This window comes from Castor canadensis, chromosome 3 (genome assembly GCF_047511655.1).
Source record: "Castor canadensis chromosome 3, mCasCan1.hap1v2, whole genome shotgun sequence".
In the NCBI taxonomy this organism is placed as follows: Eukaryota; Metazoa; Chordata; class Mammalia; order Rodentia; family Castoridae; genus Castor; species Castor canadensis.
The window spans coordinates 32,265,236-32,510,756 of record NC_133388.1 but is presented as its reverse complement, the minus strand read 5'-3'; the positions used below and the strand labels follow the sequence as shown (position 1 = coordinate 32,510,756).

General features: G+C 44.4%; 5 protein-coding genes, 1 long non-coding RNA gene and 3 other non-coding genes across 13 annotated transcripts; 3 read left to right on the top strand and 6 right to left on the bottom strand.

Annotated features, from left to right (window-relative positions):
* Positions 1-5,803: 5,803 nt before the first annotated feature.
* LOC141422013 (U6 spliceosomal RNA) lies at positions 5,804-5,912 on the bottom strand. The gene has a single exon (XR_012446682.1). It is a non-coding gene; the product is annotated as a U6 spliceosomal RNA (small nuclear RNA).
* Positions 5,913-13,232: 7,320 nt separating this feature from the next.
* On the bottom strand, positions 13,233-25,454 carry Npc2 (NPC intracellular cholesterol transporter 2). Its single transcript, XM_020163546.2, has 4 exons — positions 25,287-25,454; positions 19,011-19,118; positions 16,922-17,094; positions 13,233-13,966 (listed from the first exon to the last, which is right to left on the bottom strand). The coding sequence occupies exons 1-4, from the start codon at positions 25,366-25,368 to the stop codon at positions 13,880-13,882; spliced, it is 450 nt and encodes a 149-aa protein (XP_020019135.1). The 5' UTR covers positions 25,369-25,454; the 3' UTR covers positions 13,233-13,879.
* Positions 25,455-25,740: 286 nt separating this feature from the next.
* Isca2 (iron-sulfur cluster assembly 2) lies at positions 25,741-28,123 on the top strand. The gene is made up of 4 exons (XM_020163547.2): positions 25,741-25,894; positions 26,053-26,155; positions 26,242-26,357; positions 26,784-28,123. The coding sequence occupies exons 1-4, from the start codon at positions 25,836-25,838 to the stop codon at positions 26,956-26,958; spliced, it is 453 nt and encodes a 150-aa protein (XP_020019136.1). The 5' UTR covers positions 25,741-25,835; the 3' UTR covers positions 26,959-28,123.
* A 2,209-nt stretch (positions 28,124-30,332) lies between these two features.
* Positions 30,333-132,299, bottom strand: Ltbp2 (latent transforming growth factor beta binding protein 2). Of its 2 annotated transcripts, XM_074067538.1 has the most exons (36): positions 131,695-132,299; positions 125,699-125,769; positions 109,604-109,838; positions 84,047-84,237; positions 82,292-82,462; positions 81,556-81,762; positions 80,519-80,805; positions 79,379-79,481; positions 66,266-66,340; positions 64,369-64,491; positions 60,904-61,068; positions 60,430-60,645; positions 59,334-59,353; positions 58,118-58,157; positions 57,214-57,327; positions 55,276-55,395; positions 54,425-54,553; positions 49,794-49,913; positions 44,867-44,986; positions 43,373-43,495; positions 43,036-43,161; positions 42,535-42,660; positions 41,526-41,648; positions 41,303-41,428; positions 40,714-40,836; positions 39,777-39,908; positions 39,361-39,486; positions 38,656-38,799; positions 37,612-37,803; positions 37,302-37,385; positions 36,320-36,448; positions 35,926-36,063; positions 35,673-35,840; positions 35,130-35,411; positions 34,472-34,621; positions 30,333-34,097 (listed from the first exon to the last, which is right to left on the bottom strand). In XM_074067538.1, the coding sequence occupies exons 1-36, from the start codon at positions 132,165-132,167 to the stop codon at positions 33,952-33,954; spliced, it is 5,418 nt and encodes a 1,805-aa protein (XP_073923639.1). In that variant the 5' UTR covers positions 132,168-132,299; the 3' UTR covers positions 30,333-33,951. The 2 variants fall into 2 exon arrangements, with proteins under 2 accessions (XP_073923639.1, XP_073923640.1); XM_074067539.1 differs by lacking the exon at positions 49,794-49,913.
* On the bottom strand, positions 121,712-125,692 carry LOC141421526 (uncharacterized). The gene is made up of 2 exons (XR_012446095.1): positions 123,389-125,692; positions 121,712-122,796 (listed from the first exon to the last, which is right to left on the bottom strand). It is a non-coding gene; the product is annotated as an uncharacterized lncRNA (long non-coding RNA).
* Positions 132,300-171,081: 38,782 nt separating the features above from the next.
* Positions 171,082-213,463, bottom strand: Arel1 (apoptosis resistant E3 ubiquitin protein ligase 1). 2 transcript variants are annotated; one of them, XM_074067534.1, is made up of 20 exons: positions 213,294-213,463; positions 197,596-197,903; positions 191,678-191,738; positions 190,513-190,739; positions 189,388-189,625; positions 187,617-187,786; positions 187,182-187,362; positions 186,749-186,996; positions 184,738-184,815; positions 183,829-183,970; positions 183,579-183,700; positions 181,934-182,009; positions 181,378-181,487; positions 180,167-180,346; positions 179,866-179,991; positions 178,162-178,291; positions 178,015-178,073; positions 176,147-176,236; positions 175,527-175,702; positions 171,082-175,433 (listed from the first exon to the last, which is right to left on the bottom strand). In XM_074067534.1, the coding sequence occupies exons 3-20, from the start codon at positions 191,691-191,693 to the stop codon at positions 175,331-175,333; spliced, it is 2,472 nt and encodes an 823-aa protein (XP_073923635.1). In that variant the 5' UTR covers positions 191,694-191,738; positions 197,596-197,903; positions 213,294-213,463; the 3' UTR covers positions 171,082-175,330. The 2 variants fall into 2 exon arrangements, with proteins under 2 accessions (XP_073923635.1, XP_073923636.1); XM_074067535.1 differs by having other exon boundaries at positions 190,543-190,739.
* An 8-nt stretch (positions 213,464-213,471) lies between these two features.
* On the top strand, positions 213,472-225,057 carry Fcf1 (FCF1 rRNA-processing protein). Of its 3 annotated transcripts, none has more exons than XM_074067536.1 (8): positions 213,472-213,561; positions 213,831-213,898; positions 216,086-216,157; positions 217,164-217,312; positions 218,717-218,789; positions 222,637-222,724; positions 224,047-224,123; positions 224,828-225,057. In XM_074067536.1, the coding sequence occupies exons 1-8, from the start codon at positions 213,559-213,561 to the stop codon at positions 224,874-224,876; spliced, it is 579 nt and encodes a 192-aa protein (XP_073923637.1). In that variant the 5' UTR covers positions 213,472-213,558; the 3' UTR covers positions 224,877-225,057. The 3 variants fall into 3 exon arrangements, with proteins under 3 accessions (XP_073923637.1, XP_020031217.1, XP_073923638.1); XM_020175628.2 differs by having other exon boundaries at positions 213,473-213,561; positions 224,047-224,141; XM_074067537.1 differs by lacking the exon at positions 216,086-216,157 and having other exon boundaries at positions 213,477-213,561; positions 224,047-224,141.
* On the top strand, positions 214,968-215,099 carry LOC141422224 (small nucleolar RNA SNORA68). Its single transcript, XR_012446828.1, has one exon. It is a non-coding gene; the product is annotated as a small nucleolar RNA SNORA68 (small nucleolar RNA).
* Positions 225,058-232,620: 7,563 nt separating the features above from the next.
* LOC141422016 (U6 spliceosomal RNA) lies at positions 232,621-232,726 on the bottom strand. Its single transcript, XR_012446685.1, has one exon. It is a non-coding gene; the product is annotated as a U6 spliceosomal RNA (small nuclear RNA).
* Positions 232,727-245,521: the final 12,795 nt, after the last annotated feature.

The following is a 245,521-nucleotide window of genomic DNA, read 5'->3' as shown; positions in this document are numbered from 1 at the left end:
GTTGTGAGGAGGTCTCCTGACTCCCCACTTGGCCAGCCAGGGCAGCTTAGCTCCCCCTCCCCACTCGGCCAGGCAGGTCTGCTACTGCTGACTTAAAATGCTGCCCTCAATTCTATCTTTAGCACTGGCTGCTGGGAGCCTGAGTGACAGGCAGGGTGGGGGATTGTGCTGGGATGGGAAAAAAATTGCAGCTACTAGGTTTGCTGAGAAAGTGGCACTGACTGAAAGGAGCAGGGACCATGGATTTGTGCAGGTACAGAGCTCCATTGATGTTGGTTGGATAGATGAATTGATGAATACATCCATTCATGGACAGAGCAGAGGCCCTGAGAGCAGGGCCAACTAGTCCAAAGACCAAGACATAGACCCTGAAGGACTCTGCATGATCCCAAGCAAGTGACTTCCTACTCCTGGCCTCAGTTTCTTCATTTGTAAAAGGGGACTAGATTAAGTGGTTTTCAGGCTACCTCCATGGGTCACCATCACCACCTCCACTGTCACATCTCATCCTCACACTCTGCCCCCACAAAAAGGGGTATGCTAGGCTTGAGTTGGAAGGAAGGGAAGTGTTGGGTTGGCACAGCTTTCCTACCCCTTCCTTCAGGGCTTAGCCATTGTTATCAATCATGGATATTGATCTTCCTGAAAAGAATTCTGTTAGACAAGGATCCTGTGGCTTCAGAGTGTGACAACTGGGCTAAACAACTGTAAAGAATCTCTCAGAATCTGTGGCTTGATCACACACTGGAAAGGTTTGGATTACATGATTGCCACTAGGGGCAATTCTGAATTGACATGAGTTTTATTGAAGGCAGTAATAGTGAAGACCTCTGGATTATATCCTTCTTTTATCTCCACCAGAAACTCCTTCACACTCAGTAGGGGAGAATTCCTTGAGCCACATTGCCTGCAGAATACTTCCAATTATGGACTTTGGGTGTTGAGGTGGGTCTGTGTAATATAGTTATCTCACACTTTTCTCATTAATACTATTTCCTGGGCATGGTTCAAGCAGTAGAGCAACTGCCTAGCAAGCATAAAGCCCTGAGTACAAACCCCAGTACCACCAAAAATCCTATTTCCTTTTAGAAGCTTGAGATTCTCCCACCTTGTCCTCTCCAGCATAAGGGTGGTGTTTGGGGTTGGGGTGAGGAGTCAGATGGTAAAATAAGGGCTGAGCAGGGCAGTTCAAGCTGGTTGTGCTCCCACCCCACCTACCTTAGGAGGAAATCCAGTTCCCTTTTAGCTCCAGATGAGAGACTGTTCCTCAGAGAAGCAGGACCACTCAGACTTGGCCAAATGAAATCGCCTCTTGCAGTATGTGTGAAGAACAGCCAATCAACAGCTTCTCATCAGGACTGATATGAAAATCCCTCCTCTGAACAATAAAACACTGCAAGCTCCCATTGAACCAATTGCTTCTTCCAATAAAAGAGAGTAAAGTCCTTGAGGAGGGTGAAGAGGGGTTGAGGGGGAGCCTTTGCTGGGCAGTGCGTGTGTGTTTGGGAGAAAGGGGTGGAGGAAGGGGCTTACTGGAGATGATCTGAACCTCCAGCCAGACCTAGGGGAGTGACATCTGTGATGAAAGAGTCAGCAAGGAGACTTGAGGCAGGGACAGTTCAGAGAAAAGTGCCAGGAGAGCGAAGTGGAGTCAGTACCCATCCATCCTTCCTCTGTCCATCTGGAGGTGGTAGGAGCCCAGGGAACAGCAAAGCTTTTGTCTGAGGTTCCAAGGTGGAGATCTAATGGCCTAGCCTCCTGGGAAGCTGAATGTCACTCTGGAATGCTGACCAGGGAATGAGGTCACTGGCAAGTCAGGAAGGCCCTGTGGATAGGGAAGCCTGGCCCATGAGCTCTTCATCCTTCCTCTTGCAATGCCCTGAGAAGGGAATGGGCTGTGTTGGGACCTCGGGAAGTTATCTTATCCATTATGTTCCTCTCTTGTTTGACCCTGTCTACTTCGCTGGGATGTTCTAATGAAATCAGATTGCGATGTGAAGGCATTTCCTTTTAAATATTAGAACTGCTTCATGGGCTGGAGAGCTGGGATATAGTTGGCAAGGCTCTTCCTCCTGTTCTCCTCCTGCTCTCTTTCCTCACTCCAGTGAGACCCAGCGTGTCCCTCTCACCCTTCTGTGGACTTCCCTCCTCCTGCCCCCTTTCTCTCCACAGACTATGCTCTGGTCCAGCCTCCTTACTGAGCTCCCAATAAGGTGAAAGTTCCTATTTGGACCCTGTACACCAGCACCTGGTGGCAACTCATCCCACATGCCATGCCAGGGATCATTATTCTTCCTGCTTGGAAACCTGCTGTGCATTCAGTGAGTGCCCAACTTACTCACTGGCTGGACTGCTCCAACCACTAGTTCTGACATGGCCCCTCTGTTGCCAAACAGCTGCTTTTTCCTGCCTGCAAACCATCCCTTTACCCACTACCTTCAATGCCTTCCCTTTCTCTCTGCTAAAATAAGGAAATGTCCTGTGAATAACTGGTTATCTATTTCCTCCCCTCCAGGAAACCTTCTCCAAATAACCATGCAGCAGTCTTGCCTTCCCTTCACTGCAGCAGCTTGTAGACTAACATGATTGGCCTCTCTGTAATGTGTGCATATGTGAGTTCTGTGGGCTCTGGTAAGTCCTTCGAGGGTCATCCTTCCCAAAGCGAAACCTGCTGATTTCCCATGGTGAGATTGGCACAGGCTGCTAACCAGCTGGCGACCTCATTATGAAGGAAGATGATCAGATCAGGTTTGATGTCTGGGAAGAAGGGAGGACAGCATCAGGTGCAGAGGCTGCAGTGACCTTTTATGACAGGGAGACTTCCCAGAGCTTTTCAAAAAAACATGGCCACATGGTGTCCTCTTCTAACCCCACTCTATAGTCCTCATCACCTGTAAGCTGTGGCAGGGATTGCAGATGAGGTACATACATGCTCACCATTATCTAAAGGGCAGCTTGGATTGCTTGGGCTCCCTCAGCAATTGGGATAAGGAGTCCTGGTTACTACTTGTGTGCACAGATTCAGCTCAGCACATAGAGTGCCTTTAAATTCAGAGATGCTGGGCTGGGGATGTAGCTCAGAGGCAGAGTACATGCCTAACATGTGCAAGACCCTGGATTTAGTCCCCAGCACTGCAAGGCAAAGAAATGCAGAGATGCCAAGAACAGTGCATTTTTACTTCTCTTCTGGCAACAAAACCCAGAGTAATCTTTAGGTGCTTTCCAGCCCTATAATCTCTTTGTTTATTGTTTTGGTTGGAAGATGAAAATCCCTCCCTGCCAGCAATTAATTTACCAAAATAAACAAGATTTCTGCTTTTTGTGACAAAGACAGTCCCTGTATGCCAATCTTGGGCTGCCAGATTGCAGTTTCAAGTGGGTGCAGCCAGTGCAGCTACAACTTGCAGATGATTTATTGCAGAGGTTATAAGAAAAGGAGAAAATGCAGTCAAGAGGGAGCAGAGAAAAGTGTTGTCCAAGTGCCAGGTGTGGTGCCTCATGTCTGTATCATAGCTACTAGGGAAGTAGAGATCTAGATCAGAGAAGGTTCAAGGCCAGCCAGGGAAAAAAGTTAGCGAGAGGATATTTCAACAAAACAAATTTGGTGTTGGTGGTACCTGTCTGCCATCTCCAAACTTGCAGGAGGTATAGGTAGAAGGGTTGCAGAAAACGTGAGACCCTATTTGAAAAATAACTGGAGCCAAAAAGGGCTGGGGGCGTGGCTCAAATGATAGAGCAACTATCTTACAGTGCAAGGTCCTGAGCTAACCCTTGTACCACTACCAAAAAAAAGTGTTGTCCAGGAGTTCTTGTCCTCATCCCTAACTTCTCCAGCAACAAATTTCTGTGCCCTTGGCGCTCTGCCTCCCTGTTTTCATTGCAAATGATTTTTGTTTCTCCACTCTGTTCTATTTGGCTTATTTCCAGCCCTTTCCTGATGTGGGTGCAGCCTGGCTCTCTGCTTCCAAGCTGCATCACTGCCCATTGGCAACATGCAAGCATTTGCTATCCAGGATCCATGGCTCACTGCATTTTGATGGTGGGTCTGGTCCCTTCATCCAAGAGGGACTACTACTAGCTAGCTACTCACGAGACAGAGTTCAGGAGGATCGTGGTTCAAAGCCAACCTGGGCAAATAGTTTGAGAGACCCTATCTCAAAAAACCCTTCACAAAAATAGGGTTGGTGAAGTGGCTCAAGGTGAAGGCCCTGAGTTCAAGCCCCAGTACCACAAAAATAAATACATAAATAAGAGCAGGAATGGTTGATGGGACACAATCTAGAATTTTCCAGGCTGCAGGTTCATTCTCAGGAATTGGGAATGAATAGGGACACAGGCACATTAGGAAGGGAGCGGCAGGTGTGGATCTGAGATGCAGAACTGCTGAGAGAGGGCCAGGATGTGTTCAGGTAGGCAGAATACAGAGCGGAGGGTTTGGGGGTGGAAGCTCTGAGTGGCACCAGCTGGGGACCATTAGAGATGACGTTGGGGGAGTTAAAAGTAGCAGTGATTAAAAGTCTGAGAACATTGTCTCCTTCCTTGGAGCCTCTGCTGGGAATCAGCCCCTGTGATCACACTCCTATCACCAGCCGCTCCCCAAGGCTCAGTTCTTTAGTTTGTTAGGTAGATTAGGAGAGAAAGGACCCACCCATCCTCCTCCTCACACACCCCCTCTTCCAATTCCCAGCTTTCTTTGCCTGCTCTGAGAACTGTTGGTCCTTAATGGCTTTGCACTTTGGATAGCTATCTTTCCCAAGACAGTGAGCCAGGATTTTTGTTCAGGGTGTCAAGGTGTTCAAAACAAACACAGCAGCATGTTGAAGGGGCCCACAGTTGCTCCTGGGGTCAAGGTAAACACAGATAACAATGGAAACAAGCAGAGAAACTGGAGAATAATTTCCTTATAGGCAACCCAGGAAGTTTCATTCTCTCTGTTCTGTTTTTATCTTAATCTTGTTACTTCTCTATTGCCTCCCCCAGGATTCTGGCCAGGAATAGTTTGGACACAAAGCCCCATGGAGTCTCTTTATCTAGATTCTTTTCAGAGAGACAGTGAAGTGCCCCCAAGTGTCTGTGGAGGAATGGCTAGGCAGAGGAATTTTGGTAATATCTAATCAACAATTTAAGGAGCAGACTAAATGAATCGTTGGCTATGGACTCAATTCAACAACTGAATGCATGACTACTGTGCTAGGTCTTTCTTGTTCACAAAATGAACAAAAGTTTTGCCTCTAAAATGCCTACCCTCCATGAATTTTCTAATGTTTAAAAAAAGTTTTATTATCACATTACTGGGGATACATTATGACAATTACAAAAGTGCTTACAATATATCTTAGTTAAATCCACCCCCTCTATCATTCCCCTTTATCCCTCCATTCTCTACCTCCATTTATTTTTGTTTTTGTTTTTTGAGCTACTATGTAACCCAAGCTAGCCTTGAACTTGAGGTCCTCCTGCCACAGCCTCCCGAGTGCTGGGATTTACAGGCCTGTATCACCATGCCTGGCTTTTTTTTTTTTTTTTTTTGTGGGGCTGGGGATCAAACCTAGGGTTTTGGACATGCTAGACAAGTACTCCACCATTGAGATACATCCTCACCCACGCATTTCTAATATTATTTGATTTCTAAAACTTCAGTTTGTACAGAAGCCTTCAGAATATAGTACTTTGAGGTAGTAATACTTCTCAGACTTTCCCTTGATGACCCACTGAAACCATAGTATCAATGTCTTTAGAATTTCATGTGCATTTTTGTAATCATATGAAATTTACCTTCTACAATGTATCAGTATTGGTTTTATTTTTTATGGAATGCTTCACGAATTTGCGTGTCATCCTTGTGCAAGGACCATGCTAATCTTTTCTGTATCGTTCCAATTTTTTAGTATATGTGCTGCCGAAGTGAGCACCAGTATTGGTTTTAATATAAAACGAGCCTCCCTTCCTTAACCACCCACTCCTCAAAGACTAATGGTAACAATGAAGCAGCAGGAAAATGGGTTAATTCTATCCAGATTTTTTGTATCACTGACACATTATCTTACACCCAAGGGACACAAGCACCTTGAGCATCAGGGTTGTAGACATTCAATGTCTATTTACTGATGGTAAGCCAAAGAGGTATAAGACAGCAGGGCTTCTGGCTGACCTTGCCAAGCAGCTCTGGTCTTTTCCTACCTTGACCTTCTACTTTTTCAAGTCTCCTGGTTTGGGACATCCCTCTTCCAGTTTACCTTTTTCCTGTGCCTTTTGAAGGGGAGGCTCCGTTTGTTTCTGGTCCTGGTTTTTATGTTTGATACTGCTTTTGTTGTGTACACACAACCATTTAGGCCCAAGGCAAATAGTGACCAAAAAAAAGCTCATTTAATCATTTTATTTATTAATTATTGCAAAATTTTCATTGGTCACCTGCTCCGTACACTAAGAGCTGTACTATATAGACACCGGGGGTAATGTGATGAGCAAAACAGAAATTTTTTCCATCCCAATGGTGCTCATGAATTACCAGAAAAATCAAATAGTCATACCAGTACAAAATTTTGAATGGTGCCACGAAGGAAAACAATAGGGTGTTAGAAGAATATGTAGCCTACTACTTGGTCTGATCTGGGGAAGGTAGTCAGGAAAGCATTCCCCAAGGAAGAGAAAATTTAGCAAAAGTGCAGAAAGGAGGAGTGAAAGGGGGTAGGAGTGAAGACAAGTGTCCCTGGCATTGGGAACAGTGTGTATAAGAGTCCTGTGCCTGGAGAAAAGAACAGCCAACTTGAGGAACTGAAAGGTAGTTGGAGTACAGAGAAAGAAAGGAGAAATGGCATAAGATGGGTTAGAGAAAAGGTAGGGAGGTCAGAATTCTAAAATCCAAATAGATAATTATAGCCAAGTATATCCTGGGTTGCATAGCCAGGATATAAGCAAATGCCCATACTTGGTTCTAAAGCAAATTAAGTAGGAAGAGCATTAAGTGAAAACAAATTAGGTAAGCCTAGCAGTTCAGTAGGAGGTGAATTCACTTCTATAAATATTCCAAAAAATTTTAGAAGGCAAAGGATAGGAACATGTTTGTTGAGCGAGTAAGACTGGATGATGAACAAAGGTCTAGAGGCATGGCTCAAGCGGCCTAGCATACCAAGGAGTATAGTGGGAGATGTAGATGTTTCTTTTCCAGTCATGTTCCAAGCTCTTGGTCTCCAGAGCAAATCACCCACAGTGCTCTTCTTTCTTGTTGCTATGGCATTCTGTACCATGTGACTATCCTGGCATCAGCCCACTGTATCCCAGTTGGTTGGCTGCTAGCCTTTTTCTATTAGACTTTGAGCTCCTTGAAGGCAGGGACAGTGCTTTGCTTGGTTTTTCATCCCTAGAACCCAGCACAATATGTGGCACATAAAAGACAGTAAGTGTTGCTTTGAAGAAATGCACACTGTCCTGTCTGTATTAACTCAACTAGAGGCCATATTGATCAGGAGAGTACAGTTGCCTAAGCCTTGAATGTCCTCAGGACTAGCACTTCACAAGTATCAGCAGCATAATAGGTCTATTTTACAACAAAGAAAAACCTACCTAGTCAATCTTAACCCTATTCTTATGAAGATCAAATTGAGAACCACGATTTTCCTTTTCTTCTTTTGTGGGCTGAGTTTGAACTCAGGGCTTGAAGACTGCAAAGGAGGCACTCTACTGCTTGAGCCACACCTCCAGACCATTTTACTCTGGTTATTTTTGAGAGATGGGCTGGCCTCAAACTACAATCCTCCCAATCTCAGTCTATCAAGTATCTAGGATTATAGGTATGAACCACTGGCACCCACCTATGTTTTTTGTTTTTCTTGTGGGTTTTGGGTTTCTGTAGATGTGCTCATCAGTTAATAGGACCTAAGTAGGCAAATCCAAGGGATTAATTTTGAGTCTTTTGCACTCCCTTTGTACTGCCAAACTACACAAGCACACCCATCCTTTTCTTTTATCCATGCATCACTTCTATGAGGCATTTAACCTCATAATGATTCACCCAAGCTCACATGCCTCTTCCAAGCTCTATTTCTTAACCTCAGCACTCTCCCTGTTGCCTACCTTGAAAGGAGATGGTTCTCAGCTGATACAGTCTGGAGATGTTCCATAGCTCTTTGGGCTTTGTTCCTGCTAAGCTAAGCACTGGCGAGCTCTGGTGGGAAGCCAAGGGGGCTCAACCAGGGGCTGCAGATGTTCAGTGTACCAGAGGGAAAAAGAGTTGGGAATGTGATACAACTTGCATCTGTGGAGCCAGGAGTCAATGCTGGTGACCCAGGCAGAAGCAAAAGAGAAGGAAAGGCTTGCTGAATGGCAGACAGACAACAGCCAGGAGAGGAGGGGGACCCAGAGCCTGCAGGCTGAAGATGAGCTAGTATTGTCAATGAGTCCTAGACTCAGATAACAGCTGGTTTCTAGAAGATGTGAGCCTTGGTCCTGCTATAGAGCTGCTCAAACCAACTGCTACTTTTCTCTGCCCTTTGGAGCAAAGCTGCTCCAGGGTTAAATGATTAGATTCAAAACCCAAGGAAAAGTGGCCTTTTCCCCCTATTAATGAAATTCAGGCATACACCTGTAATCCAAGCACTCAACAGGCTGAAGTGGGAGGATTGCAAAATCAAGGCCAGCCTGGGCTACAAAAAAAAGGAAAGAAATTCATTAAATAATTGCTTACAGCTGAAGTTCTAGGCACTTACTCAAAGATGAAAGGATAGTCTATTCTCAAGCTGTTTACAGTCTAGTAGGAAGGTAAGTTGGCATACAAACACTGAAAAAGAATGTGGTTAAGTGTCATAAAGACGGGATTAGGCTTTGATTTAATGAAGGCAAAGCAGAGTGGGGCATCAGGAAGGCCATCAGTCTTGAATGGTGCCTGGAATTAAATCTGGAAGGCAAATGCCTATGATTCTTGGCCACTGAGCAGTTTCCATGGCTGCAACTGTCCTTTCTTATCTAGGATAATAATAATACTAACGACCTTTCTCAGGGTACTTACTACTTCATGTTGTCATTAGAACTATCTCCTCACCCCCACCTCAGTGGGTGTTCTTATCAGCCTGTTTTACAGCTGAGGAAATTGAGACCTTAAGAGGTTAAGCAACTTATTCAAAGTCAATCAGCTGGAAAAAGTTGGAGGTGAGATATAATAGCAACTAAAATTAAATCTATAAATAACTGCTGCTTTCCGAAGTGAAACCCTTCCCATAGATTCTGGGGAAATGCTCACTGGTCCTATGGAGCAGGCCAAATTCTGATGGCTTCTGTCTCTCTGGTGCCAGTTCCTAGGCTGTAAAGCACCTTGGGAGGGGCTGAGGCCAACAACCTCCAGGCAGGAGAAGGCCAGACTTCCAGAGAATTAGGCAGAAGTTTCCTGAGCCAAACTGGAGATAGTCTCTCAATCAAATATGTTGGCCTTAGTCTTGGTCCTAAGCCCCTCTGGACATGCATGGATTTTCCTTCCCTCACAGGTCTGCCTGCCTGAGGTTTGCAAACTTCCCTTCATGTATTAAGTGGATCATAAGCAGTTAGTCCTGACAGAGGCTTTGGAAACCACCTAGCCCAGTCCCTTTAATGTACAAATTACACCTTAACAGTAGTTAATAGCAGAGCCACTAGGATGGTGTCTCTTTGTTTCAGTTAAGGATGGTCTCACCACTAAATGCTGATTTCAGTTATTTCCCTTGATTGCAAAACACAGAAAAGAATCTCACAGCTGTCAGCACTAGTGGCTCATGCCACCTAGCTACTCAGGAGGCAGAGATCAGGAGGAACATAGTTCAAAGCCAGCCTGGGCAAATAACTCATGAGTGGCTCAAGGTGTAGGCCTTGAGTTCAAACCCCAGTACCAAAAAAAAAAAACCACCCAGAATATCTCACAACCATTGTATATGTACATTGAGATCTCAACTCTAGGTTTTCATATTTTGATCCACCTACAATGCCCCCTTTTGCGGCAGAGGATGAGGGTGGGTGGGGGTGTAAGAGCAGAGTAGTCTATTCCTCTAATGCTGAGAAGAGACTGCTGCTGCTGCTGGTCTGCCCTTCTGCTTTCTGATCTTGTACACCCAGCATCTCTGCCATGTTCAAGGCCAGGAACCATTGTTTTCTCTGCCAAGTTCCTTATTGTCCTGACCAGCTGGCAGTCAGAGCGAAGCTGATTCTTTCACCTGTTGGCTGCTTATCCAGGACACATGATTTATGGACAGGGGCCTTCCAAACAGAGCCAAGACTTTCCCTCTCGGAGGCCCTGCAGAGGAGGGTAGCAGTGCTGACATGCTAAATGTGCTCCACAATCTCATACTCTTACTGTCCATTTGGAACAACAAGCATCTGTCCTTGGTGACCACCTTGGAGCAATGAGCAGACAGGTGGAAAATGCCTGCAGAAAGTGGAAGAAGATACTCATGGAGCTGGCCAGGCCCACTCATGCACATTAATCACTCTCTTCTGGGACCTTGCCACCTATGCAGCCCAGCTCCTGGGCTCCCCCTGTCCCTACTGTTTTTTAGCAACCAAATCCCTGGTCTGGAGAACATAGTAGGTTCCCATAGCAATGGACCTTTCAGCTATCTCCATGGCAACCAACACCCAGACCATTTAGTTGCTAGTCAACTGACAGCTGTAAGTGAATTCAGTTTACAAGCTGTGGGTTAGACCCTGGGATCTTCTCCAGAGAAAAAGATACAACCACCCCTAATGACTTAACTCCTCTAAACACATTTAGTCAACATCTGTACAGATCCAGAGCCAATTTCACCTTGGTTATAACCACACTGTCCCTCTATCCCATTCCCAGCACATATAGGCAAATAACTCATCTGAGTATCCCAGACCTTTAAGTAAGACACACCAAAAATCTCTATTCCAGGTTCTGTCTCCTTACTAGAGGGCCCTCGGGGAAAGCACTTGTTTCATGTGACTCTCACCTTGATGACTTTCTCATATATAGCTCTCTGCTGATGGGCTTCCTGTGTACCATGACCTTGTCCCACACCAACCCATTATTGAAGCATTATTTGTTTTTTTGGATTATCTGAAGTGAATGGTTAATCCAAGATCATCCTTTCTTAGTTGACCTGCCTATTTCAAATCACCTTTCCTGTGCCTGGGGGTGTTCTCAGAGACCAGTCAGCTTTATCACCCTTTGCAAAGCATAATAGAGATCACTCTCTTAAAAAAAAAAAAAGGCTTTTAAAACCAAGCATACAGAACTTGAAATTACTCCATGCTTGTTGGTTTTTATTAGCATGAACATCAAACTAAATACCAGCCCTCATGCTTCACCTTCTCCCAAACTGGGGATCTGAGGTGTTGAGTTCCCTTTACTGGCTATGCAGTGGTGCTTCTCTCTCTCTCTCTCTCTCTCTCTCTCTGGTAAACTACTGGAGACTGAGATTTGTCTGCCTTAAATTCATGTAAGTGAAGAAAAGGGCCTAAGTTTCCAAGGCATGCTCAGAGGAATAAAAAAGCCTGAGACCGATGTTGGAAAGAGTATGACCCTCTTTGTATACCTAGGATTCAGTGCTTCTCAATGTTAATGACTGTAAACCTTCTGTAGAATTCGACCTTTCAAACTAATCCACCCCCCACAGGAGCCTTACTTAGCTCCTAGGCACAGGCTCTGCGCAGCCTCCTGATGGCTGGTAGGTAAATATTCCCAAGCTACTGGGTTCCCCTTCTGTTCTGATGGAAGCTGAGCTGCTTTTGTCTTTTTTTTTTTTTTAAACATACAAGGGCAGAGGGGTATGCCATGCAGGGTTTGTAGGTGTTAACCTCAATGTGGCTAAAAAACATGAGGGAGCCAGCAAACACATATGAGAACTGAGCTCTTCTAGGCCCCTCAGAAAGTTCCTGTTCACAGAAGACAGTCTTGCTTTTCTGAGACACAGCACTGCACATCAGATTGTACCTCCTGATTCCCCTGCTATTTCTAGACAAAGAACAGTGTGTCCTAGAACAATAGCTAACATCAACAGTGCATACTACACATGCCATGGGTCATTTAAGGTTTCACGTGCCTCATTTCATTTAATCTCGACAGCCCTATATTACTGTCCCTATTAACAGGTAAGTAAACTGAAGCACAGGGAGACAAAGTGATTTAAAGCTCACAATGGGTAGTACTATTAATTGGTGGAGCCAGGATTCAAGCACAGGCAGTTTGAAGCCAGAACCCTCAGCAGAGAATCACTTTTGGAATTCACACAATTCTGATACAGAGTAGGCTCCTCAATGTGACAGGATACACGAAAGATATGAGCTAAACAGTACAGTGGTTGAATGGCTGTAAGTAGCCATTAACTAACAAAGCTTGGCAGTTAGTAACTTCATTCCTAACCCACTGCTGTCCCCTGGTGGTTTTCCTGCAAAACTCAGCTAAAGAAATCCAAGGAACTGGGTGTGGTGGTGAATGTCTTAATCCCAGAACTTGCAGATGAAGATCTCAAGTTTGAGGACAGCCTGGGCTACATAGTGATTTCCAAGACAGCCTGGGCTACAGGCCAAGACCCTGTCCCAAAAAAAACACAAAAAAGAAATCCATGATCTAGTGAAATTACTGGCATGAAAAGAAATGCCAAAAGCCAAATGAATTATTTGTTCATAGTTTGTCAAAACTCACCTGATAAAAGTTTTCTCCTTTTTGCCCCAACCTAACAAGATTGCCCTCCAATGTCCTCATTACTCAAGTATGAATAGGGTTGTAACCCCTGTGCCACCTGTACCCTATGATTATACTTGTTCCTTTGAGTAGGTAACTCCAAGATTTAACTAATTGAACCAGTACTAGCTACAACACCACATTTCATTTTCAAGATCCTAGGTTTTCTTCATCATGGCAATGGTTCCTCAGAGATCACCATACCTCACCCTCTCAGGTGTTATTATTCACTAGGTAATGTTTGATATTTGTTTTCACTGCTTCTTTCAAGCATGTTTCATGGTTTAAGATTGTGCAAAAGAAAGCAAAACAATGTCACTTTGTATAAAAGATAGAGGTCTACCTGAACAAAAAGGAAGCCTCTGAGAATCATGTCTTCTCTGGAGAAATGGAACTGCCTGCCTTCCATGGATCTAGAAGAACGTACTATCTGAAAGAAGCAGGTGACCACAGTTCAAATGCAGAAGGCAAGAATGACAAGTTTATTTATTCAAAGGTTCATTTCCAGCTGCAAAAAAAGGACAATGTTGTTGAAAAAAAAAAAAAAAAAAAACCCACCAAAATCTGCTGATCAACTGTTGCCTTTAATGAAAACCATCTAAGACAGAACAAAAGACATGAGACAATCACACAGAACCAGCTACCCAGAGCTGAATTTCTGCCATAGAAATCCCCTCTCTAACCAATCTCTGGATACCAGTGATGAACTGTTGAAGCAATGGGGCTGGAGGTGCTGTCAAGGGTCAGGAGACTTGGTTGCCAGATGCACTGGACTCAGTGAGGCACTTAAGAGATGAGGAACCTATAGAAATAACATCCCAGCTACAGAAGTGGTTTGGAAGACACCCTTTTCATGATGAGAACCAATAACCTTTGGTCAAGTTATGTAATACCCCTAAGCAACCTCCTTCTGGTCCTATCTGGTTGGGCCTTCCTTAATGCAACAGCAAATAACAAGGGAAACAGTTAAACCAATCTCTCAGTCTCACTCTCTTCCTTCATTTAGCCTTTTTACAAAGAATATTACAAAGGCAACATTCTGAGTTCTTAAGAAACACAGTCTTAGAAACTTTTGGCATCTGAGAGGCATAAAACAGAAGTCTTGCAATTCCTTTCATCTTATGGCACTGATTCAGCAGGTCTAGTTTCTCTTCCATTTCCTCCTCTCCCTCCATACATGCCCCCTCACTCCTTTGTGGGCATCAAATAGCTCTAGCTTTTGATCTGTATTGGGATTCTCCAGCAGAAGAGATTTTGTAGTTTGTCATCCTCAAGTTTCCACTCCACCACCACTTTTACCTAGAGAAAGAGATGAGAATTGGGAACATGAACTAGGACTTGTCCTTAATCCATAATTGGCTTAACCATGTATCCTAAGATAAATTATAACAAACTACCTAATTCCTCACACTTTTCTTCTTAAATCATGCCATCATGAAGCTTGCTTAAGATATGGGCACCACTTGTGTCCTTAAACTTAGAAGAGTGATCCAAGTTATACCTATTGGTGCTAGCAATATCATATATTCAGTCAATGTATCAAATGTATGTACTTTTTGAGACAGGGTCTTGCTATGTAGCCTAGACTGGCCTCAAACTCAAGGTGCTCCTGCCCTAGCCTCCAGAGTACTAGAATTATAGGCATTTGCCACCACACCTGGTTATCAAATATAATTTCTAAAGCATTTTTTTGGTTTTTGTTTCTTTCACTATTGATTTGTCTAAAGCATTCTTTTTTTTTTTTGACATAGGGTTTTAATGTAGCTCTGGTTGGTCTGGAACTTGCTATGTAGTCACCTGGTTATCAAACATAATTTCTAAAGCATTTTTTTGGTTTTTGTTTCTTTCACTATTGATTTGTCTAAAGCATTCTTTTTTTTTTTTTGAGATAGGGTTTTAATGTAGCTCTGGTTGGTCTGGAACTTGCTATGTAGTCCAGGCCGGCCTTGAATTCTTGATCCTCCTGCCCTGGGCTCCTAAATGATGGGATTACAGGTTTGTACTACCTTATCAGGCCTCTAAAGCATTCTTTTCTCTCTTAGATTTGGCATATAAATAAACGCTTATAAGAATAATTTTATTTACTTATTTTTTTAGGTAGTACTGGGGTTTGAACTCAGGGCCTCATGTATGCTAGGCAGGTACTCCACCACTTGAGCCATTCCACCAGCCCAAGAATAATAATTTTATATTGAAATAATTTCTCAAATATTTGGCAATCTGATCTAGTCTTTTCTAACTATAAACATGAGCTGCAGAAAGTAAAAAACTTAGATTCTTAGCAAAGTTTGTTGGCTAGAAATGAAAATGTCTAAGAACAAAGGATAGTCCAAAGAAGCTTATCTTATTTCTTTATTTTGGGGACTGAACTCAGGGTCTTAATGAATACATTAAAGTCTATAATAATGCTTTCTTTTGTTTATTTAGGAATCTAATATCTCCTTTTCTTTATTTCTTTTTTGTGATACTGGGATTTTGAACTCAGGGCTGGTGTTCTACCACTTGAAACATGCCTCCAGCCCAAAGAAGTTTGCAAACTGTCTGAGTAACTTTAAGGACAACCACCCCTTTGTAGCAATTAACTTTCTTAAACTGTTTTCTGATTATATACCCGAATAGAGATCTCTGCCTTGATTTGTTACATTCAAACTATGAGCTAGCCCTTCTAATTCCTAACTCACAACCACTTCACAGATTCTTTCTTATGTGGACATTAACTTACTTGTCATTAGTTACTACCTCTCTTTTGTACACAAATGTTTCTTTACAATGTAGCCTTTGAGTTACAATGACTCAGCATCTTGAAACTTGCTTTGTAAATATTTCAAGACTATTATAAATTAACTACTGATTTACTTAGGGTTTAAAATCACAGTTTGAAATTAAATGTAATTTATTTAAGATACAGTAGCTACCATATATTAGGTACCTACTCTGAATCAGGTCTGACTAGACACTGTATACATAACTGAGGTTCTGAAGTACCCATGAGTTGGGTGCCGGTAATCCTAGCTGCTCAGGAGGAAAAGATCGGGAGAATATATGTTTGAGGCCAACCCCACCAAATAGTTTGAGAGACCCTATCTCAAAAATACCCAATACATGCACACAAAAGAAAATACCCAACACAAAACAGGGCTGCAGAGTGGTTCAAGTAGTAGAGTACCTGCCTAGCAAGCAAGAGGCCCTGAGTTCAAACCCCAGTACCACCCCCTAAAAAAGTGTCCACGATTGCATGGAGATCCTGCTAATTCATCTACAAACCTGTCTCTGATCTTTAGGGTTTCCAACAGCCCTTATGCATAGATACCTTGTATGTGAGTCTCTTTAGAATGCTCACTAATTACTTGTTTTTTTTTTCCTAGAAAATAAATGACCAGATTACACCTGGTTCTACCAGATTTCCTTTCAAAAAACATAGCTCTTTTTCTTCATAGAAAAAAGGGCTGGAGGCATGGCTCAAGCAGTAGAGGGCCTGACTAGAAAGCTCGAAGCCCTGAGTTCAAACCCCAGTACTGCCAAAAAAGAAAAGAAAAAGATAAAGAAGTAATCCCTTTACTTCTTCCAATCTTAACATGATTCATATCTTTAGTACAGGCCCACTCTAGACCCACCTACTTAAAAGTGCTTGGCAGAAAAAGGAATAGATAAAGTAGGGATGATCAGAAGTAAAGGTGGAGTTTAGAGAGGGAAGGAAGAAAGGAGAGGTATCATTGTGTCATTGTCACTCAAATGTTGCTCTCTGCTATGGTGCTAACAAACTCCTGCTTTCTTGTTAAGAGATTGATAGAGGGCTGGGGATATAGCTCACCTGTCTAGAAAGTACAAGGCCCTATCTGGTACCTGCCTAAAATCTTTTAAGAATTACAAGACCCAGTTCTAAACCTAGAACGTAAAGTTTCTTGGTAGAGTAGACTCTGTCCACATTGCATAACATCTGAGGATCAAATTTCTTCATCTGTAAGACAGAGATAATATTACTTCAAGCTCAGGACTTCATGAGGATCAACTGAAATGTTATGTTAAAACAGCTCCTACTGGCCCCAGCTAACAATTAGGCCACAGTAACAGAACAAAGGCACACAATAAAAAGTATCTGCCTATTTAACACTCAAACCTATCTTCTCTCCTTCAGGCTTTGCTGCTTCATCAGAGATAATAGGCCCTTAACCCCAGTCTGTGCTTCCTTCCTTCTGCCCTCAGATTTCTATCCCAGATCTAAGGCCTCTTGTGTCCTCAGAAAGTGTCACTTACGGAGGGGTATTCACTCTTCACTGGCAGTTTATTCAGGTAACTATAGGTCTTGTCTTTTTGGATGGGGCAGCTGATGCCACTCTTACAACCATCAGGCTCAGGAATGGGAAAGGGAACTGGGACACCAAACAGGATGCCGTGCACTGAGGCTGTGCTGTTTTTAGACTGAGTACCTAGGAGGAAAAAAAGAATCAGAAGAGTGAAGAAAATAGCATATCTGCAAACTCTAAATCAAATCTTCAAATATATTCTCAAACACTAGCATGGTTATACTAGTAAATCAAAAAACTGCACTTCACAATACCTAGGGTCTACATCTCTGTGCAGCTGTGTTTAGTACCTAGCATGGTACAAACAATCAACAGGAACTGTTTCCTTTGCTTCTAACCCCTCTTTGTTCTCTATTGCCTTTCATGGGTTCTCAGGAGAATCAGAGGTATCTGGAAAAATAACTCCATTGAATAAGGCCTCCGGTTTTTCACAGTAAGCTTTCTGTTTACTTTAAATTAGTTTCTGTCAAAGTGTATTGTATTTCTTTATTGAATGATTTACTGTGGTAGTGCGATTGAGCCTATGGCCTAGCCCCGCCTCCCCAGCCTTTGTGTTTTAAATACCAAGGTCAGTGACAACAGTGAAAGGAAACCCTTTAGATACCTGGGTAAGATTAAAAAGACAACCATTTCTTGGTAGCCTTTACCCTCAATATTGTAAGATGGAAAGGTATTGCACAATTAGGGCAACTAGAGCTATGAGCTGTTAGGGTATTTTGGAGATCCAGAATATTGGCTCTGTTTTATTCTTTCTGTCTGGGTTAGGGAAGACTTTTGTTTAGCAGGCTTTTTAAAACAAAAACAAAACCAAACAATACAAGGACCAGGGTATATTCCAGGAAAGAAAACAGGGAGCTTATGTTTCGAGCAGTCTTTATGAATAAGCGATGACAGGAACTTTCAGGTATTTTATTAGCCTGTCCCGTTTAGTTCAATAGGAATGAAAATGAGGGAATGATTCAAGGTTGCTGCTCAATCCAGAAATAAAGATTCCTTTTTTGAGACAGGGTCTCACTATGTAGCCCAGGCTACATAATTCACAATCCTCCTGCTTTCCAAGTGCCAGAAATAAAGATTTCACATTTTCTGGATTCGTGGGAATCTGAAGGTGATCAATGTGGTACAAGAAAACAACCCAAGTTCCCATACTATTTCTTCACATCAAAGGAGAAAGTTCAGAATTGTTTTCTGGGTCCCCAGTGGGTTCCCTAAACCTTATTACTGCTGTTATATACTAACTGCAACTTCATTTCCAGTTAGATGTAGACTTAAGGGATGAAAGGTAGAGTTCTTGAAATAACATTTTGGAGTTCTGAAGTTTATAGAAGTTTGTACTAACACTTGTAGTCCGTAGCCAGAAGTGACATTCTCACAAAAGCCTGCTGTGTGCTATGGGTCAAAAGCCAATGGACACAGGGAAATCATTCTACTTGCCTTGCCTTTTCTTTCTTCTTTTTTTTTTCTTCCCTCCCCTTCTCCTTCCCCTCTTTCCTCCCTCCTTCCTCTCTCTTTCCCTTTCTTCCTTTCTGGTGCTGGAGATTGAGCCCAGTGTCTCACGCATGCTACGTATACACTGTAACATTGAGCCACACCCTCCAGATCCTGTCCCGTTCCCCCCCCCCCCCCTCCGCCCCGCCCAGTACTGGGACTTGAACAGGCTAGGCAGGCCCTTTATCACTTGCTCCACACCTCCCAGTTCTTTTTGCTTTGGTTATTTTTGAAATAGGGTCTTCCATTTTTGCTTGGGGGCAGTCTGGACTCTGACCCACTATTGTTTATGCTTCCTCTCCTATTATGTATGCTTCCCTCATACAAAGATGACAGAAGCATGCCACCAAGCCCAGCTTTTTTCTTTTTGTTGAAATGGGTCTCACTAACTTCTGCCCAGGCTGGCGTTATGGAACCACTATGAAAATGGTGTCTAAGGGCATAGTGAATCCTAGTTTTGCACACATTGGCAAAAAGTGACAGAATTCCCTGACTGCCAATACCCCCCCACCCAACATGAATGGAAGTTAAGAGCTACAAGTTTTACTCACTGCTGGTGAAGGTGACATTGACAGTATAAGACAGGCCTTTGTCCAGTTCACATGGCTGGGTAGGGCATGGGCTCACATTTACCTCCTTTATAACTCCAACAGTAGAACCTGCAAAAAAAGGAAGAAAGAAAAATGACTTGGAATAGGAGGAAAAACACACCACAGAGGCCCTCTACTGCCTATTAGGAACATGCTGTCCTCCCCCAATTATGGTACACCTGTTTCTCTTCTGATGGCTTTCCTGGAATCTTTAAGACAATGTGCAATTAAAAGTGAGAATCTGCTGGGCACTGGTGGCTCACATCCGTAACCCTAAAATACCCATCACAAAAAAGGGCTGGCAAGTGGTAGAGCTACTGCCTAGCAAGTGCTAGGCTCTGAGCTCAAACCCCTGTACTGTTCCCCCCAACGAAAAAAAAAAGTGAGAATCTTAGTCAGATACCTGTGGCTCCCACCTGTATTCCTGGCTACTTGAGAGGATGAGGAGGAGATGATGACCTTGGTTTGAGGTCAATCTGGGCAAAACAGTTTGAGAGATCCCATCTTCAAAATTACCAAAGCAAAATGGACTGGAGGCGTGGCTTAAGTGGTAGAGCATCTGTTTCATGAGCATCTGCTTTGCAAGTGCTGAGTTCAAACCCCCAATCCCACCAAAAAAAACAAAAAAACCCCAAGAATCTTGGTTTATCTTACTGCTAAGATGACATCTTATAAATCAAACAAAAAGGGAGCTAGCTGATTTCTTTGTGAAGAGAAAGTATTTGTCAAACTAATATCCATGTTCACAAAAAATTATATTAAAAGATTAAATTACAAATCTAAATGCACCTTGATTTGTCTTGTATGCTTTGTGTGTGTATGGGGTGCTGGGGATTGAACCCAGGACCTTGGCTTCCAATTTTTTTTTAGTGGTACTGGGGATGGAACTCAGGGCCTCATGCTTGTTAGGCAGACAATGTACCACCACTTGAGCCACTCTATCAGCCCTTGGCTTGCATTCTTAATAGTAAGGGGTCACAGTTTAAACTTGCCTCACAAATTTTGCCTCAATCTTCCTTTGAATGAAAACACTCATTTTCTAGCAAAGAGATAAGCATGTAAATATGATGAAAGTTCTTCACTATGGGGAAAATAACTGCATTTTATGCAAATATAGCTAGAAGGCAAACCTGGTGCTTGAAACTGCATTCTACAAGACCAACAGCTGCTTTAAGGAGTCTGTTATTTGTTGGAAAGTCTGCCAAAACTCGGGAAAAGATAAAGATCATGGCTCTAAGAATTGGCCTGCTGAGCCATTAATTTTTTGGCCCTTAGGAAATTATACATTGGTAGCAAGGATAAGGGAAAGCTGAAGCACCAAGAAATTCCTGATTGAGAACTATATGAGGATTCTTGATGAAGATACAGACTTAAACTCAACCAGAAAAGCTTTCAGGTTTCTTGATTCAGTATTTCCTCCTTGCCCCTCAGAACTATTCTCTTTTTATCTTAGAGGTTCAACCCTCATATCCTTTGTGATTTTCAGTGATTGAAGTACCTTTTGTCCAGATTTTATAACCTTCCCTAAATTCTTGGCAAACTCTTTGCCTAGTTCTCTTTCTTCTTGTTGTTTGCAAAGTAGTGACAGAGTTTTATTGAGGGTGTGAGAGAATAAGCAGGAAAGTACATTCTCCATGGGGATGTGGTGAAAGATAGGGAGTGGACTGTGAGCAGGACAGCTTAAGAGCAGCACCTATAACTCAAGAGCTGTATTCTATCTTCCTGAAATTTCTTCATTCTTTTGCCCCAGCCTAGCTTCTAAAGAAATAAGCAACACTACTAAAGGTATAGGTAAAACAATACATGTTAGAATACCTAGTCTTAGCTTTTTAAATGAGTGCTTCTAGAAGCCTGCTTATGGAACTGAAGAGGAACCACCATCTTAAACTTCAACAGACAGATGACCTGAATAGAGGAACTAACTACCTACTATCCAATGGATGGAAGGGATGAATTAAGAGAGGGGCTACTTCCATTTTTGAACTGGGAACTGCACCATCTCCACAGAGCTTCTGACTTCTTCATATTCTTTAAGGTAAGAAATCTAAAAGGCTCACTTAGGAGTCAACAAATAATTTAGTTCCAAAAATAACAGTAACTCAAATCTTGAGTAAGTCATCAGGATCTTGATTTTTTTTCCCCAAAATCAGAGGGATGAAGAGGACAGAGGCCAAGGTCTTCAACAAACAAAAAACTTTAGGCCCAAGTTAGACTTTACTCCAAACAGGGCTGATTCACATCACCAAGATGGGCAGATGGCAAGTTGCATTATCTGGTACCAGTTAACAGCTGGTGGTACCTGATTCTAAGATTTCTTTTCCTCTGAAGTTATCAGGGAAATCCATCCCAACATAGAATTTTAGAGCAGTACACATGTGGCAGCAGTGGTAGGTAAGTCATAGTACTACCATTTCCACTTGCCATCTTGAGACTACCTGCTCCCAATACATCCTCATCTTTCAATCATGCCTGGGTGACTTTCCAAATCAATGGTCCCTAAACTTGACCATATATTCCTAGCAAAGAGAAAAAAAAAATTTTTTCAGGGTGGGAAGTGGTGGGTAATGGGATTTTTTTGTGTTGAGTTTTTTTCAATGGTGGCTCATGTATCATTTGCCCAGGATCCTCATGATCTCTGCCTCTCAAGTAGCTAGGATTACAGGTGTGAGCCACCAGCGACGGCCAAAGAGAACAATTTTAAGCACACTTCTGCAATGTATAGATGTATACTCTACTTTAGAAACTTATGTTCTCTAATGTAAGCATTTGAGGCAGGGAGTATTTTTCTTTTCTCTTTCTCTCTTTTTTTTTTTAAATCTCATTCTAACCAAGAACAAAAGTACTCTGTGTACACCATTTGAAAAATCCCACTTTCCTGTCCAGGCCCCCGAAACTGAACAGCTGAATGGGAAATGAGTGAAAGGCCTGGTAACACTGCTTGTGACAGGGTACATTAAGTGCTACCATTGAGTCGCTGTCATTGTGGGGCTTGGAACTCACTACTGCCATTACTTAATGTGTAACCTCAAGGCAATGTACTTAACATCTGGGGATAATAACTGTACCTACCTGCAGGGTACGTGAGCTAACACACACCCACAGCTCTTAGACAAGGTTCTAGAACATAGTGGTGCTAGCTAAGTGTTTACTGTGATTATCATCATATCTGGATTCAGTCCATTAATTTAATTTAGAACAGTTGCTCCTGGGTTGGTTAGCAAGTCCCCTTCTAACACCAAAGCTGAGTCTGTCACATCAAATATACTTTGTGGACAGAAATGATGTTTGCAGCAAATAGAATGGACTCTGTCTCAAAACTAGAGCACATGTAGACAGCAGGCAAAATGCAGGTTGACAGAACATTACCTGCCACATGATCACCAGATAGCTCAGTACTGTTAAAGTATGACATGAACTAAGAAGCACACATAGGTGTACTTTGCTTTCTCTCTGTGTGCCTGCCCTAGGGCAGAGGAGTCTCTTAGCTACCTTTACATCACATTGCTCAGCTGCTCCAGCTAGGTCTGTAAATAACACCAGCTTGCTTCTCCTTCATAGCAAAAGTTCTCAAACTGTATACTCTCAGCATCCTAAACAGTTTCTGAAGCACTCTCACTCCATCTATCTCATCTTCAGTGGACAGGAAAAAAAAAGCTGTTGAAAATCAGTGCTCATGTTAAGGCTTTCTTTGTCCAGCTTCTACCTGCTTCTTTCAGCACTAGCTCACATGATCTAATAGGCCTGAAGTAAAGGGTAGAAGCTGTAGCTCTTTTGTCTAGTTTTTCGCTGACAGGAGGTTCTTGAACTTCCAATGTCAACAGAAAACTCCTCAGTTCTAACTTGCAAACACTGCAAAACTAGTTTGGTCCCACTTCTCACTTGAGGAAATTCTACCCCAGAGGAAGGTAGGTGTAGAGTGGAATGCAAAATCTTTTGATCTGTGTGCCAAAGTTTTTACATTGTATTTCTCAATTCAAAAGTAAACCAAAAATCTGTGATGGGAACCTTCCTTCCTTTTAAGAAGTTCTTTCCATAGGTGAATACCTGCTTCTTCTTCTTCTCTTTTTTTTTAAACTCTTCTCAAATGAATAGTTTGCAGATTTATTTTAGTTCCTTTTTTTTTTTAAATATTACCATTGAAATGCAAAGTGGCCCATAAAGCCCCACCAGTGTCCCACTGCTTACCAGCTGTGAGATTGTGGGCAAGCTACTCTGTGTTTTAGTCCCCTCTTCTATAAAACAGATTATGAGAACTGAGTTAACACAACTAAGTGTCTTCACTCAAATGCTGACATGTAGTTTAATGGAGGGAAAGTAGTTTGAAACAATAGTAGCGTCTTTCAAGTGCCAGTGTCTAGTTCAGTGGAACAGCATCTCAATAGGCCAGCAATCTTTATTCCTTAATCAATCCTGTTCCAAAACCCCACCTTTGCTTTTACCTCAACCTGAGGGGGGGCTTTTTGTTTGTTTTCTTTTACAGAAGCAGGGGGTGTTGGAACTCAAGGCTTCACGCTTGCAAAGCAGGTACTCTACTGCCTAAGTCACACCTCCAGTCCATTTTGCTCTGGTTATTTGGAGATGGAGTCTTGTGAGCTATTTGCATGGGCTGGTCTCGAACTTGATCATCTGGATCTCAGCCTCTGAAGTAGCTAGGATTACAGGTGTGAGCCACAGGTTCAGGATTCAACATGAGTTTTGATCACATAGTGGAAAGAGTAAGTAATTCTTCATTTCTTTTTTCAGCAAATATTTATCAAACAGTTATTTTTACTTGGGCACTATATACAAAGGACCAAACTTATTTTGGTTCCCCATTTTATTGTGACTGTAGGAAGATTACCTGGACCTCAATGATTCATATAGTCATTTAATCTGTTTCCTTTCCACTCACATATTTTAGTTTCATGTTGCTTTCTTTGATCACTGCACCTCCACCTTCCAACAGAATTGTTCCAGTTCTCCAACAATTAACTCTATGGATTTCTACACCCTGTTGTAGGAATCAACAGATTCCAACCACAGCATTAAGAGGGAGTTAGGTGTCACAAGGTATTAGAAATATGAGTTTTACAGGAGGAAAAACTGATTCAGAATCACAAGATTAGCTGAGCGCTGGTGGCTCATGCCTGTAATCCTAGCTACTCAGGAGGCAGATATCAGGAGGATCACAGTTGAAAGCCAGGCAGGGCAAACAGTTGGAGTGACCCTATCTCAAAAAAAAGCTGGCAGAGCAGCTCAAGGTGTAGGCCCTGAGTTCAGGCCCCAGTATTGCAAAAAAAAAAACCAGACAAGATTCCATAACCCAAAGGAAACCCTATTTTGCAATAGAATAAATCATGAAAATGAAAAGGAGAACTGACTTTTGACTTGTCAGCAAGAGACGTTAAAAAAAAAACAAACAAAAAAAAAACAAAGAAAATGGAGGCAGAGATCAGGAGGATAGAGGTTCAATGCCAGCCAGCCCCGGCAAATAGTTCGAGAGACCCTAGCTCGAAAATACTCATCACAAAAAAGGGCTGGCAGGGTGGCTTACAGTGTAGGCCCTGAGTTCAAACACCTGTACCGCAAAAAAAAAAAAAAAAAAAAAAAAACCAAAAAACCCCCCAAAAACCAAAGGAAGTGTGTGTGTGTACGTGTGTGAGAAAGATGGGTTTAACCAAGATACATGGCATAAATAAGGGCAAGGTCCTGAGTTCAATCCCCAGTAGCGCCCCACGTCCTCCCAAAAAGGTTATGCACCCCTTCCCTAAACTCAAGTGTTGCATACAGACCTTCTAATGTCACGTCTGCTCAATTTGTGTGTGTGTGTGTGTGTGTGTGTGTGTGTGTGTGTGTGTATGTGTGTGTTTGTTGTTTTGTTTTTGAGTCGGGATCTCGCCATCTAATTTAGGCCGCCTTTGAATTTGGGATCCTTCTGCCTCTGCCTCCCAAGTGCTGGGATTACAGACTGCACCACCATGCCCGTCTTCATGGCCGCCCTACAAACTTTAGAGAACTTCAACAAAAGACCCACTTCAGGAATGAATGCACAAGCACCCCAAAAACACGCGTTGCAAGGAAAACGACAAAGTTGTGCGAGGTCTGGTGCCACCAGGTGGGCCGGCACCTTCTCACCCAAACCAGCCCCCTCGGCCCGGGGTCCAAGGAACCCGCCCAATCCAACCCGGGGGTCTCGGCGCATGACGCCGGGAGGGCTCCTCCGACCGTGCGGGAACCTCGGGCGGGCCTGGCGCTCACCGCAGTCCTTGAAGTGCACGGGCTCCGCCCGGGCGACGGCGAACAACGCCAGGAACAGGAACACGGCGGCCGGGAAACGCATCGCAGACAAGGAGGCTCCAAAGCTCGACGAAGGAAGAGCGGCCGCCGCGGTCACAAGATAAACTTGTCTGGGCGGGGCGGCGGGGAGGAGCCCAGTCAGGAGACCTGTCACCAGCCACCACCGCCGAGATCCGCCCGCGCCCCGCCTCTGGCTCCCGAGCCGGGCCTGAAGCCTGCAGGCTCTCTCCGCCCATCTTGTCCGCTGAGAGGCCGAGTCCACCCACGTATAGCTCGGTTCCGCCCTGCTCCTTTCTTCAGAGTTGCCCCGACTCTATTGGTACCGCCCCGCTTCCGTAAGCGGGAGCATTCCTAGCCAATCAAACTCCGTCTCCTCCTTCACTACCCAATAGGTATACTCGGGGGCGGGGCCTCAGAGCGGTCCCGCCCACCGGCCCGTCTCCCCGCCTCCGGAGGTCTCTGTTTAGGAGTGGATGAGGGCGAGGCGAGGGGCGGGCCTTGTGGAGGAAGATGGCGGCCGCCCTAACGGCCGTGGCTTTGAGAGCGGTCATTCCCTGGAGGAGGAACAGGTACCAAGGATGGGAGGCATGTGGAAATGGTATTAGGTTGTGCGACTCCGGGACGAATGGAACACTGAGGGAGGTGAGGGTTTGGCGTGAGTCGGTCCACGTTAGGTCACCAGGTGCCTCGTCTGCTCCCGGGTGCATCCTCCTTCCTTGCACTGCAGACCCTGCATGGCCTCCCTGGGACTTCAGACGCGTTGGGTAGCGTCGTCCTCCAGCCCCGAAACTGGCGACGCTGAAATCCGCCTCACTGACAGCTGTATCCAGGTAGGAGGCTGACCTGGGGCTCCCCTTCACCCACCTGTTTTTCCGCCGCTTGCTTGGCATCCTTGATCCCCCTTCCTGCGTTTCAGAGGCTTCTGGAAATCACCGAAGGGTCAGAATTCCTCAGGCTGCAAGTGGAGGGAGGCGGATGCTCTGGATTCCAATACAAATTTTCACTGGATACAGTTATTAACCCCGACGACAGGCAAGGAGGAAGGGGTGGGTCCCCACAGGGTGTTCTGGAGGGATACAAAGGATCCAGTTTAAGGTGTATTTGTATTCCAGTTTAAAGGGTTTGTTAAGGATGGTTAACACTGAGGATACGGTAAAGAGATGACTTCTTGATTCAAAATAATTAGGTTACATAGGAGGAAAATTGGCCTGCCTAGGTCCCATAGGGTAGTCAGTTGAGAGTCAGGCTGGACTTGATTCAGGCCCAAGTTTATAAATGTTTTCTCGCATTCATTCCATTGAGTCTTTTTGCTTCAAAGAAAATCAGCACCTGTTAGAGGTCATAAGGAATGAGCCACTGACTGTACTTCAGAAAACAAGGATGTGGACCTTTGGGCTCAGAGGGTGGCATGCTTTTGACGTTTGTGATATTTCTAATGCCTTTCTCTTCTCTTTTCAGGGTATTTGAACAGGGTGGGGCAAGAGTGGTGGTTGACTCTGATAGCTTGGCCTTTGTGAAAGGGGCTCAGGTGGACTTCAGCCAAGAACTGATCCGAAGCTCATTTCAAGTGCTGAACAATCCTCAAGCTCAGCAAGGCTGCTCCTGTGGGTCATCCTTTTCTGTCAAACTTTGATGTGATGACAGGTGACCCTGAGATTGCTACTAGTTGTACCATGTGAAGAACCTGGGATTAGTAGAATTCTAGAGGTTTCCTTTTAATCATGTCCTCTCAATTTTATTTTCCTTAATGTAGGAGTGTTGTGTTTTGCCACTATTATTTTCAGAATGTGAAGCTTTTACTCTTGACAAGATGCTGCTCTCTCCCCACCACACCATACCATGCTAAGGTCACGCTTCCAGATGCTGTTCCTTTAGATTTAATCACTGGTTGGAACCCAATGTAATCTGTAGAACCACCAAGACACCAGAATTTGGAGTTACTGCTCTGGCCTTAAGAACTGCTTATACATATGTGTATAACTATGTATAAAGCCTCATTTCAAAGGAATCCTTATTGTGTTTTGTTCAGGGTCACAGATTGGGTAGCTTGAACACTAATTACTAGGCCAGAGTAGATGAGAAAGGCAAGTGAAATGTCTTTCTCATTTCATCTTTTTTAAATAACAGTCTTGCTGGTGGAGTGGCTCAAGTGGTAAGAGCACCTACCTAGCAAGTGTGAGGCCCTGAGTTCAAAAACAGTCTCACGCTGTGTAACTCAGGTTGGCCTCAAACTCAAGATCTTCCTGTCTCAACCTACTGAGTGCTGAAATGACAGGCATGTGCCACCATGCCAAGCTGATTTCACTCTTCTTGAATTGCTTTGGACTTTCTTTCTGTACTGGGATTTGAACTCAGGGACTTATGCTTGATAGGCAGGCACTGTACCACTTGAGCCAGTCCCCAGACTGGACTTACTTTCCGTGCTGCCCATTTGCTACTTCATGTGATAGGGCAGATACATTTTATTGTCATACTCATGGATCTGCTAGGATTTATAACATTAAGAGCCCATCCCCCAGAAAACTTGGATTAATCCCCCAGAAATACCCGAATCACTTGAAAAGTAGCCTTTCTATTCTCATACAGACATTTCAAGATTCTGTAAACATGTAACAACCAAATCCCTTTAGGATTTGTTGCTTCACCTGTCTTACGGTGTAAAATGTCTCATGCGTAGCAGGAAGCAGTCCCTTGTTAGTACAGATAATATGTGGGGCTTTTTAAAAAAATTTATATAACAAATAATTTTTAGTATGTCATTTAATCTTTTTAATAAAAGTATATCTCATACTGATGTATATCTGTTAGACATACATTTATTTGCCAAGCCCAGCAATGCTACTTTAGAGTTGCTGAAAGAGAAACGTGTAGGCCACAAATTCTAGTGAATTTCAGAGTATTTGTTTAGGTGTGATACTTAAATAGACTATATTAAAATAACTATATCACAGTATGGGGGTTAGGGGCAGAACTGTATGGACAGGCAACTTAAAATTCATACTACTCACACAATAAATAACTTAATACTAATACTAAATTAATACTTGTTGGGGGAAGCACAACCCTGTTGATTCTGGAAGACTTATTGGTTAAATCCATCATTAGCTTGGAAGTCTGAAAGTTATGGCACACACTTATATTTCTATACTAGATAGGAATTAAGGTAATTTAGTAAGAAAATTTACCAATAAAATATGGAAACAGAGTTTGGAAACAAAGTATACCAGAAAGTAGATACAGTTACAATGTGGGAAATCTAGGGCTTAGAGGAAACAAACTATCAGGTGGTTAGAGGAAAGAAGTGGCCTGTCAGAAACCTGAGCAGATTTCTTAAATGGCCGTGAAAGGAAGCAGAACCATGGAAACACTTGTGTACACATGTTACTAAGACACTGAAAGTTGCTGCCATACCTGGGCCTAATAAGATTTTCAGTTGAGATTACTGAAGAACTTTCATCATCCCTCAAAAGAGATTTAGCTGATGTTATGGCACAAACAGTAGAGCTCCTGCCTAGCAAGTGTGAAGTCCTGAGTTCAAACCCCTGTGCCACCAAAAAAAAAAAACAGATTTTGCTACATTCTAAATGTTAGAACCTATTCTTACAGAATATATATATTGAACTCAGGGCCTCTGGGCCTCTTGCTTGCTAGGCAGGCAATCTACCAGTTGAGCCAACCATCAGATTGGGTCTTGCTCTTTTTACCCTTCTGGCTGGTCTGCACTATGCCTTCTACATAGCTGGAACTGTAGACACACTATCACTCTTGACTTACTGGTCTTGATAACTTTTTGCTTGGGCTGGCCTTGAACCATGATCCTCTGGATCTCTGCCTCCTGAATAGCTGGGATTACAGGCTTGAGCCTATAATCCAACTCTTCTGGAATATTTTTATGGGATATTTTAAAAATTTTGCAGTGCTGAGCATTGAACTCAGAGTATCACACTTGCTAGGCATGCACTGTATCACTTGAGCTATGCCCTCAGTCCTTCTAGAATACTTTTGTGGGTTATTTACTGACTTAGTGGCTTAAAACCGACACAAGCCACATAGTATTCATTTCTAAATGTGTATTCCCATTAAATTGCAGTGGTCACCTAGGCAGAAACAAGGGCCCTTTCAGTGCAGAATCCTGTATGAGTATCTACTGGTAATGGGAGAATGAGTTTGGTATTAGAAAAAGGTAGATTGGAGAGAATGCACCTTCACATTGAACACATGGAAAACTGGAAGTGGCAACATGAAGTTTTGGCTGGGGGAATGCCAGCAAGGGGACACTGGGCCATTTGCTTGGACTAAACATGATGGTAAACAGATTTAGGATCTTCTGCAGGCCCTTTCTGACCAGATGCCCTCTCCCTGACAAACCATAAAAGCTGGCAGACATTTCGTATTTGCTCACTGCAAATTCATTTAGGAAAACTTACGCTCTTCCTGTATCAATTGGAAGATCTTTAGTCTTCCCATTACTTTCTTTTAGTTTGGGACAAGAGTCAAACTAAAGTTCCAGGCTGGCCTTGAACTTGAGATCCTCCTGTCACAACCTCTCATGTGCTGGGATTCTAGTTATGTACAGCCACATCTAATTCATTACTTTTAAGAGGAGGTTGTCAAGGCCTTTATTTGTTGTAGAATTGGCTTTATTTAAGTTTTTATGCAACAACATCATATCCTATTTTTTTTTTTGTTTTGTTTTTTCTTGAGGTTTGAACCCAGGGCTTCGTACTTGCTAGGCAGGTGCTCTGCTGCTTGAACAATGCCTCCAGCACCAAATTGGTTGGTTTGAATTTCTTTTTTGGCAGGAGTTCCACCACTTGAGCCATTCCTCCAGCCATTATGGGTTGTTGTTTTGTGCTGGGAATGGAATCCAGGCGATACACTCCATCTTTAGCAAAAACCATCCTAATGCAAGAATCAAAGGGAGCCCTGAATCTGCTTTATGTTGGTGGCCCAAAGAAGGGAGCCTCTTGTCCAATTACATTTTTGAGTTGATAGTTATTAGTGGTATTATATGTGTTGGCTGATTTCAAGGAATTAGGAGGAAATCTTTTCAGAAGTAAGAAATTAAGAAGGAGTGCTAGAGTAGATGTCCAGGAAGATTTTAATTTTTTCTGAGAATCAAGCCCTGTTCTTTTGTCTTTTGTTATAAAAGCGTGGAGGGCTGACATTTGGCAGCAGCAACCAGGTATAAGGAATGGGATAGTTGTCCCTCAAACTCTTACCCAGAACTGATGCTATGCAGCTGGCCTACACTAATACCACCCACTGCAGTATGACAGTTTTGCATATTAGTTTGAAAGGCAGGAAATACCTTTGCTTTTCTTGATATCTAGGATTGATGTTTACAACTGTTCTCCTAAAGTCTCTGTTTGTCATTCTTTCCCCATAAAAATGCCTCAGGGCTGCTTAATACAAGTTTGCTTTAAGAAGTTTGAAAATAATTATCTCCTGACTTTAATTATAAACTATAGTTAGGTAAATATATAAAGGGTAAGGGCATTTTGCAGTCTGGCCAGTAGTAGTTAAAAATATTTTATTTTTTTGTCCCTAGGTAATACATGTACATATTCAAAAAGACACAAAATAGGATACAGTGAAAAGTCTCAATGTTGTACCTGTCCACTTTTTACCCTCCTCATGTTACTGTTTTTAAAAAATTATCCCAGAGAAATGTGAAATAACTTATGCACAAGAATATTTGTTACAGCATTATTGGCAAAAGTTAGGAGACAATGAAAATGTCTGCCAGTGAGGGACTGGTTAAATAAATTATGGTTTGTCCAGTCAACAGAATAGTCAGGGCTATAAAATAGAATAAGACAGGTTTATTGTTTTTTTTTTCTTTTTGAGACAGGTCTTGCTAGGTAGCCCAGGTTGGCCTTGAACTTGAGATCCTGCCTCTGTCTCATGAATGCTGGGATTACAGGTGTTTAACATCATACCCAGCCATGAGACAGTTCTTTATGTGCAGGTATAAAGTAAAAAAACTAAAGTGCAGAACAGCATGCAGAGTATGCCACTTGTGTTTTTCATAAAAGGAAATATGTATATGTGCATCCAATATGTCTAGAAGGATGAGCAGGAAGGCAAGGTCTGGGGGGAGGGGCAAGCGGGAGCAGCATTTAGGAGGACAGTGCCATGAAGGTGTTTGTGGATGATAAGAGTCTCGGAATGATAGAGTGTAAGGTTGCATAGCAAGGATGTAGTTAATAGCAATCCACTTTCCTCTTCAGACAAATAGCAAATAATAGGTTACATGCTATTTATTATACAGGCCCCCTTCTTTTTTTTGATACCTCATCAAGGCATTTAGAGTTGGGTTTTTCTTTTTTAAAGTTCCATCAAAATTATTTCTAATCTTTTGCTAATAAATAACCTCATATATCATTTCAAATTTAGTGAGAATATCTGAGAGTTAAATTCCTAAATGTGAAATTACCAAAGAGTTAGTGCTGTTATTATTTGAAAGACATTGCCATATTGTCCTCTTCAGAGGCTGTACCAGTTTCTACTCTCTATTCCAAGACTGTCTGCTTCCCCAGAAGCTTGCCAACTGGGGCTCTGAACAAACTTCTTGATCTTTGCCAGGCTTTTAAAGAAGTATCTCTTTGATGTTTTTGTTTTGGTGTGTGTGTCTGATGTTGGGGATCGAACTCAGGGCCCTAACCATGCTTTATGTGCTTTATCACTGAGCTAGCTACCTCATTCCCAGTACTCATTGTGCATTTTAAGCTTGCATTTCTTTTTTTCTTCTTTTTTGATGGTGCTGGGGATCAAACTTAGGGCCTTGTGCATGAGAGGCAAGCTTTCTATCACTGAGTTACATCCCCAACTTTTGGTTTTATGAGAAAGGTTCTTGCTATGTAGCCCACTCTGGCCTCGGATTTTCTGTCCTCCTGCCTTTGCCTCCTAAATGTTGATATTATAGGTGTGTCCCACCATGCCTGGTAAATTGCATTCCTTTTATTATGAATGAAAGAATATAGTCATTTATTTTTGTTTGCTAAAAACAGACAAAATATACTGGCTAATATATATAATATGGTGGCTTAGAGCAAATTATTAAAGATTTCTGTGTCTCAATTTCCTCACCTGTAAATTGGGGATAAAAACTGCAAGTAGGATTGTTGGATGCTTAGGTGAAATTTATTCACAGCAATCAGTAAGTTATGTGAAGCAAGCTGTCAGTAAGTTATATGATGGCTGTAATCAGAGCAGCAGGTTGAACAGTCAGATTAAAAGAATCAGTTAAAATCTCTCATGTCTTCAGTCCCATGCAGCCTGTTCATTTACACTGTCATTCATCAGAGAAATGTAGTCAGAGTTTGCCTTGTCTTGGAATTGTAAATTACTTTTGCCCACTGGAACCCAGTCATAGCTATTGGCAGAGCTGGTCATAGAGTAGGTATAGTCTCATCTCTACTGCTTATACTTAGTGAACATGGTAAAGAAAGTTGGTCTAACATGAAATAAAAACAAGAACTAAAGAGCCTAGATGTACATTTTTTATTCCACCATGGTTCTGAACTCCCAGTTAGCCTGGGTTGAAGTGAGTCTCTACTTTGAAACTCAGAGGGATTCCAGACATCTGTTTTCTGAAGGGGAGGACGGCAGAGGCTCCGAGTAAAGTTGAAAAGCAACACTGGAAATCTGGCTTCCTCTGAACAAAACCACACTGGAAAATGGCCCTTTTTCTCATTAGCACACTAATTTGGTTTTCACAAGGAGTGCCCAGAAGAGATTTGTTTCCTCTAAGAAGTGTACATATTTCATAGAGTTCTTTGGAGATGGGCACTTCATCTTGTAACAGCACTTGCTGCTGGTGGTGCACAGGGGCTGTCACTGGGTGGATTTTGAATGTTTACTCAAAGCCACTGGATGTTTTCTTTGGACTAGTGTCATGCCTTGGCTCCGCCCTTCACAGCAACTCCCCATGCTGCTTTCTCAGGCTCTTTATTCCTCTTCATTTGTGCCTCTTACATTCTGCAAGCTAATACAAGTCTTGCTTCTCTGAGATGAGGGGATCTTCCGTCTCTCCTTGGGCTACAGAACTGGCTACAGGATGGAGATGTAGCAAAATCAGGACCCAGACCAGATTGATTGGGCAGCAGTAATAGTTCTGAGAGGTGTTCTTAGAGTCCTCCCTCAAACTCTTCCCAAACCCTTTCTTGCTCCACAGATTCTGAAAGACCATCCTAGGTTGGACGTAGCCTCCGTCTCAGTTATGGAATCATCAGGATGATAGATGAATCACAGCTGGAAAGGGGTGTCAATGGTGTGAGGTCACAGGACCTTGCATGTTTACACAGCCTGAGGGGTGGATGAGGGCTGCCTTTGATAAACATCCCACAATAAGGCCAGGACAGGTGGTGGGCTGGGCCTCATGGCCACTGGCTGAAGCATTAAAGCATTTGGTGGTATTTGAGCCAAGCAAAGGCATGGAGGCAGTGACAAGCTCACAGCCAGAGCCTAAGCTGGAAAAGGTGAAAGCAGGCAAAGCTGACGGAGCTGGGCTGTGGCTCTCTGGCCTGATGTCATCACAGTGTCTTCCCAGCTAGGAAAGCATCCTCAAGGCTCCTGCCTATGGCTGGAGGCCATTTCCAGGTAGTTGCACAGACCCCTCATGCTACTCCTTGGCGGCACAGTGTGGGGGGCCTGCCCCAGCCACATAACCTGGGGAGCAGTGGCAGCGGTAGGAACCTTCTGTGTTCTCACAGTGACCATGGGCACAGAGCGCAGCAGGCCCGTTCAAGTCATCACATTCATTCACATCTAAGGAGGACAAAGAGGAGAAAGCTGTAGGGAGCCCTCTGTCCCCCTGGTCACTAAACTCTGGCTCCTGCCCTACAATGGAATCCTGATGTGAGAGCTAGAGGTTGAATCACCTCTTTAAACCATGCAACTCAAGGACAAAAAGCAAGGGACAATGACCTCAGTGTGCCCAAGACCATGCTCTGCCATCCCTGCCTTCTGTCTTAGAACCTCCAGAGTTTCTGAGCCCAGCCTTAGACTTTCCTTGGCTTTCTCACCTGCTGGCTTGACACATGGGCACCCCCACTAGGGGGCAGCAGCGCATTTGCTAGACATCCCAAATGCAGTGTCTGGGTAGGGGCTAGCCTCAAGGCTTCATTCTGTTCTAAGCTTACCCACACAGGCCATGTGGGCTGCGTCCAGGTGGAAGCCCTCAAAGCAATCGCAGGTGTAGCCCTCGTGCACGCGCACACAGCGACCATTCTCACAGCCGTTCAGGATGCCACACTCCTCTGCCTGAAGTCCTTCAAAGGCGGCTGGCAACTCTGGGAGATGAAGGTCCAAGAGAAGGAGGCTGAGGCCTGTGCTCAGACCCCAGTCTCTCCAGCACTGCAACCCTCACCCTTCAGTATGAAGGGTTGAACATCTTGGATGGGAGCAAGTTAGAGGTTATGAAATTCTCACAGAAGGTGCTTATGTCATTTTAGGCAGGAAACAAGTGCCATACTCTTTTTTTTTTTGGCAGTATTGGGGTTTGAACTCGGGGCCTCACACTGGCTAGGCAGGTGCTCTACTGCTTGAATCACTCTGACAGCCCTGTTTTGTGGTGGGTATTTTTGAGACAGGGTCTCACAAACTATTTGCCGGGGCTGGCTTCAAACCGCAATCCTCCTGATCTCTGCCTCCCCAGTAGCTATGATTACAGGCAAGAGCTACCAGTGTCCATCTTCCCTTTCCCATCTTCATCCTGCTACCAATAGGACTGACAGGTGAAAGAGGTAAAAGGGAAGTAGCTTCAGAGCCCAACTTTTCCCCAGTTTTGCAACAACATACCTGGATGGCTGGCCACATAGTGGGGCTGGAGCTCAGAGGGCTGCAGAGGAGATTCAAGGATTGGTGTGGTATCTCCCAGCTGGCTGGCCATGTTGGGGAAGGGGGAGTCAGGGATGGTGTCATCAGGGCCCAGGTAGTTGTAGAAGGGGGCCCCGTCTGGACCATAGAGGCCATAGTGCAGGTCATCTGGACCGGGGCCATACTCATAGCCTGGCCGGAAATGGACTCCAGCCTCTCGCTCTGCCTCAATCCGGGCCACGTTGCACAGCTGAGCATAGACCTCTGTCAGGGAGGAGGGAGACAGGGAGCTGGGCTCAACTCTTGCTATCTAAAGAATATCTAAGATAGCTATTCACCTGGCTATCTTCCCCAAGACAGAGGGAACATGCAGGGATTGGGGCTCTATGGGAGTTCCTGGCAGTTTTTCCACTCCACTCCCACTCTGTCCCCAAGCAACAAGGATGGAAGATTGCCTTTCTCTTCCCTCTTAATGTGACAGCACCCCCTTTTTGGAGCTGGGCTCAGCCCTGAAGATGTTCTCACCAGAACTCCTGGGGGGGCACAGAGCACACTGCTGGCTCCAGGCCTCTCCATCCTGGCAGCAGCATTCTGTGTAGGTGGTTTTGTGCCCACGCAAGGGTTGGCTGCATACATCATTGGTGACTTTTTTCCAGCAGATGTCCATGTGGATATCATGGTCAGGGAGGTCCTCTGGTGGCACAGGTCCCCAGAGAATATGAACCTCAGCCCAGGCCAAGGCCCATACTCCCTGCTGCCTATACCCCAGGCCACTCACCTGTGTTGCTGGTGCTGTTCACACAGCGCTGCCCACTGAGGTCCAGGGTGAGTGGGGGGCTGCAGAAGCAGTGGAAGGAGCCCTCTGTGTTCACGCACTCACCATTCTCACAGGCCATATCCTGGCATTCATTGTGATCTGTGGGTCAGGCCAAGGTGACCTATACATGGACTATGCTCTTGGAATGTGGTTTTTCTGTTACCGTGAAGAGCCCCCTCCCCAATCCAGCCCAGCCTGTGAGGCTCCTCCCCAGGGACAATCCCTGACAGCTCAGAGCCCTCTCACTTCAGACCTGTCTGCCACAGTGGGCATCTTCCCCAGGAAGTGGGGGGACTCCCAGCAAGAGTGGGACTGGCTGGCAGGACAGGATTGGAGGGGCAATGTGTGTTCTCACCCTGGCACTTCCTGTGGGAGGCATCGTAGTCGTAGCCAGGATTGCATAGGCAAATATAGCCGGGCACAGTGTTGAGGCACCGGCCGTTCTGGCAGACAGCAGGCCCGAACAGTGCACACTCATCAGCATCTACAGGAGGGCAGTGAGAGGTAAGAGGAAGTGGGGAAGAAGCAGGAGGCACTACTTATGGCCAGGGGTGCTAAAACTGGACTGTCTGTGTTTAAATCCTGGCCCTGCCACTTATGAGTGACTTTGGTCAAGATGCTTAAGTTCTCCTTCCCTCAGTTTCTTATCTAGAAGAATGCTGTAGTGTGTGGATACTACCACTTAATGTCATACAGTTGTCCTGAGGATTAAGAAGCACTAATGCATAAGGTGCTTAAAATAGTGCTTAGTGCACAGCAAGCACTCAAGAAAAGCTACTTCTGGGACTGGAGACCTTCTTGGTAGTGTGCCTGTCTTGCAGGCATGAGGCTGTGGTTCTGTCCCCAGCAACACACACACACAAACACACACACACACACACACACACACACACAAAGCTATTTCTATTATTTCCTTTGCAGGACTAGCTTCAGGACTCAATATCTGAAACCCCACAATAGGAGCATGGGCTCCCCAGTGTCTGGTTATGGGGCCAGGGAAATAGGTACTGTGCCTGGCCTTTGTGTAGCAGTACCCTTGCTCTGTCCCTGTGCCCTCATATGGTGAGGTAAGGGTTAGACAAAGCACCATAGTTTGTGCCAGGAGGGTGTAGGGAAATGGATCTGATGGTCTTGTGGACATTCCAGGAGCTCAGGCAGAGCTCCAGCTAAAACTCTGCAAGGAGTCAGTCCTGGAGAAGAAAAGATGGAAACCATGGTGAGGGGCCAGGGAATGGGAGGGAAAGATGCAGGACTTCCCAGGACCTCCTGGAGGACCAGGCCAGAGCCCAGTCCTCCGGCAAATGGAGTTTGGGAAGGAGGGTGTCAAGGAAGATTACCTGTGTACATGGTCTGTCCAAATGTCCAGGCTCCTTCCACAGGGATGTAGCCTTTGCCACTGGGGCAGAGCTCACTGAATTCAACTGTGTAGAGAGGCATCCTGGCTCAAAGAGGGAAGGCTGTACCCCTCTACCCCCCTTTCCTTTTTCTTTTTGCTTTGTTTTTTTCTGAGACAGTGTCTCACTGTAAGCCAGGCTGGCCTCAAATTCTCAATCCTCCTGTCTAGGATTATAGGCATGCACCATCATGCCTGACTCCCTTCTGCCTTCTTTAAGTGTCACACTGCAGAGCTGACCTTTGAGGCCTTACCTGAGTCCTCAGATGGGCAGAGATCACAGGCATCTCCCCATCTGGCACCCTGGGTACAGCAGCACTCAGCCTGCGTGAAGTTCTGGCCCAGGATGTTGGAGCAGGGTGGGTCTCCATTGTACTCAGAGTAGCATTCCATGTGGATGGTGCCAGGGGCATCATCCCCTGTTGGGGCCTCTTGGATGCTCTGAGCTGTGTGTGATAAATGTCCCTTATTACCGTCTGTTCACGAACCTCTGAGGCATCACCAGCCTTGAATTTATCTTTTAAAGTTAACATTTATATAGCACTGCAGTGTGCAAAATGCTGTCACATGTCTCATCTCACTTGATACTCTCAGCATCCTGAGGAGTGGGTACTGTTATTGTTCCCCTCCTACAGATGGAGGAGCTGAGCCGAGAGAGCTAATAAGGGGTGAGGTGGGGATTTGAACCCAATGCCTCTGATGCCCAAGTTCCTGTTCTTCTTAGTACACTATCTGCCTTCATCCCCTGTGGACTGCCTCCATCCCTGGTGCACACATGGCAGCTGTCTGATCTGTTCTACCTCACAGGAACCTCCTCCCACCATTCCTTGCTCCTTGCAAGGTCCCCTTTGCTGTTCCTCAAGTCAGTGAAGCCAGCTGACTCATGGGCCAGCCTGGGGTGAGAGGTTAAGCCACTGGTCTGGGATGGAGTGGGAGGTGGAAAAGAAAAGGTCCAGCTTAGCTCAACTTCAAGTCTTCCCTTAACTAGAAGAGTCATCCAGGGCTCAGATGGATTCAGTCCTTCCAAGGTTCAATCTGAGGTCCCTTGAACCACTCCACGTAAGTATCAGAGCTTCCTGAGCCTCCCTAGGCTGCAGCCTGGATGCTGGAGGCTCCCTGTATCCCGGCATGAGCAGCATCCAGACTCCTTACCCCTCCATGCTCTCTTCCTAACCTGCACCCACAACACTGGCCCAGTCAACTTTCAGTGGCCAAAAGCTAGTAGATGCCCTTTGTAAGTCATAGAGTCATTATAGATGACAAGAGGGGAGGGGTCCTGTGAATCTCCCAGGTCTCACCTGCAGCCACCCGAGGACGGCAGTGCCCCTCTTGTGCATCGTACTCTTCAAGGTCGCTGGCACACAGGCACAGGAAAGAGCCCTCCACGTTCTCACAGAGCGCAGTCCCACACACAGCCAGCATGAGCTCACACTCGTTCACATCTGCCAGGCATGAGGACAGGCTCATGGGCAGAAAAAAGGAAGCTCATACACCCTGTCCCTGACTCAAGCCCAGCCAAGCAGGTCCTCACGCCCCAGGAGAACCATGCTAGGCTTTGTGAAGAAAGCAAAAGTCAGTTTGAATTAGCAGGAAGGAGGATAGATGGACAGAGGGTGTGGGAAGGAAGAAAGGAGAGGAGCTGCAGAAAAGGATCATGAAAATGAACAAAGAAGGATCACTTCTCTAGCACATTCTCCACACATGGGGCCTTTTGAGCCCCATGGGTGGGGGTGGGTGCGCAGGAGGAGGCACCTTCTTTCACGTGCTTGTTCCCTTTCCTGGCCGGACTTTGCCTTGCCTCCCTACGAATCCAGCCAGCTGGAGGGGTAGTTGAAATCTCTCTTCCTTGAGAGATTTCAACTCTGGAGCCCTATTACAGAGCCATGGAATCATGAATTCATCAGGCCTACAACTTCCACCTAGGACAGCCAAGATCTGGAGAGGTGAGAATGCCCCAAGAGCTTTCCGTGGCCCAGATCTTGGGCAGCCCACAGGCTTCTCACCAACACAGTCCCAGCCTGAAGGCGAGGTTTCAAAGCCCTGGTCACAGAGGCAGCGGAAGGAGCCATCCATGTTGTCACAGAAGCCGTGGTTCCCACATACAGTGTCATTGGCACATTCATCTATGTCTGTGGGACAATGAGGACTAGGGTAAAGGGTGTGCCTGGTCTCTCTTTTCTGGGAATACTTATTTATCTGGTCTATTAACATCAAGATCTGTGAAAAGCAACTACTGCACACTAGACAAGAAAACTCAAACAGTAACATTCCTCTTCAATTTTGTGTAAGCTCTGCTGTATGGAAAATATACAAACTTCAAAGAGCTACACAAACAGTGTCCTTAGGAGAAAATCATTTCTAGCCCAATACAGGGAAAACCAGATGTCCTCAGCCCTCCCTCCCCGCAATCCCCACTCACCAATGCAGTCTCCAGTAGGGGCCATGTAGAAGCCAGGCTGGCAGCCCAGAACACAGCGGTAGGAGCCAGGGCTGTTCTCACACCTCCAGGTCCCACACACTGGATCTCCGTAGTCCTCACACTCATCAATATCTGACCCAAAGCCAGGAAAGGGAACAGATGTGCCTAAGTCACTGTTCTGTCCCCATCTTATGGGCATTACAAGGTCATGTCTCACAGCTCTTGGGGTCCTTGTGTGTGTCCAAATTTCTGTGCTCAGCTCAACCCCAGCACGCCAACTCAGGGCAGGTCTCCCTGACCTAGCAAGGCTGATTATCTAGGAAGAGAACTATGTGCCATTTAGGAAGCACTGAGCTCTTAGTCTCCAGTAACAGTCCTTTTCCTCCACCTGCTTCTGTCCCCACCAGCAGAGCACTTTACACTTCTCGCTCTTGCTCTCTCTCTCTCTCTTTTTTTTTTTTGGTGGTACTAGGGTTTGAACTTAGGGCCTCATGCTTGCTAGGCAGGCACTTTGCCTCTTGAGCCACTCCACCAGCCCCTTATACTTCTCTTTATATGTAGCTTTCACTGTAATAGATTTCAGGGAGCTGTCTGCATATCTGTTTCCCTTGCTCACTTTCAAGATTATCTATAACTGTCTGTCTGTCCTAGCAAAAGACATTGAACATAGCAGGTGTTTAATGTCTATTGAATCAATTTGACCTTTAAAATTAGATTGTGTGCTCTGCCAGCACAGAAACTATGATTGTCATCATTTTGTCAGTTTCTGACAGTGGCTGAGCCAACAGAGGCTCGATAAATGCATTATCCTTTGGATGATTAATCTATGGAAAGCATTCTGCTTCCCAGGAAACTGCAATTCCTCATTCCAGGGAGCTGAGGCCAGACAGACATGGATGTGGGGCAGTGCCCTGTCCCCCCACCCCAGAGCCCTTACCTACACACTCCCCACTCTCTGGGGAGGGCTGGAAGCCAGTCTCACACAGACAGTTGAAAGAGCCCTCGGTGTTCACACAGTGCCCTCCCAGACACAGATCTGTGGCTACACACTCATCCACATCTAGGAGAAAGACGCCTGTCAGTAGATCCAGCCAAAGGTCCCTTCCCTGTAAGAGCCCTGTGCTGCTGCCTGTGGGCCACTGGTAGCCCCTAGGAGGCAGGGAGGCAGGGAGGGGCTCAGGGTAGGCATGGGAGACCTGAGGGAATCTAGCTAGAAGCCAGAGTCTATGCTGTGGGGAGGACCTTGGAGCTGGGGCTCTGTCAGGGGGAGAAGGGTGATGCTGAAAAGCTTTGGAGAGGGTATGTGCCTGACAGCAAATCATGGAGAGTCCCTGCTGAAAGGCTCTGAGTCCCTCCCTGCATGCCTGGCTCCCTTGCTTTGCTCCTACCCTCCCATCTTCTCATCTCCAGGGTACCATGAATATATCATTTTATTTCAGCACTGGTATTCAAATGGAGTCTACTGTAGACACAGCCTCTAGGATCCCTGCTGCTGGTCCCCAGACATGGCCACACTAGTTTCTCACCCTGGCAGCTGGTCCCCTGCTCTGCACTGGCAAAGCCAGGTGCACAAAGACAGAAGAAGGACCCGTGGCTGTTGAGACACTCCCCGTGGGGTGCACAGTGCTCCTCCCCCACACACTCGTCCACATCTGTAGAGACAAGATGGGCAGGTAGCATCTCCTGGGTGTCCCCAACTTCTCATATACTCACTGTCCCCAGACCAGTGGGGAGAACTAGGCCACTCACCCTCACACATAGTGCTATTGGCCAGATGGAAGCCAGGGGGACAGAGGCACTGGTAGGAGCCAACTGTGTTCTTGCATTCACCTCCCAGGCAGCTACTCTGGGGGTCTTCACACTCGTCCACATCTGCAGGGCCACAGGGAGGAAAGCAGCTGATGGTGACACTTCCCAAGGATAGGACCAAGGGAGAGATCTCCAATGGAGATCTGCCTGTGGAGATTAAACCCATGGGCATTCTGCCCCTCATTGAGCAGCACAGCTTGGAGAAGCTGGCAAGGGAGCCCTAGGGAGCAGGATGCCAGCACCTTCCAGGTGGCCCTGCTGTGAGTGGGCTCCTCTAATAGCTCTGTCCAGGGGAACCAAAGTCCTCTGCCCCTGTCTTGGCTGGAAGGGCTCAGATTTCACCGAGGAACATTGGGAAAGCAAATGGGAAAGAAACCAAGGAAACAGAAGCAGTAACCTTAGAAAGTAACAGAAACTCTGTTCTTTCTGTTTGTTTTTAGACAGGGTCTCTCTGTGTAGCCCAGGCCTGCCTCAAACTCGTGAACTTCCTGCCTCAGCCTACTGAGTGCTGGAATTATAGGCATGCACCCCCATACCCGGCTGCAACTCGTGTGTTAAAGTTGGCTTACAGAGGCCCTAGTATAGGCCAGTGATATCTCTGATATTTCAGTGCCACCCTTGCAAAGCACACTCCAGTAGCTCATCAGAACAGATTCTGAGGTCCCTCCCAAGTCCAGAGTGAGTCTAGAACAATGCCTAGGAAGCTGCATGTTGAACAGTGCCCCTCTGTACTGCTGACGCACACTGCAGCCTGTGAACTCATCCCCTGCTCCCCCCACCCACAGGTCTCAGTTGCCTTTCTGATTCCTGTTTGGGAAGGGGTGGGACTAGGTATCCCCAGCCAGCTCACCATCCTAGGTAGACAGCGGGACCCTTGTTCCTTCCTTCTTGTGAGTAGTGGGTTATTTGCCTGCATCCCATTTGTGCTCTCTCCACTGAAGGCCCTTACCTTCACAGGTGTGGCCCAGGGGACTGGGCTGGTAGCCCTCATCACAATCCTTACAGGAAAAGGAACCCACGGTGTTGGTGCAGACTCCTGTGGGGCAGACTCCAGGAAATGCACACTCATCCAGGTCTGGGAAGACAGAGAGTCATGGCCAAGGACTCGGGAGGGCTGTCCCACACAGTGAGAACCTCACCATACCTCTGGCCCCTCTCTGGGCACCTAGGGAAAGGCAAGCCCTGGCAGCAGGTCTTTTATACACACATCTCCTTCCTGGAAAGCTCTGTGGGTTGCTCTACCCCCAGCTTCCTTCCTAACTCTGTGACCTCCTGTTCTTTCTGTTCTTACATCTGATCTTGGGGATTATGACAATAGAAGTTCTCCATGGGGCCAAGTCCCTTAACAGGGCCCTAGACCCTAATCTGCAGCACCTCAGGAGAAGCTCAAGGCTGGAGGCACATCAGTGTTCTCTGGGAGCACCCCCTTCCACTGCCTCCCCAGGGTTACCTTCACAGGCAGTGCCGTCTTCATTCACCCAGTATCCGCTCTCACAGGCTGAGCAGGTGAAGGAGCCTTCAGTGTTGAGGCAGAGACCTGTGGGGCACGAGGCCCGGCTGGCACATTCATCCACATCTGGAATAGGCCATTGAGCTGCTGGGCAGATATGCCAGGACAGCCAGAGACTGACAGGTGGGCAGGGAGAGGGGAAAAGACAGGTCTTGGCAGGGATGTGCCGGGTCAGGATGGGTAGGGATTTGCAATCAGGGTTGGACGGAAGGCACATGCAAAGGGGAAGGTGCTGCAGGCTGGCCTGTAGAGGCAGGGTGCTTTGACATCTTTGTACCTTGGCAGCCCTTCTTGTCTGACGTGACCTCATAACCCTGCTCACAGGAGCATCTAAAGGAGCCTTCCAGGTTGATGCACCTCCCATGGGCACAGACTCCGGGGGTGAGACACTCATTCACGTCTATGGAGAGAAGTCCAATATGGCACACTGGACTCCTTCATGCAGCAACTTTTTTTTTAAAAGATGGCACTAGGGTTTGAACGCAGGGCTCTGTGCTTGCTGGGGAGGCATCCTACCACTGGAGCCATGGCCCCCATCAACCCCCCCACTTTTTTTTTTTGGCTTTAGTTATTTTTGAGATAGTCTCACATTTATGCCAGGGCTGACCTGGACCAAGGTCTTATTTCCACTTCCAGTTGGGATGACAGGCACATGCTACCACACCTAGCTATGTTTGGTTGAGATGGGATCTCATGAATGCTTTGCTCAGGCTGGCCTCAAACATCCATTTTCCTGATCTCCATCTCCAAGCAGCTAGGACTACAGATGTGAGCTACTCACTCATGCAGCCCCTTTTGGCAGGCTTAAAGTATCTCAATATGACACCAGGGAATCGGTCTTCAGACTGGCTGTAGGATACCCCTGGGGAGGCCATGAAGCCATACTCCTTAATTCCACCCAGGCAGGGCAATGACCTCCTTTTCTCCTCCAGGAACTCCCCTCAGCCCCATATAGTAACTGCATAGGTCCCAGAAAAAGAGGCCAGGTCCTCCAGCTTTAGGGCTGATTTAGTCCATTTGAGGACACTTGGAACAAGGTATCTAAGACCCTTGACTTTCCCCATTGTGGGTCTGAATCTCTAGTCTCCTACCTGCCACCAAACAATTCATGTTCCTAGCCCAAAAACCAGCTTCAATAGATGGGCACACAGTGTGGAGAGAGGACAGCCATGCATGTGTGGGTGGCTGTGGGCAGTCTCAAGGGCCTGGGAACCATCTGCCCTCTTCAGAGCCTCAAAGCATCTATTCAAAACACAGTTCCTCCTGGCATCTGAATCCTGGGCCCTTCTTCCTACGGGGGCTAAAGGGAAAGAACACTCCTCTTCAGCTGACATGTAGCCCTCTCTGGAGTAAGAAGCATAGCCACTGTGCAGTAAGTGGCACTGTTTAGACAGTGCTGTCATGCAGAAGAGTAGAGGGCCTGGCTGCCAGCTCTCACCACCACTCAGCCTCTGCCTAAGACCCTGAGGCTCCTCACCCCACCCCACAAGAGCTAGTTACAGAAACTTCTGAGGCCTTGGGCTGTAGCTCCAGAACGGATGTGGCCAGGGAACAGAGGAGGCTCCCACCCTAGCTGATTCAGAGGGCAGAGCCCCGTGACTGAAGCACACCCATGCCATACTCAGTGTCATCTGGGAACTCAGTAGATCATGGAGGACAATAGCCTCTAAGCCACTTCTCTCTGCCCACCTCTTTTCCTCCCTGTGTGTGGGTTCAACCAGCAATTCCAAGGCTGAATGACCCTCTCAGTGCCTTGTCATGCAGCCCTCACCTACACAGCTTCCACTTTGGCCCCTGTAGCCCTCCTCACAGGCCAGACAAGTGTAGGAACCAGGGGAGTTGACGCATCTCCCATCAGGACAGGTGCCAGGGTGACGACATTCGTTGATATCTGTAAAACAACAGCCCCTCCCTTTGTCATCTCTGAGAACCACAACTATGGGTGATTCTGCCCTTATGTGTGTGTGTCGGCGGGGAGGGATTGGGGAGAGGAATATCAACTCTTATATAGATGAAAACTAGGAAAAAATGAGAGTCTCCCTGTGTTCCCAACTCCACCTCCCACTCACTGTCCTGGACAAAACAGAGATGGAAGAACTTAAAAATGAGGATGAGAGACTCCCCGGATGGGTGCAGTAGGCTGTGGTTACTGTTAGCTGTGGGAGGTCAGAGCTCTATTTTGTGGCCTGGACTGTTCAGGCTGGGCCTTCATATCACCCTGCTGAACTTTAACCCTTTACAAGTGGTAGCCATTACTGGATTGGATGTGCTTGGCACAACAACCAGTTGGACTATTGCCATAGGCTGCAGAGTAGATTACCAAGGGGCAAAGAGAGCAAAATGAACTTCTCTGGCCCAGAAAATGATGACCCAGGCTGAGCACCCAATTCTGGATATGGCTCAAACTAGCCTTGAGGCTGAGTACAGATGGAAGTGTTGAGGCTGGCAAGCCCTCTCTTCCAGAGTGGCATCAGACCTTTCTTCCAGCCAAGAGGCATAGGGGTCTCAGGACCCACTCTGCTGAGATCCAAGGATGTCAGACAGTAAGGACAAGCCTGGATACCAGCCAGACAGGCAGGGGAAGAGCAGACCCAGGAAGGTGAATGACAGCAAGGAGAAGGAGGGAGAATTTCCCCCAGGAACTGAGTGCTGGGATTTTCTCCAGCTACCTGGAATATTAAGGAACCAATCATCCAAGGTAGCCAGGGGACTTGGATTGAGGTAGGGAGGTCATACTAGAGGGACTAAACTCTGGGTCAGAACCACAGGAGAACACTATGCTCCTTTGGTCCAATGTCAAGGCTCCCCTTCACCATTTGTGAAAGATTGGCCAAGCTCCAAAGGAAACAGGAGGATTTTTCTTCCTAAATGGGTAATTGTCGTTCTCCTGGAGGAAGTCCACCCAGTTTATGCAGATTTAGAGGCCCTAGTGAGCAGAAGGAAGACCTACTCAGCACCTATAGAGGAAAAGCAGGAGACAGACCAAGTGAAAGAACACAGGCTTTCTGTGCCAACAGTTGGCACTGTGGAGCAGGACATGGACATGAGATGAAGGGTGAAAATGATTCCTCCCTGAAGTTGTTTGGTCTACAGAAGTCAGGACACATCAAAGTCTTCTATCCCAGGGAACTGGGACCTGTCAGGCCAAAGCTTGACCGTGAGGCTCCAGAAGGAAACATATCCACAGAGCGGTGGTTATTCAGAATTGGTATTTGCAAAGATGCTCACAATTTCTACACAACCTTGGAGACATTGAAATAAGACTCACATCTGGAAAGAGAGCAACCATGAGCTACTAGTTGGGTGTGGTGACACCAAGCTAAATTATTCTAAAGGTCTCTATAAAGATGGAGAGAATGAAGGATCCAGGACCACCAACTCTAGCCATCCAGGAGACAGCATCAGCACAATGGCCTGCTGGTCCTGGTTGAGGCACCTGAAGGAGGATGGGAAAAACCATTGGGAATGAGAAGTGATCCCTTATCCCTAAAGTCTTGCTTTAGGGATGCAAGACTTTGGGAATGAAAAAGAAAGAAATTGAAGGAAGGATCCTCCTAAGTCCATTCTGAGTTAAAAAGGAAATCTTTGGACCTCTCTTGCAGGGATCAGGCTATGCAGATAGATAGTTTGCCAAGAAGAAAGGGCGCCATGGTGTTTCCTACCCCTAACATGCCAAGCACATCTGCTAGAGGTGAAGTGTATAGCACCCAAACTGGACATGTAGGAGACGTAGTACTAATGCTATCCACAAAATATTCCGGGTCTCCATTTCTGGGCCATAGCAGGCTTGTGCCAATTTGTTCCTTGAGGATGGGTAGAACTATAAGATTTGTGCTGGCCAATGAGCTGTGAGTAGATATGATGTGTGCAATTTAAGGACCAAAGCATTTTCTTATGTGCAACCCTCTAGAGTGCTCTTAATTTCTTCCATGGAGACTAGCCATACTCCAGAGACTGGCTATTCCTTTATCGTAGTTCTAGAGTAAGGAAACAGGAGGGCAGAACCCTCAGCTGACCCACCATGGGCCAGCTAGCATTGATGAGATAGAATCTTGGCTGTGTTCTCTGTCACTAAGATTGAGGCTGTTTGTTAATGCAGCGTAATCCAGTCTATTCTGGCACACCACTGCTGGCTTCTTTCTTAGACCCCCTTCTCCCCCAGGCAGCAATGATCATATGTGACAGGCCTGTCAACAAGTGGGAGAGAGAGAACAGAAGGTCAGAGCAGTCCCTCAGTCTCCACCTGAGACAGGAAAGGACTCTCTTTAATGGGACTGCATCTAACTGAGTCACTAGCCAAGCCAATCAAAGGAGCCAGAGTGGATTCCATCACCACATATCCTGAAGATGTTCCACCAACCTTGTGGTACCTGGACTGAAGTCAGGACTGGGTGGAGATTTTTCTGCCTAGTTGAGGGTTTGAAATTTGGTAAGTTTATGGTATGTTTTGGTAAGTCTCAATACTCCAGTTGATGGCAGGAACTATTTGTTTATTGCTGTATTCCCAGCTCATGGTTGGTACACAGCTGGCACTCAACCAATATCTGCTGACCAAAGAATGGGACAATGTGCCTAAAACTTCACCCATCGTCCTATTTGTATAAGGTTGCTGAAAAGAACCCCAATATCTTCATGGCAACAGTCTCACCAGGGAGTAGGTTGCCAGCTTGCCAGTCTACTGTCTGTATACTAGGAGCCCCTCTGCCCCCCCTGCCAAGCTTCTCTTTCAGGGGTCAGCCTCTGCATGAAGAGATGTTCCTTGTGAGAGCTTGGGATGGGGGTGGGAAGGAAGCTCATGTAGGAGCCAGAGCTCAGGACACCTTGGATGTGGGTGGGGAACAACAAAGACCCTGGCAGTGTACAGGAGAATCTATTCCCTGTTCATGAGAACAGGGAGTCCTGGTTTGACGGAAATGCCATTGAGACTATTGCATGGGCCACCGTCCAGACCACTCAGCCTCTCACCAGAGACTCTGGGTTTCAGTGAAGAGAGTGGTTTCTTCATTGGAGAGAGAAGAAAGAGGGAGAGGAAATTGACTGGGCTCCCGGGGTGATGGGCCGGGTCTGTGGTTACTGATGGAAACCTGGAGAAGTGTGCAGACTACATCATTCTTTCTTTCAACAGTCCTGGAGTGTCTGCTCAGGGCCAGGAACTCGGCCTGACCTCCCAGATGAGGTGAGTGTCTAGAACCTACCCTCTGGATGGGATGGAGAAGATCCAGGGGAAGACACTGGGTGAGGGGGAGTCTGGACATGAAAAAGGGTAAGATGACTCTGACAGTGATGTTTCTTTGTACCAGAGGCGGTGATGAGCACCTTGCATGTGTTGCTTATCCAGTCCTCACTAGAGCCTCTGAGATGGGCATGATGGTTTCCATTTCCAGACATGAGACAAGAGCCAAACCCAGGCCTGTCTGCACCAGAGCCCATGCCCTTAACATGGGCTGGTTAGTATAAATCTGATATTTCACATGCTCTGGTATTTTCTTTGCTCATTTCTACTGCCCCTTCCCCCTTTTTTGCTTTTCTTTTTTAATAAACCATAATGTCAAATTCATAATATTGCAGTGATTCTTAAATGAGCTTATCTATCTAGTACTTAACCACGGCCAGCTGGCCAGTAGTGGGTGCCTTCACTCCACATTCTCCTGGAGAATGCCATGTTGTCTTGTCACTATCAGCCTAATGAGGATAATTAGCTCATAATTAGCTGGAAGTGGCTTCCAGCTTTAATCATGCTTAGGCCTGAGCTCTAAGGGGCGGGGGTTGGGGAGCATCATGAGGAAGGTATTGAGAGGAGGTGACACACTGGGGGTAAAGAGAGTTGTCTGCCCTGCATCTGCAGCCACCTCTCCCCTTGGCTAAGATCTCCTAGGACTCTGGATCTGGCTTCCTTCACAAGGAACACAAGTATACCCCTTACTTCTAGGACTCTTTGGACGAGGCAAGTTCTGGCCAGGGAAACCTAGAGGCTGTTAGGGAGTCTAAGCCTAAGCTTGGACCCAGGGCAGTGTTTTCCCAGGTAGAGTCTTGATTTATTCCCATTTATTCCTGCCTCACAGCCATTCTTGAGGGCACATGATCTAGTCCTTCTGCAAGCATTTAATATGCCGGCCTGGCAGGAAGATGGTGGTGACACAGCTGCTAGGAAGTTTTCAGAGCTGATTTGATAGTAGCAGGCTTTTGTGAGGAGAGACCAGTTGGCAATGTCCCAGAGATCTTTTGAGTTTGTGTCTAGGAAAGGAAAGAAGGATCTTGGATCTCTTCCATCATTCATTCACTCATTCGTTCATCAACTAGCATTTGTTGAGTGCCATGGGTCATCTAAGCACTGTCCTGTATGAAGGCTGTATGGTCCAGCCTTCAGAAGCTCATGGTCTCAGATGCTTTAGCAAGAAGGTTTAGTCTCCCAGACAGACTGACTCTTCCTCTGCCACATAAAAAGAGCCCATTTTTCAAGGTGAGGGATCAAAGGTGTGCAAAGGAGATATTCCTGGGGTATTCTGTAGATTTGTGCTTCCCTGATGCAGGAGACAGACAGGATGCCAAAATATTACCAAGGGGACAATAGATCTCAGGAATTCAGAGACATGTCTCTGTGCTTAGGAGTGGGCTCATCATCAAGGAACTCATCGGTGGACAAGCTAGAAGGGGATTTGGTGATGGACAGTGTGTGGGGTGGCAGGTTGACTCCTTACCTCGGCAGAGTCCCTTCCCGACCATGATGTAGCCTGGATCACACTCACAGTGGTATGAGCCCTCTGTGTTGCTGCATCGCCCCCCACTGCACACCTCTGGCTGCTCACACTCGTCTATATCTGCAAACACACAGGACAGTCCTGCGGCAAAGCTTGCTCTGGAGAAGGTCTTGAGTCATCCTTTTCAGAGGCCAAGAAAGGAAGGCAAACTTCCTGCAGCTGTGATTGGCTGGAGGCGTCCTAGGCCAGGTCTGAGACTGATCAGACCCTACTGATCCCCGAGCTCCTTTCTTCCAGGAGAGACTACTTTGGGGGCCCATAGGGGTACTTGCACCTATCTCTTCCTCCTGATGTGAGGACTGCTCTTGAGATCAGGTGGCAGTCCATATGATATGATCTGAGAAGCCCAACAAAATCCTTACCCCCTCCCACCCAGTAGAACAGATATTGGGTCTTCTCTTACTCCTAGGGTTTTTGTTTTGTCTTTTTTTTTTTTTCCCCGCTATACTTGGGTTTGAACTCAGGGCTTTGTGCTTGCTAGGCAGGCACCACTTGAGCTGCATCTCCAGCCATTGGGTTCTTCTTAAGGACCTTCTTAAAGGCTGGGAGTTACTCAGTCAGAGAAAGATAGGATTCTATTCTAGGCAGCTAAGGACCTGTAGGGTATGGTGGCTCTAAAGTCCAGCCTCAGTCATGCCACTACTTGTTTAAGCCCCTACCAGGGCTCCCTGTTTACCTCCAGTCCTGCCTTAGCCTGGTTCACAAACCTGGCCCCAGCCTGGCTGTATTTGCTAATTTGCACTAGACCCTTGATATAACCTGAGCTACAGCAGATCTCCACTGGCTCAGCCTCCAAGCCTTTGTTCACAGGTGTGCCTCTGCTGGTGTGTCTTTCCTCACCTTGATGGCCAGCACACTCCTACTCCCATTTCAAGCACTGGCTCAATGTATCAACTTTGGGTCCTTGTGGCCACTTCCCATTCCCTACTCTACCATCAAATTCATGAAGGCCTCATCTTTGACCCTCCCCCAGCACTGGTTCAAATACTCCACAGAATCCTTGTGCACACTGATACTCCAGGTGAAGATAAGCACAGTGCTTGTCTGGTAGTAGTGAGTCCTGAACTAATGTGAGCTATTAATATTCTGGCATAAAACCTACCCCTTAGAACCCAAGCTCCTCGACCTGGTGTGTAAGATCTTTCATGACCTGGCCCCTGCCCGCTTCTCTCATCTAGTTTCCAGTCTCCCACATGCCTCCTAGGCTTGGCCACACAGGACCTGCCTCTGAGCCTCTGCATGTACTTCTCCCTTGCCTGGATTGTGTTCCTACCCACCAGCTTCACTGTCTCCTACTCATTTTTGGTGAGGCTAATTTTTTTCCTTGCAGCCTACACAGTTCTTTCCAGGGCTCCCTTTGGACCCAGCCCTTAGGATAACTGTTCACTGATTTGCCATCTTCTCCCAGATGACTGGGAATGTGTCTTGTTGTCTCAGTGTCTCCTATGCCCTGTACAGGACCTTATCAATGCTCACTAAAAGAATTGAATAAAAATCATTTGTTTATGTGTAGCGTTTCCAGTTGAGCAGTCCTTCATAAAACTCCTGTATACCTTGGAGCCACTGGCAGAGGTGTCACATGTGTACTCCTAGGTCCCTCTCTGGAGATCCTAAGCCTCAATATAGGACAGGACCAGGAACCTGCATTGCAACAACTTTTCAGGCAATTCAGAAATAGCTGTCTTCACTTTGAGAAGCTCTAAATGCCAAGGAAGAGAAAAGGAAGCTCACAGGCAGAGCCATATATGGGAACTTGATGAAGAACCCCTGGAAGGGTGGGGCCAGGACTGCTGTCTGATAGATGGTTCTGGGTAAACTGACTCTATAGAGGAAAATGGAAATGGGGGAAAAAAAAAACACCCAGGATTTTAATACCCATGCAAAGATGGTCTCCAGATGAATTAAGGCATCCCAATAAAAGGTAAAGGTGTAACTTAATGAGAGAAAGAGTGGGACAATATCTTTGTGACTTAAGGGAAGAGAAAGACTTCTCAAGCCAAACCCCCAAAATATCAACAATAAGGCAAAAAAAAAAAAGTGAGTTCCCTAGCATTAAAATTAAGGATTTCTGTTCAAAGAAGGACATGAGGATAAGTTAGTGGACAGAGGACAAAATGAGAGAGACAATAACTAAATCCACATAAGCACCTAGAATACACAAGAAAAAAATAGCAACCACCCTATGAAAACTGAGCAAAAGACAGGAACAAGCAATTGAGAGATGAGGAAACCCAAAGGTCAACGCATAAAGAGATGCTCATACTTATTAGTAACTTAAAATAATAAAGTGTTTAAATATTTAATATTTAAAGAATTTAATTAACCAGTTCTTTATATTAACTTAAAAGTTGTGGTTTATAGTAATTAATTATATAAATTAACTCAAAATCAATACTAAATTAAGTGGTTGGAATAATGAGACATCACTTTATGAGACTGGAAAGCTTTAGGAAGCGGATGCTGTGCTGGACAAGGGTTCTACAAGTGGCAGCCAGCCTCCACTGGGAGAAGCACTTCAGCTGACGCAAGCTCCTCCCCTTCCCCCAGCTGTCAGGGCTGGCAGAGTCACCAGGATACCCAGGCGGGCACAGATCAGAACCCCTTTCTGGGCCAGACCTGGCAATCCAATGCCCTGCAGCAGCCACAGCTGGCCCCAGGCCAGCTCTCCAGTCTGGGTCTGCAGAGAGCAATACTTCAGACCATAATACCTGCCCAGGCTGCTGAAGCCTGGAGAAGCCCTCTGTTCCCTGCCTTTTCCCTGGCTCTACCAGCCTGCTCTGAGCACCACTGCCTGAGTCACCTCCCTGACAGCCAGCAACTGAACCACCACCCTTGTGCTCACAAGTTCTCCTGGCTGTCACTGCCTGAGGGACGGCATCCAGGCACTTCGGCCTGGCACTCCAGACACTTCCTGAACTGGCCTCAACTCCTGCCACTTCCTCCATGGACCCTACACTCCAGTCACACTGATGTCACCATTATTACCAGGGCTTGCCAGGCCTGTTAACAATTCTGCTCTCTGTAAAAATGGTTCCCTTTGCCTGGAATACTTCTGTTCCCTCCATTCTGGTTCCTGTTCTGCAGTGGTATCTAACACCCTGCATGGAAGGGAGTGTGTCATTGGAAGCAAACTATGCTTTGGAGCTGGAGTGACTTTGTTCTATTTCTAGTTCTGCCATGACTAGGTGTGAGTCCCTAGGTGTTTCAACTCATCTTTCTGGGCCTCAGTCTGCTAAACTATAAAATGGGATAATGACTGCATGGGTTGGAATGATGTATTTCATATAATAAAGTGCTTAGGACAGTGCTGGCATAAAGTAAGTGCTCATTAAATGGTAGCTATTACTATTCTACCCCAGCTCAAGCATCTCTTCTGAGAAACCTTCCCAAATTCCCTTCTACAGAGAGAGCCAGTGGCTCATGTCACCATTCACACTCATCTCTCAGCATCAACAGAGCTTACACAGTGCCTGTATCTAAGTGTTCAATGCTTAAGTTATCCCTGAGTGGTGTGCACGGTTCTCTCACTGTTCCATTAAGTTTGGTGGTCTGTCTCCTCTACCTCCCTTTCCCCCATAATCAAATGAGGGATTCACAGGCCAGATCTTTGGGAGATGAGAACCCAAGGGGACCCTGGCAAAAGGAGGATACATAGCTCCCCTGACTGTTCTGTGCGACCTGCTGGGCTACTCTGGCCAGAGCCAGCAAATGTGAGCCCCAAGAACAGGCAGTGCCATTCTCAAAGTGAAGGCTTCTCAACCGGTTATGAATCTTAGGGCACCACTTGGAAGGTGTTCCCTTATGTTGTGAATTCATCATAAAAATGTATGGGGAGTGTTCAGTTTTTTGTTTGTTTGTTTTTGTGGTACTGGGGTTTGAACTCAGGACCTACACCTTGAGCTACTTCACCAGCTCATTTTTGTGATTTTTTTTTTCAAGATAGAGTCTCATGAAGTATTTGCCCAGGCTAACTTTGAGCCATGATCTACCTAATCTCTGCCTCCTGGGTAGCTAGGATTACAGGCATGAGTCACTGGCACCCAGCAAGTGTTCTGTTTTTAAAGTTTAAGTTAGATATGAGTTTACCAAAGGTCCCCTAACACTGGGCCAGGCCTTCCCAGGGAAGGTCAAAACCTGGGGGTGTCTTTAAGCAGCTGGGGACCTGAGCTTTCAAAGGCACACCTGTTCCCCAGTCTGCCATAAGCCCCAGGTCTACATCCTCATGGGTCACCCGCCCTCTCTAAAAGAAAAGCATCTCCTTGTCACTCAAAGTTTGTAGACTTGGCTTTTGGTCCCCACTGCCAGCCAAGTTCCCTGACCTCTGCTTGGCTCCAGCCACAATTCCATTAGACCTTTGCAAATATTGCTGCCTTTTGGATTCATATCCTTCCCTATGATCTTGGTGTAGGGTCAGCTTCCTCCCAGGTCCAGGCCAGAGACTCATCTATCTTGCCACAGCTCCCACAGTCCCCACACTGCAGCACTGTGCCTGGGGCCTGTGAACACTTGTTGCATGTGGCTAGGATGAGTTCTTTTGTGCCTACCCCAGGGCCAGAGCAGGCTTGGCTTACCTTGGCACTCCTGTGTGGCTCCTGAGGTTGACAGTGTGTAGCCAGAGTAGCAAATGCAGGAGTAGGAGCCCACACTGTTGATGCAGCGTCCTTTTCCTGCACAGGGGTCCCTTAGGCACTCATTGTCATCTAACCAGAGGGAGACAGGGAGGGAGGTCAATGAAGCCAGTATACCTTTTTCTGGGCATCTGCTAGCAAACTGCCCTCACTAAGGGATGGTGCTGTGTAGCATGAAAGCGGTGAAGGAGCAGGAAAAGCGGGGAGATGAAAGTCTCCAAGACTAAAAGTTACAGGGTTGGCTCACGGGGCCCACTCAGGCACTAGTTGTCTAGGGTAACTACCAACACCTCCTCTCAGTCCCTTGTCCCTTTTCCCCATTAGCTTAGTGATCATATCCTTTCTCCTTCAAGACCACAGTGGATGCTTCTCTTTTGTACACACACACACACACACACACACGCAAAATATTTCAGTGAGAGAAACAAGGCTCAGACTTGATGATCTAGCTTGGCCTCAAACCTCTCCCTAGGGATGGCCCTGGTGGAGAACTTGGTTTGCTTTACAGGTAACAACATGGCCAGTTAGGGGGTAGGCTGAGCTCAGAGATGATGACTACAAGAGGCTGGCTGGGGTACCCACTCTCCTGGAGTCTGGAGGCATTTGGGTAGGCCTCACAAACTGGTCTTCTCCCAAAGGTCAAATTAGCTTTGTCCACAGGGACTGTGATCCTAAGGTCATCAACCACATTGTACTACTTGGACCTCTGGTGGCTAGACTCCTGACTTAATTCCCCAGCCCCTGCTCCCATTATTCCCACCCACTCAGCAGGAGCAGGATGCCCTTGTAAATACCCATGCAGTAGGCCTGACTGGGGTGCAGCTGATAGCCAGGGCTGCAGACACATCTATATCCATCTAGGAGGTTCTCACAGGTTCCAGGGCCACAGATATTGGCAGCACATCTATCAATGCCTGTAGGAGAGGGAGCAAGCAGAGGTTATGGCAGGGTGGAAGGTAGACAAAGGCAGGGGAGCAGGGTGAAGGCTGGGGTTCAGGGACCCTCAGAAGGTCTATCCCATTTTTGCCAGGTTCTCCCATATTCAGGTATAGCATGGCCTTGTGTAAGACCCATGAAATCTCTGCTAGGTGGCTGAGCCCTGCCCAAGACAGAGCTTGCAGTAGTGTATCCTCCTGACAGGGACCCATACTCCCTGCAAATGGCCTCCATCACTCACTCTGAATTACACAGAGAGCCCACAGAGCCCAGGGCTACCCCTCCCTGGCAACTCCTACCAAGCTTCCCTAGACAGACAGAGCTGGTGAGTAGCGTGCAGAGATGGCCGAGGCTAGAGAAGTACCTGATACTTAAAATATGCTGAAGGAGTGAGTAAACCAATAAGCAAGTGATTCTCTCATCCTCTGTCCAGCCTGAAGTCTTAGCCTAGTGCCCACAAGCCCAGGGGTCCCTGCCCTGCCCCCACCATTTTGACACAACCCTGGAGCCCCAACTGAATAGGTTGGACGTGAGTGGCCTCTGTTGGTACATAGAAGGGCTTCATGATAGTTGGACTAAATTGAACACACACACTGGCCAGATTGCAAGGTCACTCTCTTCCTGGCCTGGTTTCAAGTTTGTGTCTACCTTGGGGCTCATGAAAGTCCCCAGCCAGATTCTAAATGTCTGCCCAGAGGGTGAGGTTGGAAGTTGCCAAGGAGAAGGGGCACAGCCTCTCAGTCTCTGAATTCCCTGACTGAGGCTGGCAGTAGTAGGGCTCTGTTACTCACGTGACTGAGGGCACTGCTGAGCCCAGCCTGGCTTCCGTGAACCCCAGCCCTTCCTCTAGACCCATTACACTCAGCACTCCCTAACTGTGCCCTTCACCCAGTCCATCCTGCTTGCTGGGAAGGTGCTGCCTGGTGCCTCACTCTGGAGCCCAGGGTAGAGAGGCCCTGGGAGAGGTCAGCGGGGGACTCCCAGGAAGGCCAGAGCTCAATCCCACCTCCTACTCTCTGGATTGTTCCACCAGGCTGCAAGGATTCTCCCTTTGCGGGGTTAAATCCACAACTACCTCCACCTTTGCCTCCTGCTCAAGGTGACTTGGGTTTTCGGCTGACAGCACAATCAGCCTCTGAAGAGGGCAGGTGGGACACACATACATGTACAGGGAGCAGCTGTGACAAATGCCACAAAGCTGGCTTTGCTTCTCTTGAACCAAGTCCCCAGACAATGAGCCTTTGAGGAAGGCACATTCCAAAGCAAGGTGGATTTGCCAGAGACCTCCCCCACACTCGCCCTCATCCAGAATACAGGCTCTGGGGCACTTAAGCAACCTCGGGTAAGAGAACTGTGTTCTTTCCTGAAAATAGCCTCCCTGTAAACAGGCAGTCACCACTGCCAGGGCTCTCCCTGACTCAGGGGAAACAGCCCAGGGGAGCTCAGTTTCTGCTCCACGTGTTCCCCTTCCTCAAGAGGGCCCTCAGGACTCTCCTGAAAAATCACTGGCTTCCCCAGAGACCTCTGAGTAAGACCCTCCCCCAAGCGTCCCTTCCCTTTTGCTATCCAGGGCTTGAGCAGCACTTCAAGCAGGGCTGTTCTCACTAAGGGGACCTTATGCTTTCTGTAAGATGAGGCCAGGGCCACAGAGTCTGGACAGAGTCATCTGGAGCTTATTTATCTGCTTGATGAGACAAGGGAGGGATTCCACTCCAGATCCTGCCCTAGAGTCAGCTCTGTTCAACTCCACCTCACAAAGATAGGGGCAGAGTGCATCCAAGGGCTGCTTCGGTTACCTGGGGTACCCAGTGTCACCAGCACATCAGTAGAGTGGGTAACTTGCTCTTCTTCCCAAGTCTCTGGAATCCCCTGTTCAGGCAGTGGTGGTGTTGGTCTTCCGATGGCATCCCCTGTAATGGGCAGAGGGGGGGCAGGTACCCTTGGCTGGCAGTGGCCATTCCCTCTTCCCTCCTGTTTAGACCCCCAAGAGCCAGGGGTGGCATGCCTCCTAGTCTCCTGCAATTAACGTGGCCTCACAGAGTCAGAGAATCCTAGAGCATATCCAGTCTCCCCTCTTCACGGGAAAGGAAACTGAGGCACACAGAAATGGCCACTTGTTCAAGGCCAGCTTATCCGAGGCAGAGTTTATAGCCCTGGTCTCCTGGTCCCACTTTGTCATTTTTTCCTTCTGTTTTGCAAAGTGTCTTCTAGTTTACAGAACTCTGCCCAAAATACCAACATCTTATTGCCTTGGGAGGTAGCAGGACAGGTGTCATGTCCGTGTCATAGGCAGAGAAAACTGAAACTCAGCCTCCTGGGGTCTAAGCCCAGCTCCAGTGACAGGCAAGCTCAGTTTCAGGGGGTAAGTTGAGTTCCCTGGAGAAAAGAGCTCTGGGAACCTAACCAAGCCGCTGCTTCAGCTGCCTCCTCTTTGGCCTGATTTACATGCTGACTGGCACCATGAGATTCAGAAAAAGTTTGGTGGTTAGGAAAATGTTTGCAAAGCATCATGGGTATTTCACTAACCTCATAGCCCCTTAGGGGTTTAGAGTGCCCGGAAAGAGTGTTCACAGGCCACATCTTCACCACCTCCTCTGATTTGAGCCCCATGGACCAGCTCACATACAGTAACTCTGTTACTTAAGTTTCTCTTTCCCTCCCTCCTCTTTTCCCTGCTTGCTGCTAGGAGGAGGGACTCACCTGGGACCGAGGCAGGTAGATGGGTCACACTGGTTGTGACCTGTACAGAAATGAGAGAAGGTCACTTTTGGTTCCCTATCACTCTCATGACATGCTTCCTTTCCCCACACTCAGCCCACCTCCAGGCTTCCTGTCTAGCTCTCTCATTCATTCCAAGTACTACTAGTAAGTTCTTCCTATGTGCTGGGCATTCTGCTAGGCAGTTTGCACCCATGGCCTTAATCTGATTACCTCCTTGTGACAGTAGGTTGTAATGGTTAGATGAGACAGTGTGTCTTCTGTGCTTGCTCAAGGTTCGGCACATGGCAGAACATCAACCATATGGCATCAAGGCTATGCCCCCCATGTCACAAGTGGTACATGATCCAGAGGTTAACTAGAGCATCCAGGGTCACAGGGCCAATATGGTGAAGCTGCAGTGTGTCCGTCACCACAGTTGCAGACAGAGACAGCTGGGCAGCAGGGAAGCGGAAGAAAAGAATGGCAAAGGACAGAAAGGCACTGAGGTGTGGCTGAGACTGTGAGAACAGCACATGATCCTCCAGGAGGAGAGCAAGTCTGCTGGAGAAGCAGTATTTAGGGACAGTCAGGTTTTTGGGGGCAGGAGACTGGTAGGGACTGGCAGACTAGTGAGGGATAAAGTAAATCCACTCTTTGGGAGCATTTTCTAGGAGGATGCTGAGCCCTGGTCACACAGTGGAATCATGAGCCTAGGGAAAGGGGTCAGATGTCCTTTGCTCAGTGTAGAGGTTTGAGGCCATTCACAGCCATGCCTCTACTTTCCCATGAGCCTCTGATGGAAGGAGACCTTGAGGCATGTGGTAAACCCACTCAGAAAGTGCTAGATCCAGAATGAACCAGAATCAGCCAGCTCTAGGCTTGGTGCATAGCTCTCAAGCTTGAATGACAGCCAGGACTAATGGCACAGTTCCTCCTCCTTCCTAAAGGACCTGACTGTCCCCACAGAAGGCTGTTTATGTGGTAGCTGCTCCAGAATTGGGGTTGTTGTTCTCATTGCCTTCTTCCCAAAGGGTCAAACGGGGTTTTTGGGTCAGGCTCCCCACCCCCCACCTTGTCATCTCTCCAAATAAAGACTGATACACATTCCACCCTTCTCCCTCTCCTCCCTCTTGGGACTCTGCCTGGAGCCCTAATGGCTGCAAGGTCTTTCTCTATGTTACCATTACTCAGCTTCCTAGTGGGAAGACTCACTCACCTGCCCAGCCTGAGAGTCACCTGGGAAGGGAAAGGTGAGAGCATGAGCTTGGGAAGGAGAGGCAGTGGCCTGCCCTTCACTCAGAGTCTGGCTGCATCACAGCCTATACCTCCAACTATGTCCCCAGCAGGGTGAGCATCAGACAGAGCTCAACTCTTACCTGCCTCTGCCTGTCACCCATGTTAGGATCAACCACCTCACAAGTCCAGGTCTGGAAGGCCTGCAGGTAGCTCAGCTTACCTCTTACTGGTGGGAGGAGGCCTCCTGCTTTCCTTCAAGGCATCCAGTGACAGGAGTCCCACCCCTTGGGGCCAGTCCTCCCTACTACTCCTGTTACATACTTCTATGCACTGCCACCTCCTCCCTCCCATGCTCCCTGGCCACATAGGTCACTAAGCTCCTGTCCTGGGCCATAGCCAGAGGAGCTGTTTTAGGAAGGAAAGAAGTTGCCCTTAGCTTAACCAGTGTCCAGCATCCATGACAACTGAGATTGTGTCCTCACTGCCCTGTCCCAGATTTCTGGAGCAATTCTAGCCATTATCTAGTTCACCTGGTCCTAATACATTCCTGGCCTTCTGCACTTGGTAATCTGGGCATGATTTGGTTTTCCAGAGCACCTGCCAGAGAGTTCAAACCCAAACTCTTTTTGGTCCATACCTCCTGGGTCCAAGGTAGCTGAAATAGAGTTAGTGCTCTGACCATAAGGCAAGGTCAGGAGACTGAAAGCCTCTACACTCCCAGGATCTACCTACCAGCTCTCCAGGCCTTACATTGAGAACCAGCCTCAGAAACTGCATCGCTGGCCAGGAGAGGGAGAGGCCTGAACTGTTGGGTGGGCTGCTGTTGACCTCCTCAAGGAACCCCGTGGGATGTGGGCCCTTCTTGACTCCATATGGGGGAAGGACAGAAAGAAGCCTTCCTGTCATGGGAGGCCATGAGAGAAGGTTCCCAGGGCTGGGTGCTGCTGCTCCAAGCTCCTTTTCCTAATGCCCCAGAGATAAACACCAGGCACCCAGGATAAACACCTGGGCCTCTTTGAGGCACTGCCACCTTAGAGGAAAGAGAAAGCCCTCCTTATCTCCCCCAGCCTAGATACCCTTGGCAAGGATGGTCCCAGCCTCAAGCCAGGTGTCGGTGGCCACCCGGAGTGGCTGCTTCTCCACCAGCCCAGGCAGGGGCCCATGGCTCTTCTGTGCTTGCTCCCTGGAGGGCCTGGTCAGTTCCTCTTCCTCAGCTTTCCTCATGGACAAGCGGATGTCTGAGCTTGAGTAGGTGTAGCCGTGGCCAGCAGGACAGATCTCCCTGAAGGCCTCTGCAAAGCCAACATTCAGAGGACAAGCTGAGCAATGCCATTTGTGAAGGAAACCAGGGCCCTCTTTCCCTCCCTTTGGGTGGTCAAGACAATTGTGGCAGCCAGGAGGGAGGAGGCCCCAGGTTGGGATAAGGACTAAAGCAGGGAGGGATGACTAAGTCTTTTGGCTTGAGGGAGGTCTACCCAGGTTGGGGGAAATGGCCACTAGCTGGTAGGGAAGTGCCTTGATGCCCAGAGCTGGGTTGGGAACAGAGTTACCTGTGCCAGGTGGAGGACATTTCTCACACTCGCTGCCCCAGGCTTTGCCCACACGGCTGCAGCAGCATATTTGCTTGGTGATCCGCTGGGCCAAAGGCAGGGTGCAGGTGCCAGGCTCCAGCGACCGGTAGCATAGTCCTTGTTGCATGGAGACAGCTTTGTCCGCTGCAACAGACAGGGCACATGGGGATGGGCAAATGTCCAGTGGGAGGGGAAGTGCCGACAGAGGAACATGGATGGAGGTGTGGCTGGCTGCATGCACTCAGACTAGCCTGGCCCACATGTTAATCTGGAAGTTTGGAGCCCTGCAAACACTCACAACTTTAGGAGGAGAGCCAGGCATGGTGGTAAATGCCTATAATCCCAGCACTCAGGAAACGGAGGCAAGAGTTTCACAAGTTCTAGGCTAGCCTGGGCTACATAGGGAGACCCTGCCCCCCAAAGCCAAACAACAAAAAGAACTTTAGGAGGAATGGCTGCAGTGGATGTTTCATGCTACCTGCCTGATGAGACTCCTGGCTCCCAATCCTTGGATGGAGAATCTGAGAGCAGGACATAAGCATGGAGTTGCTTGACTCAGGTGCTGCATTTAAAGTGTGCCTGAGGATGAGTGGGGAGCACTGTGCTCTGAGAACCACAGACAGCCTCACTGCGGGGATCAGACAGGTGAGAACCACAGGCCTGACGGGAGCTTTAAGGTCAGGGACATTGTCCCAGTCAGCTTTGTCACCAGACACCATCTGCTGTGTCTGGTGCATGTGGGTGTTCAGTAATGCATGTTGAATCTATGGATGGATGATTAGATTAATAAACCAAATACTGAATCTGGGGTGGGGGGTGTAGCTCAGTAGTATAGTGCCTGCCTAGAATGCTCCAGACCCTGAGTTCCATCACCAGTATCACACACACACACACACACACACACACACACACACACACACACACGATGGGCTGGGGTATGTGGCTCAAGTGGTAGAGCACCTGCCTAGACAGCACAAGGCCCTGAGTTCAAAGCCCACTACTCTTCCCCACCAAAAAAAAAAAAAAAAAAAAAAAGACAAAAGAGCAACAAATCCATTGAATCTATAAATTGAAATCCTGTGGATCCCAGTGAGTTTGAGGTATGCTGGACTTAAGTCATAACGACACCACCACAATTGTCCCCTTTCTTGTACTTTCATAGTAAACATTAAAGATCAGCCTCTTGAATACTATCTCAGTGGAAGAAGAGGAAGCCATGCTGGTTGAAACAGACTTAAATCCTTAGAGGGCAGGCTAGACTGTGGGAAGATGAGGAGGGGATAAAGAAGACAACACTCAAAGCTGGGGAATTAGTGATGCTGGGGAAGTTCTGGTCAGGACCAGGACTCAGCAGACCAGATTCAAATCCCTGCTCCCCTGTGAGCTGCCTGGCTCCCTGGGTCTTAGCTTCTTTATGTGTAAATTAAGATGAGAATGATATGCCACAGGTGTCTGCCACCTACATTTCTGCCTGTCAGGCCTCTAGGCCCCAAATTCTGGTATAAACACCCTGATTCTCTATAGGCACCAACCCTTTCCCATCCTGAGTTCACTTCCTGGCTAAAGAAGCAGAGTCCATACCCCAGGTCATAGTAATTGGGTCAGGGACAGACACTTGACCAAGTAGGTTGGGACCCATTCCTGGATGGAAAAGAGATCAAGTTTAACTTGAGTTTGCAAGGCTGAGAAGATGTGGGCCTAGAGCATCTGGTGCCGGCTACATTTGAAGGAGTTATGAAATTAACACAGTAAACAGAGCAAGTGAGGGTATTGTGGGTGCTTGGATCCAGCCAATGAGGCCACACCTGCCCCCCCCACTTCCTAGTTATGCAGATTAATTACTTCTTTTCTGCTTAAGGCAGTTCGAGTTGGATTTCTGTCACTTGCAACCCAAAGTCTCCTGACTAGTAACCTTCTTCACAGTGTCATGGAGATGAAACAGAGTAAGGGGTGTAAGTGCCCTGTCAAAGGTCATGTGTCATACATGGTGCTATCAGGAATCTTCAGGTGCAAGTTCTACCTCTAGCAGCCACTTCCCTGGGGATACTCAAAGGAAGGGCTCTGACCCTTTGAATCCCAGGGTAGAGGTGACTCAGGTAGGCATATCAGAAAGCTGGGCCAGTCTCCATAGATGGCTCTACTGGCCCTGATCAGGTGACAGAGAGAGAGGGCAATGCTCAGAAACATGCCTTCCCCTTCACACATACTGGGAGGTGAATCTTTGGAGGAGGCTGGAGGGAGTGACACTGGGGAGGAAGAGAAAATAAAGACCACTCAGAACCATTTGTGATGCCCTGTATTAAGGGTCTCTACCTGGGGCAAATACAAAAAGGTCACCTTGGATGTTAAGCATGACTGCCTGATAGAATCTTTTGGTTGTTTGTTGTTTGGTGATACTGGGGTTTGAACTCATGACCTCAAACATGCTAGGCAGGTGTCTACCACTTCAGCTAAGTCCCCAGCCTATGATAAAGGAATTGTAAGTGACCTGGTTGTAAGCCCCTCAAGACTTTGACAACATGTCACTGTCACCATGAGGTTTCTTGAGAGCAGACTGATGTGTTCTTCCCATTCTGGGCCCCTCACTCTCTGAGACCCCCTGCTAAGGCTCTTACTGTCTCCTCTCCCTGGAGACAGTCTCTTTTTCCATGGCTGCACCCTCTGGGTGGCACTAGAGTCTTGTTCCTCTGTGTGGCATTCCCAAAGCCAGTACCAGGCAGTTTGCAGGCCCAGGACTTGGCATACACCATGGGGAGCTCTGCTGAGCTGGAGGTGACCTGATCCCAGAAGCCAGTCGGGACTGGTTTCACTCAGTTCTGGTCAGGCCCAAGGAAAGCCACATCTGGACTGTGGCGTCAACTCTGCTGTCTGGGGGTGCTGCCAGCCTGGGCTTCTCTCAGCTGGAAACCACAGAGGTCACTGGAAACAGCTGCCAGAGTGGACATGCATGCACACACACTTTCACAACTTGTGACACCTATGTATTCATGGACATGGAGACACATTCAGGAGGGACCATGGGATTATGGGATAGGGTGCTGATCTATGGACAGCCCCTTAAGAAAGGTCACTTAGCAGCCACATGACTGGTCTGGAAGAGACAGGCATGGCTCAACCAGACACTGTAGCAGAGCACAGACTTCCCAAAGTCAATGGGGCAAAAAATGGGACAGAAATGATCAGAGGAAAAAAGCCAGTAGAAAGAGAAAACATGAATCCCAAACTGCCAAGTCCCAGAAAGAGAGCCAGGAGTAGAAAGTGAAGCAGTAACCGCTGATTCGGGCAGGATGTACACATCATTTGTGTACATTGGCCCAACTCCAAGGTGAGTAGCAAACATGGGCTCAGGTCATGGGGTGATGAGGCCTGGGGAAATGTACTGTTCTGAGCTTGGCCTGCACTCCCAGAGGGTATCCCCCACCCCTGGTCCCTGCCAGCACTCACATACACAGCGGCTCCGTGACGGATCCAGCATGAGGCCAGGTCTGCATGTGCACAGGTAGCTGCCCCTGGTGTTCACGCACTCCGAGTCCTTGCACAGGCCCAGGGTCAAGCACTCGTTGATATCTGCAGGGGAGCAGGGGGGTGGAGGAGATGACCAAGTGCCTAACCCATCCCCTGATAGCAGGGTAGGGCTGTGCAGAGACCTTTAAATACTTTCTTCGAATAAAATGGTAAGAAAAAGAGAGAGCTGCTATTTATTAAGTGTGATTCCTCTCTCTGTGCCTCAGTTTCCTCATTCACAAAATGGGGATAATGAGAGTAACTATCAGACAGTGTTGTTAGAAGGATAAAATGAGATAAAAATTGCAAATCACTTTGTCCAATAACTGGCACATAATTAATCATCCTAATTTGAAGAGTTAACATTTATGGAGTGCCTATTATATGCTGCAGACTGTGCTGGGTATTTAACATACAGTCCCCCACTTAATGCCCACAAGCAACTTTATCTAGTAGATCCACTTGTCCTCATTTGATAGATGAAGAAACTGAGGCTCCAGAAGTAACTTTCCCAGTCACTTAGCTCTGGTGACTCTAGCAAGTCACATGCAAACAGAGGAAACTGGCAAAGGGAACTGTCTGGGTTGGAGGGTGGCAAATAGGTGAATGTCCCTGTGCACGTCTTCAGGGCCCAAGACCCAGGGGAGCATGTCTGCAGGGAGCTGGAAGCAGAAGGCTGAGGTGGCTGGGGAAGGAAGAGTGGATTCAGCAGGAGTGGGTGTATCTGCAGCCCATCATGAGACCTCAGGCAGGCTTCACACCCCTGAGCCAGTGGGGGTGCAGGCTCTTCCTCAGACAAGGAGCTGTATTAGTTTTGGCCCTGACATCTGAAACTTCTCATGCTGCAAACTTCTTCCTGCCAAGGGGAAGCCATGACCCTCATATTCTAAGGACCATCTTGGTGATGGTCCCTCTATTGATGATCATGATGACAGTACAGATGCTAAACAGGAAAGGTTTGTAAGGGGGACCCACCTCCAGCACCAGGAGATAATTCAGGCAGACCCCTGTCATCAGAGCCACCTGCCCACTCACAGGCTTTGGGGAAATTGGCACAGAATGGGAAAGATGACCCAGCTTGGGTATAAAGGGGAATTACTCCTTAGTAGATGCCTCACTGAGACAGAGGTGCCTGGGCAATCCCACTGAGAGCTGGAGGGGAACCAATCCATGTATCTCCAGACCGTGGTCAGAATGATACTTCTGCTAACACAAGCCTGACTTGCCTCCCCTCTGCCTGAGAAGATTCTGGGCTCCTCATCACCTCCTAGAGGGAGCTCCTAAACTGTAACATCATATCCAAGGCTTTCAACAACTTCCCAAAACCTGTGAGTGGTATTACCTCCTGTGTGTACACAGGCTATGTGCCTGGGAACTCTCAGACAGTTCAGCCAGCCCAAACTGCCACTTTGTTTATTCCTCTGCCTAGAAGCCCTGCGCTCCCTTCAGCTGGCCAACATGTACTCATTGTTAAAGGCTTAGATTGTGTACCACCTCTTCCAGGAAACCTTCCCTGATTTTCCCAACATGAGCTGGGCCTTACCAGGAGATCCCACAACACTCATCAAGAGCCTTCCTTTGTTGTGTGTAACTGTTTTCACCTGGGACAGGGATGGGTCTTACCCATCACTATGTACTTAGCACCTGGCTCAGTGGAAGTAGCTCAAACCCCATTCCCCCCACACCTCTGCCACCGTCAACTCTGAAAATAGGAAGGAAGGCTACAGAGAGAGGAGGGTACAGGTGGGTACAGAAGTAGGCTGGGCCCCTTCCCAGACATGGAGACCACATGGGAAGGGGGAGGTTTCAGGGGCAGTGAAAGTTTCAAGGTCCTTACCCTGGCAGTGAGTGAGGTTCAGTCTCTTGTACCCCTGGGGACACTCCAGCTGGCCATTTTCAATCAGTGGGGATGCTGAGGAGTAAAGATACACACAGGTCTCACCGGGGGCCTCAGGGCTCCTCTGTCACCCATGTTGGAAAGTGGGCATAGTCTGGATGTCCAGCCCATTCAGCAGCCCCTCAAGCCATCCATCGCCCTGGGCAGCTGCGCCGTCTGGCTCTCACCAGGCTCTTCCTGGCCCACCTTGTTTTTATTAAAAATGGTATCAAGTGAAATAAACCAGGCACAGAAAGACAAACAGCATGATCTCATTTCTACGTGGAATCTGAAAAAGGCCAACCCACAGAAGCAGAGACTAGAATGGTGGTTACAGGGGCCAAGGTGAAGCAGGGAGTGGTTTGGGGAGTTGTTGGTCAGAGGATACAAATTTCCCTTAGACAGGAGGAGTAAGTTCAAGAGGCCTATTGTTTCATATGGCAACTGTTATTAATAACAATGTAGTATACACTTGAAAATCACTAAGAGCGTAGATTTTTAAGTGTACTCAAAAAATAATCGAGCCAATTGACATATACAGCACATTCAAGGTAATGCATAGGTAATCAACTTAATTTAGTCATTCATATTTCACAACACCATGTTGTACATCACAAGTATAAATAATTTTTGTCAGTTAAAAACAATTTTGAAAAATGCTGAGGAAAAATCATTTTTTCATATGACTGTTGCATGTATGGTTTTCTGCTACATTCACGTCATGCCATGTAACATATGGCTCAACTGAGTTTTTAAATTTTTTTTGGAAATAATTATAGATACACAGGAGCTGTCTGAGCAATAAGGAAATGACTGTCAGTATTTCGACATTGATACACTTTCTGCTTCAGTTTCACAACATCCCTTCTATTTCACAGAGTCAAAAAAAATCCCAAACAATTAACACAAAATTAAAACAAGGAGAACATCTCCATTACGTGGAGGGACAGATGAGTGAGTGTGCCCACCATCTTGTGGCACTCTGCAGGTGGAGCACTCACATAGCATGTGTGGGTTTGATTCCCCAGCACTGCTTTTAAAAAAGAAGAAAGAAAAGAAGCAGAACTTCTCTTTGAGTTTCACAATTCCTTTGCCAAGACAAATCCACCTGTTCTGAAGGGGTACAAGCAATTTTCACAGACCTGTTTCACCCAAAGTTTCATAAAGACACCATAAGGTTCGAGAGGTTAAAGTTAGCTTCACGATGACTTCCTGTAGCGATCATCTTCTGGCCTTGTCTCTCAGGGCAATAACTTGTCTCTGATCACAGTGGTGAAGAATCGTGACACAGCGCTCTCCCTCCCTATCACCTGACTCCAATTCATGTTTGTTTATTTTTTCAATTAACTTTATTTTATTTTTTCTTTTTGATAGAATATATTAATTGTGCAAAGGGATTTCACTGGGATATTTCATACATGAGTATAGCATACTTTGATCTAATTCATCATCATTTACTCCCCCCTTTTCAAACAATTTTATCAGGTTTCATTATTTCATTTTCATATATGTGTATGAAGTACTTCAATCATATCCACCCCCCCACACACACACACTTCATCCTCTCCTTTCACCCTCGCTGCTCCTGCTGGCTCCCACCTCCCAGATGGTCCACCCATTTTACACTCTTGTCATTCTTTTTTGTTTTTCTAAGTCTAGATTCCACATTTGAAAGCGAACGCTCAATGTTTGTCTTTCTGAGTCTTGAGTTTTATTTCACTTAACATGATGATCTCCAGTTCCATCTATTTTTCTGCAAATGACATAATTTTATTATTCTTTATGGCTGACTAATGCTCCATTATATATATTATATTATATACATTATATATGTGTGTACACACACACACACACATACATACATACCACACATCCATTCCTCAGTTGATGGACACCTAGGCTGATTCCACAGTTCGGTTGTTGTGAATTAGTGCTTCTATAAACATGAGTCTATTGTATGCAAACTTGCATTTTTTCCAATATATACCCAGGCGTGGGATAGCAAGATCATACGGTAGTTGTATTTTTAGTTTTTGGAAGACCCTCCATACTGATTTCTAGAGTGGCTGCACTAATTTACATTCCCATAGTGTTTAAGAGTTTCTTTATTTCCCTCATCCTCGCCAACATGTGTTGTTTGTTTTCTTGATGATTGCCTTTCTGACTGGGGTGAGATGGGATCTCAGTGCTGTTTTGATTTGCATTTCCTTTATGGCTAAGGATGGTCGTCATTTCTTCATGTATTTATTGGCTATTTGTATGTCTTCTTTTGAGAACTGTCTGTTCAATTAATTTGCCAGTTTATTAATTGGATTGTTTGTTCTCTTGGTGTTGAATTTTTGGAGCTCTTTATATATTCTGGGAATCTGATGGACAGCTGGCAAAGACTTTCTCCCCTTCTGTAGGTTGTGGTAATTGTTTCCTTTGCTATGCAGAGGCCTTTCAATTTGACACAATGTCCCACTTGTCAGTCCTTGCTCTTGCCAAACCCTGTTTATTCCAGCAGAGCATCACTTGGCTACACTGACAAAACTGTTTGGCAAATCAATACCAAACGGCTTACAAGGCAATTCTCAAACAGCTTATTTTTGTCTAAGAAGTCACTTACTGTGGAGAATACATGTTCTCTAGTTCTGCCTTTCTTTAGTGGTTTACAAAAAAAAAATAGTTCTTCAAATGTTTTATTGTTGAAATCAATTCTTGCAAACAGCAAGAGACATGTGAGAAATACACTTTTCATCCAATTGTACAGCCAAGTTTGAGTGTTTCCATGATTGTAAATCTTTCTTCCTTCTTTCTTTCCTTCCTTCCTTTCTTCCTTTCTTCCTTCTCTCTCTCTCTCTCTCCTCCCTCTTTCCTTACATTTTTGTTCATTTGTTTGAAATGGGGTCTCACCATATAGCCTAGGTTAGCCTCAGACTCATGATTCCCCTGCCTCAGCTTCCAGAGTTCTGCGATTACAGGCAATTCCCGTCATGCCCAGCCTGTAAATGTTTTTCTAGTCATGGTAGTTTTCATTTATCATTAGCTGCTCTCTCCAGGCACAGCATACACTTAAAGCAAGGTTTGTTGTTAATGATAGCAGCTATAAATCTATATTTCGCAGTCTTCTTGGTCATTTGGTTCTTGAGGTACATTTTGGGTCATATGTGATAGGTATTTTTTTTAACATTGTAGTCAGTCATGCATTGTGAAAAGTGTCAGCATTACACTTTTCATGATTGCTTACAATTATGTCCTTTGTAGTATTATGTTGTTGATGTTCTTTTGGTGGTACTGGGGTTTGAACTCAGGGCCCCCTACTTGCTAGGCAGGCACTCTACCTCATGAGCCACTCCGCCAGCCCTTTGTAATATTTTGAACCCACAGTTTCTTTGCAGGAACTTCTTAGAGCCACTTCTGCACTTTGTGAGGCTTGGTTTAGTTAACACCAAACAACCTAAAATCCAGTAAACTAAGCACCATAAACCACACTATGTTGTAATATGACAAAGACAAACAAGGAGTGCCACAGTCTCCTGGAACCCTCCTCCTTCCCTGAGGACACACTGCATGCCAAACAAGACATGTGTCAAATATGGTCTGACATATGGACAGACCAAGTGAGGATATAACCTAGTAAAACCTAATGTTTTTACTATTAAAAATGTAAAATAAAGTTATAATTTACTTTATGTTTTTTATTTTGTTTTGTTTTGAGACAGGGGTCTTGCTATGTAGCCCATGATAGTCTTGAACTAATGATCCTCCTTCCTCAGCATCCCAAGTGCTGGAATTACAGGTATGTGCTACCATGCTCAGATTTGAAATTCTAGTATTTTTTTCCTGTGATGGCCTGCCTTGTTCTGGATTTGCATGGTCCATTGTGGGGATAGGCTCAGTCCTAGCAAGCCACTCTCCTGGAGAGAAATGTGGGAAAATGCTGAGATTGAGACAGAAAGATGGGAGTGAGGTTGGGAAACACTCACATCGCTGGCATAGGGCCTGGTGGTATGAGCTGAGAACAGAGAGGAGGGAAGCGAGAATGGACGTTGTTTGGAGAAACTCAGAAACAGGCTGGTTAGATGCAGCCCAAACATTATGAAGAGCAGAAGGTGGGGGAAAAAAACATAAGGCAGTTGCCAGGGGACCAAGGAATAATGTCAAGTTAGCATTCATGTCATACTTCAGAGTAGGAAGGACATCAGGGCACATAACCCCGTTTCTCACAACAATAATTCGGTAAGGCAGGGTTCCTCATCCCCATTTGACAGATTAGAAAAGTGAGGCTCAGGGAGGTTAAGGCACACGCCCAGGTAAGGAAGTTGGTGGGAGGTGAGTTAGGCTTTGGCCGTAAAGGCTATCTCCTTTCCACTCCACTCTACTCCGAGAAAGAGGGAGAGGGAGAAAGATTATCAGGGAGATTTGATGAGCCAGAAGGTCAGGGCAACACCACCTCTTCAGATGTCAAGAAGGAGCGGATGTCAGGCTTCCTCGGTGAGTGGGAGAGGAGTGGCAGAGAGCTTGGCTACAGCTGGAAGGAAGAGGGGAACCAGCTGCTGGCACTTGCAGAAAACCGTGAGAACCCAAGCAATGCACTGAGCTGAGAGGACCCGGCTGTGGTCATTAGTCTGGAAACAAGCTCTCTCTATACAGTGATTTCCTCCCTTGGTAAGGGGATTCTGAGCTCTTGCTGGTCTGAAGAGAAATTGTTGGACCAGCAATACTTCATGAAGGCAGGCTTCCCAAGAGAAACAGCTGCCAAGCCACTGTCTCTGGTGAAGCTCCTGATCTTGCCAATAACCCTGACCCCAAACTAGAGCTCTCTCTGCCCTTCCTCACACCTCCCAAAAGCAGACTATGAGGGCTAGTTCCCTCTATGACATCAAGTCCAGCATCCAGTCCAGACAAACAATCTTGAATATTCTTAAGCAAAAAATTAGATAGCCATGTGGCCTGAGTGAGAATTCAGCAGCCAGCAAGCTGTGTGATTGGGTGATGGGGGAAGGCAGGTACCCCTCCTCTGTGCTCCCAACACAAGTGAGCCTTCCTTGCTCATAACTTAAAATGCTATGTTGTGACTGCCTATTTGCTTGTTCAACTTTGTACTAAACCATAAATTCCAGGGGGTTAGGGATCTTTGTCATCGTCACCATTGCTACATCTCTAGCGAGCGCCTTAGAGCAGTATGGGTATTCATTTGAATGGAAACAAACAGTAATAGCAAACACTGAAACAGCACCTACTACAGGCCAGGCCCTATTGTAATGGCTTTACATGTAGAAAATTATTTAATCCTGCTAACAGCCCTTGGAGGTACTTCATAATCTTATCCCCATTTTACAGGTGGACAAACAAAAGCAGAAAGTAGCTAGGAAACACGCTTATAAAAGTCACCCCGCTGGGGGATGGAGCCAGGATTATGAAGCCAGGCAGTATAGCTCCAGAGGAGAAATTGTGAATCACTGTCTTCACTGCCTCCAGATAAATAAATGAATGAATTCATGACAAGCCTTAGGAGTTGTCTAGGTACGGAACTCTAGGGTTCAGGGGAGGTCATAGGAAGAACCCTGCCCAGCAGGAAGCCTATCACTTTTCCCGGAGACCATTCTTATTTTCTCTTTTTCTTTCTTTGCTTCTTTGTTTCTTTCTTTTTTTTAAATAAGGGGTGAGAAGAAGGAATGGAAAACAAAATGTAAGGGTACTCAGAAGCAGGTCAGAAGCACTAATCAGATGCTTGACAAGGACTCCACAATGTATCTAACCAAATCCATCCAGCCATGCTGAGTTGACAAAGGGTACTGTGGAGAGCTGTCCTACAGGCCAAGGACATAACAAGGGTCAGAGAAGAGAGGAGAGAATGTGCAGCAAGAAGATCAGGAGAGGAGAGAGCAGCTAAGCTGTGATTCCCACAGATGCTTCAAGCAACTCTTGGCCAGCTTCAATGTCCTTGTAGTTGGTACTCTGAGACCTGACAAAGTCAAAGTAGCTGCCAAGGGCCCAACTGAGATCAACTTGAACTCCAAGGAATCTGAACACCACAGAATGTTTGTGAAGTGTGTAGGGCAGGCATGGGTAACTTTCCTGGTAAGAAAATGTGGCCAGGTGGCTCTGGGCCTTGACCTCAGCTTTTCTGGTCCCTGACTTCAGCTCTGACCACCATCTGCTCTATTCTTGTTGTTCACAGATTGGGAGAAAGGAGCAGAGGGCCCCAGGCTGCCTCCTACCCTGCCCTGTTAATTCCTCCCCTCAGCTGCTGGGACTCCCAAGCAGGCCAAATGAATTGCTGGAGACAATGTTGGCCCTGACTCTATGGGCAGAGCTGGGGAGAAGAGGGTGAAGACGTGTGTCTGGCCACAGGGCTGTTTACAGCTCGCCAATCTTAGCCTGTGATGACAGGTGCCTGCGCAAGGAAGATGTGGAGGTCCCTTCTGCACAGCCCTCTGCCCAGGAAACAGACTCACATGGCCAATGAGACTGAGCTTAGTGCCACAAAGGCATGGAGTAGGCTGGAGCCCTGACCCCTTGACTTGCAAACCTCAGGCAGGTATGCTGGAGAGAAACTTCTACTTGCCCAGTAGAAGGAGTGTGGGTGCTTGGGCAGCCAGATCCACATCTAATGTCTGACTTTACTCCAACTTTCTCAGTGACATGGGACACATTTCCTACCCTGTTTCAGCCTAAAGTTTTTCATCTGTAGAAGTGGAGACAGAAACTCAGTTTATAGGGTTGTCAAGAGTATGTCTGACTGAATGTCAGATCAAATCTAGGACAATGCCTGATATGGTCCCATGAGATGCTTCCGAAGGGTTATTTCTCCTGCCCTCCCACCCTTCCTCCTTCCCATCTTTCCCTCCTCCCTCTCTCCCTTCTTTCCTTTACTCCTTCTCCTTCCTCCTTCCCTCATTCCTTTTTTCTCTTCTCCCTCCCTTTCTTCCCTTCTCCCATCTTTCCTTCTTTCCCTCCTTCCATCTTTCCTTCCCTCCTTCCCTCCTTCCTTCTTTCCAGCAAGTCTTAAGGACAGCAAAGCTGGCCTGCTGCCCTGCACAGCTGGATGGATTTGGACAAGTTACTCAACCTCTCTGAGCCTGGGTTTTCTTATTAGTAAAATGGGGATGATGAGTCCTTCCTGAGGGATTGTGAACACTAAATAAGCGTGTAACTCTCTGTGTACAACAGCACTTTAGTAATGATCACAGCTTTCGTTATTCAGACTTTCCTCCTTGGTGAAGTGCCAGTGGCTCCCTTCAGTGTCTTCAGTGATGGTAGATATTCCACCCAAATGTGGCCTCTGACTACTTCCTTAGAGAAACACTAGGGCCACCGTCACCACAGTGAGGTGGAGTGGGGTCTGGGCAGACCCCCAGCTCAACAGGAGCTATCAGCCACCCCAGGCCCAGTCCTTCCTGGAGCCCTGCAGGCCAGAAATGCCATGTGTCATGAACTTCCACCCCTGGGGGGAGGGGACCAGGAGGGAGCTAGCTAAGCCTGGGACACAATTCCCAGGAGGCTTCCAATCCCTTGGATGCAGCTTTCAGAACACCACCCAGCCAAAGACACATTGCTTTTTCTGCCCAATGACTGGAATTCTGTCAATCCCATTTCTCTAAGGCAGGGGACTGGGTGTCTCCCCCCAGAGTCCCAGAGAACAGGAGCCCCACCCTAGCACAGCTGTTCCCCAAGCTGGGGTCTGCTAGATTAGCAAGTGACTGAGATAGGGCCCCAGATGGAGTCTAGGCAGTGAATCACAGCGTGGCCAGAAGCAGGGATCTGGAATAGATGGACCTGGGGTTTGGGCCCAACTTCTGCTTCTGGTGGTACCTGTAAACATCACAAGGATGCAGCACAATTAGAAAGCACTCAGCGTGGTGCCTGGCACGTCCAAATGCTCTGAATAAACAGTGCTGATGATGGCAACTAACAGTAATAGATTGCTGCTGGGACTTCCCCTGAGGTTCTCTTCTCCTCTTGGACCACATCACCCTCAGATATCCTCCCCTCCCCTGGTACAGGCATCACACAGCTACCCTTGTCACACACCAAAGTAAACCAAAGCTGGCTTTCTGTTGGATTTCAAATAAATCCTCAAACATACATTTGAATCCTTATTCTTTCAAAAGTCCTTCCTCACCTTCTTTGTGAAACCTGTTCTTGGGAGGTGTACCCCTTGTTATGAGGAGCTCAATACTTCTACGCACAACCCATTTTCTTGCTGGGCACCTGCAGCCTTTCGTTGTCCCTTGTGCTCAGTTTCAAGTTGAGCTCTGCATACCAGAAGCATCCATACTTCTGTTTTTTTCTCTCTAGAACCACACAGAACAAACCTACTCCCTCTGCCTGGGGCAATTCTTTGACCATCCCTTATTTCTCTGGCGAGGGCTATGTGTTGTTATTCTGCCTGTCTATTGGACTCAGTCTTGATGGGAATTGTTCTTCATGCACATTAACTTGTAAAATTCAATCCTGGTGTGCATCCTCTTGGCTAAGAAATTCAAGTTTAGTCTCCTGAGTTTGGTTTCCCTCAGGCAGGCCCAGGTTTTCCCCAGAAAAACAGAGATCTGGGTCAGCTGAGAATCAGGCACACTGTTGTTCGAGTCCTAGTTTCACCTGTCCTCACTGTGTGGCCTTGGACAAGTTCCTCAGGCTTCTCTGAGCTGCATTTTCTTCATCTGTTAAATAGGATTTGAGAACTTTAGCTTGCAGGTTGTGCAAGTTAAGTGAGACAAGGCAGGTAAAAAGGGCTAGTAGAGTGTAAAAAGTTCAGCAACATGCAGCCATTCTTGTTTTTAGGAGGAAAAGATGCTGGATTCCTTGAAGGAACAAAATAAGAGAATCAGCTTCCCCTGGAGATACAGGGAGGGGCCTGGGTTCTGAGGTGAACTCATCCTAGGCCAGGCAGACAGAAAGATGATCTCGTGGCAAACAGTTGGAGCCCACCACTGCGGGCTTTGAGCCATGTGCCAGCCCCACCCGTTCCAGCAAAGGGGCCTTGGGGTTGACACAGCCAGTGCCAAGCCTGATGGGGCCACTGCCAACTTTCCAGTCAGCCCAGATGTCTGTCTTATATGGAAACTAAAAAATGTGGCCTCAATCAATGTGATTCTTGAGAGTGGTGTGTTCCCAGACACTGGCAGGGCACTGGAGAGGCTCTGATCTGGGACCTTTGATAACTCCCAAGGGGTTAGGAAGACACAGCTCAGGCTAAATCCTGGAAGGTCAATGGGGGAACATGTTGTATCTCTCCCTCAGAGGGAGGGGAAGAGGACAGGGATTCACAGGCAGGCCTAGATTGACGTCCAGAATCATCTTCCCGAGGAAGGAGGCTCTGGAATTCTTCTGAGAGAAAAGGGATTTGTCTGTGCCATGCAGCTGAGACTTCAAGGCAGTCCTTTCCTACGTTAGAAGTAACAGGATTCTACTCTGACCTTCAACAGTCCAGCATAGTGAGCTGGGGCATGGATCAAGTGGTGGAGTACCTGCCTAGAAATCACAAGGCCCTGAGTTCAAACACCAGTACCTGATTCTGCCAGTCCACCTTCTTGGGCATGACAAAGCCTTTCCAAAGAGGCATAGTCTTATCTGATCAGAGGATAAATAAAGGCAAAGCCACCAGGGTTAAGAATGTTCTAGAACCCAGAAGTCCTACCTCTTGTCAGACATCCCCCACACCTACCCCAGCAACTTGATTTTTTGTCCCCTGATGCTTGCACAGTAGCTTACTTGTCATGCCTACTTAAAGAAATACCTCCTGCCAGCCCTGGACTCGGGTGTGGAGCTAGGTGCCTGGCACATAGTCAACATAAACAAGATTCCCTAACATCTTGCCCTTCTCTGTACAGTGCCCAGCTGCACTTTCATGTGTTTTCAATGTTTACGTTGCCCTGGTCTTGGTTATTTCTTGCTCAGTGTGCTGGAATGTTTGACATTCCAGATTCTGTACTATGGTGCCCATCTTGCTGAGCTGTGCTGAACATGGTGGGGGAGGGAATGTGGAGAACGGGGAGACCACAACCTGAGAGATGGGAGGAGGCTAGGGTGTGTGTGGAAGGGTGTGGTTGATGCACAAGAGCACCTGACCCATAGAGCTCTGCTCTCACACCCACCACCATTGGGAACCAGGCCCTGCCTGGACAGAGCTGGTCAACTCTACTGGGAACAGGGTCCTTGGTCATTCAGTGGGCCAAGCTTATAAGGCTGACACACGGCTAGGACCAGGAGTAGAACAGGTGGGCAGGCATGCAGCCTGCAAGTGAGGACTCTCAGCCACAGTCCATGACCCCACTACTTCTGCCACAGCTGTTGCCAGCAGAGACCACTCTTCCCCTCCATCAACTGACTCCAAGACTCCAGAAGCAACACCATGGCAGCCCCCAGACCCCAAGACAGAGGGAGAAACTCTTATAGCTGCTCTGGAATTGCTTCTTGGATGAGCTCTCTCATGCTGCCTCCAAAGACAGCCCTACATGGCCAGGAATCCTGGGCAGGTCAGCACCTAGGTCAGCAGCAGCAGGTCCTGGATGCCCCCATGAGGGCTGATAGGCCCTGTCTGCAGGAGCCAGCTCTTGGGAACCAGAACCTGTCCACTCAAGGAGCTTGGGATCCCTTACTTTACCTAATGCTTTGTATGTGTCTGTCTTCCTTCAGGAGAGTTAGGGTTAGGCAGGGCCCAGTAAGGGACACATCGTGTTCTAGGAAATGTTGCCTACTTTCTTGGTCTCACCTGCAAATGCATTTTCCTTGAGTTGCTAAACTGTTCCCCACCTCTTCACTGTCCTACCCACTATTCATTCTTCTGTTCTCATCCTGGATGTCACCTGCTCTAGGATGCTTTCTGGTCTACCAGCTTGAATAGGGCCACCTTCCCTCAGTGTACAGATGTGCAGATTATACACTGAACAGAAGCACTATATCAAAGGGAAATATTGGTATTCTAGATCTGAGTCTTTATGAAGATGGTCTGGACAAACCAAAAGGAGCCCCTTTCCTAATTTTTGCTAAGGTGCTTCAGGACCTGTGTGTACCTGGTTCCACTGTCTGGGTCCCCACAGCACTCAGCACTTGTCCAGCCACTGCACTAGCCTCTTTATTTATGATATCCACCAGCTATCTGTGACCCCACTACACTGTAAGCACGGGGTGCAGACACTGCCTTTATTTCCTTCTCCACTGTCCACTCAGGGCCCGTACGCCATGGGCATTTCAATGGGTCTTGGTCAATATAAATGTTGGCTAAACAGAATGTAGGATATGGAATTGACTCAACAGGAAGGAGGAAGGAAAACAAGGAAAGAAAGAAAGTGGCAAAAAAGTTTCTGGCCTTCAGTAGAGACATTGAGCAGACAGTTGTGTTTTTTCCACAAGGTCAGTGGGCTTGTCTCTTTCCTTTTCTTGCAGACAACTTCTAATAATAACAATAATGATAATAAAATAGTGGGAGTATAGTCATCCCTCAGTGTCCACAGACATTGATTCCAGGACCCTGTGGATATCAAAATCCATGGATGCTTATCTCTTCTATAAAATGGTGTAGTATTTCCATACGACCTATGGACATCCTCCAGTATACTTCAAATCATCTCGATTAATTATAATACTTTTTTTTTTTTGGTGGGATTAGGGTTTGAATTTAGGGCTTCACACTTGCAAAGCAGTTTCTCTACTGCTTGAGCCATACCACCAATCCTCATTATGACACTTAATACAATGTAAACGCTATGCAAATAGGTGTTACACTGTATTATTTAGGAAATAATGACAAGCACACAGTCTGAGCATATTCAGTACAAATGCAGCCATTGTACTACATAGTACACAAACGAGGTGCGAGGTGAACAATGTTCCCATGAGTGCCAGAGACAGATGGCGAGAGGCTGTAAAAAACCTGTGACTACATATCACCTCAGCACAGTGCCCAGTGGGAGGCAAATTCAAGTTTTACTTTTTGGAACTTTTAGGAATTTTCTTTCAAATATTTTCAACCCCTGGTTGGTAGAATGTGCAAATACAGAAATGCAGATAGGGAGGGCCAGCTGGAATAGCTTCTGGATAGTACCCTCTCATTCACTGTTACCTCTCAGGGCCAGATTTCATAGGTAAAGGGGCCAAGGCAAGAGAGTTTAGTGGGCAATGTGGGGACTGATCCTGCTATGTGTCAAGCCTGGTAGCTGAATAGTGTCCTTTGCTGCTTCACTAAAAACCCAACCACACTGCGAAACTATCTGCACTTATTTTTAGTTTGGAAAATCTAGTCACAGCTCCACCACTGAGTCTGATGCTGGGAACAGCCCTGTCCCTCCCACCTTTGGGCTCTGCTCCAGGCCCCCCACAAAACCAGCTCACCTCGCTAACTGCTGACAGGCAAGAGGAATCCATGCCAGGCCCAGGCCTAGGCCCAGGAATGAGGCCTGGAGGGGAAGACAGGCTGTGTAGACAGAAGCCATTCTCAGGCACAGACATCTGGCCGCCCCTCTCAGATGTCAGACCGAGACCTCTGAGAGCAGCATGAATGGGCCTATTGCTTACTCCTGAATTCTCAGTGCTTGGCACACATGAGGTACCTGGTGAGGATTTGCTGAACAAACGAATGAATGAATGAATGGATGAATGAATGTGTGTTTGGTTTTCCCCATCATCCAAAAGACAACAGAGGACTGGGGTTTCACATCCCAAGGCTGAGAACATTCTGACACTCAACCCTGGTTCAGAGATCAGGAACAGGAAAGGAGGTGAGAAGGAGACCTGAAGCCCCCTTCCCCAGGGTACAGGAGCGAAACATTGAGTCACCAAATCAGGACCTCTGTGACCCTGGGGCCTGGGCAGGGGTGTATATTGGAGGGTCTGGCACTAGATGTAGGCTGTCAGGGAGAACAGGGGGTCAGGCTGCTAGGGAGAGGGGCTCATCTGGCTGAGCTATCAGAAGCCTCATGTGGCAGCCAAAGGCTCCCTCAAGCAGATCTGGAAGCCTGCCTGGTTTACCAGCCTGTTCTACCTGCCCCGTCTCCAAATTCCTGGAGGAGATTGTAAGGTGTGCCCTGCAGCAAAAGCCAGGGTCCGGGAGGGCTTCCCCCAACCTTCCACCTTGATACCAACACTCACCTGGTCTGGGTGGACATGGGACACATGAGGTCACCCCCCAGAATGCCCCCACAGTGCCACAGCAGTCCTCCTGAGCAGTCAGTTCCAGCAGGGGGTTCGTGCACTGGAAAAGAGGCCATGGACACCTGTGAATTCCCCATTTCCCTCTCTGTGGTGCACAGAGATGTCCTAGGAAACCCCAGGTCACAGACCGCCCCCGCCACAGACACACATTCTGCCAGAGGATGCCCCTTGTCCCAGGTGGAAGAGATGTCCCAGGCTGGGGAGGAGGCAGTCAGCCAATGTGCTGGAAGAAAGCAGAGAAAGGGGTGTCTACTTTACCAGGCCCTAGCATTGCACTGGGGGTACACCCCAGACACAAGATCTATCCTGTGCAGCCTGTGAACCACCACCTCCTATGGCCATTTACAGTCCATAGACAAGAGGTCCCAAAGGATGGGCTTTCCTCCTTCAACATCCAGGATCACTCAGTGAGGGTCTTCCCTGTGAATGGGGACCCAGGCTGAGGCCAGGGACAATCTGGGACTCAGGTCCTTATTCCTTGGCTGTCGACCTCCTCCAGTCCCCTAACCTCAGAAATATCAAACTGCAACCTCAAGAAAAACCACCCTGGGTTTGGCCCAGCCTCTATTCTTAGGTACCTGACCTGATCTCCAAGCACAGGCTGGGGATGCCTACAGGGGAAAGGGAGCAACTTTCATCTTTACATCAATAGGGCTTTGGAGTCTAACCAGAATTTCTATTCCACATCTCTGTGATCCCGGATGAGACTGGAGATTAAACTCACCAGATCCTAACAGTCCTACTACCCAGGTGCTGGAGTGTCCCTAGGCTCAGCTCTAAGATAGCCCAGGATTTTCTGGGACCAACTTTAGACTACCTTTGACCAAGGACACTGGTGACAGCTCCACTGCTGGGGCCTTCGTTGGTGTTCTGAGTGTCTGATCCTAACAGGTACTACATATAGCTCAGGTAAGAGGCCTAGCCTCTCCGTACTCAGGTACTTTTATATCCTGGGTTTTTCCATCTGAAAAATGCGAGACTCTGCAGACACATTTCACAAAAATAAGAAGGGCAGAGTGGGGAGTGGCAATAGCTGTTCTGCAAGCCCCAGGGTTGCGGAAGAAGCTGTGTTCTCACCTGTCCATTCACAGTACTCAGGTAACACCGGCCCAGCAGTCCCCGATGTCTGGGCACCACTGGGGGTGGTGGCTGAGGGGGCTCTCTGGCCCCAGCCAGGATGCTGTTGCTGTCCCAGTGGCCGCGGCTGTGGCTGGCAGGGAGTCGGAGTGGGGCTCTGCTGTCCACACTGTTCTCCTCTGGGGTACCGTCTGCCTCACCCCGCACTCGTGCCACCTGGTGGATCTGCACGGAGGCCTCGGGTGGGTGGTTAATGTGCACTTTCACCAAGGAGGGATTCACGGAGGCTGGGCACAGGGATTGGGATTAGAGCCAGGAAATGCCCCACCCCCACTTTCCCACCCCCTAAAGAATTCCCACAGTCCTGGCCAGGTGGGCCTGGACTATGTGTCTCCCCCAAACTTCCCTCCCTTTCTTTCTTCCCTATTGTGTGTGTATGTTTGCATTTTTTTTTTTTTTTTGGTAGTACTGGAGTTTGCAGTCAGGACTTCACACTTGCTAGGCAAGTGCCCTACTGCTTGAGCCATGCCCCCAGCTCTCTTGCAAACTCACTTTCTGATTCCTCTTTCCAATCACCCTACACAGCTCTGAGTGCCAGCCACTGATTTGGCCTGGTCAATGTCTTGGTCCATACCAGTCCCTCCCTCTGTTATCCATGGTTAAGGGCTAACTGAAGGTCATCCCTCTATGCAGCCTTCTCAGAACACTCCAGGATCAGGGTCTTCTCCATCCCTTGACTCCAGCAGATTTCTGGTGGGCTTATTTTGTATTGTTTTGGATTTGGTTGGTATCTAATTTGTTACCTACTGATGGATGGCAGGGAAAAAGAAAAGCTGTATGTTGAAATGCTACTTCACATCCATATCCCTCTATTGCTCAAGACTGTGGGTTCCATGAGGGCAGGACACCCAGGAGAAAGAGTGAGGTTTGACAGTGAAGAAGGGACTGGAGATACTCCCCTGTCCCCGTCTAGCACAGCAATGGTGACAGCATCACCCTACTCGGTGCTCCTCCCAGGTCCATGGCCCAGCACTCACCCAGCTGGTTGGAGAGAGGCAGAGTGAAGGTGGACTGCTGCAGGGGGCCTTCCAGCAGGGCCCTGTGGCGGGAACCCCTCCTTGAAGATTCCCTGTCTGGCTGTGGAGCCGGCAGGTGGCAGAACTTCCCAGTGGAGTTGGCGGGACACCAGCACTCATCCCGGCCAATGCAGCGGCCTCCATTCAGGCAGGGGATCTGGCAGAAATCTATGATATCAACCCTCAAGGTGACTGGCGGTGGAAGACCAACAGCATCCACCATGTGGACAACTGGTTACAACAAAGAAGCAGGGGGAGCAGGACACCAAATCTGGATGACTTTGGGACCCCAGAACTCCCTGAAATGTAGGGACTTTCCATGATGCCCCTGAGTGAAGAAGGGCAGATCATAACCAGCCCTGGCCTTTCTAAAAATTTCTTTCTTCTCTCTCTCTCTCTCTCTGTCCCTTACAATAACTTAGGACACAAGGCAATGACACTATTAACTCCTTCACTTTCCTTTTGAGGAAACTTGGACTCAAAGAAGTTAGGTGGCTTGCCTAGTCACACAGCCAGGCTGAGACAGGACTGAGAGAAGACTCAGCTCTCTGGCTGATTTAGAACAACTGATAGAGCCCTAGTTCAAGAGCAGTGGGTTTCCTTCCCATAGAGGATCTGGGCTTCAGTACAAGGTGTCCCTGTGACCACCCCAACCCCTCAGGACCAGCTGGAAATCATCTGGGGGAAAGGGACTTACAGATGCGGAAGCCTGACTTGGGGTCATGCCCATGGCCACCCTGGCTGTACAGGGTGGTGGTGTCTCCCCGCTCACAGCTGTTGGCACAGTGCCCACGGGCACAGGTCTGCTTGCAGATGGTAGGAGTGAAGACGATCTTGATCTTCTTGATTTTCTCTGTGAGATTCATCCCTGTAGAGAGAGGGCTTGGATCCAGGGGGCAGAGCTGAGAGGCATGCCTTGACCTCCAGAGCTTGGTTTGAAAGGCCCATGGGATTAGGTGTGTATCCATGCCCAGGGCATTTGCTGGGTATCTACTGCATGCCAGGTCACCCTTTGCAAAGCCCATGGATGTATCTGCTACCGATCACACTTTGTGTACGTTCTCAGCTCTCTTGATAATTATTACCTTAGACAGAACCATTAGAAATCGCCATTTTTGTGTTGGAAAATTTCATAGTCCACTCAACATTTCCACTTTACAGTTAGATTTGAGCTCAGAGATGTTGTGGGTGCCCCACATCACACAGCCAGCAAGTGCCACAGCTGGGCTTTGAGCCAAAGGGAAGAAAAATGAGATGTAGCTCAACCTGGTCAGAGAGGAGAGTTTCCTAAGAGAAATGGAGGAAGATAAAGCCTGTGGAGTGATCAGTCAGCTTTATAGGCCTGATTACAGGAACAAGGATCAGGCATTTTATTTGGTGGGAAGTGGGGAAAATGCTGAAAAGTTTCCAGCAAGATATCAAGGAGGAAGTGTGGGAAGGACTAGTGAGAGCCAGCCAGGGTGGACTGGGAGGCAGGTGACTGGCTGAGATGTCACTGCAGTTGTTAGAGCTGTGGTTGGACTGAAGACATGGCTCAAATGGTAGAGCACCTGCCTAGCAAGAGCAAGACCTGAGTTCACACCAGGATCACACACACACACTCACACACAACTGAGATTACTTCATTTAGCAAGGGTAGTGGCAATGGAATATAAAGAACAGCCATAAATACAGTATGGGAAGCCCAGGAAGGAGGCCAGAGGCAGAGGGTTGAGAAGGGAAAGGGGAGACAGAAAGTGGAAAAAGCACATGTAGGCCTTGGGTTCAAGAAGTTTGCCTGTGCAGAGAGAAGGTGGCAGTGGCTAGCTCCCAGTTCTGTAAGAGGACCAAGTTGGGGAGGACTGGGTTAGCTGCTCTGAGGAACAGGAGAGTGAGAATGGTGAGCACACAGGGAAGGGCCTTATGCAATGACCATGTGTGCCATGGTGAGAATCCAGAGATGCTGGGCTTTTCCTAGCAGTGGAGGCCCAGAGCTACGGAAGCAGCTGGCTGTTTTGGTCCAAGAGGGTTAAGTCTGCAGGAAGGATAAGGTGAAAGGATCTGGGCCTGGGAGCTGAGGTTCATGACTGGATATAAAGGAAGCAAAAGCAGGAGGGGATGACAGATAAGCAGAAATTGAGTAGCCAAGGTCCCAGGGTCTCATTAGGGGCTAAATCCAGACCAGCTAGTTTGGCACCCCTGGAGCTTGGCACAAAAGCAAATGCTCAAGTACTGCTTGACTTTCATTTCCTTGTGGGAATTGAACACAAGGCCTTGTTCATTTTAGGCACCTCTACCACTGAACGACATCCTTGGCCCTTTCAAAAGCTATTTGTTGATTGGCTGAAAGAAGGCAGGTCAAGGCAACAACTCAGTTGCTCCCAGAGAGTGGAGGGGGGAGTAGAGGTGAGGTGAGGAAGGCTCAGAGATTTAGATGCCCTGATCTTTTAAGCCCTGAGGCAGGGTACCTTACCCCAGGCGGATGAGGGATGGTCCAGATGTGCTGCCTGCTGGGCGCTGTCTCTCTGTTCAAGTCCCAGTCCCATAGGCAGAGCATTGGAAGTCAGCTGGCCATTGGCAGTGGTGGCTGGATAACGCCGGACAGTCCGGGACAGCCCCGTGTGCTGCTGGGGGGCACGGGTGTGGCTGAACCCGCTCAAAGTCCTGAGGAGAGAACCGTGGCACAGGGGAATGTCTGTGGCCTCACACAAGTGGCTGTTCACATCTCTGTCCTTGCACTGGATGAATATTCTGGGGCTGCCATCTTCCCTCTCCATGGCTGACTCCTGGACACAGTGGTGCCCCAGGACAGAAGGACTACTTAACATTAGCTCACACTTTAAATAACTCCACAGTTTTTGCATTTGTCATTTTCAGTGCCCCATGAGATTTTTATCTACAGATGAATCACAACTTAGATATTCTCCTATGGCATATTTAAATGGTTTTTAACTTTTAACTATGATATTCTTACACATATGATTTTTTTTCTTCTATTAAAATATTCCTTTGGGGGGAATTCATTGTACTATTTTATTATTATTTAAAAAATTATTATTTATTATTATTTATTTATTATTTATTATTTATTTTATTATTATTTAAAAATTTTAATATTAACCATTTTTATTTGTAGGAAGATTCATTGTACTATTATATTTTATTCTATATATTTGAAAATTTTTTTATTACAAACATTTTGAAGAGGGTTTTTACTTTAGGATTAATTCAATTCCTTGGGCTACAAGGATTGTATCAAGATTACAAACACTTATGGCTCTAATACATACTTTTAAATTGTTTTCTGAAAGGGTGGCATTAAAATGCATAAATGTCAACATTATAGGGTACCCTACTAATAAGTACAACTTTTAAGGGGGTCGATAATCAGTTCAAATAATGCAATGCTAGGCTGAGGCAGGAGGATTGACCCTGTCTCAAAGAAACAAACAAAAATACTGAGTAAAAAAATAAATAATAAACCAATAGGATTAAAACTAAAAAGGGTATAAATGTACCACATAGTGCAAACCTCACCAGTGTATCATATTACTAACTTTTATACTTTTTAAATTGAGTAAGCATAGAATGGTCCTTCAGTGTTCCTTTTATCTGCCTTTTAACATTTCTTCTGAGGCTGGAATTTTGTTCATGGATCTATTTACTACTTGTGAAACTTTCTGCTCATGTTCTGTGACATCTTAAAGTGTTTGAGTTGTTTGCCTCACAAATTTGAACATTCTCTGTGTGTTTATTTTTGGGCAGGCCACTTAGCAAGGCAGCCTGTATTGTAAATACTCTGGCATTGACACAATGTGTATGAACCACTGTATACACAACAGCATGTAGACTGTGGAGGGTATGAGCACTTGTGGACATCAAAGCTCAGAAGGGTTAAGGACTTGCCCAAGGTCATATGACAGTTAAATTAGAGTATTGGGATTCCAGCCAGGGCAACCTGACTCCAAAGCCTGTGCTCTGTGCCATCCAACAAACCAGCCCCGACCCTGACAGAAACTAAACCTGGAAGCCTCTGCTCAGGCCTCAGGGGTGGCCACCCTGTCAGGTCCCATCCCAAGCCTCCACAGTGGATTTCTTGCCCAAGTGGGATAAGGACTGGAGCACCACCATCCCCACCCACCACCGTTGGCCCCAGATGCCCAGGCCATGACTTCTCTGCTCCTTCTTATCTTTTCCTGGCAGAAACCAAATCAGAAGGGATGTCAGAGCTTGGTCACCCATCCACCCCTTACCTGCCCCAGCACCCTCCAGCCCCTCCCAGTCCCCATGGCCCAAGTCCTGTGCACTTCAATCCTGCTCTTCCTTCCGGGACTGTCTGTAGCAAATTCTTGCCCTGCTTCCAAAGTTTAGGGGCTGGAGGAAGACTGAGGGCCTGTGAGCTGCCACAGAAGTTCTAGCAGCTATCATGAGCCAAACTGGATGCCCAAACCTCAAGTACCTGCTCCTCCTTCCCAGGAGATCAATGCAACCTGCTGCAGAGAAAGAACAATCCTTCCAACAGCTTCTACAGAATGCTTAAGAGAGCAGAGAAGTGTGTGAGCTGGTATGTCACAGGGAGCCTCTTCCTGGGGTACCAGGCTGGTGCTATGGCTCAGGTTAGTGCCAGTACCACAAAGCACCCTCAGAGGTGAAAGGAATCATTTTTTAAAAAAGATTGATCCTGTCAAAGAGTTCTGGTCAAGATGGTAACTCAAAGGGCTTTTTTTGATGGCTTGTGGTCATTACTATGTTATTCTTGATGTCATTTGTTTATCTAATTGGAACTCAATGCTAATGGTACCAAGAAGAGTTTGAAACCCTTACAGGCCAGTTGGTTTGCTCCACAGAGAAGAAAAAAAAGCAACAAAGCGTACTTTACCTAGCTGTAGATAGGATCTGGCTATGCAGAGGACAATGGATAGGATTTGGCTCTGACAGATGCCAGTTCTGCCTCTTCTTAGCAGTGTGGCCTTGAACCACACTTAGATCCTCTGAGCCCCAAATTCATCATCAGTAAAACAGGACTATCAATACCTACTTCACTGGACTGTTGCAAGGACTAAGAGAACAGTGAGACCATGCTATTATTTTGCAAATATAAGTAAATGGTCACAAGCTGAAAAAGCAGGCCAGAAATTTCAAATTGCATGAACAAAAGCAAAAAAGGGGTTAGCTACAGTTTGAACTAAATACTTTTCCCTATGCCAATAAGAAACTGACTCAGTCACTTAAAATTCTTCTTCATCTAAAGGGAATAGAAAACTCTAAGAAAACTTGTTACTGCTTTCCAAATATCCTTACATATAAAGGTTCAAACAGTGCCTAATGGGCTCAATGCAATTTTAACAACCAGAATCTTCTGAGCCCAATTAGTTGTCATCTACTGCTGTGATGGGGAGAGTTAAATGACAGAAGTCAAACAGCCCTACCTAAGGAGGAAGTCAGTTCTACATCTTACACTGAGAGCACCCACCTAAGAAACTGCTATCCCCCTGCTACACATAAGCCTGGTCCTCGGAGGTGGGCAGGGAGAGACAGTGGAGGGTACAAGCTCCTGACTCAACTCTGTCTCCTGGTGGTCTCCAACTGTTTGGGGCTACCATCTTTATTTAAAAGGGCAGCAGGGGTAGAGACTACAGAGTTTGTAAGCCCAGTCATTTGGGACATGAAAAGAAGGATCTGACACCATGTTTGGTCAAAGAAACAGCGCCATTCTTAAGGACAGCTGAATGGTGGCAGCAGAACCAAGTAGAGGCTCGATGAAAAGGAGCCCAACTTGGATCTCTCTCTCCTGGGGAGAGGCTCTATTGCTAAGCCTTAGAAGAGCAGCTCAAAGGACAGCGGTTTCCAAACTTACTGGGCATAAGAATGACATTTGCCACCTCAAGGGCCGTTCAAGGGAAGTCCGGGCAAAGCTGCCGCAGTAGACCAAAACAGCCATCTCTAGACTTTCATGTATCAGAAAAACTCTCAAATTTTGGGACCTATGTAAAGTTTCCAACTTTTTATTTAGGTGGATATGATATTAACACACACACACACCTACCAACCATTACCACCACAATTTCATGAAGGAAAAGATCTACTGATGCCAAGAAAAGAAACATTTGAATATGCTTAACTCTGGAAACCTTACCACATTGACTTTATTTTCTTTATCTCTTTGTGAGGCCTGAAAAAAGTCTGTCGTAGACTGGCATCAAGCCAAAGGACAGCCACTGAACCCTCAAGGAGGGTTCCACCTGAAGACCCCAGGACTCCTTCAGCCAATTTGAGGAAGGAAAAAATCTCATCCCAGCCACTGGGACCTTCAGACACACATGAAAACCACGTGAACAGCATGTACCCATAGCAAATCCACTCAGTTAAATGTGAACAGTGCGCTCATAACGCCCCGCTCACTAAGATTTCCAAACAAGGATGTGCAGATGTGCAGGTAGAGAGGCCAATGCCCTCTGCTCCCTCCCTTTTCACCCTTGCCTGGCAGCTCTACTCCATCTAAAATTTATAAAGATATAAATAATTTGGGCTTCCAAATACTATTTTGTTTGAAAAGAGTCTTCGCTGATAATAGAAAAGTTACTGTTGCTATATATTGAGCCTTGATCCATGTGTTTTAAGTATGTTCTCTTATCCATGTTACTTTGGTGGACAAGAAAAGTAAGTTGCAGAATAATATGGATAGAATGCCTCTAGTTTTGGGTGGGGGGGTTGGTTTATTTTTGGTGGGACTGAGGTTTGAATTCAGAGCTTGCAAACTATTTGCCCAACTGCAGGTGCCCAGCCTGCAGTTTTATGTTTTAAGCAAAACTTCTCAGCCAGGTGTCAGTGGCTCATGCCTGCAATCCTAACTACTTGGGAAGCTGAGATCAGGAGGATAGCAGTTCAAGGCCAGCCCAGGAAAATAGTTCTTGAGACACCCCCATCTCCAAAATAACAACAGCAAAATGGATTGGATATGTGCCTCAAGTGGTAGTGTCTGCTCTGCAAGCATGCAAAGCCCTGAGTTCAAACCCCAGTCCCAAAATAAAAAAAAAAGAAAAACTTCTCCCTGCTGCCACAGATCTTTATACAGGCTTAAGGAAGGATCTGGAAACAGTGGCCACTCCTTGGAAATGACAGTGTATGTGCAACTATGGTTTTAAACATTATATATTTCTATATTTTCAGAACTTTTAGACAATAAATATGCATCATGTAGAACAGATATTTTGTAATCAAAATAAATTTCTATTCTTCCAAGAAAACTCATTTTATAGATGAAGCAACTGAGGCTCAGCAAAAGCATGGCAAGTGCATTCAAATAACTAGGACCCAAGGTGGATGTGATGATGAAGAGAGCTGCAGTAATTCTAGAAAGGCTGAGTGGGGGAAAAGTGACATTTGATCTGGGACTTAAGGGAGGGATCAGTACAGTTTCAAAAGCCCAAAATGAGGAGGAAGAAGACCTTCTAGATTATAAAAAAAATGTAAGTTATGCATGAAAGTGGGAATTATCACCCACATTTAAGGAAGAACAAGGAACACAGTTTAAATAAACACAGAATGGAGGGGAGGAGAAGGAAAGGAAATATTTGCCATTCAGTGCCTATCAGCTGTCAGGCACCATGCTAAGTGTTTTACATAATATATCATTTACTTAATCAAACAACTCTATGATCAAAAGCCTGTGCTTGGCCCAAAGCATTAAATAAAATACATTAAATAAAATAAAAAGAAAAATGACAAAATGGGAAAAATATGTGCACTCATATCACAGACAAAAGTTGAATCTCCATAACATCTAAAGAAACAGAAAAGGCAGAGACAACAGCCCTAAAAGATAAACCCACAAAGGATATAAACAAATAGCTCACAGGAAAACAAACAAGTGTTTCTTAAACAGAAGAAAATATGCTAACCTTTCTCCTTATAAAAGATGTGGAAATGAAAACTATGACATAGCATGTTTCAATCCATCAGAGGAGCAAAACTCCAAAAGTTTAATGGCCCACTCCTTGTTGAGGCTGTGCAGAAACCAGCCCTCTCAGATGTTGCTGGCAGGAGTGTCTAAGTTGACACAACTCTTATGGAGGGCAATTTGGCCAAGTGAGTTATGTGTGCTTTGTCTAGCCTGCAGATAAACCTACTGGAGTGGGCACTGATGCTGCCCTGCCTAGGCCCCTTTTGTGGCTAGGACATCCCTAGCTGATGCAAGGATGATGGCCAAAGGCTTATACCTGTGACTTCTGAGGTCTACTTTTAGCCAATGGAAACACCTGAGAAGCTCCTCCCACCACTATACCATACAGCCAATGATTGCCCCAAAGGGAAGATCAAAGGCCCCAGCTTCCTTGTCTCAGGTGGGACAACTTGGTGAACTCCATATTCAATCAGCTCAAAGCTTGATTCCCCAGGAACTCTGTTCTTGCTTGGCTCTCCACTCTGCACTCTGTCCAAATCCCACTAGGTGTCCTTTAGCAGGGGATTCTATGAATAAACTAGGATCCATCCACACAATGGAGTCAGGTGCCCTAGAGACACAAGCAACTCCTTCCCATCAACAAAGAATGCTCTCCAAGACACATTAAAATGTGAAAAAAACAACAGCCCAAATCCCACCCACAAACTGCTTTTATTCAGGCTGTGACCTAACAATGGCTTCATCCAATATTTTCAAAAGGTTGGGAAGAAAAAGTCAAAAGAAGAGTATTTCTTGACATAAGAAAATGATATAAAATTCAAATGTAAGTTTCTATAAATAAAGTTTCATTGGAACACAACCACACTCACTGTCTAAAATGTTTTTGCTCTCCAAGGGCGCAGTTGAGTGGTTGCAGAAGCTGTATGTCATAAGAAGCCCAAAATATTTACTATCTGGCCTTTTAAGGAAGAAGTTTGCTGACTCCTGGTGTAGGGCATGTAAACTTTGTGTAAAAGTACAAAGAATAAGGATACATGTTATGTCTATTTGTATATTCATGAAGAAACCTTGGAAGGATCCACTGGAACATTAATAACAGCAGTTACTTATGTGGGAGGCGCACGGAGTGGGAAGTGGAGAGCATCCACTGGTGCTACAACTTAATGAATGGTTAGTTACTCTGTGCCAGGCTCTGTGCCAATAGTGCACGTCACATGCATTCCCACATGTAGGCTTCTCCAGAACTAAGAGGAAGATACTACTACTGTTCTATTGTTAGGAAAACAAAGTGTGAAGGTTAAATACCTTGCCAAAGGTTGCAGAAACCAGGTTAATGCCAACCTATTTACACCCACTTTTGTCATTACTTTATCACCATTTTACAGATGAGGACACTGAGACTTAGCGAGATTAAAGAAGAACAGGTTTGGGTCTGTCAGGGGATGGCCTGAAATGTTGGGGAAGGTGTCTGAGCTGTATGGACTGGGTAAGGGGGAGTCACTGGAGATTCTGGAGCAGGGAAATAACATGGTTCAAGGAACAGCCCACCTTCTTTCACTCACTCAAGAAGCATCTATAAGTCCCGGTCATATGCCAGGCTCTGGGGTCCAAGAATGGCAGAGCCCCTCTTTCTCTCAGCTCCAACTGATATGGTCAGGCAGACAGAAAGGAAATAACAATATCACAGAGGAGCCAGGAAACAGGAGCAGCATCATATCCAGGTACATTTTGCCACACATTCTGTTCCTCCATTGTTCTGGAGTAATGGTTGACTTTGGTTGAGGCTACTTCCTGGTACAGCTGCCAATGGTCCAAAGCACGAACACCAAAAGGGACTTTCTCAACTCTACAGGTTAGCCAGAGGCCTCATCTACATTTCATTATAGTTGCGGTTTCTTGCACGCACCTCCCTCAAATCACCATATTGGCTCTGAGGACACTTCATTAGGTAAACCATTCCCGGTTCCCCGGTTCTTGGAAGTGCCCTCCCATTTCTTGGAAAACTCCACAATTATGTACAAGTCCTTAGCATAATCATTAACTCCTATCCACAAAAGTGTGTAAGACTGAGGGCTCAGGGCACTTGACTGCTTGGCCAAGCCTCCATCCTCAGTCTCCTATGGGGGTACTGTCGCTTTATGATCACTTCTGCTTCAATAAAATCTAGTTTCTGCTTAAATAAATCTGCCCGTTAAAGACACCTCGTGTGTCTGCCCCTAAATTCTTCTTTGGTGAGATCAAGGATTTTCCATCCGTCTCTCCTGGTACAATGGAGAATGGATGAAGGGACCAATATCCAGAAAAGGTGAGGGGACTCATGGAGGAGCCAATATTAACCTTAAGACACTTGTAGTCTTAGTCCTAGGACAGGATGGGATAGGCATTCCTAAATGATTATTATTCTGGGAGTGGATGGAGCAGAGAGGGGAGGGTTGGAGGCCAGTTAGAAGGTTTTGGTTGTGATCTGAGCTTGCAATGATCAAGGATGGAACCAAGAAGAAGGCATAGGCTTAAGAGTATTTAAGAAGTAGAGAACAGAAAATACCCAGTGGTGGCTTGGACAAGTAGGGATTTAGGGATCCAGGAGCCCAAATCTCAATTCAAGAGATCCAAGAAGTAGCAGTGGGCTCAGTTCAGAACATAATGAGTGTTCGCTACCTCAAGAAGGATCTCAAGACAGAAACACACAGGAGGCAGGACTCAGGAGAGGCTGCAGACACAGTGGAGGGGGCTGTCCTAAGTGAAGAGGTGGTGGCTACAGAGTTAAGGGGTGGGGGACCTGAAACCACTCAGGGAGAGAATGCAGATCCAGCCCTGCCAGGGAGGCCCCTGCTGGGCTTAGGCAAGAACTCTGCTAACATCTCCTTAAGGGGGAAAGTCTGTTAATGAGCAGAATGGTCTCAGTTTTAAGTTTTCTTCCCATAAATCCTTCTCCAATCTTTGGTGCCTGCTACCACTTGTCCACTAGTGCATGATTAAACAAATGAACAAGCAATAAACTAATATTAATGGAAAAATGTGGCAATAGTCCATCATACCTCACTCAACAGTTTGCTCTTTACATGGCATATGCCTGTAGCTGGAGTGTTTCTTTCTTTTCTTTTTTCCTTTTTTTTTTTTGCATGCACAGACGATCGTCATAGTTTCTGCTAATAAAACTGTGTCCAGGAAATTCTAATCATGGAATTAACTATATTGATGGTTTGTGGTATTTCTGATGACTTCCAGGTGTGGTGACACCTAAACACTGAGAAATATAAGAGTAAAGAGAGAATAAAGAAAAGTGTAGGGGCCTGGGGACACAGAGGCTTCAGGGCATATGAAGAAATAGGCTGTGTGGGTGGCTGGAAGGCAGCAGTCAGAGAAGGGGATGGGAACAGGAGACAACACTAGAAAGAAGGTGTTCCCAAAACCTTCGCTTCCAGCAGCTGCTCTTTCCTGTGAACTGCAGGCTGAACTCACTGCAGGTTTGCTTGCCCTAGCACCTGTCAAATAGCTCAGGCTCTCCAAGAATCTGGGTGCTAGCAAGGCCAGAAATGTTGGGGAAGGTGTCTGAGCTGTATGGACTGGGTAAGGGGGAGTCACTGGAGATTCTGGAGCAGGGAAATAACATGGTTCAAGGAACAGCCCACCTTCTTTCACTCACTCAAGAAGCATCTATAAGTCCCGGTCATATGCCAGGCTCTGGGGTCCCTTCCCTCCTCCTGGGTGACCAGAAAGGTCTCAAGCCCAGGCCAAGGTCAGCTGGTCCTGGGTTGCCACACCCCTAGGGATTAAAAGTGGAGAGACGCATGGAGACAGATGCCTGGGTGGAAGCAGTACCCCGTTGCCTGGCATGTTAACAGGGCATCTGGACTGCTGGGCTGAGACAAGAACTCTGTGAACACGGGTACCCTCACTTCCTACTGCCCAGCCTAAAAGGCTGTCACCCCTCCAGATATCCCAGGTGTCTCAAGATCACCCCTGTTACTGTATGTGCATGTTCACCCCTCCACTCAGCCTCACCCAGCTACCTGAGTCACACTCCCCTGCTCTGAGGTTCCTGGCCTCTAGCTCTTTCCATGGGCACACCTAGGTCTGAGACTAGCACACAGATCCCTGGGGATTCTCCTCCTGCGGTGAGGGTGGGGAGAGGACAAAACCCTGGGGGCTTCTCTCCTGCCCAGAACGCACCCTGCTCTGCTTCCCAACCAGTTCAGAGAACACAGCATCCCTGTTTCCAGGCAGGTAAATAAATGGCAGAGGGAGGCTCTAGTTCTGTGGGTCCTGGGCAATGTCAGGGAAGGGGACAGCCACCTCCAGACTGAGGCCTCATCCCTGCCACAACAGCAGCCCTGAAGTAGTTGGTACTTCAGTTTCCAAGGGGTCCAGAGACTCTGAAGAGCTTCATCCCTCTCCCCACCCTCCACACCCTTCATGCCTCTGTCAACTGAATGGAGGCTGTCTTGTAGGCTGCCGGGCTGCCAAGCCCTTGGCACGCCACACTGCCTTTGTTCTCTCCTATCTAGGCAAGGAAGTAAGATAGAATAAGCAGTATAAGCTGCCCAAGAACTTACACCTGCAGCACCTCAGGGGCAGATGTTTGAGAAGCAGGGGACCCTAAGGGGCTGTCTAGGGCTCAGGGGATGCCCCATGTTTTCTACCTTGCTTGTCCAAGTGTAAACTCCTAGAGTAATAGTCCTGTGCCTTCCATCAGGAAGAAGAGACTCTCCAGAGGTCTTCCTCCTTTTAGGCCCAGCAGGACCATCCTAGAGCTGGACCAAGGACACAAACCCCCAGAGGGGAAGAGATTAGGTCTTACCCTCTTCGTATCCTCCATAAGTCACCACAGTTCTGGACACACAGCCGATGCTCCCAAAATACTGATCGTGTTCAGTCTCAGACTTCTACATGACTTCTCTCAGCTCACCTACTTCACTAGACCCATCTCCCCAACCTTTCAGGGCCCCATTCTGCAGCCAACCAGAGCCAGCAGGCAGTCTGAAGCACTTGACTCCAAGTTCCCTGGGAAGACCTGATAGCTTATGGGGAATCTGGATTCCATGAATTCATCATTCAGTCACTACCAAGGTGTACTCAGTCCCACCAGGCACTATGGGAGGGCATCTTGCCCATCCAGAGCTTACAGTCCACACAGAGGAGGCCTCATATACCTGCCACCTTTGTCTGAATTAGAAATGAGGCCCCTCTGAGAGGCCAGTGACAGAATTTGCCCTACTTCCTTCAGGCTGATGTAGTATGGTGCCGGGATGGGGTGACCAGAACACAGGCTAGATTTTAGCCCCATGCACCTTTGGTGCAGAGAGCCACATGCACACTTAGACACAGTGGCCCAGGGACAAGGCCCTGCATGTGAACCTTTCACAACAAACCAAGACAGGAACAGCAGGGGAGCTGCAGTAGCCAAGAGTTTCATGGCCAAGGAAGCTCTCCAGCTTCACGCCTAAGGCATGTGCAGCCTTAGGTTGGATGACTGGAGAAAGCTTTCCAGAATTGTGAGATGTAAGCTGGAGGAAGAGTTGGAGAGGGGGCAGAAAACCATGAGCACAGGGACATTTAAATGTGCTGGGGTAATGAGTCCTGTCTGGATAAAGGGAAAACAGGAAGAAACAAGGATATTTATAACAATAGCACATAATTATATCGTGCTTATTATGTGTCAGGCACTGTGCTAAACGCACATATTCATTCATTTAATCATTAAAAGTAGAATGTAGGTATTATTATTTATATCCTTTTTATAGAGGAGATGCCAGAAGCTAGGTAATATGCCTGAGGTTATAGTTAGTGACTAACAGAGTTAAGAATCAAACACAGGTGCCTGCAGATATTCTGGCTCCAGAGCCTGTATTCTAGTCTTCAACAGTATGTTATTGCTTGGGAACTACACTTAGGGACTGAGTTGTAGAAAGACAAGAGTCTGGATCTTATCCTGTGGACTTTGTGCATAAAAGGGAAGCCTTGAAGGGTGTTTTTACCAGGAAGTAATGAGGTTAAAGATGGTCTCTTAGGAAGACGGTCATGGAAAGCTGCTCCATGGAGGTCCCCTACCTGCCCATGTTGCCCACACCACCCAAGGATGCTGACCACCCTGTCTCCTAGAACATTCACAAAAGCTTTGCCACAGGCTGGGTGTGCCACAGCTACTTGGGCATGCCAGATCACTAGATTTGAGCTCTTAGAGGCAAGGCATGAGTCCAAGCCATCTAGTACTTCTTGTGCCTAGATGGAAGGAAGAGGAGGAGTGGAGGGAGAAACAGAAGGCAGGCAGGCAGGCTGTGGTTGAACGAAATCCTTGTCAGTTGTCAGGATGCTTTTTGAGCATACTGTTCCACATCTTGTCTGAGAAATCCATCCATGACACATATAGAATGAATGGCAGAGGGATTAATAGGGAATGTGGGATCCACACAGGAGGTTATTTATTCCTGACTTCTCTCTTGGAATGTCATCTGGGGGATGCAACTATGGGGGCTAATTTGAAAGTGACCACATCTTATACTGGCTATGGTGAGGTAGACATGTGGGATGTTGGACTGAAGGACTGAGGTGTGAGTAGACATGTTTTTGGAGTTCAGATCAAGGTCTGGGCTACTGGAACATGGCATCTGCTTGTGCTGAAGGGGAGTTACTGCTCTCAATCCAACGACAAGAAGCCAGCTGAGCTGACATCAGATGGTAATGAGACTTGTCTAGCAATGTGTCCTCAGGGTACCTGCCATCCCAAGGGGGTGCTGGGGAAAGCAGGAGTCTCAGTTCTCCTTACAGAATCCATCTTGAACCAACACAGTAAACATAGAGAACCTGGTGTATGGGCATGCCACCCCCTCCAATTTGGCCAAATTTCCACCTCCTGAAGCTTCAAGTTTCCATATAATGGTCTTGTGACCCCTCTACCTACCATCATGTAGCCCACACACAGTGCTGAGCAGGCCTGACCTAGGGTACAACTCAGGACCCCTGCTCTCAACCACTGTGCAGTAGTGTCTGCAGTATTAAATCAGGTGGAGCGAGTAAGGTGTTGGCATATTTGGTAAGCCCAGCCTATTGCCTATGATTTTGGATGAGTTTCCCCTGCTCTTGGGCCTGTCCAGCCAAGCCCATAGTAAGCAAAGGCTGCTGGGAGCCTAGACCAAGGACATAGTCCTCAGAGGCTGGCCAAAAGTCCTAGCAGCCACCCTTCCCTTCCTGCTGTGACTACACCAGGACCAAAAACAAAAGATTTCCACAAACCAGAGAAGACTTCATTTCAGAACACAGAGCCCAAACCTCCCAACCTATTGTTACCAATATACCAGGCATTTTTTTTAATTTATTTACATTTGTTACCTTATTTGATGAGTATGATAACCCTGTGCTATAAGAACTGTCATTCTTTGTTTTATAGAAAACTGAAGCACAGAGAGGTACTTGATCTGCCCGGCTCAACCCAGCAGGGAATTGCACAGCTGGGTCTCTAGGCCTAAGCCCTGTCTGCTTTTGGTAGATGACTCGGCAAACTCTCAAAAGTTTCTAGGGATTGCAGTTGCTGCTCCGATATAAACAGTAAACTCAGGTGACCCTGGCATCATGGCACAAATACAAGTTAGTGGCATTCATAGAAAACCTAGAAAGTGCCATATACTAAGAACTCCTCCTGACAATTCTAAACGGTAGTGATGATCATCCCCATTCTACAGGTGAGAAAACTGAAGTGCCTAGACTCAGTCTCTTGCTCTTGGTGGCACAGCTATTAAGTGGTAGAGCTGAGACTCAAACCCAGGCTTCTCCCTCACATGTACCTACATCCTGTAAGCGTTCTGACCTTGACCCAAGAATGTCAAAAAAGAAATATGGAATCTATTTGCTCCCCAAGGAAGGGGCCCTGGAAGTCCAGGGGACTGGAGAGGACACAGCCTCCCTGATAGTACCAGGCTCTCACAAGAAGCTCTGATGCAACCCCCACCCTGCCAGCCCACGTGGGTGGACAAGTGAGGCCCCAGGAGGAAAACACCGCAAGGGTGATCGGCTGGGAACCAAAATTGGTAGCTGCAGAGGTTTTCATTTGTAATCTTTTTTTTTTGCTTCAAAAACAGACTTGACTTCCTTGAATTTTAGACCTTTCGTAAATATTTTTTTAGGAGAAATAAGAAGAAGAAAAAAAAAAACCTCAACAGAATTCCTGTCCCAGCTACTCACTTCCACAATGAATCACGGACACAAAACCACAACTATGTGGCTAACAAAGGAACTATGTGTTTTTACATTTCATTATTGGAAATCATTTAGCCATCTTCACTATGTCATCTGCAGACAGATAGATGACAGACAGACAGACAGCCACACCCCTCTGGGTCCTGGAAGCAGCCAACTTACAATAGTCATCAGATGACTGCATGGCACCCATTTTCCCCCTTCTAGTCTATTTCTGGGAAATTATCCTGCTAAGCTTAGATCTCTCTCAGTCCCTCTTCAGAGGTGGAGTGCATGCACAGTAATGAGGGGAGGATGAGGAGGAGCCCTGATCCAGTGAGCATCACAAGTGTATGTTTCAGTCTGTCAGTACTGTTTTTTTTTTTTTTTTATTACTGTTATTATAACACCACTTGACTTTGCTGGGCGATTTTCACCTGGGAAGCTCATAGTGGCTTTTCTGGCAGTGGCAAATGAACTAACTGATGGCAGATTTACAGAGCCAGTAACTGGAAAAGCTACGGGGCCCATACATAAATCAGAAACTTCCTCTACATCTCCAGCAAGGGGAGAAACCTGATATAGATTTGAAAACCTTGAGCTCAAAAGAAGAACTTTCCAGTGCCTGAGAGATCTCCATCAGGACTTTGGAGGCAGATTCTCCCCATAGCTCTCCACCCAGGCCCTGTGTGGCACATGCACACATGCATGCACACACACCCCTACCCCCACCCCGGGGTCACACTGGCTGAGGTCACACTCCTAAGCCAAATTCTGTGTGCAATGGGACAGACCTTTTCTGGACATCTGAAAAAAAAGAGCTTTGACCATCATTCCCTTTGCTCTTGCTCATGCTTTCCTAGCCTTTTCCTTCCAGATAAAACTTCTGGAGGACTTAAGTCAGTCAACGTACACTCTGTCCTTCCTACTTTTTCAAGTCGGATGCTGGAAGTGGCTCTAGTGAGGTCGCAGGCTCCCTAACTCCCCACATATAGCTGTGAGAAATGCTGCCCCAGGCCCTCACCGCTTTGTGGTTTTTCTGAAAAGACCCTGGATGCCCTGCCTGCCCCAGTCCTTAGCAGTTCCAGAGCCCAGCTGAGTGTTCCTGTACTTGCCCAGCTCACCCGCTCCAGAGGCTATTTGGCAAAATATGGCAAGCACAGGTTGCCCTCAGTTTCCTTGTTGTGGGGTGGCAGTGACAGGAGCAGTCTTGTCATGGGGGCATTGTGTTGGAGATCTGTTTGCCCCTGGGAGCCTCTGCTACCCCTCTCCTACTTACACTGGGCCCAAGGAGGCTTCTTGTCCCCTGCCTTACAGTTGATGGGGAATCCCAGTGAGAGGTCATACCATCCTCCTGCTGCCTCCGGACAGGCAGTCCTGGGAGTGGCCTTGGAGGTGACCCTCTCCTTCCCAGCAAACGGTCCCAGCAACTGCTGGTCCATTGGTTCTCTAGACCTGGAGGCTTAAGGTTTTCCTACACAGCTACCCCTTGGAACTCTGCCAGACTCTTCTTTTCCTCTCACCTTGCCTGTACCTTTATTTCCTGGCAGGAGCTCTGACTGATACAGGTAGAGAACACTATTAGCTATGGAGTACAGCGCCCTGAGCTGCGTGACTCAGCACTTTCTCCACATTCTTTGATTATTCAGACCACAACCCTGGCTGGGCCTCTGCAATGCCGACATTAGCAGCGGCCACATTTTATACTGAGACTCAGGAAGCGAAAAAATGCCTCCAACATCCTGGCCACAGAACCAGATGAAACTGCGGTCTGTCTGACTCATGACCCCTGCTTTCAACCCCTGTGCTGTAAAATCCTCAGTATTAAGTTAGGCCAGAGCCAGCTTTCTCATTAAGGCTCCACGGGGGGTAGGACACTCAAAAACCCCTACACTTAAAAAACCCACAGTCCTAAATTCTACTTTACCATAACCCTAGCCACAACCCTAAGGTTAAAACCTCACTCTAAGGCCACACTAACCTCTAATCTCACCCTCACCACCATCCCACTGTTAAATTGAATGTTACCCTAACCACAGCCCTGGTCCTCCCTGGTCTGAACCCAAATGTCCACTGCTGTAACCAGACATCTAGACCTACCACCAAGGCTGGTAGAATCTCCCTGCCCCTCTGCTCCTGGGTGTTGCCCCCCATCCCACACCATATATTTTCCAGGAAAAGTATTAGACACAGTTGACCAAAAGAGATTTGTGCAATATCCACTCTCCACACCATCATTGAGCTGGTCATTTTGATGTGGGGACCACAAGGAGGGGAAAGAGAAGGATCAAATAGCAAAAATCACAGAAATGCAATAAATCCTACTAGTGAAGATGGAGATGAAGGAGAAGGAGAACTAGAAGAGAGACCCTTCTCCATCACTGAGCTGCATGCTATGAGCAGGGAAGAGGCCAATATCTCAAATCTTAGAGATATGTAAAGGGCTGGATCTGAGGCTTAGCTGGGAGGATATTGAATGTTGCCCCAAAGGCCCATGTTAAAGGCTCAGTCTCCAGGGTGGCATAATTTGGAGGTGAGAGAACTTTAGGAGGTGGGACCTAGTGGGTAGGGCATTGGGAGTGTGCCCTTGAAGGGAATTGTTGGGGCCCAGGTCTCTTCCTCTTTCTCTGTTGCTTCCTGAGCAGGAGGTGAGCGGTTTGAATTGCCACAAGCTTCTGGCTATTGCCAGCTGGCTAGCTGAACAGAGCTTAAAGCAATGGGTTTGCCCAATCTTGGACTGGAACCTCTAAAATTGTAAGTTAATTACCTTAGGCATTTTCTTATAGTGATGGGGGGAGCTGACTAACAGTTGTCTTCTAGAATCACAACTAGGGAGGGGTCCTGACAATCCTTAACTCTGGGAGAACCCTGGAAAAGGGAGGCACCCAATTTTTATTAGAGATTTTGGGGCACCTCTGGCCACCTTCAGGCTTAAACAGAGAGAGGAGAAGGAAGAGGAAGTGTGGGGGAAGCAGACGCCATTTCTCTCACATCTGTCCAGCTGCCCTCTGGGGTAAACAGAAGTGTTAGAAGGCCCTGGGCCTCTTCTCCCTTGAGCATGTAGAAGACTAAGCCTGGCCTCCTTGCCAACCCAGAGGTGTCTGCACTGGGCTGAGTATGGCAGGAGGAGACTTGATGGCCTCCCACATGGGGAGAAAGAAAACACACTGCCCCTAACCTTTCCCACAGCCTCTCCTGAGACTCTTAGGCCTGGAGTTGAAGCATAGCCAGACTGCACACCCCAGGCTACATGCATCCAGAGTTGCTGGCTTTTTATAATTCACATAAGTGCACCCCAAGGCAAGCTCCACTCTGCTCAGGACCTGACCTCCCTGAATCTCAGGCATCCATGTGGGCTGGCCAGATGCACAGTTACACTATGAAGCCCCAGACTTGGTTTCAGAAGAACCAAGAAGGAAACACAGTGGCCAAGCCCATCTGGAGAAGACAGCCTGGAGGCAGCATGCTTTGTGTGGGGATGGGCGACAGCTTCTCCCTCCTCTCCTCTCCCTTGAAGAAGCCATGTTTGGAATCACTGTATATAGCTGCATAAACTCTGCACTGTACAATGTTTAGGATACTTGTACCTGAGACTACAGTGTGGAGGTCATCCCCTGGTATTGTGTCTAGAAGTAGAAAGGTCCCGTGCAGAACAGCCTGCCTCCCTCCTTTGCCTGCCTGCGATGGAGCTCTTTCAACCACCTGGTCAGTTCAGGCAGTCTCTACTAAGCAGAGAGGACCTGGGGCTCGCAGGGTTGAGTGGCAAAGGCCACTCCACAAACCTTCATGTGGCTTGTCTGTAATTCCAGAATCCAGACCTTGCAAAGAGCAAGGAGTGGGCGTGGGTGTGAAGGAAGTTCTCTGTTGAGACAAAGGTCTTTGCTGTCCCCAAAAAAAGCAGTATCAGGATGTCTGCAACTTCAGAGCTGGGAAAATGAACCCTTCCCACTGATTTGGCTGGAGGCTTCAGTGAGCATCCTCCTCTGCCTCTCCCCTCTGAGTCCTCCCTCTCCCAAACCCTCAGACCAAAGGAAAGGGACTCATGGGCTCTTCTAAGGGTCAAAATTGAAAGAAACTGAAAGGAAACCCCTTCCCAGACTCATTTGATCTGCTGTACCCTCCTCTTGCTATATGCTAGCCACCTTGGAAGAGCAGTTATTACTTTGCTTGCCCTCGCTTCAGACCCACCTACTGGGAGGGTTGGGAGAGCTCCTTCCCCATCAGTGACAGGCTAAGTGACAGGCTGGGTGCCAGTTCAGAACAGAATGGACTCAAGACCATCTCCCCTTGCTCAGAGACAGGATGTCCATGCAGTAGAAGGTGGTTTATTGAGGGCGTACTATATACTGGGCCCCGTTCTAGGAGCTTAGGATTTGTCAGTGAACAAAACCAAGACCCTTGCCCTTAAGAAGCTCATCTGGTACCTGGGAAAAACCAGACAATCAACAAACATGCAAATAAGTAAATTCTACACTTCGTTAGAAAGTGGAAAATAGAAAGCAGAGTAAAGGAGGATGATGAGATGAATTCAACTATCATATATTGTAAGAACTTTTGTAAATATCACAATGTAACCCCAGTACAGCAATAATAATAAAAAAGAAAGTGGGAAATAAAAAGTACTGTGGAAATAAAGAGTGTGCCAGATGAAAAAATCCTAAAGCTGGGGACTGACAATATTAAATAATGGACAATAGCTTTGTCTTGAGAAGAAATCAAGGTTGAGGGCACTATGTCCAGCTGTATGGGCTGAGCACTGCACAACTCTTGGAGTACTTGTCACAGAGAATGTGATGTGATCCCCTGGTGTTGTTTCTTGCAGCTAGAGTTGTCATCAGGTTAAAAATCCCGTACAGGTGGTCCAAGAGGGCCTTCTCAAAGTGACTCATGCATGTTATTGAGGCATAAGTCAATACCCCAGCTCTCTATCAGCTATCCTAGGTAGACAAGGATCACAAGCATTTGTGAAGCGTGATACAGTTTCAAAGCAATCTTTTCCACACACTGTCTTGTCAGTCCTTCCAGCATCCCAGTGAGGAGAGCCCTTTCCCATTCTACAGATGGGACATTAATACTCTGTGATGTTCAGTGGCTTCCCCAAGATCATGATAGTTAGTGGCCCAGCTTGGAAGCAAAATTGGGTCTCCCAGATTCTATGTTTATTCCAAATTGTGTTTTCAATTTCTAAAGTGTTAGGGAATTCCAGAAACCCCCAGGGGGCAAGGATGGGATTCAGAATTATGAAGTAAGGAAAAAGGGAAAGAAGGTTGAAAAAAATAAAAGGGAGGGAAGGTGCTTAACCCCTAGAGGCCCCGAAAGGTTTGTAGGGGTGAGTCAACTTGCTGGGAGGCACTGCTTGGTGGCATGGGAGGCGCAGGCCAGATTGTCAGGGACAATGTGCCATGGTGAAGGCACACATGTCCTTGTCACAACCTTAAAAATGAATAAAGGGAGGCATAAGCACGTTCATTGTGAGAATGGAAAATGGCCAAGTCAGAGACCAGAATCTGAGACCTTTAGCTACTGAAACTAGGAAGAGCCAATCATCTGTCTGATTTACAAATGTGGAAACTGAGACACAGGGAGGGCAAAGGGTTTCCTAATAAGAGCTGGTCTCTTGTTATGTCCCTGGGGAATCAGAAAATGGTCTTTGGGCTGAGGCTCTTGAATGACAAGGAAGAGGGGCAAGCAAGGGCCATGCTGTCCCAGGAGCAAGCGAAGGCAAGGCAGCAGTACACTGAAGCCCAGAGGGAGAGAGGGAGAGGCAGAAACAGACTGGCCCTGAATCAGGATCTCCTGGGTTCCCAGGACAGGCCCACAACCTAGCTGCCAACCCCTCAGGCTGCCTTAGTTTCCCCACCTATCAACTCAGACAGTAGGGTGGATTAAAAGTATCCTGGCAAATGGGGTGTTCCTCTCTGATTTCTCTCAGGTGTGGGGAATGGTGAGTGAGTGAAAAGATCTGGCATTTATTGGCCTGCTAGTGCTGGACACTCCACCATCACTCTATCTGCAGCAAGTGTTCTCATGACTTCCCCCAGCCGCCCTAGGGGATGGACACTAGTTTACTCCGCTCACAGTCAAAGAAACTGAGTTCCAAGGAGGTAAAGTGGCGTGCACAACTAGTTTGTGAGGGTGTCAGAGTTAAACTTCTGCTTAACACCAAAGCCCAGACTCCTCCCCACACTCACACTGAGCTGCTTCAAGGCACCTTCTTGTTGTCCCTTCCTCCAACCCTTAGACTTCCATCCTCAGGGCCCCCATACCTCCTGAGCCAGGAACCAGCAGCGCTCCTGCACACCAGTGCCAAGAGCCTCCTTCCTGCTAACTGAGGCCTCTTCCTGACTCTAGGCCACTAACATCATCAGGAGACTTGTCCACAGCAGCCCTGCTGGATGCCCCGTCCCTATTCTCCTGGCCACTCCACCCCTTCGTGGCTGGTGGGGAGGGGGAAAAGGATACGATTTACAAGTTGCTAGACTAGACCCACCATGTGGGGCATCTGCTCTTCTACCCTCTCCTCAAGACACCCAGTTCTGACCCTGGGCTGTCAGCTCCTCATCAGAACAGGATGATGTGCAGAAAGAGCCCAGCACATATTCTCTCAGCCCTGCTCTGGATTGAGCAGAGACATATCAGCAAAGTGATGAAAACCCTTGTACTCATGCACTTGACTATTTACCAGGTTAAGAAGAACAGCACATCAAAGAAATAAGTAAAATAGCTATGGTGTTAATGTCCTAGAGAAATGGCTAGGTGGCGTAGGAAGTGTTTGGGGTGTGGTCTCAAATAAAGCCAAGAGGGAAGGAGGGAAAGAAGCCAGACATGGGGGAAGCTGAGGTGGGTTGAATTGTGACTCTACAAAAAGCTACATTGAAGTCCTTACTCCTGGGCCTGTGAATGTGACCTTATTTAGAAATAGAGTCTTTGAAAATACTATTAGTTAAATAAAGAAAAAATGCAATTAGTTAAGTTTAAATGAGACCAATACTGGATTAGGGTGGACCCTAAATCCAATGACTTAGAGTCCTTTTAGGAAGAGATGACACATACGCAAACACACATAGGAAAGGAGGCCATGTATGACAGAGATAGAAATTAGGGTGATACAGCTACAAGTCAAAGTATGCCAAGGATGGCTGACAGCCATCTCCTACTAGCAGAGGGGCATAGAACAGAGCCTCCAACACCACCAACACCTTGATTTTGGACTTCTGGCCTCCAGAACTGTGAGAAAATAAGTATCTATTTTTTTAAGCCACCCAGTAGTAGGAATTTGTTATGAAAGACCTACGAAACTATCACAGTGTTCTAAGAAGAGGAAATAGCAAGTGCAAAGGCCCTAAGGTAGGAGCATCTGTGACATGTTTAAGGAAAAATCAGTTGACTGGTATGGCAGAAGCAAGGTGAATAGAGGGAGCAAGTAGTAAGGGATTGACGTTGGAAAGGTTTGCTGGTGGGGGTGGGGTACAGATTATGTAGGGCTACCCTGGTGGCAAGCTCTTGGTAAGAGGGAACTGCTGCACATTGGACAAAGGGTTTCAGCTAGAATGGGCCGCGAGGGATGGAGGAGAGGGGACTGGCCCTGTTAGCTTCTTTTGGTGCTACACATTTGAATATGTTACATTAAATAGCAAAAGGAAACCCAATCCTAATTCAGATGGAATTAAATTAAAGAAATTGTCCTGGATGATCCATGTGGGTCCAATGTCCTCATGGGGTTCCTTAAATGTAGAAGAGTGAGCAGAGGCAACCAAACATGAGGCAAAGGGTAGATTCATGAAAGAAAAGCCACTATGGCTTTGAAGACAGAGGAAGGTGGTCACAAGTCAAGGCATGTGGATACTTTCTAGATTCTAGGCATGGCTCCCAAGTGAGCCAGTCAGGAAACAGGGACCTCAGTCCAACTGCAAGAAACTGAAATCTGCCAACAACCTGAATGGGCAAGGACGGATTCTCCCTAGAGCCTCCAGGAATGTGGCCAGAGGGTGCCTGGATTTTAGCCTGCTGAGGCCAGCGTCAGATGTTTCACCTATGGAACTGAATGCTAATAGATGTGTATGGCTTTAACCTGCTTGTATTACAGTAGTTGGTTCTGGCAGCCATAGAGAATGAATACAGTGGATTTATTCAGATGTGGGATGTGCACAGTGAAGATCCAGAAGAGAGAGAGATAGGGACAGTAAAGAAAAGGCTGACTCCCGTTGCTTCTGGTGCTGGGAGCCACTGCCAATGGGCCACAGTCCCTAGACACTCTCACCACTACTGAGCTTCCCAACTCTGTCCTCCAGGCCCCTGTGCCCATGTATTGACCAAGCCTGCTTCTGATGGCACCAGGCTCAGCCTCTAGGGCTTCAGATCTGGCTAAAGAGCAAACCTCACATTCTTGATATCTCCTCTTAACTCTCTCTCCTATGGGGCTAGTGACAATGGTCCTGGTGTAATAACCATAGCCCAAGTCAGATAAAGCCACTACTGGTGTTACTACTGAATCTGCTAGTCAGTCACACCTCCCCCAGACCGGGCCTGGGTTCTGACTGCACCTCAGACCTCCTCCCATCCACCTAAGTCCCAGAGAGAACCTGCCTACTAATACATTGCACACTTGCTTGAACCAGATACTATCCTGAGCACTCTACCCACACGATGTAATTTCATCCCTCCCTGCAATCCTGACAGATGGAGACAGTTGGCTCAGAGAGAGCCAACACATCATCTAACACATCCTCTGAATCCAAAGCCCAGGCTCTGACCCTTGGTATCAAAAATGTGGTTCATGGAGGAGAAGCATCATCTGCACCTGGGACCATGTTAAGAGATACTCACTGAGACCTGACCAATCAGAATCTGCATGTTTACAGGAGATTTGCATAACAGTGCATACTGGTCTAAACCACAGTTTTCCATACCCTGCTGTCTCTAGATTCTTGTAACCACCCCATCTCTCAATGTCTTTGCCCAGCTGCCTGGCTGTTGCTCCCCAGGTGGGGCAGAGCTTTGGGGAAGAAACCTGGGCCTGGGGGTTCAGGGGGAGTTTCAAGGTCCCCACATCAGCCCAGGCTGCAGCTGGACAGCATCAATCCACATCTGGCCTCTGTCGGCTTCCTGCCAGCTGCCTGCAACTCTCCTGGCCTCTCCCTCTTGTCTGTGTCTGGGATACATCTCCTGACCTCTGCCTAGTGTTTTTTTGAAGGGCCTCTGGCCATCACTGTCCACACAGTGCCTCCTTGACCATCCCAGACATCTTTTGCCCCATTCCCAATCCTAGAATGCCCTCTGCATCATGTCACTCCTCTGTCTGGACATGAAGGGCCTGTCCAAGTTGCTTGAGAAACCTGGCCAGGCTCACAGGAAATGTCTGACACCATCAGGCATGAAGGATTTGGCCTCCCAAAGCAAAACACAGCTGGGCTGACAGCGCCGGACAGCAGGGCACTTGGACTTTCCCAGATTTCATGGCATGGAGGCCCCGGGGTAAAGAAGGACCTGGCTGGCCTGGAGACTGCAGCTCATTAAGAACATCACAGTAGCCCCTGGCCAGGAAGCCTGTGAAAGTCAAGGACAGTCCCGCTGTGGGCGAGAGACTTTACCCAGGACTTTGGCCTTCTGCTGCCTCTGAGACGCAGGATAATATCCCTAGGGACTGAAGGCACACAGCTCAGACTGCTCACCTCACAGTCACTCATTTGCACATTCAATTTACATTGATTGGTGCGCCAGGCACAGTGTTAGGTGCCAGGGACACATTCATGAACAAGCAGGGCACTGTTCCTGCTCTCAGGGGAGCTCCTGGGCCGGTGAGTGATTGAACAGACCATTCCAAGGCACAGAAGTGGCGCAGAGGGAAGAACGTAGCAGCACCTGCCTGGGCATCGACAGAGCCCTGCCTTCTCCTGTCCTCTCAGCTGCACTCAGGGTGGTGCCTGTGGTTCCAGGCACAGGGTGAAGTTCAAACATGTGGGCCCTTTGGTTAGGCTAATTCTGGAGTTTGCAGAAATATTGATTGAGCACTTTCTGCAAACCAGACACTGTGGGAGAAGCTGGGGGGGCAGAGGTTGCTGTCTTCCAGGGTGTGGCCCACACAGTCCAGGTAGAAACGCAGGGCCCAGGCCCTCACCATGTAAGAAGTCCTATCTGGGGGGACAGGTGGCACGATGGTACATATCTGTAATCCCAGCTACTCAGGAGGTGGAGGTAGGAAGATCAAGGCCCAAGGCCAGCCCCACTAAAAGTATGAGATCCTATCTGAAAAATCACTAAAGCAAAAAGGACTGGGGGCATGGTTCAAGTGGTAGAGTACTTGCTTGGCAAGCATGAGGTCATGAGGCCCTGAGTTCACATGCTAGTACCACCAAAGAACAAAAAACAAAACAAACAAATAAAAGGCTGGCAAAAAACAGAAAGTGCAGTGGGAGTCCAGATAGATGAGCTCAGACTGGGGGAGGCATTGTGGAGGAAGTGGTACTGGGCCTTGATGAATGGGGAGGAGTTGGGTGGGCTGAAATACGAAGCAGGGATGTCAAGTGGTTCTGACACAGGGGACCAGGGACAGATAGACTTGCCAAGTAATGTGAATGTGCACAGGGTCAGATCAGTGCATTACAAATGAAGGAATGAATCCCATAAGCCTAAGAGACTTTCAGGGGTAGCCCAGCCTGAAGGACTCTGCACCCACCCTGTCCCTGGGCTGGCACTTCATGTATGCCTCCAGGTACCTTCACACCAAGCCTACCTGCCTGGGACCCACAGCCAGGATCAATGAGAATAAGGACCAGGCCCAGCCCACTGGCTCATAGCCAATCTCAGGTCCTCTCTGTTGTCCCTTGGCTCTATTCCTTATTTCTGCCCTAACATCCCCAGGCCTTGGCTACATTGTTTGGCTTGCCTACTTTTGACCTTGGAGCTCTCTAAGCTCAACCTAAGTTCATCCTTCCTTTCTTCCTGCTCTTAGCTGCCCTTGGAAACTACCTGCTTAGGTGCTCAAGGCCCTGGAGTGCCACCTTACCAAGACCCTGGTCTGCCTGCCTCACCCCTTTCAGAGGCTTTCAGAGAAAACTTTCTCCTTTCTTTCTCTCTATCTCAGTGGGTCTCTCTGACCATTCCTGCTGAGGACCTGACCTCAAGACCAATCTCCTCTCTGGTTCTCTTGGCTCTGACAGGGCAAATCCTTTTTCTCTTAGTTCAGCAAGACAAGGTTGCAACATTTCAGAAAGAACTTCCTAAATAGAAGTGAATGGAAAAACCAATGGGGGAAAAAACCAAAAGCAAAACACAGTCCCCTAGAAATAGACAGCTTACAAAGTTCAGATTTCCTGTCCTGAGCTAGAAAAAGTCTAGCCAGATTGGCTGGTAAGCAGGCTAAGGACTGCTGCCTGAGAACACTCCCTTTGTCCACTTTTATTCTACCCCCTTCCCCGATATGCCCCTTCACTTCCCCTCTTGGGAGAAAGAATGAATGGTGAGTGGATGGAAGTGGCTTTTTCTAGCAGAGGAACCCTTCCAACATCACAGAAAACTCAGGAGGAAAAGTAGGAAGAAGAAAAATTAGAGGAGGAGCAGGAGGAGGAAGTGGGGAGGGACATTTAGAGACCTTACACATGTACCAGGTGCTGTTCTAAGCATTTCCTCACATTAACTAGCTTAATCCTCACAATTCCATGACCTAGGCACAAGCATTCTTACTGAAGAAGTATCAGAGACACAGAGAGGTAAACAATGTGCCCAGGGTCACCTAAGGAAGCAGCTTGGACCCAAAGGCCTCCTCGGCTTTCTCCAAGTACTAAGGGGACAGACTTCACCTCTCCACCCTGGCCTGAAGAAGCAGAGAAAGGGGTGGAAAGTGAGGAGAAGGGACAGAAAGGCAACAGTGGCCTTCTTCACACCGTCCTCAGGAGAACCCCATCTGGAGAGAAACTGAGCCCTGGACTCTAGGGTCCTGTTGAGGAGGGGACTTACCCTGTTGGTGGCAGCTGTGGGGCCAGTGGCTGTGCTCTTTCTCTGGTGGCGCTGTTCCTGTGTAAGTTGGGTGCCTCATCCACTGAGCGTCGGGGTGCTGGCCTGGAGTTCTGGGGGTCAAACTCCTCCTCAGGAATGACCTCCTCACAGCGGGCCCCGCGGAAGCCAGAGCGGCAGATACAGAGCTGGGGCCTGCTGCAGGAGCCCCGATTCTGGCAAGGTGGCTGGCAAACAGCTGAGGAGACAGGGAAAAAGCAGTGATGGATAGGTGGCAGTGACAGTGGGGGGCCAGGCACCCTCCCATCAGAACAGGGGAAGACCTAGCACCAATTGGCCCCTCACGTAGGAGGCTCAGCTCCTGGCCTGACAAGGAGCTCATTTCTCTCTCCCTGTTCCCACAGGCCTCCAATTGAATTTGGCTTTGATTTCTGGACAAGTCAAAGACTGAATGACCAGAACTGTGGAGTGGGTGCTCACCAGCACATCAGAACAACCTGAAGAGGAGGGTGCACTGCCTGGCATTTTAGCTATGAGTAATGTCCCCAGAACTTAGAATAGACTGTCACAGGTAGATTCACAGTATATATTGAATGAATGAATGAGTCTTTTATGTGAAAGGGCTCAACATTGGCCTAAAAGTGAGGTTTGAGTTGTTGGACTATTTGTTCCTTCTTAGCAGGACTTCATGTGCTGTGTGACCTTGACTTCACTGAGCCTCTGAGTTTCCGTATGAGCCCAAAGGAGTGGACTTAGGAGACTGGGGAAATCTAAAGATCTCTCAAGGCATGAGAGTCTTCTCATCTTCCTCTTCTGAGAGCCCCTGCTCTCAAACCCTCTCCCCACACCTTAGCAAGATAGAGCTCCTGCTTGAGGGCTGGGATGATTCTGCTCCCTGGTTCCTGGTGCAGACTGGGGACAAACAATGTGAGGCTGGTCCCTTTCCTCTGAGCCAGCACTGTGAGCAGACACCAGCCCTTGAGACTACGACTTCCTTCTTCATCACCTTGGAAAGTCCAGCGTCACATCCAGTGATTAGCAGCCAAAAGGAGTCACACGCAGAGGCTCACACTGGAGCCCTACCCCCTCCCCCTCGGGCCTCCCTGGGGAACATGTATGAACCTATGGTCTGACTCATACCAGATCTCTGAACCTAATATCTCATTCATCTGTTACTCATTCACTCAACAAATAGTCATTAAGCCTTAGTGAGGGCTAGGCACTGAGGACAAAGTCCTGTTCACATGGTGCTTGCAGTCAAGTGAGGGAGACCAACAGGAAGCAAGGAAACAGTAGCGTAATGTAGTGTCAGGCAGCATCCAGGGCTGTGAAGATAATTAACCAGGGTGACACAGTGTTCCGGGCCATCCAGATGGGGTGGTCAGGGCACATCGCTGAAGAGTGAGAGGGGAGTGGTACAAAGTGAGTGGACCAGGCAGTGACTCCCAGGCAAGGGCCTAGGAAGGTGGAAATCCCTAGAGGCTGGTAGGAACTGGTACAAGGGATCCACAGTGGCTGGGTTTGGTGGTAGAATGGGGTTATCAAGGTCATCCAAGGTTATGGAGGAAGCAGAGGCCGATATGCTGACCTTGTTGCCTCTGTTATTCTGCGTGCATTAATGAAACCACCAGGCACCCTGACCCAGACCACGTGCCTAGGGTTTCATGGACTAAACTCTCCTTTCTGAGAGACATGCTACAATACCACCTGAGTCAAGTCGAGATAAATCTCTTCAAAATTCCACCTGGCCTATGTCATGTCCCTCTCAGAGACTTGCAGTGGCTCCCCAGTGCCTTCAGGATTCAAGTCCCCAGACTAGCACTGAAGACCCTCTGGAGTCTGGCCCCTCTGACAACCCTCTAAGTCAACCTGCTCTGGCTGAACTTGTTTTCTGGCTCCACAATGGCCTCAGCTCTCTATTCTTTCTGCTTTTGCATGTACTGTGCTCCCTCCTGGAACACTTTCCCCTTCCTATCACTCACTTAAGTGCTACTGTGCCCTCAACACCACCTCCCCAGCTCTGATGAGTGCCTCCCCCTCTGAACAATGAGGAAAGGTGAGTGAGCAGGCATAGCACTCCCTGGGCACACCCTGGGCCCATCATCGGTGCTATGCACTTTTTGTGTATATTTTCAAGGTCCCCACTCATGTGATCAGCCCCTAAGAGCACAGCAATTGTCCTTACATATCTTTGTATGCTCAGCTTCTAGCATGTGCCTAACAATAACACATCATCAGCCTTTTCATTCTGACAGTTACCGCACAATGAATGCTGACAATACGGTAGGCACAGTGCCTTGCATGCCCTAGCTCACTTAATCCTCACCACAATCCTGTTCAAGGTGTGATTATGATTCCTGCGAGGCTTTTAAAGCTCGAGAGATTAAGAGACTTGCCTGAGATCACCCAGCTACATAATGGTAGAGTTAGAATCCAAATCCATGACTAACTAGCCCAGGCTTTCTCCGCCCCACCAATTCCCAGGAAGGCTGGCATAGCTCTTCCTCCGGTCATCTCTGGAGCCCTGGCCTGGAGCTGATGATGAAACAAATGGACCTGTTGACTTTAAGTCAGTCGTCAAACAGACCCTTGGGAGTCCCACCCTGAAAGCTGCCCATTCCAGGTTGGCCCTGGTGGTGTAGACCTCAGAAGTCCTTGCCCCTTCAAAGCCTACACAGTGAAGTTTAAATGATGAGGGAAGGTGTATACCAGCTCATGTGTTCCTTCAATGAGCTGAGGATAAGTAAATGAGTAGGGAAAGTCAGGGAAGGCTTGCTGGAGGATGTAGTGTTGACAAAGAATATAGTAAATGGGCATCTTTCCAACCAAGGGCCAGTCTGCCCAATCAGCAGAGAGTGGAGAAACAGCAGGTCTCACTGAAGGATTCCAACCATCAGCTGAATTCCAAGGCCAGTGCATTTTCCTTGATGCCTCCGTGCCCCTAGCAGGCCCCAGCCCCCAGGTAAGCAGACCATGTCAGAGAACTGTCAACAGAGCACTTCCTCAAACACAAACTGCCACCATAGTAGGATTTTGGCCTACTGCCTAGCCACCATTCCATCTGCCCAAGCAGACTTAGCCCCCACCTGACCACCTGCTAAGCCCTCATCACCACCCTCACCAGAGACAAGGTCAGCTGGGACCAGCCCAGTAGCCAAACCAGGACCTACAATACTGGGGAAGGCAGATGTGCCCAAGGCAGTTCTCAGTCCTGGTTTTCTTCTTAGGAAGAGGGATGAGTGGTTTCCCATATGGACCCACCCATCTCTGCCAGGAGAGCCCCAAAGCCCACCATGGACAGAGGAAGGTCACAGGTGATCATCTTGAGGAGGTGATCATTGCCCCAGAGGTGACCTTTGAAAAACAGTCTAGCTTCCACCCTCCCCTCCCAAGCCTCTAGGATGGCCTGTCCTGTTTCGAAACCCGAGACATCAAGCCCTGTGAGCACAGTGCAATGTCTCATTTTGACCCCCTCAATTCTGGTCCTGCCTTCCTTGCCAGTGCCTTCCACTAATATTAGTGAGCACCTTCTCTTGGTCAGACCAAGCACTGGGAGCACAGAGACCAGTCCCCACATGGAGGAAGCTCTTCCCGGTGGTAGGCCTTCACACAAGAAGGCCCTTACTCAACAGGAAATTGGGTCCTCAAAGAGGACTTTGGTTGCTACAATGAATAGCTCATGGAAAATGAGTAGGGGGAAACTTGAACTCAGGGCCTCATTCTTGTTAGGCAGGCTCTCTACCACTTGAGACACACCTCCAGCCCTTTTTTACTTTAGTTATTTTTCACATGGTATTTTTGCTTATGGCCAGCCTCAGACTGAGATCCTCCTACCAATGGCCTCCTCCTGTGCAGTTGGAATCACAGGTATGAACCACCATGTGCAGCTTAATGATTGAGATGGAGTCTTGTTAATTTTTTGTGTAGGCTGGCCTTGAATTGAGATCCTCCCAATCTTTGCCACCTGAGTAGCTGGGATTACAGGTGTAAGCCACCACATCGAGCTGGAATTTTATCTAGGTCTATAATGTCATGATAAATAAGACTTTTAAAGGCTTCCAAACCAGCCATTTTCCATTGGGAAGGTAAGCCTTCAATATCAACCATTCAGGAGAGGGCACGGAGGGCCCATTTGCTGAGGCAGATCTTCCAGGTTAGAGTTTTAAGTTTTGAACCAGCTGTCACCAGCTTCTTTGCATCCTATCTTGGGTGGTTTCACACGTCTCAGCAAGATGTGGGCTACCTGACTTCCTCACTACAGAGCTGAAGTATTTTGTTCTAGACCAAACATGTGCATTTGTGGAACTGGAGCACAACCTCCTCTTCAACTTCCCTCCAAAGTGGCCCCCAAATGGCCCACAATGGTGGCTACAATTGCCTAAGAAAAGGAGCATTCTCACAGTTTTACTGTTTGCCATAACACAAGGAGATAAAACAGTTTTCCGAGTGTTTTTAAATGCTATTTTTTCCCATTTAAAGAGTGTCTTTGTGTGTGTGTGTTAAAATATTATTTTTAACTAAAGGCGATGGCACATAGAAGCTGTTTTTTTTCCTTCTCCAACACCCTCACTTGGAAAAATTAAAAGCTGGCCACTGTACATTAGTACTTAAGAAGTGTTTGGCTATTTTACTGGTGCATGAAATCCATGACACTTTGGGAGTCACAGGCAAGTGTGCTTTTGCACCCTCTTATTTAAAGAAGACCTATGAAAAACAAATGAGTACATATTTAAAAACTTAAATATCAAAAAGAAATTAATATGAGGCACTGTCTGGAGGAGGTAAGCAAAGGGGAAGGAAAAGATACTGAAGATAGAATTATGCAATATAAATACATATGAAGACGGCATAATGAAGCCCACCAAACACTGTTTGAAAAGGGAGGGCGGGGAACAGGAGGCTCATGTATGTAATCCTAGCTAGTTGGGAGGCTAAGATCAGGAAGATCATAGTTCAAGGTCAGTACGGAAGAATAGTTTAAGAGACTCCCCCATCTCCAAAATAAGCAGACAAAATGGACTGGAGGCATGGCGTAAGTAGTAGAGCATCTGCTTTGCAAGTGTGAAGCCCTGAGTTCAAACCTCAGTCCTACCAAAAAAAAAAAAAGGAAGGGCAGAGGAAGACAAGGAATGGAAATATAATGGAGGGGATGAACTTGCTGAAAGTATACTATACACATGTATGGAATTATCACAATGAAATATCATATTATTAATGTATGATAATTCAAAAATAAAATTAAAGAAACAAAAGGAAGTCAGCAATTTCAGAATCACCCATGGCACTGCTGTTGCATATAGGAAAAAAGGCAATGCTGAGTGCCCAAGGAGAGGCACTCTGTGTAGTGCTCTGGGATTTTAAGAAAGAAACCTCCCAACCATGGTGGGCCAGGAAGTCTTCATATTTTGCCCTTGGAACTTCATCTCTCCTCCCTCCCCACCCTGGCATTTTTCCTAAAAAGTAGAGATAATGCCTTATTCCTGAGCTATCAGCCCAGTGTGAGTTATATGGCTCTAATGGATCTTCTTTGGTTGATTATTGGTGAAAGGTTATCAGCATGAAGCCATGATGTTGAGCTCTTCGGGGGTTGATCTTCACTAGAAGGAACACACACAGTCCCTGCATGTGGAAGGACAGTACCCTTGGACAACTGGAGGTCTCTAGATATTGATAATCTGGGCTCTTCCAGAACCCTGTCTTTTCCCACCCTCCCCTGGCACTCTCTCCCTCACTGATTATTGGATATACATGAAGAGTTTGGCTCTACGGAGTTAGCAGAATGCCAAAACAAGAGGAAAGACAAGAAATCTCCTAAAATTGTTTTAAAAGCCAGAAATAGAAAGCATGGTCTTCTCAACACCTCCATATTTCTTGCTGTGCCCCTTCTACCTTAATTCTGATCCAAAATAATAGAGCAGAGGTTTGGTCCATTTTCCAAACAAAATCCCCACTTTTGGGAGGAGACCAAGCTTGGAATGGGCAGGCCTGGGGGGAGATTCTAGAAATGTCTCCCACTGAACGAGCTGCTGCTGACATCTGCTCAGAGCCTCTGGTACCAGAAAGGACCTGGTGGGGAGGGGTGGAGTTGGAAGGATTTGGTTTGATCCAGCTCAGCCACATCCTGGCTACATGACCTTGGACACTTCTCATGTCATTCAGATGCCTCACCAGAGCTTCAGTTTTCTTATCCACAAAATGGGGCTGATCTAGGTGAGATCCTAGATGTGGATATACTCTGTACACTAAAGCTGCTCTGTCCAACACAGTCTAATACTATAGCCACCGGCAATACGTGGTTATTTAAATTTAAACTGACTTGAGTGGTAGAGCACCTGCCTAGCAGGCATGAGGCCCTGAGTTCAAACCCCAGTACCACAAAAAAAAGTGCTGACTAAAATGAAATAAAATTTAAAACTCAGTTACCCAGTCTCATACATCCACATTTCAAGTGCTTGATAGCCACATGTGGCTCATGGGTACCGCATTAGATGGCAAGGTATAGAGCATTTCCCTCAGCACAGAAAGTTCTAGAAAATAATACTGCAAAGCTTTAAAAAAAAAAAATACCCCAGAGGCAAGATGGTTTCTGAACTTCTCAGCATGACCCTTTTCCCAGGGAAGGGCAGTGCTAACTCAGGCCTCAGAGAGATGAATAACCCAGAAGAGTGACATCCCAGAGACACTCCTTCCACATGACCTGTAAAATGAGACACTGACTTCAGGGTGGAACCCCAAAGCCTCCCTTCTCCAAGGCTGCCAATGCTAACCCCCTCTTGTCAGGGAGACGAACCTTGATTCTAGACCAAACTCTGAGCCCTGTCCCCACACCTGAAGTTCAGCCACTCTTCAGGGAAGACCTCCACTTTTCTTACAATCTGCATCTTGGGTTACTAACAACCTCTCTGAGTTACCTGATCCCTTTCTCACCTAGCACCCTTTGCAAACCTGACAGTTTCCAACCATCCACAATCCTTGCCTTAATCCATCTCTGGGGACCTCACCTGAAGCTCCTACCTGGAGACTTTAATTTGCCTCTGAAATTTGCTGACTAGGGTCTCCATCTGTAGCTCTGAGCTGTTTCTCCACAGTCTTGGCCTTTGGTTTACACAGGAAGGGGACCCTGATGTCAGAGACCCTGGTGGCCAAGGAATCCCTGTCTGGTTCACATGCTCTCAGAACACACTGGGGACCCCTCCTCTCCACATTCAAGCCCTGCCCAGGTGCTGTGTCCCCTAGGTCCTGACATCCAGCCGGAGCCTCCAGGCTGTGGAGAAGTCAGGGCCTCAGGGCCTCACTCCACTCCCACTACAGCTGTGCTGGGCCACTGCTCAGGACTGCTGGAAACAGCACCGGGACTCAGAGGCCAGCCAAGCGCCGGGCTCCAAAATAGCAGTTGTGTTCACATAAAAGCCTCTAATGAGAGAAAGATGCCATTCTTGGCCCCTCACACACTCCCTGCAGACGTTGTCTGGCAGGCCAAGTGGGCCTCTACCGTTTGGCGGCCGGAGGGGAGGAAGGGGAGGTGTGAGTCAGACCTTGGCCCCAGCCTCTCAGCATGGACCGCCCTGTTAATTGCATTAACAAATGCTGCAATACTGTGCCAATTGGGGGCTAAGGGCCAGGGGTTGGGGCAAAGAGCAGCCCCAGTTCCCACTGGCTCCAGTAGGCACAAGGAGGCAGACCTCTAGGCACACCCATCCCCACGGCCTTGGGGACTTACTTGTCTGGGATGAGGGCAGGCTTTGAGGGACTCAGTACCAGAGAGGCCTCTAGAGGTGAGAGAGGATGGGATGGCCACCATCAGAGATGAGCCTGATATGAGCTTTTCCTGGGAAGCAGCTCCCAGGACATGGAAGACAGTTCTATGGCTGACATGTAGCCATCACCCCTGGTGCATCAGTTCTAGGTGCAAACCCTAGGAAAGGGGGTCAAGCACATCATCCCCAACACATACTACTCAGCCATAGTGGGGCAAAAGCACAGAGGAGAGTGTGGCCTTGCTGCCACAGACCGTCTGAACTCTAACCATGTGACTGCTAGCCAATTTCATCTCTGGGAACCTTGTGTCATTATAAAGAAAATGATTTTGCGTTCAATATTTACTACTTGCCTAGGATGATAAACAAGGCAGACACTGTTCATGGGCGTTCCGATTTAGTCAGAGGGACCATTATTAAACAAGTAAACAAAGAGCAGAAGAATGGAAACCAGAATGTAAGAGATGGAGGCAACAGCCAAGGGGCCAACATTCAGAATAACAAGACTGGTGGGGGTGACTCTAAACAGAGTGGCTGGGGGTAGTCCCTCTGAGGAGGGGCACATGAAAGCAGAGCCTGGAAAGATGACAGATGATGGGTTATATAAGGAGACAGGGAAAGCAGACAGGGGAGAGTGGCATGTGCCACGGCCTGAAGGGAACATGTTCCAGGAACCTGGGGTGAGGGCTGAGAGCCTGGCTGGACAGCAAGATCAGCTCTGGGACCCCATAAGGGGATGCATTAAGGGGCAGCAAAGAGCAACAAGCAGGCTACTGCAGGTACCCAGAACCATAGAGGCAGCAGAGTGCAGAGAGGTGCAGACAGGTTCACAATGGATGTGGGAGATGAAATTAACAGGGCTTGGCAAGGGATGGGTGAGAAAGCCTGAGTGAGAAGAAGGTGTCCAGGATAGCTGCCAGGAGTCTGGAGGCACCATTTCACAATACAAACAAGACCCACATTTGCTCAGAGGGAGGAAAATTGCCAGTTTGCTTTGAATGAGTTGGGTTTGGATATCTGGGAGGCATCACAACGGATGCTGAGGAGGCAGCAGACACAGGAGTCTATAGGTCAGGGGAGAGGTCTGGCTGAAGAGATAGATAAATCGGGGCTTCAATGGCCCAGACACAATATTTACACCTGTGAGAAAGCAGGATATCATTACAGAAGCACTGCAGTGAGAAAGAAAACAGGATCCAGGACTAAGTCCTGGGAAACTCAAAATTTATTTTTTTTATTTTTATTTATTTTTTTTTTATTTCCCCTCTCCTTTTTATTTATTTATTTTTTTATTATTCATATGTGCATACAAGGCTTGGGTCATTTCTCCCCCCTGCCCCCACCCCCTCCCTTACCACCCACTCCGCCCCCTCCATCTTCCCCCTACCCCCTCAATACCCAGCAGAAACTATTTTGCCCTTATTTCTAATTTTGTTGTGGAGAGAGTACAAGCAATAATAGGAAGGAACAAGGGTTTTTGCTGGTTGAGATAAGGATAGCTATACAGGGAGTTGACTCACATTAATTTCCTGTGCCTGTGTGTTACCTTCTAGGTTAATTCTTTTTGATCTCACCTTTTCTCTAGTTCCTGGTCCCCTTTTCCTATTGGCCTCAGTTGCTTTTAAGGTATCTGCTTTAGTTTCTCTGCGTTAAGGGCAACAAATGCTAACTAATTTTTTAGGTGTCTTACCTATCCTCACCCCTCCCTTGTGTGCTCTCGCTTTTATCGTGTGCTCAAAGTCCAATCCCATTGTTGTGTTTGCCCTTGATCTAATGTCCACATATGAGGGAGAACATAGGATTTTTGGTCTTTTGGGCCAGGCTAACCTCACTCAGAATGATGTTCTCCAATTCCATCCATTTACCAGCGAATGATAACATTTTGTTCTTCTTCATGGCTGCATAAAATTCCATTATGTATAGATACCACATTTTCTTGATCCATTCATCAGTGGTGGGGCATCTTGGCTGTTTCCATAACTTGGCTATTGTGAATAGTGCTGCAATAAACATGGGTGTGCAGGTGCCTCTGGAGTAACCTGTGTCACATTCTTTTGGGTATATCCCCAAGAGTGGTAATGCTGGATCAAATGGTAGATCAATATCTAGCTTTTTAAGTAGCCTCCAAATTTTTTTTCCAGAGTGATTGTACTAGTTTACATTCCCACCAACAGTGTAAGAGGGTTACTTTTTCCCCACATCCTTGCCAACACCTGTTGTTCGTGGTGTTGCTAATGATGACTGTTCTAACAGGGGTGAGGTAGAATCTTAATGTGGTTTTAATTTGCATTTCCTTTATTGCTAGAGATGGTGAGCATTTTTTCATGTGTTTTTTGGCCATTTGAATTTCTTCTTTTGAGAAAGTTCTGTTTAGTTCACTTGCCCATTTCTTTATTGGGTCATTAGTTTTGGGAGAATTTAGTTTTTTAAGTTCCCTATATATTCTGGTTATCAGTCCTTTGTCTGATGTGTAGCTGGCAAATATTTTCTCCCACTCTGTGGGTGTTCTCTTCAGTTTAGAGACCATTTCTTTTGATGAACAGAAGCTTTTTAGTTTTATGAGGTCCCATTTATCTATGCTATCTCTTAGTTGCTGTGCTGCTGGGGTTTCATTGAGAAAGTTCTTACTTATACCTACTAACTCCAGAGTATTTCCTACTCTTTCCTGTATCAACTTTAGAGTTTGTGGTCTGATATTAAGATCCTTGATCCATTTTGGAAACTCAAAATTTAGTAGTGGGTAGAAGAGAAGCAGCAGTCAGGGGCCCATGTAAAAGGACACACAGGTATGCAGTGGGAGCCAGGTACTCCATAGTTGTCATAAGACCTGGCATCTGGCTTCAGGAAGCTCTTGGCCAAGGACATCTCTTAAACATTCCATTGGGAAAAGAGCTTCAGGGGACACAAACCTGATCACCAGGAATATCTAAGGTGCCTGCTACATAGTATCTTGCTAGAACTATGTTCTTCTTATTAGCTGGTTCTCCGCTGAAGTCATACAATTATTCCCTTAGCCATGTTCTACCTTCCTCTCCACTATTCCCTGCCAATTCCAGAATCCCGTAAGATGGCCCATCCACAGATGACCACCCATAGACTCAAGCTTTTGGATCCTGGCAGCTCTGATCAGCCAGTAAAGAACACGACAATCCCAGCCATGCCCTGCCCCATTTTCCTAAGGTTTGTTAAACACCATAACAAGGACCTGGGCTAACTACTTTATAAGTGTCACCTCATGCAATCACCTCCTTCTTGTAACTACTGCTGTTGGGCAGTGAGACCAGTGCCTGCCCTCAAAATCAAGACCAAACATTTAAAGAGCACATAGAACATGCCAGGCCTATTTTCATCCCTAACCAACATATGGGCAACTAAGGTTAACAGTGGCCAATAAATTGCCCAAGATCACTGGCTTAGTAAGTGAGCAGGAGTTCACTTACTAGGAACTCCCAGTTTGGATTCTGGCTCCAAACTGGGGCTCCTACCCACTTGCTGGCCCTCCCCTTTGGGATGGAGTCATTACATGGCATGGGTGGCAAGCTTCCTTAGGAAAACCAGGAGAGCCCAGAAAAGGAGAAACAGGGCCCTCTAGGACTGAGGTGAGGACAGAGGGAGTGCTATTCCAATGCCCACGATGCATCCAGAGGATCTGAACCAAGAAGGCAGGAACAAATGCCCAGTTTCCATCCCCACATCCCCTCAGCTTGTGAAGAGTTTCTGAGAGAGCTAACAGAACTTGGGCAACAGAAAAAATCTTTTTCTTTTCATTTTTATTAGCATATATTCGTTGTACAGGGGAGATTCATTGTGCCAATTCCCAATAGCCTTACATTGTACATTGGTTAGATTGCCCCACCATCCATCTTTAACACATGCACACACGCACGCACGCACGCACACCCCTCCCCCGCCCCACTTAAAGCAATTGCCAAGAGGTTTCATTGCTCTATTTTGTATATGTATATGAAGCCCAATCAACCATATTCCCTCACCTTCATCTCCTCCATTTACCCTCCCCCACCAAAATACCCCCTCCCACACATACATTGTACCTATTTTACAATCCTGTAGAAAGGGACTTCACACCTCAGTCTCCGATAGGCCCTGTGTCATTCAGTCCCTTCTTACGGAGCTTTTACCTTGTGCCCAGAGTGCTGCATGATGGATGCAGTGAGACACAGTCCCCGCCCACAAAATCAAAGCCAGACATGTAAAGAGCACATAAACATGCCAGGCCTTGAACTAAACATTTGACCTAAGTTACCTCATTTGTTCCTTACAGCTCTGGAAGGTAGGAACTAATATTAGCCACAGTTTATAGAAGAGGCAACTGAGACACAGAGAGTTTAAGCAACTTGCCCATAGTCATGCAGTCACTAATTGATGAAACTGATATTTAATCCCAGGCGCTCCAGCACAGGCTCCTGGATTAAGCAGCAAAACACCAGCTAACCTAACTATGGGCCAGACCATCGGCCCACAATGGCTCATTTAGCAGGCAGCCTGGAGGTGAGGCCTTTCACTCTGGAGCCAAGCTACTGGATTCATATCCAGGCTCTGCTGATCCCCAGATGCATGGCTTGGACAAATAGCTAGCCTCAGTTGCAAATGGGGAAGAAAAAGCAAATCCAGCTTCTAGGGTCACTGTGAGGATTAAAAAGTAGTAATATAAAGTACTCAATGCTGTGAGACCTATAGAGTATTGTTTTCAGTCATCCTAAAAGAAAACTCTGCATAGTCATACCCGTCTTATGGCTGAGGCTCCAGTCTAAAATGAGGGCCAAGGAATTTGAATCCCAGAGATGGGATTCAAACACACAGCCCCCTGGATCCGTGCCAGAATGCAAAGCACATGCTCTTAACTTTGTACCTTACTGCTTGGAAGGGAGGGCTTGTGATAGGGACTCCTTTGCCCTCTCCAGAGCAGCCCCATCCCTATTACTTCTGGCCAAGATAAAATGAGGCTGGGAAGGCTTTACATCTCCTTCCCCAGCTGGGTGGGGATGGGGTGAGCCAGTCTGAGAAGACTGGACAGTCTTCTAAAAGTAGCAGCTATAAACAGGACACTGTCACCAGACACCTTACAGTCCTTTCCCTCAGCTGAGTGGGCCGGACGGGCTCAGTCAGCTGCCTCTACAAATACATAAACACATAAATCATGAGGGAGAGCTGGCAAGACCACTGAAAGAAAGACAGACACCAAGACCAGAGGAGGAGACCACGGTCCAGTTCCAACCTCATCAAGGTGGAGGGAGGAGCTGGGGATACAGCACTGGGCACTGGCAGATGCAGATGTTTCTAGAGGAAGGAGTGGACCGGCCAGGGAGATGAACTAGTATGTCAGGGCCAACCCATGACTGCTTCTGTGAGAGGGAAGAGGGGCCGGAGCTGGGAGTCCAGCACTTCCGTGTTGGGGTGGTGAGTCAAGCCCACAGATATCTGGAAGACCAAGGAAAAGACTGAGTTTCCACATGGTTCTGGCCCAAGACTGCATTCCCAGGCGGGGGTGGGGAGGTGGGGTGGGGAGGGGATATGTCACACACTTCTTGTCTGTTCTCACCTCCCTCCGGCCAGGAAGGCACCCCCACATGTGTGACACTGCTAGGACAGAACTATGGCAGTCTCCCTCCAGTAAGGAGGGCAGCTGTGGAGAGGGGAGAGAGAGATGCAAAACCACTAGGGAAATGGGGGAGCCAGCTGTGAGGGTGTGGAGCCAAGAGCCCCACATTCTACACAGTCCTGGACCGAGCCATCCAGGGCCAACACCCCACCGTCCACGTGGTTCTCATTAGGTTCATTAGCAGCAAAATAGCAACAAGCAAACAGCACAGGGCTTGGCTAATTAAGACAGTCCTTCAGTGGACAAGCCGACTTCAAGTGGGTAAGGCTGACCCCGACAATGCTCTCAGGAGAGCTGCCAGGCTGCAGCCTGGTCAAGGCAGGTCAGTGTGAGAGTGCAGAGAAAGAATGGGGAGTGGGTCACAGCAGCATCCTGAAGTAGCACCCCGCTGGGGCACAAGGGTACACATACCCTGGGTCTGTGACAATCTGAAGGGTCACCCAACTTCAAGTTTCCAGTGTTGAAACTCCAGTCTGACAGAGAGGAATTCTGGAAAATCACGAGTGATTTCGGTAACAGAGTCTCCAGGCCTGGAGGGCGCCCTGTGGCCAGGCCCAGACCCCTCAGGCAGCTGGGGAGAAGCCCACCCCCTGTGAAGCTGCCTGCTCCAGCTTCAGCTCAAGACTCAGCAACACTCTCTACTAGCCAGTGCCTCCCTGCAAAGTCTGGGCTCCCTAGAACATATTAACTTCCTTCCTACCTCCAACTCCAAATCCCTTTCCTGGCCTCCAGAGTCTCCAAGGTCCTACTTCTCAAAGTGTGGTCCCTTGCCCAGGAGCAGCAGCAGGCCCTGAGAGTTTGTTAGAAGCACAGAATCTCCATTCCCTGCATCAGAATCTGCTCTTTAACAGAATCTTCAAGGATTCAGGGGAAAATGAAGGTGTGAGTAGAGTCCCCAAAGCTCTAAATTCCCAATGGAACTTGGGGTTCCTCCCAAGTTCCCCACACTCTGCTTAGTGGTCCTCAGCCACAGCTGAGCCAAAGCACCTAGGTCCCAGCCCCAGAGCTTATTCTTAGCATAAAGTCACTGGGTCACCCACTTCCCTGGTTTCTCTGCCCAGGGGAGTGGCTCAAAGCTGAAATTCTCCTCTAATGAGCTATGTGACATTGAGCAAGTCATCACCTCTTCTCTGAAGAGAGAAGTTCACTCTCTTCACCTTTACAAGTATGAAGGAGCCCAAGCATAGTGGTATACTAGTCATCCCAGCTACTTGAGAGGCTGAGGTAGGAGGATCATGAGTTTGAGACCAGCCTGGGCAACACAGACTCTGTCACCAAAAACAATAAGTATGAGGACGTATGTTCTTCCCCAGCCCTTGAGCTACACCCCAGTCCTTTATGCTTTTGTTATTTTTGAGAAAGAGTCTTGTGTTTTTGCCCAGGCTGGATTTGAACTGAGATCCTCCTGACTTCTGCTCCCTAGTAGCTGTGTCTTTTGTTTGTTTGTTTTTGTTTTTTTAATCTGGAGGTTTTAAACGGAGCATCCCGAACTTTTTAAAGAGATGAGTGATAGAGCTAATCCTTATCTGTAAGTTTTAAATTTATATTGTTTGATCCCATGTCTGAAACCATTTTTTCCTTAAAAAAAAGAAAGACCCTCCCATATCTGCTATCACCTGTGTGAAATGCCCAGCCTCTCAGATTGTGGGGATCAGACTCCCTGGATCTAGCCCAGTCCCAGCACTTACAGCCATGTTTCCTAACCAGTCAGATCCCCAGTTTCCTCCTCAGTAAACAGAGTGATAAGTACATCTGCACTTCACAGATTACTGAAAGGCTTAACTAAGACAGTGCAAGTAAAGACCCAGCACAGTGATGAGCAATGGCAAAAACCCAGCTGGTAGCTGGTAGCAGTAGGAGCCACTCTCATCCCCACTTCACTGAGGCAGAGTGAGGCCCACCTGTCAGTACAGTGTAAGAAAGACCCTGAAGTCAAGTTATCTGGGTTCAAACTATGGTTCTGCTCTTACCTGGCCAGGTAAGCTTGAGGCTGTTCCCCAGAGACACTACCTGACCCATAAGATATATAAAGTGAATACTTTGAGATATTGACTCCTGTCATTGTTGTCATTGCTTTTAATACCATCAATGGAGACTTGAGCCCAGAAATCATGGCTCTTCCCACCATCAGTGGAAGGCTTGGCATGGAGGTCATGACTCTTCCTGTCTCACTCCTTGGTTTCCACATTGCTAAGAGGATTACTCTCTTTCCTCTCATTTGAGCCAGCCGGTTAGGCTTCAGAGCAGCCCAAGGGAAGACTGTTCCAAACACAGGATCAGAACCTCATCTGGTCATCCCAGTAGAGTGCCTGACATATGCCAGGGCTGCCGGGCCCAGAGCCGGGGCAGAAGTGGATTCCCACAGCACACAGCATGAATGGTGCCCCTGGAGGTGTGTGACCGGGAGGTTCTGCAGATCACAAATCTATGTGGGCATCTAAGGGATCCTGCCAACAGGGCATGTAGGCCATCAACACAGTGGGACAGCAAGGAGGGACTATGGGAAGCTTTAAAAACAGAATTGGGGATTTGCTGTGAGAAGCTGTTTCCAGTTGGAGGTATTTTTAATCTCCTCCCTTCAGCTAGACATTGCCTCCACTGCAGAGCTGGACTGTATCCACAAGAGGCAGGCTGGGGAAGACCCTTCTGCTCCAGGTTCTGGGGTCCTCAGCCTGACCTTCCTCGAGGGACAGAGGGGTGGTTGGGACAGGAGGCACTCACGTTTGATACAGTAGTTGGTGCTGTTTGCTGTTGTCCATCCTGGGCAGCATTGTCCGCCACATATGTTCCTCCTACAAAGTCACCAAAACAAGGTAAGCACAAGGATGCTCACAGCTGGCACTATTCGTGGAGCCCTCTGATGTTCCCGCCCCCCTACAGGCAGAGCCTGAGGGAACACTGGGAGACTGGGAAGACTAGTCTCATTCCACAAGGAGGCAGCCTGGCCCAGACACAGGCACTATGGGATCATGCAAGTTTAAGTTGAGTGCTGGAAACCTCTACCTCTCCATCTGCACAATGGAGATGATAATGCCTGCCTAACTGGGTGGCTGTGATGATTAAATGGGATAGGAGGACTTAGCATCTGATGTTTGCATCCAGGACAGTGACCATAAAAATGACAAGTTCAGAGAGGTAGCACCAGAGCCTGATTTAAAGAGTTTGGTGGGCTGGGGAGTATAGCTCATAGTGCTAGAATGCTTGCCCTACATGCTTGAGGTCCTGGGTTCGATCCCCAGCACAGGGAGTAGGGGCATGACTCTGAGTTGACTCAACTCTAAACCAGGCTCCAACTATACATTACCTCTCACCAGAAACAAAACCAAAAAAAAAAAAAAATACCCACACCATGCTCCTTTCCCTACAAATGCTGGTGACCCATGGACAGCTGTACATACGTACAGTTTGAAGGATGTACATATGAGTTATTCCAATGAATGAGTGCCAGAAGGAGGCATAGTCTTCAGAGGTCTGTGCATGATCAGACTGAGATCTGAGTGGGAGACTCAGCTCCACAATCTGTTTAAGAGGGGCTTCTTGTAAAGTTAAGGGCATAGCAAAGCTGCCTCCACCTCCCAAGCACTAGTGGAATGGACCTTATAGTGGATGTGGTGCTTCCCCCAGTTACCCTTTTGGTGCTCGCTCTGAGAGCACCTTTGTGAGACCTGGACTTTAGTCCTGCATGGTGTACTTACTCCACTTATTCAAACTTTGCCCTCAAGTGTATGGCAGCACCCACAGGTCCCCTAGCCCTGACCCTTCATCTGCAGACTTAAATGCCTGGACCAAGGAAATAAGGGCCCCTCACCAAGAAGAAAGACCTCTGGGGCCATACTTCTTAGTCCAGGCAAGGCCAGGCTCCTTAGGCCCCATCATAATGAGCAAAAATTGTCCACTGAGCATTCACTGACACTAGAGGTGAGTGGAATAAGAAGAGATGTGGAGGTCAGATGCTGAAGTCAGTAGCTATTCTATCTCTGTGGCCAGTATGGCCAAAGCTTGTGTGGTTTTGGGAGCCTTACAAAGAATTTGAAATAAATTCCTGCAACTTGAAAAGGCTGAGGCCTATTCTTGGCCCTTTGGCCCAAGGTTGTGGAAGCTGCCTCCTGGGGAGCCCCAGAATGTCCCACCAGCTAAGAGCTCTGCCTTTTGGGCCACCACCTTCAGCAGCTCCCTGGCTTCATGAAGGCCTCTTTCCCTTGAGCCCAGGTCACCAGGCTCCAGGTTTCTGAGTTTATATCCTGGTGCAAGGGGAAAACTGTCCACTTGTGGTGGTAACAGGCCTTTTAGGGGGTCAGGAGATCTTTGAGAAGAAACAGACTGCACACCTTGGGAGTTCTCTAAGAACCAGAGCCTGTGAGTACAGCATAGCTCAAGGGGCTTGTCTAGCTGGGAGGTCATTGCCTGGAGCCCAGTGTAAGGAGGCCCTCTGAGCCAGCTGTCAGCCCAGATGCCCTTAACACAGCTTTGCAGCTGACTGTGGGAGGGCAGCAGCCAGGCCTGCCTTGCCTGTCCTTACTGAGGGATGTCAAGACCACGGTAAGGACTGGCCAGCATCAAAAGCTGCCAGTAGAGGGGCCAGGCTGGGACTGGGAAGGCACTCAAAGAGGCTCAGGTACCCAATGGGAGCCTCCAAGGACCCCTTCTAGGCCAACAGTAACATGAGTGCAGACCCAGCAAGGAGGCCAGCTGGGATATGACCATTCAGTGGGCTCCGGCTAGCAGAGCAAGCAGAGAAGCTTGAGTAGCTGAGGCATAGGATTCACTAGCTTAGACTCCCTGGAAGTCAGCTCTCTTACCACTCAGAGATTATATGACCCCAATCTCTGGCCCAAACCTACTCAGCAAACATTAGCCCAAGACAGGATCACTGCTGGAGACACATCTAGCTAACAAACTAGGACAGCTGTCCACCTGGGACAAATGTGTTCATACTGGCCCTTTGTTGAAAATCTCCCATGGCCCTCCACTGACCTCTACAAACCCAATGGGGTTCTCAACTGCCTGTGCAGCCTAATTGCCCCCCATCACCTTTCCCTTACCTCTGTGACCATCGACAACCAAGGCTGTGCTCCTCCAAGGATACAAGCTTGTCACTATAGATGTCTCACTTTGATGTCTTTGCTTAAGTCATACCCTCTTGTTTGCTGAATGAAACTCTGCACACTCCCAGACTTCCAAATCAGACATTACCTCGTTTTGGTAAACCCTCCCTTCCCCTTTTCCATAGGAAGAACATGCCACAGGATCAAGCTTCTTAAAAATAAAAAATGGTGTCTGACGAGAACTGAATAACATTTTGTTTTAGTTTCAATTTTCTTAAGGTTACCTTCTCTTTTTGACAAGTGGTACTACTTTCAACTTATGATAGTGATACAAAGCTTCCTTTTAATTATTAATTTATTTATGTAGAAAAATGACTCAAGCCCTGTTTGTAATAGCAAAAAAATATAATTCATGTAAATGTCCCAAAACAAGAAGATTGATAAATAAACTGTGATATGTTTAGACAAAGGAACAATATACCACAGTTAAAATGAATAAACTTGAGCTAATTATATTATCATGGCTAACTTTCAAACATCTAATGATGAAGGTAAAAAAAAATTGTAGAAGGAAATACATATGTATCACTTATCTAAGTTTAAAATCTGCAGAGCAATATTGTGTATTTTATGGATATGTGCATCTGCAGTATAGTATAAAACAGTATCTGCATTAGAATTATTTTAAATTCAGAGTAATGGTTAACTCCAGGGAAAGAGGGAGGCAAATTTACAGAAGAAATTTCAACTACAAAAATTAAAAGCAAAGTAACTAAACTATTAAGGTTTGCTGGATTGTGAGTTCTACTATTTTCAATACTTTTTTTGCATGTTTATAAACTTCATATATTATGCTTTTTAAAAAAAGCATGAAATCCTGTTATTTTAACAATATATTGATTTAAAGAAGTAAGAGGGAAATATTAAGGTGGTGTATTTTGAAGCTGGTTCAAGAAATGCTGGAGACTTAGAACAATGGCTTAACAAGTCTCCTGAAGACTGCAAATTTCATGAGTGCAGGAACAGTGAGCAGGTCACTGCTATACCTGAGACACCTAGCACATGCCCAGCACAGACTTTTTAAAAAAAAGCTTCATCATGCACAATAAAGCCACACTACATCAAAAATTCCATAAGTACAGAGGCTGCCTTTTCCACCACTGTACTTAGGATCTAACATACTGGCTTGGCATAAAGGAAACCTTCCACAAATATTTGTTGAATGAGTAAATGAAAAATCCCCAATAGCAGTGATGCAGTTCCAAGATTTACCAGAAGGTGGCACTTGGTCACTGGCTCTGAGCAGCCCATAAGACAATAGCTAAAGAGGTTGGTCTGCCACTAGCCATTAGCCAGAATGGACCTGGGTTGAAGTCAATAGTCAAGATTGTCACTCAGCTCCTCCCTAGCCGCCATGAAGTGACCAAATGGTGTGCCAGAGAAACCCACTATCTATGGAAGGTGCAGGAGACGAAACTGACGAGCCAATCCCGCAGAGGCTGTGATTTGTGCACCTGTGTATAGCAGGTGCCTGTGAGTGGCACCCAGCCTGTGCACTTACACATTGGTGCACATCTACCAGCTTTGTTGTGATGACAGTTTTCTTTGCTCATCACCACCTCACTTTGTGATTTCTAACTCTTGTCCCCCACCTGCACCTAAATGCCTATGACAAGTCTAAACTCCATCTCTGGCCTCAGCCCCCAGCAACCCTACACCAGGGCTGCAGTCCTGTCCCTGGGCGAGTCCCAACAGTGAAAACACTTGTCCTTGAGCAGGCAATGCTATGCCTGTTTGCCACCCGCACCTCCATGTGACACTTTGGTCATTTCCCCTCTGTTTCCCCACTTGCTGCCCATTGAACTCCAGGGGCCACAGGTCACAGAGTTTCTCCCCCCTGAGCTCCTCAGCCACACTGTCCCATTCCTTTGCATGTCACATGAAACTTCCCGTACTAGAAAGCACATTTACCAGTACATATTTGTTCATTTCTTCAACTTGATTATAAGTAATTGGGTTGTTCTCCCAGCAGGAACAGTGCTTTGGTCTCTGGGTCCCTGCCCCCTTTCCCATGCTCAGCACACATGCTCTTAGGAAGCATATATTTGCTTGCACAGGTCAGGAAAGAAAAAAAAAAACTGAAACAGAGCAGGTGCTGCATTAATACTTGTTGAATGATCCCATGTAGGAGCCACTTGGCAGAGCACACGTCTATGCTCTGCTAGCTTCAAACTGGGCCTCCCAAGGGCAGCAAAGAGTTCATACACTCATTCAACAAATACCTTGGGAAGACAAACTATGTTCAGACACAGAACTAGGCAATGGGAATGCAGAAATGAACAAAACAAAGTCCCTGCTTTTAAAGAACTTGTATCAGTATAAGCTCTGAAACCAACCCTAAATATGTAAACAAAAATAGAACTCTAGAGTCAGAGTAAGTGCCATGAAGAAACAAAGCAGGGTGAAGGAAGAGAGAGGATGGGACAGGAGTGGTCAGAGAAGGCTTCTCTAAGAAGAGATCTGAATGAAGCTGAGTAAATCCTGCTGAAATATGGAAGAAGAGTGTTCCAGCCAAGGAAAACCATGAGTGCAAAGGCCAGCAGGCAGAAGGTTCTCGGGAGCAGAACTGAGGGTACAAGTGTCCAATGTTGTTCCCCAGGACTAAAACCAACAAGTAGGGCTGGGGGAGTGGCTGACGTGGTAGAGCACCTGCCCAGCAAGTCTGAGGCCCTGAGTTCAAACCCCAGTACCACAAAAAACAAACAAACAAAAACCCCAGGTAAATTGACGTAGGCCATTAAAAGGTCTGCCAAAACTCTTCCCAACCTCAGAGACACCTGTAATACTCAGGCAAGGCCCAGGGCTCCACAGCCATGGTGATCAGGATTGGTAGTGGGAGTTGCCGAGGGGTCTTCTCACACTGTGACAGCACTTCAGGGCAGACAGCAGATGGTGCAAAAAAATTCATAAATGGCACGTTTGAGGGAGGTTTGGCCCTGCAAAATGTGCAAAGGGCACCGACACCTACATGCACCAACAGACCACAGACCCATTTCCCCACGTAATATCGGAGACAGGCTTCCTGCGCAAAGTGCTCTAAAGCCCATGCCTACGCCTACATCCTGCGTGCCCAGGCCAAATCAAGCCCCAACCCATACACTTGTCTCAGCGCGCCGGCTTCTCTGCCAGCCAGCTTCCTGGAGACGCATCTGTCTTCGCGCCCTGGAGCCCCTCACATCCTCCACCTACCCGCGCCCTATGCCAGCTCAACCTCCCCTGGGCCTCAAGCCCAGGGCGCCCACCCAGCTGCCCTCTTCCCGCTGCCTCTCCGATCCAGGTCGCGCTGCAAGCGTCTTCAAAGCTGGTTAGCTGAGGACCGGAGGAGCGCGGGCGCCTGCAAGGAGCCTGGAGAAAGGATTTAACGTCGGGGTTCCACGGGGAAGTTAGTATTAGACTGTGATGATGGTTGGTTTTTGCCCTAACTGTTCGAAAGCTGGTTAGATCTCCGAGCCTCAGCTTTTGAACCTCGGCACTATTTCTCCACAGTATTGAGGACAAAGGGACAAGGGCATGAGTCCCTCTCTCGCGCCTGCATACCCACGAATGAAAAAACATGGGAGTCCCGACCCCTGCACCCCTTGGTCCCTCCATACTTCCTTCTCCCGTGCTCACCCGGTGAGCCGCCTTCGCGGTGCAGCCCTGGGTCGCTGCTGGGTCCCTAGATGCGAGAGAGCCGAAGCGGCCCGGGCGGGCTGATGATGGCCCAGGGGACTGTTTCTCCGGGTCTGCACAGGTGGCTGGATTCGGCGCGACTGCTGCGCGCGCGGTGGTCTCCTGGCCTCCGCTTCCGATAGCCTCCTGGAGCTCCCCCAGCCTGGATGGGTTCGCTCCGCCGGCGGCAAGCCCAGGACCGGCGGGTCCTGCTCCCGGAAGAGACTGTACACCTTGGCTGCAGCCGCTGAGGGGTGGCTGTCCCCGGGGCGCCTCAGACGGTTCGTGTCCCTGCCAGCCGACTCATATCTCCTTATGGGGTCCCTTTGGGCATAACCCATGCCCAGCAAGAGAACCAGGGTGAGCGTCAGGAAGCCCCTAGAGGGGTTCCGAAGAGCGCGCTCGGAACAGCAAGCGGAGATCTGGGGCCTCATGGCGCCGGGGTGGCTGGAGAGTGGTGGGTGCGGGAGAGAGCGCGCGGGTTGGAGTGACTGCGTCCGACCGTTCGCCGATTGCTCTCCTGACCCTCCTGGCCGCCTATTTCTTCTCGTCTAGGGAGCCCCTGAAGCAGTCTACTAGGGGCCTTGGTCTTCCTCGGGCGAGGGCTGCGCGACGTGAGCGGCCGCGCTTCGCGCGCGGAGCCTCGAATCCGCGCGGTCTCCGGCTGGGCGCGCACCGCCGCTGCACCTTCGCGCCGCTCCCCGGCACTGCAGCCGTCTGAAGGGGACCGGAGGGTTTTATTTTTGGAAACCTCCCCCTGCTTTTTCGTCTCTTTTATCCACACCATGCCCCCTCCTCGGAGGGACAGCTCGGCCCCCTCATTACGGGAGAGGGAGAGAGGAATTTCAGCAACACCCACTTTGGCACCGGGAAGCGAGCGAGCGGCGAGGGGGATTAACCCGTGAGGATCTGGGGACCACGTATTGCTGACCCGGAGGTTGGTAGGACGGATGGCGTCTGACGGGACAAGGACACCTGAGCTAACTTTCTCCTGCCCTGGGCAAACTCGAACTATATACCTGTTCCGAATTTATCTCCCACCCCTGACCTCAAGACAAACTCCTGTTTGATGACCAAGACGCAGCGTCATAGGTCCAAAGGAGGCCAGGAGAGGTACCTATACCGGAGTGACAGACAAGACCTGAAGGACCGGCGCTTGGTACCTTCGCCTCCTGCCCTGGCCGCTGGTAGCGTCCGCCGCGGGTGCTGGTGACACGGGGACAGCACCCAGGAGCTGGCCTTCCTCCGCCGCCAGACCTCCAGCACGCGATGGTCGCCTGGAGGCGCGCGCCCCCTAGTGGAGCTGGCTGTGCCGTTGGCAATTCTGCATGATAGAGACCTGCGCAGCCCGCCGCCTTTGCTCCTTCATCTTCCCTTTCCTGTAGCGTCAGGACTAGATAGGCCTGGGTCTGGAATGGCTGCCAAAAGAAGTGTCCTCTTTTCACATAGACAAGAGACATAGACATGGAGACTCTTGAATAAAGTTAGACACCGTATGCCAAAGAGAATTAAATGCAGCCTTCCTGCCTGTGGCCCACAATCCACTCCCTGGACCCGACCCCAGTCCTTCACGCCTTCGGGAATTTCCCCAGAGGATTCCATGAGCTGCTAGGTATACAAAGGTGCAAGAGACGATTGCTCCCCATCTGAGTACCCCCAATACAACTCATCATTCTCACCCATGCCCCCTGCCCAAAAACTTAAAGACCTGGGCTGCCAGGGGCACATCTCTACTGTTTCCTAGAGAGGCAGAGTGAAAGAGCAGGCAGGAAGCACCAGCTTACAACTTCCCATACTAGGGGAAGAACCACCTCAGGCAATACTTAAAGTTAGAAGAAAGCCACAACTCTGGATCTTGACCTACAAAGGCCAACATGCCTGGCTGGCTCCCTCTCTCATATCAGCTCACCTCTTGCTCAGATATTCTGCACCCAGTAGCTGCATTGGCCCTTTCTGCTCCTTCAACAAGCAACAGTTAGTGCCTATGTCCCTCTCCCTAAAGTATTCCTCTCCAAGATGTCTACAGCAATGATTCCTCCTCACTTCACCTCTGAGCTCACATATCATCTCCTGGGGAGACTGTGTCCCTTAGTCACCTTTCTCAGCACTGTAACAAAATATCCCACATAATCAGCTTATAAGAAAGAAAACGGTATTTTGGCTCCCAGTTTCAAAGATTCCAGTCCATGACTGATTGGCCTCATTCTTTGGGGCCTGTGGTAAAAGAAGGCTGCTTAGTGGAGGAAGGCCACTTGCCTTGTGGCAGCCAGGAAGGAAGCAAAGAGCAAGAAGAAGGGGCTGAAGTCTCAATGTCTCCTTTAAAGACATAGCCACATGATCTAAATTCCTTCCAGTAGGCCTCACCTTATAAATATCCACTGCTTCCCAATAGTGCCAACAAGTCTTCAACACGGGGCCTTTGAGAGACATTTAAGATCTAAAACCATAACACCATCCCTGACCCACTAGAACAGCCCTCCCAACCCCAAGTCATCATTCTCACATGTCACCCTGCTTTATCTTCATTACTCTAATGAGCATTTCAAATTGTCTTATTATTTATTTGTCTACTTGTGCAACTGGCTATTTGAGTGAGTAGAACCTAAAAGGGGATATCCAGCTGCATTTTCTCTACTACTGCCTTCAACCATAACAGTGAATTTCTCTTTTCTACCCTTAGTGAGGCCTTACAACCAGTCCTTGACTTGCCCATTCCTAACAGACACAAGAACAGTTTCATTTCTGTAATTTAAGCCAGCTTTCAAGCACTAAAGAGTCTGCTCGGGTTTAAGTCAAAACCTCTTCTGAATTAATATTTTATCCAAATTATCCCCTCCCCCCCCACACACACACCCATGCACACACAAAGACCTGTCCCTTGACTGGAGACCCTGTAGTGAGAAAGAGTGGTGTGTGATCTTGTTTTTCTGACTCACCTTTTGTGCTGTGGCTCCTATGTGCTAAGGTTAGGCAAAAGGCGTTGGAGAAAGAGTAACAAAAGCTTATGTAGCAGGTACCCTTGGCTGGCAGGTGCTCAGCGTGGATACCATTTCAGTGGGCCCATTTGTGGGTTCTTGGAAGACTTTTATCTGGCACTGTCACGGCGAAGCATTCTTCAGCCCACCTCAACGATTCTGCATCCCCTGTCCCCAGGAGACTTTCCAGCCCATGCCAGGCAAATAAATGGAGAGTGGCCATGTCTTACCCTGCTGTCAAGACCACGCCGGCCAGGCTTCATTGTCACAATTCTCCAGGTGGGAAGTGCACACAATCTCTTCATTTATATACATCCTCAGTTTTCTGAAGAGGTTATGTTGGGTTCTCCCTTGCTGTGGTTTGGTTCACCAGCCTAAGCAATGGGGAGTCATGCCAGTCTCTTCTTCTTGAAGATGGTTGGTCCCCTGGGAGCCCCCTTCACTCGGTTTGCATTGAGGAGTACCCTCTGGAAATCTCAGCCCTACCTACTAATATAACCACCATGCTCTCTACCTCACTTGTGGACTGGAACCCAGAGATGTCATGTGGTATTTGTTGAGCCTGTTCTGCCTTTAGCAAGGTGTCCTGTTCTTCTGTTTAGAATATGAGAATATTTAGCCCCATGATTCCAATTTTTGCTGCTTCAGAAGACATTCTAAGTCCACAGGAATAGTCTTGTTCAGTAACCTATATTTATTGTCTGACTTCCCCAGCCACATTATCTCTAAAGGAATTGATATCTTGCTCACCACAGTCTGCCCAGAACTTAAAACAATGCTTGATTCTAATATCAGGCATGAACTATGTGTCAATAGCTGACTAACTGAATGAATGACAGAATAATCCCATCAAGTAGGGAGGACTGGTATCATTAGACCCATTTTAAGTTAGAAAAACTGAGTTCTGGGTGGTAGCTACTAGTTCAAGTTCCCATGATAGCTGTTTTTATGGTTAGCCCCAAAGATTTCCTTGAGTCCTATCCCTTACATTATGGGATGACTGCCACCTCAATCTCCAGAGCCCTCAGCTATGTGCTGACTCTTCCTTGCTCAGTCCTCCAGTTCTGGGCTCCTTTCCTCACCCTGCTACCTGCCCAGGGCCTTCAGGAGCTCTCCTCTTCATCCCCGTGCTCACCTCACATCCCCAAGAGCCTCTCAAGGCCAGAAACCTTGGCATCATCTTCGTCCCTGAGCTATTTTTTCCTCCTGTGTGTCCAAGTCATTATTACCACTCTGTCTCCTCCGTCTGCATTTCTGGAAGTCTGCCGCCCATTCAGCCTCTCACTGCTCGCCTCAGCCAAAACTCTCAGCAGACATGCTTCCCTCACCACCCAGCACCCTCCCACTCCTCAGTGAGTACAAGTGGTCCTTGGAAATTCTCACCCTTTTCTCCTGGGGTCCACAGCCCTGGTAATCTACTTCAAAGCCTCTTGCGTGCTACCTCATCCCAGCGCCATCCTCCTGTCCCACCTCCCAAGTACTACCAAGGCCTGCCTCCCTTTCCCTGTGACTGTTGGAACTTCATGGTTCAGAATCTCTCCTATAAACACTTGAGTTTTGGTGTCTTTTTTTTAAGTTGACAAATTTTATAGAGCCTCTTATGGCCCAAGAACTGTGGTAAGCATACTACAGAAATGGCTTGTTTTACCCACAAAAGTTGCCATTGGAGGCTGGGGATGGCTCCTGGCTTGCCCAACATCGTACAACTAGCTGATAAGTAGCAGATGCAGGCTTCAAACCTGGGTCATTTTCTACCTGACCCCAAGCTTTTAATACCATCCCATCTTGTCTCAACCCTGAACCCACCTCACAATTGAAGTTGGACTTCCCCAGCCACCCCACTGCTTTCACCATCAAAGGATGTCCAGTGCATATTCCCAAATTCCCTCCTCCCTGCTTGCCAGCCCACAATTTAATTCCCTGGAAATGGGGGGTGATCAGAACTTTCTGCCCCCCCCACCTTCTCTGCCAAGTAGGGGAAGGGGAACTAACTGTCTTCAGCATGGCCCCTGAGTCACCGTGTGTCACCTCCCCACCCCGAGGAGGCAGGAGAATGCTGCTAAGCCCAGTCACCTATTTCTGGGGCCTGAAGAGAGAGGTCATCTCTGGAAAGCTCTGTAGAGAGCCTAAATAGTCGATAAGGATTGGGCAGGGCAAGTTTGCCTAGATACTACCCCATGAGAGGAGCGGCACTCCGCTGGACACGCAGGACCACCTAATTGCTTTCCCATGTCTTGCTGGAATAATGCTGGCAGCCAGAGAGCTACCAGAACCTGAACTAATTTGGTAAATAAGGACCAAAAACAAGGACCGCATTTCTGTTCCCTTTGCTAAGACCCAGACTCCCGACAGAATTCCAAGGATTTTTCTTCCTTGGAAATGACTAGACCTCCAGCCTTGCATTCCTCTCTCCAGGAGAGCTTGTTTCCCTGCTCAAAACAAATAACACATTTCCTGGTTAATCAAGGGTCAGAATCACTGGAGAAAGGGTGATTGCCCCCTCCCAGCTCCACCCTCCCACCCCCGCCACCCCAACCTTCCAGACGGGAGGAGCTCATGGGTTCAGTGTCCCTCTCCTGCCTCCAGTTTGGAAGATGGATAGGGAAGGCCCCAGGTCCCTCCAAAGACTTCAAGGCCCACAGAGGCTGCCAGGACACTCTGCATCAGACACCACAACATAGCATCCCTCCCAGAACTCACAGCAACCCTGACTGGTCTGCCAGTGCCTGACTCCTCTGGGCAAGCACGATGTGCTGGCTGAACCATGCCAGCCATAACACAGATACCGTGCAGAAGTCAGGCTAGCTGGCCTATCACTGCAGAATGCTCTGGATGGCCCTCCCATGGCCCTGGTGACTTGTCTTCTGTGAATAGCATTCACTTCTGATCTTCACTTGGCTACCCACTCCTTCAGGGAAAATTAGATAGCAGGCCCTATGTGCCCTGACATAGGAGGGGACTGACTACTGCTGCTCCATTCACCAGCACTTAAAGGGTGAATGCTAAGTGTCACACTCTCACTTTCTCATTAATTGTCACAGTAATCTTATGAAGGAAGTACTGTGTTTCAGCATGTAGCAGATGAGGAAAGGGAGGCTTTGGGAGGTAAAATGACTTGCCCACAGTCATAATGCTAGTAAGCAGCTACATGAGGATTCACTCCTGGTTTAGGTTGTCACAGACACTAAGTCAATACCAGCTTCCAGGGCAGGGGAGACCACATTTCTCAGAGCCGGCATCACTCACAGCATTTGTGGTGTGATAGGGTACTAATGGTCCTGCGGAATTGCCAACGAGCATACCCACTCCTGCTCAGGCCTGACTGATACCTTTGGGTAGCAGACAAAAGCCACCATGATGAGTTTCACCTACCAATGAGAAGAAGGAAGTCAAGTGTGCTGTTCAAGTGGCTTGCCATTGTTGTCATAAGGCTCTTCTCAACCCTCAGCTTTTCTCTTTGGGAAAGAGAAGGGAGGGACATAAATGGAATGTCTGTGCGGCCCTGTGTGGTAGGCATTGAAATTCTCATTTCACAAACCCAGAGGGGTGAAGTCTCTTGTTCAAGGTCACACAACTAGGAGTTGAGCCAGGATTCATCTAAAGAGTCTAAACTGCTTCAAAGTCCTTCCTTTTCCCACTACAGCACACTGCACGCATCCAGGATGTCCTGCAGTGATGTGAAATGGGCCACTCTTCAAAATACCTGATTTCACCCCGTTTTCCTTCATTTCCAGGCTCTCCTACATGGATGAGCTGGTCTGAAGACTCTGAGCATTTAGCTGTATGCTGAGACATCATTTCCGACTTACCTGCATAAATTCCCTCTGTCTCTGACTGGAGTGGAATCTTCTAGAACTCCTTCAGACAGAAGTATAACCTCTGCAGCAGAGGCTCCAACGTTGTGAGCAGAACCAGGAGAGCAGCTGGACACCTCTGCCTTTTCATTCTACAGGGACTTCATGTGCTCCACTGAGTGTGAGGGAGCACAAACTGAGTGACTCTTTCCAAATTCCCAGGAAGAAAGCCCTATGGCCTGGAGGATGTGCAGGCCCATGCAGGGCACTGGAATGGCTGCACAGGAATTTGAGGACGAGGTAGATGGAAGTGACATCCTCAGCAGTCATCAGGGTCTCGCAGCCTGTCCCCAGTTTGGCTCCCTGAGACACAATGACGTTCCTCACACCCTGAGGGATGAGGGTTGTGGGGTAGAGAAGAGGGGCTGCTCTGGAGTCTTTTCTAGAATAAACTTTCCCCACAGAGGCTTTCAGAAGTCTCTCCCACTCTTCATCCTCAGCAAACAGAGAGGAAGAGGCTGTTATCTGCCTTCATCAGATTAGCCACTTCTCAAGAATGGAGACACTCAATGAGGTTTTCTCTGGGACCCCAAATACTAGTTCTTAGGGATAGGCCTGAAAGTCTCCAGAAAAGGCTGCAGACATCAGCCTGAGGAGGAGGGGGAGGGGTGAGGTGCAGCCAGGTCCCTGGGGCCCCAGCCGCTCCACATGACTCATTCCCTGTTTCTGTCCACTCTGGTCTGAGTGCCTTGGCCCAGGGGCCTCAGGGAGGTTGTAACACAGGCTGGCCCCTCGCCCATCAGGGCTCAGCAGACAAAAATTAAAGATCTCACCCCTCAGGAACTCACGCAGACAGCGGAGGCATGCTCTGTGCTCTGCCTCACAGACCAGATTTCAGGCCAGCAGAGGCTAGTGGCCAAGAGAGGACTGAAAGGCATCTTTAGCTCCTCCCCCTCCTCCTCTCCCTCACGTCCAGCCTTGGAGCCCTGGGCACTGTTGCTTTTTTCTCCTTCCTCTCAGGTCCTTGCCTGAAGATGGTGGCATCAACCAGTACCTCCTTAGCTATTCCCCCAACCCTCCCCACTTCTGCCCTAAGTCAACAGTGAAGGTGAAGCAGCCTGTGCCTTCCAAGAGAAACAGACTTCTAATGAACTGTCCATACATTTTCTGTCAGCACAGTCACTCTCCCCTGCTCAACAAACTTCAATGACTCCACCATTACTTTACTAAATCAATCCTAACCATCTTCCTGGTTCTGGCACTCAAGCTTGTTTCATACCTCTCCCTTCATGTGCTTTGAAACTCAGCACATCTCACTTGTTCAGAATTCCCCCGGTTTCTTCTCTTCTGTCCCCTCACCCAAATGCCTTAGCTCTCACATCATTTCCGTCACCTGAAATGTTCTTTGCCACCCTTACTTGTCTTTCACTACCATCTCAAAGGCCACCTCCTCCAAAAAGACTTCTGAGAGACCTCCCTCCATCTGAACCCCTGAAATTCTTAGTATTCCTCACTCTTCCCTGTGTGACCAGACCACAGCTGTTGGTCCTGAGGGATGAGGGAAATGGGGCTTTGTAGTTCTAAATTCAGCACAATCATTTACCAGCTTTGTGGCCTGAGCTAAGTGACTCTTCACTTCACAATCAGTAGACATCTTTGTATACACAGCACCTAGAAAAAGCAACTGTATTTGCCAATGGCTCAATACTCCAGGCTCCAAGTGACTGGACCAAGGATAAGTCCCTGGCCCCAGAGCAGTCCTCTCATTGGCTGGTGATCTAAGACTCCTTGTGACCTGACTCAAATACAGACATCATTGGTTGTTGGGCAAATCAGATTCCCTCTGGGAATTTGAACCACCAAACATTACTTTGAAAGCCAAGACTTGGGATTAAAACAGAACAAGCAAGTCCTGCTTCCCAGGAGCTCACAGTTTAGTGGGATTCATTTAACTACAGAATGATAAAGTCAGAGAAGTGAAATGACTTGCCCAGGGTCACACAACTAGCCAGTAACACAGAGATGGCTAGAGCTCAAGTCTTTGGACTTGGTTTTGATCCAGATTAGTTGACTTTGGCAACAGGCTCAGAAGGCACATGGTGTTGAGCTGATTGCCAAAATATGAGTGAATAGCCCCCAAGCCCAATGCCAACCTATGTAGAGCACTTGGACAGCTTTGTAGCAAAGGGCTCCTCCATTCAAAGCAGTAGTTAAAAGCCAAAGGAAGATCATGGTAGGGTTTCAGTCCTGCATCTGCCCCTTCCCCTTTCTGGGCTTGTTTCTCATCTATACTATGAAAGGATTTCAATGGGTAAATTCAAATTCCCTGTCAACACCAAGATTTGATTTGAGAAGCAGACAGACAGATAAGGGGAAGGTATGAATCTAATAACTGCAGAGTCCACAGAATGTGCATGCAAGAGAGGACTGCCCTGAGAGACCAATCAACCCCTCCCTTCAATGTACAGCTGAGGAAACTGAGGCCCAGAGAGGGAGAGATGCTTGTCCAAGGTTACATAACTGATTATTGGCAGCACCCAGCACTTGAACTAGGGCCTTCTGACTCCCAGGCTTTCTCTTTCAACTCCAGAAGAAAGCTGGGAGCTATTTGACCGTCTGGGCCAGGGAAGCCAAGAGTTCTGCATTTGTCAGAGTGGGGCCTTGGGGCCTGGGAACATCTCTGACGGGGAGTGCAAGTGCCAAAGCCGCTAGGGGAGAGGGAGAGGTGGGGGCTAGAGAGAACGTACTGGAGATAAGCTGTCAGCATCTCCCCTCTTCTAGCTGGCAAGAAGGGAAAGGGCCATGATGATTGAGAGGAAATGGTCCCCACTTCTGGCACAGCCATTGCTCCATGGAGAAGCCTCTCACACTGCCCACCCCTGCCTGGCTGCTGAAGCCTACTACCTGCAGCCCTCAGGTGTGCTGTTTGCTGGGGCCTAGAATTGCTTGCACTGTCTGAAATGCCTCCAACTACCTACTTCTGAAGCTCAGCCAGTTTGGCTGGGATCGTGATGCTCTCCCATGTTGCCAGCATTTTTTGAGTACTTATGTGTTATGTACTCTGCTGGGCACTGGGGGTGACTAGGGCATCTTCACTACCTGTATGATAGCAAGTTCATCACCAGGGGAATTAGCACAGTCTTTCAGGCTCCCTGAAAAACTGTTTGCCATTCAGCAGATGTGTGTGTGTATTTTTCAGAATAGTGAATCTTAAGGCTAATGAGGAGTTCACCCTGTAGGGAAAGGGGCCAAGGAGAAGGCAGTACATATGTGAAGCCTGAACTATTGGAGTGATTATCTGTAGCTCGTGTGGCTGGAGTTGAGCTAGGAAAGAGGTTATGGAAGGGGAGGAGGCTAATGGGGTAGGCTGGGAGCAATTCTAGAAGTCTTAGCTCTAGTGAGCTCCACTCAGAACGAAGGACCTAGTCCCACGTCCAAGCTACCAGCTGGCCCCATGACCCCATAGTGGGTCAACTATCCATCTGGGATTTTGTGTGTGTGTGTGGTAAGGGGGTTTGAACTCAGGGCCTCATGCTTGTAAGCAAGCACTCTTACTGCCTGAAACACTCTGCCAGCCCCCATCTGGGATTCTTAAACTGATGTCTGTAAGGGTCAATAGCAAGGAGTCAGTCCCATGGGGAAGGAAAAGGATGGCCTTAATTTCCATCAACCCACCCACAGCCGCCCCCCAAAATCATCGAGCAACACAAAGCCAGGGAGTTATCAGTGCTTATAACACTCCCCAGCCCCGCTTCCAGCCAGACTTCCTTTTTAATAGAAACTGCAGAGCTGCCAATGCACCAAGTTGGCCTGGTCCCTGGGCTCTTGTGGCCATGACCCATCAGTCAGACAGTGTCCCTTCCTTCCTGACCTTTTCCCACAGGGACCTACATATTTCTAAACCCTGTCTGAACTCCCCACTGCCATTGCACCCAGAATTCCCCTGGGTCTGAGCCCCAGTCAGGCTCCTGTCCCCTAGTCTTGCTATTGCTTGGCCTCAGGCTCCTCTGTGATCCCTCATTATGAGCCCGTGCTGCTGGAGTTGCCTGGGTGTCACAATGCACATCTCCAAGCCTATGCTGCAGCCTCCCTCACAGTTTTGCTCCATAGATAGATAAGTAAACAAATAGCTAGGGATCACCTAGTACATTTCAGCCATCATTTACTGAGTCGGCCTCTGGCAGGTATCAGGGTTGCTAAGAAAAAGTGCCTCACTCTGTGGAGTTTGCAGTATGGAGGAAATGTAAGAACACATACCATGGTAAGTGCTGGGTGCAATGTGAGTACAGGACAGAGCACCTATCCCAGGCTGGGCTGACTCTAGGTCAGAGAAGACTCTAGAGAAGGTGCTGTCTGACCTGAGCAGGTCTCAGCCAGGAGGAGGTGGAAAGTGTGGTGAGGAGGAAGCAAAGTGGTAATTAACCAGAGCCAGACTCCCCAGAATTAAACTACACCAGGCCCTACCACATTTCTTTTTACAGTGGCGTTCCTTACCAGAGAAATTTCACCATATTTTAATGATATTCAAATGAAATGCAAATGACTTTCAACATGGATAGGCTGAGGAAATGTGGAGCCCATAGTAATGCAGTCAGGCACACGAGTAGCTATTTGAACACCATCCTCACAGTGATGAATGGATGGAGGTCACTGAAATCTATGTTCATACATGGGTTAGGGCTGGGACCTGCACAAGACTTCTCATAATTTGACATCAGAAAAAGCAATTTTTAAATCAGATTTTTCACAAGACATAGAACTGGAGGAATAAGTAATAAAACTGGATGTTAGAAGCAAGATGTAAACTGATCTAGATGAGTTTTAATAGAGATAAATGAAAAAGTCTTGCATTTTGTTCCAAATAAGTCAAAAACTAAGAATAAAGAACACTTGCTTTGATTGCAGGTCATGTGAAATGACCTGAGGGTTTTTTTTTTTTTTTATGGGGTTAGGGGTGGTGGCAAAGAACACATATTATTGAAATGGGAGAGCCCTAGTTAGCTACTTAAAAATAAACAAACAATGCCATCTTCCAAAAGTTCTAGTACCTTGCTGGACAGAATCCAGGTTGAGAACATGAAAAGTTAACAGTGTACTCCAAGCTATTCAGATGCAATGAAGTTTTGCTCTTAATTCTGCTGCCAAGTTTTAAATGGCATATTACAACCCTGAAGCACATCTAGGGAAAGTGACCTTGATGAAGATAAACGCAACCCAGAAGGAGCAGTTGTTAAGGGACTGAAGAAAAATCTTGATGGGGCAGATTTGGACCATCTTCAAGTGTTTACAGGACTGTTGGACAAGAGAGGGATTCGGCTTGCTCTGTGTTTGCCTTAGTCATGACAGGGTGACTGTCATAATAAACAGCCCCAGTACTGGGGCATAGCTCAATTGTAGAGCATTTGCCTAGCATGCTTGAGGCCCTGGGTTCAATCCCCAGCACCAGAAAACAAAACAAAAAACAAACAAAAAAACTAATACGTTTGTTCTTGCTCAGTCAAGTAAGGGGTTGGGAGGACTGTGATCCACACAGTCTTTCAGGGATCTAGGGTCCTACTGTTATGAAGCTCCAATATCTTATAGGTGGGGCCTCAGCAGAACTTCAGAGTCAAAAGAGTCTTCATGGGTCATTGAACCTACAGCCCTCTACACCCCTGCCATGCCTCCAACAACCAAGCAACATTGTTCCTGATGAACAGAGTATTTTAGGTTTTGCCTTCTCTGATCTTTCCTTCCAAATGCCTCAAACCTGAAGGAATCCCAGCCCATCAGGGTCACAAATGACTTTGTCCCAATTGTCATATGAATTACACTGGCAGCACAGGCCAGCTGAAAGCAATAGTTTTTAAACTTTGTGTGTGTGTGTGTGTGTGTGTGTGTGTGTGTGTGTGTGGTATTTGGGTTTGAACTGAGGGCCTCAGTGATCTGCCACTTGAGTCATGCCCCCAACCCTTTCTGCTTTAGTTGTTTTTCAGGAAGACTTTTGAGGGAATTTATTTATTTGTTTATTTATTTATTTATTTATTTATTTATTTATTTATTTTTTTGCCAGGGCCTGCACTGTGATCCTCCTACTTAGCTTCCTGTATAGCTGGGATGGCAGACATGTGCTACCACTCCTGGTTTATAATCCTAGCTACTTTGGAGGCTGGGATTGAGAGGATCATGGTTCAAAGCCAGCTCAGGCAAATAGTTCTTGAGATGCTATCTCCAAAATAGCCGGAGCAAATGGACTGGAGTGCCTGCTTTGCAAATGAGAAGTCTTGAGTTCAAACCCCAATCCCATCAAAGAAATCCTTGCTTCATGGGCTGCATTCTCATGTTTTTTATTACCTTTCTTCTGTTTTGTGTATTTTTTTGGGGGATGCTTGCTAGGCAGGCACTCTACCACTTGAACCATTCCACCAGCCCTTGTTTTGTGTTTTAATGCTGGTTGTGACTCACTCCAGTGATTTCACAACCCATAAGTGTATTTCGATGCTCACCTCAGCACTGGAGTTCCAGACAGGGTTTGAGATGACTCAGGGCCCAGGGCAGAAGACAAAGCAGCAAAGATGGTCAATTTGTACACCCCAGAAGAAAGGTCATGAAACACCCCTTCAGGACAAAAGGGAGGCAAAGGGACAATTCATCAGGTTTTCACATATATTAAGGCATTTCCTTTGTCTTTGTTAATGTAGAAGCTGGTGAACTGTATTCTTGGTGCTCTAAGGACTGGGTGAAGGTGAGCTGACTAAAACCACTATGGAAAAGATTGCAGCTCAACACAGGATTGGCAGGTATATACGTGCAGAGAGTGAGGATTGCAAGAGATAGTCCACATTAAAAAAGGCTCATGTGCCATTCCCTTTTTTAGAGGTAAGAGGAAGGTAGCTTGCTCTGTGTTTGCAGCTGTCATAGAAATCTGGTAAATTCTCATCAACATAGGATGGTTATAATGGGCAAGATGGCTTGAGGAGGTCCTGCCCAACTCTAGAAGTTCAGAACCACTTCAGCTTACTTCACAAAACCTACCTATGGGCCTCCACACTGGCTTCAGGTTGGCTGAGGAAGATTTGGCTAGATCCACAGGATCTCCAAGAAGAAAAGCTTGCCCACCTCCACATCCTAGAGAGTCAGGGCAGGGAAAACCAGAGAGAGCAAGAAAGAGAGAAGGAGAGAGAGTGAAGGACCAACAGAAGTGCATGCAAGGGATGAAGGCTGCATACTGTGTGCCAAGCATTCTAGACTGGGTGGGAAGAGTAGGAGCTGGGCAGGCAGCAGGAAGGGGCCCGCCCAAGCAGAGCTGTGAGCTCAGTGTTGGGCAGGAGACAGGTCTGGCTCCTGTCATACCTGCACTAATGAGCTGGAAGCAGGCGGAAATGGCCCAGCATGTGAAGGCCAGCACAGAGAAGGTCCTCCCCATGCCAGCTGGACAAGAGAGGACCAAGCAGGGTGGAAATAGGGCCTAGCCCCTCCCCAAACCCTATGTTCTCAAGCTAGAAGCTGGAACTCTCAGGAGAAGGGGCTGGTCAGATGAGGCTGAAAGAGACCTCCTTGGGGTGGGGGAAAGGGATTAGAAAGATGCCAAGGGACTGTGGCACAGGAGGGCAGAGCCCAGGGGCTGTAGTGGCACTTGGCCAGCCTTGGGAAAAAAAGAGGCCCTAGGGGGGGTTGTCAGCTGCAGCCACAGGCAGGCCATGAGCAAAGAAGTGGAACAGAGGCAAAGGCTGGACTTAGTAAGGGCAGGCAGAAGGGATGAGTCCTCCAGCCTTGCCAGGGTGGCAAAAATGGCCACAAGTATTTGCAGACTGTAAACACCAAAGGGACAGGGCTTGTCTGGGTCTGTAAGGATCTGGTAAGGCTGTCAGAGGAGGGCCAGAAGTAGGAAGGAGGCTGGGACCTGGCACCCTCTACAGTGACTGTCTGAGACCCTGGAGGGAGTCCCAAAATGTTGGGAGCCCCAGAGACAACTTACAAAGCCTCACAGAGCCAGGAGCTGTGCCCAGCCCTGGTGGAGATCTGGGACTGTCCTTTGTGTGTGCAGGGGCAGGTCACCCCAGCAGCTATTTTTTTGTTAGGGCCCAGGATACAGGGACTCAAGAGTGGCATTTTTGTTTGGACACTGGACACCATTCTAGAAGTGTAGAGAAGCTGACTCTACTTCCCAGCACCAGAGTGGAACCAGGGCAATTGGATAAATAATTATGGCACATCTCCATTAACTTTCACATGCAGGGTGACCTCTGCCAATGGCTTCCATATGTACCTTCACCCCCATCCTATTCTTGTATGGAAATTTCCTACCAGAAGCAGAGCCTGTGGATCCAATCTGACTTTCTGTTCAGCAGAGGCTAGGAGGCCTCCAGGGAGACTGCAAGTTAGAACATAGGCTGGGACCACAGATATGGGGACCCTAGGCTGGGACTGCCTCCCCTCTTGGGACCTCAGTTTATCTACCCATGACATGGGGGTACTGAGCCCTCCTGGACCCTGAGATTTTCATCTGTTACAGCCCTCAGCCCAGCCTGTGATTGTTATGACAACATAACAATCAGCAGGCAGGGGTGTCACCCTCTAGCCTGGGACTGTGGTGGGTTTTGTCTCCTCTCAATTTGTTCTCATACCAGCATCCCCTTTCCTTTAGGGAACTCCCCTCTGTGTTCTAGTTCACCTGATGGATGACCAATTGCAATCCTTGCCATAAGGCACATGACCTAAGCTGGCCAAATCAGATTCATAACAGAGACTTGACCTGAACAGAGCGACACACTATTCTAGCTGGATCATCCAATTTCAGTTCCCCCAAAAATATATGGCCCAACAAGTTCCTGGGGTTGAGTATAGTTGCTGTCTAGATTCCTGGTCTTCTTTTTTACTTTTGGTTGGTTGAGAAAGGGTCTCACTCTGTAGCCAAAGCTAGCCTCAAACTTGTGATCCTCCTACCTCAGCCTCCGTAGATTATAGGCATGTACTATCTACCACACATGGCTGATTCCTGGATTTTTTTTTATATCTATCTATTCAGTTCATATTTCTTTTTTGTTTGTTTCTAAAACTTTCTGGTAGCTAGAGCTAGAAAGTTAGAAAGTTTCTAAAACTTTCTGATAGTTCAGAGCCTTTGTTATTGCTTACAACCAAAGAACCCGAATTTAAATATAAAGCAAGAGAGACAGGCCAGGTATGGATTGCAGCCTTCTCTCATTTAGGGTGTGAGGGTGATTTGACCAGCTACTCCACAGCATTCAGTTCATGTAGGAGACGTGGCAGGGGAGAATCTATTTGCTCAACCAGACTGAAAAACGGCTGAAGGTGTAGTTTAATGATAGAGCATGTGCTTAGTTATCACAAGACTGTGGCTTCAATGCCCAGCACACACACATATGAAAAAGACTGAATATTAACTACGAAGCACAGTTACATGTCAGACACTTGGCCTCAGGACTTTACACACTGTAGGTGCTCAGTCACATTGAATCAAGATCTTATAGCTTGAAGCAGGTAATGCCACTGGGGACAAAATTTAATGAGTATCAGGGGGGTAGCATTTGGAGTACAGATGTAAACAGCTGCTAAACAGAACATTACTGGGACAAGGCAATTCTCATGCATGCGAGTGACTGATGAACACAGGGAGAAGTGATTAGGGTTCATTTCAGGGTGTTTGGAAGAAGGCCCACTCAGTCCCCTGAAATATCTCTTCCACCTCTTCATGAATATTGCCCCAGGCGAGTAAAGACAACATTTTCATTTACTCTGAAGCAGACAGGATGGGTGTGTAGACTTGTCTGAGAGCAGACCCTGAGAGGAAAAAAAGTGTGGGGAGCATGAAGGTTTTCAGGGTATGGAAAGTGAAAGTGGAATTACAGGTAGACTGTGAGAAAGAGAGAGGCTGGAAAAGGAGGCTGCGATACAAATGAATAGGAGGTGTATCAGATCAACTGCAAGTTATAAAGCTGAGTCTGGCAAACTAAGTGCAGAGAAAGAATTGATTGGAACGATGCAGGGTAGTGAAGGAGGTGCTCAAACAGCCAGGTCTGGGAAAGCCAGAGAGCAGGGCAGTTCTGGGGCTCTGGTAGCAGGAACCCATAAGCCATCTGGCATTGGGCGATTCCAATCCTCCCATTGTTTGTAGTGACTCTGGTCCAGATTTCAAGTGCCCAGGAGAGAGTCTGATGGACTACAGGGCCACCCTTTGGGAGTGGAGGGACAAGAATGTCCCATGACTGGCAGCCACACTAGGAATGTGTGGAATTGGGGAGATGCAGCTCCCCAAAGAAAAACTGCATTTCTATTCCCCAAAGAAGGGGAAGGAGTGATGGGCATATGCACACAGCAGATGTTAACTACACATGGGATGTCAGTGGAGAGGAGGGAGATGAGAGGGGTGGGGAATGGGAATTTCCAGGACACTCCAGAATCTACCACAGGGGCCAAGGCTCTTGCTCCAGCCCTGGATTGCCTCTCTCTCTCCCCCTCTATAAAAGCAAGCTCAGAAAAAGAACACTGTTTTTGTTCTTGACAGCTTGATAGAATTGTCTCCTTAGCTTCCAGTCACGCTCGGCTCCTGCTAGAATAGTTACCACCCACCTGTTCTCCATGCAAGAATTCACAGCCAGTGGACACACATCTGGTCTATAAAAGACATGTTTGGAAGTCTCCCAGGCTGCTTGGAACAGACTGGGGACAACACAGGGTCAGCCACTGATTTGAAAGCAAGGAAATAGCAGGCTTAAGAGCTGTGGCACCTGCCAGGCAGCTTGATGGATGTGAGGCAGGTGTGCCCTGAGACCAGCAAGACCCCTGAGAGTCAGAGGAGGTCTGAAGAGTGACCCTGCCCTCCTCCCCAGGCACATAGCTATCCTCCCATTCCATGGCTATCCTCCCACCCCACCTACTTCTTCAGGGGTAGAAGGGGTTAATGGCCAATTTTGGGGGGGGGATTCCTTGATTTTTCTCCCAATGCCTGTCCACATCACACCCTTCTAAGCATCCTAGAAGTTAAGAAAAGGTTAGGTAAGTCTTTAAAGGGGAAGACCAGAAACTTGTTGGTGGTGGAAGCAAATGCATTCAAGTTTGAAGAGTGTGAATGCAGAAACCTCTCAACCAACGGTTTCCAACTTCTATGTTTTACCAAAAATGATGAATGCAGGAAGTATATTGTTTTACCATGTTTCAGAATTTCATATTTATTGAATGCCTACTGTGGGCCAAGTGCCATGCTAGAAGATACAGCAGCCTGTGCTCCTGACCTGATCCCTGTCCTACTGAGTTTACAGTCTAGTGAGGGAGATGGACAGGGCACAAGTAATCAGGTAAGTCAGTAATGACTTTCAATTGAAGTATAGCTAAGGAAGAGCTGTATGCAGCTAGGTGGCTCAATGTAGACTTGGGGGTTGGAATGCCATCCCCAAAGAGCAATATCTGAGCTGAGATCTGAGGTTGCACTGAAGTAAGAAAAGAGACAAGGAGAAGGATGTCTGGCAGGAGATATTAGGAGGACAATCTCCAAGGTCAGGAAAGAGCTTGTGTTGGAGGAAATCACAGATGGTGGCTGTAGTGAGGTGAGGCAAGCAGGTGGTATGGGTTGGAGGCACAGGGAGCAGACCACCAGGGCCTCAGGGCCCAGATTATGGGCATAAACAGGAAACTGTGGACCTTCTGTGGCTGAAAACAGCCCACCCCTCCAACCATCTTTGCTTTGTGGCCTCTTAGGCATCTTGGCAGAGACATAGGCTTAGCAGAACTTAGCTTAAATCCACTGCTCCAAAGCTAGGTATGGTGGTGTACACCCATAATTCCAGCAATCAGGAGGCTGAGGTAGGAGAATAATGAGTTCCAGGACAGCCTGAGTTACATAGAGAGACCCTGTCTAAACAAACAACTCCTAAAACCACTGTTGTATAAGAAAAGTGACTTGACAGTGTCTACCCCAGTGCCTCTCTGTTAACTCTGAGCAGCTCACCAGCCTCCCTGCAGAGAATGTGGTACAGTGTACAGGCTCTCCAGGACACCACACTTCTTGACATTTCACAAAGAAGGAGGGCAGCCTCAAGAGACGCCCAGAGTTGTGGCATGGGGGCAGACAGACCCCAGGATGGGATGCTGCCCCTGACTTACCCCTGGGGGTCCTGTATTTCCCTTTGTGCTGGAAAAGTCCTGAACCCCCTGGCCCATCCCTATCACTCACCCTAAAGCATAGACAGGCACCAGTACAGCAGACCTTACTCAAGTTCCAGCCTCGACATTCCTCTCCACCCAGGGGTCAGGGTCAGGCCCAGGGTATTTTCCCAAGTCCTGGGGAATGGCGGCACCTCCTGACGTCTGCAGTTACCAGTCAGCTACAAGAGCAAAATACCCAGGGCAGTCAGGCTGGAGAGCAGAGCAGTCAGTTGGCCGTCAAAGCTGGGGTGCAAGGGTAAGGGTAAGGGCCTGGGAAAGGTCTGGAATATATCAACAGCTGCAGCCCCAGGAAGTATAAGTGGAAAGGTAGTGGCCAGAAAAGGGCTGGCAAGGCGGGAGTCTGAGAGGAGGCTCTGTAAGCCTCAATAAGAGGCTGAAATTTTCCTGCTCCAGCCCAGCTGGTCCTCATCTAACTAACCCTGGGGTCTGGCCTCTCTGATCACTCCCCACACACACATACACACACAAACTGGCCCACCTGCAGCTACCGGGGCAGAAGCCAAAGGCAACCCTCACCTTGGAGACAGCAAGTATATATGGGCCTGTAGGTCCCCTTGCAGCCTGCAAGGAGACAAAGGCCAAGCAAGCCAGTCTGGTGGGAAGATTTCAAAGGCCAAGGAGGATGCAGAGGCAATTACCAGATTGGGAGAGGAGGCAGAGAGAAAGTCCTTGGGTTCTGGAAGGCAGTGTCACCAGCCGAGGCTGGCAGGAGGCACAGTTGTGTGGCCATAATACAAGGAACAAGGGCATTGTTTGTGCCCTGTTTTCAGCATTCAACAAACGTTTATTGAATGTCTACTGTAGGCCAGGTGCTGTGCTACATGTGCTCCTGACCTGATCCCCCGCCTGAGCTTACAGTCTAGTGCAGGAGATAGACATGGAGCAAGTAGTCAGGTAAGTTGCTCAGTAATGAGTTTCAATATACATGTGTAGCCAGGTGAAGCCTAGCTCCCCAGATTCCAGTTCATGCCCTCAATCTGGCCCCTGAGCCCCTGGTGGCCTGGTCCCTGTGTCTCACTGCCTTTACCCTACACTACCAGCCTGCCTCGCCTCATCACAGTCACCTCCTGTGATTTCCTCCAGCACAAGCATAGCGCAAACAATGCACAAGGCGACAGTGCATCTTAGCTTTCTTTTCACCTCTCCCTTCTGCCCTCATTTGCCACACTGCTCTGTGAGCACCAGAGAGAGGAGGAGAGAGGAGCAGGTGTCAGAGGCTTGAATTAAGTCTAGCTGCTCCCCTTTCTAGCTCTGTGTTCTTCAGCAAAAATGTCAACCTCTCTGAGACTGCTTCTCCTTCTATGAAAATGGGATGGATAAGAGATACAGTGGGCCCTCTGTACTCACAGGTTCAGCATCCTTGGATTCAACCCATCTCAGATTGGAAATTTCGTCTATACTGAGCATGTACAGCGCTTTTCCCCGTCATAGTCCCTAACAACAGAGCAGAACTACTTACACAACATTTACGTTTTATTAGGCATTGCAAGTAATCTGCAGATGATTTAAAGTAGTCAGGAGGATGTGCACAGCTTATATGCACATACTACATCATCTTATGCAAGGGACTTGAGCATCAAGTCCTGGAATGAATCCCCAGCAGATACGGATGGACAATTGTACTTCTCAGGAGCATAAACACAATTGGATGAGAAAATGAAGGTAAAGATCTTAGCTCTTGCTCAGTTTGCTGTAGATATAAACTGAGAACAAGGGGAAGGAGAGGAAGTGGAAAGTGTTGGGGGGAAATGTGAATTTTCAAAATAGAGGGTGGAGGAGCTTTCAAAAGTTTCAAATCCTATTTCCAAGTTAGAGGCTAGGCTAGACATGGGTGACCAGGGCCTGGGATCAAGAATGGCATTCTATATTCAAAAGCAAATGAAGAGAGGAAGTCAAATTTCACAAGGTGCTTCAGCCAAGAGCCGGGACGGACAGCCTCTGCTCCAGCAGCCGCCTGGCGTCCCATGCTCCTTTGCCCTCTGGCAGCTGCTTAGCTGCTGTTTTCCTCATTACAGGCTGCAGCCTGGTCCCTCTGTGCTGCTGTTAATGGTCAGAAACAAGCTGGAGTCCCCAGCCAGACAGCAGCAACTGCTTTCAACATCTCCTCCCGATTGAGTCAACGTAGTGGGCTGAGCTGAGGTGGACCCCAGGGAGTCGGCACAGAGGAGAACTCCTAGGGGTAGAAGCCGAGATTCAAGGAACCCCACTGTGTGCCTGGCAATGTTCGGTATTGTGGACGATGTAAAATAGTGAAAGCAGACATTCATTGGGCACACACTAATTCTCAAGTTTTGGTGCTCAGCACTTATATGTGTTACTGTACTGAATCCCACAACCACCTTAGGAAGCTGATGGCATTGTTATTCCTAGCTTACAGACAGAGAAACTGAGGCACAGGGTGATTAAATAATCTTAACCAAGAGGCTTACAATTTGCTAGGGAGTCAAGACCATATGTTAATTCTCTCGTGTGAGAAAAGAACAAAATCTGAACTATTCCTCACCATCCCAAGTAACCCACTTCTCAGTTTCATGTCATCACCTGCCTCAGTTTCCCCAGATTTCCAATAGCCACTGGAGTCGCTGGACTCAAAGGGCAGCACTCACACACTGCTGTAGGAGATGCACATGCTTATTTTCCCAAAGCTCAGCCAAGGCATGGTCAGAATTTTTCAAAAGAAACTTATCTAGAAACAGAACAAGATAAAAATATAAAAAGCCAAGAATCTGGGAAGGAAGACGTTTAGAAAGAAATATTCAAGTCCTAAGATAAGAAAAAATGATAACTACTAGTTGTGCCAAGTGTCAGACACTAAGCCATGATCTTGAGATATGTAATTTTTATTTAATAATCAGTGAGATAAGGATTGTTATCCTTATTTCACAAATGAGGAACTTATGCTCAGAGAAGTTAAGCAACTTGTCTAAGTTACACAGCCTGAAGGAGTAGAGATGGGAATCAAACCTACCTTTTGCTTTCAACCACATAAGTAAAGGGCTGGTGACAACCAGCGACAGTCCTCTCGTTCCAGGCCTCATTCAGGTCTGCAGAGTAATTTTTTTTTTTTTTCATTTTTCTTTTATTATTCATATGTGCATACAAGGCTTGGTTCATTTCTCCCCCCTGCCCCCACCCCCTCCCTTACCACCCACTCCGCCCCCTCCCGCTCCCCCCCTCAATACCCAGCAGAAACTATTTTGCCCTTATCTCTAATTTTGTTGTAGAGAGAGTATAAGCAATAATAGGAAGGAACAAGGGGTTTTGCTGGTTGAGATAAGGATAGCTATACAGGGCATTGACTCACATTGATTTCCTGTGTGTGGGTGTTACCTTCTAGGTTAATTCTTTTTGATCTAACCTTTTCTCTAGTTCCTGGTCCCCTTTTCCTATTGGCCTCAGTTGCTTTAAGGTATCTCTGCAGAGTAATTTTACTGAGCTGCTTGGGTCCTAAAGGGAAGAGTTTCATGTCAGCCCCACTGCTCCAGCTGATGGATTCTCAGATTTTGCTCAGGAAATAATTAAAAGGCTTTTCCTCCTGGACAAGCCCAGAAAATCCTTGATAAATCTGTACCTTCCAGTTAATTTTCTTGCCACCATATATACAAGCCAAAATAAAACAAAAACAAACAAAACCCATTTATTTGTACTTGTCCTTCATTTCAAATTACTCTCATGGCATGGTACGATTTCCACAATATTTTGTTGGTTAACTGTGATGCCCCCAGACAGGGTGAGTGAAATCCTTAATCCAGGTTCCTGGCACCTAATTGATAGTCCATGCACTGTTGTTGTGGTTGTCATCAAGGGACCTCTTCCTGCAATCACATTCAAGTCAGCCTTGACTCCCTTAGCATAAAACAGTAAAAAATCAAGTATAAGTAAATAGCTGATTATCAGTAGCTACTGATAAGAAATATTTACCGAGAGGCTTATACGCACTCTCTTTTTCTCTTTCTTTCTTCCTTTTTTCTTTTTCTTTCATTCCTTCCCTTCTTTTCTCTTTCTCTCTCTTCCCCTATTTCCCCTTCTCCCTCCTCCTCCCCCTCCTTCCTCCTCCTCCTTTTCTTCTCTCTCTCTCTCTCCCTTTCTCCTCTTCTCCTCTCTCTCTCTCTCTCTCTCTCTCTCTCTCTCTCTCTCCTCTCTCTGTCTCTCTTATTTCAGAGTGCTAGGGATTGAACCCAGGCCTTCATCATTCTAACAACACTCTACCACTTGAGCCACACTCCCAGTCCTTTTGTTTGTCTTTTGTTTTTGACACAGTGTATCACTAACTTTGCTCCAGCTGGCTTCAAACTCCAGCATCCCAAGTACTTGGGATTACAGGCATGCACCACCACAATGGACTGTATCATATCTTTTAATCTTCATAACAACTCAATGAGATAGGAATTGCCATTATTCTCTGCTTTTACAGAGGATGAAACTGAGGTCTGAAAATATGAAGTAATTTATATAAGGACATACAGCTCCCAAGTGGCAGGGCTGGGATTTGAACCCAGACAGCTGAGTTCAGACCCTGCATCAGTATCCCTACAGTGTCCTGCCTCTGTGAAGACCTGATAGTCTGACACAGGAGGTCAAATGAGGGAGGTGCCATTGTGCTGGGGCAGGTAGGGAGAGCTTTCTGGAAGAGATGGGCCCTATTGCACTCTGAAAGGAGTGAAGGGAAAAAGAGAGGATATGTTCTAGATGGGAAGATTACCCGTGAAGTCTTCTGCAACCCAAAAATGGGACATCAAAAGATCTCCCACCTCTGGAATATAAGGGCTTGCTTCTCCTCTGAAGAAGTGCCATTGACCAACACTGCTGTCCAGGAAAACACTTAAAGATTTAATAGGAGCCGGGCATCAGTGGCTCATGCCTGTAATCCTAGCTACTTAGGAGGCAGAGATTAGGAGGATCGCGGTTTGAAGCCAGCTTGGGCAAATAGTTCTCAAGACCCTACTTTGAAAAAGAAAAAAAAAAAACCCTTCACAAAAAAAGGGCTGGTGGAGTGGCTCAAGGTGTAGGCCCTGAGTTTAAACCCCAGTACAGCCAAAAAAAAAAAAAGATTTAATAGGAGTCTACGAGCCTGTATTCAGTCTCCAGATTCAGGATGGAGAAGAACATCAAGAGATCCTGGGAGTCCCTCGGCATAGGGTTGGCCAGGGTCACACTGGCCGCCTGTCAGCTCCATCCTGACTATAAGATTTGCTTTGAGGAAGCTATGTTTGGTGCCCCAGCAGGGGTGGTCACAGAAGGGCCCATGGGCCTGCAAATCTGTAAGTCACAGAAATTCTAGGCAGAAGTTTCAACTTCATGTCAGCCACACACATAGAGGCTGGGAGTGGAATGTCATTCGAGGCGAAGCAGTGGACAGCAGTGTTAGTCTTTCCTTCCCCACCATCCTCCAAAGCCTGGCTGAGAGGGTCCAATGAGTTACATCTGGCCTGTGGCAAGTGCTCCTTACAGGTTCAGCCAACCTTCTGCAGGCCCCTTCTTGGACCTCACTTGCATGACTGTGGATTACAGATCTGCCAAACAGACCCCCTGATCCCTGTTTCTAAACACCTGCATCTTCCTGCACTGTCCTCTCTGTGCAAGTATGTGTGAAAGACTGTCCACGAATCAGAGGTAAAGTGAGAAGATTCTTTCTATGGGGATGCTGATGGCCTGCAGTGTCACCCACCTGAGCTTAAAATCTACAGTTCCCTTGGATGCACTGAGATGCTATGAGGAGGAGGTGCTACAAGAACCTACTGTGATGAGGATTGGCTGGGGACGGGATGTCACAGGCACACTTGGCAGGGCTGAGAATCAGGAAAGATGTATCACTGTGCGCATGTGGCATACATTACTGGTGAGGTGTTCCACAGCCCTGCAGCTCCATGAGCATACCGGCACAAACATACGTGTAGAAATAAAGTGCCTTTCTGAGTCTGTGGTCATTCTTAAATCCCAGAGAGCAGTGGGGGCTCACAGAGGAACAATGTGTCACAGCATCACTCTAGCTTAGGAGCAGCTCAGAGGGGTAGCTCCAGGAAAGCTGGGTCAGGGCTAGTCGGCTGAGGTTCAAAGGAGAGCATGTGTGCTCTCCAGGCCCAGGTCTGGCTCTCACAACACCATTGGAATTTGAGTGTGTCATTAACTCGGTGCCTGTTCATTTTCACTTAACCCCTGGAATCAGGCTGAAGCCCAAAGAGATGCAAAGCCTGGAGTACCCATCACTGCTAGTTGAACCCAGGAGAGGAGCCCCTGGTTCCCATCACTTGTGCTCTCAGTTCTCCCTTCGTCGTTCACTGGCTACTTTGAATGTGGCACGATTTGCAATTCTACCATATGCCACATCATTGTTACTCAGTGTGGTCCGTGGGCCAGCAGCAAAACCTGGGAGCTGGCTAGAATGTCAGGTTGGTGGAGTGCCTAGCAAGCATGAAGCCGTGGATTCAAATCCCAGTATGTCCCAAAAAAGTGCACAATGTCAGGCCCCACACGGACATACTGGGTCACTAGCTGGCAGTGTGGGTGCACATTAGTTATTGGGAAACACTGCTACTTGAAAGCAGGATTAACCCTTTGTCAGAATTATCTCTGAACTACTCACCTTTTGTATTACAGGTACTTAGCAGAAAGTGGGTGCCCAATAAAGATATGCTTTCACTTTTTATTTTGAAATAGTTGAAGACTTAAAGAAAAGTTGCAAAAATAACAGAACATGCACATACACCTCTCATAATATTAACAGCCTATGAGGCCATTGTATGATTACCAAATTATCCTGAGAAAATTAACAGAGGCATAAGACTATCAGCTTAACTACTATATATTCTTTTTCCTTTTTCTTTCTTTTCTTTTTTTTTTTTTTTTTTTTTGTGGTAATACTGGGATTTGAAGTCAGGGCCTGTGCCTGCTAGGCAGGTGGCTCAACCACTTGAGCCATTCCCAGCCCTTACCCTTTTCCCATTTCATCAGCTTTCCCCCTATTGCTCTTTTCCTGCTCCAGATCCCCTCATGGTTTTTCGTTGTTGAGTCTGTTTAGTGCCCTCTTCATCTCTCTGCTCTTCAAGCCTTTCATGACCTTAAGTCTTTAGATATGTATGCCTCAGTTATTTTATAGTCTGTCTCTCAACCTGAGTCTGTCTGCTGGTTTTTTCTTTTTTTGCAGTACTGGGGCTTGGACAAGGGCCTCATGCTTGGTAGGAAAGCACTCTACCACTTGAGTCACTCTGCCAGCCCTACAGGTTATGTACTTTTGGTAAGAGCCACAGAAGTGATACTGGGCCCTTCTCAGGACATCATCTCAGAGGTACATGAGGTAAATCTGTCTCATTACTGGTGATATTAGCCTTGATCATTTGGTTAAGCTTGTGTCTGCCAGGTTTCTCCACTCTAAAATAACCACTATCTTTTTCTCTTTAATGAATAAATATCTCATTTGAGGACTACGCAAGTGTCTTGATTCTCCTCCAACTTTCTTCCACTGATTAAGCAGCCATCACTGGTGAATCTTGCCTACAACAATTATTGCCATTGTTTGCCCAATGATGATTTTGCATTTCTCTTGTTCCTTCTTTTATTAATTGGAATTTTTCTATTAAAAAAAAGAGATATTCCTTCCTGCCCGTTTCTAAAATTTATTTACTTTAATAGAGACTCATAAGCATTTACTTAATCCCATGGGTTATAATATATTATCATTATTTTATTTTGATGCTTAAGTTATTCCAATAAGCGGGAGCTCCTATAAGTTGGCTGTTGTGTCCTTCCTACATACCCCTTTCCTAAGAACTTCCTTATTCTCAGGTATCACAGAAGATTCTAGGTTCACCTTGTTCAGTAAAGTTTGAACAAATAGATGATAGAATGAAAAAATAGGCCATATATGTAAACTCAGTCTTCCTGTGAATTCCCACCTAGGAAGCTGTAGCTAATTTCAGTTCTCAGCTGGGAGGAAGAACAGATGTTCAGATGCTCTACAGAATCACCTCCACTGCTTTATGAACATGAAGGAAGGCTGGAGAAACTTCTAACATAAAGACAAAGAAAACTGTACCTGTGGAGACTGTAGGCTGCGAAATTGGCTACTCATGAACTGTCCATGTCTATTAAGCAGTGTGAAAGAGTGCTTAAAAATGTATGTGCTACAGCCAGATACCTTGGTCTCAATCCTAACAACTATGACCTGTGTAAGCTCCCTGTGTCTCAGTTTTCTATCAATAAAATGCAAGTGATGATGACAGTAATGGCCATGGAATTGTGTAATGACTGAGGTTTTTATTTTTTTAATTACTGTACTTGGAGTACACTGTAACATTTACCAAAGTTCTTTTAATATATCATAGCTGAATTCACCCCCATGATTGAGTTTTCAATGTGTAAATTGCTTAGAACAGTCCATGGTATACATAAGCGCTCAATAACCATTAGCCAGGTGTCTTGTGTTTGCAGTCATTAATCTCATCCTGTTGAATTCATTCAGCAATTATTTACCAAGCATCTACAGGGTAGCATGCAGTGTTGTGAATCCTGAGTTCTCAGCAATGAACAAAGAAGATGCCAGTGCTCTTAGTGAGCTTATGTCCTGGAATAGAAATAGTCTAACCCTACAAAGATTGTAATACTTTTTAATACAGGAGAGGAAGGAGGAGAATAGGACCAGCAACATTTTGTCATCCAGCAAAAATCATTTCTCTCTCCCTGGTACAGGTATTCATTTTCTCTGGGAATCACCCACTGGTTTCATGTGACTCCGGCTTTAGTCAATCAAAGCATTGTACTGCCATCACCACAGTGATTGGTTCAGGCATGGACACAAATGATCCAATCAACACTAGCAAGACTTTTGCTGGAGGAAATGAGGAGGACTGGGAAGGCCCTCGTAGTAAGAACCATGCCAACTAAGAGTTGCAAGGAGCAAGGGGCTTTGGTCTGAGAATTAAGCTAGCACCACTGAGGAACAGAGAGTGAAGGGAAGAGACCTCTGAATCAAGAATAGGCCTGAAGTCCATCCTTTGCTGGGCTTTTAATTTAATTTTCCTGAAAGAGTGCTGAGCTTACTTCAGCCCCTCAGAAAGATGACACCTGAGCAGTACCTGAATCCTGTTACTATTCTTAGTACTTCTTAGTTTCATACTTTGCCTGCAAGTGTACACCATGGAAACACACTATATCCCTTTTCCCACCTTGGATTTCTCCACTTCCACCTTTCTCCCTTGTGCTCACCTTGCTCCCCTTTCAAATTCTTCTACCCAATCCTCTTTCCCCAACCCCCACTCCCACCCCAGGAAAGTTTGACTGAATCCCTCAGTCCTCAGTTTGGCTTCTCATGGCCCTGACTCCTCCTCTCCAGTGGATCGGCGGTGGGGTGGGGGGAGACAGGATGGGGAAATGCTTGGTCTCAGTCAGCAGAATGCTGTCCTCAATCTCAGGAGTCACACTGAGGCTCTCATCCGGTAAGGTTCCCCTCTGCATTGCCTAATCTCTTGTCACTGGTGTTTCCTGTAACTCTAGGCCTAGGAAGACTGAAGGGTGTTAGAGCCCAGTTAGAAAGCCATATCCTAAGGGTAGATCAGGAGACCCCAAACTCCTTTGGGAAGAGTCCCACCAACTTTTCCCAAAACTCTGGAGAATTTAGTGTGTAAACCACTTAGCTACACCTTGACTTATGACATTTCTCGTGATGTTCTCCAACTCTTCTCATTATAAGACTTACATATAAGACTGTAAGCCTAGTATGTGCCCAATAGATGTGGAATGAAGAAATGAGTGATTAAATAGGGGAATTAGTGAATTAATGTGAAACAAGTGAGTGAATAAGTGAATAGGCTACAGAAGAAAGGCAGTAAGAAGACTGGGGTGGAGTAGCAAAAAAGCCCAGGGAGGGGAGGAGCAGAGACAGGAGACAGGCATCAGGATGGGGCAGCTGCCCTGGCAGAATGACAGAAGGGAGACAGATGTCCTGGGTCTCTCAGCCTTGTGTTTCCATAAAAAATGAGGTTGGCCTGGTCTCTTTTATAGATCATTTATAAGCTTTTTAAAACTTTAAAATTTTTTACCACAAGTGCCGCTTGTCAAGGGCATTGTGCATCTTGCTTTGACATGACCAGTCTTGGCAGCTGAGAGCTCTACTCTCAGATTCAGGAAGGACAAAGTGACTGAGTCACCCACACACCAGGTGCGGCCTCTGGGGTAGGACCTGAGGGATCCAGTGAACTTGAGGTGCCCCCCAAAGCCCTTTAGTGAGGACTTTAAGTCCTTTGCAGGTCAGGGTTATAGGGCCTCCATCTTCCCCCGCAAAGACTCCTCTTCTTTCTTTGCCACTGACTCCCATTCCTGATTCCACACTGGCACTGCTGAGCCCTGTGGGGCCTCAGGCAACCCAAGAAAGTTTCAGATGACTACATGGATTTGCAGCTACAAATGAAAAGCCATGTTTTGTTTTGAATGAATTGTGCTCTGGCAGGAAGGCCTGGGGATGCAAATCCACCGAGGGAAGATGCAGATGGGAAGCAGATGTGGGGATGTTGCAAGTCCTGCTCCAGCGCCTAAGGCCCACCTTGGAGAACACAGGCCTTCCGCTGCAGAGAGCAATGGGTAGGGCTGTGCTGGACACCAAGAGAGCTCCGGCCAAGAGCCTGGTAGCCCAGCTGTTGCCCTCTCCTCCCCACCCTCCCTCTTGGGGGTGAAGCACTCCTTTTCTTGAATTCTTAGAGGACATATCTGTTCCCCTGCCTCTCCTCTGACTCTCTCTTTCTCTATCACACTCTTTGTCTTTATGTCATTTGCCTTTCTTACTCTGTGTCTTGCTCTGACATTCTCTAACTCCATGTCTGTCCTCAGACTTTACCTCTCCCTTTCTCCTTCTTCCTGGCTGCTTCCCAAGGCCAATGCCCCTACCTTCAATGCTTGGATAACTCTGCCAATCAGCTTCAACCCCTGGGGTGAGGAACGGGAAGAACAAACCAAGGGCAAACAACAGTCTTGGTTCCATGAAGGAAGGCTATTTCAAGCCAGAGAGGCCTGGAAGGGCTGACGCCAAGAATTTCTCACTTACCCGCAGGGCTAGACATTTAGTCTGAGTTGGGGAGGGCAGGTGGCAACCAGCCTGCAACTCTCAAGCCTGCAAGAGCCAGGCTCTGTCCCAGCCTCCCCAACCTTAGGTCCTATTCAGTGTGACATTGTTCTTCATCACCAGGGAAAGGCAGCACAGCAGGACACCATAGTCTCTATTTCTTCTAGGACACAGACCCAGGTGAAGGGCAGGCAGGACAGGAAGGAACATGTTTTGTACTCTCCACTGCTCTCCAAAGACCTGAGCAGTCCTTTCCTTCCCACCCTGCCAGAGCCCCAGCCAGCTTCCAAAGGCAAATGTGCTTTTTCTTTGGCTTGCATATAGTTTAAAATTTTATCCAATTGATATGAGCTCCATATCCAGTTGTCTTATTTTCCTTTATAGTCTGTCAGCCCTCTGAGCCCTCAGACAGGACCTCAGGACCATTTGTGGCATATCCCAGAGGCCTCATTGCCATCTCACAAATTGATTCTGAACTTATACAAAGACTATGAATGCAACTCAACTTTTAAGAACTTGAGGAGCACACTGAAAACCATCTAAAAATAGAATGTTGCCATTCCCAGGAAACTGAAATCATGTAAAGGGCAATTTCACAAAGGCTTCTGGGGATGTGAATGAGGATGCTGTCAGAAGACAGCTGAAGCCCATTTCCCCGGCACTCTCCAAGTGTCTGCTTGGGGCAGCCTTTCCCTTCAGCAGGCATTCATTCAAGGATCCACAGGCACCTTCTGCTCAGTAGCACTGGGCAGCAATGAGAGGTTATCATGTCAGCATCCCATCATAAGGTGTGGGCCTAGGGGCTTGTCATTTAGTATGGTGCCTAAGCTCTCGGCCCTGAAATTCTTTCTGCCTTGAGTACCACAGAGCAAGGCTGTGGGTGTAAGTGGTGAGCAAACCAGACAGGGCACTTCTCATGAAGGAAATGAATAGAGTTCTGAGACCTAGAATATGTGGGGGAACACCTGAAGCTGAGGGGGACCTTGAACAGGTCACAGCAGTGGTCTCTGAGCTTCGTTATTTTTTCTTTTTACCCATGGGGTGATCACCAGGCTATTCTGAGGATCCAATGCGATCTTCAAAACATGGTAATGGCTAGTGATGATAAACCAGTGAGAATCCTGCAGCTAAAGTGGTTAGCAGCAGAGAGGGTACAGGGATGGCAGAGGGTGTCAGTGCTCTGCCCATGTATCCTCTAATTCCTGTGACATTTCAGGACACATAGTTGGCTACCAACAGCCAGCACCTGCATCTCTTTGTGGGCAGCCTTGGGCAAGTGGTTTGACCACCTGCATAGAGATCAGGTAAGTGCCTGAGAGATGACTCCAGTTCAGTGGCTTTGAGAGTGGGGCATAAATACCTACTGTATCTCTAGAGCTCCCTGAAGATGGAGTCACTTCCCCTCCACCACCCTTTGCTTGACATCGTATCCTTGCTTGGCCTCTTTTCTCTTCCCAGTTCTGAACTTTCCCCCACTCCTGGGAAGGTTCCTAAGAAATTGTCACCTTCACACAAACCCTTCTTGCTGGGTCTGCTTCTAGGGAACACAACTTAAGACATAGAGAAATGCCAAGTAAACATTAGGAGGTGTCTCCTAATCTGTGTGACCCAGTCTTCCTGAAGAACTGCCCTCTGGCTAAGGCAAATCCTCCTAAGTTTCTAAGGAATCAGTCACTATAGCCATCTAACTCCAAAGATGTACTCTGTTCCATGTACTTGAACATGCCAAAGGCCAGCACCTCAGGAAGCTGGCAGGATGGTCCCTAGCATGTGGTTCTCAGCTCTCAATTTAGGAAATCGCCTGAGCTGCTAGCCTCAGGACTCTGTGTCCTCCCCCTAGAGACCTGCCCAAGATGTCAAATGATGACATAAAATTCATATTTAATGACTACTGCGTTTCTGTAATTCTGGGAACCCAATGGTCATCCTGAAGTTAATCCTTTTTTGCCCTCCTCATACCCCATCAGAAGGGTTGCAAGAGACCCACACAGAGTAGAGACACATAAGCAGCTGGTAGGCCAAATCCAAAGACTGGTCTGGATTTTTTCTAGGCCTTGTGACATTCATGCTATTTTCCAGCTTTTTAAATCGTGTGATTTGTTGAGATTTTTTTTTTCTTGTCTCAGATATTCTCCTTCTTGCCTAATTATATTGTTTTTCTTAAGGAGGACTCCCAATACTACAGAAACTTGAGGACGTAGAAACCTCTGATGTTTGGGAGACTTTTCACAAAGTAGCTTCTGTTTCTATGCCTTTCAACCCTGTTTCTCAGATCCTTATGCTCCCAGCACTGCATGAGATCTGCTGGCCCAGCACCTTATTTCTGTGTCAGGTGAATCAACACAGAATATGGTGGAAATATTCCTGAAAGCAATTTCTAATCAAGATGGCTATCAATACATATATGCCATAAATGTACTGCACATAACCTATTTCCCCAATATAACCACATGAACACATTAATCTTAACTGACCAAATTCCTTCAGTCACATTCCCAAATGCCACAGCCACCCTGCCACCACCTGACAAAGGGAGTAATGACAGTAGAAATCAAGGTGAATACCTACTACAATTTTTTTTAAAGTCATACCTTAGCAAATATTTAAAATATATGACCAGTTGTGGTGATGCACCTGTAATCTCAGCACTCTGGAGGCAGAGGAAGGAGGATGGTGAGTTCTAGGCCAGCGTGGACAATGTAGGGAGACATTACTGCAACAAAACATCAAAAAATATCTATCCTTGGAAGGCAGTCATATGGCTTGTTAGCCTTTCAGGAAATCAGCCTTCAGTCACTAGACTTGCTTTGAGCCTTGGACATGTAATATTTTAAGGTCTGTGGGTTTTAGGACCTCCAGGGTGTGTGTAAGAGAGGAGTGTGGCTTAGTTTTGTTTGGGGTTCTCCTTTTTCTTGGCACTCCTCAACTCCAAATCCATGGCAGGAAGACCCTGAACACCACCAGACAAGGCTGAGGATGGACAGGAAATGGTGACCATGGTCACAGCTGACAATGAGTTTGGCCTCTGAGGTTGGATTTATTAATAGAAGGCATCTGGATTGCACAAGTGCAGTGCTCCTCTTCTTTTGCATGTTCTTGTTTCAGGTGACCCCTTTATTTATAAATCAAAGTTCCTTCTGAAAAAATTCCAGGTTTGTCTTTGCTAAATGATTTAGCTATGGCCAGGGCAGGCCAAGGCCAGAGCAAACATGAACCAGCAGAAGATGGAGAGACAATTCCTGCATTTACAGGCTGTTTTGTGATTTGCAGAACATTTTTCACAACCATTACCTCATTCGAGCTTACTGCTCCCTCTGCAAGGTACGCTATTGTGAATGTCAGGATTGATGCTTTCCAGTTAAACTTGAGAGACTAAGCAATTTGTGCAAGAGTATACAACTAATAAAGGCCAAAGTCAGGATTTAACCCAGATCATCCAAATTCATCCAAATTCAAATCCACAACATAGCCTAAGACATCTGTGGATATTGGTTTACCACTAACTGTAAGAAAAATGAAGGGTGAAGGTATACCTCAGTAGAGCGCTTGCCTAGCATGTGTGAAGTCCTGAGTTTGATACCTAGCACCACAAAAAAGAAGTGAAAATAAAAATGATAATACCTACTTTTTTATTTTAAGGCTTAATATGTCAGACACAGTGCTAGCTCTTTTCAGGAATTCTCTTTAATCTTCATATCCTCTGACACAAATTGGGTTTGAAGGTTGAGGTGGCTGGACAAGCCAGGAAGGACAGCATTCCTCATGGAGTGCACAAGGTAAACAAAGGAACTAAGCAGGCATGAGTGAGCTTGTGCAGACCACAGTCATTGACATCTGGCCATGCTTGCAGAGCTGCTGTCCTTGGGTCTGTGATACTGTCAGGTGGGCCTCCTAGACCATCTTAGTGGAAAGAGGCTGTGCCTATACAAACAGCTCTGGCACAGCTCTGAGGCAACAGCTGGAAGAGACCTGTGGACTGTTTACTACCCATCTGTTTCTTCTTGGGAAGACAGAGACCTGCCAAGGTGAGCTGGTATGTCACAGAGGCTCCCAAATTTCCAGCCCACTGATGGGCTTGGTCACCCATCAGAAACCTCAGAATGCACTGAGTAGCAGAACTGGCTGGAGAAGTGCCTACCACATTGGCTCCCTGGGGTCCCAGGAGTCAGAGGCCCACAGGGTCTTAAAATGAATTGAGATTCAGGGGACGTGTTGGAGAAATTTCTAGGTTCCTCTCGGTGAGACTGCTGAGGGTGCTATGACTAAGTGCTAGCTCCTCTTGCTGCTTCCCTCCTGGCCACCTCATTGTAGGCAAGGTTTACGGCTCTGACTCACTGTTTCTGCTTCAGCTTATGTGCAGCTGCTAGCTGGGGAAGAGGTGTTTAATACCTTGTTAGCACATCAACTGCTCATTGTGGGCACTAATCACTTCAGCTTCCTCCCTGTGGACTGGCTCTGAGCTGCCTTAGAAAAGCAGTCCCAATTCTCCCCTCCCCCTCCTTCCACCACCATCGTCACTCCCTTTACCCAGGAAGTGTAACAACTTACTGGCTAGATTTTAATGATACGTGCATATATTTTAAAAATAGGTCAGCTCTAAAACCAAACCTTCTAAGCAGCTTCTCCTGGAGCATTCCTCTTGTCCCTGACACGCACCTGCAGCCCTGCCCTCACCCTTGCCACCCGTGGTTTGGTACAGAATCAGACAGGAAGGCAAGGGCCCAAATTTGAAGCAGATGTTTGGGACGATGAGTGAGATTGGGGTGGAGACAATAGGAAGGATGTGGACCCTGCTAGAACTTCTTGTTGCTCTGACCTCCTGCCAAAGCTGAGAAAAATAGAGTGAGTGTTCCTGGTTAAATACCCAGCCGCTCCTCGTGCCAGACTTTCCTGGGCCTCAGTCCTCAGAGACTCTGGCTCTGCTTCCAGAGTTCTCCATATTCTTGTGCCAACCACTATATTGGCCCTCTATTTGCCACACTGAGCCCCTAAACCCAGCCTTACTCCCAAAAGTCAGGACTGAAATTTTGCTACTTTCCCCCTCCCCCATAGCTAATCCACAGTAACATTTATGAAGCCAAAACTCAAGATATGGTCTGACAAAAGAGATTTGTGCTGACTTGTGTGTGAGAGGCTGTCTGGAAGACATAGCTTGAATGCCAAGACAATAGAAATTTCAAGGTTTGCGGGGATAATAGGTCAGAAATGTTGAAACCAGAATCACTGTGGTGTCTGCAAATGGCAGTTGCTGCCCCGCCCCTTTCTACAGTGTCTTGGGAGCTGCACACGAGCTTGCCAGGATCCAAAATATTCATCTAGGCTGGTAGAGTGGCTCAAGTGGTAGAGCACCTGCCTGGCAAACATTAAACCCTAAGTTCAAAGCTCAGTTACCACCACCACCACCAAAAAAAACTGTTCATCACTGTGACTGGGCTATCAAGTACTAGACCTGTAGAACAGCTAATTTCACCACTTTGACTTCCTAAGAAACACAAGTTGGCATTATGATAAAAAATTATAACGCCTTTGGGAAAGAGAGAAATCCCTTCCGGAAAGGAAGCATCAAGATCTTGTTTTCCTTAAGCAGTGCCTGACAGAGGACCCATCCAGCTGCAATCCAACTCAGAAATGGGGAATCAACCATCGGATCTGTCCAAACCCCAGAGGAACTCTGCAGCACACAGCAGAGATAACCAGGAACTCATTTCCTGGATTTAACATTAAGGAAATTGGAGTGAAGCTCAGTGTTTCCACTCATGGTGGTCACAAAGCAACTTCATGGCTCTTCATAGAATTGTTTGTTTCTTCATGCCTTTGAATTTATTGGAAATGGCACTAGACTTTCCTCTGCCATCCCGATTATTCTGAATCAGTACCTTTCTGAGTGCTACTAATGTTGAAGATAACTCCCTCTCCTCATCCATCCATGATTTTAATTTCATTCACTGAGCTTCAGGCTACTAGCCAGTCTCCCTCTGCCAAAGTCAACACTTAGGTCTGCTTTGTGGCCTGTCCCAGGACCTGGTTAGGTGATAGCCTATTCATGCCACCATGAGGGACTTGCTCCTTGGGTCTCTTTATTTGGAATCCATCTTTCTTCTCTGGAAAGCACAACTTTTGTGAAAGGAGCTAGATATATTTCACTTGCAGCTGTTACTCTATAATATAAAAAGTCCCCAAACAAACAGAAATGTTCCTCCCCTAAAAGTAAACAGGAATGAAACTATGGGAGCAGGTGCTGAAGCCTCAGGGAAAGGAAACTAAGGGAAATGAATTATGTCTGTTTCCCTATGAAAGACTGTGAGGTGCTCAGAGGCAGGGGTCACATTTTATCTTGTGTTCCTACCTCCTTGCACAGTGCCCCATACATAGGAAACAAATGCTGAAATGTAGAGATGCACAGAACTAAAGGAAAAAAAGGAGGCCACAAATCCAGTGATGGAACAGAAATGCCAGATTTGGAGGGGCAAGGAGGTACATTTATAGGAAATGAAATGAAGACCTGAAGTAGGATTAGACCTAGAGACTAGATGGGACCCTAGTATATAGTGATGACACATATATAACCTTCCTCTCACACAATAACATTTTGTTTTCAGCATAGCATAAAAGTCATCAAAGGTTCTCTGCTAGCTTGCAAATTCTCTGATATCACTGACTTCACTAATAAGCAAACCAAGGAATGCCTTGGCAACTCCTCTGAGTGGGAGTTCTGGAGAGAGGGAAGGTACATGTTGGTCTGTGGAGGATGGGAAGGTTTAGACAGATTCCTTCTTGTGCAAATCCATACTGCAAGTGAAGTGGGAGGGTGGAGAAACAGTGACTTTATCCTGCAGAGGTACAGAAACCCTTCACTATGAGAAAGATAGTTCAATATAATCTTGTTTGGGGGAGAGATAGCTCCCTTTAATTCTGGCATTCTTAAAAGTGTTTGCTTCCTCAGTGAGATGCTTACCAGGAATTTGGCCCTTACCAATTGGTGTTTGGTGCTTTTTCATGTAAACAAAGCAGAGAAACAAGACATTTATTCAAATGAGTCTTTTCCTATAGACTTAGTTATTAAGAGATAAACATCAGGTTATTGTGTCTGACCTCATTCTACTAATTCCATTTGCATGTGACATAGATTTCCCATCAAAGTGGAAGTATTAAAATTTCAGGATCCTCTCCCCCAAATCCTCAAGGGTGTGTTGTGTTTTTTACGAGAGATTCATTTAAACTTGAAAGTCTCTTCACTCAAGTCATTAACTGGTATTCTACAAAACTTTGTCCATGCAAGATTTTAAAGCCACTGCTAATAGCTGCAACTCTTAAAAGCTCTTTACCCTAGATAAGCTCTTCTCCTCATCCATCCTAAATCTCCAAGTGACTGGTAGGTAAAACAAAGTATAAAGTGTTCATCTGTCACACACAGCATCACCAAGTGAATATGAGGAAGTCAGCAAGCACTGGTGGCCCACTGCCTGGGCTCACTCTCAGTCTAAACTAATCTACAAGAGACAAACCAGAAATGTGGAGTTTGGGCTTTGACAAAAAACAGATCGGTGTTCAAATAGAGCCCTACTGCTTACTAGCTAAGGAACCTTGGCAGTTACTTATCCTCTGTTCCTTGTGCAAAATGGAGAAAATAAGACATACATTGCAGGGTCATTGTGAATTTAAGACCATATACGTTAAAATTCTTTACAGGAAGAGCTCAAAAAAAAAAAATTGAAAGCTATGGGCTGGCGGAATGGATCAAGTGATTGAGCACCTGCGTAACAAGCATGAGGCCCTGAGTTCAAAGTCCAGTACCACCCCTCCCCCCAAAAAAAGATAGCTATTATTACTATTCAGTAACCAGGCAAGTTAAGAAAAGTCAGGGTAAATTATCTACCACGTGACAGGTCTGAGATGCATCCCCCTCAAATACCTCTTCTGGCCTTTGGAGTGTCCTATCTTCTGACTAGGTATTCTTCATAGGTGTTTGGGCCTTGTTTTGAATACCCACATTCTCTATAGCCTGATAGACAGGCAAGGTGGGAAAAGAGTACCACCTGCTTGGAATTTCCATACCACTCATACTAATCACTTAAACAGCCCCCAGATCCATGTAGCCTCCTGCTGTGGAAACAAGCCTTAGGCCATGGTCAATATGATATCACAAATACTACCTATATATAGGAAGATTTTTTTCAAAGAGCTCGATATTATTTTCTTATTTAGTGGCATTATTTCATTGGTCAGGAAAAAAGGTTGTCTTATCCAAGGCTGAATGTTGGGAATTAAAAAATAAGATCATTGAAACAAATCAATTCATGGCTCTCTATCCTTCAAGAGTGCCATTCTGCACATCTGATGCAAAAGTGTCCAAGGGCATCTTTGAGAAAACACCAAATGGAAGGAGATGCCTGTGCTACAAGGGGTGGTGGAAGTCTAGGGACACTAAGGTCAGAAACAAGACCCCTAGGTTCTTGTCATCAGGATACAACATCTGGTCAAGGGCAAAATAAGGTCTGCCTGTGTATTCCAAGATTGACTTCTTCCTAGGGTCATCTAAAAGATGAGGTCCTAAGACCTTGCTCACTCAGAAATTTGCCTGGTTTGCCAGCTGAACTTGGTATAAGGCATCAAAGACTACAAGGCTGTGGTGGCCTGCTTACTGGTAACTCCAAGGAAGTGGCAATCACATCAACAGGCCCCATCCTGAGGAAACCAACATCTCCCTAAAGGAAGGCTGCAAAGGGAACAGGTGATTAGATGCTATGGTTCTGTACCTACCCTAAAGGTACCAGCATAGTCACTATCCTGTATTTAAGAAGCTGCTTCTGCTGGCTGGTATTGACAAGGAAGTGCTATACTAACAGCCTGGACAACTTTGCTTAAGCCATCTCTATAAACCATTCCTTTGTTCTCCAGAGAAACAAAAACTAAAAAACAAAACCAAAATTAAGCTCTCCAATAACTTTGGGTTGCCTTTCTGTTATATAGTGTTAGAAACACTAGCCCATTCCACAATTCTTGAAGCAATTTAGTATTAAGTCATTTTCAGCAATACTCCGCTTATATGATATTCAAGAATACTGCCCTGCTGACCATCAGAGAGAATCACAAAGTTAGACCAGATTACAAAACCTGCTCAGGAGTATCCAATTTAGAATATCGGGAGGAAATCTTTACAGAAAGACCTATAGTCTTAAAATATAATTAATCAGATTCAGCATCAGGAATATGGACTAGATTCTCACGGGAAAAAGGTGGTCTCAAAAGACTTTTAAGCTGGTGGTGTGGCTCAAGCAGTACAGCATATGCCTAACAAGCTCAAAGCCCCGAGTTCAAATCCCAGTACTGTCAAAAAAAAAAAAAAAACTTTTTTTTAAAAAAAAGTCTTTTTTTAAAAAAAAGACTTTTAAAACCAATTTTGGGGGCTAATAATTATTATGGAGAAACTGATCTTATCAAGAGATTGCGTGAGCTCCCCACACCTGTGACTTTGTGAATAAGCTGTTTGAAAGTACATTGGTGAAATCATTATTTTTTAAGTCAGGATAGTCACTGCTTTCTAGGGATGTTATCTGCAATACTGCAATGTTTCATTTCTTGACCTGGATGGTGGCTAGATTTTTTTTAAAAAACTATTTGTGAATTGTACATCCTATATACCTTTTTTTATAATTATATTTCAAAAATTTTTAAAGGAATTTATTTTGTAATAAAAGTATTACTGAAAATCTGTTATTGATCTACTACGCCTGAGGGTCTAGGTGAAACCAAAGTAGAGACAAGCAGCCCTTCAGCCACCTGCTGGAGAGGCTCTATTCAGTTCCAAGGAAAGGGTAGCAGGACCAAGGTATAACAAACTCCATCTGCAATGGCTCAGGGGTGATGGTGTAAGAGAGGCTGAGGCTAGTATTTATTGTATTAATTCAATAACAATCCAACCAACCTTTTCCATCTTGGTAATGACTTCATGATGGGCTGAAATCACTTGATAATTAATATTCAGAGTGACCCACTCAATTCCATAGAAGCAGCAAGTGAAAAGACTGTAAATAACCTAAAAATAAAGTTAGAAAAATAAAACATCTTTTCTTTCAAAACCATTATCATTCGAGGAGTTTGATGAGAGCTGGTGGAGTAGCTAAAGTGGTAGAACACCTGCATAGCAAGCATTGAGGCCCTGAGTTCAAGCCCCAGGGCCACAAAAAAAGAGTTTGATGAGTAGGAATAGAATGAATACACTAAAAAAAAAAAAAAAAAAAAAAGTTTTCAAGCTAAGACTCCAATTCACTAGATCTGGAAGGTTGAGGCAATAATTTGTATTTCTGAAAAACAAATTCCAAAAGGGATTTTTGCTTTGGTTGTCCAGACTAAGAACCAATGTTGATTTGAAACCATGATGATTTCCCCCAAGTAAATCATGGTCCCTAATTTTTCCTTTTAGGCCCAAATCAAAGGTCTAGTTTTATCTCTGTCAAGCTTACCTTGGCTGGAAAAGAACTGGTACTACCTGCAACCCTCAAAGTTTTTAGGAGCAGTATTTTTGTTTGACATACCCAAAGTCCTTGAGATGAAGAGTAAATGTGTGATTATATGAAAATCAGCAGGCTATACATTGAAGTGCTAACAGTGGTTACCTTTGGAGTAGGTGACTCAGCCTTGTACTTTTCCTTTTGTTGTTTTTTTATGGTTTTGTTTGAGGTAGGGTCTCACTAGTTGCTCAGGCTGTTCTGAAACTTGTGGGCTCAACTAATTCCACAGGGTTAGCCTGCCAAGTAGCTGGAACTATAGGCATGCACCATTAAATCCAACTTCTTTATATTTTTTTCTTATTTCTAAATTTTCTATGCTTAATTTCTTATATAGTAAAACAACAAATTAATCTTTAAAGACTGGTAATAGATATTCTTTGTTCTTGCCAAGCCAGTTTTCTCTTCAGGGCTTGAACATAAACACTTGTCCCACCAGACAGCTATCTGGAAGAATGAGCAGGGTAGCCCTACCTGGTCCTATGGACAGACATTAGGGACAAACAAGGGCTCTGGATGTACATTCTAGTCAAAGAAAACTGATTCCTGTTTCCAAGGAAATTACCGGGGAGGTGCAAAATTGTATCTACATGGATATGTTTCTATAAGGAAACTTCCCATCTTTGATTCAGCCCTGTATCTCACTGAAAGCAATAATTTCCTCCTCAGTTCTTTCTTTAGACATTTGTTTATTTACTATACAAAATATTTACATCACCAGCTACAAACATCTGGTCCTTTCACCTGGCCTGACAGATACGCAGCAAGGCTTGCTCTCTGCCAAATTTCTACAACCATACCGACACTCTACTTGGTGTTCAATTTGTATCTGGTTTCCTTCAAGAACACAAAGAGGTCAGGAGGGTAGCTGGCCTCCCAAGTACCTAGGCCACAGGAGCATAAATAAAAGAACTGGCCAAAATAAAAAACATGAATAGAAAAACTGTCCAAGAAACAATACTCTCCTTCTCTCCAACATATTATACCTTTTCCACACACTGGTTAGTACCGAAGCACAATTAAAAAAAAAAAAAAAGATAAAAGAAAAGGCCAAGAGCAGCAGATACTTTTGAATAGAGTTAGGAGAGAAAGAGTAAACCGGAAATAGGAAACCACAACAGTACCAAAGGGCTTTGTTGAACAAAGACTCTGGAGCTGAAGGACCACCCTGGGGATGCAGCTGCCCTAGCTGGGCTGCAATGGTGTCTAGGATACTGTGAAAAAGTTCATGACTAGAGTTTAAAATGTAAATCAACTCAGCCCCTAGCATCAGTCTCTGAAGGTCTGCTGGAGGGGAGAATGAGGAATCCAGAAGAGAAACAACTGCCCAAAACATCCGAGTCAGCTCATGAGCTCATGTACCCCAGCTGGAGGCCCCATCAGGGCCCAAGGAGCAATGACTGTACATTTCCTATAGGGAAAATGTGGGAAAGCAGCAGCACCTTGTCCTGGTCCCTGAGAAGAGCAGTGACCATGTGGCATGGAGGATCCTGGGGGTATAGAGGCCCTGATGCAGGATCCCAGACCCCAAGGATAAGTGAGGTCAGCACCCATGCCAAGAAAAGACAAATGATGCCTGCAAAGGAATGAGGTCAGGCAGAAACTGTAGCAGCTCAGCAGGGCTTGTTCCTCATGGTCCCTGGGAACAGGAGGGCTCAGACATGCTTCCAAGAGGCCAAGGCATTGCCACAAGTCCTGCCTTGTCTCAGGACTCTGTGTACTTGCTGGTTTTGGCAATAAAGATGGCTTGTAATATTCTCAGAGTGCCCCGTTGGGAATGGTGGCTTGCAGCAAAGCCTTCTCAAAAACAGAAATTTGGGAAGTCCATATGATTTTGAGCCTTAAAACTGTTTTCATTCAAACAGCAATGAAAAGGGATGCCGTCATCTTCCAAGAGACAGTGGCAGGTTCTCTTCAGCCATCACTCAATCGTGAACCTAATATACCTTCCTCCCTCCTTGGTTCCCCTTCCTGGTAACTGATGGAGTGAAGGGTAGTACCTGGGATGGCTAGATGTTTACTGCCTAACCTATCTCCATGTCTGTTCCCAGAGTGGTTAGAGCACACGGACCTGTAATCACTATTCCCTTGTTTCAGTGCTGCCAGAGAACACCAAGCAAAGACAGTGAGGAATTGCTGGCATGCTATTTTTACTGTCCCAGTCCTCTGCTACTGGTATCTTCAGTAGAACACTAAAGACTTCCCAGCTCTTAACAGACTGCATAACTTGGGAGGTTAGTGGTTAGGCACAGCCTCAGTGCAAAGAATAAGCTCAGGGAAAAGCTCAGTAGTCTTCAAGTCAGTCACATGTTTGGATATGCCCCTCAACCGAGGGGAGAATCACACCCAACACTGGAGGCTACAGCCCAGCTGTCCTTTACATTCTTCAGTCTGACAGCTTTTCTCACTGGCTCAAATTCAAGAAAAAGCTCAGAGTTCTTTATGGATTAACAATCATTTCCAGAAATGCCTGCAGGGAAAGTACCATTTTCAGTTCTGACACAAAGAGATCCTTTTGTGCTATCAGTTCTCTTTAGAGGTAATCCAGTGCCATGTCTTTTTTTGTGCCTGCCATTATGTGGGAGGACAAAAATCAAAGATTTCTTGTGGGGGTCACTTTCCATCTGTGCTTCTCCTGGCTGCTGAGGAAAAGAGGCGATCCAGACACCCAGGAGAAGGGCTCACGTGCCAGTCAAGTAGTGAGGGCAAAGAGGGTGCCTCCAAGGAGTATCAGCAGAGGGCGCTGGACTTAAGGCTCTCGGCATGCCAGCTTCCCCACAGAGCTGAGCCCTGCATATAACCCCCTCAGCCACTGAGGCAGATGGAGTTACTGAGATCTTCAAAGGACCAAATGAAATGAGAGCAGCATGGTCCTCTTCTATGACTGACTGGAGAGCTCAGATTACATCCCATGTAAAAGTGCCTGTGGGCAGGGAGGAGGTGAGGTAAGGACAAGGCTCACAGGTGATAAAATACTCCAGACATAGGGTAGGAGCATGCGGTATCTTCTGGCTGATGGTTATATGTGTTAGAGTCAGTGGTTGTGTCTGTAATGAGTGCCCAGATGCTCCAGAGAGCATGGGTGCCAAGCAGATGATAGGACAAAAGTCAGAGCATGCCAAAACCCTCACAACCCTCGCTGATTGCCAGCTGCAGCATCCTGTGCACTTCTTCATAGGAGTCATATGTAGGGAGGCACAACTGGTTAAAACTGGAAAGCAAAGGCAGAAGTGATTAACTCACACAGGCAAGGGCTAGAAAGATAATCCCCCACAGGGCATGCACTGGGTGCTCAGATACCTACCATGTGTGTGCAGTAGGTAGTGTGCTATGGGTTGGGGCAGCAATAATCTGAAATGATGGACAGAGAGCAGCAAAGCCTCCAGGTGGTAGCTGAGAAGAGCCGGTTGTGAACTGAAGCAGTCGAGCCAACTCCTCTTGTGTCAGACTGGAAACCACAGTCCAAAACCATCTCATGACCTGGTAATGAATAGTTCAAGGCTAGAATCACACATGTGCAGCCTAGGATATTGATCCTTAGGAGAAGGGACAGGATATTTTGAAGTAAGGATATCCTCCCATTTACATTTCTATGAGGACACAGGTAGGAATGATCAGAGTTGACAACCTTGCAGGAATTTACATTGTCACTTGGGTTATCTAGTGACTAGTTACATAGTCAGGAGAGTTATCACTAATGGCTACTAGCATTTCCAATTTATTGCTCCTGTGGTAGTCAGCATGACAGCCCTTATGGCTGTCCAGAGTTCCTTCTGCCTGGACAACCATCTGTCTTCCTCTTCCTCACATATACCATTTTTTTCCTAGTCAAAATGCCTACTTCTTTGACTCCTCTACTTTTTTCTTCTGAAACTTTCCATATAACACAGCACAAATCCATCTAAAGAAAGTTTGGCTCATTACCTTTTCTCTGAAATGCCATGAACCACCAACAACCACAGCATGGGCTTTGAAGTCAGACACACTGATGTCTCCAGTCCCACACATCAGCAGCTGAAAAAAGACAAGCAGATGTTACTAGGATAGTCAGAGGGACAAAAACATAAATACAGATACTATACAGCCAAAATTACCTGCGTTGATAAGCAAATACAGAATAAAAACAGAAGGTGAGGGCTCAATGCAGAATACCACTTCAGGAAAATCAACTGCAACAGGCCAATGGATCCTACCCAGTATTGTGAAAATCATACAACTTAAAAAAAAAAAAAAAGATAGATGCTTATGACCCTACCCCAGATGTACTGAATCAGAATCTCTAGGGATAGATTATGAGCTTGTATAATTTCAAAGTTTCCCAGGCGTTCTGATGAGCACCCCAAATTAAGAACTGCTACTATGGATTCTTTTTTAATTAAAACAAAGGTCAAAAAAGGAACAAAGTATATACTGATAGCCTGTTCTGGCATACTAGAATAGGTATTAGCCTAGGAATACTAGGGAGCAAAGGCAAGCCCTTTCCCTAGACCCATTTATGAATTTCTTAGATGGCCTTTCCTTTTCTTGGGATCCATTCTCTTTTATGCACTAACTTTCCCTATGTTCCCTTCAGCCATACCTCCACTTGATCAGATAAAGGTACGCCAAAAAATGAGAACATTAATGACAACAGAGCCCTAAACATCTTGTTGATGTCCCAATTTAGTTCAGGATCCAGCATATTACTTAGGAGACTGTGAGTACCCATCCAAGATCTGTAAAGAATGATACCTCCTAATCAAGAGACAAGAAAAGTCCAAATTCAGCATCAGGAGTCTTGGCGCATTCAAGAAGAACTTTCTAAGCTAATGAGTAACTAAGAGTAGGACATGAAACAACTGTAAAAGACTGCATCCTTCCTTTCTACTCATTTTTAAACATTGTTACAAATTCTTTGTTTCATGATAAAATATCCTCAGTCACCAAAATGATAGCTCTAGGTCAGAGATCTATTAAGAAATTTTAGGCTGAATATGAAGAATTCATTTTGTTTAGATTTTACATCTGAAGATACAAAAGGTGATGGAAATTGCAGAAGACTTTGATTCTTGTTCTCAAAGACAATTCAGCAAATAAGAACCTCCTCCTTACAGGAAATATTTTGCAGAAACACACTCCTCATAAAAGCTATGGGAAGTTAAAACTAATAACTTGCACTATATGTACCATCTGTGAGAAGCAAATAAAGACAAACTGATTTTTTCTTCTCCATACGTGATATAGACTTTAATTTGGCTAATTAAGAATTATTTACCATCTTATAACCACTTTTTGGTTATTACAGGATCAGGATCTAAAATATGAACATAGTTACTACACACATGTAAAAATGTCCAAAACTTTGAATACAGTCACATCTTTTAATTTGTCTCCTTCACTAGAATATAGCCCCATAAGGGTCAGAACTTTGTCTTATTCATTGCTATTTCCCCAGTATCTCAACATGTACATATACAGGGCATATTCAATATATACCTGAACAAATACAGCCTATTATCCCTTTAAATGTTCTAAGCCTTATGAAGACTACATGATACAAATATTCTTTACTACTCAAATCAGTACCAGTATTTGATGAATAAATGAATATTAATTATTATTCTCTTCACAAATAATTATTTACTGCTCTCTGACCTTTTATACTTTAATTTTAAAAAGCTGAAGAAAGCATCAATGAATGGAAGAGTGACAAAAGCAAACTGAACTCTTGCATAAAGGGCTTTCCTACCACACCTTGTAACAGAAGGTGCTGGTTCCCATAGGCTCTTGAAACTTAAATTCTAAGTACTTACCTCCAGCTCGTTCTCATCAAAAATAGCCAAAAGGTTCTCAGGGACCAACTCATTCAAGCCTAAAACAAAGTAGCCAAGTTAAAGCCATACCCATACCATGGATTACAGGTATTTTAACTTCAAGGCCACTAGAAGACAGGACCCCACCTTTTAGAAAATGTTCCACCTCCTCCTTCACTTGACTGGCCAGCCGATACTGGGCCAGCAAGTTTAAATAGAAGATTTTATTTGCATTGGTGACTGGGGTTTGAGCTCCACCTGTCATAAGTTCTACAACCTGAAATAGGAGGCAAAAGACAGATAAGGAGAAGTTGTGGGTGGTGATTATAAATGCTATCTGCCTGTTATGTTTAACAAACAACATAACTGAACTCTACCAGTGTCAGCCACAAGTTTCTGTTGTGAATTCAGTTTTTTAACATACTTACTTTTATTTTTCATTACTAATCTCCTAACACTACTGCCATATTCTATTAGCTACTATTTTCTGAAGTGGGTGTTTGGGTGAGGTTTTCTCTGATCTGGCGAAGTAGTGCTGATATAAGCAACAGGAAGATATTACAGGTCCTTGTTAGCAATATTTTAACCTGTCATCCTCAACTAAGCCACCACTAACCTCTCCTCTTTTTATGTCTCTTGTTCCCATACGTTTTTCTACTACCAAAGTGAATCAACTGAAACTTGGATCCTAATTTTACCCCTGATGCTAACTTGCTACAAAACATATTTGGGCCCCCAATTTTCCTATCTGCAAAGAAAAAGATGAACAAGCTATATAATTCTCAAGTATAATCATATCTCCTTAACAACTACTTGGGGGTATTTGAAGAAGCCCTGAAACACAGCTTAAAATCATCACCTTGAAAAATTTGTGTATGGTAATGAGAGTTGTCGCCAAAGGTGAATGAAAGCCTCCAAGAGTTGCAAGATCAGATTTTAAGGTCTTGATAACAGCATGCTGGTTCATTTCAATGGGGTTAATGTGAACATTAAAACTTAATAATTTATTTTTTAGTCTATTAAATAGAAATACTTGTTCTTATAACATAAATATCCAGAATTACACTAATAATATAAAAAACTGTATTTTATAATTTTTAATCCATGGAGAATTCTTGCTGCAGAGTATACTATCCTACTATCCTTGGACCTAAGGACTAATTCCTCAAGTTATATTGGCTCAGGAAAAGACTGACCCCCCAAAAATATAAAGACCAACACCTGGCAATCCTATAATTTTCAGAAAGGATATCTGACTATGAGTAGAGTGGTACTACCAGCCACAACTTTCAAGCATTGCTACTTTGCTTTTAATTATGTACTACAACTCTAGCTTCATTATTATTTGATATTGTTTAAATCCAAAATGTAAACAGAAGCACATTTGCATCAAAAATATTTCTAGTCAATAATTTCCTCAAAAAGTTTTAAAATGTGCAGGCATTGTGTTAAAATAAGAATCAGCTATATCACAACTGCTAGTTGTTGATATAGACATGACTAGGCTAAAACTGGGAGTGGAAGGTACAGCTCAGTAAAAGAGTATGTGCCTAGCATGTGTGAGGACCTGGGTTCAAATCCAGTGACCAAAAAAAGTGAGGGAGGACTGAGATCATAAATTGTGGGATGCAATTCAATATGAATGCCACCAGCCACGGGTATTTAAATTTAAATTAACTAAAGTAAGACAAAATGAGTCGTTCAGTTACCTGTAGAAACTGAACATGTTTTGGATACCTGACAGATAACAAATTTAGAGTTTTTCCATTACTGCAGAAAGCTCTATTGAACAGTACTGCTTTAGAGAAAGTTGAGGAGCAGGGACCCACAGATTTTGTTCCTTTTTCTCACCTTATCCAATTGACCTGATTTGCTATATTTCTCTTCTGCAAAGACTAGCTCCATTTCACTCATGTCATTGTTAAGGATAAAACAAACTTTGGATTTGTAGAATTCTGGGTCATCTGTTTCAAAGTACTGAGGAGACAGAAAGACACAAAACAGAACATGAATACACTTTTTTCCTAGAAATGAAATTTGTAACTGCTTGGAACCACTTATCTCTTCAACCTTAAGAATAACTGGCTCAGGTGGAGAGATCTCAAATTAATGCTCAGGCAGCCTTAGTAGAAATGTATACCTAAGATGTTACCTTATAATGCATACGCAGTCCTATGATTTGGGCCAGGAAAGAACGGGTGAAACGAGCACGGACCAACTGCTTATAGGCTCCTCCTAGAGAGGACTCATAGAGACACTTCCCCACTAGCCGCCCTGCAAACTCATACATCTTCAGGCGCAGATGAGCTGGGCGATTAGGGTTGGGATGCACCTGTCAAAGGAAGAAATTGAAAGGCCTTAGGCCATTTTTCATCAAACCTAGTTCTGAAAAGACCCTCCATCACTAACCCCATGTGCTACAGTTTGGATCTGAAATGTCTCCCAAAGGCCCATGTGGTAACTATTTGGTCCCAATTCATGGTGCTACTGGGAGGTAGTGGAATCTTTAAGAGGTGAGCCTTGTGGAAGGTTTCAGGGGAAAGGGAAGTGGGAGGAAGGCATGGCCTTGAAGAGGAGTACAGGGCCCTGGTCTCTTCCTCTTTCTTTCACATCCCAGCCATGAGGTGACCAATTTTATCATATGCTGCCATCATGATGTACTGCCTCACTACAGGCCCAAATGCAACAAGGCCCACCAACCAAGTGACTATGGGCAGAAAGTTCCAAAACTGTGAGCTAAAATAAACTAATTTTTATAAGTTAATTAACTTACGTATTTGTTACAGCAATGGAAAAATAATATATCATGCCAAGAAAACAAAAACTTCAGCATAAGGGTTTGAATAGCATTAGTCTTTTGGTAGCTACCAGTGAAAGATTAAAGTAACTGAAGGATAAAGGGCAGGTGGACTTTTAGTTAAGCTGAAGACTCTTGTATTAAGTTTGCAGTCCCTGGCTGAGTATGGAAATTAATCAATGGATAATATGATGCCTTTCCTTAAACTAAAAGAAGCCACCGTCTACTTCTCTACTATTGACATCTCTACCTAGTCAAAGATCTAATACAGAAATTAATTGCCCCAGGCATGTTTTGAGAAAATAGCTTAATTATTATAATAGAGTAGTCATTGCACTATAATGTTTTTTATTCAAATATTCAACTATCTGTATCATCTCTTATTTTGTAGATGAAATAATGAAGGCAAACTGATTAGCTCACATTGTAAACAGCAAATTAAGAATGGCATGGGTTGTCAGACTCCCAGGTCAGTTTCCTAACTTCAAACTCTTGTTTATTTTTTTAAACTAATTATAATATAATCCACATTTTCCACCCAACCCATGGGGAAGTCACAGACTCACTAATGCTTGGTTGTTGTCACTGAACCGGGTGAAGAGCTGACTGGTGGTATCAAACAGTGCTTTGCAGATTAGCTCAAACCATTCCCGGCGAGGCCCTCCCCAGTCCAGAGCTGAAAAGTATAATGAAAATAAAAAGTGACTCTGGCCTATCTCCTCTAATCATTTTTGTTCCTTTAGTTGTCATTTTACACCGACCACATACTACTTTAATATTTCTTCATTATAAATATCTAAGTGATATTCTGATCTCTAAGCTAATGGAAACACAAGAGATCAGAGATGCCAGGTAATGGACATTCTCAGAGTTCTGCAATGGTTACTCTGTTCTTCTGGTTCAAACTCTACAGCTCACCCTTCAGTCCTATCTCTGCTTTACAAGCTTCATCATTCCATCTGGCCAGTAAACACTATCCTTTTTTTTTTTCTTGACTCATGGAAGCTGGGTTGTTTTATGGGACAAGAGAGGGTTGTTTTGTTTTTTTGTGGAAGGGGAGAAAAAGAAAGAATAGAAGTAGGGAAGAGAATTAAAGGGATGAAATGAGATTTCAAAACTGACCTTCTTCATCCTGGAAAACCACTTCAAAGTTCTTGCTCCAATCTGAAATGGAGAAATTCCTAGTGGCCTTCAGAGACTGAAAAGCAGGGAAAGGAAGGAAAATGTTAGGTAGTCACTCTACCACTTGAGCCACTCCTCCAGTCCTGAAAGGAAGGAAATTGTAAGAACATTAGCTGGCATCCCTTGGATCCCAAACAAACCCAAGAGCACTGCCATTGCCTGTTGAACTAAATACTACTACATGGAGGAGATGTATTGCTCACAAGCCGTCTTATATTTAAATGCACCTATCTTTCTCTCACATAGGTTTTAAGAAATAAGGCAAGATAGGCATTGTGGTATGTACCACATTTTCCACCCACCCATGGGGAAGTCACAGACTCACTAATGCTTGGTTATTGACACTGAACCAGGTGAAGAGCTGACTGGTGGTATTAAAACAGTTCTTTGCAGATTAGCTCAAACCATTCCCGGCAAAGCCCTCCCCAGTGCCTGCAATCCCAGCACTTGGAAAGCTGAAGCAAGAAGACCTCATGTTAGAGACCAGCCTGGACTACATAGTAAGACTATTAACTTTAAAAAAAAATAAATCTAATTTGTCTTTATGTCATCACTTTGTGGGAAAGTTGATGTTGTTTGTGCTTTAATCTCCATTTTATTAATGAAAAAATTCTTGAAGCTAAGTAAAACAATGACTCAAGTAAGTAACCTGTAAGTAAGAAACAAAGGCATCCTGGTTTTCAGTAAAGTATAGACTATCTACTAGACCTCGTTATCCACAAGGTGAAGTTCAGACAGGGAGTCACGCCCCACAGAGAGTGTGGCTGAGAAAAGGGGTTTCCAGTCACACCTACCAGAGCCAAACACCACAAATGCTTTCTGGACAGGCACCAAGCCTTCTCATTCTTGGGGAATGTCAGACACATGCCAGTGTCTGTGTGGTGGAGACAGACACACATCAGGTGTTCCTTTTCCATCAGACCATAATGACAACAAAAATCACTTCCTGTAATCCAACAAGAGCTCTTCTATTCCAGGGATTCAATAACAAGGAAATTTCTTCTGTAGCCACCACTTCTACCTCCTTACATAGGAACTAGTTCACCATAGACCTGAAAACCAATGTGTCATCTAGTCTCCCCTCAGTTATATACCTCCAATAATCAGAAAGGCACAAATAGGCTCTGACAGCTATATTTAAAGACAGAAATTTACATTTCATAAAAAAGATAATCTGCAGGACATGGGCCAGGTGCAGTGGCTCAAGCCTGCAATCCTAGCTTTTCCAGAGGCAGAGATTAGGAGGACCAAAGTTCAAGGCCAGCCCCCGAAAAAGTTAGCTAGACCTCCATTCTCAACCAATAAAAGCTGGACATGGTGGTTTGCACATGTCATCCTAGCTACACAGAAGTGTAAACAGGAGGATAATGATTCAGGCTGGCATGGGCATAAACATGAGACTCTATACAAAAAATAGCTAAAGCAAAAAGGGCTGGGGGCATGACTCAAATAGTAGAGCACTAAAGGCCCCAGTACTGCAAAACAACAACAACAAAAAGATAACCTGCAAGATATAACTGAATGGTAAAGAAGTTCTTAGTTGGAGAACTGCGGCTTCTGTTGACAAAGATGAAACTTTACCCACCGATTCCAACAAGGCGTGTCTGCTGACCTTCAAGGTGACTTTGGAATGTGGTCTTTTCATATGTACCTGCCGAAGCTCTCGCTGAAAAAAGTTCACCTTGTCCTGAAAGGTCTCAGAGCCTCCTGAGGAGCAGCAAGACTCATCATGATTACCTTTCAACAGACAAGTATGGAATCCCACCTTTCCACCTTCATGACCCAGGGGAGCTGGGGTTTCTACCTTCCCCACCAGAATCCCCATCCAACCTTACCGATGTTCTTATGCAGTGAGCGGATAAAAGTGGCTGCTAAAATGTTCCTCTCCTTACAGCTGAGCTCCACAGGAGGCTGAATGCCATCATCCACCACCAATGTGAGGAGTTTATGAACAGGGTCAGGCCCAAGGTATGAAAACTAGCAAAGGAAATAAAAAATAAGTTAATCTATAAAACCCTCAAACCCAGCAAAAACCTTTCACATCACCACTCTTCTGCACCAATGGACAAAAACAAGGAAACCTGTTTTCTCTGAGTGAGTACCTACCAGGAGTATATCTCTTGCTTTTTACCTCACTGTTCTATAATTAAAGTTTTATGTGAAATTATTTGAGTCTTGGAGACTACCTTTAATTAAGGATCATAGACAACACCACAGAATTCAACAAAAAAATTTAAAAAGGGTGAAAATAGTAAGAATATACAAAATAGCAAAAACTATTACTCCAAATTGCCTGGAAGAAAGTGATTTTTATAAAATGACATAGTCAAGCCTCTGGACAAAAGTTGGGAACTATAAAAGCCCAGAAAAATTGTTTTTATTTTTTTAAAATGAATTCTTTAAATATATGAGGACACTTTTCTAAAAGAATGAGCTTAGGCACACTGAGAAAACAAGCCTAGGCCAAAATTACCATTACCCTCTCTCAATGAACTTAGTCCTGGAAACAAAAGATAACTGAAGTATTTTGAGTTTCTACTAATTACTGTTTCTACAAGTATACATCCTTCTAAAAGTTACATATTCTTTGTGCCATTTAGTGAGGAGATACTCTTTATTTGGAAACAAATCCTGTGTGCACAGGGAGAACTTCCAGAAACACCAAAAACCCTTTGGGAAAAAAAGATGAAACACCCCAGAGATGAAGCCTGATCAGCATGAAGCAGATGTAAGGTTCAACTTACTTTTGTTCCTGGGCATACTCGGAATGTGTAAAGACGCCAGGGAATGATTTTCAGGTAGAACTCCTTCACTGAGAATTGCTGGAGGATCAACATACACAAAATGAAGTGAGTGATAAATTAAAAGGTCCTATTTGGGTATTATGATTCAAATATCAGAGTCTCTACCTACATTTTTCATGACAAGTTTTTTCTTACATAGACAAAAAGGATAATTTAGTGAGTACTAAAATCAATACATCAACTCTATCTTTAAAAAAGCAAATTAAAAATACTACTCTGGCACTGTACTTTCTCACACAGAGACATGTCACAATCTTTTTTTTTTTTTTTTTTTTTTGGTGGGGGTGGGGGTGGTGTTTGAACTCAGGGCTTCCTGCTTGCTAGGCAGGTGCTCTACCACTTTGCCATTCCACCAGCCAGCCCTTTTTTGTGCTGATTATTTTCAAAATAGAGTCTGGCAAACTATTTATCCAGACTGGCTTCCAACCAGGATCCTCCTGATCTCTGCCTCCTGAATAGCTAGGATTAAAGGTATGAACTACCAGTACCTGCTACATGTCCCAATCTTCATACTCAAGCTTTATGGTAATTTTTCAATATGTGGGATCAGATTTTCCCTTTAGAGAAACATTTCACCTAGAAACAACCAAGATCTCCTTCTAGTGCTGTTCAGAGTAACTTGCTCCAAATGAGTGGACAGGGACTATCAGCAGCCCATACTGGGAAGAGGAGGCAGAAAGACAAAGAAGGGAAGAATAAGGAGGTTGGAGTGAAGTGTGGCAGGGAAGTCTCATACAAAGAACTTCAACAAAATACCTCATGTAAGGATAAAGAAGGGTCTTCTTATGTCATTTATACAAAGGGAAAAGACAATGTAATAATTTTTAGTTTAAGAAAAAAATCTCTTATCTGAACATGAGGCAGGTCAGATTTTTTTTTCTTTCTTTCAGTACTAGAAATCAAACCCAGGATTGCATGCATGCTAGGTAAGCATGCTCTTTTTTTAATCACAACTAAACATTCATTGTACTGTTTGAGAAAAGCAAAAATTGCAGAGGTATTTCAGAAGCTATAACTTTTTAAACTAGGTGAGCATTAACAACCATGGAGCTACATCTCTAGCCCCCAGATAATTTTTCTTGATTTAAAGATACTTTTCATTAAAGAAAATTTCCAACGTATATTAAAGAAGAGGGAACAGTGTAACAAACCTATATTCAGCTTTAATAATACTTGATTCTGTGCCAATCTTGTTTCATTTCTTCACCCTACCCAGTTCCCTCAGGACCATCCCTCCTACACCAAATGAAAGCTAGGTTTTTAAATGAAGAATGATACACAACAAAGCATTATAAAGTAGAACAGAATTTGAACTAGTTTTGGTTATGATATTAAAGGGATGTAATGGGATATTTCAACAAAGTTTCATTTTTTGAGGACTGAATGAAAAAGAAAATACAAATATTCAAAAGAAACTCTCTTAACACAAGGCGCCTCTGAGCTCAGGGGCTTGGGAAGTTCACCTTCTTGTCTCTGCCAAAATTTCTTTATTACAATCTTGGAGCCTGATAGAGACATCCATTTATTGTTTATTCACAAATCACAGAATGAAAGACCAAATTGTTTTGATACAGCACAAGAGACCAACAGTGATTTTATCCTTAAGGACTTGTTAATGATTAAAAGCAGCCTTTACAATCCTGAGAGCCATACCTTGAAAAATCTTCCCCAAAGCAAAGGGTAGACTGTATAGACACGCTACACAGAGTCAAGGCACAAAGAATCTCTAGGCAGGTATTCAGTCTAATCCAAAGCAAGCACCTCCAGTAGCAGAGCTGGCACAACCTTGTGCTCTACTTTAAGTAGCCTCTCTTAGCATTCCAGAAACCTTACAACTCAATGATCCTGCTCTACTGACACTCAGACTGTTACTTTATGGTTTCTGTTACCAAATGCCAATTACATGCAGGCTCAGGCAGGTAGATCTTAAGACAAGAATAGGGGTTCTGACCTTTGGTGACACATAGCAGTACACCTTCTTTGGTTTCTTCACCTTCTCAGGGGTGTGGCACTCTGAGGGTGAATCTTCATCCTCCTCCTCAACAGCAGTGGAGGGCCGGCGCTGGGAAGAGCTCATGTGCATGGGTGGAAGGTGCCATGGTGTGCTGGTACAGTTGGTAGCATTATAAAGATAAGCCTCAAAGTAAATGCTCACTCCTGAAGTGGACACATTGCGTTCAACAATATTCTTCTCATTCTCTAAAGTATAACAGGGAATAAAGTTTAAAATAAGAGTCAGTGAGGAAAAAAATCATAGTCATTTAGTACATAGAACAATAAGGGAAGTATGGCTCAAATATCAAATGTTTGTGGGGTAGGTCAGGAGTGTAAACATAAAAGGAAGAAGTGCTAGGGACAGGACTAAATCACAATTTTCAACTCACCACTAAGGACAATAATGTCAAATTCGCCATTATTGATTGGCTGATTTTGGTATGAAATGCAAGCATGGAAGCAACCACGAGAATGAAGGGTGAGTCGCAGGAACACCTGGCAAGTCTGCCTATTTGATGTCACTGACTTCTCAAATGAGACTCCAGTGCTCTCTTCTTCTTGTGGGCCAAGCTATAGGAAGAAAACAAAGCATCTCTTAACATGTATCATTTTATCTATTTGCAAGGCCATTTATTTTTTCAAAGAACTTTCCTATCTATCCTCTAATCTAAGTCTCATAATTACTGAGACAGATTCTGTCAGGTAAAAGATATAATAGCAGAGAAGTCACGGAGAAGACAAGAGATGGATGTCAATCAAAAGGAGTAAAAATGACACAGAAAGGAGCCTGCTCTTCTAGTATACAGGAAAAGGATGTCACTTACCTCATAAATGGACAAACTATAGTTGTGTTCATCTCTCAAGGATGTGGAATTGTTGGTAGGGTTGTCATACTCATCTCGGGGTACTATTTGAAGGGTATGTGGCTGCCCACATGTCAACACAAGAGTAGAAAAATGGCACACAATTTTGGTCTTGGAAGGAACCACCATTCCTGGAAGAGAAAATAGATTCTAACGTTTAGAGAGATGAGAAAGGTGTTCTTCAGTGCACAAAGACTGGCTTACTGAGTCAGAGACCTCCCAATTCCTAAGGATAATTAAAGCACTATGAAGGGAAACAGAGACATTAATTCAAATGAACTTCAAGGACTTGCTTGGAGGTTTTTTTTTTTTTTTAATAAGCTCTTAATCACTGCCAGCACTAACAAATAAAGAGAATCTGCAGGAAATGGTACTGAGAGTTATAGATATAGTGCTAGAATCTTTCAGGGAATCTATGAGTGAGGCAGACCTTAAAAATAAGGGCTGAACAATAGCAGTAACAAAAATAAAGAACATGAAAGAGGTGCAAATCTAACAAAACACACAAGACTTGTATGTTGACATAAAATATTGGTGAAGAAAACAAAAACAATCTTAAGTAAATGAAGAAATGTACCATGTTTGTGAACTGGAAGATTCAACATAATAAAAGTTGTCCACTTTCCCCCAATTGATATACAGGTTTAGCATAACTCATATTTAAATCCCAGCAAAATTATTTATAGATTGAGGAAGATGAGAAGGAGAGAAAGAAAAAGGAGGAGGAGGAGGAAGACTTTGACCCAAGTCTCACATACAAAAATTAACTAAAAATGGATCACAATCTTAAATATAAAATGTGAAGTATAAAACTTTTAGAAAAAAAAAAAGAGAAAAATCTTTAGGATCTAGACTAGTCAAGAGTTATTAGACACCAAAAGCATAAAAGAAAAAATGGATATAAGTAGACTTCATCAAAGTTAAAAACTTTGGCTTTATGAAAGACCCTGGTAAGGGGATAGGAAGAAAAGCTATGAAAAAATAGCTTTTCTTGGAAAAATATTTGCAAACCAAATATTTGACAAAGTACTAGTATGTAGAATAAATAAGGAACTCTCAAAACTCAACAGTGAAAAACCAAAAAAATTCAATTAGAAAATGAGGCAGACAGCTTTGCAAGCTCAAAGCCCTGAGTTCAAAACCCAGTCCCACCAAAAAAAAACACAAAAAGATGTAGAAACAATGGATAAATGTGGCAAATCCATACACTGGAATATTACTTGTCAATAGAAAGGAAGGACTAATTTACAGTCCAGCACAAATGAACCTTAAAAACATTAGGTCAAATATAGTCACACAACATATTTTATGTTTATATTAATATGAAATTTCCTGAGACAGCAACTCTACACAGGCAATAGATTCATGGCTGTCTAGGGCTGGGGGGGTTGGCAACAGTGACTACTAATGGGTCTGGGGTTTCCTTCTGGAGTCATGAAAATGCTCTAAAATTGACTATGTTGATAGCTATACAGCTTTGAATTTTAAACACCATTAAACTGTTACATTTTAAGTGGATGAATTTCATAGCATGTGAATTAAGTATCAATAGAGGTGATATTACTTTTAACACCTTTTTACACTGAGTATAGCTCAGTGGTAGAAAGCATGCTTAGTATGCTAAGTTCCCACCAAAGCCTACCAAAAAAAAAAGGAAAAGAAACGAAAGGAAAGAAGGGACAGAGAGAGTAAGGGGTGAGGGAAAAGGAAAAAGAAAGAACAAAGAACATACCAGGCTGAAAAATTTTGTAGTAGGGACTATAGGCCACATTTAATCCACCAAGCTTCACTGTAATCTCGTAACGCCCAGCCTTGCGCACAGTGAAGGCCACCTTTACCACATTGGAATTGGGCTCCTGAAGGACTTCCTGGGTCACTGGAATTTCTACTGCTAGCTCAACATGAGAGATGTGAACTCTCAGTCCCACAGGCCGATGTGCAGGGAAAGGCTGCCCATTCTTATAGAATAACTGCAGTGGGAGAAGAGAGGCACCCATTAGTAAGGAGAGAGCACTTCCCATGCAAGAAGTGTGGGGAGAGACAAAATCTCTGGCTAAGGTCATACTGGTAAGCCCCAGTGCTTCCTACTCCTCATAGTTCTACTCACAGAAACAGAGAGAGAAAAGACTCTCAGCACTCCAAAGAAAACCATTAAGTCATAAACAAATTCTTAACTATTCAGAGGATGGGATAGAATATACCACTGAATCAAGAACATACCAATTTCAACCTGGTATTTTCTCAACTACAAATGCTACCTCTACATTGTTCCCAGCCCTTTCCATTACGTTATTAAGGTAACCCAAATGTGAAGGCAGTCAGCTAGCAGTATTGGCATTGAGTGAAGGAAAGCACCATGCAAAGGTAGGAAGGGTTCAGGCTCACATACCAGCCTTAACCCTACAAAATGAAGAAGTACTTGCAGAGCTTGCAAGCCTTCTCAGTAAAGTGCCAGATAGTAAATATTTTTGGTTTTGTAGGTCATACATAATAGTCAATAAAGGATGAATGGGTGTGGCAATGCATTTACAGAAACAGAAGGTGGGCCTGCTAGGGCTCTTAGGCCAGTTTGCCAGCTCCTGATCTACAGTACCTACTATTTTTAATACTATTTTTCTTATCTTGAAAAGGTAACATTAAGCTTTATACTTCTTCACAACCAAGCACCTAGTAAACGAAAAGGACAGAGAAATTCATGACTCTTCAGATACTAACAATTCCCAAGTTCCTGGGAGGGGCTGAAAAACAAGGGAAAATGTTAACATTCCAGTCACTTCTACCAACAGACGGAACTGGGCTCTGGAAAGTAAATGACTCAGAAATCCCAAAGGGTACAGAAACAGAAACATTCCCTTACATGCACTCGGAAGGCCATGCTGTGGCCCACCTCATAGGGGTCCTTCCAATCCCAGGACACTTTGCAGGACCGGGGATCCAGGTAATTTCCCCGAACGTAGTCATAAATAGTTCGGTCCCCTCGGCGCTCACGGTCCTCATTCTGAAGGAAGCTGACTACACGCGCGGCAAGCTCAAAGAGGAACTTAATTGTGAAGAAGAATGCAACCACAGACACTGTGATTCCACCTATGTAAAAGGAAGAACATGTAAACCATCTGCTGATTACACCTTACAGCTTCTCATTATGGAACAGACTAGCTGACTCTCAAAACTTAAAGAGAGTGAGGATGACGTTGCAAGACTGTCAAAGAAACACTATACTGGGACACTACTTCTGTGGGCGAAGAGAGGATTTTCTAGACAAGGTATCAATAACTACTACTAAATAAAGTTCTAGTGGAACACAGCCTGGCCCATTCAAGCACAATTCTCTGTGGCTGCTTCTGAATCACACTGGCAGAACTGAGTGGTTTTAAGGAGACTGCAAGGCTTTCTACCTGAAAGTGTTTACTCTTGCCTTTTACAGAAAATCTGCTGACCCTGTTATATATCATGAACTACATATAATCCCCCCACCCCAATCCCTGCATGTGCTGGGCCCTCACAGAGGCAGTAAAAAGAATGTGCATTTTGGCTCCCTCCATTAGGAAGCCTTTTCCTCTTTTGTTCACTTGGAAAAAGCCCCAGAGTTAGGGGTTCCCTCTCCTAGGCTCCCTCAAACTCCTTTATCTATTGGAACCTTTCTCCTTGACTACCTCCCTTTCATGTTAGGAACTCCTTAAAAGCAGATTCTGTCTTATTCAACTTTGACTCCACAGTAAACAGTGTCTGGGCATGAACTGTAATTACCCAAAAAATAGTTCCCAAATGAATTAATTCCTCTGACAACTCTGGGAAGGTACATTCTGGCATTAGTGGAAATACTTTTCAAGGGAAAAGAGAATGGATAGAGATGTAAAAAGGAACTAGGCAACTCTAACAAAAAGTTAATAAAGACAACTTTTTTTGGCTGGAGGTGTGGCTCAAATAGTAGAGCACTTGACTAGCAAGTCTGAAGCCCTGAGTTCAAACCCTAGTACCTAGCCCCGCTCCAAAAAAAAACCAGAGCACTCTCTGTAACATACCAATAACGTAAAACATCAGGTCCCTTCAATGCCAACAGACAGCCGAGGATCACAGCTGCAGCTGCAAAAGAAAATTTGTTTATTTTTTTGTCTCCAATTCTTCTTATAGCTATCTCAGAGTGCGATGAAGTATGACACATGGCTTAAACCAATTGTCTCTAGTTTAGTGACTCACTATCCCAGCCTTCCCTGTCTAGTTTGACAAGTGCCCTATGACATACTTCAGACAAATAAAGACCACACCACTCCCCCTTAAGGTGCCCAATATACCCACTACCCTAGGAATACTATGAGCAGCCACCTGCTTGAATGCTAATTAGAAAACTCAGTAATAGGGATTCCATCTTTTTAGATCCTGGGCTCCCAAACAGTTTCCCTCTTCCAGGTAAGGTGGTGCTGATTAACAAAAGCAAAGAGGATAGTGGAATCGGTTTCCCCCTTACCATATTTGTCCTCTGGAAGTAATTGAGCTAAATAGAAACAGCTATATAAAAACGTACATTTTTAAATGTAAGCATTATTATCATATTGGCATTATGTAACTAAAATGAACTTTGGGTCATCCTAAAAAGCAGTGGTATGTAAGAGAAGTCACTTACACCATTAGCAGATCAGACAAACTAATGGGCCCTATGGAAGATGAGCTCATAGAAAGACCAAGGAGAGGAACAAGAGAAGAAGCCAGTCAGTACTCATCCTAAGAGGCACCTGCCAAAAGTCAGGGATTGAGGGGAAACTTTCACTGTTATTAAGCTTGATTCCTGAACAAAACTTCAGTCTTTATAACTCACTTGATCATTTGAAGCACCAAAGGTACCATGAAGTAAAAATGCAATGTATGATGACCTGTGAATCTCATCACTGAGTGTGACCTTAGTAGAGGCTGTAATATGCTCTCGATGCTACAATGCACTGAATTCACTTTCTTTTCAAGTCACCAAACCATAAAGTTATCAATGTTATCTCTACCCAGCATCTTTATCAGCACAATATTATTTAGTGACAAGACAGCTAAAATTTCTAGGTTCAGATCTGGAAGGAACCAAAAGAAGTTCTTTTTAAAATGGTGTACTATGCCTTTTTTTTTCTCTTGGGTGCTAGGGTAGGTACTCAGAGTCTATATATGCTAGGCAAGCACTTTACCACTGAGCTACATCCCCAGCCCTTCTTTTTTGTTGATGTTTGGTTTTTTGAGGGATGGTCTTACTGTATATCCCATGACAACCTGGAACTAGCTATGTAGCCCAGGTTGGCCTCAAACTTGCGATCCTCTTGTCTCAACTTCCTGAGTGCTGGGATTGCAGGCATGTACTACCATACCCAGCCTTAAAACAATGCACCTTTATGTATAATGGTGATAAAGATTTTTCTTCTAAGAAAGAAACAGAAAATAGTCCCATAGCTCCTTTGATAATATACCAAATGGAACCCACGGAAAGGAGGCAATTTAAGGAATGATCATCTCAAGTGTCAGAGAAATTCTTATTTAGACTGGTTCTGCTAGAAAAGAAATCCACACAAGAAACATTAGAATTATCAATACATGTGGATTAAGGTGCCCCCAAAAAGATCTACTATAAAGAGACAATACACAGACCCAAATTTGGGTCTTCCTCCTTCTCAAACAAAGATCTCATCTCCTGGGACCTCATTATTAAAAGCTGCTGTCATCTCTCTAAAAGCATCTGTCTACACCTTACAGGATGTATTAAATGACTCCATGGGACCAAGTCTTAGGTACTTCCTCAGCTGGCTGCCACACAATTCAATACTGTATGTGAAACTTTCTGCTGGAAGTTATAGCACTCAGCAGAAAATGAAGTACATGTGGCTGACAATACAGAGTTGTGGTCTCAAGCCTCTTACTCTTGAAGGAATTAGAGCAGTGCCAAATTTATAGCTTGAGCCACAAGAGCTGGAAAAATTCATTAAGTACAATCTTTGAAAACTGTAACAACCTTTCCTGTGTAAGGCAACTGGCAAGCAGTAAGTTAGAATCCTGGGAACCAGCCCAAAGATTGCAACTAACTGTGTGACTTATGTGGGCTTCCAAAGTCTCCTTGATATAAAGAGTTAAGAATTATAACTTCTGTGTTACAACTTCCTTTAGCATGCTATGACTTCAACTCCCCATACCAATCAAGGGTCTAGAATCAAATAGTATTAACAAGTGGTATAATACAGTAGAAAAAGACAAAGACTCTAGAGTTAAGATTACCTGGATTCATATCCATACTCTGAACCCACAATATGACTTTTAACAAGTCATTGAATCTCTCTATAGAGTGCCAATTTCCTTAACTGTCAAATGGGGATAATACCTGTATGTACCTTATGCAGGTATCGTAAGTATTAAATGAGCCAACGCAGTCTAGAACTGTGCCTAGAACATGATGGGTTCTCAAGGTTTTAATGATTATTTTAAGTATTACCTACAGTAGTACTAGCATCACTACTTCTCTGCTTCAAAGCCAACAGGAAACTCAAAAAGCCTCCTTGTGGCTCATACTTTCTTCAATGAAAAGTGTATGAAAATTACAAAAGCTAGTCCCTCTTACTATATTGAAAGTCTAAACCTACATGGGAGTTCTTTATAGAATTCTAACTTGATGTCTGATATTTTGTTTTGGTGAGACTGGGGTTTGAACTCAGGGCTTCATACTTGCAAAGTAGGCGAACTACCACTGAGCCACACCTCCAAGTCCATTTTTCTCTGGTTACTTGGGAGATAGGGTCTTGCAAATTACTTGCCCAGGCTGGCCTCGAACTGTGATCCTCCTAATCTCAGCCTACCAAGTAGCTAGGATTACAAGCATGAGCCACCAGTGCCTGGCAATGTCTGGAATGTTTTATTAGGAGTTAAAAACTCACATTAAAATAATTCATCCAACAAATACTGAGTCCTTATTTACTGTGTCAGGTCCTGGAGGAATGGCACAGAACATGTAGCCAACATCCCAGTCCTCATGAAGTTAGCAAAAATGAGCTTTACCTTGTTGAGTCCTTGGTCATTCACTTATTTCTCAATGAAATCATCACTACTAATTTTCTAGATCACTTAGACCTTTTCTAATGAGTCAATTCTAAATTTCTACTCCAATTTCCTTTGTAGTTTAAAACTCAACATACAATTAATATGTCTTTGTTTGTTTGAGATAGTCTTACTACGAAGCCTGGTCTCAAACTCACAATCCTACTGCCTTAGCCTCAGAGTGCTGGATTACAGGCATGTGACACCACGCCCAGCTCAAATTAGTACTTTTTCCAAATGACTCTTCTTTCTTCTTAAAACCTCCTTATGACTAAGGAGTTAGCTCTTTCAATTCCTCACTCATTGATTTGACGTCTACAAAATATCCCACTGCTCTACAACAGTTCAAAAACCTCCCCAATAGTATGTACCCACAACCAAGTTTTCCCCAGGGTCACATTCTGAAGGTGCATTCCTTCCACATTTCTCCCCTTTCAGGTTCCTCCTGAATGCTATCATAAAGCCTCCTTATTTTTGTCACTGAAATCACTTTTATTTCAGATTTCACCTCTGTTTTGTAAGCATTTTCTGTGCTCTTAAGGATCCTGTTTTACTAAGTCTTATCTTTCCTGCTACCAACCTATACCATTCTTAGTCACATCTCCAACAATTATTGATTATTTCCCCTATTACCCATTCTATGATTTAACCAAATCAGATCCCTTGCACTTTTACATACAAGCCCTGAAATGTCCCATTTCCATGCCTTTTCAAAAGTCATCTCCTCTGCCTAGAATATCCCCTTCTTCAGTATCTACCCATGGAATATCTTCTGATCCCAAGTTCTGAGAAAAATCCTATCCCCTCACCCTGAAATCTTCCCTGATCCTCAATTTGGAAAGTCATTCCCACCTCTGAATTTCCATGAGTTTTTTAACAATTTTATCTTGTGGCACTTATATTCTACCTTTTAGTCTCTTATTTTCATTTCAGAGAGGTAAGAAACATGAAGCAAAGACTAGTCTTAAAATCCTCCAAAACTTCCAATATAATTGTATACAGAAACTTCAATAAATATAAATAAAGAATTGGCTGAATGGCTAGGGTCAAATGTCTGTTTTTTCCTTTGTCCAGGATGTCTAAGGATCAAGAATTTCATAGATGAGCTGGGCACTGGGAGCTACTCAGGAGGGAGAGATCATGAGGACTGTGGTTCAAGGCCAGCCTGGGCATACAGTTCACAAGACACTATCTCTAAAATACCCAACACAAAAAAGAGCTGGGGGAGTGGCTCAAGTGGTAGAATGTCTGCTTAGCAGGCATGAGCCCTGAGTTCAAGCTCCAGGACCACCAAAAAAGAGGAATTTCATAGATGGAACCTTCCTTTTAGATACAGTTTGGGTTTTTTGCAGTGCTAGGGATGGAACCCAAGGCCTTACACAATAAGCAAGTGTTCTACCAATGAACTACATCTCCAAACCTAGATACAGCTTTAAGACACTTTGTTCTATTCATTATGATTTAGTGGGTCTCCAACTAGCTGTGGTCAGCTACTGATTATTAAGTAAAGTAACTTCCAGTTCTAACAGTCTTTACTTTCCCCACCATAAACACTAATTTAACCATCCCTATGATTTAAAGTCATATAGTCACTTACACATATTCAATTAAGCTCTTTCAGACCAAAATTTGTCAACTTAATTCAGTTCAATAAGTATGTATCAAATACCCACCAGCAGGGTCATGTGTTCTCATACACAGTATTTTTCTACAATAGTTTGTTTCTACAGCACCTCCACTTTTATCTGCTCACAATTCTTCTGGATCAAACTATATTGGAACTCTTCCACAGTCTAATTCAAACATAAAAAAACGTATTACTCTGCCACCATACTACTTCATGAAATTTACTTAGATGAGTATTTTGTTTTCAAGTTTAACTTTATAGTGTTCTTGTTCTTATATAATTTAGTAAATTGTGATACTATAAGCTAGCAGAATAACAGTTGTAGTAATAAAATAACTTTCTACCTCTTTATTAAGTACTTAGTACTTTGCATGTTAGCCTACATACTGTAACTATAACCCACCACTTGCCAAGATAAACACTATTATTCTCATTTCACAGATTTAAAAAAAAAGATGAATTTTAAAAAGCTATCTTGAACATTTAACTCATAGTTGCTTATGTGACAGAGCTGAGACTTAAGCCTATGTCTAACTCTGAAGCCCAAAGCTCTTAACCAAATACAACACTGAATAATGAAAAAGAATGAAGTCATAGAGATAGCCAAGTATTTAGGAAGAAAAAAGATTTAAGAAAACAGATAAAAGAAAGTATTTTTTTAAAATGCTGCAGAGAACCCTCAGTGATTTAAAAAGAAAGTATTTAAAAATTACCCAATCTAACTGTGAGGAATCTCAGAGAAGTTAAACTAAGAATGATAAGCTCTCATGGCTCTTTTTGTTATCTTTTGAAATAAAAATAACACCTGACAACAGAAAGTGGAATGTAGTACCAATTATCTAGTGTACAAACATCACTTGCTCACTTTAGGATCCTGGAGAAATTGCTTAGAACTACAGTACTTTGGCTCACCTTACCTACACAAAAAGGGAGGAAATACCTGTCTCAAGGGAACGCTAAAAAGTTGATCAGCATATACATCCTAAGACTCTTTTGTCTTTTTTTGGAGTATTAAAATGTATAATTATGTATCAAATAAATTTTACCCCATCACTGAATATCAGTAATGAAAAAGTCATTTCCCAGAAATGGAAAACTGATTTCTTCACATTCAAAACTGCTCTGTCAGAAACAAAGTTAATTTTCACTGCAACCTGTACTTTAACAACTATCTCTTGCTGAACAGGCTTAGGAACTGGTCACTGAATCCATGTTCTGCACCCCAGTAATAGACTATCTTACCATAGTCTATTATCTTACCTTTAAACGAGGGCCCATGGTCTGAGAACCAAGTTATTCACCAAAGCAGGTAACTTTTGGCCTCTTTCACTCTGCCTTCCAACTTCCACATGAAGAAAAAGGCTGCAAAGTCACTGGAAAGGGTCTGTCCATCAGACCTTCACTGAGGGTGTATCACAGTAAGCAGAGAGTCAATGTTTCTGAATTGAACTGGATGAATTCCAGGGTGGAAAAATACAGCCCAAGAACATATTATTCCTGGACTTATCTAGTGCAGGGTACAACTGGCTGCCAAAGGATGCATTTGTTCTGGTTCCCAGGATCCTACCCTAAAAAGAAAAAGGGTTAAGTGCAATACATTTTCATTTCTGAGATTTCCCAAAACACAATAAAGAGAAAGTAGAACAGGCAGTGGGAACCCTGATACACTACAAGTAACCAAGGATTAGTAAATTCTGATCAAGCATTCCCAACTGAAACCCCACAGTTCCCAAGGCCATGCCAATTCTACAACAGTCCTGGTGGCTTCATTGCCTGAAACTGTCACTCTCCAGAAGAAAGCCTCAGTAGTTCAGTTGACTCCAAACCATCAGCAGAGGCAAACTAAGACACAGATTTTAAAGAGTGAGACTCATGCCTAGCTTCAGTTTAATAGGGCTGGAATACAGGCTTTGGGAACCACATAAGGAGAATAAGAGAAAAGCACAGACAGAGCCAGGTTATAGAGGGCCATATGAAAAGGACTCAAGGCAATATTCAGCCAGAAAGGAAAAACCACCAAAGCTTACAACCAGATCTATCAACCTGTTCAGTCTTCTCCCTTTGTGCCCATGTATACGCTACCATGACATGGTTATACAACACTATTTTCTTTAAAACTATAAAGTCTGCTGTTAATAAGGGAGAAAAAAATCTGTGAACTTTCAAAATAAAGCCACCAAGTAAAGTCAGTTTCTAACTCTCAATGATATTCATGAACCAAATGTAACAGAAAGGAGGTTTATGTCAATGTATACACAAAGAGCCACCATGAAACAAGTGAAAAAGAGACTACCAATCAGTAAATGGAAACAGTCTTAACATGACATGGACTGTTGTCAGTGCTTCATGACTCAGAATCTTAAGACATAGACAATTATCCTTATTTTACAGACTGGGACATAAAAAGAAGAAGGTACTTTCTCAAGATCACACACAAATGGTAGTAGAGTTGAATCAAACCCAGGTAGCCTGGACCCAGAATCCACGCTTTTAATGATTATTCTCCAGCCTCTCAGCTATGGGAAACCAAGGAAGAAAACACAAAATGCTAACAAGAACAGAACAGAATGAGTAAAGGCCAAGCCAGGGGATCAAAAAAGTTGGTAAATTTTTATAATTAAAAAACAAGTTTAAAAAAAAAAAAGTTTAAGTACATATATACATTTTAACAGATGGTGATAGACTTGTCAAGTACATGTGCTAAAACCCAGGTCAACTAGCAACTGGAACCAGTTTAAAGAATCTACAAACAAGATAATAGCAATGTAAACTATAAGCGATTCCTATGATAGAATGTTTTGTTAGGACTTAAAAATGACACTTTTTTTTTTTTTTTTTTTTGGTGCTGGGGTTTGAGCTTGGTGCTTCACACTTCCTAGGCAGGTGCTCTGCCACTTGAGCCATACCTCCAGCCCAAAAATGACACATTTAAGGAATAAAAACACTGGACTAGGAAATGCTCACAAATAAAATATTAAATGAAAAAGCAAGCACAAAATTGTTTATATACCATAAGCCCAATGTTAAAACTATAACATTATTTTAAAAAGACTAAAAAATAAAAACATTAATAGCAGTCATCTCCTGGTAAAAACAATTACAATTTTTATATTCTACTTGCACCCTTCAGTGTTTTCCAAACTCTTAATGTTGCAGGATATGTAAAAGGTTTCTATTTCTGGTATAGGACATGGTGGCTCATGCTTGTCATCCAGCTATTCAGGAGGCAGATACAGGATGATTACAGTCCAAGGTCAGCCTGGACGAAAGCTTGAGACTCTATCTAATCAAACTAAAGCAAAAAGAACTGGGAGTATGGCTCAAGTTGTAGAACACTTGCCTAGCAAGCATAAGGCCTGGAGTTCAAACCCTAGTACTGGGAGGGAGTCTATATTTCTATAGCACATACGTGTGTGTGTGTGTGTGTGTGTGTGTGTGTGTGTGTGTGTGTGTGTGTGTGTGTGTGTGTGTGTGTGTGTGTGGTGGTGGTGGTGGTGGTGGTGGTGATGGTGGTGGTGGTAGTATTAGGTTTTCAACTTAAGAGTCTTTTGTTTGTTAGGCAAGCACTCTACCACTTGAGCCACACTACCAATCCTTTCTGGTGTTAGTTATTTTTCAACTAGGGTGTCATGCTTATGCCCAGGTCAGACCTTAACGCTTCCCTCTTAGCTATGATGACTACATTCAGCTTTTATTGGTGGAGATGGGGTCTCACTGTTTGCCCAGGCTGGCCTTGAGCCACGATCCTCCTGATTTCTGCCTCCTGAGTAGCTAGGATTACAGGAATAAGCTACCATGTCTGGCAATAGAAAAACACATACATTTTAGGAAATTATGTATCCCAGGCTCCTGCTCAGCCTCCTTAGTGCTAGAATTGTATGTGTGTGCTACCATACCCAGCTCTAATTCCAACTCTTATTTATAGATTTGTGTCCATATTTGTAGCCCAATTATGAATTTTACATAATTATTTTCCAAAGAATGTGTTTCATACAATATACATAAAGGATCAAATACTGTATCACAGTTCCTAAAATTATTACAATACATATTAATGACTCAGCCTCTGTTTTCAAAACACTATTCTAAATGGCCAAAGAAAAACTGATGTGAAAGTCCATTTCAGAATTCTGGTACATACAGAGCTAGTGGCAACATACAACAGTTCTGTTATCACCTACTGATTTCCACAAAACAAGGCAGGACTCAAGAAAGATGTTTGCTTTCCAAGATGTAGTCTCCAGCATTCTCTATGTAGAGCACTAGCAATGAGTCCAGGAACATCAAATTAAGAAAAAAAAAAATTCAATTTGGATAAGGCTCACAGGTTAGAGTGGCCTCACTAAGGAGTTCCAAGATAAAAATACACATTCAGATACTTGGAATGATTAGTTTACAATTACTCTGGTTTAATTTACTCTTCTTTTATTCTCCCCATCCTAAAACCCCACCATAAAAGATTGCCCTCCCTCATCAAGTTTATATTCCTGACACATTTATACAGTTGTATATTTCTGCTGTCTTGGTTCAGCCAAGTTAAGGTTTTCATTTATATTCTTTCCTCATCAGTCAGCCCCTCCCATCTCTTAAGCATGGCTGCGGGTCTTCTGTGAACTCTCTCCAAATGGTCCCTAGTGCTCTGGTAATGAGGTGCCTCCAACTGACTGCAGCCTTCCAGAAACAGCCGAGTTAGTCAGACAAGATGAGCTCACCCTCCTCCATTCCATGACTTAATACTCTTGAGTAGGCAATCCCCCAAAATCACAGAAAGCTGGTATGCTGCCATTAGACTGTAACCCCATTCCATGCCTCCCAAGATTGGGCATCAGAGCATGCCAGAAGGTGCTAGAAGATAGAGGATAAACAATATACAATCCTGGAGCATCTATTTTATTAGAAAATGAAGTGAGTAGAGAAGAAAAAGTATATTCATATTAAAACAAACACATAATAGAATGCAACAGTTCCATCAATTTCTAAAGATAAAACATGTGTATGTTCAAAATATTCATAGACATTTTATACTTAAGGCCAAAAGACTCTTTGGAGCTCTGCTCTCACCATAAGGGGTTATACACCCACTATCCTTTACCTCCCAGATGTACTTGAGTAAAAAAGTTTGAAAAATACAACACCCCTTTCTCAACTTCTTGACTACTGCCCAATACCACCCATTCCATATATTCACATTTTAAATAACATTACTTTGTTGCTGTTTCTCCACCCCTAGATACATGTATTTATTTTCTCTTTGGCTAACATCATTTGCTAAAAGTATATGTTGCATTTCGCCCTGGAACTCACTGAAAACCAACATTTTTTAGGTTACTCTGCATCATTTATTCTTCATTCACTTCACATTTCTTAAAATGCTACATGCTAGGCTGTGTGTGACAAGCTACTGATGCAAGGATAAATACAACAGCATACTTTTTTTTTTTGGAAGGGGGCTATTCTAGGTATCAAATCCAGGGCCTTAAGCAGCATGCTAGGCAAGTGCTCTACCACTAAGATATATCCCCAGCTCTGGTTTTTTGTGGGTTTTTTTGAGACAGGGTCTCACCATGTAGCTGGCTTTGAACTCCCTATGTATCCCAAGCAAGACAGGGTTCTGTCTTAACCTTGATGCATTTGGTTCAACCTGGGATATGGATAATACAACGTGGTAAGTAACAGGACAGAGGAATAAACCAAGTGTGGAGGCAGAAGAAAGAAAGAGGTAACTTTGCCTTAGGAGAATGAAGAAGTCCTCACAGTAGAGATAATAGAGCTGATCACTTAAGAATGAGTAAGCATTTGCAAAGGCAGGGAAAAAAGGACTAATATCTTAGGCATAGGCAAAAAACACCAAATCAAAAAAAAAAAAACAAGAAGAAGAAGCGATAAAAAGTTCAGAATTATGAAAGCAAAGTGTTTAGGAAGACCACCAGGGCCACAGTAGGGTGACTGAGTGACTGCTTCTACATAGTGGTTAAGAGCATGAGCCTTACTCATGGACAAGTTATCTTCTCTTCAGTTGTATCATATTCATCTTATGTAAAATAGACAGCTGGTCATGATAGTGCACACCTGTAATCCCAACTATGCAGAAGGAATAGGTAAAAGGATCAGGGTCTGAGGCCAGCCCCAAACAAAAACGCAAGATCCTGTCTGAAAACTAACTAAAGCAAAAAAGGACTGGGGGTGTGGTTCAAGTGGTTCAAGTGGCCCACAGCCCTGATTTAAAACTTCATTATGGCCAAAAAAAATTTTTTTAATAAAATAAAATGTACTGAGAAAAGGAAGGAATCCAACTGCTCTTGGGAAGCAAGGCTAGGAGTATAAGGAAAAGGAAGACTACAAAGAATGGAAATTGTAGACCCAGGTGACCTGGTTCTATGATTCCCTTAGGGGATAACTGCTGCATTATCAAGTTATGATGCTGGTTTGTGCCAGGCCACAGCAGCTTACAGTGAGGAAGATAGTTAAGAGTCTACCCAAGGGACTAGCTTTTTTTGGAAAGACCCCAGGTGGAAACAAATATAGGAACAATCCAAAATACTGAATTTCCTAGGTTTCTCTCAAGGATGACAACAATGATAAGAACTGACTTTCATAGAGAACTTAGTATGTGCCAGGCACTGTATGAAGCACTTCGTTTGTACTATCTCATTTAACCATCACATTAACCACATGAGATAAGCATATTATTAACATTAGGAATAATCCATTAGACTAGGAAACAGAGGCATGGAGAGCTCAATTAACTTGCCAATAAAGTCAGCTGATAATTAAAGGAGCCAACCAATCTGATTTCAGAGCCTTTACTCTTAACTAAGAACACTGATGTATCCAAAAGAACGCCAAGAAAAGGGGTGTGGTGTTCTTGGGACAGGAAGAATGAGAATTCAGAAATTCTTAATTTGAAAATTTTAAAAATATGATCTCATTTTATTTAGACTTAAAACAACAAAACACAAGAGTTTTTTTAATCAAGGGAAAAAGATAGCAACACATTTTAAAAGCACCTCCGGAGCAATGTGAAAGAGACTCTGAAGACAGATCCCTGACCCAGAGACAAAATAAGAGGATAGCTGGACACTGGTGACTCACATCTGTAATTCTAGCTACTTGGGAGGCTGAGATCAGGAGGATTGCAGTTTGAGGACAGCCTGACAAATAATTTGCAAAACCCCATCTCCAAAATAAATAAGCAAAATGGAGTGGAGGCATGGCTCAAGAGGTAAAGCACATGCTTTGCAAGCATGAAGCCTTGAGTTCAAACCCAGTCTCATCAAAAGAAAAAAAGAGAGAAAGATAAGAAGATAGCCCAGTGTGGTAGTGCACACAGGTAAATCCCAGCACTTGGGAGGCTGAAACAAAAGGTTCATGATGCCCAGCCTGGGCTACATAGCAAGACCCTGCATCAAAAAATAAAGTAAAAAGCAAAATAAAGTAACTAAATTAAATTAAAATGTAGTGAGGCATTTTTCATTTAGCCCAACAGTTTTTCAATTCATATGTAGTTACAAGTAGTAGTAGTTTATTTCTTTTTGCTTTGAACCTATTTACTGTTAGCAAAATAAAACTAGGAAAGTCTTTTGCATTTACTTTCTATTAGTGTATATTAATTGTACAAAATAATGGGTTTCATTATGACATTTTCATACATGTATATAATGTACTTTGATCATAGTCACCCCAATTACTCTTTCCTGTCTCCCTTTCCCCCTCCTGCTGGACCTCTTCCTCTTCCCAAACAGTCTCCCTTTTACTTTCAGGTCTTTTTTAAAAAATCAAGATTCTGCATATGAGAAAAAACATGCATATCTGTCTTTTTGCATCTGGCTTGTTCCACCTAACATGATAATTTCCAGTTCCATTTTCCTAGTTCGTACCTCTTTACTGCTGGGTAGTAGTCCATTCCATTGATATACTGCAATTTATTTATCCATTCACCAGATGGACGTTTGGGTTATATACAGTTTGGAGCCATTATAGATAAAGCTATTATGAACATTCAAGTACAAGTCTTTGTGTGGACATATGTTTTAATTTCTCTTGGGTAAATACCTAGAAGTAAGATTGCTTGTTCATATGGCAAGCATATTTTTAACTTAAAAGAAGCTGCCAAATTGTTTTCCAAAGCAGCTGTATCACTTTGCATTTCTACCAGTTGTTCTACATCCACCAACACTTGGTATTAGTGATAGTTTTAATTTTATCCATTCAGTGTGAACAGGTATCACACTGTGGCTTAATTTGCATTGTCCTGAGGGCTAACAATGAGCATCTTTTCAGGCACTAATGACTATTTGTATAGCTTTTCTAGTGAAGTATCTGTTCAAATCTTTTTGTCATTTTTCTTAATTGAGCTATGTGTCTTCTTATGACTGAGTTGTGAAAGTTATTTCTATATTCTAAATCTAAGTCCTTTATTGGACATATTTAGGCAAATATACTCCTTAGCCTGCCTTTGCATTTTAACAGAAAATGAACTGTATTTTAAAGAGTAAACATTTTTTGGTTAAAAAAAAAAGAGTAAACATTTTCAAGTTTGATGAAATTGAACTATTAAAGTTTTTTTTGCTTATAGTCTGTTTCTTGTGTTTTGTTTTTTTATTTTGCTTCTTTTCTTGTGTTCTTTAAAAAAAACAATCTTTGCCTAAATCAAGCACACAAAGACTTTCTATTGTTTTCTTCTAAGTTTTATCTAAGTGTCACAAGAGAAAATCTCTTGTCAAATTTTAATAAGATTGTTTCAACTCCTACATTCCTATTATCTCATCATTATTCAGTTTTATTATCCCTTTTTTTCTTTCCAATTCAACTTCCCACATTACCAAATACTATTTAAATTATAGTCTATTTCTGATTTTGGAATCTTTTAACAGATCTTTCCACTTAATAAGTGGCACATCTAAATTTAGCAAAGGTTTTAGTTCTTCTATTCTCTTCAAATCAATCCTGAAGATGGTTCTGAAAAAAATCTAAATTCCAGAACCCAGAGCGTTCACCTTGGGGTTCAGCCAGGAGCAATCAACTACTGGTGTTAAAGAGAAGCATTTATAAGATTGTTCTGTTTTAAGTTACTCTCACCTGTTGAGAAGGCTGAAGAAAGTTGTCTTATTATCACTTACTGGTTATAGTAAAATTTATGCTTATAATGGTTAAGCTGACCAAGAAAAAAAGTAATTCTACATTCCTTAATTCAATTTAGATTCTCTCTTTTGTACTATTCTCTTTGAAACAAGCCACAGTTATTCAGACTCAAAATGAAATAAACAGCAGATACAAAAGCATAGCTTAGATTCATTCATTCAACTTCCTCTTTGGAACAGAGATGGAAAATATTCTCAGCACAGTTCAAAGTAGAAAAAAAAAGCTAATGTGACTAAAATAGAAAGAACAAGAAATGACTATTTACTATTGCTCATTTTGTAACCTCATAGGACATCTAGAGAAAACCAAATAGAAAACTGGTTCATCCATGTCCCTCTCCTGTCATATTCTTTATCCTAAATCCAGAAAATACGGGCTTCTAAAATTACTGACCCAGAAAGAGTCCTAACAGGGACTCTGCATATTGGGAATTACATTGTTTTTCTTGGTATTCACCACCTTATTCAAATAAATGAACCCAAAAAATGTCTGAGAGGGGTGTTTGGTTTTTTTGTTTTGTTTTGTTTTGTTTTTAAGACACGGTCTTATGGCATAGCCCAGGATGGCCTTGAACTCCCAATTCTCTTGCCTTAAGACCCTAAGTACTGGGAGCACAAGCATGAGCTACCACATCAGACCTGAAAATATTAGTTTTTAATTAAAGCAAATGCCATAGTAATATAGGCATTTAATCTATAGTAAACAAATAGTCTTCTAAATTAAGAATAAATTTCGTGCTGGGCACTGGTGGCTCACTCCCGTAATCCTAGCTACTTGGGAAACTGAGATCAGGAGGCTTGTGATTTGAGGCCAGCAAGGCAAATAGTTCGAGAGCCCCCAAGCCATCTCCAAAATAACAACAGCAAAATGTACTGGAGGTGTGCTTGAGTAGAAGAGTGCCTGCTTTGCAAGCACGAAGCCCTGACTTCAATCCCCCCAGTCCCATATAAAAAAAGAAATTTCTTGGTTATTTAAAAAAGAAAGATTTTCATCAGACCTCTGGCTATATTTTTTGGATACTTCAATAAGACGGGGTATATTTTGGTGGTAGAGTGCTTGCCTAACGTGTGAGGCCTTTGGTCAGATCTCCAGCACCCAGCTTGGGCAGGGATGCTCTGCACTGTATCTGGTCTAAGCCAATGGTTAATTAAGATTCTTCATCACTACAACAATCTTCACCAAAGGACCTATACAAGCTCTAGCTACTTGGGAGGATGAGAACATGAGGATCATGGTTCAAAGCCAGCCTGGGCAAATAGTTCTTGAGACTCTATCTTGAAAAACCCCAACACAAAAATAGAGCTCACAGAGTGGCTCAAGTGGTAAGAGCATCTACCTAGCAAGCCTGAGAGGCCCTAAGTTCTAAACCCCAGCACTGCAAAAGAAAAGGGGAGGGGCCTAGATCTCAAATAAGAAAGTTGGGGCTGGTGGAGTGGCTCAAGTGGTAGAGTGCCTACCTAGCAAGTGTGAGGCCCTGAGTTCAAACCCCAGTATCACACACACACACACACACACACACACACACACACATATACACACAAAAATATGAACCTCAAATAAGAAAGTTGTATACAATTATAATGAAATGTTCAGAAACCAGGCACTGGTGGCTCACACCTGTAATCCTAGCTACTCCGGAGGCAGAGAGCAGGAGAATCATGGTTCCCAGGCAAACAGTTCACAAGACCCTATCTACAAAATACCCATCACAAAAAAAGGGCTGGTGGAGTGTTTCAAGGTACAGGCCCTGAGTTCAAGCCCCAGTACTGCAAAAAAAAAAAAAAAAAAAAAACTGTTCCAAGTACAGTTTTTCTAAGGTACCAAATGGTACTGTGTTAGACTGTTTTAGGGAGAATTCCTGTAAATACATTTGAAATGGAAAACGCTGCTTTTTTCTTTATGGCTTCCTTCTCCACATGGCAAGTGATAGCAGTGTCCTGTGTACGGTAGTTAGAAATTTAAGGGCACATGGAGGAAACCACATTTTAGTTGGCCTAAAAATGTGACAAAAATCATGACAGCAGTAGACAAATGATTGAAGTTTAGGAAACAATTGCCCTAGAAGATGTGCTGGAAGCTAAAACCTCAAACTCATATATGAATTTTAGAACTATCAATTGACAAGATCCTAGAGCTTCATAGATTTTCATAAATTCATTTAATTCAAATTTCATTTTACTGTTTCTGGTGCTTACTGCACTTCAATAGGTGATTGTTCAAGGTGCAACAGCCAGTAACTGGACATTAAATGTTTCTTCCATCTGTTAGGGTTTATTTGTTGTTGTTTTCTTTTTCTTTTTTGGTGGGACGGGGGAGGAAGTGTCTCAATATATAGTGTAAGCTGGCCTAGAACATGCCATCCTCCTGCCTCTGCCGCCTGAGTGCTGGGATTACAGGTCTACTAATTTTTATTTCTCCTGGTTTCCTCTTTCAGCTTTCCATCTGATGCACATGCAACTGGGTCAGTCTTTCTGCAGCTACATCCACTCAGAAAGAGTATTTTCAACCTTTTTAGAAATGACAGTGTGGTATCTTAATCAACAAATCAAGAGATTTTTGAGTATTTTTGGTACACAAAATGGACTGTAGGTTGGGAATGTACCTCAAGTAGTAGAGTGCCCTGAGTTCAAAACCCCAGAAATACTGACTAAAACAAAACAAAAAATGCAAACAAACAAAATGGACTCTATTTTGCTGATGTGCATAGTTACGAGAGGCCCTATGTTCCCATCCCATAGCAGCTTTCATGCTTAGGTAACCCAAGCCACTGAAACTTGGCTGAAACAGAAAGATTTTAAAACTAATTCTCTGAATCTGACAAGCCGTCTCCCTCAATAAGGCTAGGAAGTTGTTATTTCATTAACTGTGCATGAAGTGGCAGGCAGACAGCCAGATATATAGTCTGGTGGGGTAGAACTGGAATTGTTACACAGACACTTAAAAGCTACCAAAATTTGTCTCTATTATGACCCACTGCTTTCAATTCTACTCTTATTTTTAAGGAAAATAAATTACATTATTAAAAGGAAGAACAATCTTAAATGACCACTTTAAAGGTTTTTGTTTAAGATTCCAAGAGGAAAAACTCAAATAGCTACAGAAATGACAACCTACGATAGCTCAATTTGAAGGAGAAATTCAACACTTAAAGTATTCAAAACAAAAATTTCTGTTAACCCAAAAATCAGTATTATGAAACAAGGATTTATTGATCTCTTTAAAAGTGTACTAAGAACCTGTCACATTCCACGGATTCCTAAATGAGTAGTGAAGAAGACAAATAATTAGTTCTATACTACATAGTAAAACCTATGAGGTGCGCACAGGGTGTCAATGAAGCCCAGGATAGGCACCTTAATCATGATTAGCTCTTACTTTCTCAGGAAACTTCATGTCACCTTTCTGGAAGCAAAGCCAACTCTTTGGCAGAATTACCAGTACTTTAGAAATCAAGGATCCCATATGTTGTACTATTAATTCTCATGGTTAATGATTTTTACTCTTCAGCACTAGTCAGAAGGGATTATTGGACCACATACACAGCATAGAAAAAGCATTCATTGGAAACCTCAACCCTTTATCAAAATTACACATGGTCCAACTACAATGTGGTAGTCTGGATTGGGTCCTGGGACAGAAGATGACCATGAGTGGAAAAACCTGTGAAATCCAAATGAAGTCTATAATTTAGTTAACAGTATCGTACTAATGTTAATTTCTTAGATGTAAAAGATGTACCATTGTTATATAAGAAGTTAACAATAGAAAAAACTGTGAAGGGCACGCATGAATACTCTGTACTACCTTTGCAACTTTTCTATAAACTTAAAGTTATTGCACAATACTTTTTTATACTTACATATGGTTCCTCACTTTACATTCTTATTCTCCTTTAGGATTCTGAACCCGCCTCCCTCAGCACTGCTCCAACTCAAGTAATGCTTGGCTTAAACATTTTTCAAAAAAATCTTTTTCAACTCCTTTCTATAAACCATTTGCACAGGCCCCCTGGGGTTTCCTTCTTTACCAAGACATGAAAATCAAGATCATACTTGGGAGGTTTTAGCTGCTTTCTTTTCCTAAAAGCTTGACCATATACAGCAGGGTATATTCTTGGATTTGAACATCCCAAAGTAGACAAGAGGGATTAAAATAATATGGGATGAATTGTTGGATAAAATCAAGGGATCTGTATTAACTATTAGTTAACACTGTTATTACACTGCAGAAAAAATGTATACTAAATAGCCTTTATCTGATCTCTGGCCAAAAAGTACAATAAGTAGAAAATACAATTAATAGATGTTGACTATTAGTATCTCAACACTAATAGGTGAACCACTGAAATGAATGCTTTAGCTATAAGCATGCATGTATACAAACCCCACATGCACAATGCAGGCTAAGGCAACTCAAAAATCTGAAACTATACAAAAAAAAAAAAACTTTGAAGGCTAAGCACTTATGAACCCTTCAAAGAAAAAGGAACTAAAAAAATAAATAAATAAAACTGAAATTCAAATCTAAGCTAACAGTACTCTGACCTGGACCACTTCCAGAAAAACAGGCAGAGGGCCAGCAGAGTGACTCAAGTGGTAGAGCATTGCCTAGCAAGCATGAGGCCCTGAGTTCAAACCCTAGTGCTATCTCCCCAAAAAAAAAAAAAAAAAAAAAAAAAAAATCCAGAAAAATGGATGGAATAATTTCCCTAAAATATTTCAATTTATATACCTCCATTCAACCACCTATCACAATGTAACTGTTCACAACTCTTTCTTCAGTATGGGACTAAGTTCTAGAAGAGTAACTAGTGCAATTGCTTTAGGCAGGCAGAATAGGCCCTCAATAAATGCTTTGTGAATGAACATGCAGCAGTACTCTACCTCTGAGTTGTCCTTACAAAACTATTCAATATCAAGACTTTAGGAGAACATGCTGCACACCATGCTGTCACATTTAGAAGGCTGTCAAGCTACTGAAAAATAATTAATAGCAACAAATGGGTGGGGGTGTAAGCATACCATATGAGTCACAAAAATAAATGTAAAAATGTAACTTGAAAGTGGAGAAAATGCCTTTAAATAATTTTAAAGACATTTTAAAGTTTGTGTCCATAGATGGGCACAAAACTTTTCTTAAACTTTCTAACACTGAAATACAAACTGTTTCAAGGAATTAAATTAGTAAGTTAGACCAATTAGTGAATGGAAGGAAGTCCAAGCCCAATTATGTATTCAAACTGTGGGTCCAATGTCTTTCTCTTCAGGACTGAAGAAAATACAAAACAAACCTCTTGACTTCTGAGAAGGACTAAAATCACTTATTTTCCCCACAAGTATGTATCCAAAAGTAATTACTTTCTGCTCCTATTCAACAAAATCAACACCATCTCTCCCCTTTCTTATAAAATGCTACAGAGTATGAGTAAAGTACTTTAATCTCAGGCTTAGAAGACTCTCAGGTTATGGTAAAATTTCAATGCAACAAAAGCATTTTTATAAATATATTCTCATCCCCCATGGTGTTCCTACACTAATTTAGCTCCCTGCCAATTATTAAAAATGAAGGAAATCATAACATTCTCAGAATAGAAATTGAAAACTACTTTTCAAAAACAATTTGTTACTGTTCATGGATTTCAAAATTCAGAGTACATATAACCAGGAAAGTGGTTTTTTGTAAACACCTGAATTTAAACTCAAATTACTGTTTAATTGTATGCAATTTTTCCTTCATATTATATATATATAATACTAATCAGTCTCCAAATGTCTAAAAAAGTAAATAAATAACCATGTTTATTTAAAAAGCTTGCCTAATAATCAAGAGGTTCTAATACATGGAAAAAAAAAAAGTGGCTTCCAGTTAGCTCTACCCATGAATGACAGACAGGTTGGCAGAGACAAGCTGTTCTGAAAAGATTAGGAACTTCTAGTGATCTCAAATGAGGTAAACAGAAGGTACAAACAGTAGATTTTGTAGATGCTCCAATAATAAAACTACTTCAACATCAAAAATTCAGAGCCTAAACTGAGGCCAATAGGAGAAGGGGACCAGGAACTAGAGAAAAGGTTAGTTCAAGAAGAATTAACTTAGAAGGTAACACACATGCACAGGAAATCAATGCCAGTCAACTCCCTGTATAGCTATCCTTATCTCAACTAGCAAAAACCCTTGTTCCTTCCTATTATTGCTTATGTTCTCTCTTCAACAAAATTAGAGATAAGGGCAAAATAGTTTCTGCCGGGTAGCGAGGGGGTGGGGGGGAGAGGGAGGGAGGAGGGGGGTAAAGGAGGGGGTGGGGGAAGGGGGGAGAAACGACCCAAACGTTGCATGCACATATGAATAAAATAAAAAATTTTAAAAAAATCCAGAGCCTACAGCTGTGTAAACTACAAAGCCATCTAAATGCACACCCGTCTAAAAGAGAAAGGAGAAGCAGGAAGAACACAAGGCCCACATTCGTATCAGCACAAGAAAATGCCCTGGTATTGAGCTTTTCAAGACCTTAAAATTTAATAAGGTTCTGGGAATTAATTAAGACATGCAAGTTGCAAAACACTGAAACTATATTAAAATACAACTGACATAAAATTTTAACTCCAGTAAAGTTGGAAGACACATAGCAGAAAATAACAGAGTTGACTTGTGGAAAGAGTCTAGGGACTTATATATTTTAACTATAAGTACAATAACCTTAAGTCCTGATAACATCCCTTGTAAGACAAGTACTATTATGATTAGCTCCATTTTAAAGATGAAGAACTGAGGCACAGAAAGATTAACTCTCCCAATGTAATAAGCTAGTAAGAAGCAGAGCCAGGATTTTTAACTTCAGTCAAACTTCATTTTTACAGTAAGGGTTACACGATGGTCACTTTTTTTTTTTTTTTGACCTGATAACTTTTTTTTTTTTTTTTACTCCCAAACACTAGGATAGTATCATGCAACAAGAAAGGCATAGGCTTTGGGATCAAACAGACCCAAATACAGCCCTAAATAAAGTCTACACCTCAGTTTCAGCATCTATAAAATGAAGATCCGTAAGTTACTAAGAAAGTAAAAGAAAGTGCCAAGTATAGCATACAAGTCAAGGGTTAATATGAAGTCTACAGACACCTGGAGGTCCACTGATGGGTTCACAGTCCAGGAGTCTTGTAAATTTAATTAACAAATTATATGTGTGCCTCTATTTGTTAAAGGATTGTCCTTGGCTTTCCACAAACCCTCAAGGGGTACAAGTGATTCCCTCTCCAAAAGGTTAAGAACTACTTAGAATACATAGCAGGAGGGCAAAAAAACCAAATAAAAACAAGGAAGCTCTTTTCTTTACAATTCTTCCCTTTTCCCTTAAGAATGGCAGGAGACTTCACAATAAATGACAATTGTTTCCCACCACTTTCCTGGCTTGGAAAACGGTAACATGCGCAAGCTTACGCCCCAGTTTTTTAGCGATAGCGTAAAGAAGGGCCTCGACTGTTTCATCCCTTTTCTCACGGGCGACTGTGTTCATCCCTTTTCTCACGGAGATGAACATGCGTTATTTACTACCAAACAATCGTCCAGCTAGCTGCACTAAGCACCATGCCGGTAAGAAAAAACAAGCAGGAACCAAAGCTTCACAGCTGAGCGGCAGAGACTTGATGCTCCAGCGCTGGAAAATAAGAAGAAAGTATTTCCCGAAACTACTGAGCAATCCAGAATTCCTACACCCCTGCCCCTCTCCTCCTGTCTGGAACTATGCTGCCGGGGGGTCGGCTGGGCTCCAGTCCTGCAAGCAGGTCCAGCTGGGCTGGAGACACGAAGAGAAACGTTACCCTAGCTGAAGGATGCAGCGCGGCGACGTCCCAGCTCTAGGGTTCTTGGAAGCGGTGGAGTAACTCAGCCGAAAACCTGCCCTCAACCCTCCCCACAAAAGACGCCGGGACCTATCTCTGCCAGGGTTGAGAGCCGGCTCCGGGTTTCTCTGTTCCTCCAGGTGGCTTCCGCTTCCGGTTTATCCCTGACCGGAAGCAGTGTTTGGATGACGCAAAAGTGCCGCGCTGTTGGTGATTCCGGAAGAAACTGGCTTGCGGCCCGAGCATGGTGAGGAAAGTGGGTGGGAGAAGGAGTCTAGTCAGACCACTCTTGGGGCGTACATGTGGGGTCTTAGCGCTTATCCAAAATACCTCTACGTTACCTATGTTTGTTTTCTTTCTGATCTTAGCTCCCAACGGAGCCTGTGGTTGGGAAGTGAGAAGAGGGGAGGGATGTTTGAGGGAAGAGGAAAGGGGAATGTACAGGAGAAAAGATGAGACTTTAAAAGATAACAATATATTGCGAACTCTTTTAACTCTAAAAATTTCTGTTTCAAGGGGAAGCAAAAGAAAGCAAGGAAGTATGCGACCATGAAGCGAATGCTAAGTCTCAGAGATGAGAGGCTGTAAGTGTCCGGAATCAACTGAATTTTTAAGACTACCCAGAGACGTGGGAGTAACAAGGGGATAAGTAGTGAAAGTATTTGTTTTGATTTTGGGTTGGGTTTTATTCTTTTTTGGTTTGGTTTGGGTGTTTGTTTTTGGTGGAACTAGGGTTTGAACTCGACTTAACGCTTGCAAACCAGGCACTCTACCACTTGAGCCACACCTCCAGTGTATTTTGCTCCTGTTATTTTGGAGATGGGGGAGGGGCATTTCGAGAACTATTTGCCCCGACTGGCCTTGAACCACGATCCTCCTGACTTCAACCAAGTAGCTAGGATTACAGGTATGAGCCACAGATGACCTGCCAGGTTTTTTGGGTTTTTTGTTTTGTTTTTTTTTTTTTTAGTGATATTATTATTGTGTCTTAGATTTATATTGCATGCGATAAAAAGTCAAGTGTTTAGCAGTCACTTAGCTGCTAAGCAATTACTCTGGGAAAGACGATGAGAATTAAACTTTTTTTTTTTTTTTGCTGTACTGGAGCTTGAACTCAAGGCCTTCACCTTAAGCCACTGGATCAGCCCTTTTTTTGTGGTGGTTTTTTTTTAAGATGAGTCTCGTGAGCTATTTGCTCTGGTTGGCTTCCAAACGCAATCCTCCTGATCTCTGCCTCCTGAGTAGCTAGGATTACAGGCCTGAGCCACCAATGCCCAGCTAAACATTTAAGTTTTCACTTTGTTCCACTGTTAGATGCTTTATATGCTTTATCATATCATAGTTAAGCCTCATAACAGGTTAAGTAGATAAGAGTATCATTATGTTCTTATTACACAACTGGGTTCCTCAGGAAAAAATGTTTACATTGTTGAAAGACAGTGGGGTCAGACACCATGCTTGTCTTCTTTCTACAGTGCCTGACACGCAAATAATTTTGAAAGAGAGATTGAGAATCTCCCAGATGCTACCTTTTATAAATCAAGAACTGAGATCACTGTAGAAGGAAGAAGACTGATATTCCCTGTTGGAAAGAGGGTGGGCTGGAGGTGTGACTCAAGGGATAGCAAAGCCCTGAATTGAAAACCCCAGTCCCTTGCACCCCAACCCAAGAACCAGTGCTTCTGGTAGCATTGGTTTAAACAGAGGTGCACACAGCAAGTGGACACTGTCACCTTTGGGAGCTGTGGCTGTGCCCCTCAAAGTGAATGTGGAGGTTCCACATCCTGCAGAAGAATAAAAAGAGAAAAGAAGTCTCACTAATTAAAAAAACAAAGGAACTAAACAGTTTCCCTGCTTTAGTGAACACTGGGTAAAGTTATTAAATAAGGACCAATCTTCATTATGTTTAAGAGTTTCAGAACAAGAAATTGAGCATCATAGCCTTCAGAATTATTCTCAGCCTTTGAAGTGGATTTTTATTTATGTACTTTTTAGGAATTACGCCCAATTGATAATATTTTCTTTCTCAATAAGGATTAAATTTTGTATAGGTGTTGTTTTTAGCCCTTTATAAGAAACATATGAAGGAACCCTTTCCCCTGTACTGTTAAAGGATCTACATCTTTAGAATGTAGATCTCTTCACCCACTTCTTGGAAGTAGATTTTAATCTTCGTTATAAGAGCTTCTGATTAAGAAAAAAGTTACAGTATAATCAACATCTGTCCATTAACACTTTTTGTATCATTGAATTAATTTTGGTACTTCCAGGCTATTTCCTGCTACATTTATTTGCCATGAAAGTATATGTGAATATTAACATAAAGTCACATTCACTTTGAGAGGCACAGCCACAGCTCCCAAGGGCAACAGTGTCCACTTGCTGCATGGAATTTTTAATTACTCACATTTCTCTTTCCGTCGGTGCGCAGTAGAGCCCCTGCCTTGCAAGTGTGAAGCTGAGTTCAAACCCCAGTGTTACCAAAAAATTTGAAAAGAAGTCTAAATCCAAAATTATTTACTTTATCTTTTATGGTAATTTTATTTGCTCTTAGTAATACATTTTGGGCCAGAGGTGTGGCTCAAATGGTAGAGTACCTACCTAGCAAAAGCAAGTCCCAGTGTTCAAACCCAATACCACCACCAAAAATGAAAGTCACAAAGTAGGATTTCCTTTGTTGATTTAAAAAAAAAAATGGAACTTTTTAATGAGATTTTAACTACTGTGGTTTCTTCTTCCCTGGATTTAATTGACTCTTTTTTTTTTTTCAGTAAAGAAAAGGATAGATTAAAGCCTAAAAAGAAAGAAAAGAAAGATCCCAGTGCACTGAAGGAAAGAGAAGTGTGAGTAATCAAAACTTCCAAGTTTTCACTCTGGCGGAGTGGCTCAGGCAATAAGAGCACCAGCCTAGCAAGCATGAGGCCATGAGTTCAAACCCCAGTGCTGCCAAAAAAAAAAAAATCTCAAATTTTCCATTAAAACCAGAACAGGCATTGTAAAACAATGGACCTCTTAGGAATCTAGGCTTTCCCTGAGCTAATTAGCTCAGTCATTAGTTAGTCTGAGCAGTTATACAAATGAAAGTGGTATTGATGACCATGTGCTTATTCTAATACTTTGAAAGTTTTTTATTTCATGGAGCAGTAAAATTTCCCTTAAAATCTAGGAATATAACCTAGAATTACCAATTTTTTTCCTTTGCCAAGAATCTAAAATAATTTTGCTTAACAAACCAATATTTCATAAAAGAGAAACTGTATCACTAAAAAAATAATGTCATATTTTCAGAATGAAAGTCACTCCTTTTAAGTAAATGCATTTAATTTTATAAATACCTCACTATATTTTCCTTATTTTTCTCGTGTGTCTTAGATTGGTAATGGCAATATTATCACAGGTGGATACTGGTTCATGGATTAGCATTTAGACATCTTGAGGTTTTAGCTGAGAAACAGGTCCTGCTATAGGATTATGTAGTATGTAATCCTAACTCTGGACAAACTGTTCTCCAAATCACATTCCATACAGTCATTTTAGGATCCTGTGAGAATGGCTAACTTTCTGTACTATCACTCTAGTCATAACTGTATTCTACCTCTTTGTGCTAATAGAGGAAGAACTGGGTTGAATAATTGTGTTTTTTTGTTTTTTTTTTTAATTGTGGCAGGGCATGAGATATGCTATTAAGCATATGCTGTTACTTTTACTTTCTTCCTTGCCTTTTTTAAGATTTAGTTTTAGTGAACAAGGATTAATCTACAGTGAACTGTCTCAAGCAGAGACTTGTTTTTATTGGAATCAAAATATTAACATAGACTTTACTCTGTGTTCTTTTTCTTTTCCCTTCAGCCCCCAACATCCTTCCTGCTTATTCTTCCAATATAATACACAGCTGGGCCCACCTTACCACATCCTGGTTGATACCAACTTTATCAACTTTTCCATTAAAGCCAAACTGGACTTAGTACAGTCAATGATGGACTGTTTGTATGCCAAGTGTGAGTATCATACTTTCATGTTTCTGCAGCATTTGTACAGAATTATCATATTTATCCAAATACATGAAAAGAGTGAGGTGGGATTGTTGTTAAATGAGTTGATGGCCATTTAATTTGCAACCATATCGATGATTTTCAACTAATTGAAATATAATATATACTTGTCCAGGACTAATAAAACTTTTACAATTCATAAAACACTTAGTACGTTGACTATCATTATGGACATCAGTTTTGAACATAGGAGTATTTTCTGTTTTAGAATCCAGGATTTTAAAATTCTGCATGAATGAAAATCTATGATTTTGAGATAGGTAGATGGATAGATTCCTTTTTTTTTTTTTTTTATTTTATTATTATTCATATGTGCATACAAGGCTTGGGTCGTTTCTCCCCCCGATAGATTCCTTAATGTTAAGGAGAATACAGTATCCATTTCACTCCACTATGGAAAAGCTAATAAGACATTTCGTCATTTACAATCACAGAGTCAGAAGTTGAATAATCGTTGATTCCTAAATTTATTCAGTTAATATTTATTTGTAATACAAAGGATCTGATGTAATTTATCTATAACTAGATACGTAACTTACCAGTAATAGAGTTTCGTGTGTATTTGGATATCCCTTTCTTCAGAGGGTTTCCTTCGCTACCGTAAGTAGGGAAAAGAAAATTTAGATCATATATTAGGAAATAACTTCCTGATAGCGAGTTCTGTTAGTTTTTGGTGGTACTAGGGACTTAAATCTAGGACTCACATTTGAGATAGAAGTGTTCTATCACTTGAGCTATGCCCCCAGCTTGTACCTCTTTTTTTTTTTTTTAAGATACAAGATACCTAATTTTATTGAGCTTCACAGATACCATGCTTTTTTACATGATAATATAGAGCTAGAGGAATGGTTCAAGTGGTAGAGTATCTGCCTTGCAAGCATAAGGCCCTAAGTTTAAATCCTAGTACTGCCCAAAAGAAAGTTTATAGTAGTGCTGCTGTGAGCAAGGTGTTGATGCCATTTTTCCAACAGCATGAGCTTGCTTCATGTCTCCAGATCATATCATGGTAATTCTTGCAATAGTTCCAACTTTGTCATTATTGTTAAACCTTTTATATTCATCAATGATTTGTGGGGGTGAGGGCAGTTACGGGGTTTGAACTCAGGGCCTCACACTTGGTAGGCAGGCACTCTCCCACTTGAGACATTCTGCCAGCCCTTTTTTCTGTCAGGTATTTCCAGTATAGGGTCCACAAACCATTTGCCTGGTTTGGCTCTGAACTGTGATTCTCCTAATCTCTGCCCCCTAAGTAGCTAGGATTACAGATGTGACCACTGGCGTCCAGCCCTTAGCTTCTTTAGTAGAGTTACTAATTTTTTGTGCTTTTGTTTTCCTTGTCTTTCCTGGCAGGTATCCCTTGTATAACTGATTGCGTAATGGCTGAAATTGAGAAGTTGGGGCAAAAGTACCGAGTGGCTCTAAGGTAGGAAAGGGCTTATTGAGGTTTATTCTAGGTTGGTGTTCTGACAATCCATTTGGTCCTCTTTCATCTCTTTGCTATCCAAAGATTTATTGGCCACTTAGTTTAAATAAAGATCAAATGAACTATTTATGATTTAAAAAGCAGATATTTGGAAGTCCAAAAAATTGTAAGCTGAAGTTCTTTGAACTAAGTTATGTAGCCATATTAGTCTTGTGGGCCTCCTTTTAAGTTCCTCTAGGTTTTCAATTAGATGCTGTCTGTTAGTTTGTTATCTAGACATTTGTTTTAGAATGTCACACTTGGAAATTTTAAATTTACTCCAGAAGTTTAGAGTAGGTACTTGCAAAGATTATCTATGGACCTCTGTGAGTTCTAGCAACCTTTGAGGGAGATCACAAAACTATTTTCATAATAACACTGAGATACTGCCTTCGTCATTGTGTTGCCATTTGCACTGTTGGCAAAATTAAGTGATGCTGAATCAAAGCAATGGGCTCACACAAAGCTGGTAGTCATTGTATTCTTCACTGCCATCACTTGCAGTTTTTGTTGTTGTTTGTTTTAAGCCATAGTCACTTAAGAATGTCCTTAATGAGTGCTGGAGGTATGGCTTAAGTGGTAGAGTGTTTGCCTAGCAAGTGTAAGGCCCTGCATTCAGGCTCCCATACTGGAGAGAGAAAAAAACTAAAAAGAACTTCTTTGATGAAACAGTAAAATTTAGCTTTATTAATTGTCCACCCTCACCCAGCTGCCAGTGGCTCATACCTGTAATCCTAGCTACTTGGGAGGATCTCAGTTGGAGGCCAGCCCGAAAATTATATATTTTGTGAGATCCCATCTCCAAAATAACCAGAGCAAAAAGAGCTGGAGGTGTTGCTCAGGTAGTAGAGTGCCTGCTTTGCAAGCGTGAAGCCCTGAGTTCAAACCCCAGTCCCACTGAAAAAAAAAAAATTCTTGACCTAAGTACATACATATCAGTGTTCTTTGTGATGAAGTGTGAAGTATGCATAAAGCACTTCAGCTGCTTTCCAAAGGACAGAGGTTGTCTCAGTGAAAAGCATTTGTGTGCACATTTGAGTTGTGCACTGAACCAGCTGTTTTTTCTCATGGAATATCATTTTTATGTGAAAGAACAACTAACAAACACTGGTTATTCAGACTTTTGGTATTTGGCAGATATTTTCTCAAAAATTAGCAGCAGTGGTCAGGTGCCAGTAACTCACATCTGTAATCCTAGCTACTTAATGAGGCTAAGATCAGGAGGATTGTGGTTCGAGGTCAGAGAGGGCAAGTAGTTTCTCAAGACTCCATCTCCAGCATAACCAGAGTAAAATGGACTGGAAGTGTGGCTCAAGTGGTAGAGTGCCTGCTTTGTGAGCACAAAGCTCTGCGTTCAATCCCAGTCCCACCAAAAAAGAAAAAAAAAAAACAAAAAAACAACAGCAGTGAACACATCACTCTAAGGAAGACACCTTTCCATATTTGTTCTCAATGATAATATTCAAACTTTGAAGTAAAAATTAAGAGTTTTAGAAAAATCTGAGCTTATCACATTCTTAGTACTAAAGACCTTTGTGTTGACACCAGGGGAGATAATTAATTTGATTTTTTTTTCAATAATATAATGAATATGGTCAATATTTAGAAAATGCACATCACTTTGAAGAGCAACCTGGCAATATCAAAGATCAAAGTTTTCCATACTCTTCAACACTGTCTTTCAATTTGGAGATCACAGTCTATAGGTTATAAAATCAGTTTAGTGGGTCATAACCAATATTTTTTAAAAATGTAATAGAATGTAAAATAAGAACATGCCTTGCATCGAGGAAAGCGTGAGTACTGTTTTATAACACATTTTTTCCACTTTTATATATATATGTATGTATGCATACAAACTGCTAGTAAAGTGCATTTTGTGCTGTGGTTTCTGGTAAAATAGTCACTGGTAGTAGAAACTCACAAAAATACAGTAGAGTCACATACTAGAATTTTCCTGTGTAGTAACAAAACATTGCAGGTAGCCAAACATCCATTAAGAAGAGAATAGAAACCATGTATGGTGGTGCACGTCTATAATTCCAGCACTTGGAAGCAGAAGGATCTAAAGTTTGAGGCCAGGCTGGTTATCAAAGTGAGACCCTGTCTCTGAATGAATGATTGAATGAATGAATGAGAGAATGAATAAATAAATTTGGAATGTTCATTAATAAAATATTATACAAGAGCAAAAAATGATTTAAGTAGAGTTGTGTCAATATGGATAAATCTCAAAAGCAAATTAAAAAAGCAAGAGCATATATGGAACATTCCATTTATCTAAGGTAAACCAATACTACATTGTTGATGTAGGTATGTACATACGAAATTCTACATACACAGTAAAATGTGTATGGGAGTGATAAATACCAAATTCAGGATAATAGTTATTGTGGAGAGGGCAAAGAGCTTAGGACTGGAGAGGGGGCTTTATTTTTATTGGTAATGTCTCATTTCTTTAATGAAACATATAAAGGATAAGGGTGGAGAAAATAGAGTCATTAAGTTTGCTGTGAAGAGAAACAGAAATGTGATGTTAGCTGAAAGTAAAAAGGTTTTGTTTTTGTTTTCCTTTTTCTAAGATGGAGAATATACTGGAGCATGTTGGTTTGTTTCTGGGGAAGAGACAGTGGAGAGGAGGAGAGATTCTAGAAGTAAAAGGGATACCAAAAGAGCCAAAATCCTAGACTATTAGCTACCAGTTGCTCAGCTACAGCCTGTCTTCATTTTTGTGTGTCCTCTTCACCCACCCCTGCCTAGTTCTAGGAAAGAGTCATGACACATAGCCCTCGAAAATCTTTACTGACTCTGACTCTGTCACCTTGGTCATGAAGCTCACACTCCTAGCCTGGTATTAAAGGCAATTTCTAGCCCTATTTCGCCGTTCTCTCGGTGAATCCTCCTCCACCAGAAGATAGGCTCACTCTTCCCTGAACACCAGTAGCTGTTTTACAGATGGCTGGTGCCCTGTGTGGATCACGCCCTCCTTCACTTTGCCTGATGAATTTTTTTTCATTTTATTTCAGCTCCATGTCTTTTTTTTTTTTTTTTTTTTTTTTAATTCATGCAACCTACACTGATCTTGCACTGAGCCATTGCAACAGGGAGTATTTCTATCAAAGAGACACATTTATATTTTTGTAATTAAATCATTCATAGTTCATTGGTCTACTTTGTTTATTCAGTAGTTCAGTATAGGTCCTTCCACATTCATATATACAGTTTCACCTCATTTTTAAAAAATAGGATACGGGACTGAAAGTGTAGCTAAAGTAGTAGAGAACTGGTTTCACAGGTGCAAAGCCCTGAGTTCAAACCCCCAGTCCCACTTTAAAAAAAAGGCTAAAAATAGGACAATGGTACCAAAATACATTTAACCTTTACCTTGTTGTTGGATATTTAGATTATTTCCAGTGTTTTTTTTTTTTTTTTTTTTTTTTTTTTGACTATTATAAACTGTGCTTCAGTAACCATCTTTGTGCCTATCTTCTAGTTCATGTGTGTAAGACAACTTCCCAAAAGTGAAATAGTTGGGTCAAGGCTGATTTGATTTTGAATCCTGGCTTTTCCCAGACGTGTAGTTTTGAGCAAATTAACTTAACTTCTGAACCTGCTTCCTCTTCTGTAAAATGGTAATATAATAACTCAGAGTTTGGAGCTGAATAAGTGACCCCAATTACAGCAACTGTCAGTAAGCTTTGATTTCCTGTAAGCTGTCTTTCCAATTAGAGGATAAGAAAATCTTCACATAGATCATGTTACCCATTTCCTTGACTGTTTTCTTTAATCTACTCTTAAAACCCTGCAGGATTGCCAAGGATCCACGATTTGAACGATTACCATGCACACATAAAGGAACCTATGCAGATGACTGCTTAGTACAAAGAGTAACTCAGGTATGATCAGTTTTTAAATATTTACTTTGTGCTTTTAAAGAGTGTGGGGGGCAAGCTATTAACTCCTGAATGTTCATGGTCAGCAAAGTATCTAGAATTATAAATGGTAAAAAATTATTAGCAGCCCTTCATAAGAAACATAGGTATCCTCATTTACTTGAAAGGGTGAATTGAAAATTTATACTCTAACCATAGTGGGAAGACCACAAGCTTGGGAAGCAAACATGGTTTCAAATCTCAGCACTTGCAGTGACTGAATATGTGATTTGGGAAACTTACTTATTCTTTATCATACCAACCTCGGTGAAGTGATTTAAGTGAACTAATACAGATATAATAGTATATCAGATTTCACCTCCCTGGGAATCTAAAATAAGGTCCTTGTCCTCCACAGGCAGGAATTTTGTCCTCCTCCACCGTGCCTAGCTCAAGTGTTGATCAGGACACTCTCCCAGGGTGCTATCTCACACATACCTTGTAACAAGTACATTTTGAATTCTTTTTTTAACCTTCTTATCAAATACTACAAGAACTTCTGCTACTGATTGCTCTTGTAAGAGCCTTTCTTAGGTTGAAAGTGCAGCTTAGTGATTGAATGCTTGCCTTGCATGTGCCAGGCCCTGAATTTGATCCCCAGCACTGCCAAAGAAAAAAAGAAAAAAAAGAGCTTCTCTCTTGCCAAGAATGATCTTCTTCATCTAGTAACTGCTCTGACCTTTAGCCACTTATCCCATGAGTGGGACCAGCATTTTCCTTAATTTCCCGCAGCAGAGCTGCCACCATGCTGCAATTTTTTTTTTAATAAAACTCAATGGAGATTTAGATTTATTGGAAGTAAAGTACAACACAAAATAACTTCCAGCTGACAGCGAAAAGTCGCAGCTTTCAGAGCTTCTAAGCTCTGGGTCCTGGAGATCCTCTTCTGAATTCCTAGCCCAGAGATATACCCCACCTCCACCACTGAAAGGCCACAGCACACCTAAGGGAAAGGAGAGAGCTGTGCCCTCCACTCTGTCCATCAGAGTGTTTTCCTAAAACTAAGAATTTGTTTGCCTTAAATGTGAAAGTTCCTTCCATTTAAGAGGCAGAAAACAGTTTGCAGTTTATAAACAGTTTTTTACCTTCAAGATTCTTAGAACAACATTCAGTCCAGGAAACTTGTAATTTTATTTTATTTTTATTTTGTAGCTACTCAACAAATTCTTATGGCCTTTCCTGTGCTAGTTACTATGAAAATGAATGAATATCAGACTAGTCAGTGATTGTGCCATTAAGTGTACTCAGAGAGCTCTATGTGAACATCAGTGAGTGTCTCTTTTCAGCACAAGTGTTACATTGTGGCCACAGTTGACCGTGACCTTAAACGAAGAATCCGGAAGATCCCTGGAGTTCCAATCATGTACGTTTCTAACCACAGGTAAGAAATTGCTCTTGGGAAAGTGATTAAAAGTATATAGTTTATAATTACAAATGAGATCAGGTTATAAGGCTATAGAAGGGTTTCAAAGAAATTACTATATCAGATGTTTACATGGTTAGATTTGAACAAATGAGACAAAGTAGCAAGAACATGGGCAGAAGATAAAGGTGGGATTTAGGAATGAACCAGATTAATTTCATTAAATTACTACAATAAGATTACTAGAAGAGATAGATGTATTGCACAGGACTGGGGGTGTGGCTGAAGTGGTAGAGTGCCTTCCTAGAAAGTGAGAGGCCTTGTGTTCAACCCTCAGTACCTCAAAAAGAAAAAAAAAAAAGCAAAAGCTGTTCTTTATCCTCAGATGTTTTCATGTCATTCCTCAACTACTATTGTCCAGCTTTTCAGCTGAAGGAGAGCACAGTGTGGTGAGAATATGGGCAAAAGGACTTGGATTTCCCTGGACTGGGATCCTGGCTCCCCCATTTGCTGACTTTGTGAATTTGAAGAGTAAAGATAATGTAGTCAGCATTGTGCTGCAAGTCACTCATTATGAAGTCCTTGTAAGATACTCTTAAAGGGTGCATAGTGGAGGTGAGAAGTATTGCAGTCAGTAAAGGATGGGTTTTTGATCGGTTCTTTATCCACCTTTCTTACCAGCATTGATTTTCTATTCTGATCAGATACAACATTGAGCGGATGCCAGATGATTATGGAGCCCCTCGGTTCTAATTCTTGCAAGATAAAGTTCTGCTGCCTTCCTTGGACCAACGTTCTCTGTTGCCAGTTCATTAAATATGCTATAGCGTGAATTATTCTGTTCACATATTTGAAGGTATTATGAGCTGGAAGTGGTCAAATACACTTATACTTTATGATGCTTTTTTTAATAGATATTTTGTCTCCTTTAAAAGTTTGCTGCATCCTTTTTATAAATCAGATACTCCAATAGTTGTTCACATAATTTGGTTTTCTCAACAAACATTAGATTTGTAGTAGGTACTTTGTAAGATACGATCCTACTCAAGACATTCATATTACAGTGGAAGAGAAAAATACGTAAATGAATAAATATTATAAAACAGTAGTGCTAGGGTAAAAGTATCGGGCAATTTGTGGACTCAAAAGACTGATTTCTTTCTCCTTGGCTGGGATGACGCAAGAGGAAAAGCTAGGGGTGGTGATGTTTGAATTAATCTTAAGGCAAAGAAGATGAAGCACAGAAAGCAGTATGAATAGAAGCATGGAGACATGAATGTTACATGGCATGAATGTGCTTGACCTGTTAAGATAACTGCCAGGAAATTTTCATGACTAAAACATAGAAAATCATGGGGGAATGAGGTATATGCCAATGCCTGAGAACTCAGAGGTGGGAGAGGGGTCATATGGCGTGCAAAAGGGTTTTGACTTACTCCTGAGGTCTTAGGGTATTATTAAAATCTTAATCAGGGTTGGGCTGAGGGTGTAGCTCAGTGGTAGAGCACTTGCCTAGCAATGCACTGAGCTCTAGTTTCCATCCCTAGCACTACAAGAAAACAAATGTTTTTGTTTGGAGATAGAGGGGTTTGAACTCAAGGACTTTGTGCTTGCTAGGCAGGTGCTCTACTGCTTTAGCTATACCTTTAGCTCCAAAACAAATACTTTAAGCAGGGTGGGCAACATGATCAGAGAATACTTTTTAAATGTAAGACAGTGCAAGAATAGACATCATCGGACACAGTAGAAAGTCCATAAGTAAAGTGTATTTATGGGAATATGGTATATTATTAGGGTGATATTTCAAATCTATGGAAAAAGAAAATTGTATTAGAAGGCTAAATAGTGTGGAGTCATTCTGTCAGGATCAGAATACTGATTCTATTCTTGTATGAACTGGGCAAACAATACAACCATTTAAAACCTTCCTTATTTCCACTTTTTAAAAAAAAAATTTTTTTTAAGCAAGTGCTAGGCTCTAAGTTCACCAGTATCAAACACATACACACACATGTTTTTGGTTTGGGATTTTTTTTTTTTTTTTTCAGTGCTGGGAATTGAACTCCACCTCACTCTTGCTAGACATTCACCCTACTATTTGAGCCATTCTACCAGCCCTAGTTTTTTGTTTTGTTTTTTGATCCATAATATAAGCCTGATAGCTAGACATATGACACATGCTTGTAATCCCAGCACTCAAGAAGTAAAGGCAGGAGGATCACAAGTTTGAGCTCAACCTAAGCTGCGTAGTGAGTTTAAGGTCAGTCTGTCTTAAACAAGCTGGTAAGGTGAGATTCAAATGAACAGTATGTGAATCATGCTAGTGGTTATTATATTATTATAATGCAAGGTGGCTTTCCATTCCAAAAAAATACAAGATTCCTCCTTGACATGATCATAAGGCTATATTTCAAGTGGCTCAGAGATCTAAACTTTTTTTAAAGTTAGGAAAAAAGTTGGGCACTCTGGAGGCAAGAGGATGGACAGTTTGAGGCCAGAGTGGGCTACATAAGGAGACCCTGTCTCAGGAAGACAAAAAATACATAAGTTTGGATATATTAAAGTTACAGATTTCTGTGCAAGATATTTCCCTTCCCCACATAACAAGTGACTAATCAGAAGATTGTCCACCTCACCCGTTAGAATAGCCATTAGCAACACCACCACCAACAGGTGTTGTCGAGGATGCAGGGAAAAAGGAACCCTCTTACACTGTTGGTGGGAATGTAAACTAGTACAACCATTCTGGAAAAAAATTTGGAGGCTACTTAAAAAACTAAACATTGATCTACCGTATGATCCAGCAATACCACCCTTGGGGATATACCCAAAAGACTGTGACACAGGTTACTCCAGAGGCACCTGCACATCCATGTTTATTGCGGCACTATTCACAATAGCCAAGTTATGGAAACAGCCAAGATGCCCCACTACTGACAAATGGATCAAGAAAATGTGGTATCTATACACAATGGAATTTTATGCAGCCATGAAGAAGAAAGAAATGTTATCATTTGCTGGTAAATGGATGGAATTGGAGAACATCATGCTGAGTGAGGTTAGCCTGGCCCAAAAGACCAAAAATTGTGCGTTCTCCCTCATATGTGGACATTAGACCAAGGGCAAACACAACAAGGGATTAGACTTTGAGCACATGATAAAAGTGAGAGCACACAAGGGAGGGGTGAGGATAGGTAAGACACCTAAAAAATTTAACTAGCATTTGTTGCCCTCAACGCAGAGAAACTAAAGCAGATACCTTAAAAGCAACTGAGGCCAATAGGAAAAGGGGACCAGGAAGTACAGAAAAGGTTAGATCAAAAAGAATTAACCTAGAAGGTAACACACATGCACAGGAAATTAATGTGAGTCAACTCCCTGTATAGCTATCCTTATCTCAACCAGCAAAAACCCTTGTTCCTTCCTATTATTGCTTCTACTCTCTCTTCAACAAAATTAGAGATAAGGGCAAAATAGTTTCTGCTGGGTATTGAGGGGGTGGGGGGGAGGGAGTGGGTGGTAAGGGAGAGGGTGGGGGCAGGGGGGAGAAATGACCCAAGCATTGTATGCACATATGAATAATAAAACAATATAAAAAATATTTTTAAAAAGACAGTAAATAAAAGACATTCAGAAGCTAGAGGAGTGGGTTAAGTGGTAGGGCACTAGAAGGCCCTGAATTCAAACCCCAGGACCATAAATAAAACAACAAAAAAAACCCACAAAAAAAAAAAAAAAAAAAACAGACATTCAGAATGATGTGAAGAATTATGAGTGAATAATTAATATGGACCTGGCAATGATCACCAACAGCTGCTAATATCAAAGATGGAATCAAACTTCCGTATCTCCTGAAGCAAACATCATCTATAACATTCCTGAACACACAAAAAAGGAAAAAATGTGCATCACAGAAAACGAACCTAGCAAGCCTCTAAATTAAGACCAATTATCAAGAAACCCAAAAAACAGAGGGACATGTTTACCACCATTACAGGAATATAGTAAATTCAGACTCTATGAAAACTCTTGTTTGGGGGGAGGGGGGAGAGATGACCCAAACAATGTATGCACATGTGAATAAATGAATAATTTTTAAAAAAAGATTGTTCAACATAGACACAAGAAGTGTATCAGAAAATGAGATGCTGATGGCTCATGTCTATAATCTTAGCTACTCAGAAGGCAGAGATCAGGAGGATCAAGGTTAGAAGCCAGCCTGGGGAAATAGTACAAGAGATCTCCATCTCAAAAAATACCCAACACAAAAAAGTGCTGATGAAGTGGCTCAAGTGGACAGCACTTGTATAACAAGCGTAAAGCCCTTAGTTTAAACCCCAGTACCACCAAAAAAAAAAAAAAAGTGGGTTCTTAAATCATGTTGACAAGAAAAGATACCACTTTAGACAATATTTTGGCAGGATCCGTTAGAATAAAAATTGCACCTATCCTGTGGGCCCAGATCTGTTTTTTTTAATTTATTATTTATAAAATATACAAGTGATTTATTCTAAAATACCTCAGCATAGACATGTGTAAAGAAATATTCACAGGGGAGAGAAATGACCCAAACATTATATGCACATATGAATAAAAGAAAAAATTAATAAAAGAAACATTCACATGTTTATGAAGAAGTGTATACCAAGATACCTGCTGCACTGTGGTTTATAATAGAGAAAAATGAAAAACAATCTAAATGTCCATCCAAATTATCTTACTATGGCATGTCATAGTCATTTAAGAAGAATAAGGTCAGGCTGGCAGAATGGCTCAAGTGGTAGAGCACCTGCCTTGCAAGCATGAGGTCCCAAGTTTAATCCCCAGTACTGCCAAAAAAGAAGCATACACAAAAGAGTGAGGTAAATCTAAAAATAGAGATGGATGTTGTGTTGCATTCCCAAGAGGATGACGATTTTGAGGCCAACCTGGGCTACATAGCAAAACCCTGTCTCGCTGGTCGTGGTGGCATGTGCCGGTAATCAACGAGGCGAAGAGGATGAGGCCAGCCTGGGCTACACTTAAAAAAAAACAAAACAGAAAAAAAAACTGTCTCAAAAAACAAAAATGGGCAAAGAACTTCCATAACCCTTGGTCCAAAGAAGGGATTCAAATGACCAAAAAGCACATTAATAGGTGCTCAATACCATTAGTCATTAGGGAAATGCAAACTAAAATCATAATGAAGCCAGGCACATGTGATGGCTCGTGCTTGTAACCCTAGCTACTTGGGAGGCTGAGATCTGGAGGATCATGGTTTGAGGCCAGCCCAGGCAAAAAGTTGAGGAGACTGTCTCAACCATTAGCTGCACCTGGTTGTATGCTGTTGTCATCCCAAGCCAAACAGATGCTGAGATTGGGAGGATCCTGGTTCCAGGCCAGGCTGGGGAAAAGAGTTTGTAAGACCCCAGCTCAATGGAGAAAAGCTGGGCCTGATGAGGCACATCTTTCAACTTAACAACAGCAGGAAGCATAAATAGGATTGTGGTCCAGGCCAGCCTGGGCAAAATTCGAGACCACATCTCCAAAATAGCCAGGGCAAAAGAAGAAAAAAAAAAAGAACTGGAGGTGTGGCTCAAGTGGTAGAGCACTTACTTTAAGATGGTCCTGTAAAAAATTGACAAATGTTAGAAAGAATTGTAGAAACTGGAACCAATGCACTGTTTAAGTCAGTACTTTTTTTTTTTTTTTTTTTTTTGGCAGCACTGGGGTTTGAACTCAAGATCTCGTGCTTGCTAGGCAGGTGCTCTTAATGCTTGAGTCACTCCACCATCCTGCACTGTTAATAAAAGTGTAAATGCTACAACTGAGGCAAGGATAGAGCTGAGAAAATGAGGTATGGAAAACAGTGGCCAGGAATGCACAGATAAGCATTGTACTAACGAATAGCTTGATTAAAAGCACACAAATATGGTTTTCTTTGCTTTAAACATCACAAACTGCAACATTTAGAAAAAAATTTTTTAAAAAAGATTAAAAATAATAGTTCCCTGCCTCTTAACCTGCTTCCACAAATAATTAGTGGACTTAGGGAACTAGCAAGGATACCTCAAAGACACTTATCTTGGGGGAGGGGGGAAAGACTTCAGAAAGTGACTTCTTTGAGCAGACTAAAAAAAAGTGTTTATGAAGAAAAATACCGGAAAGATGGACACCTGTCATGAAAGGATATGTTTGTCAGGACCCATCCTTTATTTAAAGGAATGCTCAAATATCTATCTTATAGTGGCCCAAATTTAATAAGCAGAAATCTTTGGACCCAGTTGATAATACAGTGTAACAAAATGATTAAATATACCAGGTGTCAGAATAAAGAGAGGACTTAACTAAGGTGAATCATAGCCAACCCCCCAACCTACTTTATCATCATTAATACCCTTGATGTTAGAACACTATGCACCTGTTAATCAGATGTGCCCACACCCATGTCTAGGCTGTGTAATATCTTTTTTTAATCTTTTATTTTGCTTTACTAATAAATTTGGTCCTACCTCAATATGTCCTAAAATTCTTTTTGTGACAATGTCACAAACTCAGTTCCCAAGGCCAGACAGAGGCTCCTCCCTTTTGGAGACATCCTCCCTGGAGCATCATTAGTTCTGGTAGCACAACCACTGGAAAAAAGTATGGTGGTGCCTCAAAGATGAAATTCCTAAGAAGGGGAGTAGATAGCACCAACAATGTATACACATGTAAGTAAATATAAAAACAATAAAAGGAGAAAAGAAAAAATAAAGGTGAAATTCCTTTATGATCCAACAATTCCACTTCTGAGTAATATACAAAAAAGTTAAAAAACAGGATCTGAAGGAGGTATTTGCATACCCTTGTTAATTGCAACATAATTCATAATAGCCAAGAAGTGGAAGCAGCCCAAGTGTCCATCAGCAGATGAATAGATAAACAAAATATAGTACACATGTACAATGGAATACAATTCAGCCTTAGGATGGATAAGCCAGGAGCTGGTGGCTCACACCTGTAATCCTAGCTACTCAGGAGACAAAATCAGGAGGACTGTGGTTCAAAGAGAGCCCAGGAAAATAGTTTGAGAAACCCTATCTTGAAAATATCCAACACAAAAAAGAGCTGGCAGAATGGCTCAAGTGGTAGAGTGCCTGCCTAGCAGACATGAGGTCCTAAGTTCAAATTCCAATACTGTCCAAAAAAGGAGGATGGATGAACCTTGAGGACATTATGCTAAGTGAAATAAGCCAGTCACACACACACAAAAAGAAAATTAATGTATAATTTCACTTGAGAAGTATCTACAGTAGGCAGATCCATAGAGAAAATAAAAAGGTGGTTGTCAGGGGCTAGAGGGAGGGAGGAATGGGGAGCTTAATTTCGTAGGTTCAATTGTGTAAGATTGAAAAATTGTTTGCATAATAATAAGAATGTATTTAAAGCTGCTGAACTGTATGCTTCAAAATGGTTAAGATAGTAAATACATGGATTACCACAAGTGATAACAACGATAATAAATGAAGTAGAGCTATATTACTTAAATAGAAATAACTGCCAGGTTTAGTGGCTCAGTACTGTAATCCTAGCTACTCAGGAGGCAGACATCAGGAGGATTGCAGTTCGAGACCAGACTGAGCAAAAAAAGTTCACAAGACCTTATCTGAACCAATAAGCTGGTATATGCCTGTCATGCCAGCTAAGTAGGAAGTTTAAAATAGGATAGAATCTAAGCTGGCCCAGGTGAAAAGCAAAACCCTATCTCAAAAATGATCAGAATAAAAAGGGCTGGAGGCATGGCTTAAATGGTATGGTGTCTATGAAGCAAGTGGGAAGCCCTGAGTTCAAACCAAAGTACCATCAAAGAAAATAGAAAAACAAATAACTGTAACTTGTTATAGTTACCAAGTTGTAGCTTGGTAAGAGAAAGAAGCAAATTGTAGGACAACTGGATTGATTACATAGGAAAATGTATAATATATAATGTATAATATAATATACATTTTCCTATATAATCCTATATATATATGTGGTGGTACTGAGGTATCGACTCAGGGCCTCATGCTCACTATGCTCTACCACTTGAGCCATTCTGCCAGCCTTTTTTTGTGTTGGGTATTTTCAAGATAGGGTTTTGAGAACAATTTGTCCAAGGCTGGCTTCAAACCTTGATCCTTTTGATGTCTCTCTCCTAAATAGCTAGGATTACAGGTGTGAACCACCAGTCCCCAGCTTGTGTCCTTACTTTTTATTTTTAATTCTTTGATCAAACTGAAAAACAACTGGGACTTCCTAATATTGGGGTATTTTGCCTATTCTCTTTTGTAGCTCCTAGAGTTTCTACTTCATGAAAGTTGCTACTGTGTTGTTTTATGCATGGATACTCAACTGATAGATGTCTTGCAAATTGTAGCCTTTAGCATTAACATGTATCCTTTTTATCTTATTCACAGCTTTTTGGCTGAATTCTACCTTTTTAGGACATTTGAGAACAAGACTTCTGCTTTCTTTCTTTTTTTTGGTATTGCATTTTTTTAATATGGAATGCTTCACGAATTTGCGAGTCATCCTTGCACAGGGACCATGTGAATCTTCTCTGTATCATTCCAATTTTAATATATGTGCTGCCGAAGCGACACTTGGTACTGCATTTACCTAATATACGTTTATCCTTTTTTTGGTTTTTTTTTAGCTTTTTTGAGTTTCTTATCCCCAAAGTAGGGCGTCCTTACACTGTCTACCATGTATACAGGATGGCTTCAGGCTAACCCTATTGTGTGGCATTTTTTTCATTTCCTTTTCTGAACAGGAGTGTTTTCTGTGATTGTCCTGTTCCTGTTCCACTACTGTACATTTGCTGTATGAAGATAGATCATTTGTCCTTTTGTCACATAGGTCTCTAGATCAAGAAAAACTACATCTCCTGATATAGAGACTGTAATTATAGCCCTTGCTGTAGGGACTGGAATGCATCACCTTTCCAGAATGCATCCCAGTCTTTAAGCATGGCACCATGACTAGACAGGACTTTGAAGTTGTCTGGCAAAAGGAATTATGCATACTTTGCCTAAGGCAGGGAAAGTAAGTTCAACATTTGGTAACCAGAAGGGTAGACTGTGACAGTTATTTGTGCTATTCGCCAAATATTTCTGGTTATCTGTCTTATGGACCCAGGATAGGAAGGCTATTCCCTACCATGTTTGAAGTTAGGTATGGCAATGTGACTTGTTTTAGTCAATGAAATGCAGGTGAAGATAACACAGTCATTTCTAGGCAGAAGCTTTAAAAGTCATTATGTGATTAGCCATGCTCCCTCTGTCTGTGTTGGAAATTCTGAAAGTATGAAGATGGAACCTTGTTGGCCTGGGTCCTACAGAACATCCCGATGACCCACAATGGGAACGTCAGGATGAATGATACATAAACATTTATTTACTTATTTATTTATTTATTTAGTGGTACTGGGGCTTGAACTCGGGGCCTATGCCTTGAACCACTCCACTAGCCTTTTTTTTTCCCCCCATGGGTTTTTTTGAGATAGGGTATCTCAGACTAATTGCCCTGCTGGCTTTGAACTATGATCCTCCTGATATCTACCTCCTGAGAGCTAGGATTACAAGCGTGAGCCACTAGCACCTGGCCAACATTTATTGTTTTAAACAACCAAGATTTGGGGGCTTCATTTGTCTTTATTACTGCAGCATAACTTAGCCTATACCTATTGATAAAGCATGCATCTGAGTTAGAGCAAGTAGACAAGAAAAATAAATAAGGACATACAAAGTAGAAAAGAAATAAAATTATCTCTTCGTAGATGATATGATCTTAAATGTAAAATATTCTAGGGAATCCAGCAAAAAAAAAAAAAAACTGTTACAACTTGGTTTGAATGACTTCCACTAAAACTCATGTGGAAATTTAATCCTCATTGTGAGGTGTTAAGAGATGGAATCAGGTTAGGGCCTTTAAGAAGCGATGAGATCATGAAGGCTCGACCCTCACTTAATGGGTTAATCCATTTGTGAATTAATGGAATAATAGGTTAATTGGTTGTTTTAAAGAGTGAGTCTGTTAAAAAGCCCATTTGGCCCTATCTCACTGTATAATGCCCTATACCACTTCAGTACTCTATAGAAAATCCACAACAGCAAGGGAGGCTCACACCAGATATGATACCTCAGTCTTGGAGGACTTCATAACCTCTAGAACTGTAAGAAATAAATTTATTTTCTTTATAAATTATCTAGTCTATGCTGTTCAGTTATAGCAACACAAAGTGGACTAAGTGATAACTAATAAACAATTTAGACAAACTCACTGAATCAGCTCAGAAGCTGAGAGTACTGTAATCCCAACACTTGGGAAGTAGAGGCAGGAGGATTAGGAATTCAAGGCTAACCTGGGCTACATAGTGAGTTTCAGACCAGTCTGGACTACATAGAGGGACCTTGTCTCAAAAACAATCATCTCACAAAAAATCAGTTGCATTGCTATACAAGTAACAATGCTGAATCTGAAAAAGAAATTAAGGGAGCAGTCCCATTTAATGATACCATCAAAAAAGATAAAATACTCAAGAGTAAAGCTAACTAAAGAGGTGAGCAAATTGCAGCAGTTTCCCTTTATCAATGGGAGATACATTCCAAAATTCCCAAGTGGATGTCTGAAACTATGATAGTACTGAACCCTATACTGTATTTCTGTGTTTTTTCTTGTATACACATCCTTGTAATGAAGTTTAATTTATAAATTAGCCACAGTAATAGATTAGCAACCATAATGATAAAATGAAACAAGTACAAAAGTATACTGTAATGAAAGTTATGTGAATGTGGTTCTCTTAAAATATTATACTGCATAGTGTCCATGCCAGAGCAAGCTGTGACTCTGAACCATTGCCTGGCCTCTGCCTATAGGCTGCTGGCACTAAAGTTGGTTGTTCAGTGGAAAAAAAAATTATACTGTACTCACCCTACTTCTTCTTCTGATTATATGAGTTGATACCATGCCTACATGATGAGATGAGGTGAGGTGAATGTCCCAAGTCATTGTGACATAGCATTAGAATACTATGTAAGGGTCACTTGAACACAAACACTGTGATACCAAGAGAGCTGATCTGATAAAAGAGATGGCTGCTCAGTAACTAATGGGTAGATGGCATATGCAGCATGGATGCACTGGGCAAAGGGATGGTTCATTTCCTGGGCAGGATGGACAAAGGGAGGATAGTGCAAGATTTCAGCATGCTACACAAAATGGCATACAAGCTGAAACTTATGAATTGTTTATTTTTTAAATTTTCCACTTACTATTTTCTAGACTGGTTGACTATAGGTAATTGAAACTACAGAAAGCAAAAGTGCAGGTAAGGGGGACTGTACACTGAAAATCAAAGAACATTGTTAAAAGAAGTCATAGGAAAAAAGATGGCATCTTATGATTATGGGTTGGAAGACTCGATTAAAATATTCATACTACCCAAAGTAGTCTACAGACTCAATGAAATCACTATCAAAATTCCAATGGCATTTTTTTTTTTTTTGGTGAAACTGGAGTTTGAACTCAGGGCTTTGGATTTGCAAAGTCGGTGCTCTACTGCTTGAGCCACAGTCCACTCTCCAATGATATTTTTCTTTCAGAAATAGAAAAGGCCATCCCAAAATTCATATGGAATCTCAGAAGACCTCCTACAACCCAAATAGTCTTTAAAAAGATGAACAAAGTTGGAGGCATCATACTTCCTGATTGTGAAACATACTACAAAGCAACAGTGATCAAGACAGATACACACACCAAGAACAAAAGAGAGAGCCCAGAAATAAACATATACAGCCAAGTGATTTTTTTTCTTTTTCTTTTATTATTCACATGTGCATACAAGGCTTGGTTCATTTCTCCCCCCTGCCCCCACCCCCTCCCTTACCACCCACGCCGCCCCCTCCCTCTCCCCCCCACCCCGATACCCGGCAGAAACTATTTTGCCCTTATCTCTAATTTTGTTGTAGAGAGAGTATAAGCAATAATAGGAAGGAACAAGGGTTTTTGCTGGTTGAGATAAGGATAGCTATACAGGGCATTGACTCACATTGATTTCCTGTGCGTGGGTGTTACCTTCTAGGTTAATTCTTTTTGATCTAACCTTTTCTCTAGTACCTGTTCCCCTTTTCCTATTGGCCTCAGTTGCTTTAAGGTATCTGCTTTAGTTTCTCTTCGTTAAGGGCAACAAATGCTAGCTAGTTTTTTAGGTGTCTTACCTATCCTCACCCCTCCCTTGTGTGCTCTCGCTTTTATCATGTGCTCATAGTCCAATCCCCTTGTTGTGTTTGCCCTTGATCTAATGTCCACATATGAGGGAGAACATACGATTTTTGGTCTTTTGGGCCAGGCTAACCTCACTCAGAATGTTGTTCTCCAATTCCATCCATTTACCAGCGAATGATAACATTTCGTTCTTCTTCATGGCTGCATAGACAGCCAAGTGATTTTTGACAAGGATGACAAGACTACATAATGGGAAAAGGACAGTCTCTTCAACAAATGGTGTTGGGAAAACTGCATCTCCATGTACAAAAGGATAAAATGGCACTTTTGCCTTATGCCGTATACAAAAATTAACTTGAAATGGGGCATGGCTCAAGTAGTAGAGTGCCTGCCAAACAAGCACAAGGTCCTGAATTCAAACTCCAGTACTGCCAAAAAAAAAAAAAACAACTTTAAAGAATTTCCTTAAAAACCAAGAATGAAAGGTAATCTATGGAACAGGAGGAAATATTTAAGAATCATACATCTAATCAAGGGTTAATTTCCAGAATAAGCAAGGTTCATGCCTGTAATCCTAGCTACACAAGAGGCAGAGATCAGGAGGATTACGGTTTGAAGTCAGCCATGGTAAATAGTTCATGAGACACTACCTCGAAAAAAACCCTTCACAAAAAAGGGCTAATGGAGTGGTTCAAGGTGTAAGCCCTGAGTTCAAACCCCAGTACTGAAAAAAAAAATTCAAGGATACATAAGGAACTTCAATGTAACAAAAAAATGAGCAAACAACTGAATATACACTTTTTTTTGGAGAAGATACACAAATAGCTAACAAGCATATGAAAAGATGTTCAATGTCTTTGTAGTGCTGTGTGTTCCTGGGCCACAAAGAAGTAAATCTGGAACTCCATACAAGTTCCATAAATTTCAAGTAGTCACTGTATTTTATTACAGACAATAAATTTTCAAAAGGAAAATGTTAGCTAGGCATGGGGGTGCTGTCATGTAATCCCAGCATTGAGTAGGCAGAGGCAGCAGGACTGTGGGTTCAAGGCCAGCCTGGGCTACATCATGATAGATACCCTATCTCAAAAAAAGAAAGAAAAAAAAGAAGGAAAATGTTAATGCTATAGAAATTTCCATCTGAAGTAGCTAAGCTTGTAATTGATCATCACTAAATAGCATCTGAATTGTCCATTTCTTACATGTTATGCCATAGATATTAGAACATTTTCACTCACTCTATAAATCAAAAGTGTAAAATTACTATTAAGGCATTTTAATAAGTATAATGGATCCAGCCATAGATGACTTTACATTAAGGAAAAACTTTCTTGTGATCCCAGCACTTGAGAGGCTGAAGCATGAGGATGGAGAGTTTGAGGCCAGTTTGGGCTACCAAGCAAGAACTTGTCTCAAAAACACAGAAGAAAAAAAAAAGACAAAAAGAAAAGGAAAACTTCTTAAGACATATTCTTTGTGTTCCTTTTCTAAAATAGAATATATTAATGTAATGTATTTGAAATTCAAACGGTTTGTCCAGTACTGTTTTGCTTCTCAATGCAATTTTTCTCATTAACATGTTAATAAGCAATCATTTATGAATCCCAATAATAAGTAATTAAATGAGTGAGAGAAAAAAGTTTCAGTTAGTAGCAAAGGAAGAGAGGGAAATAAATTATAAAAAAGAAACTATTAGTCTAAAAGCATATAAGAGAAAAGCAGAACACAAGGGAAGGTGCAAAAAAAAAAAAAAAAAAAACAGAGCACACAAGAAAATCATTAATTTGTACCCCAAGACATTAGTATTTGTATTGAGTATTAATTAACTGAATGCTGTGATTAAAAGACAACAGCTATTAGAGTGGATTTTAAGAATCCAATTATATGCTGTTGGCTAGAGACATTTAAAATAGAAGGGTACAGAAAGATTATATGATAAGAATGGAAAAGATATGCCATGCAATTACTGAATGAAAGAAAGGCTAGATAGATATATTAATATCAGAAAAAGAAAATTTAAGCATATGACACCATTACTAAGATCAATATGGACTTGATAATAAAAGATTCAGTTTACAAGAATATAAGTAAATTGAGCTAGACATGGTAATGCATGCCTGTAATCTCAGCTACTCAAAAGGCAGAGGTAGGAAGATCTTGAGTTTAAGGTCAGCCCAGGCAAAAGGTAGGGATACAAAAAAAAGAGCTGGGGTATGGCTCAAGAGTGCTTACCTAACATACCTGGGGTCTTGGGTTGAATCCCCAGCATCAAAAAGAATATAATCCCACACAACACAAAGAATATAAATAAGTTGAAATTTTAATGTAGTTAATAACATAGCCTCAAGTGTAGAAAGCAAAAATTCACAGGGCTGGAGAGAAAAACAGACAAATTGAGCATCTTATTGGGGAACTTTAACTCTCCTCTTAGTATAAAAAGCTTAGTAAGCATTCGAACAAGTAGCCATACACTTAAATAGTTTCAAAAAGAGGAGAATGGTCTTGAACCTGGAAAACAGAGTCAGAAACATTTGGTAATAACATTGAGTCCGCATATACTCAGTAAAGTCAAAAGTTAAGTAATACTATTGCCAAATTCCAAAACAGTACAAGGATTATAGAACACTTTAAGTCCAATTACTGCCTTCTAATGTATGTTTTACTGTCACTGCATTTATTTTTTAATTCCACAAAGCAGTATTGTTGTACTGTTGATGTATTTTATAGACTTTTCTGCATATTTATCTTTTTTTTTTTTTTTTACCAGAAGTTTAAACTCAGGGCCTCACACTTGCTAAGCAGGTACTCTACCACTTGAGTCACTCCACCAGCCCATTTTTTTGTGTTGGATATGTTCAAGATAGGGTCTTGCAACCTATTTGCCCAGACTGACCTGGACCTGAGATCCTCCTAATCTCTGCCTCCCAGGTAGCTAGAATTATAGACATGAACCACCAATGCCTAGCATGTTTACCACATTTTTGTTTTTCATTCTTTCTTCCATTTCACTTTCATCATGGATGGTTTTCTTTCAGCCTGAAGTACCTGCTTGAGAAGTTCCTGTAAGAGTCTGTTAGTAGCAAACAATTTTCAGTTTTTTGTTTGGGTGTGGGGAGTCTGTATTTTGCTTTTAGTCTTTAAAAATAGTTAATTGTGCATGACATTTTAATTTGACAGTTACTTTATTTCAAGCACAATGAAGATCTTCTACTGGCTTTTGGTTATTCCCATTGAAGTCATTAGTCTCTTTTTATGTCCAGGTAATTTAAGATTTTCTCTTTAGTTTTAGAATTTTGAAGTTTCACTGGGCGTCAGGAGCTCATGTCTGTAATCCTAACTACTCAGGAGGTGTAGATCAGGAGGATCGACGTTCCAAGCTAGCCCCAGCAAATAATTCACCAGACCCTATCTCAAAAAACCCCCTCACAAAAAAGGGCTGGTGGAGTGGCTCAAGGGGAAGGCCCTAAGTTCAAACCCCAATACTGGGAAAAAAAAAAAAAGAAGAAGAAGAAGAAGAATTTTGAAGTTTCATTCTGAGAAAAGCATTTCACCTAAGTATTTAAAGTTGCATTTTGGGTTGATAGAGTGCCTCAAGTGGTAAGGGCCTGCCTGGCAAGCATGAGGCCCTGAGTTGAAACTCCAGTGCTGACAAAACAAACAGCCAGGTGCTAGTGACTCAGGTCTGTAATTCTAGCTGCTCAGGAGGCAGCTAGATTGGGAGGTTCAAAACCAGCCCCAGGCAAATAGTTCATGAGACCCAATCTCAAAAAAAAATCTATTGCAAGGAAAGGGCAGGTGGAGTGGCTCAAGCAGTAAGAGCACTTGCCTAGCAAGTGTGAGGCCCTGGGTTCAAATTCCAAAGCTGCCAGAAAAAATAAAGTTGCATTTTTAGTTTAGTTATTTTTCCTCCCAATGGAAAGGTTAAGCGTAGGACCTTAGACTTTCACTTTTTCTTTATATATTTCTGCATTATTCTCATTTTTTATAAATATGTATTGAGATTTCAAATTAAATAAAAAGACAAGGAAATCCTCAAAACATGTGAAAAGAAACATGACAAGCATGAGAAGGCTCAAGCTGGCCAAATTTGACACAGCTAAAATATCAAAATTAATAATGAGAGCAATGGATTTTAATACATTGATTTTCAGCAAAGACTCCATGAGTCTATAATCTATTAAAAATAGGGCTGGGATGTGGCTCAAGTGGTAGAGCACCAGCCTAGCAAAGTTCAGGGCCCTGAGTTCAAACCCCAGTTCCACCAAAAAATAAATAACAAGATGGGGGAGATAGACGGGCTTTTTTTATACATAAAAATAACAACTAACAAATGTAGAAGGAATGATAGTAACATAAAATCATTGTTTTTAGCTAAGCACAATGTTACATTCCTATAGTCCCAGCTACTTGGAAGACTAAGACAAAAGGATCACTTGAACTCACAAATTCAAGGCTAGTCTGGGCTCATCTCAAAATAAATACATATATAAACAAATAAATAAAATCTTAGTTTTGTAATCACCACTGTAATAACTGATTCAGGCAAGAGTCATCAGCAGATGCTAGCATTGTTGGTGAAAAGCTTACAAAGATCTTTGTAAGTCCTCGGTATGGCACCACAGATTAGAATAGGACTTTATAATAGAGAAATCTGTCAGACACTGCCTTAACCACATGACCAAACTTGATCTCACTACTGATAGAGCAAACTGGCAAATGTATGTCATGATATGATACATACAAGGATACATTACCTAGGTAGTAGTTTTGTCCCCTATTTCAAAACCTTTACCTGAATCTAATTATGAGGAAATAATCCCTCAAGTCCAAAATGAAGGCCCATTCTGAAAAACAACTTAGATTCCTTAAAAAATGTCCATGACCATTTTAGGGGAAACTAGTAATGCATGATAATTAAATGCAAATTGAAGCCAGGTGCTGGTGGCTCGCACCTATAATCCTAGCTACTTGGGAGGCTGAGATCAAGAGGATTATGGTTCAAGGCCAGCCCAGGCAAATAGTTCTCAAGACTCCATCTTCAAAATAATCAGAGTACAATTGGCTGGAGGTGTGGTGCAAGCAGAAGAGCTCCTTTGCAAGCCCTGAATTCAAACCCCACCAAAATAAAATTCCTTGGTGTAAATATTATAGTTACATAGAAGCATACTGTTATTCTTAGGAAATACATACTGAAAGTTTAGGTATGAAAGGAAATAATATCTTCAAGTAACTATTTAATGATTTGGAGACAGATAAAGATTGATAGATCAGAGACAGGGAAATAGAAAGACAGAGAAGAAAATGCAGCAAAACATTAACAAATCACACCTAGGTGAAGAACACAGAACTACTCTTACAACTTTTCTGCAGGTTTATTATTTTTCAAAATAAAAAAAAATTGGTGAAAAAGGAAGTGAAATATACAGATAGAAGAGATAACTGACCTAGATGTGGTGAGAGATGCGGTCCAGAGCATGGGGCAAGGATTAATTTGACATGCGTAAAGCCACTGTAAAACTGGAGGACAAGCAGCAGGGGAGGCTGCAGGTAAAGAAAGACTAGGACGTGAATGTGAATCGAGGCTGAGGGAGTTTGTGACTGTTGGTCTTAATTCTCTGTGACATTAAAGCAAAGCTATTTTTTGAGGTAGTGGTGAAGGATTGACATAGCAGCTGTTGTGGTCAATGACATAAAATGATGGCAAAGTAATGTTGAGAACCCAGTTAGGATTGCAGCACCTGAATTAGTAGTGTCACCAATTGTGGGTTGTGTGGTTTCCCCAGAGTCATTCAGCAAAAGGGGTGGAAGGAGCAGTAGTTGTAACTTATTGGACAGTTATGACAGTAGAATAAGCAGTTGAGAATGCTGGCAAGAGAAGTTGAATTGAATTGTCATATCATAGGGTTAGAAACTGATAGGGAAAAAAGTGAAGTCAGGAGAAGAGTGGTGAACTGAAGATCAAACAAGGGAATGGAGAATGAAGGTCGACTTGTTTATATTAAAAATGGGAAAAGCCCTTGCCTAGCATGCATGAGGTGCTGGGGTTGATCTCCAGCACCAAAAATGTTATTTAAAAAAAAAAAAAAAGGACTGGCAGACTGGCTTACATGGTAGAGCACCTGACTAGCAAATGTGAGGCCCTGAATTCAAACCCCAGTACCACAAAAGAAAGAAATACACTTTTATATTGCCTAAGCAATTGTACTTTAGTATCTTGTTGCTACCCCAGCTTAGACTGCATTCTAATTAATACATCAGTCCCTCAATTGTAAAGCCATTTCCAATTTACCCTTTATCAGAAAGACAGTGTTCAGTCTCTCAAGTTCTTCTTGATGATTTTTTTTGCATTTGATTTATATGTCTAAATTTCTTTTTACCCTGTTTCTGAGCACATTTGCCTGACAATGGAGGCCCCTTTCCCAGAGTAATTAATATTTGTTGAGTTTTGCTTTTCCACATACCCTATTCCTTCCAAATAGTACCCATTTTTTCCCTTAGAGTCACATTTCCCCCAATTGTGTGTTAGAATTTAGATCAGCGAGTCCATCCTTTCACCATAGAAGCTGAAAGGAGCCCCAGAGGCAACTTGCTTCAGACCCTTCCTCTGATCATCTAATATTTTTAAGTAGGCAATTAGTGCCTTAAAGAAACAAGAAAGAGTTAAGCCTTTCTTCCAGCATCTAGATCCTTGATGGTGGAATAGCTCCTGCCCTGGCTTTTTTGTTCCTAGACTAAGGGAGATATGGTTTTCCTATATATTTTGTGATTCTATTATATCTTTTCAATACATTTCTTTTCAAGCTTCAGCTGTTGCTATGGTTAATGTCCAGTGAACTGCAATGTACCTAATACCCTTAAATTCCAGGCTCTCTTAAACTTTGCAGATCCATTATGAGTGGTTGGAAGGACTGACCACATGACAATTGAGATTACTTACGAACACATAATGGGTTAAGAATAAAATGGAATGTGACTCTATGGTGATAGGAAAGGGAAGAAGTGCTCACATTGGCAAGGTTATATATGTTGCTATCCAGAATTCTGGCGAAATGCCTACCTACAGGCACATAGGCCCCATAGCAGATAATCTACATCAAATCCTATTGCTTCTCATGTTATAAATTGCAAGAGCTAGCTAGTAAGGAGTTTTTTCTTTTGCAGTGCTTAGGAACAAATTCAAGGCAGGTTCTTTATCACTGAGCCAGCTAGCAAGAATTTTTATTCCGCAAAATGGTATCCAAGCCACCATGCCAACCAGGATATGGCCTCAAACCACTCACAAATCAAATGTGAAAATACTTTCCACTCCCAGCCCACACCCAAACTGAACCTCCCTAGTAACAGCAAGAATGAAACATAATAAGAAAGAAATGTAGCTGGGTTATAAACTTGGTCCAGAGAGGACTCCTAATTTTTGACATTGACAGTGCTAACCACAGCTGAATTTCCTCTGGGGTCTCCCATATGAATTCTTCTTGTGATTTGTGGTTTCTCTCATCTTAGTTCATATTAAATTTTATTGTTCTCCACTTTTTGCATTCTAGATTAGTGAAATTAGTTTTTAAAACTGTGATTGGGTTGGTTTTATAATATGAAGTCAATGTTCTCAAGATGTCAGGAGAGCATTAAACAAAAAAAAATGAGGCTTCTTTATAAATTTTGTTTTGAAGTAAGTTTCTGTATAATGAAGACAGTTATGACTTTTGAAAATGAACTATTCAGGCTAGAAATTCTGAGTGGCTTACTATATTTTAGTTCCCAGAGAATAAGAAATCAGGGATAGGATCCCATAACCTCCTGCCTAAATTTGTCTTCAAACAATGGGAGGAATGTGAAATGTTTAGACAGCAGTGCTGTCTCCCAGGTAGGTCCTAAATGGCCTCTTAGGTTGAGGGAAAGTTCTGGAGAGAGGCCCAGACAGCTAGAACCTACTACTCAGGAGGGAAAGGAAAAAGTAGAGAAAACTTTCTCCTTTCCTTCACCTAATCTTATCTTGTGTCTGTCTTATATTCCTCTACTTAACCTTTTCTTCCCACTACTATCACTTTTCTTCCCCTTCCCATCTTTGTTTTAAATTTTTTTAAAAAATTGTGAATGACAGCGCACAAGCAGGAAAGCACTCATCATAAAAGTTTACCTCCATAAGTTCCAACAAAGCAAATTATTTGTGAAATTACCACTTGGTTCAAGAAATAGAACAGTGTCAGTATCTCAGAAGCCCCAATGGTACCCCTATTAATTTCTACGTGTTTTTCTTCTCCCCAAAGGCAACTAAACTACTACCTCACTTCTAACATAATTTCATTTTATCTACTTTTGAACTATTTGTAAAATTAATTGTACATTAAACATTCATTTGGACTGCCATTTTCAACACTTTGTGGTGGTACATTTATTGAATGATAACATATAGGAAAGTACATAAACTGTAAGAGGTATATAGCTTGAATGATTTCTCAAAAACTGAACCAGCACTCATATAAAGATACAAACATTGCTAGAAGTTCTCTTTTTGACACCTTCATCACTATCTGTATTAGTCAGGGTTCTCCAAAGAGACAAAGTCAATAGGACATGTGCGTGCGTGTGTGTGTGTGTGTGTGTGTGTGTACATATGAAAGAGGCTTGTTGGCTTGCAATGGTGTAATGTCATTCTTTGTCTTCATGTGGTCACCTTATTATGAAATATCCAGTTATAATGGATTAAGGGTCCATCATACCCCAGTATGACCTCATCTATACTACCCTATTCCAAATAAGGTCACAATTTGAGGTACTGAGTACAGAAACTCAATGTATCTTTTTTTTTTTTTTTTTTTTTTTTTGCTGTATTGGGGTTTGAACCCAGGGCCTACACCTTGAGCCACTTCACCAGCTCTTTTTTGTGAAGGTTTTTTTTTGAGATAGGGTTTCACGAACTATTGGCCTGAGCTGACTTCAAACTGCAATCCTCCTGATCTCTGCCTCCTGAGACCTGGGATTACAGGCATGAACCACTGGCGCCTGGTAACGTTCCATTTCTTGATCTGGGACAAGTGTGACTGGCTTGTGAAAATTCACTATGCTATATACTTATGATATGTAATTTGACGCCTCTTGTTCTACTTCAATATGAAGTTAAAAGGAGCACAACTAAATTCCTACTTGAGAATAAAAACTCTTCCTTCTGA

Bases quoted from the DNA above. Each gene is read 5' to 3' on its own strand.
- Arel1 (XM_074067534.1), bottom strand. The intron at 183,971-184,737 runs GTAAGTTGAACC...TTCCTTTGCTAG, and splicing joins GAGTATGCCCAGGAACAAAA to TTTTCATACCTTGGGCCTGA. The intron at 176,237-178,014 runs GTAAGTACTTAG...GTCTTTTTTCAG, and splicing joins TTGATGAGAACGAGCTGGAG to CTGCTGATGTGTGGGACTGG.
- Isca2 (XM_020163547.2), top strand. From the start codon at position 25,836: ATGGCGGCCGCCCTAACGGCCGTGGCTTTGAGAGCGGTCATTCCCTGG. The intron at 25,895-26,052 runs GTACCAAGGATG...CTTGCACTGCAG, and splicing joins ATTCCCTGGAGGAGGAACAG to ACCCTGCATGGCCTCCCTGG. The intron at 26,156-26,241 runs GTAGGAGGCTGA...CCTGCGTTTCAG, and splicing joins TCACTGACAGCTGTATCCAG to AGGCTTCTGGAAATCACCGA.
- Ltbp2 (XM_074067538.1), bottom strand. From the start codon at position 132,167: ATGAGGCCCCAGATCTCCGCTTGCTGTTCCGAGCGCGCTCTTCGGAAC. The intron at 84,238-109,603 runs GTAAGTCCCCTC...TTCTCTCCTCAG, and splicing joins CCACAGCTGCCACCAACAGG to GACTTTGAGCGGGTTCAGCC. The intron at 81,763-82,291 runs GTAAGTCCCTTT...TTGATATCATAG, and splicing joins CAAGTCAGGCTTCCGCATCT to ATTTCTGCCAGATCCCCTGC.
- Fcf1 (XM_020175628.2), top strand. The intron at 216,158-217,163 runs GTGAGTAATCAA...TTTTCCCTTCAG, and splicing joins GCACTGAAGGAAAGAGAAGT to CCCCCAACATCCTTCCTGCT. The intron at 218,790-222,636 runs GTAGGAAAGGGC...AAAACCCTGCAG, and splicing joins AAGTACCGAGTGGCTCTAAG to GATTGCCAAGGATCCACGAT.
- Npc2 (XM_020163546.2), bottom strand. From the start codon at position 25,368: ATGCGTTTCCCGGCCGCCGTGTTCCTGTTCCTGGCGTTGTTCGCCGTC. The intron at 19,119-25,286 runs GTGAGCGCCAGG...CTTTTTTTGCAG, and splicing joins CGTGCACTTCAAGGACTGCG to GTTCTACTGTTGGAGTTATA. The intron at 13,967-16,921 runs GTAAGTGACACT...CTCTTTCTCTAG, and splicing joins TGAAGAGTGAATACCCCTCC to GTAAAAGTGGTGGTGGAGTG.